This window comes from Passer domesticus, chromosome 8, assembly GCF_036417665.1.
Source record: "Passer domesticus isolate bPasDom1 chromosome 8, bPasDom1.hap1, whole genome shotgun sequence".
Lineage (NCBI taxonomy): Eukaryota > Metazoa > Chordata > Aves > Passeriformes > Passeridae > Passer > Passer domesticus.
In genome coordinates, this window is record NC_087481.1 from 53,665,922 (window position 1) to 53,920,121 (window position 254,200).

General features: G+C 40.4%; 1 protein-coding gene and 3 long non-coding RNA genes across 14 annotated transcripts; 3 read left to right on the top strand and 1 right to left on the bottom strand.

Moving 5' to 3' along the window:
• Positions 1–649: 649 nt before the first annotated feature.
• LOC135306883 (uncharacterized) lies at positions 650–5,979 on the top strand. The gene is made up of 3 exons (XR_010367624.1): positions 650–938; positions 1,392–4,530; positions 4,810–5,979. It is a non-coding gene; the product is annotated as an uncharacterized LOC135306883 (long non-coding RNA).
• Positions 5,980–11,017: 5,038 nt separating this feature from the next.
• LOC135306885 (uncharacterized) lies at positions 11,018–30,020 on the top strand. Of its 2 annotated transcripts, none has more exons than XR_010367626.1 (3): positions 11,018–11,330; positions 14,032–14,145; positions 29,808–30,020. It is a non-coding gene; the product is annotated as an uncharacterized LOC135306885 (long non-coding RNA). The 2 variants fall into 2 exon arrangements; XR_010367625.1 differs by lacking the exon at positions 29,808–30,020 and adding an exon at positions 23,653–23,969.
• A 14,408-nt stretch (positions 30,021–44,428) lies between these two features.
• WDR11 (WD repeat domain 11) lies at positions 44,429–79,287 on the top strand. Of its 4 annotated transcripts, none has more exons than XM_064431481.1 (29): positions 44,429–44,601; positions 45,544–45,655; positions 48,564–48,717; positions 49,575–49,748; positions 50,786–50,972; positions 51,443–51,608; positions 51,798–51,912; positions 52,930–53,125; positions 54,151–54,254; positions 54,738–54,914; positions 56,253–56,337; positions 60,696–60,802; positions 62,871–62,946; positions 64,389–64,497; positions 64,802–64,926; positions 65,349–65,496; positions 65,801–65,907; positions 66,370–66,484; positions 67,687–67,858; positions 70,103–70,211; positions 70,963–71,025; positions 72,008–72,073; positions 72,751–72,919; positions 73,155–73,250; positions 73,603–73,768; positions 74,630–74,727; positions 75,645–75,790; positions 76,554–76,633; positions 77,164–79,287. In XM_064431481.1, the coding sequence occupies exons 1-29, from the start codon at positions 44,516–44,518 to the stop codon at positions 77,319–77,321; spliced, it is 3,666 nt and encodes a 1,221-aa protein (XP_064287551.1). In that variant the 5' UTR covers positions 44,429–44,515; the 3' UTR covers positions 77,322–79,287. The 4 variants fall into 4 exon arrangements, with proteins under 4 accessions (XP_064287551.1, XP_064287552.1, XP_064287553.1 ...); XM_064431482.1 differs by having other exon boundaries at positions 54,741–54,914; XM_064431483.1 differs by having other exon boundaries at positions 54,154–54,254.
• A 44,749-nt stretch (positions 79,288–124,036) lies between these two features.
• Positions 124,037–243,182, bottom strand: LOC135306886 (uncharacterized). Of its 7 annotated transcripts, XR_010367631.1 has the most exons (9): positions 242,779–243,182; positions 241,817–241,928; positions 238,014–238,081; positions 230,050–230,121; positions 156,283–156,375; positions 146,458–146,499; positions 131,203–131,250; positions 130,051–130,330; positions 124,037–128,622 (listed from the first exon to the last, which is right to left on the bottom strand). It is a non-coding gene; the product is annotated as an uncharacterized LOC135306886 (long non-coding RNA). The 7 variants fall into 7 exon arrangements; XR_010367628.1 differs by lacking the exon at positions 130,051–130,330; XR_010367634.1 differs by lacking the exons at positions 124,037–128,622; positions 130,051–130,330; positions 131,203–131,250 and adding an exon at positions 141,930–141,996.
• Positions 243,183–254,200: the final 11,018 nt, after the last annotated feature.

Consider the following 254,200-nt stretch of genomic DNA (forward strand, 5'->3'; position numbering starts at 1 on the left):
AGGGCCTGCTGTGCTGCCATCACACGCCCAGCACGTGGGGACACAGCCCTGTGGCCAGCACAGAGCCTGTGGCCACATCTCCAGCAGCCAAGGAGCAGCACAGCTGCTGCTCAGACAGCAAAAGGATTGCAAGGCTGCCTCAGCCAGGGTCAGCTTGTAAATCCTGTGGTTATTCACCCCTGCTTGGAAAGGCTGTGCTGGGAAATGAAGCAGCCCTGGCAAGGAAAGGTTGGATAGTGGGATGTGACAGTGTTAAATTAAACTATCAGTAGTCGTTTTATTCTTGGTGAACTTCCTGCTCTTCTGTGATCACTGGGAATTACTTTGGGAGATGGGATTTTAAAACTTTTTCTCTCAGAACTTTTAATACAGTAAAAATAAAAACCCACCAAACCACAGGTGTATATAATTTTTTAATCCTTTTTCTTTGTTTTCCTAAGCATTTCTTTGTATTACTGCTATTGAACAGCTCCTCTTCTTTTTTATTTTGTGTCTTTATAAATGCATGTGTTATCTGTAGGCAAAGATCCAATGTTAATTTATCATAAACTGAAACTGATCATAAATTTCTGTCACTGTAAATCCTCCCAGTCCCTCCTGGTACTCAAGGGACTCCCTTGGAGGCCAGATGAGGTTTCCCTGTCCATAATCCCCTGCCCTGATATTTTCTCCACCACCCAGAGCCTCTTTCACTCCCAGCTCAGCTGAGCCACTTCACAGAGTCCCTGTGTGAAAATGGCACACAGCTGGCAAAGGAAGCTGCATGTGAGCTGGGACAGAGCAGGAATAGGAACCTTGATTTATGGGAGAAGTATAAAAAAGCTTCCCTTTAAGCTTAACAAAGTTATTTTTGCAAGGGAAGCCAGGTCCTCTCTCTGAGCAGGATTAAAGCAGGACAAAAGCAGGAGACAGCCCTGAACACCAGGGCACAAGGAGAGGTAGGAAATTCCATGCCTGGAGCTGAAGGGCTGCAAAGCTTCTGATGTTTTAATCCAGGCTGGCCAGGAGGGAGCAGGAGCTGTGCAGGAAAGGGGGAGCCTGGCTCCAGACAGATGTGCTGGATGGAGCCTGGATGGAGCACAGGGAATTGGCAGCTCCCTCCTGACAGAGGGACACTGCTGAGGGGCACTGGCTCAGCCTGCAGCCAGGATTTGGAGGCTTAGCCAGGATTTTTTCATTTATAAGCTGTGGCTCCAGAGAGCTGAAGTTGAGGAGTGCTGGTGATAAACACATTGAACCTTCCAGCTGCAGATTTTTGTTAGACAAGAGGGAAGAGAAAGGGATCAGAGGAATCATAATCCAGAGAACTCTGCAGTGAGAGGAAAGATGCTGTCATATCCCATTTACTGTTACATGCCTGCTCCTGTTAATGGGTTTTATGGCCTTCACAGATCAAAGTTACCCTGACAGGGCTGGAGAGACAAACCCTCAGCCAGACCTCATCTGTATGGTGTTGTTACAGCCACGCCTGTGTGGCAGAGTGGTGTCTGCACAGAAGAGCCTTTTATCAGAGAATTTTGGGAAATTGTAGTTAGCTCTCCCATGTTGCTTCAGTGAGAAAGAAACCTGAGTGTATCAGAGAAATGGAGCAGCAATATCCAGGGGGTCGCAGCCAGCTGTATGGAAGTCTTGTGGGCTGTTCCAGAATCCTGAAAGTGAAAAATCTCAGCCAACTATATCATATTCCCATGACCCCTGCTGGGCTACAGAGAAGCCTGTCCCAGCCTGGTGGAGTCAACTCTGTTTTACTCAGATCCTCTGTACCACGTTGTACCTGAGTTTAAACTCCAAGACCTGGCAAATAAAGTGCCTTCCTTACTGTCTGTGGATATGAACATCTGCCAGTAAACTTCAGCCCTCCTAATTCACAGGTCTGTCCTAATATTTGAGTCTTCTTTGGTGAATAAAAGCTCTTCTTCTGGAGGGAGAGGGCTCTTTTGTCAGGTTAATTAAATCCAGCAGTGCTGCTGAGGTTGCAGCTGTTTGAAATTACAAAAAGAAGCAGACTTGTGTAAGCCTAGGGATCAGTGGAGTATTTTATGGCTTATACAAAGATTTGTAAACAAAGAAAGAAAGAAAAAAAAATTCAAAGCAAGGGGGCCAAAATGTCTAAATCAAAGAACTTTTTCTGGCTGAATCTTTCTGGCATCTTGGATGTCGACCTGATGGATGCTCCTCTCCCCAGCAAAGCTGAACTGAATATAATGGAATAACTTACACTGCTGAAGAGGAAGCTGAGAAAACTTAACAGAAAAACACTTGAAAACTCACAGTCTCTTTGCTGAGATGCTGCTTCATATACTTAATAGTACTAATGTTAAGTAGCAAAATCCTCTGCTGTCCTGAGGCCAAAGTTGCTTTAATAAAGGAGAGAGAAGAGGCACAAGACGGTGAGCCATGTCTCTCCTGCCAGTCTATCTAATTAACATTGAATATTAGCTAAAATGTTAAGTAATCATCTCCAGTAAGTGATATGGAAATGAGAATGCTTCAGCTAGAGAAAATTCATTGGCATTGTTTAATATATTCATACCAAAGCTCAAGTGGCTCCACGTTTTCAAGCTTCTTTCTTTCCTCTCTTTTTCTATTCATATTGACTAATCCCGATTCTCGAACACCAGGTCTGGGTTCACCATTATAATAGCTCTAATCCTAATAAATGTCACCCTATGTTAGCATGCAGTATTTTTTTAACAAATTCTCTTTTATTGAGCTTATTCCTTTGGCAAATATATTAGTTATTTGGTATTTAAAAGGTCATCTTGAGCAATATTTTGGAAATCTATTTTCATTGGTTTCAACCCAAAATCTCAGATTACAGGTGTTCTAAATTTTGAGTTCCATCTAAACATCCCTGTCATAAATAATATTTTTATAGTTTTGTGAGGCATGGAGTCCAAAATGCTTCTTAGGTTTTGGGCATATGTGACAAAGTATCAATATTTGATTTGTAGTTAGTGAGATTTGTGCTTAATTTTCCTGCTCTCTGAGAAACAATTTAATTTAATTCACAAAGCTTCATTGATTGCACAAACACTCAAAATTAACCTACAATGAGTTATTGTTTAGGGCTGTGGAGGTGAAGCTGGACATCCCTCAGAATATCCAGTGCCTGTTTCTACATCTTAACTGCCAAATCTTATTAAACGTTGTCACTTCCACATTATTGGGCCATTTTGGAGGTAGTGTGGTGTGGCTGCCTTTTATCTTTCTTTGGAGACCGTGGGTTTATTAACCTGAGCTGAATTCCTAATGTCCATATTCACCCATGCTTTAATGCCCATGCCCACAGACAAGGAATTTGCAAGTCTGCTCAGTTTTGATGTGAATTGCAAATTCTCAGAAGTGCTTGGAGGAAGAAAGCTCTTCCAGAGAATATTTGTGTTATCTCTTTTCTCCAGGTGTCTGCTTTTTAATGTTTGCAGAAGAAACATGAATACCATTTTGTGGGAAAAGTCTTAATGTCTATATTTGTTATCAATGGCTTTTATGTCCCCTTATTCCTGGAGCCTTTAGGGAGGATGTTGCCAGGGGAAAGCACTGGAAATCCCACAGAATGACAAAATGATGAAAGTGAGATGAGTATGGGGCTGCCTTCATGGTTTTTATCTTGGAATTTCACAGCAAAAAGCAAAGAGAGAGGCGACTGCACTTACAACAGGGCAGAGAGAGAGATGTCAAGCATGAAAAATCCGAGCTCCCTTTGAGCTGAATGTAGGAAAATAATAGAAAAGATAAGTGAAACCTTTAAAAATCATAGGCATAGCAACGTGTTCTTCAAAAAGGAATGATTTCATCAGAGCCCTGCGGAAATTCCTACAAGACTCCCAGGCAGAAACTTTTCACAGCTTTTTCCTACAAGGTGCAGGTGTGGAAATGTTTTATTGCCCTGCCTTACCAACCCTTTATGCCTTCAGAACCACAGGGTAATGGACTGTTAAGTCTCAGCTCCATACAGGGCAGAAAGAGATATGTAAATTCAACCAGATTAAAATTCAGATTGCTGGAAGTCCCTTGCATCCTTGGCTACAGCATCTACAGCCCTGAACTGCATTTTCAGCATAAATAGAGAAGTAGAAGTTAACCCAGGGTAGGTCTTTCAGAAAGATCAACAATAAATGCCCAGCTAATAGATAAAAAAAAGCTCTTGGCACTGCAGAGTTTCAGCTGTGCCTTTGACCAGACCGAGCTCCTTCAGCTGGGTGTGTGCCTTGCCAGCAGACTCCTGAAAAACTTTTGAGTGACTTTAATTTCTTCATCAAGAACTCAGTTCTGAGACCTTTTACAAGATCAGCCCTTGAAAGACCATTAAATTAACTTTCTGTCTGGATGCAAGGATTACACGCTACGGGAAATGTTTGCTGCAATTTCTTTTTGTGGCATAAAAATTGATGAATTTTCAGAAGTCATTATCTTCATCAAACCCAACCTGTTCTCATTAGACGTACTCCAAGAAGAGTTGATGTTCATTTGTTTCTGGTGCCATCTGCTTTTACTGCTACAACAGACATTTGTGGGAAATTGAATATGGTAATGCTCTTTTTTCACCCCTTGTGTAACAAAAACTTACTTTGAAATGCCTCTGTCTGAAAGGCAGACCAAAATAAAGGAGAAAACAAACATGCAAGGTGAAGTTATTTAGCTTTCGCTGCTAGCCAGCTACTCTAAGCACTTTGAATTAGTTTTGCAATATATTTCCCAAATATCTTGTAGCAGTCAAAAATCTATGAAAAAATGTCAAATTATCCATTTTATTACTGATAGAGTTTCTACTGTCAGTGTCCACTATCACCTCACTTTTTTCAACAGATCAAGATCAAATAGCCTTTATGAGAATGCAGTTTAAGGGTGAAACTCTTCTTGGCTCCTTCCACATGAATGCATATTCAACCTGATGGAGCTGAACATCCAAGATTTTATTGTATCCTTTCTTTTGGGTTATTAAATGGGGAAATTTTTTTAAAAATGCATTTTTCTTTTATGTAAAGGCTTCATAATGGAAAGGCACAGTGCATTAAGTATGGCTGAACTGTATAAAATTCCTGTAGTCCAGATAATCACAAGAATCATTTAACCCTTAAATATTCTCATTTTCCTCTTCTGAGTAGGTTTTGTGCTGTTTACTCAAATGGGAGTGAGCTCTTTTGAATTCTCGTGGCTGGGCTCTTTTCCATGGTTTCTATCATCATTTTCATCCTTGTGCCAACAAGAAAACTGAACAAGGGCAAAATGTCATTGCCTTAATATACTGTGGTGTCACAAGTTATGGTCAATAATAAAAGGGAAGGAAGGCAGACTGTTTATTCTGGAAACAGGATCTATATTTTAATGGGAAAGGTGAATAATGCGAAGTAAATACTATCTATGAAAGCCTAAATAGGACTGTCTTGCTGTCTGTGACATGACAAAATGATTATATCTGAAAAATTGCTTTGTTTTAAAATAGGAATCAGCTGGGAGATATCATTTTGATCTGAAACAGAGTTTAGTTGAGCAATTCCACAACCTCCCAAAATATTATCCTTCTGTGAACTTTATCTGATAGCAAACATTTAAATGTACACAGCTCAAACCCTGATGACTACAGAATGAAATTAACATGAAATATAAAATATTTTAAAATTAACATATTGTCCCCTCCTTACAGCAGAATCATAGAATCATTATTTGAAAAGATGAAATTATATAAAATTGTGCCAAACATGAATGTCTTTCATTGCTCAAAGAGCCATAATAGCTTTCCCACATTAATTAATTCCTTTGAGGAATTTACTTTAATCTCTCATAATAAAAGCAGTCATCTAAATCTTTGGCTTTGGAGTTTTTTTTTAATCATCACAGCAATATAAAATCACTGCTTTGTCTATCCCACTGTGTGTCCATTGTTATGTATTTGTTTAACAAGAATCTCTCCTCCTGCCAATTCTTTTACTGAGCCTACAATAATGTATCTGGTTGCCCATTTTCTCTTGATGTTGGGCTTTATAAACATAAACCCCAATGATTGAATATTCTGGAGTCATTCAAAGTTGAATATCTGCCACTGAGAGAAGAAATGTGAAGCCATAAAGCTGGAGTCTTTCAGCTGAATTACAATCCTTTATAAAATGCCAAAATGCATCCTTCTGGTCAGGATATGGAGGTTCCCAATGGCCCTCCTTTCAGCCACTGCATTTTTCATGAAATTCAGAGCTGATTATTACCCATCATAAGGTTGTACCTAGGTTCTAGGCTGAAAGGAGAAACTGAACAGGCAGCTAAACAAGATCTCATATTAGTATGAATAATGATTCTGTTCTGTGCTAAACCTGAGGGATCCCAGTCATGGATCAGGATATATTTGCCTGATCTCAAAAGCCAACAAGTTAGATGAGCTCCACAGCTGAAAAACACATATGGAGCATTCATTGCCTGCTTTATCTAAACTGCTGTCACTCTATTATTACATATTTGGATAAATAGATGCTGCCTTCATGCAGGAAAAAAAAAAAACAAACCCAACAACAACCAAAACCAAAAAACAACTTGTAATGCAACAGGGTAGATCTAAAAGGCAGAGTTTGTTTTCCTCAAGCAGCCCTTGAACGCAGTGCACAAATTGATCCATGACCTGTATGAGAAGAAGAATAGATGAAGTATGTTAAATATGGGATTAAAATCCCTGCATCAAACCACCTCCTCCAGGAAATGCCTCTTTTTGCTTTACTCCCTGTGTTGAAATGTTTTCTATCCCCTATTTTCTCTATTTGAGAAAACCAATTCATTCTGGGCAGTTCTGCAGCAGATGACAATGTCACAACTTTATAATTAATGAAATGTTCTGGACTCTGCTTCAGCTCCAGCACCAGGGAGGAAGAAAGACAATGACAATACCCCAAAGGAAAGCAGCCCAACAAGAACAATCTGCTGCTTGCACCTGCCCCAGGGACATTTTGTGTCCTGTGCTGTGAGCAGGCACCTGAGGAGCTCAGGGATGCTGGAGCTGGCTGAGGAGAGCCCAGCAGGAGCTCCTGGAGCCGTGCTGGAGGCACTGGGCAGCGCTGGGAGGTTCTGGGCACGCAGGGCTGGGAGCTGATGTGGTTTGTGCAGGGTGAAAACAGCACTGGGAATCATGGCTTGGCAAGGCTCTGGGCTGCAACGAGCCAAGGGAGGGCTCTGGCTCACACTGCTGCTCTGAATTTGGCGCTGAAGGATGTGACAATTCACTTGTGGGGAGTTTTGTGTAATTTAGAGATGGGAGCTCTAGCTGGTTTTGATGGTGAGGTTTATTTTCTTATCTCCTACACAGGCAGGAAGGGTGAGCTCAGCTCACATCTTCACTGCATGGCTCAGAAGGTCACAAGACCCTTAATTACAAAACCTTTTAAGGAGTTATTGACCAACAAAACACTGATAACCAGGATATTTATGTTTTTGATCCAATCCTTAAATATTCCATGCTACACTATAAGCTTTCTTAGCCAATCATGTTATGACACACAAACACACAGTACTGCATTTTAATCTTGTTTACCTCTGGAACTACTTTTATTTTTTCTATATCTTAAACTCTAAAACTCTAAACTTCACTTAGGTTAATGTGTCTGCTTTAAATCCACATTCTCACTTCTAGCACCTCATTTTGGAAGCCTTTTCCAAGGTCTCAAATCAAATCCTGTGTTTAATTCTCAGCTTTGGCTTACAGGTCCAAAGCTCTGAGAGTTCCTTGCATTTTGGATTCCAGCAAAGGGTATTAACCAGCTCTCTCTGCTGAAGTTTGTAAGGAGGGTTTGCAGATTTTTTTTTTTTTTCTCTGCCCTCTTTCATGCCTCACATTTTACTTTTGTCCCCATGTTAATTTAAAAGCTGCCAGGTTCCTGCATCAGGAATGTTTTTAATCTTCTCAAAAGTGATGCATAATTTGTGAGATTTTGCAAAAAACCAATATTTTTAATAAATTCTGTTGAATGTGGAGGGCAATGCTTCTATAATTTAGCTTACTGTAAAATAAAACATTACAATGAAAATTCCTTGGCATAAATATGTAAGAACTGAGCGAGGAATCCACCAGTCAGACTGAGTGTCTGTAACATGTGCTGGTAGTTTTGGTTGCAGGCTAGATTTTTTTATTCAGCACTGAGTGGTACCTGAGGAAATCAGGATTCAAATTAAAAATAAATGCAGTCTGATTTCCCAGAAAAAAGAAAAAAAATACCAGGGAGGTTTTGGGCTCAGACCATACAGGCATTCATTTACCAACTGTTTACTGTTCAGCTCCACTGCCATCTCTCTGCATTGATTTTCTTTCAAAATTACATCTCCCTCACCACTGACAAGTCAACTCCAAACAGCAAATTCTCCTTTCCAAGTGTTCAGTCTATGCTGCTCTTGGGCTTCAGAAGTGCCTGGTCTGATTTAATATGAGGAGCTCAGGGTTTCTCCTGACAGAGCTCTCTGATTTGCTGATTACCTGGGATATTTTCTCAGCTACTGAGAGAAAAATTAACTCCCCATTCTGACAAACGTGATGAAATAAATGTGGGCTGGAATTAAATGAGTTAGCTCTCAGCTTTCCCATTTCAAGGTCAATTATGAAAATACTGTCTTTCCTGTGCTGCCAATGCCAGTGTAAATCCCTCCTGTAAATTTTTTTGGGTAGTTTTTCTTCCTTTTCATGCCCAAACAAAATGTTTAAAAAAAAGGAAGAAAATTTTTTATGCCAGATGGGAATTTTTTAAATACTTTTTTTTTTCTTGTGAGCTCTCAACAACCTGGACTATTGAAATAATGATATCCAAATTTTGTATGTGGACCATCTTTTGTCTTTGAACATATTTCTATTTCAATAAGTGTTGTCAAACAAGTGCTCTATTTCTGGAGATCATTTATTAGTTTTTCAAATAGATGTGTCTTCAGATCATGGCTCTGCTGGATCATAGAGCAATGCAGTGTCTGCACTGGATTTTGAGACAAGCATTTAACTGCAGCATGTGCTTAGATGTGGAATGGTTTCATTTTCCTGACCTATAATTCCTGTTTGAAATCTCCAGGCTCAGCTCAAGGTGCAGCCACATCTGAGCCACCAGGAATGAAACCCTGGTGGGTTGCTGGACAATTCCCTCCCACCCCAGCACACCTGGTTTGAGGACACAGATCTCCCAAACCCAACTTCTTTTCCAAGTGGAAATCATTCATTGTCTCTGCCAGTGAAAGAGGTTTCTGGTGGCAATCTGGGGCTCTGTGAAGTATCAAACCTGCAAGCACAAAGCCAAATTTCACCTGGGGGATGCTGGAGCAACGTGGCTTCCACAGGAGCAGCTGCCAAAGGTTTGTCACTGCAGGGAGCCACACAGGACAACCCTGGCTGCATTCCCCTGGCATCTGCATTTTTTTATTTCAGAGGTAATGGAGATTCAAACTCCAAAAAATCAGGAGGGGTTGCACTGGTGCAATCAGTGTTAATTTATTACTGATCTAAGAATAAATGAGTGATGATGAGAAGAGTAAATGAGAAGAAGTTGTTCTGAAAATGCAGTATTCTGGAATATGCTGTTTTAAAATGCTTTCTTGAAAAATGTTGTTTTATTGAATTCGACACAAGAACTTAGGCTAGTCATGTGACTCAAAAGAAACAAAATGGTACAAGTCTGGAGGTACCTGCTGAGGGCAAGACCAGGAATAAGCAGATATGAAAGAATTGCTGGTGTGGTTTAAGATGTGCTGGTGTGGTAGCTGATGGAGGCCAGACTGGACAAGTGGAAACCACAGAACTTCATCAGGAGGAAAACCTGAATATTCTGAAAGTGTTGTGAGAAGCAGCAACAAAACAAGCATTGACAACAGAAGTGTACTGCCAGCAGGGGACTTTCATCTCAGGCTACAAAAGAGATGGGAAACAAATAAATATGATGGGAAAACAATCCCCTCAGAATACAGCTTTCCCCTCCCAGTTATTCTTTTTTGAACTACCACTGATATAAAAACATCTGTCTGTGGTGGAAGGAGAGGAGGCTCTTTCAGCCTAGAACCACAGCTTGGAGCAATATTTGGTCTGATAGAGCAGGGGAACTGCTGGAAAGCTGAGAAAGCTGCTGCAAACTCTTCTGGCAGAAGAGGGGGAAAGTGGATATTTCCAAACATATTCCTTCTGCTGGGTTGTGAGGGAATCACAGGCCCTTAATGAGCTGCAAGGGCTTCATGAATATGTGCTAAGTACTCCGGGTATTTGAGGATCTGGCAGAGCAGATGAGATGCAATGAAATGTCACAGAGAGCCGTGTGCCTTTTCTCGGCAGCCCTGGAGCTTTATTGCACACAGGGGCAAACAAAATTGGAGCTCTCTGCCAGGGGTGGCAAAGGCAAAACCACATCCTGGAAAACTCAACATTCACAGGGGCAGAGAATCAGAGGAAAACTGGATCAGAGAGCAGTGGCTGAGGGGGGATATTTGCTGAACAAAAGAGACTTCTGGAGATGCTGCCTGTGCCCTGGAGGAGCAGCCAGCCATGGGTTGAGCACATGACATGTACATGTGAAAGCCAGACAGTGATTTCTTTTTTTTTTTTTTTTTTTTTTTTAAATGAAGATCAAAATTTTACTATGTTCAGTAGAAGGCCTTCTGGAAAATCCACCTCAAGCTTAATTCCAGTTGATCCCTTCTTTCTAGAGAGGTGCACTGACCAACACATTTCCATCAGTAAACATCTGCCAATCACATTAAGTTGTAAGACAACTACACATTTACACTACATGGGACTACAAGTATTTACTAAATTAAACCTAATCTCGGTGTAAAGAGAACTCCTCATGGTGACCCAGACACATCTAAAGCTCTCTGGCTTTGCCAGAATTTCTAAAACTCTTCTCTTGACCCATCCCCTGTGTTCCTTGCTGCAGGCAGAGCAGGATTCCAGCACAGGAGGGACCCAAACCCCCGAGCAGAGGCACAGTCCTGATGTGGAGTGCAGGGAGCAGCTGCTCCAAAATCTGGGCAGCTGAAACCAATGGGAACCCACCTGTGCCAGAGCCCCTGGAGCAAGGTCAGAACAGCTCTTCAGGGATGGGGCTCACCCAGGAAAAGCTCTTAGCTGTATTTATTTTTCACTTTTAGGGTTTGTTTTGGAGGTTCTTGTGTGTAGTGGGTTGTTTTTCTTTTTTATTTTTTGTACATGTGTTTTATTTCCTTTAATTAGAGCATTTCAGATTCGGGTCACTTTAATTTTATTTTTTATTCTGTTCTTTTGAATGGGCTTAGTGGCGTTGCTTATTTTGAAACCAGAACAATAGCTCACTCTTCTCCTTCCTTGGAGGCTGTGTCTGACAGTGCAACTTGGAAGCAGCAGTAGAGAAAGAGTAAGTTCATTTTAATTCCACATATACATGATCTGAAAGCAGGAGGGATGGGATTTGTCTTTCTACTGAACTCTGCATGTGTTAAAAAATAATTTTCTTTCCTATGTTAAGAAAGAAAAATAAATCTCAGTGGTTTTAACACTGTATATGTTGATGCCAGCTTAAGAGCACTGCCTTTCTGTAACTCATTTTACAGAATCTTGGGAATTTTCTGAGGGCAAGAAAAGTTCTGTTGGGGCAAAGGGAATTAAATTTTATTAGCTGCTTATTAATTTTTAAAGGTTGTACTTTTGAGCTGTGTAAGAACCAAACCGAAAAAAAGAAATATTTTCTTTCTTTCTGTTTTTCATTATATAAATTCTATGGACTTGTGAAGAAATAAACTCACTCTGCTTTCCCCCACCAGTTCTCTCCCTCATGCCTCCTTTCTCTATTTTCTTCAAATCAAGAAATTCTTCTTTATCTTTGAAGTTCTGGGTTTCTTGTTAGATCATTGAGCAAACACTTCAGCAGATGCTGAACATGGTGGACTTTGATAAGATCAGAAGCTGTGGGGCAAACCAGGGCAAAACTAAAATGAAAACATGAGATTCCTCAATGGGGAATGAAGCTCTTCTAAGAATCCTGAGGAATGGAAAATAATGGCAGATTTAATTTTCTGCTTGGAAAACTAGCCCTAGTTATGCATCATTTAAAATTATTTTAGTTTTTCTGCTTTTTTTTTTTCCCTTGGAGCAAATTTAATATGTGGTTACAGATGCTTCACATCTCCAGGGTTTCAAAGGTTTGGGTACATTGAACCTTTGGGTAAATTGGAGCTTCACTTTTTTGCTTGTGCGTGGATGTTTCAAGTTCTGGAGATGCAGCATCTGTGTAATTTTTACTCTTCAATGTGTGCTTAAAATCTTAGTTTTCACTGAGTATGGTGAGGATGTTGGTCACTTGTGAACTCAGGGGGGTGACAGATTTGTCTGAGATTAAATAGAACCAAGAAATACTCTGCTTGGTTTGGGGGTGGGGTTTTGTGGGTTTATTTCCATGGGTTTTTACTCCTGAACCTGTTTTCTGCAACTCCTTTGCCATTGCACCCAGTGTTATGGGCCCAAGAATGTGTCTGTTTCTTTTGGATATATCAGTTTATTTTTGGATTACACAGTTAGTGCAATAAAATATTGCATTTTCCTACCAACTGCTTGTTTTAATATTCAGAGGACATCTGAAGAGGGAAATAATGATAAAAAAGTTGTCTCCTGTCTTTAACACTCACCTTCAGGTGCTACACCAGGAATACCAGCCCCCTCTTGCTTTACTCTTGATAAGGCTGTTTGAAAAGAAATTGATGCAATTAGCTCCAAATTTCAAAATATCAACAAGTGGAAGTGTTTGTGTACCCTCTAAATGAATGTTGTTGGAAGAACACAGACATTAGAGGATGCTGAGATGATTTCCACTCACTAGGCAAAGGAAAATGTTCAGGGACGGAAAAGAAATGAAAGCTAGGTCTGTAAAATTGTCCTAAATAGGGGAAATGTTAAAGTGAAATAAACCCATTATACTGAAATAGAAACAATCCAGCTTGATGGGGGCTGCACAAAAATTATCCTGTCTGGGTAGAGCACACAGCATCTTGGGCACCAGAATCCTGAATCCTGGCTGTGGCAGCCAGGAATAATTAGAGTAGAATGTGTAATAACAGCTATTACATAATTGTTTTGGTTCTAATCAAAATATTAGCAACACAGATAACAGATTAAATGAAAAAAAAAATGGAGAAATAGTGGGCTGAGAGATGAGTTGGCTTCTATCATTGGAGTTAATGGTTAACACAATTTATTAGAAACAAAACTAAGTTAAATCTGTCTAATATTATGAGTGTTACGCATGACTGGGCATAAGAATTCCTCTGGTGTGAGGCCAAGTAGCAGTTAGAGGAGCATTTAGTAATTTCAGCTGTTCAGGGTCTGGCCAGAGGCACTGGCAGGGGAGAGCTGGGCAGATCCATACCTGGAAGGCAACAGATGATGGACTGGCCGTTGCTTGGAAGTTAAAAAATAAACCCACAGTGGAGGTAAAAAAAGATTTCTATTCTGTTTTCATTCTGCATGCCCTTTTGGAAGGGTGAAACTTGCTAAACTGTGTCTTATAAACCAACCTTTTAGAAGGTGATTTACAAATGTAAGACTAACACTGACTGTTGCCCCAAGCTCTTTATTGTGAGTTACAGAAGTATTTTAGCAACAGAAGCATCTGAAATCTTTGTGATGCCAAGTAGGTCAGTTCAAATAAAACACTGGGATGAAAGATGGAAAATGATGGAAAATGGTGCTCTGTGCCCTCATGTACCTGCTCCCCTCTGGCTGCTTTTGAACCTGCCTGCTTATTCAGCAGCCATGCTCAGCAGTTTCCTTCTGGTGCTGATTTCCTGTATTTCCTACCAGACATTTCCATTTCCTTTCTCATTGGGAAGTTACTGCTTTTCTGGCTGTTATCTAATAACCCTACTGGGGTTATTGGATATGGAATGGCTGGAAAGTGCAGGTAAGGTGACTACTTTGTTATGTTATTTCTAACCATAATAAACTGAAAGCCTATGAAAACCTAGAGCTGTGCTTTGACATCTTCATAAATACTGGCCTGTGTTGCTGCTTAATACAAAGTAAAAAATAAGAGCTAACCAAAGTGGTTTATGTTTTGTGTTAAGGGCAAAGATCTGATTTGGGGCAGAGTGTTTCTGTTGTCCTGTGAGAAGGATGAGAGATTTTGCTGGAAAAAATCCTCAGCCAAACTGAAGAGTCACAGAAGAGGGATGTAACAGGTCAGTGTTTGTCTGAAATATGTGTGAGAAAGAAAGAACGATCAAGATGTTTATTTAATTGACAGATCTATGCAGAGAGGAGAATAAGTACATTCACTGCATGATAATTTGATATCTTCAGAAGAAATAAACAGCAAAGCTTTATTGTTACATATTCCTTTTGCTGCACTTGCAATAGATCAGGTTCAAGAGCTGGTTGTGGCTCAGATTCCCACAAATCCTCCAGGAATGCCTTGCACAGAGCAAGTGATGCCAATCTTGTTCCCAAGCTGAGAACCAGCAAAATAAGCAGTGGATGGTGAAAATGTGAGTTATTTGCCTGGTGGAACCTGGGAATGCTGTAGCAGATGTTCCTGGTGGAATAGGAAAATGCAAGAAATTAGAGAGGGGAAGAAAAAGAACAATTCTTCATGACTTATTTAAACCTTTTCCCCAGTGTTTGTCATGGAAAGTTACTCTGAATGCAGAGTGGAAAATACTGTTCTCCTAGCCATGTTAAACAGATTAAGTCTTATGGTATTAAAATGCAGACCAAACACTTCCAGCCTCTTAAATGAAGCTGTGCTAACACGATTTTTTGGAGGCTGGGGGTTTGTACACCATCTGCCCTGCATTATCAACAGGCAGTATTCTACGTGGATCAAGAAAGTGCTGAGTATTGAAGCCTGAGATTTAGCCTGGGTAATCCTATTTAAACTCCTTTTGAAGTTTTATTGTTCAGTTCATAAGCATAAGTCCAGGAAAACTTCAGGGTTTTAACAATTACACAAAGTAAAGAATCCTAATAAATGAAAGATTCAGGTTTGTTCGTTTACACCTCTACATCTAATCTTCTTTATTAATAGAGAACTCAGAAAAGTAGATTTCTTCAGTGGTTTTCCAGGTTTAATGAGTTTTATTTTTCTTGCTACAAGTGTCTCTATTGCTGTAGATGTTGGATGCTCAACAGAGCATCTAATCATGGTCTAGGTAGGAAAACTGCATTTGAAAATGCACAGAAAAACCTCACAGCAGAGCAGGGAAATGAGCACAGATTTTCAAGCACTTTTCCTCCTGCTTTCAGCACAGAGGAATTTTTTATTTGTGAGGTAAAAAACTAGCCAGTGAAAAACATTGACCAACATCTGGCTGTAAACCAAAAGGATATGAATAGTTTGTATTAAAAAACTCATTTTTCCTTGTATTTATCCATTTGAATGTCAAATTTTTATTTTTTTTTCACTTGTGCCACAATTTCTTCACCTTCCAGTCTGCTGTCTCATACCCATCTCTTTGGTTAACACACTGGACCCTTCTTTTACCCAAGTTCCCCAATTCCCTGCTCTGATCTGTTCTTTCACACCAGCTACTCTCTAAACTCAGAATTAATTTTCTAAATCTCTGCTATCTATCACTAGAGTGTTAAACAGACAAGCTTTAATTCCACCTGCTGCTGCTTTCATCAATTAAACTGCATTTTCAGTGACAAATAGGAAGGATGCCAAGTTTTATGGTAATTCCCATCAACCACTAATTTGAACCTGTCAGCATAGCAGCACATTTTGACAAAGATTTACCCCCGGGAAAATCTTTGTCTGCTTTTGTGCTGAGGACAAGAGATGACAAACAATAATGAAGTGTACAATGTTGTCAAGAGCAGTCACGGAAGATCATCTGTTAATTGTTTCCTTCTAGTACCTTCTGGAAAACTCCTTAATTTTTTTGCCAGACAAAAAACTAGATTGAATTGGCTGCTGGGTGGAAACAACATCCTGATATCTGTGCAGAAAAACCCCGATTAGAAAAGTTAATATGCACATATTAATGCATTTTAGCACAGCCAGGTGAATGGAAAGTGTGGTGAAGTATTAAAAACAACAAAAGAAAGATTGTTCTACTCTGGTTTTTGACCTCTTGAAGTAGCCAAGAGGTTTCTTGTATTAATTTTTCTAATAATATTGCCTAAGATAGCCAGGAGTGTGGTGGGAGATTGATGGGCAGGACAGCAGGAGGAATGCCAGGGCAGCTTTCCTTCCCTGCTGCAGTGCTGTCCCCAGGGCAATGGAAATCCTCCCACTCCTCAGCTGTGGGACTTTGTCCAGCAGCCAGGAGAGCTCCCAGCAGCTCTGGAGAAAGGGCTGTAAAACACCTGACTGTCCTCAGAGCTGCAGCAAAGGTTCCCTTTTCAATCAGAACAATTAGCGGGAAGAGAAAAGCCACGAATCACTGCAGCACTAAAGTTTTTCATCCACCCTAATTACTTTCCATAGGGAAGGCATTAAAAGTCCAAACTGTCCTTGTCAGAGGGTTCCAAAATGATGGTGCAACAGCCCCAGGCAGCGATTTGTGGCTGGCTATCCACACACAGACTGATATAATGAGATGGGGCTTTGTCTCCAGCATTTTTCTTTTGCTGTAGGGAGTTGTGTGCTCTTGGATTCCATCCATGCACAGCCCCAGCTCTCGCTTTCTGTGCTTGCAATGAATCACATTTGTACCTGAAAATTCGCTTTGTTTGAAGTGAAAGCTCATTGTCATTAACAAAAGCTGCATCTGGGAGGAAATGAGCATAGAAATGCAGTGACAAATAGAATTCTGGAGATGTCTGGGGTGGTTATGAGCACTGTGTATGAAACATGGAATTTGGCTTCTTCTGTGCTGTTCAGAAAGGGAAAAGCTATTTGTCAGTGAATCCCAGACATCCAGACAAATGTGACTCCTTCTGAAAAGCATATTTTTTATTTATGACAAGGGGCAAGTAAATGCAAGCCATTGGAATGGCTTTGCTGCCATAGCTCACTGGAAGGGAAATCTTCCAAATGCAATTAAAATATCAAAGTTAACTCAGAATGAGTTGATAGCTTTCCAGAGCCAGGGAACTGAGGGACAGCAGTGATGGGAAATGATGACATTTTCCTGTGCTGTGTGTGAACTGGGGCTGTCTGGAGCAGAGCAGGGCAAGGGAGAGTGTTAGAATCTGAAATGCAAAGAACTCAGCACTTTGGGGCTGTGAGCCAAAGCTCAGAATTAAACACAGGATTTGATTTGAGACCTTGGAAAAGGCTTCCAAACTGAGGTGCTAGAAGTGAGAATGTGGATTTAGAGTTTAAAACAGAGACATGTTAAGCTGAGTAAAGGAAAGTTAAGAGTTTACGATATAGAAAAAATAAAGTAGCTACAAAGGTAAACAAGGAGTTCAGAATGCAGCACTGTGTGTCATAACACAATTGGCTAAGAAAGCTTATACTGTAGCATGAGTCCATAAGGATTGGGTCAAAACCATAAATGTCCTTGTTGGCAGTGGTTTATTGGCCAATAAATCTTTAAAATATCTTGTAACTAAAAGGTCTTGTGACCTTCTAAACCATGCAGTAACAATGTGAGCTAAACTCACCCTTCCTGTCTCTGTAGAAGATAAGAAAAATAAACCTCATCATCTAAAAAACTGAGAGGTCCCATCTGAAATTCCTTCCAAAATTCCCCACAGGTGAATTATCACAGGAGAGCACAGGCTGGGGAGAATCAGAGACAGGAGTTTTATGGGAATTCTGGAAAATGTCTGCCATGGCATCCCTCTCATGGGGCTACCAGGAGTGAAGGAAAGGCCAGAGGCAGCCCTTGTGCCCCCACCTCCCAAAATCTCCATGGGGTGCTGCTGCCCCAAATTCAGGGAGGGGATATTTATTAATGCACTCTGCCACTCTGGAATAGTGGGATTATAGCACAGAGGAAACACTGCTTCTTATCCAGTTTAAATTGTGGAAGTGGTTGGGATTACAACCATGCACTGCCAAACCCACTTCACAGCTGAGCTCCTGTCCCACCCCATGTGAACACTGGGCTGGAGATGAGCTGGAATCTCTGAAGAGCAGAGAATTCTCCTAGAGGAAATGAGCCATCACAGGAAAATCTGTGATACCTAGAGAATAAATACACCAAAACACTAATCAGACATCTTAATGGATTGTCTTCTCTATTTTGTTAAACAGATGCCTACAGGAGATTCAGGAGAGAGTGGGGCTTTAACCCTGACATTAAATTCTCCCATGACTGCCCCTCTGTTATTCAGATTTTCCTGATAAATAATCAATTAACTTACATTGCCTATGAACAATACTTCAGACAAATCCACCAAGTTTAGTTGCTTTGAAGGATTTAAACTAAGTAAAATAAAATAAAATAAAATAAACCTAAACCCAGCAACCTTACTCATAATGAGTCTACAACCATCTGTGGGTTATTTTGGGTGTGTTGCTAATCACTGCCATTATTTAGTTGCTGAAAAGCTCCCCTTGCAGAGGGGGGTGTGTGTCTGAGGGCTGTGAAGGTGGCAAACACCTCCTGACAGGCTGCTGTGCCAGCATGAACATGAAATATGGCTCTGCTTGATGTCTCTTTTTAGATGCTTTGGATGTTGCAGCCATAAACCAACTCGTGCATTCTTTTAACAAATAAATGAGTCATCAAATAATTATATTTACAGTTCTGAATCTGTGTGCACCTGTAAAAAACCCTCAGCAGAGCATGTCTGAACCTGCTTGTGTCAATTTTGGCTTCCATCAGACATCAGCAGGTTTAAATTCAAGGTATGCTGAACATCTTCCCTGTGTCAGGAATCAGCTGTTAATGATCAATGACTGTTAATTAAAGCACAGCTTCTCCTTGTCTTGGTACTTCCATAGCTCTTTACTTCAGATTTAATACCTGTGTACACTATTGGTCTGTGAAAAAAACTGAAACTGAAAAAAGACTGAAAAAGACTGTTTGCATTTTAAAATTTATTTTCTTGAAGAATAGAAATGACTAGTAAAAATATATTTTAAATCAGCAAAAATAGTACTTAAATATACTTAAATATTATTAATTAATATATGAAGTTAAGTTAGTTAAATATACTAACTTAATTATTTAATAATTAATAATTAAGAAATATATTGACATTAATTAATACTACAAAACCATTTTGAAACCTGAAAGCCTATTATTTTGTTTTGTCCTTGGCACTGTGTGTTGTAGACACAACCAATTGCATGGGACTTTTGCTCTCAACACTGCCTGATTTTGGAATAACACCACTGTAATGCCTTGTTTCTTATTAGCACCAGTGAAAGCTGAGACTTGTTTTGCTTTTCATTTATTCTTTCATTTATTGCTTAATTACTGCAACTTCACACATTAATTTGAAAAGAAGATCATGCATACACTTTATTGCTGGTAGTAAAGTGACAGCCAGAGCAAGGGGAGCAGGAAAGAAATGCAAGTGTTGCTAACTGGGATTATCAGAGAATTGACTTTAAGGTAATGGAAAGGGGCAGTGTGTGGAAACAGAAATAAAATAGGAAAAATATGTCTTTGTAAAACCAGAGTCCCTCATCAGGCTTCAGGGAAATTCTCCTATTGAGTTTAATTTCAAGCTTTCTCACTTTCTTAGTCTGAAGAGGTTCTGAGTGGTAAACAAGCTCTATCCTTCTATAAAATATAATGCAACATACTCCGTCCTCCCAATACAAATTTTTTATATTCTTTCCTCTGCTTGAGCACTTCTTGTTCGTTTACTTTCCAATTCTCTTTGGTTTCATTTCCCTTCAGAGCATTTTTGGTCTTGTGTACACTTACTTATTTCATAATTTCTTCACAATCTTTCAAGTACATGGATTTCTCTTGTATTTTTGATTTTCTTTGCACAGCTATTTTTCTTTCCAGGTATTTTCTTTTCATCCTTTAATGAGAATTTTTGTTTTCAAGCTTCCAGTATAGATTCCTTCCCTTTTTCTCTCTGCACTCTAGTAAGGTAATTTTTGTCCATGTAGATTTTATTTCTCTCACCTGTTTACTCTAGGATGTCCCTTTTGTTTTGTTGGTTTTTTTTTTCTTTTTCTCGTGTGATTAATTTTGTTTTATCTAACTTACCTAATTTAAATGCACTTGGGTAATTCCAATGCTCTTTCATTATGCATCATGGTCATTTTAGATGGAAACTGCTTCAACAACTAAAAGATTCCTAAAGATTATTTTGAATTCCACCTCCTTTTCCTGCCTTCAATTCTTGCTTCCTAAGAAGGAATGAGTATTTCCTGTCTAAAGGTCACTTTGGTATCCTCAAATCTAAAGCTTCACCTCAGACTGAGACAACCAAAGGGGGACACCTGTGTGACATCTGGTTCAGGCCATTCATGGGATTCAGGCTCTAAATTATCCTGGGGAAGGGGGAAAAACAAAGTGTGGAAATTGTGGGCAAAATGTCAGTTGTGCTGTGTTTTGTAAATCAGTGAGGATGTGTTAGCCAACAGCCTGGAGCATGGCACTGCAGGTGCAGGGTGTAGGGGAAGAAATCATTCAGTGTGTTGGTCTTAATTATAAAAAGAAGAGAGTGTCTTGGAGCTGAATCCAGGCTTTTCCTGGCTGCTGTAAAATCAGACTGATAAATAATGATGGGTTGATGTGTAACAAAGGGAATTTAATGATCCAGATGCTGACCCTGAAATCAAAGAGACAGTTTTGGTCTGATCTTTAAGAAGTGATTACATTATTATTTTGGCTTCCATTCAATGTATTGAAATCTGATAAAAGTGGTTGATTTATTTGTTTGCTTTTTTTTTTTTTTCTTACTTGAAATTTCATTATGAGATTCTTCCTTTGGCGTGCTCTACCTGCTTCATAAATACCAATTTAGGCTGTGCAATAGTTCTGGTTTACAGCTTCCCTCAGTTAACCTGTGTGAATATTTCTATGTGATGAGACAGAGCAAGGTGGGGTGGCTTTCCTCTTTATTTTATGTCACTGGGGCATCAACCAGCCCATCCTTCACTGTTATTTAAACTGTGACATGGTTGTGTCTTTACTGACACGGCCACGTTGTCGTGTTGGACAAACTGCCACAGATATTCCCTGCTTAGCTCAGAGCTGAGCCCAGTTCTAGAAGTGGCAGAGGCTGCTGAGATCCTAAACGTGTGGCTATCTGCCTGACAGTCTCTGTCCCCATCCTCCTGACCCCTCCACATTGCTTGTTCAGATTAACCCACTCTTGTGTCCAGGAGAGCAAATCTGGTAGTTCTCATCACTGCACAGTTGGTGCCCAAGATCCCTGATTCTAGTCAGGATGGAAAAATGCAGAGGTGTACATCCCACTGGGTGGTTCAGTGTTCTATTGAATGTAAGAGGTCTGAAAGTGCACAAAAATTCAATTTACATTGAGGTAAGCATGAAGATCTATAGTGCCTTTTTTTTTTTTTTTTCTCTTTGCCAACTTCAGTGAAAATTACTGAAAACCTCTTCCAACACAACATTTGGGGATTTAACTTGCAGGAATTTTGGCTGGTTCTGTCAGTGAAATGTAGTGGGAGCTGAAAGTCCTGCATGCTAGTCAGTTCTGTGCTGTTCTTCTGTTCTCTTCTGAAGAGCAATTTCTTCTAGGATTATTATTCTATTGCTATCTAGCAAATATTTCAGCATATTTGGTACTTAATCTTCTGTGGCAATGGTGAAAATGGGGCTTCTATATTGCCTTGTGACTATTTTTTAGTATTCCTGTCCTAATGATATTTGCTCATCAGAGCTTTTGTCTGAAAGTTAAGGCAGCATTTAGATAAGTATTGCCACATTCCTAAAAGGAGAGAAAATAAAGGTATAGTCAGTGTTAATTTCTCCAAGGTCAGGAAGCAAGTCAGCATATGGGGGGTGGGGAAGCACTTAAAAAATCAAGAAATAAAAAATCAAAAGAATCCCTCCAGGTGAACTTAGATTGTTCTGTTAAAATTACAAATTGGCAGCATCACTAATGCCATTTAGCCTCTCTGAAAAAGGCCACTAATGGTATCACTCACTGAAAGCTGACAGGAACCCTTTGAGCCTGACCTTTTGTTAAACCAATTCTCCCTGACTTAGACTGCAATGCATCAACATTTCCCATTTCAGAGGGGCTGATGTAGAGTAAATAGTCCAGAAAATTAGTGAGAGTGGAAGAATGTCCCCTAGAAAAAGGAAAACTTTTTGTGGTGACTGCTCAGTTTTTTACAGGCAGGTCAGCATTATCATTTCAGTCAGGTGAGGAGTGAGCTTGTGGAACAACTCCCTTTGTTGGGCTGCATGTAAAGAGCAGTTTCCAGTGAAAGCTGTTTCTTGAACAACACATTTTTCTGTACAAAATAATGTCTGTAAACACTCAGAGGCTGAGCTTGAGCTAAAAGCAGAATTGCAGCAGAGGTATCACTGGCATGAGCTTTGTTAATTAGAGAATGCATTGAGAGCTCACTGGGCTGACAAACAATATTGACTTCTGACATGTCTGGAACCAAGACATTTCATTAAGTGCTAACAATTAATGATTTGAATAATTGGCCTGAGAAAGGAAAGAGATTAGTATGGATACAAAGGATTGTGCTGGTGCTAGCCCTGTAAAACTGCAGATAATAAAGCCAGGCCTTGAGAAAGCCAGACCTAGGGAGGCAAAACTCACAGTTCAGTACCTTCTATGAGAGATACCTGTGTGAGGTTGCATGTTAATGCAAGAGACATTCTGGAGAAGTTGGATCTGTAACAATCTCTGAGTAATTTACTGCCTGAATGCCTTTATGTAATTTATTACAGTCACAGGGATGTTGCTAAGGGCTGGTCAGGATCTTCATGGATTTTACTTCTCCCTATTAAACCCTTGCAAAGGGAGCAGTGAGCATTGATTTTGTTATAGCATCTCATTTTAGGATGATCATCATATCACAAAATGTAATACTGTGCTAATCAGAATCCCATAATCTATAGTTTTCATTGTCTTTGTCTAGTTTATCATTCTTTTCAATGTTTTTATAATCCTGTTTTGCAGTCCATGCATGCCCAGAAATACACACCTGATGAACACTTACATTCTTTGTGCCAAGCAGATTATCAGTATTAAATCCTTCCAAATCTCCCTGCTTTACAATGAAATCAGGAGAGTTCAAGTTATGCTTTTATAACTCTATTAAATTGAAGACTGTAATTCTTGTGAAAAAAGATATTAACTGAGGCAATTTATCATGGAGTCTGAGAAGTAATCAGCTGCTCTGAGAACAGCTATAAATACAAGTTTCCAGACTTTTTGGGAACATTTAAAAACGTGGGGAGTGAAGGGCAAACATCAGGAGGTGCCTCCTACAGCTGCTGCTGCCCCATGGAGTTCTCCAGGCTTTTCTGCAGCTCTCCTCTGTCTTTTCCTTGTGGGACGTCATTTCTTCCACATCTGACTTTTTTTTCTTTTTTTTTTTTCTTCTTTTTTTAATGGCTTCTGATCAATAACAAGGAGTGTATAACTTTCCTTTAGCTGTATTACATTATTACATTTTAAAAGAGCATTGAGGCAGCTCATACTTTGTTGGGCTCAAAACCAAGAAAACTCAGAGTTTAGAGCAATGTCTGGTTTCAGCTACTTGGGCTATTTTCAGTCCTCCTGCTCTTCAGTGCACTTTTGCTTGGCTGAGATGTTTTATTTTATTTCATGCTCAAGCACAGCCCAAGTTAACAATATATATCTTTATGCCATTCTGCTCTTTGCAGTTTCAGCTTTAATTCTGAAAATTTGGCCTGGAAGCTTCAAGGGAGATAAAGAAAAGAGCCCCCAACTTCAAAGAAGTGGTAGAAGATGAAAGGAAACTAGAGAATGCCTTTAGGGATTAACAAGGAGTCTTGAGGAAAAAGGCCCTGAATATCCAGTCAGTCACAACCAAACCATAGAGGAAAATCTCTGTGAAAAAAGCAGAATTATGTGTGGAAGGATGATTGCAATTATTAAGGCAAAAAACTGAATTTCTGATGGTGGTGAGAGAGAGAGAGAGAATACATAGGATGAAAAATTGGGGTTTGCCATCATCCTATAGGTGAAAACTGAAATAGTGACATTCAGTGGCCCTGTGCTATGAATCCCTGAGGATTCATTATTTATAACTCTCTTGAGACAAAATGTAAAATAGTCCATGTTCCTCATCACCCCAGTGTTTTGAAGCAAAGGCAGTGAGATTCCATTTCTAATATGCTCTGGTTGTGCCTGGAAAAGTTTTTGTTTCTGTAAGAGATGTAGCAGAGTGGTGTGAGCAGATGTTTCACTTAAGTGTGGCTAATAACAAATCCCACCACAAATAACAAGGAAATGCTGGCTGCAATAAATCACCTTTGCAAACAGTGTGCTTAGATAATGAGCACATGAAAATACCTATATGGAGCCTATTACTGCATGGAAATTCTTCATCCTGAACTTAGATGTCCTACAAGCTATAAAACAGGAATAAATATCCGCTACCAAATTCTGTGTCATTATTACATCTTTAGCTGGCATGTAATTAGAGAAACTACCCTTAGGAGTGGATAGCTACAACCTGTTGTACTCTGCTGGAAGTGTAGGGTGTAAAACCTTGGCCATGTGGCAGCTGAGAGCATCCTCTGGCTCACTGAGGCAGCAGAGCCTGGGCAAGGGCTAAGCCAGGCTTGGATTGCTTGGATGCCTCTGAGTGTCCTAAACCATTTGTTTGTTGCCTTGTTGAACCACTCCGGGATTTTCACATCTGAATCACTGTTACTTTTGAAAATGGAGGTTAATTCATGCAATCAAGGACTCTTTTCCAACAGTGAGTTGCATGTGCAAAGGACTCAGGCTACCTGAAAATGAAGTACTGCTTTTAAGTGTTTTTAGTTATTTGCTGTGTGCAGTGTGTTGTGAGTCTTGTGAAGGATATATGAAAAAAAATCACTATTCTATGTGCCTTTTATCATGGAAAACATGTTATTTGTTTTTATCTGTCCAGCTCTAATAATTAAACCTTTTCTGTATGTCACAGTCAGGGCATCCAAGGGAAGGAGCTCTACCTAAGTTAGGAAATGAAGGGTCCCTTCAAGCCTGAAAAATGGATGAGGTTTGCAACCAAAAATGTCATCTCAGTCAACTCTTTATCAAATCACTGTTGACTGTATGCTGCAAAGGCCACCTGCCCTGGTGTTTCCTTTTGTTGGACATCCTGGGAGAAGAAAATAGCCTTGTAAAAATCCCTTTTTGCAATTATTTAAAGGATTTATACCAAAGCAATCCAAAACACACTCTTCATGGGTTATTACATTACAATAAAAACATTAGTCCTGCACAGATCATTATTTTATCATTAGCTTAATGTCATCAGTTAATGAAGACACATCCAAGCAGCTCTCAGATGAGTTTCACTGGGCTGCCCACGCCCACAGATAACAGATGCAATTAAAATGCTGCCAGAGTCATCATCCTTGTGACAAAGCTTTGTAAGTATCTTTGTGGTGGTGGAAAATAGTTTTCATTTTACCCACATGGGTGTTTGTTCCCCACTACCCCTAATTTCGCCCATAGCATCAAGATAGAAAACTTCCTATCATAAATGATTTATTGTTCTTGCAATATTACCCCTTTCTCTTTCCATATTGCAGGAAGGTGTGTGCATTGCATCCCTGATAAGGAGGAAATTAAATAGAAAAGGAATAAACATCCAAACTATGAGAGCCCTCTAGTGAAATTATTATGCTAATTTTTAATTATTTTTTCACTTTGAAACCCCTTGGGACTACAATTTGTTTCAACAGCTGCTGTATCAGATTTAAAAAAAAAAAAAAAAAAAAAAAAAAAAAAAAAACCAACAACCCAAAAGCTCCTTACCAATCCTGCAAACTGAAGATTTAGCATCTTTCTAACAATACTGTACATTTTTATCAAAGAACTATGTTCAATCCTATTACATTTTATTATAGGAAGGTTATGATTCATAGTGGGAAATGCACAAATTAGGTACTCACTCCCTGGGACTGTTCCAGTGGATATAAGAGTTCCTTTCATTATTTAGAGAAGGGTACTCCCAATGAACTGGTTAATTGGAATTCCAGGTGTAATTCCATCACAGCATGGCACTGGTGCAGCATCCCTGGAAAACACTGAGCATTAGAGCAGCTCCTGCATGCCTGATGCATTTCAGGCACCACAAAGAGCCCTGAGGCAGATTTTATTTAAAGCAATGACAGCTGTAGCAAATCCCCCCCACTTCCCAGCCTTCCTCAAGAATTTCTGCCTAGCCAGTAGAATAAAATAAAATAAGCATTTAAAAAAGTTTCAACTCAGTTTGACTCTGAATTGTTTCAGAAATCAGAACCTGCTGTTTGATTTTCAAATTAGGCTTCTCTTGAATACTCAAACTGAGATGAAATCACAATGGATACAAACTCAAGGCACTGTGCATCACCCATGGGCTTTAGCCAGCGTTTTGAATTATATTTTCACCTGCTGGTGGGGTTTTTTTATATTGTTCCTTTAAAGGAGTTCATGATTTTGGATTCATGGTTTTGGATGGTGTCCTACATAGATGTCAGTCTACCTTTTGAAAGCATTTACAGAAGTTTTCAGTACCTAAATTCCCTGGATCTTCATTTTGGGACCCACTGGACGTGATGGAATGAAATCAAAGGTTTTAAATCCCTACTCCCTATATGTAAATTACTCCGAGTCACCATTTAAAACTGAATCCTTGATGATTGTTTAGCAAAAGACCAAAACTCTGAGTATGTGCTGTCCTTAGCTTGAGACTGAGCAGAAGCCTTGCCCCATCTCTGCCAGTGCTCCCAGCACAAATCTGTTCCAGCTCTGCTCCCTGGCACTGGACAGAGCAGGGCAGCTCTCAAGGCCCCTGCCAGATTGTCAGTGCAGCATCTTCCAGAAGGAATGGATGCAAAACTTCAGCCAAGAGATTTAATAAACAACTGTGTGCTGCTTGGGGATGTACAACTGCTCTTTTCCTGGAGGTTATGAAGCTTTGCTAGAGAACTTACAAATGTATTTGGACATTGTTGTTCATCCCATATAGAGCAAAATGCTGGGGGTTTGGATTATTCAGCTGAGATAGCTGCTCCCTGAGCTGCTTGCAGGAGAGGAAATGGAGATGAGGGCCTCATATACCCACCTCAGAGTAGAGTGTGCATTATTATTCATGAATAATTCATCAGCATCATCTCTCCTTCTGTTCCCTGTTTGCACAGGCCTTGAGGAAGGGATTGTGTGCAGACACTGTTCCCTGGACCATTGCCCTTCCAGCATCTCCTGCCCTCAGTGCAGGACACAAATCATGTCCTGAGACTTTTAGCAGCTCGTCTCAGAAATAAAAAGAGAGGATTTTTCTTGACAGTTTTCTTATAAATGAATAACTTTTATTCCTAGTGTTCCTCCTGATTTGAGTTGTTGGATTTTATTACTTTGTTGAGATGCTTGCCACATGGCCAGGACTACTGAATCTCCAGACTGGCAGATGTTTCTCCTCATTAACCCAGTTTTCAGCCAAGGAAGGAAGCCAAGGTTTTTTCAGGCTTGTGTATTGAAAACCTATAAATACCCAGTGTGTGTATTATAGGTCCAGATACAGGTACAGACCCAGGACAGTCTGTTTCTCAAAGGCATTAAGCAAATCAGCATCCCCTAATTGGAGGGAAAATCAGGTCATTTGAACTGGGGAATCAGGTGTGCATTCCAGCACCTAGCTGCTCTGAATTGGTAGCAAAGGATGGAGGAAAAGATAAAACAAACTCACCCTGTGCCAGCAGAACCATCAGTGGGATCGTGGTCATCCTCACCTGCCAGGTTTGCTTGGGCTCTAATCCCTGCCTGGGCTGACAGCCCTGAGCTGGACACAGTCCTGGTCCTGCAGGAAACCTGTGTTGGGATGAAAAGCAGCAGTTCTGAACAGTTCCATCCTCCCCTTTTTAAGTTCATAAAATTACACGGACTAGAAATTAATATGCTGTTACAAACTTTATGCCTGAATTTGTTTGAAAATCACAACAGCGTTGTGCACCAGCAGAATTTCTACTAGCATATTAAAACAACCTCAGTGAGCTGTACAGCAATGCACTGAAAAAAAGGTCAACTTAGCTCCTTAACCAAAATTTTGTATTCTACCAACAAAGTGTCTGAGTGGATTTGTATTGAGGGCAACTTGGGAGCAACTACTCCTCAGTAATAAATGTAAATGCAGTGAAAAACTTCTCTAGGAATCTTGAAATTGAGTCAGTTTTCCAAGATGTTTAAAAATCTGCAGGAAGAATCCTGATTTTATTCATTGTTTTGGAGGAGTTTCAGACCTTCATCTGTAAAAGAAGAGTCTTATAAGGTTTAGGTGCTGGCTGTTGGCATTTCTCAGCACCTTCCACAATTTATTCCTCAGTGTAATCCAATTTCAGCAGTCTGAGGGGAGAACTGGGCTCTTGGAAGAAAACTGGGATGTTTCAACTAAATTTGCCAGACAGACATGACTTCCAGCTCTGTGATGAAATTTAAAATATTTTACACGCTGTAAGTGAAGGTGAGGGCAGTGTTGGCACTGGTGAGCACACCTGTATCCCTAAGAAAGCCAGTGAGAAAGGAAAATTCAATCAACTGATCTGTAATTTAGAGAAAACATCGGAGTTTAAGTGAGGCTCATCTAAAAATATAATCCAGCTGATGTCTGTCCTCATTGCAGCTGCTTAAGAAATAACAAGAGTGCTCAGGGGATTCTTGTAGGGAAATAGGATGTTTGGGAACACCTGGAAAACAAAAGGAGAGCTTTTATTCTGGTCCAGTCAAGGGGTGAATGTTCTCTGCTGTGTCTCACAGCACTGGGAAATTCAGGTTTTTATTTAAAGGAGGTCACAGGGTTGGCTGCAATCTTCAGTAGCACCTTGAGCTCTGCCTGCCAAGGGGAGGATGCAAGGGAGAAAATGTCTCATTGAGCAAATGCCCTTGAAAGGGGTTTGCTTTCCAGGTAAAAATACATGTGTTCTTAAAGATAGACAAGTTTAGGAAGCTCATGATTTCTTGCAGTTCTCTAGTAGTGCCTAAGTAGAATAACTGAGAAAGTTCCTCACTGAGAAGGCTAAAAACACCCCTACTTAAAGATTGTCTCCATCCCAAAAGTGCTGTTTGCCTGGCAAATGAGGCATTTGCAGCCCCTTTTCTGAAATGAAAATGTCCTGGGGAAATACATTGTAAAGAGTGTTGGAGTCTGGGGCAGCACCTTTCCCTCTGCTTCCTGCTCCAAGGTTTAATGGTGTTTATCAAGTGTGGGAAGTTTATCAGTCAGTGTGGTTAGGAAGGGCTGGGTTTCACTTTTTTGCTCATACTGGAATCTTCAGCCTGGCATCCCTAAAATCTGAGCAAATTCTGTCTGCTGAAATACCACCATCATTTATTTTCTCCACTTTCCCAACAATCAGCTGATTTACACCTCACAGGACTCAGCAGAGCTGCATTCATTTCAGTACAGGGGCATCATTTTACACTGTGTAAGCTTCATCAAATCCTCTCTTAGGATGGCTGAAAACAGCCATTATGTGCATTATTATTACAAGAATAATATTAATAAAGATCTTGCAGGGTACAGTTAAAGTGGGCTGCTGGTTTTTTTCCTGTGCCTGACCATTTTGGTGAGAGGACATGCCTTTCTTCATCCAGTTTTATTTCTTGTACACTTTATGGGCTGTAGAAGTAGGTGCTTTGGACAATATTAGAATGAGACTGCCTGAAATAATTCATGCCCTGAAGCCCATGCTGGCTATTTATCCATCATTTCAAAGAAAATTCTCTTCTGATTTCCTGAGAGAAATCCTGTTTCAGTTGAGTTTGCATTCAGAATGAAATGTGGAGTCTCCATTTTTCTGATTTGAGCCTATTTGATCTCCAGCCTGAGGGAACTGAGTCCCTGTGACTTGAGAAGGAGACAGCAGATCCCATCATCCCTCTTGGACTTCAAACCTGTGGGAGAAACTTGGTTGAAACTGCTGCTTGACTTTTAGAAAAGCTGCTATTTTATAGGCTAAGTTAAAAGGAACTTTACAAAAAAAAAAGTTACCTACAAGACAGAGACAATGAATTAAAACTATTAATATAAAATCAATATGTGAAGCATGTGTTGTGAAATATAGAAGCAGAACATGCACTGAAATGTAACAAAAGTAAGATATTTCTAGTAATCAAAAGTTTCAGCTCTAAGATATTAAGAAACAGTTACACAATTGTGTAACTACACGTTTTGTGGTACACAAAACAGGATCTTTTTAGCCAAATATTTTCCACGAATTACACAGAAAAATGGTTAACCACTTGCTGATTTGAAGTGTAAAACAGAGCAGGGAAAAACAGGACATATTCACCCTAAGGTTTTAAAAATCTTTGCTTTCTCACTAATAGATGGGGCTGAAATTTCACTCTCTAGTCCTTTCTCTCTTTTTCTTTCCATTTCTGCTTTGCTCCTAGTTTCTGGTATTTCTTTCATTATTCTTTGACTTTTAGAAGACCTACCATATAAAAACCCAAGAGCAACAAAACATGACAAAACCCAAGTCAAGCTAATTTCTAAATCTTTTTTTTCCCCTCAACCATGAAATTGTGGGAATACATTTTTAATATACTCAGAGCTGTTTGTTAATTATGTCATTGCCTTTGAGGACTGCAGGAGGTACCATCCAAAGTCTTTGTGTGCTTTGAGACAGCTTTGAAAACATATCCCTACAGCGACCAAATGGATCAAAAATGTAAAAATAGAAAAGCTACAAGGGGCTCAATTGTTTAATCAAAGAGATGGAGAGGAATAACAAATGTATGAGAAGCTGCCTTTGGGAAAGGCTTCAGTAAATATGGCAGAGCACTGCATGCAAAAATACTGACAAAATCCCCTTCCCTGTAAGAGACAGGTCAGCTCACTGGTGCCATCTGTAATCTTTGTAAGGGCTCTAGAGCTGATTTTTATTTACTTTGTTCTTTTCCAAAATTAAATCTACGTTTTAAATCTTAACTCATGCCATCTTAGTAATTAGTTTCAGCATCTATCAGTGCCAATCATTGCCACCGTAATTTTTGTTAATTAAAACCAGTCATGGCAAGGGGAAATTAAAAATGCAAATGCCTCAAGTTTTACACCAGTGGCTGTTGTGAAAATTTGGAAGCTTTGTTTGAAAAGGCAACAATTTTTCACTAAAATAATTGATCTGCTGCTGTTCTACATTTGTACCAGAGTATAAATCTGATGTTAATTAACATGATAAATATTAACATGTAGGCTGTGTTTTGGTGAGCCAGGAGCAAATAAATGAAATGCTGCTTCCAGGAACCATCCTTTTCACTTGATGCCTTGTGAAGGCTGACCTAGAATAGACACTAGACAGAGCTAAAGAATAAAGCAGGGATTCACTCAAAGGATCTCCTCCATGAACACACCTTGGGCAGCAGCAGAGCCCAGCCAGGGCTGCCCCCAGGATGAACCCAAATGGCCCCAAAATGCACGAGCGCTGCCGGGGTCTCTCCCTGGGCTCAGCTCTGCTCCATGTGCACATTGCAGTTCAGTGTCCAACCCCACTGCAGCCCCTGCAGTCCCACCCTGCTTGTTTTTCTCTCTGCAGCCCACGGGCTTTGTGCTCCTGGGCTGAGATTGGGATCATTTGTCCTTGGTGCCCAGCTGGAGCAGGAATTGTTTTGTCTCCCTGCTCTGTGCAGAGCTCACCATTCCCTCATGTGAAGCTCAGAATTACACACTAAAGCAGCACAAAATCTGAAAACTAGAAAAGCTAAACCTGAGGCATCACACTGAGAGAGGGCTGTCCCAGGGCATCCATGTCCCAGTCTATGCAGAGCATCAGAGCCTCTTCCACCAGATGTGCAAACACCAGCACATCTGGAGCAGCTGCTCTGCTTTCACAGGCCTTTTGCCATTGTTTCTTCTCACTGCACCTGCTTTCTTCACTGCTGTTAAGAGAGAAATGAGGGACCAAATCCTCTTTGCAGTAACTGCACTGATGTGAGCCCACGTTAGAAATCTTCATTCTTCTCAAAGGAAAATCTATCACAAGCAGCAAGAAGGGTTTGGTGCCACATTAAGGCTTTGTAGAAGAGCCAGAATTCTCATCCTTTATTAATGAGGATTTTCCTTTGACAGATGTGCTTTGTATCCCAGTAGCTGTAAGTGGCTTCAGTGTTACAAGCACTTTCATGGGAAACACTGGTTACTCACAGCTAAACACTGATTTTCAGAGGGCTGATGTGAGATCCACAATGTCTCAGTTAATGAGGAGGTTTTGCTATGAAGCCTGCTGCTGTTGGTGAATCCTTTCATTAAGGATCACAGGGCATCAGACTGGGACATAACAAACTCACATTTTTCTTAGCTGTGCCACCAGTTTCTTGGGTGACTTGGATGAGCTTCATCATCTTCCTCCGACACAGTTTTTCCTACAGCAAAATAAACATTTTTTTCTTTGAGAAGTTGCATGGCAAAAAATGTTCAGTGTCTTACAACACCAAAGCATTGTTATTTCAGTTATAACAAGGTAACTTCCTTTTCAAAGCAGCTGTCCATGGTTGATCCCCTGTTGTGAATGCCTTTGCAGCCATTAATGCTGATGGGTATCAGCAGCAAACATTTAACAGGATTAATTACCACTGCAGTCATATCTTGTGAGGAATCTCCATTAATCAGAGGAAAAACTTCTCGGTATTTTGGGTACCACTGAGTTTGGACCAGTCAAGGCTTTCTTTAAGTAAGTGAAAAGCAAAATGTTTTGGTAGCACACTTTATGCATTCCTACTTCAGGGCTGCTTAAGAACAAATCCATAATTTCCCACCCCTATAAATTTACCAGGATTTTGTGATCTGTCTGCAACCCGACAGCGCTGCCCATTGCTGAATCTTTGTGCATGAAATGTCTCACACAGTGACTCACTGAAGAGATATGGAAAAATCACAAATCAGATTGTTTTCAACCTAATCAAAAATGCAAGAACTCATTTTGCCCCAAAACCCTTCTGAGAACTGAGGAGATCAATATGGAAATTGAAATTAAAAAAAAAAAAGGTTGCTGACTGAAAAATAATGCAGTTATAGTTCTCATTGAATTTTGTAATGAAATGAGGAATGCACTTAATTAAATGATCCCAATGGTAATACCTGAAGTAATCAGGTTTCTATTTAATTCTCTTCTTATTCCTCTCTGCCACTCTCCTTGTGTAATTTCTAATCTTGCTACAATAATTTTTAAATTACTGCCCAACAATCAAGGCATAAATAAGAATATGAAGAGGGCTAGAACAGCACAAATATTCACAGTGTCAAATAGTCTTACTTGTTGCAAAAATATTTTCCTGAAAGTCCCATAAGTAGTCCTTCAAAAGTTTTAACATATGGAAAATAAAGAACTGAAGAAAGGTGATACCTTCTAAAGGGGGAAAAGTACTAGATTTTTTTGGTGTGTGTTTTGGTGTTGTTGTTTTGATTTTGGGGTTTTTTTAATCTCTGTAAAGGAGCACTTATCCCTCAGTAAATTGTGGCACTTATCCTCAGTAAATGGATTGTCATATTTGTCAAAATCCTGCAAAAAACAATCCCTTGACATGACTTGTGTTTAAATTACTTTACAAAGGACTAACATGTATTATGAACTACAAGATTACATTCCAAAACTGTCTTTTTTTCCTTAAAAATATACAAGAAATAATGACTGTTAGCCAGGTAACTCACCTGCATCTATCCAATTTGTTGATTGTTCCAGGCCAATCAGCATTTCTAATCCCTGGAAATTTAGGGGACTTTAAATCCTCTGGAAAACAATTTTGCCAAAGAGAAAACCTTATGGATTTGTGTCTAATTTCAACAGCTCACTTTGTGGGCTCACCAATTTTACACTTGTAGGGTGCACAAAAGGTTCTCATATTCAGGCCAAGTAAGAGGAGGATTAATTGATTAATTGCATTCTCTGTTTCTGGAAGGTTTCTCCTCCTTTCTTGCAGAGGGAAGGAAATTGCTGGACACAGGAGGACCAGGGCTCCCACGAGGCTGAAAACAGCCCTGCAAGGGCTGTCACATGTTTCACTCGGTTTGAAAAAGTTTTGTTATTAAAAATGCAAGTCAGAAGTTTTAAGTAGTATGTATTAATATTTTAAAGCTACATTTATAAAAAGTCGGGAAGTTAGGTCTAGGAACTTGTGGTTTTATTTGAGGAATATTTTTGTTAATAGGTTTGTTACAAACATTTGTCTTGTGTCAAAATCAAGAATCCTTTGTAAATGTTCCTCTGACTGAGTCCCCTTTGGTTTTAATATTGTATAACTCATGCTAAATATTTAATTATTTTTTTATGTTTTCTGCTCTGAAGTTTTCATGTCTAATCTGATTCAGATTGATGATTCTGTCTTCAAATCAGGGATATTTTATTTAAAATTCTGTGGAGAATAGCGAGCTTGAGAACTGTTTTATTATGGAAAACTCATCTACAATAATCCACTATACTAAAAATATCTCTATTCCCCACTAAGAACAAATTGCAGCAAAGAGAGACAAAGAGAAGGAACATGAAAATATAAGACTGAAGATGGAACAGAATTGATAAGCAGAGGGAAGGTGCTTTGGGCTCAGCATTTTAGATCTGTTGCTCTTGTCAGTCAAAAAGTGGCTCTTTTATTTGTATTAAAAGTGAATATCAGCTCCTTCTCATACCAAAACTTCCATAATTGCTGGAAGAAACATTTTGCAGGGGAATGGGAAATAAAAAGGAGGAAGCCTTTAAAGAATAGCTGAACACTTAGCCTGTGAAAATTGTGTTTAGCACAGCCTATTTGCCCTGGCTGGCACAGCTGAGCTCTGAGCTGTGCCCATCAGGTTCATGGGGATCCTCATTGCTGTCCTGTGCTCCTTCATCTCCCCAATTCCTCTCCATTGCTGCCATAAGCAGCCACCTGCTTTCACCTGCTGAAGTTTTGAAGATGGGAACTTTGGTGACAGCAGATTCTGTGCTTTTAATACCGATATTTAAACCTTGAAAACTACTTTTCCCAAAGAGAGTTAAAGAAATATTCTTCTCCCAGCATCCATCAAAAGCACTGACAGTCTTAGCAAAGTGTTTCTTCCAGTTCTGAAAGCTTTAAGTATACTGAAACCACATGGTCATCAAGATAGACATTTATTGAATTATATCCATTCAGAATTAAGGAATAAATAGTCCTTAAATCATGAAAATTTCAGAGTAGAATTTTTTTCAATTAGTTTATCCTCAAGAGAAGATGAATTTATGTCATGTCCCCAGTAGGAGAATATTCTTGCTCCCCATTATAGGAGATATTGTTGAAATCCCATTCTCAGGGATCTGGAGGTTTTTAGCATAATAATAGCATGAGAACAGAAATATCATATCTAAACTTGCCAGGTCTGGTAAAGTTTGCAGACAAATGCATCACAAAGGGAAATTTGCATTTTTTAAGCAGAGAAAATGTCCCCTTGCTCCACAAGAGAAAGATAAACAGGTTTGGTTTTTATTCAACCTACTGTCAGAATGATGATAATTTAGGAAAACAACCTGGAAGTTTGGGTGGGCAGGATTCTGTGGTAGGGAGCTCAGCCCAAGTGTGCAGCACAAAGAGCATTTCCTCTGGGATGGAGGTTCAGAAATCATCAGCTCAGAGGCAAAAGTTCAGCTGTAGTGTGATGGAAATAAGTATTTTTGTCAGAATTGAAGATCTGGCTTAGAGTGAAATTTGTTTGATTGCTTTATAGGAAAAGAAATGGGGCGTGGTTAGATATGACAATATTTGGAAGTATTCTCACAATTTTTGTTCCATTAAGAATGCCAGTCATGGGTATATTATATTAAACACATCCTGAGTGAACTGGCTTCCAGCTGAATGATTTCACCCTCCCTGCTCTCCCAGGAGTCCTGCTCTGAGAGCAGAAAAAATGAAATACTGAAACCATCCCCAGTATTTGCAGCACAGGAATACAGCCACTCCTTCAGGGCTGAGCTTCAGGGGAACAGCCTCAAAATGCTCTGAAAGAAAGAGATAGAGATACATTTACTTATGTAAGAAAATCTAACACAGATTTTAAATTCCTCAGACAAATTGCACTCAGGAAAAATCTGATTTCTCAAATTACCTCATACAGTGGTGCTTTTAAAGGTTATTTCCATCTAAGTTTGTCGTGACAAAGCTGTTGTCAGATGCTTTCTAATATTATTTGTGTGAAAAAAAAAACACCACACATCTGTGCATTCCTGCAAACTGCCCTGTTGTAAGCTGAAGCTCACAGATACATTTCTTACAGCTCTGCTTTATTGTGGGAATCAGAAAAACAGAAACCTCCACAGATACTGAAGAGTTTAATTTGCAGCCTTAGAAGCAGCTTAGATTGATGTAAAAATACAATATACAAACATTAAACAGAAAAATAATAAACTTATATTTCTATAGTTAAGAATGTTTCTTACCTTAAGTAAGTAAAAAACTGTATTAGTAAGATAGTAAAGAGTTTATAATGTAGGGGTGTGGTTGTAGGCTGAGAATTTAGAAGTTATAATAATAGAAAGGTGTGTAAGTAACAGAAACCCATTGAACAAAAATATCTGCAATACAACAAAAGTAAGTAAAAGTGGTAAGTTAAAAAACCAAAATAAACCTTGTAGCATCTGTCTATTAAGTTAGAAAGTTATATATTACCTTACAACAAAAAAAAACTTGTAACTCTTAAACTATAGCCAGCTACTTACTCTCATAAATCTCACAACCTGTAAAATTAATGTTTATCTAAGTAATAGATCATTCTTAACCTAAAGATAATCCTCATTATTCGCAACAACAACAATACTTTATGATGCTACAATGAGTGAAGTTATAAAAGGACAAATTCTTGATTGTGTCTGAATTGCTCATTTCAGGCAAGCTTAATGAGTTTTGGAAGAGCATTGCAGAAGTCCTGGATTTCAGGGATGCTTTTGTTTCCTACATTTCATCATAATTCCCACTTGAACTCACACCTCTCAGGCATGAGATGTCTTTCATTGATCAAATTCCTAAAAAGAATTTCATTGCCAAGTCCTGAAGGCCTGTTTGGGTTTTGGTGGGATTTGTACCTGTGTCTGTGAGTGGGTTTTGGTAATTTTTTTGTTTTTAATTTCCTTTGCTTTTCTTGTGCTAAAGAAAAAAAAGTCAGAATTGGAAATGTAAATAAAAATAGATAAAATCAAGTATGGGAACATTGCCACAGTGTGGAGGGCCTTAAAATCAATTTATCACCAATGAAGCCAGGCAAAATCTCTCTTGCACATATGAGAACGAACTAAGCCAGCAGATATTATGATTTTTCTGGCATTCACTGCATGCTGGAAGAACAATTTCACATTTTAAGGATTCATCTTTAAAGAAGAGGATGTGAACATTGCAGAAAATCACCAGTAAAGCAAAGCCATAACCTCTCTCCCCACTACTTTCACTGAAGGGAAAAAACCAGATGGATACTGCTAATGCCACAGAACATAAACCAACATTTACATCTCAGACAGGGCTGTAAAGAAATACATTTTATTCATGGTTGGTGAGGCAAGGTTTTGATCTTTCCTAGAAGATCTTTTTTTTTTTTTTAATGGACTCTTCTGAGGATGATTTTCATATATATGGATAAATTGTATTTGTCTCTTAATAGATTCAGTATTTCAGCCAAGTAATTTCCTACTCTGCAGACACTTCTAAGGACAGGACACTTAATATATCAAAAGTGATGGGCCTTGTGAGGATTTTTACCTCTACATTGCCTTTATCAGTGATCATAAAACCTGCTTTTTCAGCATTATTTCAAAGTCAGATCAAATATTTATTGTACTTATGGGAAATATTTACATAAGCTCTTTAAAATCTGAAATCTGATAGAGTATTAAGACTCATTTGGTTCCTTTCTGTAACTCAATGGCCCCTGAGAAACTGTTTAAAGTGTGGAAAGCAGCACTGGAAGGGAGCAGCCTTGAAGAAGAAGCTCCTGTGTTCTACCTTCAGTGCACTGATTTTTTTCTCTTGCCTGTAGTTCCCAAATTTTAATTGCTGTCCACAACAGCCACAACCTTTGAAACATCATCAGTGAACCAGCTCCAGAAGCTGATTTTTAAACTAGTTTTATTTAATATTTTGACTTCAGCAGCTGTGTGGAATTGCTCTCTGACACAAATCTGTATTTTTTTCTGTTGATTGCACTAGATGATGATTTTGTTCTGCCAGACTGCTGCATGATAGTCTGCTTCTTAAAGACCCTTCGTGAGCACTCCTTTTTTATTTAAGCTGGAAAAGTGGAAAATCCCAAATCAAGTTGTCTGGGAATTGTGTTCCAAAAACTGCATCTTTTCTTCCTGCCTGTGATCAATTTATAATTACTCCAGAGGAAAAAGAAATCATGCACAGCTAGAGGGAAGTCACAGGTCATCACTGTGCTGAGATGGAAAGCAAGTTTTGTGCATCATAATTATGGAATTTTCCTAGAACTTCTACTTTTTGCTGCTGTTTTACCTGCTAGACTTAGGCCCTCCACCTGAGCTATGTAAGTACATCAAAGAAATCAGAACATTTTTCAGGATGCTTTACAAAAAAGAGCAATACATTCCACCAAAGAACTCAAATCCCACAGCAAAAACATTGTGCAATGCTCTTAAAATATATTTTATTAGGGGAAAAGAGTAATGATAAAGCTTTTTTGAACACTGAATATGTGATGCCTGCTCAGAAAGAACTACCTGCTGCCTCTCAGAGGGACTGTGGCAGCCACAGGAACCACCGGCAGCCCAGGAGCTCTGGAGGAACAGCAAATGTGGGGAGCAGAACCTTGCTTTAATGTCACTGTCACCCTGCTAATGCTCCTTGTGTTTACAGGATTTTGTCTTTCACAGGTCATCCTGGCATTTTATTTGATATTTTATGTTGCTTTTTCTAGCCAGGATTTAAGTATCTTCAGTGTCCCTCGAGCTTATCAGAGACTCAAAGTTTCACTGCCTCATAAACCAAAGAGCACAGAATTCCCCCCTTTTTGTGGACAGAGGCACTGGTGAAGGAATTGTTGGGGTTCAAGTGGCTGATGTGCCAGGCTGGTTTTTTACTGCCCACACACAGATTGTTCTGCTGCACACTGAATTCTACACATTTATTTTCCATGTCTGTCTTCCATCCTGAACCTTGAAGCAGGGCCGCGCTTTGACTCCCAAACTCCATTGGACCTTGGATACAAACAAGTCCTAATATGAATTTTCCCAAAGACTGTGAAAACCATTTAATGAAAATATTATACATCATGAAATAATTAAGGTTTATACTCTCATAAGAATTATTTCTGGGCTGCATCCAAACTTAAATATTAATGTGTAGGTTATATAACATGCAGAAATTAATAACACTTTACTGAATATATATACACAGTTACCATGGTTTCTGGACATTTGAATTTTTTAATTTAGTTTATAAAACCCTGCACAACCCATAACATTAATAACATGGACTAAAACTTCTTCCATCCATTTAATATGCAATATACATGAGAACACTTCTATTTCTCAATATGCACTTTATCAAACTCAGTAAATTACTGTGTTCACATTTTCATTAGCTGTAGTCATGGAGTTGCTGATGGCTCTTAAAATCAGCTTTTACTTCATTTTCCATTATTTTTATCAGGAAGCCTGTCTTCTTAGAGACTTCTTCCTCTTTAAAAATTTATGTCATGGAAACTCATGTTGTCAGGAGCACTGATTGATTAATCAGTCTTGAGAATCCTGCATTGTTTCACACAGATTTCAAATCCCAATTTCACACCACTGTTGCTCTCATCCTGTATCTTACAGCATAATGCTGACAAATTACTTAATAGCTACCAAAAAAATTAAAAAAACAACAACAAAAAAACTAAAATAGGAAAAAAAAAACAAAGTCCTTACTCAGTACCTAATAAAATAATAACCAAATGCTCTCTCAGGTTGCTAGGATGCTTCCAAAGCTCTGAAATACTTAAAAAATTCTCCCTTTTAACCCATTTGTTTGATCACAGTTCCTGGCACCCCTCCATGCTTTCCTAAAGCAAGAACCAGAGTCTGAACTCCAGCAATAATCACCACTAAAAACCTCAGGGCTTTGCTAGTGGAAATTCTGATTTCTCCTTAGGAAAATCCCCAATTTTTGAGGTCCAAATCAATCAAATTGGTCCTGGATGCTGATATCTGGATTGGCATTCTTGTTCCCTCTTTGTGTCCATGTGGGATCAGACCTCTTCCAGATCTCTGTCCTTTTTTCTGCACTATTTCTCCAGAGATTTTCACTCAGTTAATGTATTTCAGGGAGGTGGGTAAATGTTCATCTGCAGGAATATTCAAAGAAAGGACCAGAAAAAAAGTGAGGGCCAGGGCTCCTCAGTGATTGTGCTAGAGCAGTCATGGATGAAATTAGAAAGAAATGTTCGTCAATTCATATACTTTAATATATGAATTAAATAATTCTACACTCCATCTTATTTTTTTTTGACCCTTAGAAAAAGAGAAATATATAAGGGGAAGGAAAATATTTTCATAAAAAAACCACAACAGCATTTGAGAAATTTTTCCTTTGGTGAAACTTGGTCAAAACAAAATGAGATTGCAGGCAGTCATTAGAGTCTCTTCATAGTTCACCTGTGAGAATTCACATTTACATCTCCAGCAGGTTCAGGGGAACTGGATTAGACCATTCTCACTTGGAAGGAAGTTTCTGGATAATTTTAAACTTTGAAGTTGAAAGCCTTTGGAAAGGGAGACAAGTGTTTGAGTCTTTGATTAAAGCCATCTGGTTTTGCATCAAGCTGATAGAGTTCTAGAAGCTAAATATTCCACACTCTGAAATTCATATATAGGTTTTATTTTTGTGTTAAATTTAGCAGGACTCTGACACACCAGGAATAGAATCTCCTTCATCAATACATTTTATTTAATCCTCTTCTGAAAATACAACATGAAATAAAAAGATCTCTACTGGGATTATGAAGTTAGACTGTGATTAAACGAATCTTGGCTTTAGATATATTCCCTTTGCAAACAAAAAGAAAAAGGAAAAAAAACCAAAAAAACCCAAAGTGTGAGGCAAAACTCAACTGTGCAAATCTCATGCCCTGTGCAAAACCTCTGATAAGAGAGGATGGCATCAGTTTTTGGTCAGTCTCCTTTTAAACAGGGACACTTAACCAGCAGAAAACTCAAGGAGCTTTAAATGCACAGAGCAGAAATGACAGCACCAAGGCAAGAGCAGTGTGATCTGGAATGCAAACAGAACCCTGCCCCATAGCACGTGGGGGTTCTTACACACCCCCATCTCAAACTGGGGCTTGTATAAAGGAATGCAACGTGGATCCAAAGTTCACCAGTGGATCCCAGGAGCTCCTGCAGCTCTAATTTAAGGCCATGGAAATCAAAGAGGTCCCAGAAGCTTTCACAAGAATATTCCTGCAATAATTATTACGTAAAGGAGAAGCCTAAAAGGGAGACTGCACACATCTCTGCTTCATTCTTACTTTCTCTTGTTCAAACTCACGGAAAAATCATTTACAGCCATGAGCCAAAAGCTATGTAGAATCATACTTCTCATTATTTATTTAATCATTAACTTATTTAAATGGTTTTTGTGATCACCCAGAACTTTATTCTCCACATCTCCTTAGTGAGGATATTGGAGCTGTCTGGAATTAAGTTTCTCCCACTGGGTATCACGTCTTGGATACTTGAGAGGTTTCAGTGGGTTTAATGGCAATACTGACTATGCATTTAAACAGCTGAAAGCTTGGTATTTGCTTTTCCTACAACATCCAAAAGTCTGTTATTATATTTACAGAAGAGTGAGAGAACACAAAGTGCCTTGATGCATTTTGCATTCTTGCTTGGCATTGGTTTGAATTAACAATAAGATGTGAAAGAGGACATCCAGTTAAGCACCCAAAAAAAAGAAGTTAGCATCTCTCAACATCTTTAGTTCACATCCACTTGCTGTGCATCAGTTTGAGTACTCAGTGCTGGTGAGTAGCTGTGGATCAGAAGTGGAATCAGTTCATCCAGCGCACATTTCTATTCCTTTCAGCTCTTCCAATGATCCTTATCATTGTTCACAAACCTTTTCCTCATGTCCTCCCTATCTCTCTGATGAATCTTTATGCATTCACCTGGCTCATGCACCCTGATTTTCACCATATCTGACCCTGAAAACCACTCAGATTCTTTTTTTTTCCAACCAATTGGTGACAGAGCCCTCATTTCCTCTTTTGCTTCCCTTTTTCTGGTATCTGTCCTTATCTTCAACTACCTTGAAGTATCTATTTCCTTTAGGCATTTCATTCATTGCTTGGCTTTCTGATGTCAAGAAAATGGATAGAAAACTGTCAAGAAAAGCTTCTGTTTCTATTGTGCAATAAAAGTGCAAAAGATCCTTCTCACAAATCCAAAAAAGCAAGAAAATAACCAAAAATATGAGCAGAAGAACGTTGCCCAAGGACACAGAGTAAAAACACGCCATTAGCAAAAATAACTAAAATTAATTAGGCTAGTAGCTTCTCAGGCTCTTACAAAATCTCCAGAGGTGCAGATCATGTAGTCCTCAAATCCTGACAAAGAAAAGGGAACAAAAAAGCTCTTTACTTCTCCAAAGAGGTACTTTTCAGTTTTAAAAGTAGAGAGATCTCTTTTGGGATAAGACAGTTTCAAGAAAAAAGTTCCAATGGCGCGGTGACCTGGAAGTGGCAGTGAGTGATGTTCTGTGCTTCAAGAGCAGAATTCTTTAGAAGACAGTTGGAAAAGGCATCAGCTGCAGGTTGTTTCTTGAGTTCCCACTTGCACAAATTCAATTGTGATCAGAATGGAAAGAGGGAAAAAGAGGATCAGCATTATTGCATCCTCTGTGACAAAGTGACACTGCAGCAATGTAAGAGCGGGTAGCTGGCATTACATTCTTGCCATCTCTGGCCATCTAGTGGCATCTTCTTCTCCACAAAATGTAACAAATAAACAATTACAATTATTATTCCAAAGAGAAGCAAACACCCCAACAGCCCATGTATGTTAAATAATGAGCTTGCAAATAGATAATTCTTGTTATCTTATTAATGCACAGAAAATTGGTTTAGAAGCTTCACGGAATCACACAATCAGGTTGGAAAAGACCTTTGGGATTACTGAGTCTGACCTCAATGCTCTGCAGCCTGGTGAGCTCCAGTGCAAATGTCAGTGCTCCTGCACAGGGATGTGTCATCCCAGGTGGCTTTACCTGGCCTGAGTGACAGCTTGGGGACAGCTGGAGGATTGGTAGGTGTCACTATAGGACATGAGACAACATGACGCAGACACGCTGTTACTCTCAAGGCAGGAAAAAAGGGGAAGTTTATTTTCTGACTCTAATATTTATACATTTCCAAAGGTGACAGTGGATTGGAGGGCGAAAGTGCCACCTCTCCAAGGATACTGGACAAACCAACAGTTCATCAAGTTTCTCCTCCTCCATAAAAGAATGCAAAACAATAAGTTGTTTACAGAAAGTGCGTGAGAAAGTTTAGTACAAGAATGTAAACATAAGAAGGCTTGGGAAATCTTAAAAAAATCAGAGCGACACATTGGTGCGTTTTGGTGCAAAGTGTGTTGCTGCTGCTCCTGAGGGTACCAAAGGGGTCTGTCACTGTGTTTTGTCACTGAAGAGGTACTTTGGAGCAGAAATCACTAAGGTGGAAAAAAAAAGTTCTGGCTGTCCTGCAGCATCCAAGCAGCTGGAGACAGGACAGGGAGCCCTTTTCCCAGCGAGGTGTCCCAGGCTGCAGCCTGACACGGAGCACGAGCATCCCTGGAGCTGGAGCCTCTGGCATCCCTCGGCTCTTCCCCCTCCAGCCGTGGATGTACAACGGGCACAGCCGCACCGTGTGGCGGATCCGGGGAGCCCTTCTGGGCCAGCTCCCGGGTTCCTCAGTGCAAGCCACGAAGCTGCTGAGAGGGTCCAGCCACAAAGATGATGAGGGGTCTGGAGCATCCCTCTGATGAGGAGAGACTGAGGGAATCTTTGGGCTACAGAATGAGAGCGGATCTCAGCAAAGCATTTAAATATCTCTGAGGGGTGTCACGGGATGGTGCCAGACTCTTCAGTGGTAGCGACAGCATAAGGAGCGACGGCCAAAAACTCAAACAAGTTCCAGCTCAGCATGGGGAAGAATTCTTCACACTGAAGGCGGCAGAGCCCTGGGACAGCTGCACAGGGAGGGCGGGGAATCCCCTTCCCTGAGGACATTCCAAGCCCACCTGGACGCGTTCCTGCGCCGCCTGCCCCGGGGCGATCTCCAGAGGTCCCTGCCAGCCCGAGCGGCTCTGAGACCCGCGTCTGGCCCCGGACAGCGCCCAGCCCGGCCGGGCCAGGCCGAGCCAGGGCAGGGCAGGGCAGGGCAGGGCGGCGGAACTGCCGTTCCCGGGCCGCGGGGCCCCGGCGGAGCGGGGAGCGGCGGCGGCGCCGAGGCGGCGCTTCCTGCGGGGCGGTGCCGGCAGGGCCGGGCTCGGCACCGGCGGCCGGGGCTGGGGCGGCCCCGCCGGGCTCCGATCCCCGCTCCGCTCCGGCCTCGCCATGCAGCGCTTCACCGTCAACATCAAGCTGCCGGCGCGGACCCTGACGGGCGCCCTGAGCGCGCCCAACCGGGGCGCGGCGGACTGGTGAGGCCGGGCCGGGCCGGGCCGGGCCGGGCGGGCGGGCGGGCGGTCCCGGGTGCCCCCGCGGTCCCTCGGCCGCAGCCCCGGGTCGGGCTCGGCTCTGCCCCGGCGCTGTCTCCGCAGAGCCCCGAGCAGCGCCGGGAATCGCGGCCGGGGAGCGATGGATCGGCAGTGCTGCTGTCCGGCCCGGGGCAGGACACAGCCGTGCCCAGAGCGCGGCCCTGCCCCTGCCGGCAGTGACACACCGGTGTCCATTGGAGCAGAGCAGGCTGAGATCAGATACCAGGAAGGAATTGTTCACTGTGTGGGTGCTGAGCCCTGGCACAGGTGCCCAGAGCAGCTGGGGCTGCCCCTGGATCCCTGGCAGTGCCCAAGGCCAGGCTGGACAGGGCTGGGATCACTTGGGACAGGGGAAGGTGTCCCTGCCGTGGCAGGGGTGGCACTGGGTGGGATTTAAGGTGCCTTCCAACCCAAACATTCTGTGATTCTGTGGTTAACTTTTCCTGAAGTCAGACAAGCCTCAGCAGATTTTCGCTGTGCCTGCAATAACTCTTGACATGCTCCTTTTTTTTGGTCTATAAATAAGTAATAAATAAAAAAGATATGCAGTTAAATATATAATTGCAAATATATTTCTTGTCTGTGTTCTTACATCCAAAATTTTGGAATGCTCTTCATTAATTCCCATGTGATTTTTTCAGCTTAGAGAAAAAGATTCCGAGATGGGCACAAAGAGATGCTTTGTGGTGGCTTAGGGCTCCAGCAAACAGTGCAATATTATTTTATGAAGCTTTTATGTTACTAAATAATATTTACCATCTGATAAACATCAAATAGGGTATCTAGTAGCATGCATTCAACTTACCAAAAAAGCCCCTCGTTCCTGATGTGAAGAGGTTTTGTTGTGTTTTCCTTGCTGATGGATGATGCTCTGTGCTCTCCCAGGGGCTGGCAGGGGTTGATTGCCTATGGATGCCATTCCCTCGTGCTCGTAGTGGATGCCAACTCTGCTCAGACCTTGCAGGTTTTGGAAAGACACAAAGCCAGTGTTGTCAAGGTGAGATGTTCCTGGTTTATGGTGTACTGCTTGGTTCTGGTGTTTATGTTATCCTTCTAAATCACTGTAAATACTTGACATGATGTTCCACGTGATTTTGACATGAAATCTGATGTGAAATACATGTATTTAATGTGATCTCTTCTGCAGCTAAGGCACATCATGCATGCTGAAATTTGAGTTGAAGTTGATGGTATCTCTTTCTAGAAAATATAGAATATAAAAGATAGAATATCTGGAAACGTTTGTTACTGTTACAGAACATGTTTCTAGGAAAGCTGTTAACGTAAGAGGATTTCAAAGGAACATTACAAAATATCAAATGGAGCTCTTTGCTGCTGCCCTTTCTGATCCTCCCTGTTGTGAGAAATGCTCCATTTATCCAAAAAGTTACTTCTAAGCTTTTTCTTTTTTTCTTACCTATAGAAAAGGAGCAATAGCAGGCAAAACCAAGCATTTATTTTAGTGATATAAAATGGCTATAATTTTTTTTTAAGTGCAGGGTACCTGTACTTTCCTTTGAAGGTCCTTGACTCGAAATTGCAGAGTTTGACTTTGGGTGAGTGTGGAGCAGGCTGTATTTCTTTGATTCATCATTTCTTTGATTGTGGACAATGACAGATTCACTTAGGGTTTAGAGGATTGTTTGGCTGGCAGATGTGTTTGATTGTCCTTGGCACAAAGGCTGTATTTATTAGAAGGCTGTCAATAATTTATGAAGAATAATAGGGTCTTAGGTAGGGGACTTTGTAGTAGAGGGAAAAGGTTGAATGTGTCTTCTGCTTTAACATTTTTGCTTATCTTAGGTAACAAATTGTAGCAAAATTAATTTTTGATCCATGCAGTGATAGCATTTTAATAAGTTTTGTTACATTCACTAGCTTTGAGAAGTTACATCATTTCAACAGGAACAGGAGTGCTGAAGTCCAAAAATTTGTGAGTTAATTTTTCAAAGCCGCTACCTGAAGCTTTATGAACAGAAATAGACTGTAAAAAAATGGCTAATATATGAGGTGTTTTGCTGTTCTCCTTTAAAATGCATCCTCTCCTTTGACTGTTGTAACTTTGTCTGGAGTAGGTAAAAGCTTCCCTGAAAATGGGTAAATGTTAGTTGTCCATCTGTCCAAATGCTGTTTGTATGGGACTGAAGACTTTGTATTATATCTGATTTTGCCTTTACAAAGAGTATTGAAAGCATGCTTTTATGGAAGAAAATCTAATTACAAGAGAAGTTTTTTGATCCAACACATTGTGTCCTTTTTCATTAATAAACAGTGATAATAAGTCTTTATAAATGAGGGGGTATGAATTGTGAAAATTTTTTAAAAAATCACCTCTGGTTTCTGTATTTGGAAGCCAAATAGACAGTGACTAATACTGCTAGAAAATAATTTCTTTTAGCAGGTGGTCAGGTCCTGTGTGGGGACTTGTTGGATCAGTGTGACTGCAGAGAGGAAAGAGGTTCATGGTGTGGGAGATCACGTGGGCTCTGTTTAGGGCTGGTCATATAAAGATCTCCTTTTTTGTTGTTTTGAGCTTGGTGACAACTCCTCCCTTGAGAAAGGATGTTTTCCAGACTTGAAATTTGCTTTGAAGTAATATGCATTTAACTGAGAAATAAATAGCTTTGTAGGTTTTTACAATTACAGTTACACAGCCACCTGCAGATATCCTCAGGGATGGATCTTTCTTGAACAGCAGGGAAGCAGGAATTGCAAAAATGAAATTTGTAGGTAGAGGAGAGTCTCTCAAGAATTCTTTGTGATTCTGGTAGAAACATACTTTGAGTTTATAGAGTTAGGGATTGTGTGCTGTGCATGTGTCACATTTGTTTAATTTATTCAGCTGGTTTGTGAGACACATCCTTCTCACACCTCTGAGAGGGGCAGCACAGAGGTGCCAGCAGGGCTCTGAATGCTGCTGCAAATCTGGTTCATGTGCAAAGTTAGTGGTGCCTAATGACAGTCCTGTGTCAGTTTTAAATGTCACGTTTGCAGGATCTGCAGAAAGTCCTGTGTCTGCCTCACCCCTTCTGTGACAGGCAGTGACAGCACACAGGCTGGAATTTTTGTAGCAGGTGAATTCCTATTAGCTTAGCAAGAATGTTTCTTTATTCTGCCACTGTCTGCAGTCTGTCCTGGGGAGAAGTTCACCTTAAAAGCAGATAGCAAAAAACATGTGGGATAGATAAGGAAGAAGTCAGGGTTATCCCTCCCCTTGTAATCTGAGAGGAGTTGTAGACAGAGTGTTTCAGATTTCAAGACACAGATTTCTCCTAAGTATTGCCAATTTACAAACCTGTGCAGCTTGAAATCCCAAACTGGAAAGTGGTACCTAGAAATCAGTGGTGGCAATGTGCTGAAAATAACCAAAGAGGTAGCAAATGTCAGCAATAACTTATTTTGTTTTCTTATGAGACAATACATAAATTAAAGACTAACCTTCCTTCCTCACCAATACCACAATATATTTGTCAGATTAGGAAAATTGCATGTTTTAGGATGTGTATAAAAATGGAATGGTAATTTTTCAGCTTTCATTTGATTGGAAGTCAGTGGGTTTAGGTTTGTGGGTGCCCACAGGACCTTAAACATTGCCATTTGTTTTCCTCTAAATATTCGAGTAAATTCTTTATATACATGATGTATATGTTTGGGTTGTTGTAGTTACCTTCAGGAACAAGTATTGTTGATTTATGTAATTTGAGAATATCAGCCATGCAGTCATACAGCACAGTGCTGACCTACCTTAGATTTACACAAGTGATGGTGGCTTAAATGTATTACAAGTGCTGTTGGCATTAACTAGTATTGTGCTTTTTTATTGAGTTCATTATCTGAAAAATATGAGCTGTGATGTCTGTGCCGTGCATTTGTCTCCTTCAACCAATTCCCATCTGTATTCTCAGGTTAAATGGGCTAAGGAAAATTACCACCACAATATTGGCTCTCCATATTCCTTACGTTTGGCTTCTGCTGATGCCACGGGGAAAATCATTGTGTGGGATGTGGCAACAGGAACAGCTCGCTGTGAAATCCAGGAGCACTCCAAGCCCATCCAAGGTAATGACAGTTCCTGATGGTTATATGGGAGTTGTTTTATGGAGCATTGTGTACAAATCCATCACCTGCCTGTTATAAACTGTGCTCAGTTCTGACAGGGAATTTTCCTGTTGGGATTACTAGCCCTCTGTATGTTTGCTTGTTCATTTTATGAGTAAATGGAAGAGTTACTGTCCCCCAGAGGAATGCTGTGAGATTTAATTCATTATGGTGATGTTTTCCAAGTTCTTGTGATGAAAATGAAATTTGATTCTGTTTTTATGAACATTACTGATTGAAATAATAACATCTACTATGTCAAGTACATCTTCCTTCTCTTCAGCTGAAGTTGGGTTTTTTCTGGGGCATTTCAGCTATTTTAGAAATTTGTGATGGTGTTTATGATATACCTGCTGTGCTTTTAAAATCCATTATATAAAAGTCCTCTTATAAAATTAGGTTGTTTGGTTTTTGTTATTGTTCTGTTTTATAAATCCTGTGAAAGGAAATGTAGCATTTTAAATCAGATACTGAGCTACTGAAAATTTGTTTATTGGCTTACAGTTCATTTTAGTTTTATTACTTTTTGTTGTATGTGCATTCTAAATTGGGTTTTATTTACTCCTGACACTGATTCACTGAAGGTTTAAAGAAGTTCTGAGCAGTTAATTTGAGGATTTGTACAGCTTTTTGGACCAAATGGAGCCTTCTTTTTCTGTCAAACCAGGGAAAGCTCTTGCCAGCTCTGAAAGAGCTGAGTGTTAGTTTCATTTTATTAAGCCTGATTAAAAAGGTTTTAGAGTGAAGAAGATATTTGTGTCTGGGTCCAAAGTGATACCATCCCAAATATTAATTTTGTTCCCCATTTCTTTTGACAGACATGCAGTGGCTGTGGAATCAAGATGCTTCCAGAGATTTACTGCTTGCAGTTCACCCACCAAATTATATTGTACTGTGGAATGCAGATACAGGCACCAAACTTTGGAAGAAAAGTTATGCTGAAAATATCCTGTCTTTTTCATTTGACCCCTTTGATCCCTCACATTTAGCTTGTAAGTTTATATGTATAAAACAGTGGGGCCTGGGTATGTGTGAGCAGGAGAATTGTTCAACTGGAATGTAAATGTTGAAATTAAAATGGATTGGAGAGAATAATATCAGAAATGTCAAAAATAAGTCAGAAAGCAAAGACAGGGAGCCTTTGGAGTGTGGAATCTTAGTTCAGAAGGTGCTGCTCTGTGAGAAGGAGGAAAGCAATCATGAGGAGAGAAGTTAAAGATCTGAAAAGTTTGAGACTTTACAAAAGGAAATATCAAGTGTGTAGAGGGACCTGGAGGAAGCCAGTGATAGAGAGCCCTGTGAAATGTAAAAGGCTAAAAAGGGATGGGTGCTGAGGGAGAAGCCAGTGAAATAAGTAGACCAAGAATAAATGTTATTTTTAACAGAAAGGATTTTACAGGACTTAGAGTGAGATCAGTACCAGAAGTGATCCAGATATCAAGGAGGATGCAGTGCAGATTTATTGATTTTAGCGGGAAGAAAGTGAGAGAAATAGGAGAGTCACCATTTTATTCTTGAATTTAGCTTCATCACTCCTGACCTGTAATGAGACAGTGCAGTTTCCAGCCTTTGTAGTTTGGGGATTTTTTTAATCTGCCATATCATTCAACCTTCTGTAAACACTACAGCTGTACAGCTGAGCTTTATGCTGCAACAAAAATAATGTGAATTAATGATTATTTGAGCAATGCTCTGCATGAGAACAAAAAATGGTGATACAGTCAGTGTGTGTCTTCTATTTGCATTGTGAATATTAAAGAAAAACAGTTGTGAGAGAGAATAACTGAGCTTCTGCCAGAAATACAGTAGTTTTTAATATAAAAATGGAGGGGTTTTGGTATTAATTGATTTTAATGGATCATCTGCTGCTCTTTCAGTTAGAAAGTGTTGGTTGTCTAGAATTATGAGTTTTCTATCTGATACAGTATTGGCAAAGTTGTTAGCATTTCTCCTCACCAAAATATCATTAAAATGGAATGCCACAATCAAATTGCAGGCTGAATTGTGCTATTTTTGCTTCTTGGTCCAGTGCTCACCAGTGAAGGAATAGTGTTCATCTCTGACTTCTCCCCTTCCAAAGCTCCTGCCAGCTCAGGGAAGAAAGTTTACATCTCCAGTCCTCATTCCAGTCCTTCTCACAACAAGCTGGCTGCTGCTACAGGGGCTAAAAAGGCCCTTGATAAAGTCAAAATCCTAATCAGTAATGAAAAGCCAAGGTAGGTTGCAAATACTTCTTGTCAGATAATGCTTTGTGTACTTGATGTTGTCAATGTACTGAGGTTAAGTGCTGTAAGGTAATACACACAACATATAAAATTGAGCTAACTGTGTCTGAGGGTAATTTCCCATGAATGGCAGTAAATGTCAGGGCAGCCACTGCTGTTCCTAAGGGAATTGCTTTGGATTTGAGAAGTGCAGGAATCACACTTGTTCCATTTGAATGAAGTGCAATTGTTAAAATTGCTCTGTAATCTTATTTAGACAAAAGTCAACAGAATGTGTTTTTGGAAGTCAGTGACGCTTTGCACTGCTCTGACAGAGAAATGGAAATCTGCAGTTGCCTTGTGATCAAAATAGAGGTTACTTGGAAAAATGCAGTTGCAAGAAAAATGAAACTTCAAATTTTATTTTGTATCTGATTTGTTTGTTGACACAATCTGATACAAGTTCATGTCTGATTTTACAGTGCTGAATCTGTAACACTCAACGACTGTCTTCAGTTGTCATATTTGCCTTCCAAAAGAAACTACATGCTCTTACTGTATCCCAGGGAAATTCTGATTCTTGACTTGGAAGTGAATCAGACAGTGGGTGTGATTGCCATTGAAAGGACAGGGGTGCCTTTCATACAGGTGAGGTAGATTTCAAGTTTTTCAATTATTTTTTCCAATTAATTGACTTCCTTAGCCACAAATCCGGTAGCTGAAGAAATTCATGGAAATGTTGCCTACCAACATCAGGGATTGTGGGTTCCCTTGCAAGTGTCCTTTGTAAAGGGTAAGATTTTGCATATGCAATCTGACAGCCATCTCTTTTCCCAGGTAATCCCTTGTTTTCAGAGGGATGGGTTATTCTGCCTGCATGAAAATGGTTGTATCACATTGAGGGTTCGCAGGTCCAACTGCAGCATCACTGCAAGTCCAAATGAGGAGCCAGGTGAGCTTTGTGTCAGAAATGTCCAGAAATGAACTTTGATGCATTTTAATTAATAATTTAATACTAGTAATGACCAACATGCCTCATACAGGATGGTGTATCTTGTGCCCTTCTAGTGTTTTGTCTCTTATATGTTGAATTTAAATGTAAATTTATGCTGTATTTTCCCAGAACAAATTGCAAAAATGAATTCAAAAAGCTTTTGAATTCCCTGATATTAAGTGCAAAATAGATTATATTAATTATATTAATTATATTAGTATCCTGGATATCCTTTTATTGATGACTAATACTTAAACTAGTAAGTGACTTAATGGTCACATATACAATAATGTTTTAAGTAAAATATTTGTGTGGTTTTTTTATCTGTAAGAAAAAAACCCAGTCTTTAGGCAAACAGAAGATTTTGCAAGTAATTTGGTCAGTTGGAAAGATTGATTTTGGACCTGAGATGTGGGCTTAAATTTAAATTAAAATCTGAATTATTAAACTTTTGTCTCATGAAATGTTACTAAGAATGGTCTTTTAAATGTAATGGTGGAGACTGGAAAAAAGGGAAAACACAGTGAGTTCTGATTGTTCATTTTGGTTTGGGCAGTTTGCTAATTTCTACTGAACTACATTACTGGCTTCCAAGTTCACCAGTAAACCTGGAGTTTTGGATTGTGGAGAGCAGGTTCTGCCCAGCTATGAAATAGTTATTGTTTTAGGTTTTTCGAGATTCATATGGAATAATATATTACAAAGACAAAGTTACATTTTGGAGAACTTCCCAGAGCTTTGTTGTGTACAGCAAGATCAAGAGTGTGTTGTTTTTCGTTGCTTTTCCTGATTGTTGCACAGGAAGCACATGGATTTCAGTCAAAGTGCTCAGCCATGCACTTTGCATGCAGTCATGCCCATGCTCAGTCAGACATAAGTTTAATTATTAATTAATAATTCACATTTCCCTGTGTTGATTGCTCCCATCCCATGTTTTTCACTCAGTGTGTTCTCTGTGGGCTCTTGGTGTTGCAGATCCAGAGCCAGCTCAGGAGCTGGTGTATGATTTGAGAAGCCAGTGTGATGCCATCAGGGTGACCAAAACAGTTCGACCCTTCAGCATGGTGTGCTGCCCAGTGAATGAGAATGCTGCAGCTCTCATAGTCAGTGATGGCAGGGTGATGATCTGGGAATTAAAATCCAACGTTTCTGGCAGAAATGTGCACAACAGGTAACGGGATTTACTTTCCTTACCAAAGTTCCTTTTTTTTCCAAGTGGTGTTCTGTATTTCATTGTATTTTAAAGGCAGCAGTGATCCTTCTGCGCCTGGAAGTGTTTCATGTGCTCTACATGTGTGTGAGTGAAGAAGAAGGAGCAAATTATGTCTTCCAGATTGAGGAAGTGCAGGAACTATATTTACTTTTTTTTTTAAGGCAGTTTCACCCTGAGTGTCTGGACTAAGAAAACAAAAGATAGAATGACAATTTGTTTTATTTTGTGGGAGCGTTTTCCTCTCATTTGGCTTGCTTCAGACCATGTAATTTCCCTTAGGAATGAAACCTTCACTTTCAGTCACATGTAAGGACCAAAATGAGTCTGTAAAGAACTACACTTATAGTAGAGGAATGGCTTTCTGCTGGATTTCTGAGAATTTGACACTGAGCAATATGAAGCTGCACAGTAGGTGACTGGAATATGGCTGTATAAAAAAATGTTTTTATACACAGAGCCTTTAGAATTTTAGATTTGGAGCAGACTCTCAAAATACTGTGAAGTGATACAGTGCTTGGAACAGTCAATGTATTAAGGTTGTTCTGCTGCAATAATCCTTCAAAGTACTATGGAATAAAATAAATAACTTACTGCTGTAATAAAAATAGAATTCTTTTAAATGTCAGTAGTACCAGGTTTTCAACATAAATCCTCTTGTTGCTCATCAGAGATTTAGTGGTTTTTTTTCTGAGTGTTCCCAAAAATAGTGCTATGTGGATTCCTTGTGCTGGATATCCAGGAAAGGTGTTTAAAATCTAAATTGGTTTTTACTTCTTCTATTCTTAAGGGTTATTTCTAAAATATTTATCTTTGTCAGGAAAAATGTAATATCACAGGCTCCAGGTAGGTCTGTGCTCTGTGCTGATGACACAGAGCTGCCCCAGCCCAGCAGGACACAGCTGCCAGGGCTGCAGGGGCAGTTGGGGTCCCTTGGGGATGGAGGTGGTGCCTGCATGAGGAACTTGTTCCCATTTCTTTTGCAGCAGTTCCAGTGCTTCACCTCTGTACTCCCCAGTCTCCTTCTGTGGAATCCCTGTAGGAGCATTCCAAAATAAACTTCCAGACCTCTCATTAGACAACATGATTGGTAAGAATTTCTTTCATTGATACCACTGCTACTAATTTCTCATGGTTTAGAATCATTGTACATCTTACTTTACTTAAGAACTTAAGGTATTTTTTTAGAATTATTTTCTAATAGTAACTCCAGAAGAATTCCTGTTTCTAAAGAAATTATCAAATTAATTATCTTGAAGATTTTTATGTTGAGGACTAATGTTCCAAGTTCATTTTCTTTGAGGATAAAAAAAATATTTTAAAATGGAATTTGGACAAAACACTTTAATTTTTTGTTACTAATCTTATAGAAACCTATTTATCTGACACATCCCCTCTTTGTGAAATCTAGACAGCAACCAGTCTTCAGAAAAGTTTCATCATGCCAAGCTCAAGAGGAAGAAACGTGTCTTACACATTGTTTGTAATTTTTTATTATACAAATTTCTGTCTGAAAACTTTGTATAACATCTCCAATTAAAATTTCATGCTAACGAGAGCTTTCACTTTTAAGCAGGGCAGGGTGCAAGCACTGGAGAAGAGCTAAGGAATTCATTCCTGCAGGAAGTGCACCTCAAATTCCTGCTGACAGGACTTCTGTCAGGGCTGCCTCTGCCTCCCTTTGCCATCCGCATGTGCCCACCCCTCACCACCAAAAACATCAAACAGTATGAGCCCATCCTTGCTGTTGGTGAGTGCCTTCAGCAGGTTTTTCATTGCTCTGAAAAGAATAGATCCTGTGTTAAATTCAAATATAGTTGTTGGTACAGAAAAATAAATCTATCTATTGCTGCTGTGTAGTTTATTGCAGATAGTGACCCCTGTATTGCTTTGCTTCTGTGAGTCCTTGGGTTCTTTTTTCTTGCCTTGGCTTTAAGCAATGCTACCTGGAAAATGCAATATAGTAGCAGGTTTTTATTTATTCTGGTATTTACTGTGATATTGGTCTGCTGATACACTCAGCATTTTATGTGTTGCTCCCACTTCATTCCGAATGTCAGGAAATAGGCACTTCTGCAGCCCTGCATTCCTACAACAAGTAATTGAACTTCACAGAGACTTTATTTTTGTTCTGATATGAATTTCTAAAATTACACTTGCAGCATGTTATTTTTTCTTGATGAATCTTTTCTGTCTTACCACAAATGTAGTTAACTCCTCCAGCTATTAGAATAGTTCCCAGTGTGTACCTGATGTGTTAACTCAGAATTTTCCCTATTTAAAGCTGATTTTTCTGGCATCATATTTCAGAGTTGTGCTCCAAACCATAGGCTGTCCATCATGACATGATGTGATGCTGCTAAAATGTAACTTGTGGTTTTCCATGAGCTGCAACTGTTAAAAAGGTTAAATATAAAGATTAGAAAACACATAGGTGTAAAATGCATTTACAACAAGGTCTTTTTTCTTAACATACCTGAATGGCTCTTTAGGTATCCATTGTTGGATTTCATGGAGTTGATATGAATATAATGAAGTATCTAATGGAAAATTGTAAGTTTCAGTATTTCAGAAGGTTTTTGATGTAATTGAAGCTCAAAGCTAATAGGTTACTGATTTCTAATTCAAAAAAAGTCATTATTTCAGGATGAGAAAGCAGAATTGCTTTAATGATTCCATAAAATCTACCCAGGATTCTCCCCTGGCATTATTGGGGGATAACAGTTGAAACGTTTCATTGATGCATTTACACATCCCCAGTAATCAAAGCAAAAAGAAACATTCCTTTCTTCTTCAGCTGGGTGAGTGTGTTGTGGACATGCAGGAAGAATAATTGGATTTTCTACAGCCTTTACAAAAAGGTTTGGGAAAATGTCTTAATCCAAGAGGATATCAGTGGCTGCAGACGGTTTAATATTTGGGATTTAAGTGCTAGAAATTTACATAGTTTTTGTAAGATTGTAAGATATTAATAGTTACAGGTAGCTAAAAATAGAGAGAGAGAAATAACTGTAAATCCTGCGTTTTCACTAAAGCATGGAAGAAAATGATAATATGTGTGCCTATATTTTTTTATCAATTTTTCCAGGTACAAGCAATGGCTCTGTCCTGGTGTTTCACCTCACAAGTGGACTCCTCCACAAAGAATTAAGCATCCATACCTGTGAAGTCAAGTGAGTTTCATTTTAATTCCTGCTGTAATCCTTCTAGGAAACAAATGCTGAAACACCTGAGTGATGTCACCCATCAGTGTGTGTGTCTTGTCTTGCTGTTAATGAAATCAGGAAAATTGTTAATGAAATCAGGGTAGAGTGCTCCACTCTGCCTTTGCTGTGTGAGAGCTGTAACACCCTGACAAAACTGTAATGAAAATTATGCTGAAATATTGGAATTGCATCTGTGCCTGCTGCTCTGGGATGCATATCAATTATTTCAGTCTCTTCAGTGCACTGCAGGACAAAGAAGTCTTTTTAGGACAAGAAACTATTTATTCTATAACTATTGGGATTGAGTCTTTTGAAGTAATGCTGGTTGGTATGTCAGGCTTTGTTTACTTTATGCCCTTGGAGCTGAAATTGCTGTTGAGACAGTTCTAGTCCTAAGGGAAGTAAAGATAATTTTTTAAAGACTGAATATAGGAATCAGTATTTATCTTTAAATTTCTTGGTTTCATGCCATTAACTGCACATGATATTATTTTAATTTTACTTTCTATTATGCAGCACAAGAGGAGAGTCCTTTTCGTTACAGTAATTGTAGAACTCAAAATGAAAACTCCTACTTGCATTTCACATGTCAAAAAAAAAAAAGATGGAGAGGGAGGAGGAAATAAAGACACTTTTGAAAAAAAGCTTTGTGCATTACGAGGAGTATTGTTAGTTTGTGTTTTTTCAGTTTTGTAAAGGGTTTGCAGCTTTTGAGAAACTTCAGGAATATATTGCCTTTCTAGCAAATGCCCTCCACAGGTCTTTTTAGAATTCCTATAAAATGTTCATGAATTCTGTTTAGCCTTAAGCTGTTATCAGGGTACATCTTTTAAATATTTGTTAGTTTCCTCAATTGTCTGAATGAGTTTCTACTAATTTTTACAAGTTCAAGGGAATGCTTCAAGCAATTTAGATGAAGGCATGGAGATTCTTTTATTTTTTAATTAATTTTCATGGAGTGCAAAAGTTTTTCACTGGGAATTGTTACTTTACCTCTAAAATGTGGATGGATTGAATAATGTCTCTGTTTCCATTTTATCTGAAGGAACACCTTCAGGGCCCATCATTATTTTGGTATGTAATTGAGAATACCCTGAAACTGTAACGCAGTGCTCTTTATTTAGGAAGAGAATGTAATGAAAATAAGGCAATTTTCCTTTACAAATCAGCTGTTCTAAATTAATGGCCACTGAGACGTTTGGGTGTTAGCAATTATGATTTCCTTTTTTTTTTTTTGAGATTAAAGTGTTCTACTTATGTAGTCACATGCTGTTTTATTTATTTTATAACTATTTTTGTTTTGATGATTTTCTTGTTTAGTTGATTTTTTGTTTGTTTTTATTTAAACTTTGTGTTGTGACTAGAAGGGGGAAGAATTGCCTTTCTGTCCTTCCTTTTAAGATAATTTGTACTTTTGGGTAACCTTGAATATTCATTTTGTTTATGATTATTACTTAGCTTTCACTATTTGTTTAGAATTATAGAAGTAAATATTCTTCTGTTGAGTTTAAGTTTATTTTTATAAGGAGATTGAGGCAAGAAGCAGCAGAAATGCTTAAAGCACACAAAGAGGGGAAATCACCAGGTCACTGCCAGGAGTGTAGGTGAGGGGGAAAATCAAGAAGGGGATTTTGGCCTGGCAGGAACTGGGGGCAGAGGGTCAGGATTCCTTCAGGACAGAGAGAAATACAAATCCTTCTTATCACTAAGAGAAACTGGAAGAATCATGAAATAATCAACTGTAGGCAATACAGGAAATAATAAAACACCTTCAGTGCAGAGAAGAATATATTTGAGACATGCAAATAAAATGCCTGCAGTGCAGCTTTCAGTTCAGTGGCACATTTGCAGCTCTCAGTGCTGCTTTTGCTTATTTTGGTAGTGAAATGGCTGAGACTGGAGCAGTGCTGCTCATTCTTTTTCACTGAAGCTCAGCAAGTTCAAGGCTGCAGCAGCTTTTATTTTTAAAATTAAAATCTCACTGACTGTAACATGAATGTCTATGGCCTGCAGGCACAACTTGAAAATTACTACATTACATCCAAATTTTAGCAGTTGAATTGAAGCTGTTTTAGCATTTGAATTTCAGCTGACTGCTCTTTGGGAAACCGCTTTGCAAACATTCATCACCTCTTTAAAAAAACTTTCCTTGAATAGAGAAATTAGAATGAAAAATATCTACCATCACTTTGGGAGCACATATGGTTTAATTTCCCATTTTGCCTTTCTCTTTTTCTTAGAATCCCTATATTTAAGTAGCAGCTGCCATGTCATAAAGTCACAACAATCTATTGCCAACTAGAAATGTAATTTGTGTTTTTATCCACTTCAGTGCACTTTGTGATTTGTTTGCATTGGAAACATTAATCAAAACAACTGAGTCTCACTCCTGAAGTAACTGAGACAAGTTGAATGTACAGAATCTGTAAATGTTGCATTTTAAGAGTGGATTCAGTCTGAGAAGTGGTTGGCAGCTGAATGTAACCCTTAATTCTGGTAGGCAAAGATGATTTTTATTAGGAAATGTTTGCTATTTCAATAAGGAAGGCATTACTTGTTTCCATCATTAAAATGTGAACCACTGTCTTCAGATTCTCAATTTCTGTATATGACAGTTACAAAAATTATGTTGTTTCAGGTGCAAGCAGTTAGCTGAGCTAATGTTTTCTTTTGATTTTGAGTGTCTTAGGTTTCTGTAGATTTCTATTGGTATTGACAGATGGCCAGAGAAGAGAAAAAGGACTTGCCTGTTAAATCTGAGCTGATGAAAGAAGTGTAGAAAATGCTTCAGATCTTTGCAGGAGAATGGTGAATAACTACCAGCAATAACAATGCATTAGGAGTGGGCTTTTCCCAAAAAGCATAGCTGAGATAAATGGAAAGGTGTCAGAATGCACATTTCTTCCATTTCAGAAAGCTCCCTGGATTTATGACCCTTTGGAGGCTTTCAATGTCACCCATTTCTGCAGCTTTACATTTCTATTCAATCATGCCTGAAATGTCTCAATTAATAACTCAATACTTCTCATTTTGATTGAAATTGATGGTTGAACTTTCATAGGTCCTGCTGGGAAAAAAAAACTGGGCCCTAAATTTTTACCTTTTCTTGAGGACTTAGGAATAAAGCTTCCCGTATTTTTAAAGCTTGAACTAAAATAATATAAATATAGCTGTAAATTGTATGTGCAAAATGTTATAGGAGTGCTTTTTGGTTTCACCCATGTACATTGTATTTAGGAAACTTCTGCTTAATGCAGTGTGAGTTGGTTTTGCTGACAATAAATCATAAATGCTGTTATTTATTTTTCTCATACTGCACATATATTCTTCCAAAGCAGGCAGTTGATGAACAAGAATGCTTGTCCTGGGAACAGTTCTTAAGTAATCTGTGTTTGAAGGCTTTGAGGAAACCTTAAATCCTTTTATCTGTGTTAAAATGAAGTTGAGCAAATATGTGTATTAAAGTTCAATTTTCTTTGGAAGAGCTCCTTGATTTATTTCACAGATAAAGCAATTTTTGCAGGCAGCAAGTGTGTGTGGGAAATGGGGCTGGAGAAGGGACATTTTTAGGGACAGTCCCACTCAGTGTCACTTTTTGTCCCTTTTGCCCTGTGGTGTGTTTCAGGAATTGGCTGAAAGTCCATCTGTACTGCCAGTATGTTCTATTGAGTTCAATTTTATTTTTTATTTATTTATTTATTAAAGCACTGGAACTTTACATCCTTGCAGCACTGCAAGGTGATCTCCTTGGGAGCTGCTTTGGTGTGATCTAAAAGAACAAAACCAACCAAACAAAAAAGACCAGGTTTTTGGTTCTTTTGTGAAATCTCTTCAGGGCCTCTCTTTTTATCTCTTTTTATATCATCTTTATTTCTCCTCTCTCTGGACTGAAAGGAATAAGGCTACCCACACTGCCACCCACATGAATATTTTGCTGTGTGCTGGGAATTTGGAGTTGCTGGATAATAACCCCTTATTTGATCAGAGCAGGGCTTTTAATCCACTGTAGTGCTGAGTATCTGTGAGGGCTTTTTTGCAGAAGTTACCAGTGTTTCTACCTGAATTTTTTATTTAACCAAAGTAGAGCTAACACAGTCTGAAAAGAAAGCTGCTCTTAAATTTAATTCAGTAGCTTATATTCACACCATAGTTGTTAATGTGTAGCTTCCTTTTATGCTTAAATATGATGTTTCCAGAAAGTGTAGAAAATTACATCTGTGCTGGGCTTTTAAGAATATATGTGAAAAAAAACCCCTAAAACTTCATACTTCTAGCAATTCAAATATTTTGGCTGATATGCTCCATGTATTTCCTTCTGATCACAGGGGAATTGAGTGGATCAGCTTGACTGGCTTCATTTCCTTTGCCACATCAACACCCAACAATCTGGGACTGGTCAGGAATGAGCTGCAGCTGGTGGACCTTCCAACAGGTTTGTGTTTCCTGAGAAATCTGCTCCAGGAGCTGACAGATTTGCTGGGGAGTGACAAGTTCTGACTATTATTATTATTTTTAATTCCTTCTTTTGTCATGACAAAATAAAGTAAAGGAGCTTTATCTGTTCTTGCTCTTCTTTGTGGAGCCACAAGGTGTGTTTTGTCTGGTGCTCTGCAGACAGGCTTGAACCAGCACCTTTGCAAAAACACCTTGGACTTATTAAAAGAATAATAAGTGTCAGCAGGGGGTTTAGAAGCAGCACATGGGGTATTAGTGGTGGGTTTTGTTCACAAACTGCACATATTTTCATATTTCCAAATGTGTTTTGTCATAGTCTGCACCCACTGTTTCACGTGTCCCTGAAATAGTGTCAAACCATTTGTTGTGTTGCACCTGGTCAGGATTTGAGTGTGAATGAATGTAAAAGGGATTTTAAACAATAAAACCCGTGTCTTTTATAAAGAATTGGAAAGGTTAAAAGTACATAACTGTTAAAAGATAGTGTTGATAGCAAAATTAACAGGTTACATTTTTTCAACTATTTTGGCCTCATAGTGGATGATAAATACATTTGTAATGAACTCAATATTTGCACAAGAAGAGTTATACGTGGGGAGATTACACAGCCAAGAACAGGAAGCACTTCAATAATTCTACCTTATTTTTGAATGTGAAAACCTGGACCCACTTAAGTTCTGATTGAAGAGCCTGAATCTTATAGCACATGGCTAATTCTGAATTGCTTTAGACAAAATGATTTTTAATTGGGTTTTTTTTAAACTTACGGAAAAACCTCAGTTGTATTTCTAGGGTGCTGCACAGAGAGGTTATTCTTGTAGCATATTATTGTAAAGTTTTTTCATATAATGTGTTTTGTTCATCTGTTTAAAATCAAAACTGGGAAATTAATCTCATGTAAAATGGGAATCTGATTTTTTACTCAATTTGTGAATCAGTATAGAACATTTACAGAGAGAAGTCATCAAAGGTTCAGAATTTCTGCAGGAAACCAAGTTTTGAGTAAATGTGAATGCATGAGACCTTAGCATTTGGTTTGCTTAAAAATTGTACATTTCCTCTTTCAAAGTTTTCAAGAAAGGCACAGCAATTTAACTGTTTGATTTTTGCTTCTTCACTCACTTAGGAGCCAAATTTTCTATTTTAGGCTCAGGAAAAGTGCTGATTTAGATTTACTTTGACAAAATTCACATGTACTTTTCTAACAAAAATATGAAAGAAAATGGCTGAAATGTTGAAAATAGAGAAGGAATTCCAGTAGCCTCTGACAGGAGAGCTGTAACTCATGTTCTTGATAACTAGATTTATTCATGTAGCTGGCTTCAGTAATTTAGCTGTGAGCTACAAGAGCAGCTAAAGTTTATAGCTTGAATTTTCCTTGAAGCTAAGGAGAATGAAACTTGCATAGAAGATGCTGTTGGGAGGTCATTTTTTATTTTGATAAATATCATATCTCTAACACCTATAATTCTGCAACACTTCCTACAAGTGGATGAAAATTTTCTTGGGGATGAGATTATAAACTCTTAAGATTTACTGTTTTAGCTGGAAAGGAAGAGAGAATGGTTCTGGTAAGTGTAGAATGTAGCTCACCATGGAATTCTATCACAGTTCATGGCAGAATTAATTTCTCTTTTCAAACTTTAAATCTATTAATGAATTTCCTCCTTGAGGAATGAAGAGACTCTCTCATTGACTTTGAGTGGAAAATAATAACTCTTGGAACTCTCTATATTTATGTAATCCTGATGCATCCATTTGAGTGGCTGTGCTCTGGAAGTGAGTCAGGAGTTAGATTTGACAGCAGAGTTTACAATATATTTAATGTAAACTTTGATATGTTAATGATGAACACTGAAATGCAGTAAAATGAAAGACAGTAAAACTTTGACAATGACAACGTTAGAGATGACAGGTGATTTGGAGATGTTCTGGTTTGGGTAGTCAGCTGGTTCTGTTTACAAACAGAGCAGTTTATATTTAAATTTCTCTCTTTCTGTTTGGTTTATTGACTGTTTCTGTTCTCCCCCTGCTCTGTGCTCCAGGCAGGAGTGTTGCATTCCGTGGGGAGCGAGGCAACGACGAGCCAGCCATCGAAATGATAAAGGTCTCTCATTTGAAGTAAGTGCCTCAGCCTTGGGAAGTTTATAAATTTCACTGTACTGCATGAAAATCCTCAGAATATCATAGACATTCCAAGACAAAAAGCACTTCAGGGTGTATAGGAAAATATTCAACAGCAGCAAGAGGAAAATGCTTCAGAATATTAATTCCAAGTGAAAAAGCTGTGAATGTTTCTGTGGTTGACTTTGTCACTTCAGGATCCAATCACATTGCAAAATCAGTAATTAATATTTTATTTCTTAGAGGTATTGTGTTTACTGAACAGGCTTTTTGATAATATTAAGGAGAATAGAAGTGCTGAACTGGTTTTTTTCAACTTTGATTCTGTTATGAGTTAATTCACTTTAAACTACAAAGTTTGGCATTAAAGATTGGATGATTGCTCATATTTATTTAGCTTTTTGTAGGTATTTAACACCTTTGTAATAATTGTCTGCTGGAAAACCAGATGTGAGGTATGGTTGTTTGAAAAGTCAGCTGATAAATGACCAAATTGTTTCCTTTCAAGTCCTCATTATTTTGAGCTCAGGCCTGTGAAAGGAGGCCCTGATCTTCATTGTATCAAAAATAATAATTGTAGTACTCTGGAAAATTGCTTCACTTTCTTGTATAAATGAAATTAAAGTAGTATTGATTTTAATAGGGAATTGTCTCTAAATCTTAAATGCTTCTTCTTTACAGTGGAGGACAAAAAAATTCATGTCTCTAGCTCGCACAGGAGTATTTTTGTGTGTAGGAGTTCCAGAGAATCTGGAAGAGTTCAACCATATAATGTTCTAAATAATGCATTAAAAATTAAGAACAGCCTTGGGCTTAGATGAAGAGGCTGGAGAGTGTTGAGTGAGACAAGAAAGGAGGTCCACTTGCAGAGAGATGAATGCAGTGCCTGAGAGGACAAATTGCTGCATGGCCTCTGTATTTTCAAGTTAAGTGGGAAAAGTGGTAGGTTAAAGGTGTTTACACTCACCCAGCTCCACAGATGAGCATTCTGAAGACATGACTGAAAGGTGGTTGAGTGTGAGATGATTTTATGCACATTTATCCCAGGATTAGGAGTGGCATGCATCTGCAGGAGGGAAGAAAATCTCTCCAGCCTGCAGTCTTGTGTGTTTTTCTGGTATTTTGTGCCATCAACTCAGGCTGAACATGGTGAGATCAGAGGTTGCTGCTCTCTCTGAATTATTCCCCTTGTCTCCTCTACAGTAATTGTGCAGAACCACCTGGCAGAAATTTATAATTCTGTTAGCTTTGAGGAGAACTCTTTTTCAGACATTCTTTTGCTCCTCAGTAACTCAAGGGAATCACAAGCTTCAGAGGGGGATTTGATTTGCTCTGCTAACTTGTAGTTTTTGAGGGTCTCCAGAGTGCTGGTGTGAACAACACAAGTGAAGTAAAATGCTCAAATGACTCTTGCTGGAGTAAATTCTCTTTTGTTTCAGGCAGTACCTAGCTGTGGTATTTAAAGACAAACCACTGGAGATCTGGGATGTCAGAACTTGCACTCTGCTCAGAGAAATGTCTAAAAACTTCCCTACAGCCACTGCTCTGGTAAGGAATAAATTCTGTTACCTTTTAATAAATGTAACACATTGAAATAATATAAAATCTTTGAACAATTTTGCAGCAAGTGCTACTGTAGCTGTAGCATATACAGGAAAGTGCTTTAACATTTCATCTTCACCAAATGAAGGCAGGAAAAAAGGAGATTCTGGTGAAGAAATCTGCTCTGCCCCTTGGGCAATGGAGGGACATACTGCAGAAAGCAATCTCCTTGGAAATCATTATAAAGCCCCAGTAAATTCAGGGAATAAACCTTTCTCCTTTCCATTTTTTCCTGGGCCATTTTCCACAGGAGTGGTCACCTTCCCATAACTTAAAGAGCCTGAGGAAGAAGCAGCTGGCAGCCAGGGAGGCCATGGCCCGGCAGACAGTGGCATCAGACACTGAAATCAGCAGTGTGGAATCCTCTGTGATCAGGTATCCCCCCTCCTGCTGGAGTCCTGGGCTACAGCAATTGTTGGTTTCCTACCATGTGCCATTCTTCTAATGAAAAGAATATTTTGGGACTGATTCTTGAGTACATAGCATGCAAAACAACTTTATGGGCCTCCCTTTAGTTCTTACATGGGGGACTTTAATGTACTTTGATGTACCTGTTACTCTCAGGTGTGTCTGTGGCAGTCCATTGGTTACCTGGTTCTTAAGTAAAACTCTTACTTGCCCTTGGACAAGTTGCTTCTCCTTTCCACAAGAGTGGAAGTAATAATGAACTGTTACATGAAGTGTTTAGAAGTATATATGCTCCATTTTTGTGCTGTTTCTGTGCATGAGGTAGAATTTGTCTTGCAATTCTGATTTCAAGAAAGAAAGAATTGTGTCTCATTATGTTCTTTTTAAAGCTTGTTGCAGGAAGCTGAAAGTAAATCAGAGCTGAGCCAGAACATCTCTGCCAGGGAGCACTTTGTGTTTACAGGTGCTGATGGGCAGGTTTATCATCTCACAGTAGAGGGAAACTCAGTAAAGGACAGTGCAAGAATTCCTCCAGATGTAAGTTCTATATCATTGATGCTTGAATTTTTTTCTTAGCTTTGACTGCCAGAAAAAATCAGGGATAAGCTTTGTAGCAGCAAGTCAGGAATGTAATACTTTGAAATCTGAAATTAATTCCAACATAAAAACTGATAGCAGTTCTGTTTTCACAGTCTTATAAATAATTTTTCCTGTTTTAACTGAGTACAGTTTGGTCGATCATGTTGTATATTTTTTTTTTAATGAATACCAGTGTTGAAATATTTATTCATATGTTTGAATCTATTAATCACAATATATTTTTCTGCTTAAATATTTTCAGGGAAGTATGGGTAGCATTACTTGTATTGCCTGGAAAGGGGATATCCTGGTTCTTGGAGATGTTGATGGAAACTTAAACTTCTGGGATTTGAAAGCTAGAGTATCCAGGTATGAATGCAAATTAAGTCTGTTAACCGTGAGATGATGAGTATTAGAATGTGGAATGTTTTCATCCTTCCTCATTTTTCTTCTTCACTGTAGGGAAAAATGCAAGTATTTGGGAATAAAAATTGAGAAAATGTCTACTGTTTGACAGTTCCCTGCATTTAATCTCTTGTGTTTTTAGAAGATTAACATTTAATCAAGGTTTTAAAACCAGCTAGATATCTTTATTTACATTAAATCTGCAATGGCTTCTGGTTAAGCATTATGTATTGTAGTGTTTATTCCAAGCATTTCATCATTTTAGTTTAATAAATTCATAAGCTGGACATCACTTGTGTGTGCATCTATAGAGAGGTTGTTCTCCTCAGTCTGTGCAATACCAGGATTTGCAAAGTTCCTGGTAAGGATTCAGTTTCCTACAGTATTGGGTACAGAATGGTGGATCCTAATTTTGTCTTTCCTTAGGGGGATTCCTACCCACCGCAGCTGGGTGAAAAAAATACGGTTTGCCCCAGGGAAAGGAAATCAAAAACTCCTTGCAATGTACAACGATGGGGTAGAAATTTGGGATTCAAAAGAGGTGAGTGGCTGTTGGTTTGATAGGCACTTCTCTTCAAAGCCCACACCTCACCTCTGAACATCAGGATGAGTGAGGGGTTACGTTTTACTGAGTCAGGACTTCTTGCTGGCTGTTGCATGATAAAGTCATATGGCTTTTCTCATAAGACTTTTACTCCATATAAAGCATCTTTAGCTGCTATCAGTGAGAAGAGTCTTCCACTCTTAAAGCTGACCGTGTCTGAGATCCTCCTTGTCATCCTCTTGTAATGGTTTTGAGGCAGACCTTGAAAATTTAAGGGGGAGTCCCCAGTCTGAGACTTGAATCTGTGGACAGGAGATTGCTTTCTCTGCAGGTTTCTTCTGTGTATGGTCAATAGTTGTAATTTGTTAGGGAATACCAGAAAACCAGACACCTGTTCATGACACTCTCTAGCTTCTCTTCTTACTCACAAACTCTCTAGTTAGTTCACAGACCTTCCGGGGTTTGCTTTTAGGTCTCTCAGGGGATTATGGTACCATGGGGAGGGAAATATAATTGTACTATTTGAACTTAGCCCCCAGAATAAGTTCAGGGTATCAGGGTATGAAAGAGGAATTTTAATTTTTTTCCTGTTCACTTTGTAATGAGCAGCAGCTCCAAACTCAGACACTTAATTAGTGCAATATGAAACTCCACTGATGATAAGAATAAACAGCAGATTTGAACAACTACTGTGAATTATATAGGTTGAGTAGGGTATTACCCTGTGAGTCTCTCCTTGAAGCACATTTGAATAGTTCTGATGCCACAAGATACTGTAGTTGTTCCCTCTTTCTTTCTAGGAGAAAGGAGTTTCCTACATGAAAGCATTTAAAATTAAATTCACATTTTGAGTCAAAAGTCTTTCAGAATATCTGTAGTAATATTTTATAGTCTCAGTTCTATTATACATCTAGTCCTGTCCTGTTAGAAAAGATAACAAAAAGGCAGCTGTACACTATGCTCAAAAGGATTTTTTCTCAGCTCTAAATTGGGAAGTAGTATTGTTGCAGGGCAAGCATGTGATCTACTCCAAGGTTTCTAAATTCCCTACTCACCAGAAAAGACCATTATTGAAATGATTTATGGCTAACTTCACCTTTCATGGTGAATTTTGTGCTGTGCCTCCTGGGTGTGTGACACCGCCTCACACTGGGTGATGGAGAGGCTGCTAAAAATAAGAAATAACTGAACTTTTGCAGGTACAAATGGTGAGCAGTTTAAGGAGTGGCAGAAATGTGAATTTCCGGGTCTTGGACGTGGACTGGTGCACGTCAGACAAAGTGGTGCTGGCAGCAGATGATGGATGCATCCGAGTGCTGGACTTGTCCATGAAGCCCTCGTGTTTCAGGATGGATGAGCAGGATTTAATAGGTATGTCATGTCTTCTGTGCTGGCCACTGCTTGATACTTCTGCACTCCTCTTGGGAAAGTGGAGCTCAGCATAGAACAGGGAGTTGTCACATGTGGAGATGTTGGTGCCTTTCTACTGCTTTTCATGGATACAGGTAATTTTTTTATGCTTAGGTCATGTGTGGAAACCCAGAGCACCAGGAATATTTCTGTCTGCTCTGGGGTGTCCTGATCCCCAGGGGAGCACTGACTTTGACCCTCATTCATGGAGAAAGTTTCCTAGACTTCCAAGATAGACTGGAATCCACAAAAGTGTGAACTAGATTATAGAGAGCAGTGTAGGTGTATCACTTGGTGAGAAATTTAGGGTTTGGGATTTTCAGTGTGCTGTGGATGGAAGCAGGATGGAGGGCACAGGGTGTTGTCCTGGGTTTCTTCTTCTTGCTTCACCTTCCTCCTTCTTCGTGGGTTTGGGTGGCACTCTGTAATTGGGCAGAAAAGTCCTCATTGCTCTTTGGGATCAGTTATTGGGTTAAAAGGGAAAATAATTCAGGTGTCAGTTCTTAACTAGATAGTTTAGTCTTAAAAGACCTTGGAGAAGGAGATTGTTGGCCAAATTGTGCCTTCTAATGAAAAGCTACTGAGCTCACAGTAGTGAGGCTGTTTTAATGATAAGAAATAATAAACACCTGAGTCCTAACATGAACTACTGTCTCAAGTGCCTTCAATCCAAACCTAAAAAGCCAAAAATATGCGTGGATTTTTTAATACAAGTTTAATCTCCCAAATAGCACATACTTTTTATTATCTTAATTTAAATATAAATGAATAAAATAAGAGCTTTTTGTACAGATATATAGCAAATTGATTTTAAAAGCATTGACATATCATTTAAGTATCAGTACCTGCATCACTGATACTCATTACATGATTTACAAACATTTGTTGATGGGTAAAAATGTATTTCCTGATTTTTTCAGGTGTCTGTAGACTGATTCATTGCACTTCAAACTGACCTTTAAAATAGCAATATTAGTTCTGTTTGCCTTTTTAGCCATATGTCTAAGAAGGGAGTTTAAATATTTAACTAGTTAACTAAACTACATTTTTTTGTATTTATTATTACTGGTGTTCCAAATAACTCTTCTTGTTGTTGCCTTTTGAGTCAATCGTACCTTTACTCATATAATTTCCTTAAAACCCAGTAGATTCCAAGACATGTGCAATAAACTGTGATGTGGGGAGCTGTGGCGTGGGTTTGTTTGAGGAAACATGTAATTTATCACAGCCATTTTTGCTGCCAAAGGAGTGTTCTGCAATATTAAGTTACAAAGATGAATGCTGTAAAGCCAAGCACACTGAAATGAGGCTGTGCCAGCTGTAAGGCTGCTGTGATTGAACTTTCCTTCTGTGGTAATGTTTTAATTACCAAATCACATTTACAAGAGTCCTACATCACTCAGTGCACACGAAGTACAGGGAGTTGTGAATGTTTAATGATGGAGCTGGTTTTGGTACTTGTTCTGCTGCTCAGTCACTGGGTAGCATTTATTGCCTGTCACCCACACCTTGTACCTGATACAGACTTACTGACTTCTACTCTTGTGTGACAGCACTAATGTACAATTTGTATCTTATTAAACTTCCCACCATCCTTGCCAGATGATGGGGTTTAATCCTTGTATTGTACTGTAGGAATTAGGGGGACAAAGCAAAACTAAACATGCTTTATGATATATTTGGTATAGCTTTACTTTGCACCATGTAGCAATATTCATTGTACAACTCTGCCAAAGCCAGTAAAATGCATTCCAGGAGCCTATGGCTGAACTCACTATGGAATATCCTGAAATTCTCATTTGAGTATGGTTGATAACCCTGTACCTTCTATGAAATGTTTTTGTTCAGTGTAGTGATAAGCTTTTATGTGTAGCACTCTGTGCTGGGTGTGTGAAAAGACTTTCATGTATGATTTTCCTGGTGCTTGCAGACAAGCTGGGACATTTTCTGATGTACATTTTCTGCTGGTTCATGTTCTGCTGGTGCATTTTCTGATGGTGGGATATTTTCTGTGGTGTATTTTCTGTGGTGCATTTTCTCGTGCCCATTTTCTGGTGCTCATTTTCTGGAGGTACATTTTCTGTGGTACATTTTCTGTGGTTCATTTTCTGGTGGTATATTTTCTGGAGGTGCATTTTCTGATCAATGAGCACAGGATTATTGCACGTGACTCTCTGGACAATGAATCTTTTCCTTTTGTTTCAGAACCTGTCTGGTGTCCCTACCTGCTTGTTCCAAGGGCTTCATTAGCTTTAAAAGCATTCCTGCTGCATCAACCGTGGGATGAGAAATATTCTCTAGATATTATGGACATGTAAGAAGAAATATAGATCTATATATAACATATTATTATTTTTTAAAGCCTATATCTTTTATTAGTCTTTCTGTGCAAATAACTGTTGGATGTATAAGTTTCCTCACTCTTGGGGACAGTCAAAATTATAATTAGTTCACTGTTTATTGCTGAAAGTAATATAGGTAAGGCTCTAAGGTCAGGTATTTCTTCTGGCTTTCAGTAGCACTTGGCTGTTAAAAACTGCAGTCTGCTTTCAGTCCTGGCATTATTTTTATGGCATTATATTACTTCTGAGAGAAACTGTTCTCTTTGTTCTAGAAGTTAATGCAGCCATCAGAGTTGTTCCCAAAGTGTAAATGAAATTGATATTCTGATATCCTGATAGACCTGTCTGTACTCTTGGAGAGCCACATCCACATCACCAGAGGAGCACATTTCTGTGTCCTGGACTGTGCTCATGGTCACTTAATAATGCTCTAGGCATTGCCATTTTTATTACTTTTATGGTTAATGAGAAAAAGAAAAATGGGAAAAGAAAGATTGGCACTGACTGTGAGGTTGAGTGAAAGCAAACCAAATTTTTCACTGCTATTTTGGAACTGCTAACTGGATAAAGAATCCTGTCTGAATGGCTTACCCAAAGAATGTGAAAAATTGTTAACATGTAACAATTGTTAACCTGTGGTTTTCTCTTGCAAGTGGTGCTCTTCCATTTCAGATAATTCTCTATTTTTTGTAACACAGAAAACTTCTATTTTTTTTAATGCAGTGATTATCCAGAGAATGAAAATATTAAAAGCCTTCTTCAAGAGCAGTTGAATTCATTATCCAAGTAAGAATTTTTTTTTTTATTATTACTTGTGTAAGCTATGGAATTCTGAGAAGGCAAAATATCTGAGGTTTGTGGCAATTCACAGTTAATGAAGAAAGAATTCTTTTCTGTAAAGATGTGCTTGAGAATGACAGTTTTTATTTTAAAAAAAGGTTTTTTTACTGTGAATTTTATTTAATTTTAAACTTGGTGCTTTAAAGGTACTGATAGGGTCAGTACATGATTTGCAACTGACCTGTGAGCATTTGGAATGTTTTAAGCAGTACTTCTCAGGGATTTAGGGGTTCTTTATGCTGCTGCATTGGACATTGCTACTTAAATAATCCAAAGTTTGTTAGGATATTTGAGCTCTGAGGAAAAAAGATGATTCCAAAAATCCTTTGTTGAAGATATAATTCCAGAGTAATGTTGATGCCCATTGCTCTATTTACAAAGAAAACAGATTTCGACGTTCAATTTAAACCTTGAAAATTATAGTTAAAACCGGTAAATAGATAATTTTGTCCATTTTCATTTTGTCCTTTCATTTGGTAGGATGGCAAAGGCAACAGCCTATTTTTATCCAGTCTGAAACACCTGTGGAAAGCCTAAATTCATACATGTGCATCCCTTCTGCTGTGAAATTTTATAGCTGCAAGATTATTTATAGCTGAGTTAATATTGTAATTAGTAGAATTACTGCAGACTAATTGGCAGCTTTGCATACACCCTGGTGGTGATTCCCTGTATTGCAAGGATAAAGAGTTCTTGATGGATTCCCTGCATTGCCCCTGGAGATCACCTATATTTCAAATTATATATAATTTCTGTTGTAATTGTTCTCATAGATGCATTTTTTTCATTTCAGAAAATAAATTGTGTATTTTAGGGGCTGATCTTTTCAGTTTGTATATGGTGAATCCTATTTGTGTTCAAAATCAACCAAACAAAAAATCCTGCCCAGCATTTTGCAGATTCTTTAACACTTTTTTCTCTTTTGCAGTGACATAAAGAAACTTCTGCTTGATCCAGATTTTACTCTCCTGCAGAGATGTCTCCTGGTTGCCAGGTAGAAGAGATTTAGATAAATATAGGAAATGTTTCCTAGGAAAATCTTGATGGTATTAATGCACAGGAATGAGCTGAAGTTTAGGAACTCACCCAGTTGTCCTTTAACTTAGCACAGTTCCTAAACTACTTTGTTACTCATTGAGTAGAATGGTTTTAGCACCAAAATGGAAATGTTACCTCACTGAAACAAGGAACTTCCTTCAGTCTTGGTGGCTCTTTTATAACTGCAGCTCTGGCAGCCACATTACACTTAATGTCATTTAGAACTTCACAATAGCTCTGTACAAACAGGGGAGGGTCTGGGGTTTATTTCAAGTGTATTTGTTCTGTGTGGTTCCTCTGCCTAAACTGAGCTAGTTTTAGTCTGTCTGAATTCAGAGGTGGTTTTAAAACTTACTAACTTGTGGTTAGAAAGAGGATATCAGTGACTAAGTATAAAATACTAATAAATATCAATTTCCACATATTTCTGTGCTGAACATTCCTGGAATTTAATTGCTGTTGTAATGAATGTCATTCCATAATCCTCTCTCATAGTTTGTCCCACTGATAATGCAGAGTACTTATGTTGCCCACAGGAATGCACAGTCCTTGAGAAAATGAAATATATCATATTTTTATGTGGTGTATGAAGAAACACAAGCCTGTTTCACATCCTGCTTTGTATCTTCTCAGGCTGTATGGGGACGAATCCGAACTGCACTTCTGGACTATTGCTGCCCACTATTTGCACAGCTTATGCCAGGAAAAGCCTTCAAAACCAGACACAGCTGTCCTTCAGGAGCAGCTGGTTAATCCTCTGGATATATGCTATGATGTGCTGTGTGAAAATTCTTACTTCCAGGTATGTCAGAGAGTTCAAAACCAAATTTAAAAGAATGTCATCAGTACAATAAACACTGACTTCCCTGTACATATTTCAATTTTATTAGTAACATACCAGTCTGGATTAAAACATTCCTGGTACTAAAAATAGAGGTTGGTCCAAAAACTGGCAAGATATGTAAATATCTTTTAAAAGCCTGGTTTTATTTCTTATGGTAGGCTTACACTTAAAATATTTTTCCTTCTTTGTCCAGAAATTCCAACTGGAAAGGGTGAATCTCCAGGAAGTGAAGAGATCAACATATGATCATACCAGGAAATGTGCTGATCAGCTTCTTCTGTTGGGCCAGGTTTGTGGGTAATATTTGAATTTTTTATTCTTCTTCCCTGTTTTGTGTACTTAGCCTGTTCAAGGAAAGCTTTTTTTTTAAATTCATTTGTTGTTTCCTACTTGTATGAACCCAGTGCAGAGTTTTTGCATCCTTATGTTAAATTCATGGTGAGTTTTCACTGCTGTCCTTATTGCAGATGTCCTATTAAAGTAGAATCTTACTCATTACTAGACAGGGAGATATTTTTGCAGCCTGTTTTAGACTAACTTCCATTGTTATTTGTTCCATGTCTTAAAAAGGGTAAATATAGAAAGGCTTTTAAACAAAATTAATATGTTGTGGTCAAAGCTGTATTTTTTTCTCTTGCCAGACTGACAGAGCAGTGCAACTGCTGCTGGAAACCAGTTCAGAGAATGCACATTATTACTGTGATTCACTCAAAGCTTGCCTGGTCACAACTGTCACCTCATCAGGGCCATCCCAAAGCACCATTAAACTGGTGGCAACCAACATGATAGCCAATGGAAAGCTTGCAGGTAAAACATCTCTTTCTCTTTGCCTGTGAACTGATAATTCTCACCATTTTTAGGGATGCCAATGAATTAGGAGTGAATCCTGCAGTGTTGGGTTTTACATGTTGGGTGTGCTGTAGTAGACACTACACAGAGTAGTTAACACAAAAATGATCAGTAACCAAGTTATAAAATTCAGTTGTCTTGAATTATTTTCACTGGAAAATTTACTTCTGGATTAAATCCTTTAGCAGTTTTTTGCACAAAGAGAAGCTGAACACGTAATATGTATTTTCCACTTTTCTAATTAAAGAATTAACTAAAATTTGGTGTCTCTGTTACAAAACATGAAATACTGATTTAGTCTCCTTTTCAGTTCAGAACTTTCTTTCATAATATGTTTTCTTACAAGTACAGGTTAATTTTGCTTAATGCAAGAGCTGAAATATAAACTAAATATTTCAGTTACAACCATATAACTGAAATACTCAAGCATGCTGAGAAAGTTAAAAGTGTGCTTGCCTGGAAAAAACTACTTTCCAATCTGTAGACTGTTAATAATTGCACTGTTAATTTAATGTTGTGGACAACATTAAATTAAATTAATATAAAGAAGTACCCACAAAATCCATTTATTTAATTTACAAAGATCATTATGTCTTTATGATGAGAAGTCCTGTGAACCCTGAATTTGTATTCAGAACAAAGATAAATGAGAGCTTTGTGTGGCCTTGTAGCCCAGAACGAAGATGCAATAACTGGCACCCAGGTTATATGGAGAGCAGTCTCAACATCTTCATGTGCTGAGGATATGGGGATCCTTTTCCACACTTAGCAGCTCTTTTTCCCTGGATTTCCTGAGTGGGGTGCATGTTTCTGTTGCAGAGGGGGTGCAGCTGCTGTGTCTGATTGACAAGGCTGCAGACGCCTGTCGCTACCTGCAGACCTACGGCGAGTGGAACCGAGCAGCGTGGCTGGCCAAGGTGAGCACTTCCCCGCTTCCCAGGCTGAGAACACCAACCACCTGCTTAGCATCTCTGCTTAGGAAGGCTGAGCAGGGTGCTGAAGTTCCCTAAATCACTGAAACGTCAATTAGAAATGCCATTCAGCTATGAGAAGCCAGGCCATTCAGTCAGAGCTGGCAGATTCTTCAGCCTTCTGGCCACACAAGTCTGTCCTCATTGTCCACATTACAGGATTGGGGTCTAAAAATGCTTAGAATACTCAATTCTCTAAATTTTCAGCAGTTTGGGAAGGTCCATATAGCTGCAGCAGTATAAAGCTGGTAATAAACTACAAAACCCCACTCCTGGATATGAATAATTAACTGAGCAGTGACTTTGTGCTGAGCTCTATGTAGTGTGTGGGCTGATTTCAAAATTACCACCACCCACATAAATTGTCATCACCTTCTGTTTTAGTGTGCAGCCATAATTACAGCGAAACTACCCAGACACAGCATTAATTCTCCACGTTATAAATGGGCAGGAATTAGTAAGGATTTTTCAGTCTCTCCAAAGCAGTGTTTCTGTTATATTTCCTGAGGAAAGAATGGAACAAGTTGTACTTAGATTTTCTAAATAAAATTTTGCTTTTCAGAAAAATTAAGATTTTTTTTTAAGTCTTCAGTAAAGTAGCTTCTTGATTTAGAAAAACTTTAGAACAACTTGGGGTAAAAATTATGTTAATCACAGGTAAAAATGGAGTGACCCAAATGGAGTATTTTTATGCGCAGATACCTGATTTTTCTAATACCTTATTAACTCAAGAAATATGCATACTTTTTATTAAAAACTGGTGGTTTCAGATGCTTTTGCTGCTGCCCAGGGTGCTGCCCTGAGGAGGGTGCAGCAGCAGCAGGGTGAGCTGGGGGTCCCTCAGGCTCTGCTGTGTCCCCCAGGTGCGGCTGAGCTCGGAGGAGTGCGCGGACGTGCTGCGCCGTTGGGTCGATCACCTCTGCTCCCCCCAGGTCAACCAGAAATCCAAGGCCATCCTGGTCCTCTTGTCTCTTGGCTGCTTCACAAAAGTTGCAGAGATGTTACACAGGTAAAGGTGAAACAGCACAACTTGTGTTTTCTCTTGTCCACACCCATTTCTGACATCTGTTTCTATTTTCACGTGTGTCAGACTAAGCCCTTTTGTGACCCAGAGATGGGGCAACTGAGAGGCATTTTAAAAACTTTTATTCCATTTTCAGTCTCCTGTGAAGGGTGAGCCAATACAGATAATAGTTACAATTCAGGCTATGACAATCAGAAGCCAACTATTTCCTAATTACAATACACTATAACCATTTTTATATTTCTCTAAAGTATCTAATCTTATTTACAAAACCGTCCTTTAAAACTTGTTTCTAGTTCCATTTGTCTCTCAATCTATCAATATCTATCCCATTCCATAGCATTTCTAAGTCAGTATTTCTTATCTCAAAGTTTACCTGCAAATACATACTATGTGAACCTTCTGTCAAACTTTGAGAATTATGTACAAATCCATTTCCCACAAGCATGTTTTTCTTTAATTACTTTGAACCTGTGGGCTATGACTGGCATTTCATTTTACTACAGGCTTTAAGATTGCCAGCACCCATGGATCAAGCAGTAAAGATTTATAGTAGCTATGATTTTTTCTCAGTAACTTCAACCCTGATCTTTCAGGAAAATTTATAGCAAGTTCATGAGTGCAAGGAAGGATGGGAGATATAACAAAGTTTTAGAAAGTCTCTCTGCAAGTGTTTTGGTGTGATATCCTGGAATACTTTTCTGGTTTGTATCCTAACAAATTATTCTCTTTTTTTTCCATTTAACAGTATGAGGTACTTTGATAGAGCAGCTTTATTTGTAGAAGCTTGTCTGAAGTACGGGGCATTTGAAGTTAATGATGATACAAATATCCTTTTTCTGAAATCCTCTCTGTGCTCACTAAATTGTCACATCTGACCTGATGTTCTGGGAAGCTGTTTGAGCAGTTGCACAAACTGTTGTATTATATACTGTAAATAATAATGTATATGTAAATAATACCTATGGAGTCATCAGCCTGTAAATAAAAAATGCCACTAATAAGTCATGTAGATAAACTCAGGTCTAATTAATGAAAAAATCTTTGTGACATTAAGATTTCTGTTGCAATTTATGCCATTGTATCATGGTAGGTACTTAAGCATATCTGAAATATGTCTGGTTTAGTTTGCAGCAGTCTGCATGTTGCTTTATAAATACTCATATGAGTTCAAAAGCAGGATTTAAAGCAACTTTTTTTTCTCACTTGTGCTGAAAAATAATGGATTAGCACGACTGTTAGCAACGTTCAGCATTTTCATCTTGGGAGAGCCAGTGAGTAAGAAGGGGGTGAAAAAGGATTCTGATTTTTTTTTTTGTTTTGCTATTAATTTGTGTTTTCCTTAATGCCTCATTTACATAAATTGATCCATGCTGTGTATGCAGATTATGCCAGAAGCTTGAAGCTCCTGGGCTTTAAGGAGGGAGCTGTTCTCTTTGCCTCAAAAGCAGGAGAAAGTGGGAAGGAGCTTCTGAGTGAACTCAAGCAGCCGAAGGAGGAGGTGACACAGGAGTGAGAATTCTGTGTTGTGAGGTTGTCTGGCAGACTGGGATTCCACTGGGTGAAAATTCACTTTTCTCTTGAATCACTGTAATAGCTGATCTGTGGGATTTGAGCAAATACTGTTAAATGTGTTGGAAGTCAGGATGAAGAACTGCGGTGTTGCTTTTTATTAAATTTGTCTGCACTTTCACAAGAGGGGAAAGAAGCTTGTGATAAAGTTATACAATAATATTTCCACTTTTTCAGTTGTAGCAGGAATCAAATTTAAAGATGTGCTGAAAGGCTTCCATACCTGTGTCAAAGTCTGGTCCATTTACTTCTAAAAATCAAATCTTAATAGAACTTCAATACTGTTGTATTTATATGTAAAAATTACTTAGTCTGTACTGTAAAAATATAAATATATTTAAAAATAAATAGAGATCAAAAAGCACACAGTTCTTTGCTGGAACATCATGGTTTTTTCAGTCCAATTTCTTGTTTAAAATTACTGTTATTTTAAATCAATTCACTGTATTGTCATTTCCATAACTGCCTGGGATGGAATCTTTAACAGGTTCACTTGCAAATGTTGCTCTTCTAACATTCCAGAAATCCATAAAACATCACTTTTGCCAGTTAAGGGAGTGTTATATTCCATTTTATTTTCAAGTGTGCACTCCCTGCACACCCTGGGGGCTGATTCTGCCTGTCAGAGGGTGGGAGAAGGTTTTACCTGCAGAGCAGCAGGGTCAGGACTCTGCTGGTGCTGTCCCCAGTCACTGCTGGGTTATTGAATGTCTGTTTAACAAAAGGTGAAAAAAGCATTGTGCAAAGCCAAAACAATGGCTTTTTCATTACATACTTCTGCTATCATATCTGATGGTCCACATACACAAGGATGCCACCGAAAACCTCTTTTCTGATTTTTTGCCAGTATTTCAGTACTTGTTTGTGTTATTGTTTCTAATGGCAGATGTCTCTTTTCTGTGTGTTACTGATGAGAAATTTTACAGCTGAGGAGTGGGTGCTGATGGTACACTGCCCTTGCAAACTGAAGACTGTGGCATTTAGGCTAAAAGCCTAAATTCTTCTTTTTCCCAGCTTGTTGGAGCTACTGAAGTTGAGTTTGTTGTCATGAAAAGAATCCTATAAAATGTCTCTCATTTGAATGTAATTTTTGTGTTGTCTACTTGCAGTAACAGTGCATTGGATTCTCCTTTTGTTCAAGGATTTGTGGATATGTGTTCAGAACTCCCATCAGCTTTGGGACATCTCCAGCTCCAGAAAACTTTTGGTTCAAGTCTTAAATAACATTTCTGAGAAAATTGGAAAGGGTACACTGTTCAAGTCTTTTTGAATACAAACTGAAAAAGGGAGTTTCATCATTCTGAGCAGAAAAGTAGGAGTTATAGCTGCAATGTGTTGTATTTGTTCTTGCCACATCTTACATAAATTACCTTAAAATACTTTTTGTTCAGTGTATTGTGAACTGTGCTTATGTTGTTGTTTTAGCTTGGGAAAATGAGTATACAAGCAAATTTGCCTTAAGTATTACGTGAGCAACAGAATTAATCAAAATTAACTGTAATTAGCAGTGGCCTAAATTCTGGCTCTCACTGACTGCTACAGCTCTGCTCAATCTCTTGCTTCTGTAGCAGCCCTTGTGGACAAGACTCCCACAGAGTTGTGAGCACACCCAAGCTTTTTCTTTGACAGCCCTTGAAGCTGTTTGTCAGTGGGTCTCTGAGATAAATCTGCTTCAGTATACACTTGGATTTATAACTCTGATGGTTTAAAAAAAAATAAAAACAACAACATATTGCAAAGGCCTTTAAATACTGAATGTTTCTATAAACTTTTAAGTGTACAGGTTGCAGGATAATTTGTGGCATTCCCAACTGGAACCTTCATGAGGAAAATAGAGTGTAATAGTGATTGAAAAGTTTATTTAGATAATATTGCAGTCTCATTACAATAATAAAAATATTTTTAAAGTCTCTGTGTGTCTTGATTTAATAGAAAACCATCATTGGAAATGAATGCTGCTTGTGCAACTGTTGTCATTTTGCCTTCTGGACAGGAACAATGCTCAGGGCTGGTTTAATAGAGGAAGTGATTATCCTTTGTACATCTGAGTCACATTTTCCATATTAGTTCTAATGAAACATTGTGTTTGAGCAGCATCAATTCCCAGGCTTCAGCAGCAAACATAAAATTTGTGTGGGTTAAATTAGAGCAGGACACGGTCTGCACATCCTGAGTTTTGCAAGGCACAGAAATAAGTGATGAAAGAAATTCCCTCCCTTTCTGTTCTCGCAACCTGAAAATGAACTGAGTGAATTGTATAATAAATACGATTTAAACTCCTTTGAATGTCAAAGGGGTTCACTTTCTCAAAGCCTTCACTTCCTCAAAGCCCTGTGAATACTGCAAGTAGCCCCAGAGGTTTATAATCTGTATTTTCTCATTTTTGCATTTTGAAGCTTCTGTCAGCAGTGAAGCCATAACTCTGGAACCTGTGTCTGACCATCCTTGGCAATGAGGAAATGGTAAAATTGTGTTTGCAGGTCAATATGCAGAGATTCTGTATAATATACAGAGATTCTTGGTGCATTTGTCTTTGAGCACCAGCCTTGTATTAATTAACTGGGATGTTTGATTGCCAGAGCAGAGCATTCAGTAACTGTTTAAATATTCTTTTGCAAAAGGTCAGGAACATTGGAAATAAGGGAATTTTGGGGCATTTAGCTTGTCTAGATGAGGAACTTCTAGTTGGAGAAAATCATGCAGCACAACTAGTGCTGGTTACCCCTCTCATTTTATATGAAGAATTTTGGCTTTCCATGATCAACAACAAAAAAACAAAAGCTTAAAATTGAGTCTGCAGGGATGCATAAATTGTCTTCAGTTCAGTGAAGCATCTGAAATTTGTACATCTCTGGAGCTCAGTCAGTCCCACAGGCGCTTTCTCTCCCCAGCTGTGTGCTCACATTCCACTGGTGGTTGTACAGCCTGAGGGAAGCTCACGGTGAATATTCTCATGGGACTCTCTTGGCACAGCTGAATTTTAAAAATGGGCTCATTTCTTTGCAGTTCCTGATGTGATCCTTAAAAAAAAAGTCTAAATTGTTTCAGTTCTATGATAATGGATTTATTTATTCAGTCAGTGAAAAGTGTAGAAAATGGTCTTTCAGCTTGGCTTCAGTAAAGGCAGGCCCTAATTAGAGTTTTAATTGGCTCACAATGTGCTTCACAATAAAGGGAGCCTGTAAATTAAACATATTGACCAACAGTGTCTAAAATTGCCTAACTTGGGTCAATTTCTGAAGTACTTCTCAAAAAATTCAGTTTAATGGTGTGTGGATGTGTTTATATATGCACATATACATAGAATTGATTCAGGGGGAATAATTAGGGAAAATGACAACACAAAATACTTGATTGCAGTGTAAAAATTATTAGTGCTACATTGCAAATTATTTATCATTTGCTTTCATTAAAATGCAGTCTGCCAGTTTAGAGACACTGCAGCCAGAGAGAGGCATTTATTATACATCAAGAAACCTGGCCCAGAGTGTTGATGTTGAGTGTCTGAGCAAATAATCTGAGATCATTTTTGGTGCAGCTGGCTCCAGAGACAGAAAATGAGGACAATCACAGACTCTTCAGTGGGAAATGGGTTTGGTTTGGATGATCACTTTGCTGCCCCAAATTGTATTGTGAAAGTTCAACTAAAAATTTAATTGCTGGTGAGAAGGAGAATAATAATAGCTTACAAAAGAGTAGGCTTTGGGGTTTTTTATAATTATTTCTTTCTCAGAATAATTAATCACAACTTTGGTGTTTATGTGAACCATTCATTAATGAGTTCAGGGTAAAAAAACTGATACCCACAGATCCAAGCAGTGACAAAATTCTTTAATGAGGCTGATACTGACCCACTGATATTTTTGAGTTGGGAATTCTCATAGTAAATTGTTCAGTTTCTACTTAAATACTGAAGATAAGGAGGGGAAAATATAAGAATGAGGAAGAATAAGGATGAGGAAAAAAGTTTAAAAGGCTTCTGTAGGAATGGGAGAATGGCAAAACAAAACCAGGAGTTGGATGCTGCTGAGGTGTTTGCAGACACTCAAGGCAAAAGCATTTTGCTTAAAAGTGACAGCTTTAATACAGGAGTGTTCACAGAAGGGTTCAGCAGAGCTGTGTTCTCACCTCTCCAAAGGCTGGAGTACTGAAAGATTAAATTGCAAAGTCAATATCTGTTCATTTCCCAAGGTGATTCAAATTCTTTTCCAACTCCACACCCCCTTGCCCAAGTTAGGGCTGTGTTGTCATTGCTTTGTGGGGCTGGGATCTCACAGTTACCTCACAGGCAAAGTGCATCTTCTCCACTCCTGGTGATTCCAGGGGAAAAGAAACACCTTAAAAACCTGAAATTAAATTTTTCAGAAGCAGACTGGTGGATTTGGACTCATTGAATTTCTGTTCTGTGGAAGGACAGTACAAACTCTGCAGATCTGAATCCTGCCTTCCCTAAGGATGGGCAGAGCTTGGAGGAATATGCAGCCAAAATTTACTGTCCATGTGAAAAGTGCTTTCCGTCCTCTCGTATTTTGCTCCTTTAATCAGAAGACAGCGTCCAGCTCTTGAAACATGCCTGGTTTCTGACAAGTGTTTATTACGTGTGGTGAATTTAGCCCTCATACCAAAGTGCATCCTCACAACTTAACTGATAATTTGAGTCATTTCCTGCAAATTTTAACAATAACATAACTGCATAAATGCAGGCTGTTCTAAAGAATTAAATATTAGAAGGCCCCCAACCTCCTGTAACAGGAAAGTCTGCCCTGTTCTCCTACCTCCTCAGCCCAGCTGAACAAATTAAGTTGTAATGAGTTGGGTGTGGAACGACCAATTAAAAGGGGAAATACTGGAAAGGGTAAAATTTAACATCCAGGTGGAAATCATAGGCACATTTTGAGGGATTAGAGCTGGCACCTCATCCATCTGGTTCCATCTGCTCTGGCAGAACAAAAGCAGAAAACATGCAAATGTAGCTGAAACAGAGCATCTAGGTTTTAGTTGTTAAAGTTGGGTTTTTTAAAAAAAAAATTCTAGAATTTCTTTGTGTTTAACTTGCTATTAGTGTGGGGTTTTGTTTGTTTGGGGGTTTTTTGGTCTTTTTGTTGCTGTTGTTTTGGGGGTTTTTGTGTTTTGGGGTTTTTTTTTGTTTGGTTGGTTTTTGGTTTTTGTTTGTTTGGTTTTGTTTGTTTGTTTTGTTTGGTTGGTTTTGGTTTGGTTTGGTTTTCTTGTTTTGAGATTTAAAATGGCTTTCTGGCTGGCTTGGTTGTAATGATTTGGAAGAAAAGGGAAAGTGTGGATCCCCAAAGGAGGGAAGCAGCATGTTTAAAATGCAGCCACAGAAGGTAAGTGATAAGTTTCTTTCAGTCTTGAAAATCCTAGAGCAACATTAAAATTAGGTGATGCTAAGTTTATTTCCATTGAAACAGGTTAAACTTCCCCCTCCACCTTCCTGTTTTCTCCTCCTTCCCTGTAAGTGCAGCACGAAAAGGAGGGATTTGGGTGATGGGGAGGGAGCAGCTCATGGGCAGATGCTGCAGGGAAAGCCAAAGTTCCTGTCAGCCCAAGCTCTGCAGGTGGTGAAGGCCAGGCTGTGAAATACTTCCCCAGTGTGACTTTCTTGGCCCATCTTTAAGGTTTTCTTTCTGCAAATCAGATCCCCAAGCTGAAAATGCTTTTTTTTGTCCTTATCATTGTCACATTGTCTTTGTTTAGCAAAGAGTGGCTGCAGGTCAGGAGGGTGCCCCTGGCAAACCCTGCTTCAGTGCCTGCTTTCCAGAGGTTTATTGAGTGATTGTGTTATCCACTGGGCAAAACAGATGCCAACAGGTGGTTTGTAAAAAATGCTCTGTTATTACTTTTCACCCTGGTGTAGCAGGAGATAATAGAGTTATATTAGACTTGTCTGGCTTTTATTTCACTTGCTGTAACTAATAAAAAGCTACAGGCAGAAAATTTCAGTTGCAAAAAAGGTCATCTTTCTGCCTTTTTTTATTTTTGTGTGTGTGGTCATTTTTTCAAACTGGTTTCATATTTATGGCCCTACTGAGTAATATTTTTTTCCCCTGCTTTTGGAATCCAGCTCCAGGCTCATGAATAATGGTATAATTTGGTGACCCTTTGGAAATTCTTTTTTCCAGCATTGTTTATGTACTTTTATACACACACCTCTTTTTACCTTTTTGGTTTCTGTCTCTAGTAATTCTTTATATAAAAGGCAAGATCATGTGGTGTTTTATGTAGTGTGCAGGACCAGCTATTTCAGAAAGCTTTGAGCTTCTCCAGAGCTCTGTATCTCTTGTCTGGATTTGCTGTGTAATTCTTTTGTGTGGCTTCAGCTCCAGCATTTGCTTGTGCTTGGAAAAACCAGCCAGGTTGCTGCTGCAGGTGTCATTTTTTCATGACCAGCTTTTGGTCTTACCTCCCTGGCTCCTAAATGAACTTTTTCCTCAGTGGTTTGGTCACCAACCACTTTTTTTTTTTTTTTTTTGTGGAGAAAATTGCCTTGGGAACAGAAAGATATTTACTAAAGCAATGGACCTAAAGTTTGAAAGGCAGCTGGGGATCTCTACAACAAAACCCAACCCAAAAGTTAAAAAATGCTGACAAACACAAAAGAAACCTCATTAAAAAACCCCAAAACACAATCACCCCACCAAAAAAACCCAAAACACCAAAAAAACCAATACAAACCCTCCCTCCTCTCAAATATCTGAGTCTTCTCCTTCCTGCCATGTTCTATTTCAATAATTTCTTGTATCTGAAATTTTAACTGTGCCTACAGTAATGGCAATACTGGATCTCAGTCTCTGGTTGTTGGCACACAATCCTTCCCTAGAACAGCTGAATGACTTGGAGTGCTCCTTGACTTGTTTGGAGTACTTGTTTGCTTGATTCCTAATTGCTGACAGCACAAAATTTTCATTTCCACAATCTGAAGATTGATTTTCAAATTGTCAGCATTGATTTTTTGTTTTTTCTATGTTGCACAACTAAATAGGAGTTGGCACATGCAAAATACTGTACAAAGCAGCCCATGCTTCCTACATTTGGGAAAAGAATGCAGACATAGTCATTTATCCAAGCTGGGGGAAAAAAATGGAGCATTTTCTTTCTCGCCACCCTCTAGAAAAATAGTTCTTAAATCCTTATCAAGCCAAGGAGCCTTTTCTTTCTGATTGTTTCTTCCAGTTCTGCTCTGTGGTTTACCTCAGCATCTGCTTTCTTTTTCCACTGGAGAGTTAAGCCTGGCTTTGATTAAAAAGTAGCTGAAAGGCAGATTAATGCATGGAAAAGCAGCCTGGCTAATATGGAAAGAGAGCAGGGAGGGAATTCGTCAGACATCACCTGGATGTGATGTTTTCTGGTAGCAGCTTTTTCTCCCAGTAGGACTGAACGAATGTGGAGGGAGTTTATTCTTATTTTATGCCACAAAAAGCCAAGGCACATTCTTTGAACTGAACTGAAATCATCTGTTTATCCTTTCTGACTGCTTTGCAGGCAAATTCCTTGGCCACAAGATTATTTGCAAAGCACATTTTTCTCTTTCCCATTCCTCCACATTTTCATGTTTGATGAACTTTTTAAAATATTTGTGTTTCTGTGGAACTCCAGCACTTTGAGATAACAGAAATGAATTCAGGGGCATACATCCCAGGGAGGATGAGGGACCTGGGAAGGGGCTCAGCCTGGAGAAAAGGGGGATCAGGGGGGACCTTGTGGCTCCTGCCAGGAGGGGACAGCCGGGGGGTCGGGCTGTGCTCCAGGGAACAGGGACAGGAGCAGAGGGAACGGCCTCCAGTTACACCAGGGGACATTCAGGTCGGATACAAGGAAAGATTTCTTCTCTGAAAGAGTGGTTAAGCACTGGAACAGGCTCCTCAGTGAAGTGGTGGAGTCACCACCCCTGAAAGGGCTCAAAAACCAAGTGGATGTGGCACTTGGGGACAAGCTGGATTAGTGGGCGTGGTGGTATTAAGTCAAAAGCTGGATTTATTAATTGTTAAGGTATTTTCCAACTTTAATGATTAACTTATTTAATTTATTACTATTTTCCTATTATTTTTATTACCATTATTGTCATTATTACCATTATAATTTTAGCATTATTGTAATTTTCATTATTTTGCCCCTTGCTGTGCTCAATACGCTGCCACAAGCACTCTTCAGATTAAAATTTCCCTAGTCCTAAAACTCCTGCCCCATTCCCTCGGAGTTTAAACACCTCACCACAGCAGCTTTAATACAGAATTGTTTCACTCAAATCCTGGGAGTTCGCAGCTGCTGCAGGAGAGGGCAGCAGAGATCAGCGAATGGAGAGGGCTGGGAACAGCCTCACCTCAGCCAAAGGGACCGGGGTTTTCTTTCCCTGTTTCAGTCCTGGAGGAGTGGCAGCTCCCAGGCACCACCAGGCAGGAATGATCTCAGACATGGATTTTAGCATCGGCTATAAATAGCTACAGGAAAGGAAAGAAGGGCACTGAGAGTGTCCAGTTTCCCTATAAAAGTAGGAACTCAGGTCATCATTAAACACAGGGTCACACCTCACTTGAAATCTGTTCTGATTTGGCAAAAAGGAAATGCTTGGCAATGCATTAGTAAGTGTGATTTAAAGCTTCATTTTGCATCTAATGCTGGAAAGGTGGGGTTTGCTTCAGAACTTGGTTGTGACCAAGTCAGGTTCAGTTTATTTGTGTGCTGGTGATGCCTCAGGTTTAGCTTTTCTATTTTTCACATTCTGTGCTGCTTTAGTGTGCGGGTCTGGGTTCACATCAGGGGATGGTGAGCTCTGTGCACAGAGCAGGGAGACAAAACAATTCCTGCTCCAGCTGGGCACCAAGGACAAAAGATCCCAATCTCAGCCCAGGAGCACAAACCCCGTGGGCTGCAGAGAGAAAAACAAGCAGGATGGGACTGCAGGGGCTGCAGCTGGGGTTGGACACTGAACTGCAATGTGCACATGGAGCAGAGCTGAGCCCAGGGAGAGACCCCGGCAGCGCTCGTGCATTTTGGGGCCATTTGGGTTCATCCTGGGGGCAGCCCTGGCTGGGCTCTGGTGCTGCCCAAGGTGGATCCACCCACAAAAAGGCCAAAAGGCCAATGGAAACAAGCAGCCTGATTTTTGGCCTTATTAAAGTGAGAATATGTTTCAAAGTAATGAAGTGTGGCTTTTAGAGCTCTACCCCTCTGTGTATCAAGTATTGATGTGACTTCTCATGTACAAATCACACTTGATGAGGAAAAAAAGGGAAAAATACCCAAATAGTTTTGTTTCAAATTTTCATTTGTTACAGAGATGCTGAACTCTACAACTGTTAAAAACATTTAAAAACACATCAACAAAATGAGTTGATATGTGTAGATCCCTTTGCCATATGGAATATTCAGGAAAAACATGACAAAGCCATTTTTACCTGAACTTATGTAGGAATAATTAATGAGTAGGAAAGAACCATGAGCATGGCCTGGAGCATTTTCCCAGGACAGCTCTTGGCACAGGAGGCAGGACTGATGGCCACCACTTTTGGGGGCACTTGTAACAATATTCCTGTAGAGGAAAAGAGACTTTGGAATCTTTTCAGGAGTGTTTATCTGCCAGCCTGAAGCCTCTCAGCCAGGACACAGAGGGTGAGAAGGTGACTGAAGGTATCAGCCAGCCTTGTCTCTATTAAAAGCAGGTGACATTTCCCAGGAATTAAACCAAACCCAATGGTTATGGAGCAGCGACTGAGCACTGCTGGGCTCCAAGAGTTGCTGTCATCTTTGGGGAAGTGCCAAAATAAGCAGGACTGCAGCAAAGACAGAGAAAACCTTAATTTTGTGCATCTCAGAAACGTTTGTAATTGGGAAGAGCAGAGGAAGACCAGCAGGAGATTTTTAGATTGCAGCACTTCATGCACCATGAGTTAGGAATTGTGTGATTTCAGTTTTAGCCCCCTTGTATTGCTGACATTTGTCCCAAATCCCTTTCAAGGTCCAGTTTGTTGATACTAATTATTTTTTTTTACCCTCTGGTTTCTTACCTATAGGAGGAACTGCCTTTCTGCTGCAAGCCTTCCCCATCCTTTTCCTCTTTCAGTCTCTGATAGATGAAAACATGTTTTCACAGAGAAATGACTTAACACTGAGAGGCTCAGTTCCCTCCAAAATCTTCCCTCCTTTTCACATCTCTGTAGGATTTCATCCTTGCCAGCTCCTCTCTCAAGTTCCAAGCTGCTTACGTATGTAGCTTTTGAAGACAGCTCTCCTGTCAGTGTCAGAGGGTTTTATGGCAGTAATTATCTCAGGATGAATACTTTGTTGGGATTAAAGGTCTCAATTAATGTCCTTTTGGGTTTTATTTTGTTTCGTTGGGTTTTTCTTAAAGTTTCAGTGTGCAAATCGTAGGCTGCTGTTTAATTTCATCTTCCAAACTTTTAATTATTTCAAGTTTTGCCCTTTTTCCTTTGACTAACATGTTACAGGTTCCCTGTGGGAGTCCAGTTCAGGATTCAGTAATAAAACCCAGTGAAGAGTTAATTGCTTGGGCTCTGTCCCATCCTATTGTCTGCCCTCTGACTTAACAGCTAAAATCCTTAAAATGACATTGCTGGTGGGAACAGTGGCATTCACATGAGGTGAATAATCTCCAAGAGAGCTTTTCAAATTCACTGTGAGGCATCTTCAGGATGTAACTGAGCAGTGCTTTTCTGAAGCCAATTGTACACCAGCTGAGGGTCTGCCCAAAGATCCCTTGTGTGCCACGCCTTCCCTAAACTCATTCAAGTTATTCAAAGAGAATCAAATGACAGTGGGTGTAAAAAAATTAAGGAAAAAATCAGCAAAGTGAAGTCATATTTGTTTTGAAAGTTTGTAGAAAAGGGTTGGATTCTTTTCTGCAACGTTGGCAGGCTCTGATTCAGCTCTGGCAGTAATTATTCAGAGGAAAGATGGATTCTGTATGAGAGAGAGAAAATGCACACGATTCCCAGGGAGTCTTGCCAGTCTGTGCAATTATACTGATTTCTGACATCTCTGGACAGTGGGAGAGGATGAAAATGAAGTTCATATTTGACACACATGAATTCCTGAGGTGGAAAAGCCAGGCTGTGTCCCAAGGTGCCACATGATCCCGCGTCTGCCCCTCTGGCTCTGCTCAGGCAGGAGGTCAGATCTCAGACGCCCTCCCCAGATTTAGAGTCTCATTTAAAATCACAATTTCTGCTAAAAACCCGTGTGCTGCCTCTCCAGATGGAACTGGCCTGGCTTCAGCCTGTAGCCATCCATCCTGAGGTGGAGCTGAGGATTTTTCTGTTGGCCAAAACCAGCTGGGAGCAGCTCTGGCCCCTGGGCAGGGTGGCCCCAACAGCACCTTCCACTTCTGGGGCACCCAGCTCCCAGATTTCTGCTCCCATGTGGTGTCACACAGTGGATGTGCCCCTGCCCCTTTTTCTGCCCTTCCCCTGCTTACATATTTAATCTCTGTGCTGGTCCTGATCCTTCCAGTGTTGTCTGGCTCAACTTTGGCTAAGAAATACACAAATTCACCAAATTTTAACTGCCTGGCATATAAGCAGCTGATTTTTTTTTTTATGGTAAAAACTTTCAGATATATGGATCAGTGGGGCCTGGGGAGTTTTTTGGTGCATATAGTTTTGAATCAGGGTCAGATTTGTTTTTCAGGGATTATAAATCCCTCTCAAGCCTTTGAGACTTATGTTTAAAAGCAGACAGTTAAATTCTGTTCATCTTCACTAATTCAGGCATGCACAAATGCACAACAAGTTAGTGACAGTTATTTTAATATTGATTAAATGCATTTAGTAAAACACTTTGTTCTATATTTCCTCTATTTTTCCTCTAACACTTTGTTCTGATTTCCTCTCTTAAGTTCCATTACTCCCTGTTTGTGGAATTGTATTCATACAGAAAATTGAGTCAAACATACTACAACTGGATGATCTTTATAGAACTGAGTCTATTGGGGATTGTTGCTCCTTATAATTTTCCTTTGGTAGCGTTTTGAGCCCAAATTTAAAATCTAGGTTGTTCCAAGCCTGATCCAGCCTGGCCTTAGGCACTTCCAGGGATCCAGGGGCAGCCACAGCTTCTCTGGGCACCCTGTGCCAGGGCCCACCACTCTCACCGGGAAGAAATTTTTTTCCTAATATCTAATCTAAACCTTTCAGTTTGAAGCCATTTGTTCTTGTTCTGTCCCTACACACGCTTGCAAAAAAATCCCTGTCCGTCTTTCCTGTAGGTTTCCTTTAGCATGTGATTCCAAAAAGAGATCTTGCAGCTAAAATTGTTGTGTCTCTGACGAGGGTGTCAGAGCCAAATCAGCAGCCTGGAGCTCCCTGTGAGCCCCTGGCCACAGTGATGCTGCTGTTAAACTCTGAGCAATGTTTGCTTTGCCATTGCTCCACCACCTTTGTTTCTCCAAGCTCTTGCAGGATGAATTCCTGTTGTCTCTTCCCTCCTAGCCCAGACTCAGGGCTCTGTGCTGGGGCCAGTTCTGTTCAATATTTTTATTGATGACATGGATGAGGGGGGTTGAGTCTTTCATCAGTAAATCTGCAGATGACACTGAGCTGGGAGCTGTGTCCATCTGTTGAAGGTAGGAGGGCTCTGCAGGGAGACCTGGAAGGGTTGGATGGATGGGCAGAGTCCAATGGGATGAAGTTTAACAAGTCCAAGTGCCCAGTCCTGCATTTTGGCCACAATAACCCCTGCAGTGCTCTGGGCTGGGGTCAGAGTGGCTGGACAGTGCCCAGGCAGAAAGGGACCTGGGGACACTGGTGACAGCAGCTGGACACGAGCCAGCAGTGAGCCCTGGGGGCCAAGAATCCCAATGGCTCCTGGCCTGTGTCAGGAATGGTACCAGCAGGAGCAGGGAGGTCACTCTGCCCTGTCCCTGCCCTGGTGGGGTCACACCTGGAGTGCTGTGCCCAGCTCTGTCCCTCAGCTTGGGAAGGACCTGGGGACACTGAGCACATCCAGAGGGGACAGCGAGGCTGGAGAGGGGCTGGGAACACAAACCCTGAGAGGAGCCCTGAGGGAGCTGGGGGTGCTCACCTGGAGAAAAGGAGACTCAGGGGTGCCCTCAGCACTGTGCACAGCTCCTGAAAGGTGCCTGTGCTCAGCTGGGGCTGGGCTCTGTCTGCAGCAGCACTGACACAACCAGAGCACACAGCCTCAAGGGAAATACAGGTTGGATATCAGGAGAAAGTTTTTCACAGAAAGGGTGATAAAGTTCTGGAATGGCTGCCCGGGGAGGTGGTGCAGTCACCATCCCTGGGTGTGTTTAACAAAGCCTGGATGTGGCACTGGGGGCCAGGGTTTAGCTGAGCTGTTGGGGCTGGGTTGGACTCGATGATCTTGAAGCTCTCTTCCAACCCAGCCATTCTGTGATTCTGAATATCTCCTGACTCCCAGAGCATCTCTCTAGCTGGGTTGGTGCCTCAGCTTGGAGCTCTGCTGCCTCAGAACCTCACAGGAGACCTTTGCAGGGCCAGGCTGAGCTCCTGAACAGGGCAACCAGACGCCAGCCCCTGGGCCAGCCCTGGGCCAGCAGGTGAGGCTGGCAGCACAAGGCTTTGGCCAATGCCACTCTCACCATCCCAGAAAAGCTCCCTCTGAAGTGGTTTATTCCCACTCCAGATGGGCTGGAGCCAGAAAGGGAGTGCTAGCTCAGAGGAATCCACGGTGTACACTTCATAAAAAGAAGCTTTCAAGAGAGGAATGTGTGAGCTAATGCAGTCCCAGGGCAGCAGTAACTCGTGCTCTGACAGGTTCTGTGTCTGAGGCTGATTACCTGCCCCTGCTTGTCCATGCTGATTGATCCTGCCCAGGGAATGCTCAGCTCTGAGTGGACAAGAGGCTCAGCACTCCCAGGCTGGCAGGGAATAGCTGTCCCCAGGTGCACAGGCAGTGAGGTGCATTGTAATCTCATTTATTTAGCACAAGGTCAATTTGGGTCCAAGCTCCCTTTGCATAGTGCACAGGCAAAAAACAGAAATAGAGCAAAAAAGACATGTTTCAAATAACAACAACAGCCAAAAGCATCAGAGCATGTTATAATGTCCTTGCCTCTTGAATTAAAAACAATTCTAATGGAGATTTTGGAATCTATAGCACAGAAGTTTTATTTTTAGAGAAAGCAGAGTATACATTTACTGGGAGCAGCACAAGCACAGATTGATTGTCCAAGGGCAGAAAGCTGAGTGACTGGCATCTCATGGTCTCTTACACTCTAGTTTTATTTCTGAAAAATATATGTTTATGCCCTGTATAAATGACATTCTCTAGTTTATCTGAAGAGACATTGCCTTTCAATTGGCATCCAGGTATCCCAACGTGCTCAGCCATAAACTCCCCCACACAGATCACACATCTGAGCTATTAGAAACTTTTGCTGAGAGGGAAAACCTGTGCTCCTGAGCTATTGGAAAGTTCAGGGGGTGTAAAATATTTCCTGCTTCAATGAACATTTGGAAATCAAGTGTTTCATTACAATGGTCTGAGCTGGCAGCTCTCACTCTGGGGGGAAAAGGGATTGTGACAGTAATGAAATAACAGTGGAAGTGTGAGATAGCTGACAGTGTAATTCCCTCTCAAACACAACTTTCAGTTCAGTGTCAGCAGACTTCCTGAAGAAAATATTAAGGCACAAATGAAAATATTCCTAGAGAAGGTTGATTTTGGGGGCAGAAGGAGTACAGGGGAGAGAGGGAGAATGATTTCTCAGCACTCCAGGCTGGAAGGGACCCCAGGAGAGCTCTTGTCCCACCTTGGGTGAGCTCTGGGGTCACACTGGGCTGTGCAGAGCTTCCTCTGGTCTGCTCTTGGGAGCCTCCAGGATGGAGGATCACAGCCTGCTCCCCTGGCCTTATCAGGGAGAGATTCTACCAGGCACCGGACTCTAGAGACTGGAAATCAGGAGAAAATGGGACCAGTGGTGGCCTTTGAGACAATTCTGTTTCTGTGAAGAGGCAGGAATGCACAGCTTGGGGTTTTGAGGCAGAACTTTGTCATTGCCTGCTCTGGTTTGGGGTGGGTATTTATCCAGCCTGTCCTGATGGAGCTGTTCCAGCTGACATCTCTAGGAAGAGTCTGTTGGCTGGACACTTTTGGGAAGACAGCAGCCAGGAATTCTGGCTGGTGTGGCCCCACCGTTTGCCCTGCATGGGGAAATACAAGACAGGCTTCCTGTTTGCTTCCTATTCATTGCAAAGATGCAGCAAAGGACAGAAACTGCACTCAGGTTTCAGCTTTAATCACTGACCATTGCTAAAGAGCAGCAAAGTGATGGGGTGGAGGAGCAGGCTGAAGAGTCAAGTGTTTGGCACACAGTCCCAGGATGTTCCAGCTCCACACTTCACATATTCCAATTTCAGTTTAACCATGTCTGACCAAAGCCAAGAACTCTGAATATTGTATAATCACATCTCAAGTTGCTACCTGTTAAAGCAGGTGTGAATTATTAATGCTGGATTTCTGGAAGCAATTTCAGCTCTGTTGATAAGTCCTCAGGGCTATCTTTTTCTTTTTTTTTCTTTATTTATGCTTCTCTTAGAGTATGCTTAACTAATTGTATACAAATATCAATGTTTATTTCTCTGTGGGAATGTAGGAAGTAGGAATTTTGGGTTTATTTACTTGTTGATGCTGACCTCTTTGGGGGATTTAAAAGTAGTATGTAGGTATCCAAAATATGATTAGCTTGTCAGTATCTACTAGTAATTAGGTTAAACTTTATGGCTATTTAATAAATCCCTGAGGAAAAGATATTTTAAAAATAAATTATCATAATGTGACAGTTTATTTTAATGTGTTTTTTTCTATGCACAGTACATTCTGATTTTAATTGTTGTTTACACAAAATTTCATGCACTTTTAAAAAGTCTGTTGAAATATCTAAATATTTACCAGAGTATATAGCTGCATTTATGATTGATTTTTATCTGTAAATTTTGACCAGCTTGGAATGGAGACTGCTGTTTTAAAACCTGTTTCTCATATCCAAAGCCATTGTAAATGGAAATTTTTAATTTTAAAGCATTTAAGGGAATAACAGCAGGCTTTAAGACTGTATACTCAACTGAGTGGTCTTTACCTTCAAAACCCAGTTTCCATCAATGAGACTCTCTTATGACTGGAGTTTGCAAGTCTGGATCCAGAGTAAATACTCGATTTAGTGGGAGAATATTCTGAGTTCTTTGAGATGTTATTCAAGATATCCTAAAGTGCATTTATAATTTACTGGAAATATTTGCTCTTCCCAACTTATTTTTCTTTCTCTATTGATAGTATTTGGTGTATGCTTACTCCAGCTTGCAATAACCTGGTGTACAACAAATATTTTCCATTTCTTTTAAACACTTTCAGGTTAAGTAACCAGAGGCTAGAATATATTTTCTAAAGAAATCCTTGGCCTGTAGCCAAGGAGACTTTGGGGACACTTGTTTGGTCCCCATCACTGTTGATTTATTTAATTTATTGACAGAATTTGGATTTGAAGGACCTTAAATCCCATCCAGTGCCACCCCTGACATGGCTGGGACACCTTCCACTGTCCCAGGCTGCTCCAAGCCCCATCCAGGAGCAGCCACAGCTTCTCTGGGCACCCTGTGCCAGGACTTTACACCCTCACTGGGACAAATTTTTTTCCCTAATATCTAACCTAAACCTACTCCCTTTCAGTTTGAAGCCATCTCACCTTGTCCTGTCTCTCCACCCCTTTTCCAAAGTCCCTCTCCAGCTCTCCTGGAGCCCCCTTGGGCACTGGAAGGGGCTCTAAGGTCTCCCTCAAAATATATTAATTCCTCATGCTTGGTTCCCTAAAAAATGCCTGAGAAGCTCATTCCCACTTTGGGACACACCACTGGACTGTTGACTTCTTTGGAAATATTTGGATTTCTGTCCAAAGTTGAGAGTTCTTGAGAGAACCAAAAACATTGCAGAGCTGGGCCCATCCATGGGTGCAAAGACACGAGCCCAACCAGCATTTTTGTGTCTCTGCCTGTGATTAATGGACTTGGGATATTTCTGCTCCAGACTGGACTAAACCTGAGCTGACATATATTTCAAGCAGACTTTTCAAAGCAAGGAGCAGCCTGGTGTGGGGGAGAAGGCACAGAATCAGTCCCTTTACCTTCATCTACCTCACAGCAGCCTCCAGAGGTTTGTTTTATTTGGACTGTGATGGTGAAAACAAATTCACTGCTCATGCAGGCTGAGATCTTATCAGGCAAACCTTAGTGAAAAGCACATTTTACACTCAAGCTATGAATGCTTGAAAACAGAGGCTTATAAGGACATTGCTGACAAGGTTTGGCATTGCAGCAGGGCTGGTTAAAATGTTCTTGTTTTTAAGGTAAGGATTTGTATTTGGTTTTACACAGTAATGCCTTGAAAAAAAAGAGGGAAAACATTACTTAGGACGAGTCATAAAAATGCTTTAAAAATGCTATTAAGATTTAAGGCATAATGCAGATCCTATAAATCTGCTCTGCATTCTTTCACTAGGAATGACTGACTTTTATGAAAACTAGGGGCTGTAAATCAAGAACCTAAATAAGGGGGGATTTTGACATGTAAATATAGATTATACATTAGCTGAGCCCAGACTTGACTGCCTCCTGGTTCCAGGGGGGCCACACAAAGCAGCCATTTATTCTCCTGAGCAACACTTTCACCTTGTAAAAGCTGCTAGGCAAAAATATAGTTTATCATTCCTCTGGGGAGAAACCTTTTTTTCCCTAGCGATTTGGGAAGGGGATTTTCTTGCTCTTTCACTCAGCCCTGATTTTCTGCCTCCATGTTCACTCATTTCTTGTTTAGGGCTCTGTGTGTGTTTTGAGGAGATGGCAGTGCTTCTGAAAGCAGTCCTGGGGGTCTCTGAACACAGAGGTTGGATGGAAGGATAAACCCAGCTGGAAGGTTAAACTCAGCTGGAAGTATAAACCCAGCTAGAAAGATAAACTCCACATGGGGGTACACACACACCCCCCTTTTCAGCCTACACAGGTGGGCTTTGCTGTTTCTGAAGCTGTTTTAAGCAGCAGCTTCCACTCTAAATCATCTTTCAAAATGCCAAGAGCCTTCCACCACCTTATCACCACAAATGCACCTGACCATTTGCATCCCTGGCCTGAGCTCAGTCATTCTTGTGCCTCTCACTGGTGCCCAGCCATGGCTCAGCAGTGGGGATGGTGCACAGGGAACACTCCCCTGTCCCTGCAGCTCCTTACCAGGGCAGCCCTGGCACAGCAGCCAGGCTGACTTCACCTTATCTGCCTCAGGCTTCTATATTTAAACAAGGAGGGCTCTTTGTGGCTGAACTAGCATCAAGCATAGCTTGACTGGAAGCCTGGCTTTCAGAGAAAGGGCATCTATCACTTTTATGTGGCATTTCAAAGCAGAAAGCATTTAATAACACTGGGAAACAAAGGAGGGATTCTGTCTTAATGCACAACCAGCCAGATAATGATTAACTTCTCTTAATACTTAATAGGTTTATGTAGAAAAAAGTCCCCCCAGCAAGCCCAGTGCCATGGCCTGGTTCAGAATGGTGTGGAGGAGTTTTCTGCACTGTCTGAAGTGAAACCTGTGTGCAGCAGGTGGGCAAGAGTATGTCATACACTTCAAAAAATGCATGTAAGTCATACTCAACAGCCTTTAAAACAGGAGGAGGAGGGTTGGGGTTAGGGCAGCAGGGAATCTCCACCCTGCAGGAGAGAGCAGTGCCTGCAGACCAGGACTGGAAAGAAGGTGTGGGCTGAAAGAGAGTTTAGAGTAGATATTGGGAAGGAATTGTTCCCTGTGAGGGTGGGCAGGCCCTGGCACAGGGTGCCCAGAGCAGCTGTGGCTGCCCCTGGATCCCTGGCAGTGCCCAAGGCCAGGTTGGACAAGGGCTGGGAGCACCTGGGACAGTGGGAGATGTCCCTGCCCATGGCATGGGACTGGATGGGCTGCAAGGTCCCTTCCATCCCAAACCCACTCTGTATTTTTGAGAAAGAATTTGTTCCTCCCTCAGTTAAGAGAGAGACAGAAACAAACTCCTCATTCTCACTCCTTCTCCAGTGGAAAAATGCCTTCATATCTCCAGTTACTTTTTATGAGAGCACAATGCAAATGAGGCAGAAAAAGGCATTTTGACTTGTCAATACCTTTCCAGAGAGCTGGACCTCTAATCTGATTTCTCCTGAGGGTGGTTGTTATATGTATTCTCAAAAATAATTATTTATAAATGAGTTGTGGTAAAAAGTCTTTTTTTTTTTTTTTTTGTGGACTGTGAGCAATTCTACCTATGTATGTGCAGAATGGAAATCTGGGGCTGAGTGCCCCTGGACAGAGATCCCTGGGTTCTGACCTGCAGGGGAGTTTCCCTGGGCACCTTCTGAGATCTTTTGCATCTCAGGATCATTGTCTGGGTCACCAAAGGGCACTTTGGGCTTACTTTCCATGGGCTTCCCTGGGCTGCAGTCCCAGCAAAGTGCAGCCCCTGAAGCTGCAGCTTCTCCTTGCATTTTGGCCTGAAGCTCTTCAGAGGTGTGTGAACTCCTGTGAACCCAGGCTGCACTCAGGACATGGGGCTCTGATTATTAAACACTTTTTCAATGTCTGCAGCAGCTTTCACCCAAGGACACTCCAATGCACTCATGATTTACTGCTCACTCCACACTCTGTCCCTGTAGGAAACACCTGGGAAAGCCATGGCAGCTCTGAACACCCTTTCCCAACAGTGCTGGAGAGGGACCTGCTCTGAAATCTCATTTAAAGTGTCTCAGCAGCTCTGCTTTCCAGCTCTGCACTTTGAATGGCCCTTGTCTATAGCATGATTTAAACCAAATACAGATGCCATGCCACATAAACACAACATCACAAACCTGCTTGATGGCTTTGCAGTGAGATAAGGGCAGTGACAGCTTTAGGGTATTGGTGTATGGTTTGAAAACCTTCTTTCCAGCATTTCCCTTCCTATTACAGGATTTTGGAGGGGAAGATTAAACCAGTTCTGTCTCTCTGTTTCACAGATATTTTTATTGCTTTATTAGACTTATTGTGCTTGAAACAAAGAGGGTTTCTCCTGCAGAAACAAGCATTAAAGAGGCAGCTCTGCCCCAGTGTCAGGGTCACAGTGGCCAGGTAGGTGGTGTGGATAACCCACGTTCAATTGCTTCCACTGAACTGAGAGCCAGCAGTGGGTACAGAATCTGTTGAGTTCCCTTGCCTTGTTTTAGGGACCTCCTGCAACACAGGCAAATCTTTGCCAACCTTTGTGTCAGTCTCTTTTCCATACAGGTGGTGTTTAGAGGGAATCTGGTTTATTTTCCTTTATTGATTTTTGATGGTTTTTTTCTTCAGTTGCATCTGTCCTACAGCCTCCAAACTCCAGGTGAGTTTGTTGTCTGTGTAAGTGGATTTTGTCTTTGCATGTATTTGAAAGCAGCTGTCAACACCAATCTTGGAGTCTTCTACCTCCTTTCAGTCTTTCAGACACAGCTAAACCTAAAACCACAGAGCTGCCCTGCCAGCTTTGCTGCATGGCTGGGGTTTTACAGCCATATCACCCCTAGGTGTGACTGGCAATCCATAAAACCCCAGAAGCTGGGGGTGGAAGGGGCTGTGAGGTCAGCAGCTCCATTTCCCTGCCAGGGTGGGACGTGCCACAGGTGTGTCAGAAGTTCTGTGCCAGGGCTGGGGGTCATTAATCACTGCTTTGCTGAGCCTAAGACTGAACCCTGCTGGTTGTGAGCACCACCACCTCCTCACAGCAGTGGGTTCCAGGCTGCCCTGCTCTCCCCAGAGCTGGGAGGTGATGGTGTGAGAGGTGATCTCCTGTGATCACCCGAGTGATCAGCCCTGGGATGGGCTGGGCTGCTCACACAGGGCCGGGCTTCCAGTGTTGGTGAGACTGAGGCACTGCTGAACCTGTGATAACTTAATCTGCCCTTGCCTGCGTTTCAGTCAGGGAGGATTTTCACTCTGTTCATTCACACTTAAGTGTGTTCTTCCCCTCCTCAACAGCTGAGGGTCTTTTCTTATGATACCTTTTGCAGAGGACATTTCAAGCTATTCATTAGTAGGTAGATATCATAACATTTTTCTTCAGCTTGTAGAATTAGGATTATTAGGCTATTTTTTGCCTTTTTTTTTAAGGAAAAATGAAATTCTTTTACTATTTACTCTTAATATATCTGACACAAAGAAAACAGAATTAAAGCAAATAGTAACTCAGCTTTTACCACAACATGAAATCCTGTTTGCTCTCTGCACATCAACTGTTGACATTAACTGGCAGATATGCCACTTCCATGCCAGGGTTTCATTCTTGGAACATGAGATCAGTCTGACTCTGTGAAAATAAACACTAAAGAAAACATGCTCATTAAAGTGCTCAGCTCATAAAGGCCCAGAGCTCAGAAATCTGGGCAGCTGCTGCCACCCCACTGAGGCTGTCTCAGCTCTCCAAGCTGTGTTTTTGCAGGTAACCAGCCTGGTCCCATTCCTGTTTAGAGTTACAGTGCTCCCTGACTGTTTGGAATGACCTCTTTTCTCCATTCTGCAAGTGTCAGTTCTTTTACTATTTCTCAGCTGTTTCCATGTCGTGATAACCTGGCACTTCCTTGGCTTGTTTTGTTACAAAGCTGGAGACTTGTTTTTCTAGAGTTGTTTCCTTCTCTTTTTGAGCTTCCCAAGCCCAGAAATTACCCCACAACAAAGTCCAGCCTCTGTGCCTACTCTTCCTCCATAGAATCTTCTACAGAAGTTAAATGTGGCACAGGCTGCTCTTGCCTGGTGCTCAAAAGATGTTGGGAAATAAGAAGCAGGGCACAGGAAATACAAAGAAAAAAGAGAGGGAAATCCTCTTCCCTGGAGTTACAATCAAAGCTAAATAGAGAGTCTTGAGTTGAAAGGTAGAGAAATTAATTTTGTTTCAGGTGGAACTCCTTTTGGAGGGAAGTGTTGAAATGAGAGAGCTTTGGCCTTAAGAAAGTTTTTATGCTCAACTAAGTGGTAGGTGAAAAATTGCTTTAAATAATTTCAGTTAAACTAGTGAGCAGGGAAATCAATTTCCTTTCAAAATGATGTGGTGGAAAGGCAAAGCCTTGGGTTACAGCTCAGACAAAAAGAAAAAGTAAATGCTTTCCATTTAATTCCTTGTGCCTGTCATACTTCTGCAGCCATCTTTGAGATTTACAGAGCAGAGGCACTGGTTTGAAGTGCCAGCTCACCTTGCCTGACCTCCCCCCTAAGGCAGGTCTGGGAGTCTGACCCTGTAATTCCTGCATCAGGCACCTCTCTGTGTCTGAGCTCTAACATGTCCCTGAGATATCCATCAGCTCCTGACTGGGAGGCTGCGAGCAAAGGAAATCCATCCCATCCTTAGGTAGCCGGGTTTAAATCACTGAGATAAGCCTGCACATCTGAGGCTTTCCCTGAAGACAAGACAGCAGCAAGAATTTGCAGGGGAGGTCAGAGCTTGTGGGAGGGTGAGATCTGCAGATCCTGGCAGTATTTTCCTGAAGCTGGGAAATGGGGGAATTGCAAAGTGTTGCTCTAATTCCAATGAAACAGAAGTGCAGCATCATTCTGCAGAGGACTTAGTGGGAAATGTATTCAGGAAGTTAAAGGGCTTTAGAAGACCAGTGGGCTTGGGTTTATTGATTATTTGGTTTTCAATGATGACATTATTTGAGTGGTCAGGCAGTAATGCTATACAGAGAACATATTAAAACCACTCTGGGAAAAGAGAAAGTATAAAACTAAATAGAATTGTTTTCAGAGGTAGAATCCTATCTGAGTACAGGTCATCTTCTTCTGTCCCAACTGTTTCAAAAACTTATTTTGAAAGCATTTCACTTATGGGTTTAGCATTTGAGAGCCAAATCTGGTGTCTATACCAAAGGCTTCAGTAAAATTCAAGCCAAATTCAAAAAGAACAAAGTTGTTTGAGATGACATTACATGGAATAAATTTATTTCAAGATAACTTCTAAATGATGTTACTCTTTAGTAGTGATAAACACAAACCCACATTTCAGTTTTGTTGTTCTTTATATCTATATAACCATAGTCAGAGTTTCTCAGGCCTGAACATGCAGTTCCATCTGGGATGCTTACATTAGTATCAGAGAATTTAGCTTCTCTATTGTTTAAGTAATATAGTTTTTACCAAAATTTGAACATAGGTGCCAACTTATGAGCTATCCAATGACTCTGTATGCTTTTACATAAATATTTTTATATATTTTAACATATGGAAAAAGTTTCTTGTATTTCCTCCCCTCTTAAATACTATATTTTTACTGCAAACCTCTAATGATCTTACATTTTTGCTTCATTCCTTTTCCATCTCCCACGTTTTTCAGTATGAATCTCCTGTTCCTAGCTCAACACTTCTCCCTTCCCATCCAGAATTTTATTAACAGGGATGCAAAACAAAAGAGAATGTGATGGCTTGAGGGGCAATTATTTCAAATGCAGTTGACTTGTGCTTTGTGGGTGAAAATACATTTTTCAGACTTCTAAACAAGGTCAGTGTATCTTATCATTAAAACACCTACTATGCCTGAGGTAAAAATAAATGAAAATGTAAAAAAGATGAAAGCTGTCTGAGTACCTGTGGTATGAAGACCAAGGTATCCGGGGGAAAAAATGAACAAGAGAGAATGGAAAATAGTTATTCATTAACAGTTACTCATTAATCTATCAACATGCATTTATATATATATTTTTTAGAGGGGTGAAGTGGAATTTATTAAGAAAAATTAAGCAGGATACCATCTGATGAGACACAAAATACTAAAATGCATAAGAACTTTGCCTTTCAGATGAATAATGTAATTAAGGAAATACATTTAATGTCAGGACTATGGACTAATCTCATTAATCTGTGGTAGCTGCCTTGACCAATCCATTCTGACTGGAAGGATTTTGTCTGCTTAGAGCTGCTCTTCTGAAACTTCTATTGTCACCAGTACAATTACTGGGAATCATAAAAAAGCAGGGAACTTAGGGCTCCTGTGCATAACACATCAGTGCATTAAAAGAATCTCATTCTGAGATCCCAGTGCTGCTTAGAATTAACCCAACTGGAAGGAATTACACAGAATTTCTGCACAGAATAGCAGAAACGTGTTCTACAGAGCATTTGGCTACAAAGATGTTCACTTCAAGGCATCTGTTATACCAAAAATATAAAGACTTCTTTTTCTAGCAGGCAAGCAGGAAAGAAAATGTGTAGATTGCTGTCCTATGGAAACTGTAGGGAGCTGCTGGAGGTCAGGAGCACCCTGGTACCTCTGCAATTACTGGTACACTGCAAAACTTTTCCCTGAAAAAGAACTTTTTAAGCTTCACAGCAGAGGTTGGGCTTAATGCATGAGCCACTAAGTGTTTAAAAGTTGGGTTCCTCTGCCAAACTGATTGCCTGCTTTAGGAAAAGTGGTAGCATCAGGTAGCAGCTCTCCCCTCCCATTTGTGGCTGGTGTCTGATGGGTCTGGTGGGCTCTCAAGTCCTCCTCAATTTCTCTCCATGAAGGAGAAGCACAGGACCTACCATGTTGTCAGGCAGAGCATTGGAAATATGAAGTAAAATGTTTATTTTCCAAAAGCAATTAGGTGTGAGTGAGGCCCTGTCTGGTTTGGGCTCTGCTTCTAAAGGAATGGGCTCGAATTTGGCAAGTGCTGGCCTAGCCAGTGAATGACGATATTTAAAAGTGAAAGCCCAGAGTTTGGAAAGCAGCATCCAAATAACTCCCAGTGGTGTCTCAACCATATATTGAAGGGGAAAAAAAAATCAAACTTATGCTGCTCCTATAATAAAACTAACAGAGATTAAATTAAAATTAGCTTTAATTAATGTAGATTAGCACCATCTAATATAATCCTCTGACTTCCAGAATACTTTGAAAGTCCAACTTAGCTGTTAGATCACAATAAGAATTCAGAAGAAAATTGTGTACAGCCTCCATCTACATTAAGCTGGAAGTTTTTGGGTCTGTTTTCCTATGCCCTGCTTCCGTTGCTTCTTTTATTTTGACTGCTTCATGGGGTATTGGTAATTATTACGGAAGCAAAATGAAAATAAATCAACACTTTTCCAAAAGGTTATAGGAAGTATAGACTCATAGCCTAGGAAACCTCACCACACTCATGTCAACTACACAGCCTGTGACCACAGAAGTGTTTTAGGAAATTTGCTTTCATTTCTCTTAATTTTAGGTATCGTGAGGTGCTTAATAAGATGTGTAATGCTGGGGTGACCTGCCTCTGCTTTCCAAGTGCAGTGAGCTGAGACAGGCTGGGGTTTGTGCAGCTCTCTGCTGGGAGGCTGAGGGGATGCAGGTGGGAGAGCAGCCAGTGCCAACCATCACAGCAGAGCTCCTGGAGAGGGAGGTCCAGGTGAAAAACATGACCACATCCCTGGGTCACCTTTCCTCACCGTGCCTCCTGCTCTGGAGGGGAGCCTCGCTGTTCAAAGCCTCACATTGTACCCACAGCCTTCCTAAACACCATAAAACACCCTCTGCCTCAGTGTGGGTGGGCAGTTACAGAGAAGGCAAACACCCAGCAGTGCCAGGTTGTGTTTTTTGAAGCAGTGGGCAAGTTGTGCTTCCAAAGGAGTGACCACAAAGATGTGGGAAACACCTGCAAGGCTTTGTTGCTTGGGACCCAACAGGAGTCCAAAGCCCACCTGCAAGTCCTCTGCAAAGCTGTTGCAACAACATGTGTAAGGTAGGAAGTAAATGCCCCTATTTATTTATTGGTGATGTTTTGTTTGTGCAAATGAGATGGGCACACACCAGTCACTGTCGAGTGAGGGAGAATCACCTGCTCATCATCACTGGGCAGCACAAGGACTAGGAAAAGGGCCAAAGGTGGTGGTGGTCCCCTCCAGAACAGCCCAGGATGGCACACCTGCACCCATGGGTGTGACACAGCCCTGGCTGTGAACCTGGGGTGCTCTAAGACCTCTGTCTCAAAACTGACCTGCTAAGAACCCTGCAGGTCCAGCTGTGATTGACAGATGTCAAGCTGACAGCATATTTTTGTCAACCACATCTTGTCTAGTTTCATTTGATGTCTTGAAAATATCACCTTGAGTGGGGAGGAAACAAACTTGTTCCATAGGAACAAGTAACTTTATAGAACAGGAATATAACCATTCCTAGATTAAGGCCAGAAGGGAATATTTGACTTCCTATGTAATTCAGGGCAGACTGCATTATTCCACAAAAGGCTATGTTTTAGAAAGACATCCGCTTTTGTTTAAAAATTTTTAGTGATGGGGAAAGCATGCATGAGAAGTTCTTGCAGTGACTGACTGCTACCGAGGAAAAGTCATCACCCATTTTCCACTTTGAATTTATGTGGCTTCAGCTTCCAGCCTTTCAGCCTGTCTTTGTTTAATAGGCCTTATTTTTAAAATCCTCTATTATAATTTTTTTTTTTTTTTTACATTTCACTCTGTATTAGGGTCAAAATAGTGGCAGGTCACCTTTGGAAGTTTAAATAGATCTAGCTTCTACAGTTATTCAGAATTTTCTGGAGGTCATATTATTCTTTCATCTGTGTTTTGGCCTGTCTCCAGTGTTTCAGTAACAGGAGTAATACACACATTTCTTCCAGATTAGGTCTTTTAATTTCTTATTCCCTCTACATTTCTTTATAAACTTGCTGCTGGGTTGTAGCATGGTTGACACCTTCCCAGCTGATGAGCTGCCATGAGGAGCAGCACACTTGGCGAGGCAGGGGAGCTTCTGCTGCAGCCCAAGGCTTTGGGAGAAATTAAAGGAAAACAGCCCCCTCTCCCTGGGTGTCCTGAGCCTCACGAACACAGCCAAGAGCACAGTAAATTAGAATAAATAGCCTCACACTGAGGGAGCCCTGCGCCCACAAAGGGGGTTCAGTGCTGGGAGAAGGTTTGATTTTATTCCTCTACATCTGTAACAGCTTAGAAAAATGCCACGGTTACGTACAGTGCTGGTTGTTAATGTCACTGCATCCCTATAAAACCCATCCCAGCAGTGCTCTGCAGTCCAGCTAGGAGCTGTGGAGGTCTCAGACCACAGAGGGTGTTGGTTTTGTCAGAAGGTTTTCCCTGGACTCTGCCTGCAGGATCCAGCACGTATTTGAGCCGTATTTTACCCGGCCTCTCTTTCCCCTTGATCTGAACAAACTGGAGGCTGTGTAGCCTTATTGGTGTGGGAGGAATTCTGAGGGAAAAAACAACTGCAGAGAGTCTGGGGTAGGTGTGGTGTTGGGTTATATCTGCCACAAGCACGCTGTGCAGTCGTGGCCCCAACAACAAATTTCCTGGGATATACAAAGATATGTCTCTGTCCTGAGCTGGCTGAAGCTGACCTGAATCTTTATAGACTTAAACAGCTGGTGGAAAGAGTAGGAAATCTGTAGGATCTTTGAGTGCAATCTGCCAAGTCCACCACAAAACCATGTCCCCAAGGGCCACACCTACCTGGCTTTTAAATCCCTCCACGGGTGGTGATTCCAGCGGTGCCAGGGCTGGACAACCCTTCCCATGAAGAGATTTTTCCTAATGCCCAATCTAAATCTCACCTGGCACAATCAAGAGACATTTTAACCTTTTTCCTGTATCTACTTAGATCTATTTCCCTTGGTCTTTAAATAACCCACTGGTGCTCTTTAGGGGGTTTTTCAGCCCTGTAGAAGTGGAAGGTAAATGGGGTTCTGGCTCTTGTGCTGAGACTTTTCAACATTCTCTTTAGATCTTTTCAGAAAGCATGACCTAGAAAATATCAGACTATACCTTTATTGAGCCCTCAGTGACAATCAGGAGCAAATCCATCCTTTCAGTGCTGAACTGGATAAACTGGATTGAATAATCATTGCAGGGTAATTAATAAGTTACCCCAGGATGTAATTTTACAAGTTTGCTTTTCACAGAAGAACACTGAATGCATGTCATTGAGCTTCTACTGTTTTTCCTCTCTTTTCTTAGAAAAAAAAAAAAAAACAAAACAAAACCTTCTTTTTTTTGAATAATGTCAAAAATCCAAAATTTAAAAGCCTAAAGAGATGATCTGAGGCTGAGGAGACATTCACAAACCCTGGGATTTTGATAAGCTCAAAAAATAGATCAAATGCTTAATCATTTGCAGTTTTCTTTTGACTTGAAAACATGGCTTTTGTAGGTCTATATTGATATTTCATTGTAAGAAAGAAAAGGCAGAGTTAATGTCTGTCTCCCATTCTGGGACAGGGGTTCAGGCCACCTTCTGTGATCTGCTCAAATATTTTCAGTGTCCTACAGGAGTCAGAGGATTTCTCTTCTCAAGGTTGGCTCTCTCAGGTGGTCTTCCCCCTTCTGTTGTGTTGCAGGAAGGTGTGCAAAGCTGTGTGTCTAAGTCCTGCAAAACATGGTGTTCTTGAAATTCTCAGTCCAAGGGCTAATCTTCCAGCTGGCAAAGGCAAATTAAATGTCCCAGCAGTAATGGGACATTATTCTTGTCCTGCTGCTTCTCCTGGGATAATGTTCCAGCTGGCGCTGTACACCACAGCAAAGGAAAATCAGAAAAGAATAATAATTCTAAAAACCTAATAAAAAATAAGTAAGGCTGGCTGGAGCTAAGTTACTGAACTTTAAACTAGGCTTAGGGCATTTACTAGCTAACACATTTTCTTAAGGCATTTAAAATGTATTTCTACTTAAAACTTAAACCTACACTTCTACTTCACATCTATATGGCTTAATATATCTTAATTTCTCTAAAGGCTCTAATTCAGCCCCTGCATTCATCTCTTTCTCTCTGAGGAACTCAATGAGGCTTGCATTCCAACATGTCCCCCTCCTCTCAGAACCACGTAGATTAAACAATTCCTTTGTCTCTTTAGACTCTGCAAATTGTTCTCTGCAAATGGAGAGATGATAAAGATCTGACCTGTCAGGGAGGAGAAAATGTTTCAGGGGACATACTCTGGGTAAATCTGCTTTGACTAAGGAGCAATACAGAAGCTGTGCAAAAAGGAGAAAAACTAAAGTTGTATTATCACAATCCTCAAGGTGTAGGGGCTGCTCTCATGCTCTCTTGGTTTAGGAGACTGGAAAATGGCAGATTTGTGCTCATTATGTGACAGAGAAGCAGAGAAACTATTTAAAATATTGTCTAAATTATTTCAGTCTGACAGGTAAGGGATTGCTCTGTTTGGATTAATGGGCCATTACTACAGGATGTCCCTGCAGGCTCAGGTTTTGCTCCTTTCCTCCTGGCAAGCTGTAGCATGATCCAGGTATGCAAGTGCCAAAAGCATCGTTTCCATCTTCCCCGTGTCACAGAGTCAACTGCTGGAATGTCAAACAAACAAAACACTGCAGTCAAAATCCTGTCCTGCTGGCACTAGAAAGTGAATTTAGGAAAGAAAAGGTCACTTCTACCTTTTTGTACAGAAACTTGGGGGTTTGCTATGTTAAACTGACAATGTTTGTTATCAAATGCATGAAAGGATCCTGATTAGTAACGAGAGATGGAACAATTTTAAAAAATGCAGAAGATGACAGCAGCAGTGATGCAAAATAGCCAGCTAACTTCAGAGTGGCTTCTGAATCCTGCTGGTGAAGGCTGGTGCTATGTCTGGGCTCACTGTGTGGGGACCACTTGCCTCTTCCCCAGCAGCAATTCTTGTCTTTCCCAGGCCAAGAGCATCCCAGGGTGTGCTGAGCTAATGCCAGCAGTGTTTCTCCTTTGTGGATCAAATAGCAGGAATTGAAATGAGCCTTCCTCAAATTCTCTCCCAGGATCTCCTCCAGGCAAAACTTTGAGGTTTGCATAACTCTGAAAAGTTATCTGACTTGACTTTGGCAATGAAAATGAAGCCTCTTATTTGTGCCAAAAGAAGATATATTTCTTTTTAGTAGCATTTTTCATTTCTAATGTGTCACTTCTGTCTTCCCCCCTTTTTTTTCCCCTCTTGCTGTGACTTTCCCCTCTTTTGAGGATAGTTTTACATATACTGTTCCAGGCATGCTGAGACAAGAGTAAGATACGTGGAGAAGTTTATCAGAATGCATGAATTTGGTGTGGTCAAACAAAGCATTTCAGTTAGTGGTCTGAATGTGTTGTTAAAAACTGGAGGATTATACAAAATAAATGGAAAAATCAATTTTCCTTTGTTTCTTGAAGCACTCCCAGAAGCCTCAATAAGGACAGTCCAAAAGTAAGAAAAACAAAATAAAATAATGTCCTTCGCAATTAATAGGTAAAAATGTGGTTTTAATACAATATAACCCATTGCCAGAAGAGAAGTAAAGCAGCTATCATCATTTTTTGATCAAGGCAAAGGATTTGCAAGGATCAAGGCAAAAGTGTGACGCTTTTCATTTTCTCATATGAGAAAGCTTTTTTTGGAGCCAACTACAGCCACAGAGATGCCAAAATATTGCACCTTCTGCCTTTAGAACTTTGCTAGCAGAAGGTTTAGTTCAGGACTTACTAGATCTGAAAGTTTCAAGAAACAAATTTTGCTTCAAGGTAGATATTTATTTATTTTAAAAAATATATATTTAATAAAAGATGTGGACATGTCTTCTCAGTGATAGAGCTGTGGCTTCATGGTGGGTTCTTTTGAAACCTTTGGCTCTAGAAAGCTCTGCATGATGATCTCAAATTCCTGGTGCTCTGCTGTGTCTCAAACCACCAGAGACATTTGTGCCTTTAAACAATCATTCTCCCCTCATTCATGCTGTCATCTTTTTTGGGAGAGGAAGGAGAAAACCATCTAGCAGCACATGATGGATTTAAACCCAGAAATGTCAGAGTGGCCAGAGCAAGAGGGGAGCTGCTAGCACAGGCTGGGAGGTCAGGCAGGATCCCATCCATCCACGGTCACAGCTCCAGGAGCCCAGAGGAAAATCAGCCAGGCCCAGATCAGCCAGGCCCAGACTAGCAAGGCCCAACATCACCTGGGCTCGGCATCAGCCAGGCCTGGCATCAGCCAGGCTCAGCTTTAGGGCTCCTTTGTGGGCTCTGGGGTGGTGGAGCACAGCCTCTGGCCCTTGATGCTCCATGGGGTAATGCCCTGTGGAGATGGAGTTAATATTAAAGAGAGCAACAAGGGAACAGAGCCTTGAACAAAAGGGGCAGCTTGATGTGATTTATTGGGAGGGCTGAATTTCTCATCAATGTGTCATGGAGAAAAGGGGTTTTAGGACACCAGGAGTTTTTAGACTTCCTATGGCCAGGGCTGAGTGTTTGCAGTGGGATGGGCAGGCAGAGGATGCCCTTGTCTTACATTGCATAACCAGCCTGCAGAGAAAAGCACCTTTGCTGTTCTGTGTGCCTGCTCCAGCCTTTAATCCTCCTCATAAATTAAGAGGCAGTAATCACCTACTGCTTTTCCAAGTTTCCTGCTCCTGTTTGATGTCATTGTTCTTAATTCATCCTTTTCACTGGGGTTAAGCCCGGCTTGCTTTTTTTTAGTGCTGCCCCTATTTAATCTTCTTAATTTATGTGGCGTGCTGATATTTGTTTAGAACTCTAAAATAGATATAAATAGCAGAATGGAGCCATCCCTGAAACAAAGAGAGCCTCTGTTTAGAAAGAACTGGAAAGAATCCTCTTTGTCTGCTCTGAGGAGATGACATTTATGAGGAATTGTGTAAAGAAAAAGGGATTCACTTTGTCTTAGGTTGTTTTTCAAAGAGAAAATAGAACCTGGGAACAGTTTTTTAGTATCTTTTTTATTAGTATTGCATAAAAATACAAAGACTAAAACTCCCTACAAATAGATGGCATCATCTAGAACACCTCTGTGTTATTACATTATTTTTTATTAAAAAGAATATGCCTTCAGAAACAAAAGCTGCATCATTTATTGACAAAACAAGACAGAATCAGCCATCAATTCTAGCTCTCCAACCCATATCATTGACTGAATGAAAGATACAACATAGAAAAAGAATTCTCTAGATTTTCCTTCAATCTTAGGATAGGCAGATGAAGGCACAGTGTTGATGGGAGAGATGGAACTGCAAATGGCAGAATAACATCCCTCTACACAGGATCCCAAAGGGATGTATGTTAAACTGTCAAAAGTGTGGCTTTTATACAATAATTACACTGATTTTAGATTGTTGTTCAACTGAGCTTTGCTAGTGAGGTGTAGATTTCTTTTCTGTCTTCCTGACTCATAAAGGTCCTACATTTTAGACAGGATCTAAAGGATGTTTTTCACTTGAATAATCTCAACCTTCTTTTTTTGTTTTTATGTTGTCTCAATCTCACAAGTGTCCTTTTCAACACCAATTTACCAAAGCTGGTTATGTAAGCTCATTAGGCCTTCAACTGGTTTTATATATAATTTTGTACAACAATATCTGCATAACACATAAATGGAACCTTATTACTCTGCATAAATTTGTGTCTTTCAAATACACAGCGTTTCTCGTAGAGCTGCTAACACTGTTTTTTTGGTTTTTGGTGGGTTTTTTTTAGTGTTTGTTTGTTTTATTTGTTTGTTTGGGTTATGGTTGTTTTTATTTTTGTTGGTTTTCTTGTTGGGATTAAATTTTTTTTTTTGTTGGTTGGTTTTTTGTGATAATTATTTATGGAAAACACCAAGAATTACAGACTTCTATGTTCAAGTCCTGTGCAGGAGTAATGGAATTCTTAGAGATTGGCCAAAAGGAGAATCATGAAGTCTCCTTAGAATATTTAAGTGATTGATAGTGATTTAGTCAGTTGATTAAATTTTGCCAAATGGAGGATAAATAACCTTCAAAGAGTTGGCTTTGCCATGATCTGCACTGTGAGTGGCCCAGTCCAGTGAGGGCTCTGACAGGTTCCTCTGGGCATGGTGAGCCCAACACTTCCTTACAGTGACTCCTCAGCTGAAATTAGCATGTCTAGAGGCAGACTGAGAGCATTTGCATGTCTGGTACTGGGCTGAGTGTGTTTATCTCAGGCTGACACGATCACTGTTAATAATCCTGCTGTAATTGAAACTCGCCTTTGACATCACCTCCCGCCTGGCTAATTGGATTGTGTCTCCTTATTCTCCCTCAGTATTTATTCCTGTCTCCCTGATCAGCCTGAAAGGCAAACCCCCAGCAGCATGACACTAAAACCAAGCTGACCTGTCACACAAACCAAGGCACAGGTTCAGTTTTTACCCAGGAGCCCTTCCTGAAGGAGTTGGCTGAGCCAGGTGGGACCTCAAGCTCTAGTGTGTGGTGGAGTTCTGGGGCTTCTGCCATCACCCACCACTTTGGGAGTCAGGTTTTTTTTTTGCTCTTGCTTTGCTTATACCACAACTGTTCCATCGAGACAATATGGGATTTTACAGGCTTCCAAATTTGAACATTAGCATTATATTCTCTCAGGATGTATAAATTAACATGTGAATGGTTCAATATTTAAATTGTGTTCTCAGGGTAGTTTAGAACATGGAACACACCCTTCATAATGCTTTTTATAAACTTGGGGAGAGCAGTGAGTGTCTCAGTTAAAACAGCCAGCTGACTCTGTGGCTCACAACACATAAAGCACTTTCCTCATAATGTTTGCATTTGTGGGAATATTTCTTTTTCCTACACTTTGTCATGCACTGAATTTGAATGACTGATCTCTTGCACGATAACTGATGTGGCTGTGATACAGCTGGCAGGCAACCTAAGACATTCTTTAATTTTTAAATAAATATGTTAAAATAACAGTGATTGGAACCGTGGCTATATTAAACTAAGTATAAATAACCTGAATTACATAAAGACGGCTATAACTTCATAACTTAAATTCACCTATGGATTCTGTATCAATTAATTATTTTAAAACATTTCTAGGGAGAACATACTAGCTGACTCCCATGGCTTTTCCTGGAGGGACTGAGGAACTTTTTGCCCCTTTAGTCACCTATAGTTTCTTAAAAGTGTAAAGAGCAACAGGACATCATGTTTTTCTATATACAGACAGGCTACTGAATAATAAAACATCTTCAGCACTGAGATTATTTTTTCCACTACAAGAAACATGTAATATTTCCACTAAATGCCAACATAGAGTCACAGCTGGTGTAAATCAGCAAATTCCCATCGACTCCTTACTGGATGCAGTGCAGTTTTAGGAAGTGCCTGGCATTGTTATCAAAAGGGTAAACAAGAGATCAGCCAGAGACCTCAGACACAACTAACACTGTAAATTCAGGACACAGTGCAGAAATTTTCTGTGAATTTATCTGAAACAGCTAAGATGTGGTTTGCTTTTTTTCTTACTCCAGAAATGGTATAGCCATGCCATATGCACTAGAGTAGAAAAAACATATAATTTAAGAAGTATATATTGCTTAACACGAGTGCTATTCCAAACATGCAGCATAAATCCTGCTCCTCGTTTTAGCAGCTGTAGCAATCCCAGTTCCCTCAGGAGCAGTGGAAGTCTTGGCTCACCCTCCCCTGTCCTGCACCTCCCACTCCCACCCCTGGAGTGGGGTGAAAAGATTTAGGAGAGATTTACTGTGGCAAGGAGCCTGAGCCTATCTATTTAATTCCAGAGCTGCTTTCCCTCTGCAGAAGGAAAGCTCACAGCCTTTCTTTGCACACCCTTTGTGGTGTAAAGCTTTCCTTGATTAAAGCACTGTATTAATTAACTTTTGTGCTCATGTTGTTGACTGGCTATGGTGATGGTCCTTCTGCTTCATCTGCTGCTGTCCATGCTGGGATCTCCAGGGCTTTCCATTATGGGAAACATTTGGGTGCTGTTAGATTTATATCTGAGTGGGGCTCAGGTTGAGATTTTTCATGTTGTTCAGGGGAGTAGGATGCCAAATTCCCATCAGGCTGATGAGACTGTAACGTTTCTTCTTCAAAAAGGGCTCTTGTGTCTCAGCAGAAGGATTTCACTCACACTAGGTAAAAACTTTACAGGTCAGAGAATGTTTTCATGCCTGCAGTCACAGGTGAACAGAATAAAAATAGGTGATAACATTCCTTTCTTTATGATCAGACTGATTGGCTTGACTTTGCAACTTTTGAGAAGGTCTGATGGATTCCTTTGGCTGCTGCAATGCCCTTCTCAGTACCAGCTGCCCTTCTACACATCAAAATCTACCAAAAAAAGGTTCACAGGCTGTATCCTGTACGTAATGTTGATTTCTGTCTCCCAAACAAGATTATTACTTGGCTACAAAATCCCTTCCACCTATAATATTCTGTGTAAAAAAACCAGCTGGGCTTACATGTGTGCTCTCTTGTTTGAGTGGAAAAGGATAAAGATGGCTTGTCCAACTTTATTTCCTTTAAAATTATTTATTTCCTCTCCCTTTCATATTTTTGTGCAGTTTTTGCAATCCCTGGAGACTCTGTATCTAACTGCATCCGGCAGAAAGTTTCTCCCCTTCATCCCTGAAGCTCAGCAACAATGTTGTTCCAAGCACCTGGAAGGTAAGAACAGGTGTTGTCATCTTTCTTCAGCACAATTTAATTGTTTTTTCAGAGTTATTAATAACTGGAACTGTAGATTTCTATCCTTGTGTTCTGGTTTGCTTCAGAGCTTCCAAAAGGTCACAAATTTTCTAAAGTTTTAGGAGAGGCTCCTGCCTCTTCTATGAAGGCTGTACAACTGCTGAGGCTGTGAAATTGGACTTGGACCCAGATGGGATGACAGAAGGATATTTTATTGAGGTTTTCGTGGGTAAAAAGGAGAAAAAGAAGGGAATAAAACACTGCTTCAGCATCCTCACACTGCTGCATGTGAGGCTATGATTTACTGGTCTCTCTGATTTACTGATCTCATTGTGAGCACCCACAGTAACCTTTGCTCCTGTTGAGTAGAACTGAGATGTGCATAAAAAACACAGCTGCTTTCAGCACATAATGAGAATAATTTATAGATCAGGACCTGTAGATGGCTTTATTGTGCAGTCACCAGCTCCATGAGGCAGAAGCTGTTTGGAATAGCCATGATCATGGCATGGAACCAACTCACAGCTCCACCACTGCAGCTCCTGGTCACTTGCCCATTGCCATAGAAGCCCTTTGTCCCCAGTAGGACCCTGGTTCTGGGCAACTAAGCAGATGAGGCTTTTTTTTTCTATATTTTCCCTGGTTTGTTGCCTTTGGCAAGCCCTTTGCTGCTGCCTACACACCTATGATCTTCTGTAGAACCTGATATGCTAAATCTCTTCCACCTTCATCCAATCTGTGCCGTGGCAGCAAGAGCAGAGCATGCCAGGAGTGAGTTAATGTTTGCATAAAAGAGAGAAGTTCATCAGAGCTAGGCAAGCTCTAAGCTACCAAGCCAACCTGGCTTACTGACAGCCTGTTAATGCAAAATGCAGGCCGTGTTAATTGTTACATATACTGGTCACTTTTTCCAAATTCTCATCAAACTAAATCCAACTTCAGAGTAAAGGAAGTAATTCAACTTCACCTCAAACAGAGGTACTCCTGTTTTAATGTGTGGGTATTCCTAGCACTCCTCTCTCCCTTTTACCATTTGTGTGTCCACCTCCATTCTCCACGAGGCAGAAATGCTGGATGAAGAAGCCCAAAAAAACATCCTGGCTGCTGCTCCAGGCTGGATGTGGGACCTCAGCCAGTTCCCCCAAAAGTGCACAGAAACCTCCCTTTTCTGCAGAGCTTCTGACTACTCATTCTTTAATTCTTGTTGCTCTTTGGCAATTAATCCTTAAAGCAATCAAAATTTGTTGCACTGAACATGGCAGCCTAAAAAGTTATAAATTCTGTGACTTTCTCAGTAGCATCAGACCCAGCTGAATTTTTGGATGCCTTGCTACAGCCAAATTGGGACACATTCTATGGTGCAAAATCATTAATATAATGGTAAGGATGTATTTAGTTATAGGTGCCTAGAGCTACTTCCTTTTTGGAGCTCAGATGTTAATAGTGATGGAAAAAAAAAAAGCTAAGTAATGTCTTCAATTTTTTTTAAAAGTAAAACACTCCTCCCTAAATTTTAATAACATGATACCCTGTGCTCTTTCCAAACTTCTATAAATGGTCTCAAAAAGAAGTCCCTGAATCTGTGAAATGTGGAGGGTTCATTTAACATCTGGAAGTGCTCTCCTCACTTGCTTTCAGGGCAGTGAAAAATGAGGCTGGCTGATTCCTGGATACTCACACAAGGAGTCCTGAGCAGCATCAGTGCTAGTCAATAAAAGATTAAATTTTCTGCACTGGAGATTGATGCTTGAAATTTTGGGTTTGGGCATTTCCTGAGGGCCTGTTACTCATGCAGAATGTTGGGAGCTGTTTGTTTTCAGTCTGTAACTAGAGCAGCCAAGCTGATGCTCATGAGGTAATCTCTGCTGGACCATCTCTGCTGCATTTATACAGAATAGTGCCCTTATTACATGCCTAGTTCCATTTATTTCATCTGTTAAAATTAGATATTTCCACTGAAATAAAAAACCTCCATGTTCTTGGCTAGCAGACCCAGGAGTTGAAGTTAATCATTAAAAAGAGTTTCTAAACTTTTAATGAAGTTTATTATATTCACTTTTTACAAAGTTATTATTTTCATTTCTTTTGTTCAGGAACAAGAGCTCACAATGCTTGTGGTACTCCCCCCTGGAATCTGAAGGGAAGGATCATACTGACAATTGTGATTAATAAAAAAATTTATAAAAATAAGTGGACAAAGCCCAAAAAAGGTAAGAAAGTAAACACTCAGGTATTTCATTTTATATAATAAAATATGAAGATTTTAAAAGTTCCAGGTTCAGAAAGGCCTTTGTATCATCCTGTTAATAGGGTTGGGGTTTGGATCTTCCCTAAATGACTTTAAAAAAAAGAAAAAAGTGAGAGAGAGAAATTAAAAGAAGCAATTCTGGGCATTTTTAGCAGGTTAATTCCCTCTTTTGACATTTGCTGTATGCTCCCTGATTTTCAGTCTTCCGTTTCAGAGGGTCACAGTGAAACACCAGCCTTGATGAAGAAATAAGACATTGGTGTGGTCACAGCTCTGTGACTCAAAAAATGGCTGGAAAAAACAAAGCACTTCCAACTGTACATTCAAAGGAATCAAATAATTGTTCCGACACCTTTGTTTTGAATATTGTCACAAGCTTACACAGAAGGCACTGAGAGAGGTCCTTTTTGTTAAATTTGGGGTTCAACGTCTATTTTGCATTTTTCAGCCGAACCAGTAAATACTGAATACCTTTCTCTGCAGGTATTGCAGAGGAAAAATCTCTGCATTTTAAGGTCTGTGCTCATTCAGACAGCACAAGGCCTGCACTGTGGGCACAGACACTTTCTCATAGAAAAATCACTGATAAAAGGCTAAGAGAAAACTCTTTTTTTTTTTGCTAGATCCCGCTTCAAGCATTTCAAGAACAGAAAGTTTAATAATTATGTAATCTTGGCCAGAGCTCCACGATTAAATCAGTGAACTGGAGGATATTAAACACAGGGGAAAATACCGTGGGCATAAAGCAATAGCTCCCAGATGGAGTGAACCTCTGCAGCTGTGCTGAGCCTCCTGCTGGGGCTGCTGGACACAGGGCACTGACCCTCACTGACTGCACAGAGCATCATCAGAGCTGCTGATGCTCTGCTGTCAGGCTGGGAGTGGTGACCTGCACAGGGCAGGGTCCTTGTTGCCTGAAAAAACAGCAGATATTTCTTATTTATCTCTGAAGAGTTGCAGCTTCCACGCTGAGCTGGTTTTCTCCTGAAGGAGCTGCAGCCAGCAGGCTCAGGGGTGGTGTGTGTTAGTCCCACAGTCAGCTGGAGAGCTGGACACACAACACACACAGCCTCCACCAGGGCTGGGAGGAATTCCTTCCAGTAATTCCCCCCGAAATGGAAGTAACAGCCCAGGATCTCATGACCTGTGCTGTGAACTTCACTCATATCTTTACTGAAAGGAGTTTGTTTGTAGAGATTTTCTTTGTATTTGCTGATCCAAACAGAGGAAGTTCTCTGTCGTTTTCATTGCAACATTTTTCTTGGAATATTCTTTTGTATGTTTTTACTTTCTTTTTGTTTGTATGTTCTCTAGGAGGCACGGAAGACATTTCCAAACAATGTAAAAACCAAGCTTTTCCTTTTGAATGAGACAATTTAGTCCTCAAAGGACTCTCATCTGTGCACTTGGGACTATGTTCCTGAGACAGAACTCCTTGGAAGCAGCCACAGAATCAGGGGTTTTGAGTTTGGGGTGTCCTGTTTGATGCAAATGTCTTGGGTTGTCAGATGACACATTGACTTCTTTGCTAAAACCTCCCCAAAACAGCTATTTCAAATTGAGAACTCTTAATAAACACCTTGCTTGAGAATACTGACTTACTGATAGAATTGTCCCTTGCAGGACAAATATTCCTTATTCCAACATGCCCTATTCCACTCAGTTTTCCTCACACTGGAAATAGGACCAATGTTTCCCAGCAGATAATCCTGACAAGCTCAGAGGGTGACCTTCCACAGGGCCTGGCCATGGCCCACTTTGCTGAGGCACCATCACAAAATCCCTTGCCATTGCCCACCTGCTGTAAATGACACCAAAGGTAGAGCTGAGACAACAGTTTACTACAAAATGTGATTGCAGGCCCATTTTTCTTCATTAATCTAATGTTAAACATAACCTATTAGAGGGTATTTAAGGAACAGATGGTAAATACAAGTTAATGCAGGTACAGATTTAAAAATATTGGCAATAGCTAATGCCTTTACACAAAGCACAAAGCTAATAAGTGTGAATCTATGCTTAATCATGGAAAATTAAATCCTTTGATAGATTTGTTTTTAAATTTCTTCAGTTACAAAATATTTCAGTGAAGTTACAGGGTAAAGGGCACCCAAGACCTCTGCCTATAAAATTTCAAGATCCACTCTATTAAGTATTTTGACGATTTCATTGCATTTATATTTTTCCTGAGCTACAGTATCAGACAAATGCATTGCTTGAGCAGGGGAGCTAAGAGCTGGATCACAAGAATGGAAGCTGAGGTGCCTGGGCTTTTCCAGAGGGAGGAAGTGCTGGTTCAAGAATAGCACAGCAATTGTTTGCCTAAGAAACACCCCAAAGGATTCAGCTTCCACACGATAAAAGTGCAAACTGTGCTGTGTGAAGCAAGGTATTCCCCACACTGCAGCAGCACATCTGGACACAGCCTGCATCAAAATCCTTTCTCCTTCACCCTGCTGATCCTGCTGAATGGCCATTTCCATGGCACTCACAGCCTCCTCCCAGGGAAGAACAACCAAAGCTCCTTTGCCCTCCTGGTTGCTGCTTCCCGTGCAGGTGGATGGGACTGTTGAGGATCCAGTCCCTGGGCAGACAGCTTAGGATCACCCTGTGAGTGAATTTCTAGGAAAGGGGCAAAACAAAAGTGGCCAAACCCTGCCCTTGTGTTGGCTGGGATAGAGGTAAATTTCTTCACCCCGTTCCCCACATTGTTGTTTGGTAAGAAAGTGGCAGAAATGCTCCTTTTAAAAATTTAATTTTTTTTTTTTTTTAATGTTAAAACAATATCTAAGGGAATCTCCACATTTAATTAAAAAATAAGACAGACTCAGCTGACTCTGCAGGACCCTGCTTGCTTCTGGCTGTAGCCAAGTGAGGGAAACAGAGGGATGCAGGATGTGTGTCTACAAAATCATCTGCTGCACAACTGGATCTTCCCAAGCTCTTCTGGAGAGCCAGAATCTCAAGCTCCTTGAAAACACCACAAATGCAAGTCAAAGAGCTGCAGTGACTTAAACAGAAAGATTCTATTTTCACTCTTTTTCTCCTTTAATCTGCTCTCCTCATTTTCTCTTTGTTGTCTCATCTCCCTGTCTTTGTGTGTGTTTTGAGGTATGCAGATTTATATAACTATTTATACTTAATCAAACAAAACCTCTTGCTTTGAAAACAATAATTATTCAAACATCTCAGGAAGAAAAGACAATGAGTGGATGTTGTTCACTGAAGCAAAATAAAGCAAGACAAAGAAAGTTTAGATTTATTACAAAGCAGAAACCCAGTGCTTGCAAAACAATTTGCTTTAAGTGCAGTAATAATTCCTTGAGGCAGATTATACGAGGCTCTTGCACATGAGTTACATTTCAATACTGAGATCCAGCTCAATCTAGCAAAGAGATACAGCTCCAAAGTTTAGAGCAAGGAGGCTTTGGCTTGAAAATGTGCTTTTCAGAATCACTGCAGGATCTACAAGGATTGCTCTGCAATGTTTCAAGCATCCAAGGTCATGGATTTTTTGGTTATTTATTTTCTCAACTTAGTGATGAGATGCCACAGTCTCCAGTGTAATGGCATTATATAGATATTATTCCATTAGAGGAATGGAATCATGTAGATATTATTTTCCATAATACCTACAAACTTGCTGGTTTGTTGATTCAGGGAATTAATTCATCCCAAGAAAAAGTACTTGGAGTTCAGCTAGGCTGGCTTGCTGGCCCCTGTTGCCCGAGAGGCATTTAAGGATGGAGGTACTGGTGGTGATGGGAAGGGAGGGAGGGTGGCACAGTGGTGCCACCTCTGTGGAGGACAACACACTCTGGTGCCCAATTCCTGCTCACACTGACTCACTGTGGAGCTCTTGTGAGGTAAGAATCCAACTCAAAGCATTTCCCTGTCCCCCACCCTGTTTTTCCTCTCCCCTGTTCCTTCTCCAGTTTGTGAAATCCTGGATTGAAATGACTTAGAATCCATTTTACTTAGGTGGGTTCTCTTATACATATATAATATTGCACTGTTACAAATAATAAATTCTTTCCCTTCCTTAGCAGCCTCCAGCACATATAATTTTGGCAAGCAGCTTGAATAAACATGTCTCTTCCCATCAGGGCTGCATAAACATATTGGGTGCTGCCTGATCCAAGACACCTTTACTCTTTCCTAGGCATTTGTGCAGTCTGCTGCAGGATGCTTTGGAAAAAGTGGAGTTTCCAGCATGACTGAAAGCTCTCCCTCCAGATACTTAATGTACCAATGATTTTTCTTGCACAATCTCCCTCGCTCACTCTCTCCCATGCTCCACTTGGAAAGCAAACCCATCAGCATTTATTTTATGTGAGCTACACTTCAGAATGAGGTAGGACTGCCATTCTTCTTTATTTTTTTCAGTCTCATCTCAGTTTTTTGTGCTCTTGGAAGGCTCTTTGTCTCATTTTCCCACTTGGCATTGACTCAGTAATTGATTTTGTTTTAGTTGTCTCCAAGGCTACAGCACTAAAAAGCCCCAGAGGAGTTGGGCACTTGACTGGAAAGACACCAGCGATGTGGAGACCCTGCTTCTCCTTGTCAGTCAGCAGAAATCAGAAATTCTGGGATTTCCAAAGGAAAAAATGCAGGCACCAGCTGCCCATGAGGTATCTGTCATTCCTTCATCCCTTTGCAAACCTCAGCATGTGCATCCATCTCCTGCAGATCCTGCCAGAAGTCCTTCAGGACCTGTTGTAAAGGTCTAAAGACAGCCCACGGTAGAGCTCTGGCTCCAAGCCATGGGTGCTGCTGTGCTCCTGGGCTGGGGGAACAGGGAGCCTTGGACCTTGGCAAACTCTGCTCACAACCATCAGCAGGAATGTGCAGTGCTGCTCTGGAAAACACTCTCAAATGGAAGAGCTGTAAATATATAAATTGTATTAGAATTAATCAAATAATTGGGCCAGATCTTCTATCCAGTTTAGACTTTTTGTGCCCTAGGTGGAGTTTAAAGTGTTATAATAACTTAGCTGATGATTTTTTTTTTCTTAACTTTAAATTTTTTCAAATTTTCAGGGTGAAAACCAAGTTTTTGAGAATTTTTGTCTGAGAAAAAGCAGTGTTTAGATCAGAGTGGAGATTTTGTTAGTGGTGAAAGGCACCAGACTTACCAATACTACTCCTGGCTTGGTCATGAGGACAAGGGACAAGAAAGTAAATCAGACCCTAAAGAAAGCATCAATCTAAGCAGCCTCATGGCTGAGTATCGAAATAGTAGCCAAACAATTTAAACCCATATTATTTACCAGAGTAAATCTAACAGTGGGGCAATTTTCAGCTCTATTTCCTAATGTCAACCATTTCACCCTCTCAGTTTAATCCCAGAGGTTCCTCTCTTCCCTGTGCTTTACCCCAATGTCTGTGATTTTGTGGAAAGGAGATGGGATCCTCCTCCAACACTTCACCTGCTGAAAGGTCAGATGGCATAAGCTAAATGGAACCATTTAAAATGTCTTATCAATGTATTGCCTTTGACATGTGCAGAGATCAGAGCTATGATTTAGGGCAGAATTACTTAAGAATTGAGCTGACAGCTTATTTACATTATTATTAATGGTAGCATTAACAGGACAGTCACACCCCAGGGGAGCTTTGCTCAGTAGACACATGTCAAAGGCAAATTCCCTGCCCAAATAACAAACAACTGAAAAGAATTCGCTTCCTTGTCTCTTCGTTTTTGACAACAGTGAAAATTTCAAATGGAGACACTGAAGATTGAATTCCAGTCTCCAATATCAAGAAGTACTTTTGAATATAACGTAACCTTCATGAAACACAAGGAAGTTTTTAGATTTATAGTCACCTGAAAAACTGCTGGTGACACACTGACACAAATAATTCATTTTACTCTCTGTCCCAACCTTCTCAAGTTTATCCATCAATACTTTCCTTTCTGGCTGCATCATTGTTTGACCTTATGTTGCAGTGATAATTAATATGTGTTTCATGTAGTTTGAGCCATGAAAGTTTCTGGTTACTTGTTAACTCTTCCCATTGTCCTGATTTTAACAAAACTGTTCTACTTTGCACCATACAGTAGATTTTATTAAAATAAAATCTGATATTGGAGAGAATCTGGATAGTTCTTACCAAAATGAGAAAATTAATGGGGTTTAGGCATTCCAAGAATAGAAGGCTTTAAATTCTAGATCTCTCAGAGGGATCATATCACCTTGGTCAGATCCACTCCAGGATTTTGACTCCCAAATGAGATTTTGGCATAATTTAGGGCCTTATTTCCGAGAATGGGATGCTCCACCTTTCGCATGGGTCTCCAGCTGTGGAGAATTATTTACAATTCATCAACTGGCCCATTATTTTGGTCCTGAGGTTTAGTGAAAATGCAGAGTAGAGCTCTGCCTTGTTTAGAGTGCTGTTCCATGATCAGCTGAGGTAGAGCTCCAAGGACATGCCAGAAGATCCTGTTCTAGAGGAAAACAGTGTCGTGCTGACCTGGATGGGACTGGTGGATACTGTGGACTTTTCCAGCCATATTTCAGCTATGGCTCTGACCAAGTTCTTGGGATCAAAATGTTCTAGTGTTCACTAATTTTGGATATATATCAGGTTTCTGAATATTTTCCAAGGATAGATCATTTTAAATTGTAAAAGTAAATATTCATCTGAAGGTGGCAAGAACTGTGGCACCCTACTTCATAGTCCCAGCTACAGATTAATGCTTATGTTATTATTTATATGTTATAGAATGATGTTTATGTTATTATTTGTAATAGAAAAACATGGATTACATCATGTGCTAGAAAAAATAAGGATATAAATATATAAATCCCTTCCAGAAGGGAAGTGAACGTAGAGCCAGTGACCACATTTCTCCAAGAAACTTCTTTTTACTTTGAGCTACACTTTTTGAAATATGACTTCTACAGAAGGTGTTTGTTCCATGGTGTTGGTTTATTTATTTTTTTTTCATCCACCACTGAATGGGTTTTATGCACTCAGACTTTCCTGGGCAGGGAGTGCCAGCCCAAAGCAGGAGCAGCCACACTGGAAGCAGCAGGAGGAGTGAGGGGCTCTGGGCAGAGGCTGCACTCTGGGATGTGCCCTCCGTCCCTGGAGCTCCAGTTTTTGGGGTTTTTTTTGACTTTTTGACTCAGAGGCACGTGCACAGCAGTCCTGTGGCAGGTCCACATGTCAGTGCAGAGAGAAATCCCCGTGCCCAGTCAGCTCCCCGAATTAAAACCCGAGACTGGCAGTACATCAAGAACCAGAATTTGTTCCAGGTTTAAGCAAATGCAGCATGGCAGGTGTACAGCGGAATTTAGGTCAGGCAGGGGAGAGAGATCAACAGCACAGAGCCATGGGCTCTAAATTTGACTAATCAAAGACTGGCCAGGGGTTTGGTCCTGGCAGAGGAAGTGGCAAACAGAGGATAATTACATGTTTGGAAAAAACATCCCCTTGGGCACTTTTAGGCAGCCCAGATTACCAGAAAGGATTGTGACAAAAAACAGAATAACCAGGTTGGCTGGTAGCAGCCAGAAATCTACTGCAATAATCGTAATCTAGATTTTTGGAGGAGGACTGAAGGACAAGGCATGAACAAGTCTGTAGGGAAGTGCAGCTCTGCTGTAGTTTTGGAAAACCAGAATTTTAAAGACTCCTGTATAAGAATAAGAACAACCTGACACATTAGATTTAGCAGAGAACTCAGAGATAAACTTCCTAATTTTCATGACAGATGTAAAATTAAAAATATTGCTTGGAAAATTGCTCTTTATTTCAGGCAGGTGTTCAACGAAGCCTTTGCTGCAGCATGAAGATGTCTGCAGAAATCTAAAGCACATAAATCCAAGGAAATACCCCTGAGGTTAAGAAGGAGGATGTAATGTAAATTATTCATAACTGGAAATTAGTAATTAGTTATTTGGTGACAGAGGAGACAGGAAGCCCAAACCAAGTTCATTAAGGGGTTCTAGGCCTTTTTCCAGCCAGGCTGCAAAGTGACAACTGGAGGAAAAGCCACAACACAGCCAGGTAAGAGCACCTGGAGTGCTGTGCCCCGCTCTGTCCCTCAGCTTGGGAAGGACCTTGGGACACTGAGCACATCCAGAGGGGACAGCGAGGCTGGAGAGGGGCTGGGAACACAAACCCTGAGAGGAGCCCTGAGGGAGCTGGGGGTGCTCACCTGGAGAAAAGGAGACTCAGGGGTGCCCCCATCACTCTGCACAGCTCCTGAAAGGTGCCTGTGCTCAGCTGGGGCTGGGCTCTGTCTGCAGCAGCACTGACACAACCAGAGCACACAGCCTCAAGGGAAATATAGGTTGGATATCAGGAAAAAGTTTTCTACAGAAAGGGTGATAAAGTTCTGGAATGGCTGCCCGGGGAGGTGGTGCAGTCCCCATCCCTGGGTGTGTTTAACAAAGCCTGGATGTGGCACTGGGGGCCAGGGTTGAGTTGAGGTGTTGGGGCTGGGTTGGACTCCATGATCTTGAAGGTCTCTTCCAAACCAGTGATTCTGGGAATTCATTCTGTGAAGAAGAGGTTGTGCTGCAGGAGCAGATTGTGACTCAGAGAGTCCAGGGGGTGTGAATAAAGTTCTGCCCTCCAGGGCCCCTGATGGATGTGGAATGAGCAGATAAGGACCCTGCCCACAGAGCAGCTGCCAAACCACTGCTCAGTGACACCTCAGTGCCCTGGAAGATGTCCCTCAGCCAGGGGAGGTCACCTCACCCCACAGGGCTGCATATTTAGGATTGTGAATGCACCAAAATATGGCACTGGCATTAAATATTGCACTATTATTTATTCTGAGCACTTTGGGGCAGGGGCCAGAGTCACCTAAGGACTTTTAGCATTCACTGCTTATGGGGCCCTCATGCTCCCTGGGAATGTAGGATCCTGCTCCTGGGAAAGAACTGGAATGAAAGGATTCAAATAAAGATGGGAAACAAGTGTTTAAAGATAAAATAAATGTATTATATTATAATAAATGTAATAAACAGAGCTGTAAAAAAAACCCAATTATTTTAAAAATTGATGGTTTATATTTGAAGGAATTATGTTATATAACTAACACCTATTGGATTTTAGGAGCAGCTTCGGTAAGAATTTTTTGTTTTGAAATAAGAAAACTGGAAAAATGTAATGAAACTTGGACCCTTTATAAAACAAATGAATATATTTTGTAATGCCACCCTTCCCTCGACAGTGGTGGTGAAACAAGAAGATTTTTAAGGTCCCTTCCAATCCAAACCATTTTATGATTCTATGATTATAATTCAAATAAGGAATTTGTAACTTGTGGGGCCAAACTTTGGAAAAAAATAACTTGGAAAGAAAGGGTTTAAAAAAATCTGCAGACTTAACATTTTAACATGAAAATGCACCTTCATTTAGAAACATTTTTAGGAACAAGGGCATACATAAATTTGTTTAAGTTGTTAATTTATGGCAACAAGTTGGTTTCATAGACTCAAACTGTGCAACAGATTTAAGTCAGTGATTTCCTAGGGGATGGAGGCCTCCATTTGAATTTTCCCACAAAAAAAAATGAATGAGGGTTGACAGTCTGGAATAATTTTAACAGGCCTGCGTATTTGTTACCTGCAGTTTGTTATAAAGAAGAAAAGAAAATGTATACAAGGTTGAGAGCAGCCACAGTATAGCAACAAACTATTAAAACAGGGCACATATATAGGTCAAGAAAGAGTTTCCATGGAGTGGGAAAAGCAGGGAAAGAAGATTTAAGAGGCAAAAATAATTATTGAGGGAATTTTTGGCATGTGGACACTGTCAGGATAGAGTCAAAGAGGCATCTGAAGCAAAGCTGGCCAGGTTTTGCTGTATGAGCAGCACAGCAGTGAGGATCATTTTTACAGGGCTGAGGGAGGAAATGAGAAGATTACACATAAATCAACAGAATTGGAAAAATGTAATAATATAGAATTCTGACAAATGCTGGTTTAAAATACATTCACTTATATAAAAGCTCTTACCAAAGCTGCACATAAACCCATAAGCTACCAGGAGTTCGAATAAGAGACTCTGGGGTTTTACTCATAAAAATGTGCTGACATGGTCGGGTCAATTTTTTTTTTCCATGAAGTTTAACAGTAGGATCAGAATGTACATCCATGCATGGCTTGAGAAAAAAATGTCCAATTTGAGGAGTCTGGTACCAGCCAGTGAATGAGATTAAGAAAATGAGATCTTAACTCAGGGAAAAGCTCCTGTTTTTCTCCCATAAAAAAAAAAGTAATCACACTGTCAGCAGCAAAAATGATGCTGTTCTAGTGGATTCTGGAAATATCACATTGCATTTACTGTGGCAATGCAAAGCTGACAAAGATTTACACATTTCCTTCCTCCTGACTTTATTTTCTTTATTGTGTTTTCTTTTCAAATAGAAAATGTTGCTTGCAGAGAGCAAAAAACAAATGGAATGAGAGCAAAAGAATTAATTGTGATCGGGCACCTCAATTCATCCATTTTTTATTTTATTTTAATGTAAAAGGACCAGATCACAAATGGAAATTCGAATTCCCTCTTTAAACCAGGGAGTAGAATGATGATGTTCAAAGTGCTCAATAAGACTATAAAAATACCATTTAGATGTGTAAATACTGGTCCTGTGAAGTGTAAATGAGCACTTGGGCAGTCAGATGCTCCATATCTCTCCAGAATGGTGTGTGGTCAAGGAGAGAGAACCATTATCTCCTCCAACAACTCACACTGTAATTAATTTATTTGTTCTTGCATGCACTTGTACTGGTGAGGCTCCTTACAAGCTTTTTTAGAACTACAGTAAAAAATACTCTCTGGAAATTACTCCTGATTAGGTTCAGTAACCAGAAATCCCTGAAAACATTTGCATTGTAAAAACCAATTTTCCAGAACTTTCTCAATCCTGTAAACACTGTACACACTAAAATGTGCCATTCATGTGATTGCAATTTCAAATCCAAAACTTACAGTCTAATCATTATATAATGAAGGAGCTAGAAAATGTAATAAAACATTGCTTTGGGATTTTCGTGGGTTGATAATTTCCATGTAAATGAAGATATAAATCCCATTCCCAGCACAGAGTAATTCCCATGGGAAAATTGCTGACTGATCTACTGCTGTGGTCACCTGTGGCATCTGTGCTTTAGGAGATGGGCAGTGGTTTGAAGAGTGACAGTGGTGGTTCCCACGTGGGAAGCCACCAAGCCCACGAGGACTGTCCCAGGAGAGGGACAGCTGACAAGGGCAGGGACAAGGTCTGTGAAGTCACCACAGATGGGACTGGGGATGCTGAAGGTTTCAGAGGAAACTGGACAAGTCCATGGAATGGAAATCAGCTGAGGGTTGTTAAACCATGGAAAGCACATCTGAGGGTGAGAGAGGTCAGAAGCTGGGAGAGTCAGAGCAGGGGAATTGTCTGTGCCTGTTCTGTTCCTGCTCTTTGGCTTGGGATGCCACCAGGGAGAGTGGGCTGAGGTAGCCAGACCTTCAGTGGGATCACTTCCCTCTCATTTTTATTAAACTAAACCTGTGGAAAATCCCACTGTTGAAGTCTGCATGATTGGTATGACTCCTCTGGACAGAAAGGGATGTCAAAAGCCCCTCTTCTGTACTTGACACCTGAATAGATGTTTGAACAAATAAGTAAACAGGCACAGATTTTATTTGTAATGCCTGAAGTTGCAATTTTATGGGAACTGTTTTTCAAGGGCCAAGAGAGATAAAAAAATATTTGAAAATATTTGATAAAAAATACAAGTTAGCCTGTTCAAAGAAAACAGGACTGAGCTTTGCATATTTTACTCAGTTTCATATTTCTCCTTCTTCAACCCCTGAAGAGATTCAACCATTTGCCTGTTCAGAACTAGGACAATAAAAAAATGAGTTTGTAGTAATCCAGTCACTGGAGATGCACAAATGTTCAGAGGATAAACCAGCTGAAACCCCACACAGTGAACCCCAAACCCAAGGTGTGAAATTCAGGTTTGCTCCTGCTCCCACCTTCAGGGGTGCACAGCTCAGGTGAGGTGGTCCTGCACCCCTGGGGTACCACAGGCTGAGGAGACGGGCTGATTTTAACTTCTGAGCTCTCCCATAAAGCCAGAAAATAAGGAATTACATTGGAGAAGATACTTTCACCACAAACACAAGAGCCGATAAGAGAAGATCAAAGTTAATTCTTCACTAAGGAGGGGAGCTAATAAATTAAAACTCTAGATAACACCAAGAAAATGTTGGCTCTAGGAAAATCTGATACGTAGGCCAACTGCTCAACAATGCCAAAATTAAACGCTAATATTTAAAGACAATATCATCTGGAAATTACAGGGACAGAGATTAACCAGTAACTAAAGAGAGACAATTTTTACCAGAACAGCATCAGAGGTGGGAATGCCTTCATTTTATTGATCAGAGCTATAAAATGTGGATGTTGGGCACACGTGTCTGCCATCTGCAGAGCCTGGCAGCCCCATTTCCACGTTATGGATGATAAGAAAGTAACACAGTGGCAGCAGTGGCTTGTGGTGTGCTCCACCATGCAGGTGGTGTTTACACACAGATGCTTTTTTGGAGTGAGCACTTGAGGTCAAAATCATCCAGGGAGCTGTTTGAGCAGAGCAACAAACAATATTAAAATAAACATGAGCTCACTGTAGCCCTTCCTGCCTCAGCTGTTGTGTTTATGGCAGGCTCCCAAAAGAAGCAGGTCCCCTCTGTAGTTCTGCAATGCACCTGCCACCTCTGTTTTCACTCTGGTAATCTGTGTGCCCTCCCTGTGCTCACAGCCTGGAAGTCCAAAAAAGCACCCAGGTTTACTCCTTAGTATTATTTTCATGGATTGCATCATGGAGATGCCACCTACATGGAGATGTAGGTGGAAAAACACACCTTGTATGAGCAAAAATTCTATTAAAAGGACAAAATAAAGTGGCAGAGCGGCATACATTGAACAATTCATAGATGTTACCACCAGAATGTTAAAAAATAAGTTTCAGTCCAACCTTGACTTTCAGCCACAGTTGCACTAAAATGTGCCTTTCACTGTGATCTAAAGGAGACAATCACCACAAGGATGAATTAGGACACACAGAGTTTGGTGAGATCAGCTCTGCAGTGTTACAGCTGCATTTAAATACATGGATAATCTGTGGAGTGGAAACAAATCATAGCAGCCCAGAGCTGCCTGAATGAGAGGTCTTTGTCTCTGAATGTGTGATTTAATGCTGGTTTTGAGGAATAATTTGCAGTAGGATGAAAGGCTGGTCTCACATCCATTAATAACAATCAGAATCTCATCATTCTCATATACCAAATTATTTTGTGAGAGTATTTTCTTCTGTTCAGTTCTGTGTTGGGCTACATAGAAAAACATGTGTTACCAGTTTCAGTGAAGGAAGAAGGCATTCTTGGCTCTTACATCTTCTGAAATGCATCCATCTTCCCAATTAACTATTTAATTTTATTGTGGATTTGGAAGTCTTGACCTCAGCCCTGTGCTGCTTCACTCCATGAGTTGTGTTTACAAAGCTCTCCGACCAAAGATGCCTTGTAGAAAAGATTTATTTGGGGAAACTACTTCTTGTTTGTGAGTCTGGAAGAAAAGTGAAAACCAAAAATGTCAAACTTTCATCATTACTTTTGAATTGAGTGCAAATATTTGACTCAGCAGAATATAGACATCAGTAAGGAAATAGCTTATCTGCTCAAAATACTCTTAAAAATACAATGGCAAGAACATGCTGGGTATTTTAAGATACTTATAAAAAATAAGTGCATGGGAAAGATGTACTGTAAATGATAAGGCAGATGTTTATACAATCTTTTTACAGAGTCCAGAGCAGAATTCTGTGTCACTGATGGTTCCTTTTGGTAAACACATTCAATTGCTCAGTATCAGGGAGTCTTAACTAATTTTCTTTTTGCAGGCAGCAGAGATAAGAAAAGTGCACTGCCAGCTTTTTTAGTGCTGCTGGAGCCTTGAAGCTGCTTTTTAACACAGATGGTACAGAGGTGGAACAGAGTCTCATATTTCTGTCTAATAATAGCTATCATTTGTAGGGAATTCTATTCCCAAGGCACTTTTCTGCTTCTCATATACACATATTTACATATAGATACACATAAAAATAGATTTAAAAAAAGAATTTATGTGTGTAAAAATGGACCACTAAAGGCAGAGTGCTCAGAATCTCCTTTAGCAGACTTCCTGGGGGCTGCCTGCCCTGCCTCAGGACAGAGCGTGCCGTGCTCTGCCTCGGGGATTTATTTCAACTTGCATGGCAATCTACTGTGAAATTATGATTTTTCAGTGCTGAGTGGCTGTTGCTGGCAGGAAACGAGGTTTATGAATGCTAATGATATATGATTGGAGCCCACCACACGGATCTTTTGCCTCCACTGCAGAGGAGGGCTCAGAGCTGTGCCAGCAGCGCTCGTCTCCTTCCCCGCTCTGCACCACAGGGGCTGGAGAAAGTCCCAGGGTCTGCTCAGGATTAACTCTGGAGACTTTTGGGACAGAACTTGCCCCCTTCACCCTAAATACATCAAACAAATACAGGCAAACCTTAGGAGAGGGGCTCAGTATTGGTTTTTTGAGGTTTGGCTTGAAGGCACTTGAGATTGTAGTTTATGTTTGGACTTAGGTGTTTATTATTTCTTAGCAGTAAAAACAGTCTTGCAACTATGAGCTCAGTAGCTTTTCATTAGTAGGGTACAAAATGGCTCACTATCTCTTGTTACAAGGTCTTTTAAGACTAAAAAAATCTAATTAAGAAACGATACTTAGATTATTTTCCTTTTTAACTTAATAATTGATCTCTCAAAGCCTGCAATGTGGACTTTTCTGCCTAATTACAAAACATCACCCAAACCCATGAAGAAGAAGGAAGAAGAAGGTAAAGAACAGCTTGTCTCTGCCTTAAAACTTCTATTTTACTTCATATTTGTTTCTATATTTTAAAACCTTAAACTTTATTTTTTTCTACTTTGTGATATCACACACTTTTAACAAACTACACACCCGTAATCCCAGAGCTGTCAGTCAATTTTGGAAGTCTTCTCCACAGCTTCAGGTCAGTTGCAGTGTTCTCTTGTGGGTCTGTGCCTTTAAGCACAGAGAGTTTAAAATTCTCAGCATCCAGGGTTCCAACAGCTCAGCACTAAATGAAGTTAAGGGGATCTAATAATTCTTGCTCCACTCCAGCCACAATGTCCAGAGATCCCAGACCATTAAGGTCTGGCCTGAAAAGGGATGGTGACTGGATCCAAGACACCAAATCCTTCTAGTTTTCTTCTCTTATCTGCAGGCAAAGTGATGCCAACAGATTACAAAATACGCCAGGAGAACTGATGAGAAAATTGACATTATTATAGAAAAACCTTGACCTTAGATGCCAAGGACAACAAATAAAATCTAATAACTGGATTTTTTCTTCTTGAAAACAACAGGGCTCAATGATTTTCTTTCTACTTTTTGGTATTTCACTGGGGTTTTGACAAATTTAATATCTACATGACAGCAGAATGTGAAGGGCACATTTCTCTGCCCATCAGGGCTAGAAGGCAGCTATCTCTGAGTTAAGTGACATAAAATTTATGACCACAATGCTCATAATTTTTAAAAATATCTCTGGTTCTGACTCAAAGTATTCTGGATCACTCTGTGAAAACTCCATGTTTCCTTGTCTGATACTGATTTTAATTGCAGATAACTGGCATAAGGCTGTTTACAGACCCTGTTTGTCTGAGGATGGGAGATTGATGATATCTGTTAGATGATTTATTTCCCACCTGTTTAAAGTGTGCGGTATTTGAAAGTTAATTTGAAAAGAAGTGGAATGGAAGTAACAAGAAACTCAGTTTAAAATGCTGTTCAGTGGTTAAATACATAGTGAACTAATCTCAACCATAGTTTTACAAGGTTCCTTTTCACCATTTGCACGCAAACCTTAGAACACAAATCTTATCCTTTTATTGGTAAATGACACTTTTTGAAGCACAGTCATTTACCTTCAAATTACCATGCTTATTTGTGAAGTTAAGAGTACTAAGGGAAGTTTAAGCCCCATATAATTGAAAACATCAAATTATATACCCATGAAAATGGGATTTAGAATGGAAATAGCAGCTGATGCTTGACTGAAACAGATATGTTGGAGTAACAGTTGTGTACCTGATTTTTAATTCTTCAGATGACTCATTTATGCAGCAGTTACCAGTCCTGTAATTTTGAAAAAAGGTAAAGGTCAAACATCTTATTTGCAAATCCATGTTCCTTGGTTATTGCATATATCTCTTAATTCAGATTTACATGTAAGTAATAAACCTGGAAATATTTTAAGCTGATTAAATGAAGGCGGATTTCATCTTACAACATGCTAAAACACACCTACAGAATAAATAACAAGCCCCTGAAGGAAATTTAAATAGAAAGTGATTAATACCTTAAACTGATGAATAATACAGTTTTATAAGAGCTGTGCTAACGAATCAGACGCCTCTGCTTGCAGTCAGTGCATGTGGGTGGGCCCTGCAGCTGGAACACCCTGAGCTGGGGTCTCTGTGTGGGTGGAAAGGTCCAAACACACCCACATGTGGCTGCAGAACTGGGACTGACCCCTCAGCACCCTGCAGTCGTTCACATCCTACTTGGAAAACGCCAAAGAAGGCCAAATATCATTGACCTCAGTGTTTGTGAAGACTTTCTGCCAAGTTCCAGGCAAATCTATGAAGAATAAACATGGTTTTACTCAGATTCTTAGTCACTTCATTAGCAGAACCAAGCAGTAATTATAAGTCACAAGTATTTTCTTAATTTGAACACATTTTTATCTACCAACTGTTTGGTTTGTTACTTCTTTTAATTGCGCATCTCAGTAAGGGGAACGTTGGGAAAGATGAAAGGGTCAAAACAAGGATCTTGGAGGATAAACTGTTGTCTTTAAAAGCAATCCCTACTGGAAGAAAATATGATGATTGAGAGGCCAGCGGTGCTAGGGTAAGCACAAGATAAGTCACAAGCTATTTGAAGTAATGTTTCCTTTGATCTGCCAGGCCTTTCCATACATAAGGAAATTCAGTGGGGTGCTAAAGGCTCTGCTAATCTTCCTAATGATATGCTGAGGATGCTTAAGGCTGGGGTTAAAGAGGCCTTTCAGTGCAGCTTGATTTGTGAACTTTTGAAATACAGGACTAGCCTTCCTCCCAAAGATATTTGCAAAGCAGCTGCTCACATTAGCAAATGTGTGGGCAACTGTGTGGATGAGCTCAGGCCAGAAAAGTTGAAAAGAGAAGCCTTAGATGAGTTTTGCCTTTAGCAGTGCTGCCCTGGACAGTGATATTGTGGGGTTCCCACAGGGCTTTAGGAACAAAGTGTGTCAAGAACAAGGGTGGTTTAAAACCCTTGAGGAAAGCAGGCAGTCAGAGGGCTGGGCTGGTCAAAATCTTTGACAATTTTTATGTGTCAGGCTGCGGCACAAATGTGCTTGGGGAGACTCAAGGTCCTCATTTAAACATCTAATTTTTAGGTCAATCTTTAACCATGGCAGTCAACATCAGGTGTGAGAGCAAAATCAACATTTGACTAAAGAGCCTGAAAGCAAACTGCGGAGCCTGAATTTGTCAAGAAACATCAATAATCATTCACAGGGAGGGGAAAAAAGAATGTGATAGAGAGAAATGTGCAATGCACGTTGAGACCACTGAGTTCAGAGTGGTTTGATTTTGCCTGGTTCACACTTCTTTTCTGCCCTGAGGCTGGAACACAGCAAACAGAGCACATCTGTAGCCTCCAATCCATCTGAGTTCAGAAAGTGAGACCTCTCCCAGTCTGACAGTGTGACAGGTTTGCTTCAGAGTGTGCCCAAGCTCCAGACTGTCTGGCAGTCACAGCAGCTTTCTTCCCAAAAAGAAGAGATCGCCACTTGCATGGCAGCCCAAAGGATAACTCAGGGGTCTATAAAGTGTCACAGACCCTCACACGAGCAAGGTGAGGCTGTTGTCACATGAGTGCAGATGACACCTGATGACACCTGTCTGGACAGCTGCCTGGCTGTGCAATTCTGGGATGCTTTCATGCCAGGATGGCACCAGAGGTGGCCAGAGCACTGATGGAAGGGCCACACAAGGGGGTGGGAGTGGGGCAGTGGGAATGGGACACGGCTGGTGGCCTCCAAGCAGAGCCAAAACAAGCCAGGTGTTTGGCAGGGAGCACTGGAACCTCGGGGCTGAGGAGCAGCAGTGTCCAGCAGGAGGGCTGGGGTCAGGTCCCACAGCCAGAGCCAGCTCTCCTCCTCAGACACCCTGGCTGGGGCAGCTCACTCACTTCCAGCTTTCTCCTGGCAGGTTTTCCTAATCAGTCAATTAAAAAGCTCAGTAAGGAGCTTGTGGCAATAAATAGAAAAGCACCTTCCTCTGTTGGCAGCACCTGCAGTCAATTGTCACTCTGGGCTGTTTGGGACAGCCAAACTCCCTCTGAGGAGCATTAATATCCCTAAATACAGGCTAAAGCCTAATTTTCAGATACTCTCAGTTGTCCAAGGTTATTTGGTTGTTCCATGCAATGAGAAATCTCCCACCACACCTTCCAGTGGGTTTAGAGCACACCTGTGAGAGGTAAGGGTTGGCTCACTTCAACCTAAGGAAAAAGAATTATTCCTCACGCTGCAGGTAAGAACTTTAATTGGTGGTCTACAGGCAATGATTTAAATACAAGCAGTGCTTTTTGAAGCACTGCTCTGGAATTTAGCCATCCTGGGCTTGCTATTGTCTTTATTTATTTGGTCTTGTGTTATTTGGGGACTGCATTCCTGAGGAAAGTGCCAGCGTTTTCATTGGAATGGCAGAGTGACATTCAACTGCTTTCAATTAGTCTGTTTTTATATCTGATTGCACATGAAAGGAAGCCTTTTGAATGCTGTAAAAGTTGATAAATTTAGAGCAAATCTACCTGGAACTGACAGGCAGGGAATCCTATGAAGCCAAATAGGCTTAGGGCTGAGATAGGAACCAGTCCTAATGTTCTTAAGGCTCAGTTTCTGTGCAGAAGCAGGGATGGAGATGCTTTGGAAACTTCACTGGCAGGGACCAAATACCTAGAAAAATTAGACCACTGGAAACATTTCTTTGATTTTGAGGGGCCAGACTTTAGATGTGGAAATCAGTACTTGTCTGCTGATAAATGCACCTGTGTGAGACTTGAAAAATTCAGATTCATGGTTTTGAATATAGAATATTCCAAATATATACTCAGGAGTTTTAGCAAAAATGGAAAAAAATATTAATGCTTGTTATTCATTGGTTAGAAGAGTTTTTCTAATGAATAATCCTCTGTCTATAATCAGTAAAAAGACCTCTCTAAAAACCATAGAGTGGTTGCTGCTGAAGGTTAAATATCCTTCCCTTTTTAACCACCATAACTGGTGGCTTTACTTTTTCCAGATGTAGGTCTACTGGATGAAACAGAGGAGAGCAATTCCAGTTAGAACCTCAAAAACATTTAAAAATACACAAACCCCAGTTTTTATTCAGGGCACACACTTCTGGCCTCACACTGAGCAGGTTTCTAAGGGCCAGCTCCATGCAAACACTCACAGAGGCTGAGCAGGGCAGCCAAGTCAAAAGGTGAGATCATGGAAACCACCAACCATTTATGGCCTCACCTCAGAGACCTCTCAGCTGCATGTGGCTGCCACTTCCAGGCTTTAAAGCTTCCCTTGGTTTTGAGGCTTCCTGCAAAGCCAGAATTGCCTCAGCCCTGACCCTGCCAAGCAGCCTGGCACATCACCCACTCCACTGAGTCCCCAAAGGGCCCCTCTCCCCACCTCCCCCAGGAAGGAAACATTCCCAGATGATGTCTAGGACACTGTTATACATTATAAAAAAGCATGGGGGCTGCCACTGCTTTTTAAAAATTAATTAGGGAGAGGAAAAAAGTCAGATATTTTTAAAAATAGATCATTAAATCTTTTCTGTTCATGCTAGATGGGACTAATACCAAATCTCCTCATTCTAAGTCATGATCAACACCCTAAAAATCCTCTCTGGATTGCTGTTCTCCTCTCACCAGCTCCTGGTACCCAGTGTCTGATAGTCAATGCCATTGCTTTTGCTGGCCCCTAATCCCTCTGATGAGCATGTGGAGCTCCACATGCCTCTTAGAGACAGGAGTTCATCACCACTCAGAAATATTTGGAAATGTTTATTTGTGTGGATGTGCAGGAGTACAGAGATAAGTGTGTGGGCTCATGTTTGTGTATTTAACTGCACAGAAATAAACTCTCTGGATGGAAGCTGATAATGGTCAAATAAAAGCAAGCACTGAAATGATTGTTAAAATAATCAAAAGTCCTTTTTTGTTGTCCTCACAAAACAGCTCCTAGCTGATGCTGTTAAATGCTAATGCTAAAGCCTGTAACTAGTGCATGGAAATATGGAAAATTATCCTAACTTCTGGATAAGACAAAGAATGTTAATTGGGCCAAATCTTGTTGTTATTTATATGAAGAAAAAATTAATTTAATGAGGGACAGAAAGAAAACGACAAAGAAAGGAGCAGAGCTGGAGCAGCACCCAGGTTCTGTTCACTATCACAATGTAACATGTAGGAGCTAACAACCATGGTCTGCACATGCTGAAAAATGAAAAAAATCAGAAAAATTCAGAATTTTGTGCTTAAGAAGATATGTGGTTGGATGGGAGGATGGAGTGCCAGGACACTGCTGGCATCTGGCTCCAGATGAGGATCTGAATCACCCTGGCCAGTCTCGAGCTCTTTGTGCCAAAATGAGCCAGGCAGAGCCTCACTGGAAACCAGCCTTGCTTGGACTCCTTTCCAAGTCAGCTCATGAACAGAAATATTTCTCTGGAAAGTACCTAACAGTGCATTTAGTATGAAGATATGCTTTCAAACACCTCCAAAGAACAGAGCTCCTGCAGGAGTAGTCCAGTGGTGCTGTGAGCAGTTTGAGGGCAGTGCCCTGAAACCTCTCTATCCCCAGTAATCTTAAACCTCCAAATTCCCACAAGACTGACTCCTTATTGATAGCAAAGATTAAAAGGGTGTTTTCTGAGCCTCTCAGCATTTCCTTAAGGCCTGAACTGCAGAGGAGGCCAGAACAGGAAAGAAAATCCTGTTGGTGAATGTTTAATTCTATGGAAGGCAATGGCCAACCCTGGGTCAGGTTCTGTGGGAGAAGGACTTTTTCCTGTGATTTTAGATATGTAAAACAACATTGATTGCATGAATGAAATTAGAAATTACTTCACTGAGTTCTGGTAACAGCAAGAGTAATCTGATCTAAGTTTGAGAAGAACCACATTTGAATGATTTCTATCTTCAAGTAATATTGATTTTCCACAGTGGCTGTTGCTCTCTGATTATTTGCTGTTACTTAATTCCTTGTGTGTCTGTGGTGGTTGCTTTGGCTGTTTTTAAGTGCTGTGCATTTTTATACTCGCAAGCAGTGCAGTCTTGCTGTTTATTTGCACTGGGAAGTTTTGGGGAGTGTGCAAATCTAAGCTGTGTAATTTGGGACAACAGCTGAACAACAATTGTGTTGAGTTTGGACCTCATTTTTGCTTGAGCTTCTTCCATCTGACATTTCTTTTTTCTTGCTGCAGAGTACCCAGTATCTGCCAAACCTGCTTGAATTCTGGGATTTTGGTGTCAAATGATAAAAGCCCCCATCTCTCCACTCCATCCATCTGCTTTTTCCCAAGCTAGAGCTGCTTTCCATCACTGGGTCAGTAGGTGGAGGACAGGCTGAGCCCTGTGAGCCCAACAGCTGTTTTACAAAAGGCAGAGATGCCAAAGGCATCCTTCTCACAGGAAGGGAACACAGATGGGGAGACCTCTTCCTGAGGCCAGAGGATGCACTTCCCAAGGACAAACTGCAGCCAGAGTCATGCACTGGCTTGGTGCCATAAACACTGCCAAAACAAGGGGGCTGCAGTTATAAAGGAAAATGGCACTTCCCAAGGGAGCAGATAGATGGAATGTAACTGTGAAAAAGCCCTGGAAATGATGGCAGGCTCTAATGGCAGGCGATGGAAAAGGGGAGGTGGTAAGCTCATGGCATCTGACAGGTGGAAGCTGAGTTCACTTTGGGTTTCTGTTTAGTTACAGATGTGGCAGGAATTTCCAGTGGAATTTAAAAGAAATCCCAGAAAGCACCCCAGGAGTGCTGGGAGGTGTGGGCAGGACTGTGTCTGTCCCAGGAACAAAGGCAGTGTCTGTGCACTTTGGAGGGGCAGCCTTTGACAGGAATGACAGGAGATGTGAAAAGGATCTTTGATTTGAGACACAGGTTGACTGCTCTCAAAGTCTGTGAGGCTGAATCAGTTCCTCTTTTGATATAAGGGGTCTCCTAAGTGACACCAAATCTTGTTGGTGTCTTCTTAGCCAAGGCAGGAGCTCCTTCCACCATAGAGCAGCTCAGGGCTTCTCCAGCCCCAGCCCAGTCCAGTGGCTGCAGGCTCTGTGGGTCACCAGCCAAAAAATGGGAACAAACCAGCTGACCCACTGGGGAGCAGGGGGAGATGAAGGGAGATGCACAGCATGGTTGGCTCTCTGTGCCTCCCTCCTTGCCCAAAACCCCTTTACCTGAAAGCAGGATGGCCAAAGCACAGAACTGGTCTGGAATTCCCTGTGTGGCCTCAGTCTGGGGCTGTCCATGGCCAGTCCTGGACAGATCAGTGCTGCCCTAAAGACCTCTGGCACAAACAGCAGGAGGTTTAGCAGTGGGGGCACAGCAAACTTTGGGTTTAGTTGCCTTGGGTGACATTTGGTTGTGTTTAAACATTTTAAGGGATGCTGGCTGGGTGATTCTCACCTTCAGGGTTGCAGTCCTGTAGTTTGTATTTCTGCTTGTCAGACATGAGCCTAAGTGAGTGTCCCAGCATTTTATGTCAGAGAGGGACAGGCATAAATACAGAGATGGAAATTTCCCAAATACGTTTGTCACCAGGTCAGATTAAGTGAAGCTTGATCCAGTTAATAACTAATAGCAGACTTTTAAAGTAGGAAAAATCATCTTGTTTGTTATAATTCATTGTTATAACATGGGACTATTTTCTGCTGAATTTATGAGGGAAATCCTCAAACCTCTGTTTATTTTTTAGTGCCAGATGAGTCAGTTTTTGTTATCTTTAGCAATAACTTGTGATATAATGAAAAATTTGGTATGATTTATACAAAAGAGTTTGTCTTCGTTGTAAATAAACATTGTTCGTTTTGTGCCATTAAGCTGAATCAAGAAATATGTGGCTTAAGATGCAGTTTACAAGCTAGTGAATATCAGAGATTATAAATAGCATGACAATCTTTTTGGACAGGATGCAAGTCTTCATGCTCCCAGGACATAAGATAACCTCTAATTAATGGGGGCTAGTAAGAATTCTTTCCTGTCAGCAAGTTATTCCATAATTGCCTTCTGTAAGGCTTCCTGTCCTTTCCTCTGAAGCAGCTGCTGTGCTTCTGCAGCAACAGGATGATAAAATCAATAAATCCCTGACCCACTCCTATACCTCTGTGAACATCTTTTTTGATGGGAACTTTTCATCCACCCAAGACCCAGGTTCAGTTTGCTTTGTTTGCAAGGCAAAAACTGCTGAACACTGAGGCAGAAGAAATTACTTGCTTCCTATAGTGATGTCTTCATTTGTGACAGGAAAAACAAAGCCTAAATCCTTCAACTCATGTGTTGGCATGTAGGGAGGAAGGTAAAGTAACTTTTTTCAATAACTTCACCTGGAGAAGCAGTTGGTTATGTTGTTAATATGGACCAACAGTACAAATATCCATCTAATAGAGGGGAGAAATGCTTAGGTCTTGAGAGGTTGTATGGCTAAAAGAAATCTCACCCCAACCATCCTCTGTGCTTTGGAGCTGTGTTCAGGAGGCCTTCCACTTTGCCCTGGCCCTCAGTTCTGTTGTTTATAATTTCCTCCTAATATTTCCACTTGTCTTCACCAAAACTACTCTTGGATTAAGCCTTATTTTTGCTGTGTAATAGGTGAACCTCCAAAATGACCTCATGGTGGCAGTCACTGGGTTAGAACCCAGATAAATGCAGGAAATGGCTCTCTGGAAGTGCCTTTGCCCTTTTTTCTCTCATATAAAGCAGCTGGGAGGTTGGCATAGGCTGAGACAGGCTTAGTTTAACATTAAACTAATTGAAACTTGGTGCAATGAATCACATCTAATGTGTCGTTGGAAAGGAGGTTTCTTGATCTTCAGATAATGATGCAGTCTAAGATAATATATATCCACTTTTTAAAAGGTAGGCTGGGAAAGGGAATGTCTCTAGTGAGTGATAAAACTGCAGAGGCACACACCTGGTTTGGGAAGATGGTCTTCCTGCAGGCCAGGGTCTGAGCCAAGTAAAGGAAGCCCTAACTGGACATTAATCAGCTTTTTTTTTGTCCCCTAGGCAATCCAACAGGACACTTTCCTAAGGTGATTTTGCAATTCCCTCCCTCCCCTCCTTCCTTTCCCCATCAATGTCAAAGCTTGAATGATATTGTCTTTTTTTTTTTCTTCTCTTGTTTGGACATGGACCAGGAAAAATGAATCTATCCATGCTTCAGATCCCTGTGACTTCTAGAGGTTGTACTGATCATCAGCTACTAGCTGTGAGCAAAGCCTTCAAACCCTATTTAAACATCACAGCACTAATTATGGTTTCCTTAAGTAAAATGCTTTTAAACTATAATTACCCATAAGATTATAGATTGGCAGTTACACAAGAAATTGTGTTGCAGGGTTGTACCAGGGGGCTGAGCTCACCCCACTGTCTCAGTCAATCAGATCTGGTGAGAAGGACAAATGCAGCAGTCAGAGTCAGCAGTGGAAAAACCACCCCTGTGTTCTGCCCAGCCCCAGTAAGAGCAGAAACTCATTTAATATTCAGCGGGCACTATTCAGTTTACAGCACTGCTCCCAATTCTCAGCTGGTGCAAACAGATGTTGATCTGCTGAATATTGATTTCCATCAGTTCAGGTTTCAGTTCCCAATGCAGAGTGCTCTTCCCTTTGTGTTTAATGTGAAGTGCACTGTTAACCACCACCAAAAGGGAAACAACTCTAATGCCTGTTTTGGGGTATTTTTAAAAGGAAACAGGGAATTTTTGAGGGCAGTTCTGATAAAACAGACACTCTTGTCCTTATGAGTGTTCACTGCTCACTCTATCCCTTTGTAGCATGAAAGACATAAATTAAACAAGGCTAGAAATTTGGAAAAGTTCAGACTTTAGACCAGATGGAGGGCTGGGGCTAGAACAGATATTTTCCTGTCATCCTCTGTAAACCCACACTCCCTTCCCAGACACCATCAGGTGGTTTCTTTTAATCAAAAATATATGAGCAGCATAAAAACTCTTATTCCTGCTTGTTTGAGTTGAATTTTGTCATTTGCCCCTACAGTCTGTTGGTTTGGCTGCATGGCATTGATGTCCAGCTAAAACAATTCCTCACCAATTGCTTCCACAGACAACAATTCCAAGCAATTAAGAGAATTAATAAAGTGTTTTCATACTGTTAAGGAATACATCTGTGAAGAGCTTTTAAAAGATGCAGTGTGAGATACTAAAATTCACTTTGCTTTTCCTCAGTTATTAGCAGGGGAAATGATCAGAAAAATCCAGTAAATGTTTTATGCTCCTGCACCTACATATGTAAGACAGCTACCAGAATTGCAAATGCTTTTAATTTGGAAATTACCAGCTTTCTTCCACCAAACTGCTTTGTGGTGTTGTTTTTTTTTTTTTTTCTTTTAAATAGCCCACTTTTTCTCCTCTGTGTGGATGAAAACCATGATCTGTCTATTCCATGCAGGTTCCTGCTGGGTTCCAGGTGCCTGGTGATGCTGCAGTGGCTCTGCAGGGTTTGTTGCAGCCCTGCCTGCACACAGCTCTGCAGAGCACATCCCCTCGTTCCTTTGGGCAGAATTCAGGACTCCAATGGCACTTGCTGAGGGGGTGGTTGGAATTAAATCAGATTTTCATATGCATGGAACAGTGAGGGGAAAGCACATGGCATTTATTTGTGTGGGAATGAGGCACGGGAAGGCACCAGAGCTGCAAGGATCTGTAATTTGCAGACACCCCCCAATTCTGGTGCAAGGGTGCCTCAATTTAAGTGCAAATTAGTAAGTTTGAGGACAGTGCCTCAAAAAATTACTAAAGCATTTAATGATTATGAGGAAGATTTTAATTTAGGAGACAACTCCCACACTCCCACCTGAAGGCATCACCATTTTCTGTCCACCTGTGCCCCTCCTGTCCTTTTTAATGAGACTAAGTTGTGGATTCCAAATATCAATTTTGGCTATTGTTTCACAAAGTCTTTTTCCCTCTTTGTGGCTAAAATAGTTCTTGTGACAGCCTGATTTTCATGGATTGTTTCAGAGGGGTTAAAAAGAGCAGTGAAAAACTCAGGGTCTCACAGACATTGCCATGACCTCTCATGCATCCATTTAAAGCAAATATTTCTCTTCCTTGGGGTTCTGAAAATGTGTACATTTGACTTCTAAACACAATAGGTGCAATGTTGGAACCAGTTTTACACAGGTGTGACTCCTTGGGTTTTGATGGAGTTTCTACATATTCATTGGCAGAGGAAGTGAATAAATACTCTGGAGCTTTGAAGACAGAGCTACAACAGGAACTGACAGCAAGTCTTCTTTGTGAAAATGAAGCACAGGAATGAATTTAAAATGTGTTTTTATATGTATACATACAGACATGGGGGGAAAACCACAGAAAGGAAGAGAGAATCTTTCGTTGTGAAGTCAAAATTCCCTTTACAACTGTGACAGATAACCCTGGACTGACAATAGCCATCACTTTTGTAAATATTGTAAATATTTTAGAAAATCTTGTCACCTGAGTACATAAAATCTCTCAAACATCACTGAGGTGCCTTCATTCTCCTCCCTGGGTTTCACATGAATCCTTCTTCCCCAGAGATCTTCACAAACATTGAGAAGATTAATGTCCAAATATGAACAAAATGAGAATAAACTCATCATTGAACAGGACTAAAAGACAAGGAAATAGCTGATTTAATTAGGTTTTTGGTGATGATTCAGACCAACATAAATCTCAATGAAAGGACAAAAATAATTACAGGTAATTAATGCCAGAGTATCTAAAGCTAAGGAATTTAGTTAGCCTTGAGCACAGTACATTACACACCCAGTTCTTCTTTCTGAAGATAACACAGTGCATCCACTAATTTAGGTTATGGAGTTTCTTTTACACTTGTAATTATTTTTAATACTGACACTTCTTTGGCCAGAAGGGAAACAGTGCTTGTAGCATAACGAAGCCAACCTAAAACATAGAAGTTTTTTGTTTTGTTATTCCTGGAGCTAAAATGGCATGAGTCAAAAACAAATCAAATTCATCATTTTGCCACTGGAGAGATCAGTATAAAATCAGTGAGATGCAAGCAGAGCTAGATTCCATATTTTTTCTGTCTCTGGTTGAGGCTCAGTAGTGTTTCTCAGCTATGGTTTTGTTTTTAATATATTTTAAAAAGCAGCTCTTCAGTGACAATTTTTTTAATATCAGTGTTATGGTCAAATTGAAGCTCTGATTTCAAAGATGCAATTTTTGTGAAGATATGTTTAATGCACAAACCTTACAGAGTAGTTTGAAAGACAAATATTGGAAAGATAAATAGAATATTTTGCCATTGATAAGAGCTACAGGACCATCTAGATGGACTAGATTGAGAGTGTGGGTTTAAATGTTGCATTTTGGTAGTTCAGAAAGAAAAGTATTTTTTTCTTGGGTCAGATCCCACTCTATGTATTTTCCTTTCTTTGGATTGTAGGAGATGGAAGTTAATGACCATACGTAGGTTTCCTCCTCACCATTAGGGGGTTTCATAAACCTTATTTTACAGCAAAAAAATGATGGGAGTATGGGAGTATGAATTAGCTGTTAAGTTTCCATATCAGATAACCTACATTTATGCAGGTGGGAAGCAACAAATTTTCAAACTGGAAAAAATGAGCACAAAATCTGGGGCATGTTCATTACAGAAATAAATTAATGATCAGAGCTGGTGCTTTCTCATGATATTTTTCCCCTTCTGTGGTATTGCTTTTCTTGCCCATGAAAGAAGAATCCTTGATGTAACTCCTCCTAATTCAGCTGCCATTTAGACATGTGTCCTCAGTTATCCACCTAGTGAAGTTATGTATTTTAGTGAAATCAAATCTGATTTAGATAAATTATGTTAGGGAAACATCTCTGTTTTACCATGAAATTAACACAGCAGCAATGAGCCTGTCAGTCTGTGGGGAAATTCAACCTCAGAGGAGCAAAATGAGCCCTGTTAGTGATGAAGGGTAGAGCCCACTTTGTTGTGAGTTAACTCAAAAGGGAAGTTTGGGAAAGGAGCAAAAAAGCCAGTCTATGTTTCTGAGGAGTGCTGGCTGTGGAATTGTTTGCTTTTGTATTCCACAAAATGCATGGACAAGCTTCTGCTCCCTGAAGCAGTGGGGCTGGGTGTCCCAAGAATGTGCCCTTGTCTGAGGGGCAGGTGGCACAGGCAGCAAATTGCCTAAAACCAGGACACGGGGACATGGTTTTACACTCTGCAAACAAGGTTTGGCTCGCGTGGCTGGCAGGTCAGGCAGGTCCCAGCCTGCCTCCCAGGCAGGTGTGCTCCTCTGCTCCATCCCCACACAGCCCCAGGGGACGTGGGGCCAGGGCTCCACTGCAGGGTGAGGGACTTTTCACAGCACTTGGCATGGCCTGGGAGCTCTGCAGGAGCCTCTGCCCTCCAGAACTGCTTCTTGCCGTGGGCTGCAGCCGTGCATGGGACACTGCAGCCCCAGGGCTCCTCCAGCACCTGCTGCAGCTCTTCTGCTCCTTGCATCCAGGCTATGGCTCTGCAAAACTCCTCCTTTTCCCACTTCTGCCCCAAAAGTCCTGGCAGAGCTCTCTCCTGGTCCTCATGGACAGCAAGAGCAGCGGGTGCAGAGCTTTCAGCCCCCAGTCCCTCCTGATGGCACCAGCTCCCAGACTGCTGTAACTCAACTGTGACAACACCAGGGTTCCTGAGAGGGAAAAAGCCCCCCAGGAGTGGGTGATTTTGATATTTATTTCACAGGACAAGTAGAAGATAAAAGGCAAGTGATGCCTGTGCTTGGGCAGCTCTGAGGAAATATTTTCCATGCTGAAAATGTCCAAAGGGAGTCAGGAGCACAAGTGCCATTGGCAACCCAGAGAATGAGCACAACTAAAGGCCACAAAAATCAGAATATGCATTGCACTGGGGCACAACAGGAAAAGCCTCCTGTGGCCAGGCATTCATCAAATTCCCAGCCCTGCAATATGGCCAAAGTTATCTGTGTTTCTGGGAGAGGTGGTGCAGGTTTGTTCCCAAATCCCAGCAAAGGGAAACCATACATGAACATCCTCATACACCATTCTTTCACACCAGAAGCTGTGTAATTAAGCATATCCATTAAGGGGGCCACAAAATATGAAGTAATGAACTCTACCTCTCTGGAGACCAGTACTTCACGCAGTAAAATTAATGGGATTGTGAAAGCAGCCATTGCCTGGGAGCAGCAGCCATTTTATGGATCTTTTATTATTTAGGAAAGCAGCTCCAAATCTTTCCCTTCCACTTGTGGAAGTCAAGAGAGGGACTTCTGCTTTGACCATCTAAAAGTCAATAGCTACTTTTAAAATTTAGTCTTCACATTAGAAAATGGCAGTTAGATAAAGATGTTGCTCTCCCTTTGTTATGAATATGATTTTTAAAGTTTTCCTGCATCAGAATTTAGGCACAAACTGGGCAAAATACAAAACCGCAGAACATGCAAATAAATCAATCATTCCTGTGTTATATATCTTCAGAATATGATCCAAAAGTAATTCTGGGTGTAGTTTTCAAACTTCAGCATTGCATAAACGAAATACCCTGCAGCACAATTGGACTGACATGAATTACAAAGTAAAATAAATACACACTGGGATGTGTCTTTTGTTCCTGTTATTTTACTTTTCCTTTTGCCTTTCAAAAGTTGTATTAGAGCCCATAATACTTGAGAAGTAAAAATCAGAAATGTCATTTAGAAGAGGGAAGTAATCTAATTTTGTATTGTAGATTTATAACATGCATCTATGGAAATGTTCTTGCCTATCCCAGTGATTTCCCTCCCCTCAAATATTTAAGCAAGGATAGGGCATGCCTGAAAGATGCATGTAAGAGCTTTTTAATAAAAGAATTTAACCTCTGACTTTTACAAGCAGAGATTTGATTTCTAGATATGAGTTCTTTGCCTGCTTTTCAGTAAATTTTTCTTTACAGTCGTTTGGAAAACTGTACCCAAGTCTTTATTGTGCACGACACTTGGAGTTCTCTTTTATTGACTTAGGCTGCTTCTTGCCAAAGTCAAAAGGTTGGAAGCAAGGCCACTGGCATGGGAAGAAATGTGTAAAGAATAAAACTACTTTGGTTGGAAATACGAGAATTGAAATGAAATAAAAGAAATTGAGCAGAATAAAATGAACTTTTCCCTTTTTATGGTTGTGTTTACTTCAGAGGCAGTAATGATAGACCCAAACTAAGCCCTGCCATGGAAAGGGGCAGGGATTTCAGTGCATCCAGCACTTTTCTTGGCTACCAGAGTCTTGGGATGCAGCCACATATCCTGGATGTGAACAGTAGGGAGATCTTTATCTCAGCACCCCTTATTTCTCAAACTTTTTCTCTACTTTTAATTCCTCACAGTTGTTTCCTTTCCCTTCAAGACCTTCCACCTCTGTTTCCCCCTTTTTGTTCTCCCTTTTCTGAATTCATGTTGGCTGTCTGAAGGTATGAATTATTTGAGGACTTATTGTAGGATTATTTTTGTGTAAGCGAACTTTTAAATGACTGCTTTAACTTATATACAGGAAAGTACAAGTTCATATCCCCTCAGTTCTATCCAAGCAGGAAAACACAAAACTTTACAGAGATTTTGTTTTACCAGCTCTCATTCTTTCCTGATATAGGAGATGAGAAGAGGGATCTGATCACTTCCCAGCAATGCCAAAAATCTCAGCTTGTGTTTGCTCACTTTTTCTTAGCATGGCCTCAGGTTTGCAAATGCACCAAACCACAAACCCACAGTTCAGTTTGCAAAGGCCAGGGCACAAGATTTAATATTAACAGACAAACAAATCTTTTATGTATTTCTACTATATCATTACTTGGCTTAGGAAAAAAAAAAAAAAAAAAGAAAAGCCACCATCAGTTTTCAAGGCAAAATTGAGACAAAATTAACAAGTCTCACCTGTGTTCATAGTGAAATCAAACCAGTCTATGAGTTTCACATTGTTCTAGCAGAAAACCAAAAGATTCTGTAGCTGACTCATTGAAAGACATGGAACTGACACAAAGTCCTGCTGTTACAGAACTCACCCATGGCATTCATCACCTTGGAATATACTCAGGCTGGCAAACCTGGAAAGAGACAACATAAGCAGAATTACACAGTTTTTATTTTCCTGTTATTACTCTGTGTCTTGGGGATTTTTCTGATTTATAAAATGCCTGTACAGTCTTACAAATAAGTGTACCTGGACCAATTACTCAAAGCAAAGCTGCATGGATAAGGTTATTATTTATATTTATTAAGATTATTTTTGATGTACAGGTTGGTGAGAAATTAGCTTCCTCAAGTACCTCTGCACTAAACTATCCAATCTAGCCACATCCTAACAGAAGAAATATGAAGAGTATAAAATAAATATAATTTTTGACACCGACCAAATCTGCAGAATGGCATTTCTTTGGGCCAGCAATTCAGGAGCAGTTTCTGTTCCTCCTCCCCTCACATACACACAGTTCTTGGGGGAGCAGGAAAAGCAGAAACAGCTGCTGTGAAGCTTGAGAGAATATGGATGGCACTCATAAATTTAAAATCATGCTATTCCCTTCACAGGCTGTGCAAGGTGCTGTTCAGCCTGGTGAATTCTTGAAGGCAAGGCTCAGCCCTTTTTCCATGCTGCATAAGGTAAGAAAAAAAATAAGACAATGAGGATAAAAAACCCCCAAAAAACAGTGAGAAAAGACAAAATCCAGTGGGACAAAACCTAAGAGGTTTTCTGTCCAACAGAAGCCTCTTCCATGCTGTTTTATGGGATTTTATGCTTCAAGAAATGTGGATTTGTCTGCTTTGGCCTCTGCTGTGCTGTACCATGGGGTGACTGTGAGTGCTCATCCAGGAGTAAATCCTTGACTGCAGAGGTTTAAAAAGTAATACAAAAGTTTATGCAACAATAAATAAGAGTGCAAGGTCGAAACTTGAAACTTAAAACTTTTATAGACAACAGAAATCAGAACCTATCAGTTGTTTTGGAGTGGTAAAACTAAAAATAACACGTTACAAAGGGCTGCTTTGTTTTCTTTTTTCTTTTTTTTTCCCTTAGAATGAAAACATTCCATTTAAAATTAACTTGTTTTGACTGAGCAATACAAAGGTAAAACATGAAAACAAAATAGTCAGCATTTGGCACTGGTGTTTCCAGCTGAAACTGCTGTAAATATTGCTCGGGCTGGATTTGGGAAGCAGGCTTAGGGAGGTTTGTGCCTCCAGCTCAGCTCAGCTCCCACAGCAGTGGTGGCTGCTGGAAAAACAAACTGCATGTACTGCACACAGGCACCCAGCCAACTGCACCTGGAAAAGGAAAATAACCTTTTAAAAGGGAAATCCATGCAACCCATGAGCACAGGAGCCTGCAAGCACCACCAGCAATCAGGTGGTAAAATGTGTGTAGGGGAAAAGAAGAGTGAGTAGTAATAGCATTATTTAAGTACAGTGAGAAGCTTCATCCCCAAGGTCCAGAGAGCCATAAAATATGATTAACATTAATAGAATTAAAGACCATTTGTGTCTTTCAAGGCAAAAATTCATGCTCTTACAACTGTAGCCTTAGGATTTTGCTAGGAAAATGAAAAGACTGGAAATGGAATGACTTATGTGAAGATTCCTTTGTTCAAGTCAGTGACATCTAATGGCCCAAGGAAGAATGAAAACTGCATTTTAATGAGAAATAACTTATCATATTAGACAGAAAGAAAGAGAAAATAATACTTTTATTTTTTAAAGAACCATGGAAATTAAAATACATAAATGGGAAGTATGTGATTTCCTGGGAGAAAAAACAACTGTGTTTGGATTTTTTGTTTGCTTGGATGTTATGATTTTTAAAAAGAGGAGTAATTGTATCATTTTACATTTTAACTGTTTACTTCTCCATGTCCCAAGCAAATGGCTGGAATTCTGCACAGATAACACAAATGGAAGGGTTCATTCTTACAGAGATGTAGTTTTGTGTAGGGTATTTTTTGCTCAAAGATTGATAAAAAGCAAACTGAATATGCAATGAATAAATGAAAGTGAAGAAAGGTCTTTTGTACTCTTGATTTATCTTTACATTAAATCTTTTTTTTCCAAGAAGCGGATGTAGAATCAGTTACAGCTCTATCTGAATATTCTCACATTTTTGTAGAGCAGCCAAAGAATACACAGTTTATAGAAATCTCCAGAACTGCTTCAGGTGAGATGACAGATACAGCTACAACTTCCTACGAGCTCCCCCTCTGCCTGACAGCCAAACCAAGCAGCACAAAATGGGAAACAAATCAAAACAAAACAAAGCAACAGATGGATTCACAGCTGCACTTTGTATTCAGGAAGGTAGGATGTCAAGAAAGCCTGGCCAGCCTGTGCTGAAACTCCCACAGCATTAAAGGGAAACTCAATTTCACTGTGTCAAGTGCAATCAAAGCGTTCATACTGTAACAGCAGAAACACCTATTATAATTGCAAAAAAAAAAAAAATCTAAAAAAATTTATTTCTTTAAAATGGCTTCACACTAACAGGTTTAAATTAGATATTGGGAAGAAATTCCTCCCTGTGAGGGTGGGCAGCCTTGGCTGCCCCTGGATCCCTGGCAGTGCCCAAGGCCAGGCTGAACATTGAGGCTGGGAGCAGTGAAAGGTTCTTTAATCCCTTCCACCTCAGGCCATTCTGTGATCCTGTGACACTGTACTACAAAACACAATTTTTAGGGAGCTGGGTTAAATTTTCTTACACAAATATTTATCCTGAGATGGAATCCAAATCTCCTCTCTCGCTGCTGCGTGGTTCTTTGCCTGTAGCAATTTTTGGGGTTTTTTTCAGGCCTGAATGTGGAATCTACAAACATCAGAGTTTATGTTGTAGTCTTGACAAGGTTACTCAATTCAGGACATTTTGGTGCATAAAAAGAAATACTGCTTCCTAATTTTAGCATGGAATTCTGGTGTAGGTGGGAATATCTTGGTTGACTTCATCAGGTTTTGGAACAAACTGTTGAGAAAAGTATGGGATGGCAGTGAGGAATAAGCCTACAAAATCCTTGACCTGCAGCACATATAGGTTGAAGGGTTTTGCTAAACCAAATAACCATTTTAATTTAATCTCCACTAGAAAAATAGGAAAAATTAAATGCTTGCCATATGGTGAAAATATGTTAAGCTTCAAAGAAGTAGGAATCATTAAATACAACTATGAAAAGGGGTTTTTAGGTTTGAATGGTATGCCAGTTTCAATATAATAAAACATACATATATAATCCTATTAAAGCCTCATTTGAAAAGAAATAAAAGGATTCCTTTGAATAATGCAAAATCTTAGGTCACTTTTTTTTGCCTGTATATTTATTTTTATTTTAATCAAGGCTTCTATAGTGAGAGAACTTGGTAAGATTTTCAGTGCACATCCACTGTTTCAATTTTACACAGGTAACATCAACATGAACCAGGCTTTGAAGATAAAGAGATGAAAACTGAAAACCATATACTCATAAATAGTGAGCCACTCCATATCCAAAAGGAATATTAAAACCAAAGCTACACCAAGGACTCACCCATCTTTTCCCCAACTGCACTGTGTAGAAATTGAGGCAGTAAAAAGGAAAACCTGAGCCTCTCACTGCCTTTCCAGTTCCACTGTTCTCACAAAGAAAACTGAGAATCCAGATCAAGGAGCTCCATGAATAATTCTGGTATAAATACTGCAAAGGGCTTGCCAAAATACAGTCACACACACTAAACACCCACATTCCAACACTTACAGGCCCCCCATAAAATCTCCCTCTAATAAAGGGCAGACAGGCACATGAATGCTCATGGAAACCCAAAGGACAAGGAGAATGGCTGTGAGAAGGGTCACAGCGGATGGCAGAGAGGAGCTGCAGCCCTCTGCAGCTCTTGGGGTGGTTTCTTACAAGGTCCCTTGAGTGTGAGGCCTTTTTAGAATTGTTTGGTTCTTTTTGGGTTTTTTTGTTTTTTGTTTTTTTTTTTTCCCAACACCAAATATCACAAGCAAAGCGCTCACTGTTCTTGATTATTCTTGTTATTTATTCTCATGAGGTAATGCAGAGACACCCCAAACAGAACAAATTGCTGTGATACAGCTGAGCAGCATGCAGAAACATCAGTTCTGTCCCAGCATTTCACGGGCCAATTTCTCATTTTCATTGGAAGATCCACCTCTACATTAACCTTCAGGACTGAAAAGTGTGGCCATTTCCCAAGCTGCTGGAAATCCTACTGAACAGAAACCTCCTCCTCCTTCTGGAGCTTCATCCCATAATAAACATGAGAAATAGACTTCAAGATAAAGCAGGGCTTCCTTTTTATTTTTATCAGCTCTGTCAGGAACTCCATCACTAAGGCCACATTTCTGACACTGCTTTTCCTCAGCTTTGGGTCTGGGATGATTTAAGAGATTTGCAATCTCACCCAGTTTCTGGAAGATTCTCTTTGAGCACATTTGGTGCTCTTTAGATTCAACTGCAGAAGTGCAAAATGTTATCATTTCTTTATTACTGCTGTTAAATAACAAGGTTGACTGATAGAAAATCCTCCAGGAAAGAACATCTGTGCATCTTTCCCTCAGCATGCACCAAACAAAGAGCTGCACTGTTTGTCCCAGCAGCACAAAAAAGTCAAGTTCCTAAAAGTTCAGTCAAAATTTTGGCTTTCCAAAAGGAATTTTTCAAAAGCATCTCTTGAATATTGATTTGGGTGGTTTGTTTCCCACAGGATGTGCAGTATATTTATATAAGTGTGCTCAGAGAGCTTGTGTGCATGCTGCTGTTTTGGGGGTGGCTTTTGCTTGGATTTTTTTTTTTTCTGTTTGCTGACACCTGCTTTCATGCACAACAATTTTCTTTGATCCAATTGGAGCTGAGCATTTTGCACAGGGAAAAAATGGTTTTGGCTGTATTTGGTATTCTGCATGCCATTTTAAACAGAGAGGGGAAAGACTCAATATCCACAGGTGATGGAGGTATCTAAAAGATAAACTTAATCAGAAACTATCAGAAAAAATGAAATATTAGCTGGGTGTTGCAACCAAACTCCCCTGTGATTCATAGCATTCAGTTTCCTTGTTCAAAAAAATCTTGCCAATTCCCCATAGACAATGTGCAGGATCATGTTTTACACAGTGCTGAAAAAAGCTACCTTTTTTTTATACTGTCCTTTGTGATTAATAACATTAAACTGTATTCATCCAGGAATACTTAACCTCCAACAGCCATAATTGGAAAATCCCTGGAAAAAATGTCACCATTGTCCTGCATAAAGAAATGTCAGCCAGCAGCCAAAATTGCCTTGAACAACAGCTTCCCACAAGGGTTAAAGGAGCTATAAAATGCACTGCTCACACCTTATGACACCCTATTAATTAGCTCCCTCTGTGGATGTGTTGTATGAACTTTGTAGGGTCATACAATAAATAAGAATAAAAACTCAAGACTTGTAGTTTGCCAGCTCGTTGTGATTTAACCACTAGCAAAGCAGAATATCAGTGGAGCCTGTTTTTTGGGGAAGTGCCTGCTCCAGTTCCCATTTTGCTTCTCTAGCTGTTTAGGATCAGAAAAGAGCACCGTGAGTTTCTAGAAAAAGTATGTAAACTACTGATCCAACTATACAAAACAATCTCTTAGGGAATTAGTAGATTAGAGGGGAAAAAAATAGCAAAAATTAACATTAGCAGCCAAAATTGAATGGCAATTAGTGGCAAAGACTAAATAAAGCTAAGGAGAAGGAAATGTGTTGACATTCTGGACTACTGCTGATATTTTCCACACACTCCACTGCTGGTGGGAAACTCCTGCATTTGCTTATAAATTCTCTATAGATAGCCTAAATAATACAGAGAGCAAACTCTGAAATTGTTTCTAGGAGGATCACAAGAGCTCAGAAAAGGCCCCAAATATGACTCAATTTTTAATTCCTTTTGCAAAGGATGTGAATTATTTAAATTTTTTATTTTATTTTTTTCTTCTTCTTTTTTTTTTCTTCTTATTTTTTTTTCTTTTTCTTTTTTTTTTTTTTTTCTGAAGAGAATGGTTAATTTCAGAGCTGGTCTCTAAACAAGGAGTCCTGATAACATCCTAAATTTCACATGCTGTTAGGAAAGATAATCTCCACAGCTGGAAGGATGAGCTGCAGCTCCAACAAGTAACAAAACCTGTAACCTTCCTGCAGCTGTGCTGCACAGAGGCAACCAGAAATTGTAGGCAGAAACAGATTGTATCTTATTTTTTTTAATGGAAAACATGAACAGAAATAAACTGCAAGCCAAGGTGGGCAACCCCAGCTAGGGAATTAGAGGCTGAGTTAGGATTGATTCTCTCTCTTAATGGAGGAAAGAAAAGCACTTTCATGCTCAAGAGCAGCTCCAATTAATGGTAAGGCACACTGGAAACTGGGCTTGAAGCTGTTCAAGAATGAGATTTGATGATCAGAATATAAGTTTCATTAAAATTTCTCAGTACTCAGCAGCTAATGAAAAAAAGAAAACTGAATGTTGGGATGTTGGGATAGAAACAGAGAATAAAACCAAGCAGAACATCTTTATGTCGACTTATTTATCTGTGGTATGCATAAATCTTGAATGCTATCTGTAGTTTTAGTGTCTCTCTGTGAAAGAGGAAAAAAGAAGAAAAAAGAAAAGAAAAGAAAATATAAGAAAAGAGAAAAGAAAAGAAAGAAGAAAAGAAAAGAAAAGAAAAGAAAAGAAAAGAAAAGAAAAGAAAAGAAAAGAAAAGAAAAGAAAAGAAAAGAAAAGAAAAGAAAAGAAAAGAAAAGAATAAAATATCAGTATACATGTAGGAAGGATAATCAAGTTAATGCTGGATTCTGCACAGGCAGATCAGGATGGCTCAGTATAGAAAGAAAGGGGTGGATGAAAGGGGCAGTATGAGAGAGTTTCCTGGATACTCACTCTTGGTGTCTTCATTAAATTAGGCATCAGAAGGAAAAACTTCTCCATGCAGTGCAGATCCTTTGCACCAGTGTCAGAAGTCTTTGGGTGTTAGAAAAATGCAGCTTTAATTCAGAGAAGAAAAATCAGAGAGGAGATCTTAGGAAGCCCAGAGGAACTAGATTTGATTTCTGTGAGGTCCCTGGGCATTAAATTGTTGGAGGTTAGGAAAGGACTTCTAAGAAGCACTACCACAGTCTTTTTCTGCTCATTAGGTCTTTTTTCTCAGCCACACTTGGAGACAAAGTTCTGGATTAACTGGGCCTCTGAGCTGCCACAGCTGTACCTGTGTTTTGTTAGATTCCCTTCAGTCCTGTAACAACCACCTCCACTGCGTGCATGAAGGGAACACTAAAGTAATTTGACGTAGCAGACATTTTTAAAGTGAAGTTTAGCAGCTGTATTCATGGGGCACTGGTGCCCTGGGATTGACTGTCTGGTGTTCTTCATGCAGCAGTGATCACAGAATCATCTGCAAAAATCTGTCGTGAGAGAAACATCCAGATCTAGGAATAGAGCTTGGAAAATGAAACACAGAGATCTTCAGTTTCAGTCCCCTAATATTCTAAGCACTATGTCACATAATCCCTTTTATAAACTGTTCAGGGTTCATTATGATTAAATTTATTAGCCTCCATTTTTCCTGGAAAGCTGTTCCAGAGCTTCATCGTTCTGCTGATTAGAAACCTTTTAATTTCCAAGTGAAGTTTAATATGACAAGTTTATACTGTTCTGGAGAAGTGTTACAGTTGCTCTCCACACACACATCGCAGAGCAAATACCAGCAAGGGAAAAGAGCAATTCAAGTTAAAATCAGTAATAGCACAAAAGCATTGCTGGCTGAGAAGTTTCTTCCAATTTTACATGCAGATCCCACTGCAACCTTTAATTCTTTGGTAATAAGCTACTACTAAGGGAACTCAGTCTGTTCAGATCAGCTCTGGTTTATATCTACAAATGCATAATAATCTCCTTCCCACTAATGAATCACTGGGGCTGTCATAACTCTGATGAACACATTTCTTTCTGAAGGTGTTGATCATCTAAAAGCGCTCGCTTGTTTTTCCTGTCTTGAGTGACATCGTGAGTGCAAGCACATCTCCAGAGGGTTTATCTGCAGGGGCTGCACCAGAGAGAGACCCCTGGACCTGGGAAGGAGGAGAGTTTCTGTTCACAGCCCGTGGAGCAGCTGTGTCAGCTCACAGGGAAAGCTCTCTCACACTCTCCAGGGTGGGACCCTCGCACAGGTTTGGTGCTGAGGCTGCCCCAAGTCGGGCTGGAACAGCTTCCCAGAAAAGTGGGGGAGTGACCATCCCTCCTAGGGATCTAAGGCACGAAGTTGTGGCTCTTAAAAGCCTGGTTTAGTGCTGGGTTTAAGGTTGGACGTGATGATCTTAAAGATCTTTTCTGACCAAACTGATTCTGTGGCTCTGAGGTTTGGCTGCTCAGCCACAGACCTGCATCTTCTATTTTGTCTCTGAGCCAGGTCAGCCACATTTCATGGGACAATAATTGCTCCTTCCACACCAGTAGAGTGTTGGACTTGGCCAAAACCTTTGATCACTACAAAAACATAAATGTAAGTGATGCTTGCAGCTCGTTTGCTTGGATTTGAAACCCATGGCTTTGTTGTAGGCACTTCTGTGTAACTGCAAACACAGTCAGGAGAGGGGGGTGACTCAGTGTTCCCCCCAAACAGGCTATGGTCAGCCCCTTTCCAGAAATAACCAGGAGTAAATGACTTCTAGTTATAGTTCCTGAAATCTAAACCATTTATGAGGCTTTTTACCATGTGCTGTTTCAAAATAACCCCCACATTATACAATATTTTCAGAACAATGGAGCAAAAGAAAAAAGGCATCTTTTTCTCACCATGAGGTTCAACACTTTGTTGTTTTCCATGCCATTTCTAGCAATAACTGGAGGCAGATAATTTTGGAGGTAATTAACATTTCATTATCACTTTCTCACAGATTTACTGGCCAGGAGAAGAGTGGCTTAGAGAAACCAAGAAAACACAGTTGTTGTTTGAGTCCTATCTCACAGAAATTGCATTTGTTCCCTCAACTGATTCAAATCTCACTTTCTACCGTTTGTATTTAATTTTGTCCCACAGCTCTATCACCCTTCAGACCCATTCCCCTTTGGTTTATCTCATGCCAGTGCTGTCCAGACTTAGTCCTACAGGACATTTGGTCAGGCAATGAGATATTCCCCTAAGGACAGGGGTTTTGGAGGGTGATTAATTGGATTTTGTTGCCTAAGTCATCCCTTGTCTGGTTGGGTGTATGAGAAAAGGGTAACCAGGCTGATGATAAATCTCTTCCTCCTCAGCTCTTTTGAAAACTGTTCAGCCAACACTGAAGATCTGCTGTGGTGTCACAGGGAAGGTGGTCGGGTGTCCTGCCCATTTTATCAGTCACAATTCCCTTTTCCATAGGAGATCATTCCTTTTATTGGTGTGCAAAAGCAGCACATCACATCCTCACCCCCAAGAGAAGGCAGCAAACACACCCTTGTTTCCTATTTTGGCCCAAAACGAAATGGCACCCAAAGCAATGGCAGTGGCAGGTGCCTCTCCAGCTCCTTCCAGCAGAGATTTTCCAGGCTCAAACCCTGATCCTAGGAGAAGGAGATTATGGCAGTGTCTTTCATTAGCTGAGCTGAGGGAATAGGAATGGGCAAGTGCTACCAATTATATTTCAACACAAAGCAGTACCCACTTAAGTGAAAGCTAAAGGCCACAACTCCATTGTTAACAGGGGTGTTCTCACAAAAAAAAAGCTTTGAACACACTGGGAGCATTAAAGGGAAGATGTCTCGCATGTGCAATTACTCAACACATCTTTAAAACTGCGAACACTTGTTCACATGTGGTGAAAATTAGATCTGTGAGCACTTGGGGAAAAAAAAATCCCACCTGGCAGGCACACTCTTTTTCGCTTTGGAGTTTTATAGGAGTTCTCAGAGCTTGTTGGTCCGGTGAGAGCTGAACCAAAGTCAGTGGAGGAAACTGTGAGGGAAGGAAAAGAAAATGAGTAAAAAGCAGAGTAATGTGCTGGTTTTGTCCTAAGCTCAACAGGTTTTTGATTCTTCCAGTCTGGCCCACCCTCAAAGAGAAATAAAATAAAATTTAAATATGTATCTCTAGGTCTAAATATAAATATTGACAGTGCTTTGGCTTCTTTCTCTGCTGGCTTGGAATGCTGAGGCCTTTGCAAGATTTTCCACCCTCTCGCACAGGTGGGTTTGCTCAGCAGAGTTCAGCAGGTCTGAGCTGCTCTAGGAAAAATGGTGCAGGATCCAATAATTCCCTGAGAATTCATTTCTTCTGTGTCACATAACATCAGTGGTGAACTCCAATAATCACAAAGACCTGACACCCTCCTTGGACAGGCACCACAGCTGATGGGTAACATTCAGAATATAATTTCCAGGGGACAAAAAATGTAACTAATTAGCCAAAGATATTCATCAGGACCACATCTTTATAATGGATCCTCCAGACTATCACCAAGAATTGGGTTTATGTCACATTTTTTCTGAATTTTATCACAGTGTCCTCTACTATACATCTCCTGCCATTATCTCAGGAATACCTTTAACTGGTTTGGATTTTCTTTTTAATATCCAATATTCTAATGTACCTAATACTATTTTGTCTGTATCTTGATTTAAGTGCTGAGAGTTACTCAAGGACACCAAACAACATGGGAGAACAACCAGACATTTATGTGGCTGTCTCAATTTCCCATTTTCCAAGGCAGGTCTAGAAACTTGGGCTTAGCTATCCTAGCAGGTACCTAGGAGAAGAACACACCCAGGACAGGAAACCACCTTTATTCCATTTAAGGGGGAGATTTTTATTTCACTGACTCTTTGAACTGGAAAAAAAATTTGTGACTGGAGGCAGAGTTATTTATACAGCCAAAATTAAGAACTTCAATTTTCCTGAAGAAAAATAAGAAGTAAAATAGTCCATGATGAAATCATGGATTTAATCCCTTTTTCCAGTTCAATATCCATTGCCTCAAACAAAGGGCCCATTTCTGGTGTGAGCAGTCAGGTAGAGGCACCAAGCTCTGGGTTTTGGCAGATCCTCCCAGGTTAGAGATGCTCACACTACAGGGAGAACTTCCCCCACATCTGCTCCGTGTAAATACCCTGACAAAGCCATCAGTGCGTCCAGTTCAACTGGATTTCCTACCACATACAAAATGACAATTTTAGCAGCCTCTTAAGCTTTTTGAAAACTTTGCAAGGAAGTAAAAAGCTGTGTGGGGCTTAGCTGAGATGAAGACAGGCATTTTGAGCCAAAAGGCATGGAAAGTGCTGACAGTTTAAAGAAAGAAGGAAGTTGGAGAACAGATGAGATCTGACTAATATTTTTTTGGTCCATCCAGAGGCTTGTTACAATTACCCCTTAATTTTCCCTCAGGGACTCATTACAGTCCAGATAGCAATATCTGTCTACTGTTGGTCTTCCTTTCTCTCTTCTAATGACAAAATGCTGATAGCCAGACATCATTCCAAACACATTTAGATGTAATATAATAACTTGGAATAGCATCTGTGGCAGAGAGAGGCAATTTGATGGGCTGTGCTAGCCAGAGAAACTCAAACTGTCCCTGTTTAACATTTCCAGCCTGCAGTGGCCTGGGCAATAACCACAGTGATAGCAGAGCTCTAACAGCTACCATCAAAATACAGAACTTTTATGTTGGGACTAATTAGGTGATAAAAAAGTTGAGTTCTGTACTGTTACTTCTCTGCAATCTGCCACTATTTAATTCATGGTAGAGCACACTCAGCTGCAGGAGGGGCAGATAGGGAGGTGTTTTTGCAAGGCAACATGACACAAATGCTTGTCCCACATGAAAAGGGCCCTTGTAGTGGTACAACAAGGCTCTAGCAAGTCCTTGGGAAACAGCAAGCCCCAGCCACAAGCTCCCTTATCTGAGTTGTCAGCACAGAAAGAAGAGCTTTGAGCGCTGGTTCTTTACTGTGGAAATTTCAAAAGTGATGACATACGGAGGGAGTCGTGTTTCTTCCCCTGGGACTTGTTTGTAATGCCAATTTAGCAGATGATGTGGCAATTACACCGAGTTTGGTCACATATAAACGTGTTCTTGGATGTGGGTATATTGCTAACAGCTGTTGTTAGTATTAAGAAAAATTTGCATTGCTGAAAACTAAATCCGAGTTAAAATTGAACACTTGCAGCCATAAAAAATTAAATAAGAAAATCAGGGCAGCTCAGAAACCCTGCAAACAGACAAGGGCCCTCTGTGTTGGTTCATTCATTAATTTTACTGGTTTTAAAAGTAAATAGATCACAAGACTTGGTATTATGCTATGCCAGAGGAAATCCCATGCCTAACCAGCAGTAAATTCTTTTTCCATGTGACATTTGAAGATTGTGGCTCAGAACCTAATATCAGACATGCTGAAAGATTTTGGAAATATATCACTCCAAAACAAATTGCACCAAATAAAAATTTGTTCCTCTCTCTTTTTTAGAAACTTGGAAATGGATCTTTTGAAGTGAAAAACATGGAAATTTCTGCATCAGCAGTGGTCATATTTCATTGCCATTATTTATCTTCTGTTTTTTTTCTGATGTCCCACTCTTTGATTTGTTTTTCTGCATCACTCAAAGCAAACAGCATCTATTTAATGGAGGCTTTTGTAATGGATCTAGATAATTTCTGTCCTTCTCCCCACATCTGCTCCCCATCTTTTCACTTCCCAGACAGGATTGACACCAGGGTTTGCCCTGACCCAGGTGCAACATCAGCTCTTGGTCCTGCTAAACCTCATGAGATTCCAAGGTCCCACTTCTGCAGCTTGTCCAGGTCCCTCTGGATGGCATCCCGAATCCTCAGGGGTGTCCCCAGCACCTCTCTGACCTCTTGGAGTCATTCCAATTCACTGAGGGTGCCCTCAGCCCATTGCCTGTGCCATTCATGGGGATATTAAATATCACCGTGCCTCTGGGCACACTACAAGTCTTCTGCTACTGAACACTACGTGCTCCCTGGCACTCCTAATCCAAAAGTAAAGGATTATCCATCATTTACTGCCAAAGAACAGGGTGTTTAGATATTTCATGTTGGTTCAGGACAATTATACTGGGAAGTGATAGGTGTTTTCCTAACACTGGTGGCAGCCTCCCCAGTGGGCCTGGGAGCTCACATCACTGCTGCCAGTGCACAATTATCATTGTGCAAACCTATGGAACCCCTTTGACAGAATATTTCATTATTTAAAAAGAAATACCTCGTAGAGAGATATTTAAATTTTATTTTCACTTTTTTTTTTTCTTTTTAAACTTCTTCTGTCCAATATTTTTTCAAACCCCTCTGGAATAGCTCAGTACTTGAGCTCAGAATTGCAGCCAGCACCCTGAGTGCTGGTGCTTTGCATCCAGGATGTGGATGCAAAATGACTCCCTCAACCACATCCCTGCAAAGCTGCAGCTCCCCACTCTGCTCCACAACTGTGAGGCAACCCCATGGGTTATTGGGGTAGGACACTGGGAATTCTGGAGCAGGGAGAGACACACCAAGGGCAGGAAAAGGTCCCACTGTGCAAATTTTGCTCATGAAGTCAAATAGAAATGAATCATTCTCAAACAGTAGACATCTAATGGTTGGATGGAACAATTTCTAAATATTAGTCAGACCAAAAACAACACACTGCCGAAATAATGAGGGTATATAAGAAACCAACAAAAGCCAAGAAATTCAAAGTGGAAGCTAAAATTCCACTCTTAATTTAGGACTGTTTTCTTTTTAAAAGAATTGTATTCAGCTTGGTTGGGGCCATGTAAGGTTGTTTTCATAAGGTTTTACACACAAGCAAAACTTTTTGCTCTGTTTTTTCCTTTTTTTTTTTTTTAATTTTTCTGCAAATGCAAAAGGAATTATCTATTAGGGGGTTGAATTTTAGGTGTGTTACTTGCCTAGCTCTAATCTTCAGTCACAGACCTCATCAGCATTACACCAGGCTACAAAGCACTAATTAAAGCCTCCTTTAAAGTTTATCATCAGAGGCAGAAAAGGCAGCAGATGGGAGCAGAGCAGGGAGAGCCAGGGCTGACAGTGTCATGGAGAACCAGGAGCACCATTCCTGCACAATTCCTGGATTGAAATGCCAGCAGAGTTCCCCCAGAGCAGCAGGAAGAATTGCAGGTGATAGCAGCAGGCATGTGATCTTTCTTTGAAGGAAGAGAAAGTCTTGTTAGCACAGACTCAGGGTTTAGTGGAAATAGGTACTAATGACACACTGCAAACTCCAGAGGGTACTTCAACCAGAGTGGGGAAAAAAACCTCTTTAACCCTTCTCCATTTCTCTTCTTCCTCCTGAGTGAGAGGAAAGGAATTTTGTTTGTATTTACCTTACAGTCTGCAGGCTGATTTTTATTTACACAAGGCCAGACACGGGGTGTGTTTAGGGTCACTGAGTTGTGCATTAATTTGTAAATAGTCCCATTGCATTTAGCAGGACAGCTCCTGAACATCAGGAATTACACCAGCAGACTCCAGCAGGACATCTCAGAAAGATAAGGAAAGGGCTTTCTGTTCCCTTTTTATCGATCTTTTGTCTTTTCCTTTTTCTACCTCTTTTTCCTTTTCCTTTTTCATTTTCCTTTTTCTACCTATTTTTCCTTTTCCCACCTCTTTTCCTTTTCCTCTTTTTCCTTTTTTTTTTTTTTTTTCTGTTGGGGAGTTGGACACCCTGCTCCTCATACATCCCTTCCAATTCCAGATACTCAATGATTTGACAATTCTACCACTTCCAGAAGCTGCATTTTTTTTTTTTTTTAAAGTAAGGATGCTTCTCACGCCAGCACCAGGATCAAATCCCAGAATGGCAGAGATGGGTGGGGAACCACTGACCCCAGCAGCAGGCTCTGAGCATCCCCTCACCAACCCCCTGCCCCCATGGAGAGCATCTCATCCCTGCGCTTGGAAAGGCTCAGATCCTGCAGGAAGGGATCCTCCCTCCTGGCACAGCCTCTGCTCTGAGCCTGCTCTCTCCCTGCCCCTCAGAGCTGTGCTCTGCTGCTCCTGGAGGCTGTTGGCTTTCCCAGCACAGAGGGTGGTGCTGCAGAGCTGTCCTGGGAAAAGGTTTGGGAAAAGGTGAGCACTTCATCAGGCGGAGCTGTGGTTTTGCAGTGGGACAACTGGAAACCAAGCCATAATGAAAGCCACTGGCACAGTAAGGCTCATACATCAGACATGGACAGCTCTAATATTGCTTTTTTTTTTTTCTTTTTCTTTTTTTTTTTTTCCCTTTTCCAAGCAGGAGGTTGTCAAAGCATAAATTTGGTTAAGAAAACATATCTTGCATCGCCACTCCAGGACTGACTTTGTTACTGTATTGACATTGAAAAACATCAATTCTCTGACATTTTAGAGCATGAATGGGGAGTTTGTAATTAGGTTTCATTTTTAATCAGAGAAGGCTTTCAAAATTAAAGAATATACAATGTTTCCTGGGGCTAGCTGCATATATTACTATTGAATTACCTCTAATTTAGCCATTGAAATGCATGGAGAGAGCACTTGCATGTAACAACACAAAATGTCTGTCCTAGTCTGTCGTTCATTTGGCTCTGCTCCACAGAACAAGTACTTTTCATTCAGGTGTGTTTATGATGAGTAAACTTGACCAGATGTTGAGTCTCCTTTGTATTTTGAAGTGTTTTATGGCCCACATTAGTCAGCTGGAAAGGGCAGATCATTTATATTCCCCTGGACTTCCTTTTCAGGTTCAAGCTTCCCCAGAGGAGCATGGGACTATATGAAAATATATAGAAGGCAGAAATGAACTGTTGCAAATGTAACAATGTACAGCACAGGACTGAATAAATTGCTTTGATTTACAGGATGGTTTCTGTAAATATTGGATGTTATGAGACTACAGATCCACTCCCTTACCCACAAGGGAGATCAGAGCAATAATTGAAAGCTTATTCTTTTCCTTGTAGTAACAGTCCTGATGATGCACACAGGTGAGAAAAGAGCTGCTGGCTTTTCACACACACCAAAGTTCCCATACTTGAAGGTTCACCCCTCTAGATGTCTTTATTAAAGGATATTAAAACACATCTCTCAAAGGGGTTCAGTGCTTTTCTCTTACAGAGTATATTGCTGATATCCCAAAAGAAGTTCTGGGATTTCTGAGCAACACAAAAAAATTAAGCTACAATTCTTTAAAGGAATTTTGACATCCAGGTGCTCTAAAAATGACTGGCAGCCCTGAAATCTCATTTTTGCTGCTGAGCTTGAAGCCCTCCCTCCAATGGCCAGCACAAGTGAGATCAGAACGTGCCCAAGCACATAGAGGGGAAATGCAAAGGCTTCATCCCAAACCAGTTTAACTGGGGGACGGTGGGTGCCCCAGTGCTGCACCTCAGATCATGAGCTCCATGCAGCTCCAGAGATTTCTGTGGTGCACAGCACATTTCCATCATGCTGGGATCAGCAACAAGGTGTTTTTTACTATCTTGCTATGAAAACTAAGCTAAAAATACAACATTTCAATTATTTTCCTCATTGAAGCTGCTGGGACCCATGATCCTTTCAGATCCCTTTGTACCTCAGTGCCTGAGACATCACACATTTTATGGGATTAATATTTAATTATTGCTGCTGGAATTTCTGCAGTACTGTGGCTGGAGAGGAACTTTCTACCTCCAAATAATTTGCATTTTAGACAATTCATTTTACAAACAGAAGCAGAGCTTAAAAAGGCTCCCTTTGAAGTTAAAAGAAACAACAAATCTTAATTTTGCTTGATGCATGCAAACCACTGACAAAGTAGCCTTTAAAAGAACCCCACTGGTAAGAGGCAAATCCTCCCTCCACATCATTTGAGAGAGCTTTGTTTTCCCAGAGTCTTTTCTAGAAACATAAATCAGTGTTCCTCTCACCTCAGCTGGGACCAGGAAAAGCAGAGATTGACAATAATCTGTTGAGGAGAACTTTACCTCCATTCCAACCACTTGGATCGACCAATAAAGAAAAATGTAACACAAATAAGGCATAATGGTTTATAAATTAATTTACAGAGATTAAATAGCTGTTGAAGGAGAAATCAAATGAATGGAATACTAATCTCTAAGGCAATAATAGCAGATGTTCAAGTTATTAGGGGAAAATCTTATTTAACTCAAGTAAATTGCAGAAACTCATTTATTTGTAAGCATCTCTGGGTATCTACATGGGCAGCATGTTGAGGTAAGACATGGATGCTCTGGTATGTTTGATATTTTAAACCCTGCATCTATTATTATTATTATTATTATTATTATTATTATTATTATTATTATTATTTAGCACCTAAAACACTAAACACCACAGGACAGATTTACCTCCAAGGCTACAGTTTTCAGACTCATTCTAGTATTTTAGCTTTTTATATTCCCAACATTAATTTATCACTGATAATGCAATAATAATAGATAAATTTGCAGTGAAGAAGTAATCAGACTGCTAAAAATTGCATTCATGATGACAGATGACCTTTGAGAGTATTTTATCCAGTAAGTAATTAAAAGCAAGTCCGTTTCCACAGTCCAAACACTCCAAGAAAAATTTCCACCCAGGCAGCAGTGCAGGTGATGAGATGAGAAAGATGAAAAAAGATTGTTTTAATTTGAACTATTGCAATAGTTACCACTTCTACAGAAACATTTTGACAATTTGACTCTCAAAATAGGGTTTATTGGTTTTTGGAGTTTTTTGTTTGCTGTTCAATAAAAGATTTGCAAATTAAAGGGTTTTTAAAGCTTGGTAGAATCAAGGTAATTACTAGACAAAAAGCAAAAATTAGCATCTTGAGGTGTTTACATAGACATCAAGAACTTTTGAACCTGAGGAGAGTGAGAACAAAGAATTTAGAAATGAGGAGCTAAACCCATCAAAGAGAGAACAAAATGCAGTTGTCCAAGAATCTCATCATTCTCTGGGGGTTTTGAGATGCTTTAAAGAATTTTAGCTGTTTTCTTATGCAGAAGAATCCTTTCAGGGAGAGTCTTACAAGTGTCCTTCACCCTTTCAGGTGCTCTAAGGCTGGCTCTGTAGGTGGGAGTCTCAAATCCACCAGAAAAGCAGTGGCAAAGACCTGAAGAAAAGCAATTTCTCACCTAATTCAGGCATCTTGAGAGGGTTTTACCAGTGACCAGAGGTTTATCTCCATAAAATCACCTCCAGACATTTGTGAGCTGCTGTCACTGCTGTTACCCACCACATCCATGGTGCCCCTACCCTGTCCACAAATATATTAGCACAAAATAACCCTTTTTTTTCCCAGACTACCACCTTTGAATCTCAACCTGGGGCCTCCTAACTTTGGTAAACATGTCACAACATTCTTCTCCTTTGGGTTTTTTTTTTTCCTCTTTGTCCAAAGAGGGAGTAAATCTCCCTTAATTTTCTACAGTTTGCATGAGGTTTTGAGATTTATGGTTGCTATTAAATGTAACAAAGGCAACCTGGCAAAAGGTCCACCAATCTGTATGATGGAGCTGTAACACTGAGAACACATTATTATTATTATTTGGCTTTTAATATTATAATTTTATTAACTTAGAGAGCATGCTTTGAAATCATGCCAGGAATTCACATTAAATCCCTAAAATGAATAAAATGAGTGAGACAGAGACACAGCTCTTAAGCAGTTCTGTTGTAACCTCAAGATGAAAGCACTGAAACCTTGGACTCTTTTGAGACTTCTTGCCTCCAGCCTGTGTGTGAGGGATTATGAGGAAAAAAGCTTTTCTTATTCCCACTGGTCTAGAAGTTGTTGGGAAGGGAGGATGACTTGTGATGTGGTTCAGCACAAACGAGATGACTGCAGGTCATTTTTAGGTCGTGGACTGGCTGAGGTAGTTTCATGTTCATTTGAGGGATAACTCAGAGATGTAGATAATATGAGAACAGAGGGAAGCTTATCCCTGGGATTTATTAGGGACATTTGCAAAAAGAAATGCCAAGGGAAGCTACCAGACCCAGCAGCTTCAGATGTTAGTAAGATTGAGATGCCCTGTTAGAAGTATAAAGCCCAAGTGTGATTGACTGAATTTCCACACCTACCACAGGGTAGGTGTGGAGGATTCAGAAGGTGCATTAGAATATCCTGTATCAACAATGTCTGGACATTTTTTATTTGTCAGGAAGGCAGGGAATATCTGCTGGATTAAAGCCATTCTGCTCCAAGGGAGCTAAACTGTGCAAGTTTCACAGATCTTCCTCCTGCTGTGGCTGCTCTAACAGAGCCTCGGGCTCAGTCCTGCCAAATAATGTGTTACAGATATTGCTGTCAGTGCTGGATGGCACAGACCTGGTTTCTGCTGAGTCCTGAGGGGACACTGCCACCTTCTCTGCAGGGAAACTTGCTCTCCAGTGGGTCAGACTGGGAACTTGGCCAGATCACACTGAAGGTCACTGTAAATTCCTTCCCATGGAACCCAACCTGTTCTGAAAACCAGGCTGGTTTTCCTCTGGGTGCTGATGAAGTCAGGACACATCAGGATAGTGTGAGCCTACTGATCTCAGCAGCCAGAAGAATCCTGCTCAAGAAGAGCTCCAATTGGCAGCAAACTAAATTAGGTGGTAAATTCCAAATCAATCAAATTAGCAAATGAGAGGCCAAATGTATTTCTTAGCCTGGAATGTCCACACCAACATGTAGGTGCTGGCATTCCCACAGTGTTCAGTACTCCAGCTCCACAAAGCCTGAAACCAGCCAGGCTTGCACTGTTCCTTTCAATTATTTCACTTAATATTCATTTGCAGTGTACCACGGACACTGTGACATCTGTCACCAAAGCAGAACAGCCAAACACAGCATTTACTCCTGTTAGATATTTCCAACATGTACAGGGCTGTGTGAACAAGAGTGCTAATTTGTGATGTAAACTGAAGTGAATGTTAACATATGTGGAAACCCCCAAATCCTTAACTGCATCTATGAATGGATCAAAACAGAAAAGAAAAAAATAATATTCTGCCTGCTTCTCCTGAGAAGTGGCTGACACAGAATTAGTGACCCTCACATGGGACATCACTTGTCTCACAGGAGACACAAGAAAGAGCCCAGCCATGAATAATGAGTGTGTTCTTCCAGCAGTGTCTTCTGGGAAACACTTACAGAAAGCAAAAATATCTATTAAATATTTACAGATTTAAAATAGATGAATTGACAAAACCACCAATGATTTCCCTCCCAGACTGGTGCAGGGATTTTCCCCTATTTTGCACACACACTGTGGGTTGTGTCTGAGCAGACAGTACCAGTGTGATTACTGTTACATATATTTTCCAAACATTCAGCAGTAATAAGTCCTAAACTTTTGGTCATACTTTCCAGGAAAATTAGGTCCTAAATATTGGATCATACTTTCTAAGAAAACCAGGGACAAAATGGGAGCTTGTCAGTAGCTACACTGGCTTCAGTGTTTTATTCCAGCAGTTTGAAACTCTTCCTTTGAACCCTACAAAAATGTAAAAGCGCAGCTGACATTTTTATGGGAGTTACTTTTGGGGTCGGCCTACAATATTATTTCTAAAGTAACATTATGGAAAGACAAACTTTTAATAATTGTTGATAAAAGTGAATTCTGAAAATATAAAAGTCAGGAGAAAATCTGTGAATACCCAGATCTGGCACTGTGGGTTTAATGCTTGGTCTTGACAATCTTACAGGTCTTTTCCAACCTTAATGATCCCATAATTTTGACACCAATTTTAACCACTGTCAGTGTGCCATTCATTTGGAGTGTAAATAAAACCCACATCCTAGAGACCCCATTTGTACCCTATCTTTTTACAACAGACTTTTAATTTGTGTGTGATCATTAATTTTTAAGTGTTCGCTAATGAAATACATCCTTGTCCAAAGTTAATAAATGGATTAATAGCTGGGATAATGAGAATTCTGGCAAGACAAGAAAATACCAGGAGGGGGAAAGAAGAAAGGGGGAACCTGACAAGTTAATGATCCATTAAAGTAAATCCTGGGTCAGTTTGGATCCTGCATGGTTCATTACTGTATAATAAATTAAATTAATAGCCATGAAAACCTAGGCTGAGGCAAGAGTGTTTTTGGTTAAACTCTGCGTAGATATTTGAGCTGTTTCTTACAGGTTTTCAGTTGTCTCTTATTAAAAGGAAATTTTCTAATATTAAAAGAATTTAAGTACACAAATGAAAGCCAACCAGCAGCTGCTAAAGCAGTGGCTGGCTGGGAGTGTCACACCAGCAGCCACCTTTACGTGTTCAAGAACCACCCAAAATAAAGTTAAAAAATGGGAATTAGAAGTCCCATTATGCCACTGATTATGTTTAAAATGATAGCATAGTATGGCTTGATACACAAAACATAATTATTTATTGGGAAAATGAGTACTGGTGTTTGGGATAGAGAGAAAAGGTGGATCCTCACTGATGAAAGGCACAACTGAGGTGCACCCTAAATCCTGAATCAGATTCATGCACATCTGACCTGACAGGAACAGAGATACAGTTGCATTGAGATCTCTTGTCCTCGCAAATATCTTCAAATTCTCCTATTTTCTCCAAAGCTCCAAGTTCTGGAAATGGTTTCTGGGTTCAGGACTCAGAATCACAGAATGAACTAGGATGGAAAAGACCTTTGAGGTCATCAGGACTCTGACACGTCCTGAGTTGTCATCAGCAAACATTCACTATAGGTGTACTGCTGACACAGAAAAGTTTAATCAAAATTAGTTAATTAACCCAAAAATATATTTTTTTACATCTCTAGATTGTTCTCATGGACATTTAGTTAACATTATTAAAGGCTTACTTGGTTAAATTCCTTGTCTTCCCACAACCACATTAAATTATTGATATATTTCCAAATCAGGGTGCTTTCCCTCTGCACCAGATTAAAGCCTTACCCAGAAACAGTCTGTAAAAAGTCTCTAAAAAGAGATAACCAATGTGACCTTGAAAATATGGAGCATATAGAAATTTAACCTAATGGATCTGTTACCCAGACGTGGAGCAGGAATGGAAGCCAGCAAAGGGTACAGTAATGAGGACCTATTTTTAAACATCCAACTTTTCATTTGAGAGATGCTGCTTGGCATGAACCTAGAAAGGATCAGTTTGAAGAGGGACCAGATGTGTTCCAGATCTCTTATCCCAAAATGGACTCAGAATAGCAGGAATGGATGGGATAAGGTTTTAAGGACTTTGTCCTCAGGGAGTCTGAGGTTGCTACAGCAAGGAACCCTGAGCTGGAGATTGATACCAAAAAAGAGACTGCAGGAGGGGAGGGCTGCAAGTGAAGCTCAGTAAGACAACAGAAAAAACAGCCTTGGTCAGAGAAAAGGAGAAAAAAATCATGGTCAGGTCTTACACCTACATAACTGCCCAGAAATGATCAAGGAGCTGGTGAAGCTGGGGGACAGAACTGGCCTGCAGGCCATCCAGTGTCCTCAGGGTGATTTTCCCCTCCTGGCCCACGTGTGTGTGGCTGTGGGGCCACCACGAGTGGCTGAAAGGCTCGTCCAGCCCTCAGCAAGGAAGGTTTGGCTCAGGGCCACGCGGCTGGGTTTGTAGGAAAGCAAAACACAAACTCCTCTGGAAGGAAGACCTGACACAGCTCAAGCTGAAATTCAGATCCAAGCCCCAAAATGCATGGTCTGAATGCAGAAGGTGAACCCTGCTTCCAGCTAATTTTTAAAGCACCTAATTAGGGCCGATACAAATTAAATTCTATTTTTTAGCAGCTTTTGGGGAAAAAAAATATTTCTTACTTATAGGGTCAATTATGAGTCACGTGTTCTGGTTGACTGAGAATCAGAATGAAAATTCCCTCTCTACTCCACAAATTTTGTCAGCCCTGCATTGGACTGGAGGTGGCAGAGATCTGAGTTTAGAACAAGTCTAATTCTGCCTCACAGTGTACCAGGAGACACCTCTGCAGTTACAGGAGCCAAACCGAGATGAAATGGGATAGAGCTTTCTACACTAGGATGATCTTGGGATTTTGTTGAGCCCTTGATGCTGAGACCACAATTTCAAGTGATTCAGCCAAAATACAGTTCCAAGGAAAACAACGTGTTTAATTTTTAGCCTTCAAATAAAATTTGTCAGATTGATAGAATACATTCTGATCCAAAAAAATCATCCCTAATTCAAGGTCAAATTGATGTGAAATTCCAGTATTTAATAATTAGCATATATAATCAGCATGCTTAACAGCAGTAGGAATGATAATGTTTTACATTTTGATGAATGAACAAAATTATTACCAGTGACACATAACACTCAAAATTTTGTATGTTGCCTTATGCTGTTTCTCCTCCAAAAGAAATTACAAAAGCTGGTTTTAGCCTAATTATGAAAATAAAATATTGGTATTATAGAGATACATGTATATAATAACTCTGTATTCAAAGACTGGCTAATGTAAATAAATAAATAAAAAGGCACATTTTAGGATATATGTAAATATTGAAATATAATGATGGGTTTAATATAACTTTCATTATTTCCCATTAACCTCACCTCAACAGTGTATAATTATTCTAACTTTTTCATTGTCCTGCTCTTAAGAAAATCCAAGCACCTTCAAAACCAGAGAATTTCTAAAAAAGATGCTACAGCAATAGGAACAATGACAAAATTTATATTAACATTTCTACATGTGCAAGGATTCACATGGGGGTTTCATACACATGAAGGAAGTTGATAAAGGAGAATTTATGAAAAAAATACTATTTTTTTTAACGAAGTGTGTGCTGAAATTGCACAATAGTTGCATTGATATGACCCTGTTTGTGCATACAGGCTTTGCACTGCTGAAGTGTTGGAAATGTCTCCAGAGGTTAAGAGCATTATGTAGTCAATCTGGGCTGCCAAAACTCTGTTTCACAATGACTTACCAAATTCTGGGGGCCTAAGAGACAAAACCCAAAGCAAATTCAGATTTTCCCTGGACTGGAACTTGCTATAAACAAGTTTATAAAGTAAAAAGTGGGGTTACAAGTATTGGCAGGAACCACCAAGCTATGCAAAGCTTAAACTAATGAGGAGATTGTAGCATGATAAAATGCCGGATCATATCTCCTGAATCTTACCCCAGAGGCTGTTTCCAGGACAAAATCTGCAACATCTCCTCAGGTTTTTGGTGCAATTGTCCTTAATGTGCAGCGTGGTCTATTCCCACTGTGCTACAAAAATTTGGTTGACTCTTTGGTTCTTTTTCAAAAGGAAATCTCATTCATTTCCTCCTGCAGCAGAATGTGTTTGAGCACAGGGGGAATGAGCAGGGCTGCAGAAATTTTCCATTGGTTCTGTACTGGAAGCTTTGTGCCCTGCTGAGCACACCAGTGCTCTCACTGGCACCTGGGCAGCCTTGCCCATCTCACAGCACCCAAATCCTGCAGGAAGGTGTGGAAGGACACAGAAAAGCCTTTCCCCATAAAACACTCAGCTGCTCTACCCCAGGAGCAGGCAACTCACCTTGGCCCCCAAGATCCACTCTTTATATCCCCTGAGTTCAATGAAATAAGGAGGCTCATTGTATAAAACAGTGTTAAACACCATTTCTTTCCAACTACAGCTACATGAAAGATGAAAAGAAGGACTGCCAGCTCTTAGATAATTACCCAGTTATGGGCCTTCTGCCCCTTTTTAAACAGGAATTTAGCCATTATCAAAGGTCAGCTTTCAGGCTTTCCACAGAGAAGTTTGTAAAATGCCTATAAAGCCAAATTCTAGCTTGTGCTAAGTCTGTGTTAGGCAAATTTTATAAGAAACATTTTGAACAGTCCTGTACTGCTGGGTCCCAGATGATTTTCTTCTGGGACTAATGCAAAAAAAAAAAAAAATTATTGGCTCTTAAAAATCCTTTTAGGACAGGTCATTCTTGCTGGTATTTAGGCCTTTTATTGAAAGAAGATTAATATAAATAATTTATTAAATGTGGGTTATGACTTTTTTGATCATATCACTGTTCTTTTATTAGAAAAGCCCCACAGTAACCTGTAGGGAGGTGTGTAAGTGCATTCCTGTATGACATGGTGAGGAATACCTCCAAACAAAAGATCATTACACCACCATCATCAGAATGGAACTGAGAGGCCAAAAGACACTGAAAGAGTATTTATTTTAATGATATTTGGGTGTCTAAGCTCCCAAGCTAGCTTTAAAAACCTGAGGCCAGAAAGCTGCAGAGAGATCAGACAAGCAAAAGGCTTGCAAAAAGGAGAGGTTGGGCAGCCTGCTCTGATCTGAGCTTCTCTGCAGTCTGCTGTTCAAATTCAGTTCCAATGTTTTGTTTTGGTCCATTTATAGGGGATTTTTTACATTGAGCTATCCTTGCAGTAAATATATTGCAAATTGCACATGTTTTGCAGCTCTCTGGTACATACAAGTCCTGTGTGTGTTGTTGTGTTGCTGTGGGTGTTGCTATGATGCAAGAACAATTTTTAAATTACTTTTTCTTGAGATGTCCACTCAGTGAAATACAACCCAAACTGAAATCACTCTGAAATATGGCAATGCAGGCAGTATCCAGAGGGATAAATAATAACTGTTCCCTTGGAGCTGGATAACCCTGTGTCTGCTGGAACAGCAGTGTAAACATCCTAAACTGGGAGCTAATGAGAGGGTAGGGATCCAGAGCAGTACATGTGACAGCAATCAGGAGTAACAGGGCTCACAGGAGCACTGCAAATGAAATAAGAAAAGGGCAGTGAGCAGAACAAAGTGCTGGAAGAACACCCAGCTGCAGTGCCAAAGCCTTGGGAGCACAGCAGACATGAGCAGGGATGTGTGGGGAGGAGGAACAGGAAAATCCATGGCGTGGCCCGTGGATACACAGTGTGCTGAGAAAGCATTTTCAGCATATTTTCCATGCAATGAGTACTTATTGAAAATATTCTACATACTTGCAGATGTGGAGTGAACAAGTCTGGAAAATCCCCAGCACCTCTGACCATGGAGTGCCCATGAACACAGAGAGGCTTTGGAGACCCTGGGCATGGCTGTTGTTCTGCTGACTTTGCCCCTCCTGAGCACCCCCTTTTAAAAACCCAGTCTGTATTGATCCCCCCATCCTCTTTCCTTCAAGCGGTGTAAATTCTGGCTGTATGGTTGAGAAGTAATATTATTTCACATTTTTATATAGCATTTTACATGTTCCAGCCATTGAGAAGACATTGGTTCAGCTGGAGAGGGCTGCACTGAAGTGGTTGGGTAATTACAATTCTTTGCAAAATGCTGCAAAACTGAAGAGAATTGCCCCCAGAGACTATCCAAGCCAGGATGAGGACTCAGGCCTGCAGCTACCATGTTTTGTCCATCCAGGAAAACCAGCTTTCGGACTGGGCAGGAGACAGAGATGGAGAGGAAGCCAGAAGGGCTGAAATATTTTTCTAGATACAGCAATTCAAGGAAAATTCTTGAGATGTCACTCCTATCCCTCCCCTCAAAGTTGTCTATTCCTCCTTGATTGTTTCTCCTGCTTTTGCAACATCTCTGAGGTTAGTTTTGGCATCTTTTGGCCCTTTGCACTGCACCTCATGTAATCCTGGTCCATTTTCCTGTAGTCACTTAATTTCTCCTCTTTTTTTTTCCAATATTTTTTCTGATTTCTTTTTTCCTCTCATAATGACTCACGCAAAGTAAATTACATGGTGAGTTCTGCTACTATGCAGTTGTGGGACTGTTTAGTGTGTCTGCTTAAAGAAAAGAAATCATAAATGTGTTTTGAACCTGGAAAACCCTGTAAGCTATCAAGTTCACAAAGCTACGCCTTTATGTAAGTGGGGTCTGCCCACAAGCTGATGAATGTATTGGCAGATTGAACAGGAAAAAAATCTTTAGTGTGGCAAAAGCTCTGAAGTTTCATATGATTTAAATTAAATTCAGATAATAACAATTCTTGGCTTGGTGGCATTTGGAAAGAGAGTTTGAAACTCCCCTCAGTGACATTTCTTAATTTAAATACGAGCTATGACTGAGTCCTTTCAGAGGAAGAAAAGGAGTTTAAATCCTTTGCTAGACCCTCTTGCCCCTTTCAAAGTCTATTTCCATTTAAAATTATATTTAGAGTTAATAGGAGAGGTGAGAGCCAGCAAGATACACATCTGCACAGAAATGCTCATCTCTCTGTGTTTCACACTCTATAAATACACACATTATAAATAAAGATCTGGTTCTCAGTGTGTCTGTGGACAAGGCACTCCATGTTCACAGGATCACAGAGTATTCTGAGCAGGAAGGGACCCTCCAGGATCCTCTCTGGAGTGAGTGATCCATAAATTGTCTTATTTACAGAGCCGCTGGATGAGGCAAGTTCCTGAGCACAGGTAAAGGCACTGCACTACTGAAATTGGGCATTTGCCCTTGCCCAGGTATTAAAAATCCTTAGAAATCCATAGCAAGCACTAAAATCAGATTTGGAACAGTATAACTTCTCAGTCAGTTCACGTGAACACATTTCCTTGCAGTGGTAGCAACACAAATATTTGTCCATAATTAAGGCCTGGCAGCTGAGAAAAGCACAGTGGGAAGGAAGAGCCAAACCAATGTGATGCTATAATCACACTCCCACCACTCCAGCATCACTCAGAACAGCCCCCAGGAATTATAATTTATGTTGGCAACGCCAACTTCAGCAAGACCAGAGATCAGAGATGTTCCATGAGCTTGGTGTGCTCCCATCACTGATATTGCCTCTTTTCTCCTCGTTCAAAGCTGGCCTATCCAGGGATTTCCAGGTAAGGAAAACCTTTCTCCCTCCAGTTTGACAGCCTCAAAGCTGTTTTGTGGTAAAGGCAAGCAATTAAAATGCACCAATGTGCTCTCAGATCACAATGCCCATTGTAGTTACAAAGGGTTTAGTAACAGTGAGGAAAACAAATAACTCACAATGGAGGACATTGTCCACAATCACATGGTTTTCCTGCTTTATATGCATGGAAATGCAGTTTCCCTTGCTAGGCTGCACCAGGCATTGCCAAAAATAATTTACAAGGAAGTAAATTCAAGCAAGTCATGAATAAGAGAATAATTCCTTTCAAAACAAAGGCAATTGTGTTACAATTTATAAATGTGTATGGGGGGGATATTTCTTATGCCAGTGTTAAACAAACAACTTCCACTGCTGGTGTTTTAAATTTCTCAATTAAAAACCCAGAACCATCCCCTCTAATTTGTACATCTTTCTCCTCCATAACCCTTCCTCAAGGCCCAGGATGTGCAGATGTGTTTCAGCAGCTGTCCTTGCCTCCTCTGCACGGCAAGTGTGATGGATGAGGATGTGTATGAGTGCTCTATCATCAACTCATTAAAGATTGCCTTCCACGTCACTGAAATGTGCCTAAAAACCCTGTTCTGCCCTGAATACCTGGGTGCAGCACTGGGTTTCCTTTCCAGGAGATGTTTTCTGGCATGTTAACAAACATTTTGTGACATTACTGATCAGACTACCTGCTAGAAAGAAACAGTTCCATATTGGCCTTGTCAGGAGGCAGAATCTGCTCCCTTTATCCGGTGAGTTTGCTTCTCATATTCTTTCCTAAAATACCATTTTATTGGTGATTCATCTTGCACTGTTCAGCCAAAGCTTGGGGGAAGGAAAGGAGAAATAAGGGACATGTGCAAGCAAAATGCATTTGAGTGATGCTGAAACCAAACTCAGTGTGGAGATGGGACTAATTCTTCCTCCAGAGGCATGCAGGCTTTAGCCAGAATGACCAGAAACCAACACAAGGGAAGTGGCAACAGGGCTACTGATGGTTTCCCAAAATACCTGAAGGTGCCTTGTTTCTCCTAAAAATAAAACCTTTGTCCCAGGTATTACACACTGTGGTCTGATTCCACCACAAGTTCCTTTACAAGGCAGACCCTTTGTGCTTTATCTGTGGCTCTGCAGAGCCTGTGACAAAAGTGGTGTGTAAGCAACCCTGCTGCCATTCTGATAGGCTCACTCACATCCCTAATATTGCCTTTTTTCTTCTGATTTTCTTCTGACTGCAATTAAATGCCCTCTTTGTGTAAATAAGCTTATATTTGTAAGCCTTACTAGAAGAAGGAGATTAACTCTATTCCCACTAAGGTTTAAATACATGTGATGCTCAACAGGAATAGATTTAATATTTTCACCTGCTTCAGGCTGTTCTGCTGAAGTGCAGATTCCAAAGGACACAAGGGAGAAAAAGCACTTTTTTGCCTCAGTGGGCATTCTTTTGTTATTGTCCAGAAAATATTTTTCTTGGGAAATATCTGAGACACGCATTACCAGACCCTGACTGAGTCTATTCCATTGTTCCAGAAGAAATGAAAATACAATGCATTCTTAGATAATGGCATTCAAGATGAAGAGAAGGTAGCCTAAGGAATACTTACACAAAACAAAACAAAACCACCAAAAAAAAAAACACCAAAAAAACCCCACCCAAAACCAAACAAAAACAAACAGACAAAAAATAACAAACTCGTAACCACAAACCCTAAAACCAATTTATGAAATTTTTAAAAAAAGGAACACACTAGCCTGAAATTTATCCTACTCTGTGAATGAGATTCTGTGTTTTCCATCCTCATTGTTAAGAAAGCTGTGCAAGGTGTCTGGAGTTTGCACTGAGAAACTCTTACAGCATTCCCAAAGGGAAGAAAACTACTGGTTTTTTTTAACCCAGGACAGCATGACAAGAGATCAGATCAAGCAAAAGATAAAAAAGGGATAAAAAGTGTATTTGTTCATAACAGAATCACAGAATATTCTGAGTTGGACAGATGATGCTTTCAGTCAAAAGAATTTTTCCTGCTTGTATTATCCTACCATGACCCTTGATTCCAACAATAATATCCATAATTTTGCACTGAAAAGTTAATTTTACAGAGTTAAAATGGCAGATATATCACTTATTATTATATTCTTACTTTTGTGTATTTTTGCATTTCCTATAAATGAACAGAACATTTCTCTGTGTATGAAATAGATCACTAAGCTCTGTTTAAAGATTTTTCCAACTATTTGTGAAATTCATCACTTCAAATATTGCAATTGGCTGATACTGATAAACAGTATTACTTGTTTAGTTTTGTCTCCAATGAGGATTTGCCATTTTGGAACATTCTATTTTTAGTCAAACAGCTATTGAAAACTTATATAACTCATCCAATAAGATCCTGCTTGTCCAAGAAATGTGACTTGCTACAGAACATTTCTGTAACTTTATATTACTACCTAGGAGCTGAAATGACAAAGAAAAGAGTTCATTTGGATATCTGAAAAGAAATAAAACATACTGAGAAAGAGGTATGTTCTCTATGGTCAGATTCTCCTCTATCACACCTTTAAGAAAACCTTACAAAAGTCAATTCAAAATATTTTAATTTATGCAAACCCAAAATTACCATTTTGATAAGTGTGTTATTAATACTACAGATTATATCAGAAGAGATTTGGTAGTTATTTCCTATTCAAATATATTATTTCCTATTCAAAATCTTTATATTTTGCCTGGAATAAGATTTCTTTTTCCCCCTTCCTATTTATAATTACACATACAGAAGGTTCCCTTGTTTCAATAACAGGAGCAATTTCCAGTAGTCCTGATGGTGCATATGTGTGCATAATGATGGGAAAAAGGCAAATTAGGGCAGAGTTTAAAGGTTTTATTGTCTTTGATATGCACATGCTGCTCCTATTGAGGTGGGTACCAGGGGCTTTTTTTAGGAATATCTGCACCAGAACAGACCCTGAAGCTGTGAACCTGCAGATTGGTCTCATTTATCATCCAGAGAAAGGAAAATAAGACATAATTGAATATCTCATGGCAAAAATTCTCCTGACGTTTTCACAGTGTATATGTAAGCAATCATTAGCTACTCCCACCTGCCACTGCTCTCTCAGAACATTTGAATTTCTTCAGGAGCTCTTTCCAGCTCGGGGGTGAGCACTAGAGGATTGGTCTGATCTGGTTTGGAGAGCAGACCACCAGCACCACCCTGGGGCTCCAAAGACAGAACTCTCTCCCCAGGAGATTGCTGCTGCCCCTGAGCCCCTTTCAGGGAATTTTAGTGACTGCATCTATCACAAGCAGAGAAAAATTGAAACCAGTGATTCCCCTTGTAATTTCAAACGCAATACATGGGTTTTTTTCAATCTGAGCCCTGGCTCCTGGTGACACAGAGGGGTGAAGGGCATGGAATGTACCAAGGCTGCCATTGTGATGAAGCAAAAAGTGCAGCAAATCTCGCTGCCATCTCTATCAAGATGAGCTCTTTAAGAGCTTTAGTGAGGTAGCTACTACCAATGCAGCCTTAGGACACAAAAACAATTTAACTAACCAGAGAAGAAATGTCCTAGATGACTGATTTGATGGTCCTAAGATACACTTCAATAAATCAAGCTTTATAAAGCAAACAGCTCTGTGTGCTGGGGAAGCTTGCAGGGCTGGGCAGCAGGATGGCAGGCAGAGCCCAGCTGGGGAATGACCAACCCACTCAGCAGGAAGAGCCCACCAAACTCATCATCTTCCTCACCTCCATCAAATGGATGGGCAGGGTGAGAGGGGCCAGAGGAAAGCCAGCCCACGTAGCCCAGCCACCACCCCAGAGTCTGCAAGAGCCCCCCAAATCTGATTTCTGTGCCCTGCTGTGACACTGTCCCCACTGATGAACCCTTTCCCTGTTTGTTGGCAAAATGGGCAGGGAAGGCTCCAAACAATGTGAAAACATGGGTTCTGCCTCTAACGCAGAATTTTAGAGTACAATCTTTGCTACAACAGAATTTGTTTTACAAAGCTCTCCACCCACACCCAGAGCAAATGCAGAACCTGTGTGAGAGCTCACATCTTGTGTTTGCAGTCAGAAACTGTTTTCTTCTGCACAAACCTCAAGCAAGTGTTAACTGGAGAGCCTGAATGGAGCCCAATTATTTGATTGAGGGGCAGGGAGCAGCCCCAGCAGAGCTCTAACAGTTCCAGAGCTTGTTTGGGGTTTTTCCATTTGCTTTTATCCTCTCTTGCCTTTCTCCCAGCAGCAAAAAGATGCTCTGCTGCCTCCTGAGAGGGCGTGTGTGAAATCCCTGCTCTGGGCTGAGTCCCTGGTGTTGACAGCTCCTCCCCTTTGCATAATTCCTGCTGGCAGCAGCCTCTGGCTGGGGCTTGTGCATGGATGTAGAACTGGGCAAGCAGAGAGAAAACTGCTTTTCTTCTCTGCTTGTAAGTGTGGTACCACGCTTCAGCCTCTAACTGAAATCACAAAAAAGCTTTTTTGTTGATGTATCTGAGTACCAAACTCATTAAAAAACCCCATCATTTTAAGTGACTTAAAAATTGTTTTAAAGACAGACATAAAACCTTGTTTTAAAACTAGAGACTTCATTTTTTTTTTTAATAAAAAAGCACATATTTATAGATGATATGGTGAAAATTAAGGAATAACATTATTTTTGCAGCACTAAGAATAGGCAGTTTTGGGAAAATTATGTTTTGCATTGCATTTAGCTTAACTCTAACTAATAATCAAGGCAAGATAATGAATATCTGCCTTATTTTCTCTAACCCAGATATATCTCACTTCAAGCTATGAAGAACGTTAAAAACACATGAAGTAAAAAATTACTGAAATGGCTAATTAAGTTTTATCGAAGAACACATCTGCAAGCATACATGCACTGGCAGCTCTTCCATCAGGAGTGCTCTTATTACAAAAAGTAGAAACCAGCCCTTGTGGGGAAAATCAGGCAGTTACTTCAAGAAGGAAATATTTGTACATTATTAAAGGACTGATTTTTCAAGAAGCTGACATTCATTTAATGAAGATGGAAATCATGCCCATATTCACCCATCTGTTTGATGAAGGCTTTGCTGAATATTTCAGGATGGAGAAATTGGCTTCTTTCAACACCATTAGAGAGACTTAGTCAAAAGCAGGTGCTACAGAAAATTATTTTAGTGGATTATTATCCCCCATTTTCCACTTAGATTAAAATAATTTAGCGTGGAAGAAATGCATCTTGCAGTTCACTCTGTGAAATTGCTGTGCCACAGAAAGGGTTCATTGGTGCATCAGGGTGGAGGTTGAAATCCAGGTTCCTCTTTTCCCCCTCACTTCTGAGTGAGCTTTGACAGATCAGTTCTGTCTGTACCAACAAACCCCTGGGCCCAGTGGGTCCTGCAGGCAGATTTTGGTCTGGGATGGGCTGTGCCACGAGGCAATGACAGATTATGAGTTCTCTGTTCCCATCATTATTACTGCTGCCATTATGTGCACCTCTTCCATGGGATTCCATGGGATGGGATCAGCCATGTGCAGTGCACCAGTGCTGCTCACACTCTGCATCCCCACCACCTGTGTGTGTGTGTTCCCTCAGCCAGCCCAAGGTCCCCTCCTCACCCTTCCCATGGGATCCTCACCCTTCTCACCAGGGTGCAGCCTGGGAGGATCAGCTCCAGCTCTTTCCTACATCCCTCCAAACCATCCAGGCAGGGTTTGCAAAGCCTCTCAAGGCGTGTTTGAAAGGGGAATTATCTGCATTTAGCTAGCTGGAAAATACCAGGCACTGGAATGCCTCCAAGAATCCTTTTTTTACGAAGTAAAATATTTGGAAAGTACATTTGCAATCAATTTAAAGAAAGGCACATTTTATATTAAAACCCTCATACTCTGGTTAAAACACCACTTTGACTACTATTTTCTAAAATGGAGTGTTACAAGATCCAAGCACAATACACTGTGGCTCGCAGAGCAGAGTTAATAAACAGGATAAAGTTTCACCAATGCAAGTTGAGATTCTGCTTTTCTTTGATTATTTCCCTTTTTATCCTGCTATGAAGTAAAAAGGGTATGAATCACAGTAAATTTTGAAGATGAAAGCTGGGGTCACAGTTATGAAAAACAGAAGACTGGTTTTTCCCAAAGCAGGGTTAGAATCCTAAAGAAAAAGGGAGATGGTTTCCAAAGCTGCTTATCAGAGTAGTATTGGGGAACCACTGGGCTTGGAGCCTTTCAAAATTTCTGACATTTTAGGGGCTTAGTGCCCATCAAAACCTCACCCATCATTTCAAAAGACACATCCCACAGAAAAAGACACTGGAAAACTCCTCCCCTAAATCACAGAATAATTTTTGAAATGCGCCACTCTTTAGACTTCTTGGCCTGGATTAATTCAGAGGCAGGTTTCAGTGAATATGCACTGACTAATGGCAATGCCTGACCCATCTATCTCTTGCAATGGTGTTTCTTGTGCAGTTTCAAACAAAGCCATAACTTTCCCCTCATGACATAAGGCAGAAACTGTTACTGCTGCAGTTATAAATCCACGAAAGTCTTTAAATATTTTTAAAAGCGAGTAAAATAAATCTGATTGTTTATTTTAACCTTTCTTGTTTTACATGTGCTGTGTTGGTTCTATCTGAAATCTAAGAGAAGAAAATAAACCATGCCAGGCTATGGCTGTGCTGAGCCTGGTGTTTTATGGCTTTCTAAAGTAAAGTGTGCTCCATTAAAGGTGCTAAGTGAAGGGAAGATGTAGCATTGTTATTGCAGTGGGCATTCTGATTCTTTGAAATGGCAAAGAGTGGATGAAAACAATAAGAGCTCCTGACATTACATCTCGCTGACATCTTGCACTTCAGAGGATGAGCTCAGCCAGCATGGGTACATGTTGATCCAGAGGGTGCTTACACAGCCCTCCTTAACTGCAGCACTGTGTTTGCAGAGAGCGGAGTAAAAAATAACATATCCAGCTGAAAATGCAGCAGTAATTTAGGCCAAGGAACTTGGAATTCTGAAGAGAATGCAGGGACAGACACCCAAACTCTTGCAAAGTGTGTTTGTGGGGTCATTTTATGACCACAAACAGCAGTACTTTTATATATGGAGTTTTATATCTGAGCACAGCCAGGAACACAGCACCATCCTGCTATTAGTTGAGTCATGACTCAAGAAACTTGCCTACTGATGGCAAGAGAACCCTGGGTTTGGAGTCAGGGCTGCACAGCCAGCCCCTGAGCGTGTGTGAGAACATTCCAGTCTTTGCTGCCCACACTTCTGCAGCTCCTCAGGCGCTTGCAAGACTGCCAGCAAGACTCGAGATTAGTTCCAGTGTCTGCGGCCACAGACCAGACATATTTCACATATCTTGGGCTCAAGTCTTCCAGATTTGGTGGTGATTGAGGCACGTCTAGGTGAGGGGCACACCCAGCATTCCAGGGGAACCTCCTTTCTGGGTTGTTCCAAACCCGTGGCTGAATCAGACACTACCATTAGAGCCCACTATTCCTCAAGTCAAGACCATTTACAAAACTCTCTGTTGTTTGCTACCACCTGCACCAAAGCTTTGCAGTCAATGCATTTTTAAAGAGCCTTCCAAAATGGAATATCAAAAGGCATGAAAAGCACAATTTGTCTTGGCAGCACCTGGTACCACCCTGCAGTGCCACAAAGCCTGCAGGGGCCTGGTCCAGCATGTTTGATCCTTCATGTTAATCCCTGCTTTGGTCTTTTGTTGGCTCTACCAGAGCATTCATACTGAAATCCACACAGAGAGGTGTGAAACCATGGGTGACATGAGAGAGGAAAGACAAACACTTCAGGTCTGCTTGCTCCTCTCTCAATGCCTCCAATAACTTTCTTCCTTGGAAAGCTATGCCTGTTCTTGGCCAAGTCAGCAGGAGAATCAGGATAGTCCCTTTTCCAGTGTATCTTGCTGAATTCCTTCTGAAAATATCCAGTGTGAGTCCCTTTATCATGAGGATTACTGCTAAGGGGTGTGGTGCTGTTTAGAGAATAGGAGTAACTTGGGCAGAGATGTGGAAGAAAAGTGAGGTTACCTGTTCCACAGAGCTAAAGAATCAGACCTGACCATGGATTTGCTACAGAGACAAATGGGGATTTGGGGAATAAGAAAGCTTGGCAGAAAGACTTCACATGTGGAGGACACCCAGAGAGGACAGAAGTCCATTATTTTGAGGTATGTGGAGCTGTGAGCACAGGGACGTCTCCAAAGAACAGATTGCATTTTGTCCAGAGACTGAACCTCTTCTTTCCCTGTCACAATTCTCTGAAACAGAGCTTTCCCTTGGGAGACTGGGGGTAAGCTGAATTAATTTATCTGGAAGTTTCAGAGAAACCACAAAAAAATTAATTTGTACAGTAGGGCTGGGAGCTAAATCCACTGAGGCAAAGACCCAGATAGAAATGGCTCTAGAATTCCCACAGGCACTGCTTCCAGCAGCATCCTGGTGGTGCTGGGCCATGGGTGGGCAGCTCTTATTCCAACAGGCACTGAAACCCCTCCCAGAGCAGTCAGACCCCAGCCAGCCACAGAAATCCCAAATACCTGCAGCTCACAGCTCCACAAGCCCAAGGCAAGCAGAAGGCAGCCTTTGGTGTGTGTAATGTGATCCAGACCCCACCTTGTCTGAAGAACAAGCAGAGGCAGAGCCCCAAAGAACCAAGATAACTTCAAGCCTGGAGAGATGAAAATGCCTGCCAGGAACCCAGCAAATCATCCCAAAACATCCACCATGCTCCCCAGCCTTAGATTCCCATAATGAGAATAAATGCAGCAATGCATATTCAAACAGCCTGCAGATGAGACTGAGATAAAATTTACATGAACTCTGCACTGTTGGTGTTACCAGGTAAAGGTTTGAGAAGACATGTGATAAAACCTTAAGTTGTGGAGAACCTGAGAGTAAACTGAAATAACTTCAGCACTGGCAGATGCAGTAGATAGTATCAGGAATTTTATAGAAGTGTTTAAGATCACCTTGATTATTAAAACCTATGGGGTTTCACTAAGGGTCTGCCAGGACAGTTTTGGTACTAAAACAAGCTGTCTTCCAAGCAAGGGGAATTGAAGAAATGAAAATCTGAGCTCATCTGGTCTTAAACACTTTGTCTTTTTTGGCTTCTCACTCACCACATTTCTTGCACTTGATGTGAAACACCAGAAGCCACTGTAGATAGATGAGAAATGCTATTGAAAATAACATATATGCCTATTGAAGGTGTGTGTATATTCCCATATATCTGCCTCTGGAGCTCTTCATCAATGAGAAAATTGTTAAGGATACCTTCTTTCTCCCTGCCTGGCTTTCACAATGTTTTCCTTGGATAACCTGCAGGAAAGTACATTTTGCCTTGAAAATGGCAGAGCTTCCAATCCTGCAGAATATTACTGAGCACTGAGGAGACAGGGAACTTGTTAGGGACTAAGTCAGGAGCAAAAGCCTCTGCATAAAGCTGGACACAAGCCCCAGGCTGTGTGCAGGGACTCTGCCAGCCCAGGCTGACACTCAGCAGGGAGCACTGAGCCCAGGCTAAGTCTGAGCTCGCTCAGGGTTCACTGAAAATGTCCCACACAGCCACGCTAACAGCCCAGTACAGGCAGAACCTTGGATTCCACTTTAAAAGTCTGCAGATCTCCAAGAAAAGCAATTTTTTCTCTTTGCCAGCTCTGTGCCAAAGATGGAGCTAACAATTATTGAGGTTTGAAATAATTTTGTTTCCCTTAAACATTGAATTATTGCATAGATGGAGATTCAAACACGCAAACAGCACAGCAGTTAAAAACAACAGCTATGAAGCAACCATGGAATTTACACCATTAATGCCAGGTTTGTGAGATGTTGCCTCTTTATAAAACCAGAACATTCAGCAGTGTCTTGAAGTTTTAAGCTTTGGATACATTTCATCCTCCTTTTACAAATGCCCCCAGCAAGCAGAAATGTATGACTGTTTACTTTCTAATGTTTTTCTGGCTTCTTTTTTTTTTTTTTTTTTCCCCAAACTGTCAAAACAATTACCTCATTGGAAGCCAAGTCTTGGCATAGAGACAGCGGAATGAAGAGTGATTCTCTTTTGTGGACAACAACGTGAGCTGTTCAAGCTGGCTACCCTTGGAGAGCAGCTTGCTGCAGGATAATGTGGGAGATAACTGATAGCACTGACTCCTTTTCATGTTACAAAACAGGTCGATGCTTGTGAAGGGATCAACCTGTTATTTTCAATTAGACACAACAGAAGGGAGACAGCGACTTCTGGGAATAACAGCAAAGAGGGAAAACACATTTCTGCAAGGTTTTGATTTCCTCCCACTGGTGTCCTTGAAACGGAGAAGAGAGAATTATAACACCCATGACAAAACAGATGATTTTGTAAGAGGCACATGCCAGCTTGGAGTGCATGAGTGAAGCTCATTTCATGACTGGTTTGATGAAGAGTGTCCTCGAGACTGTTCCCTCCTTTTATGCCACTTTTGTGGGGTTTTTTCCCCCCGAACTTGTAAAAGTGTTGTCAATTACCCCGTTGCTTAATTTCAAATTGCTGCAACCTTTCTCTTGCTCTCCTCCCAGGAGGAAGCAGAGCCTTGCCATACCTGGCAGCTCCCAAACTCTCAGGCTGGTGAAATGTCAAGGTTGCACAAGGATAGCACAGAGGGCCTGGTGCTGCAGGCTGGAGCACAGCACCTGTCCCAGGTCCGTGTGTGTGAGTGTGGGATCCAAGCACGAGCACTGGCACCAGCCCAGAGCAGCCTCCCAGCTCTCTGCAGCCCTGCCCAAACTAGGATGCAGGCAGATGTGTGGCTCAGCTGGGAGACAGCAAACTCTGCTGCCACGTCTTGCTTTAATTGATTCATCTCTGACAGGCCAGGGCCCTGACAGCTGCTCAAGGCTTCTCCTGGGTTCTGCTCTGCTCTGTAGTGGAGCAGGCAGGTGTAAAATCACACCCAGTTTAAATTAACCTGTTTCCTACTGGGATGGAATGGAGAGGTGTCCATAAAACCAGCACAAGTCTCTGCCTGACCATCAGTGTTGGAGTTCTGGATGCTGAGAATTTTAGACTTTCTGTGTTTTCAGGCACTGACACTGTCAGGCTTCCAAAATTGATGGATAGCACTGGGATTATGAGTGTGGAGTTTGAGTAGAAGTGTGTAATTACACTGTGATAACAGGGTGGAAAATTTAGAGTTTGGGGTTTTAGAATATAGCTATAAATAGAGAGCAAGATGGAGGTTTTAGGATGGGGGCTGGTCCTTCTTCCTCTTTTTCTTCTTGGGTTTGGGTGGTATTTTGTAATTGGACAAAAAAAGTCCACATTACTGGACATGAGTGATTAGTTATTGGGTTAAAAGTGAAAATAATTTAGGTGTCATTTCTTTATTGGACAATTTATCCTTAAAAGGCCTTGTAACAAAAGATAATTAGTCATTTTGTACCTGGTTAGTAGAACTCTCACTGCCTGTGAGACTATAACATAGATAAGAAAAAATAAACATTTGAGTCTGAGCACAAACTATCTGAAGTGCCTTCAATCCCAGCCTTGACAGAAAAGAAAAAAGAAGCTGAGAACCAGCACATCTCCAGTAGCACAGCTCAAACAGGCCAAGCACTTGCCTCCCCTCTTTTCCCTGTCAGGATTAAGCTGCTCCATCCTCCCTGCTGCTGGGCAGGTGGAGCAGGAGCAGAGGCAGGTGCTGGTCCCAGCAATTTACCAGTCCTTTAAATGCACCAGGACAGTAAAGGAATGAGCTTACAGCACAGGACCCTGAGCTCTACCCAAACTCTTTGTCCAGGCTCAGGTTACTCTTAGCTGTCACTAAATACCTGCGTGGAGCTACATCAAATGGAAAACATCTCTTCAAAGTATTTTTTTTTTTTTTTAAGTGGGCTTCAGTATTTGGCTTGAGGGAAGTGTCTCTTGAGGGTGTTTACACAAGGCCAGATCCTGTCACAGAGCCATTCACCTCTTGGTGCAAAAGTCACCAAGGTTATGCCTTAAGGAAGTGCAGTGGCAAAGAGGGAAGCTTGAGAACTGTGACTCATCAACATCAAAGTGGCTCTTTTCAAGAAGAGCCTGCAGACCATAATTAATGGACTGGAAATTATTTTGAAACAACACTAGATGAAGCAGAGTGGTTTTAGCTGTGTTTTACGTGATGGCATGGTGGGTAACTCGAGTGTGCCCACAAAGGTCAGCAAAAACATTTCCACTGACCTGCAAGAGGCAGAGTCAGATGGCAAAGAGACCAAAGGTGCATAAAAGAAGTGCAAAGTGGAAAAAAAATTTCATGCATATGTTTTTCAACTTCCCAGCCACCGTGGTTCATAATCCATGTTCAGCACAAGGGTTTAACTTTTCAGAAATGCCAGGAGCTGAGCTGAGCCTTCACAGGACCTGCTGAGGTGTTCCTAAGTTGGAAATGTTGGTCTTAACAATTTAAATACATGCAGAAACAGCCTTCATCAGAGTGAATGTCTGCTCCTCTGTACACAGGGGATTTGGGCAAACTATGGAAAGAGACCATGTAACAGGAAGGTGAGCTGTTGTTTTCTCCAGTGCTTAGATGGCCTCAATTCTGCCCATCCTTAGTAAATTTAAAAAAAAAAAATTTTCTTTTCTTCTTAGCAAGTTTCCAGAGAAGTGATACTAATGTTTCTGGTTTAATATCTTATTTACACAATGAAATTATGTGGATTTTGCCCTAGAAAACTTCATTCCTAGTACCATTTACCAATGAACTTTATTGAAGTGCCTTCAGTAATGAGAAGATGCCAGGTGAGTTTACCCATCACTGCTAAGATTTGTCTTGGACTTCTCATATCCTAAACCCAAGAATTCTGGGATGCTGAAGGTTAATACCTATCATAGTGAGCACCACCAAAAGCACCTATAAATCCAAGAGCCGAGTTCAGCTCATGGAAAGTAAATCCTTGCTAGACTTTCTGAGGTACTCAGAAAAAAAAAAGAAAACAGCTTCAGAAGCTGAGTGTCCCCATTAGTGCTGCATCCCCTCGTGACCAGGGGCTGCTCTGGGAAGGCTTTCAAAGTCATTTCCAAGTCTGAAAAACTCAGGCAGACCCAGGTTTGAGGCTCCTTATTAACTGCTGGGTCCCATTTTCCCTCCCACTATCAGCCCCCAGGATTTTTATCACCTCCTTGTCCACAGGACACAAAAAAAATCCCAGCACAGGTCACTGTGTTCAAACACCAGAGCTCAGCAACAGGCAGAAAGAATTTTGCCAGCCTTGGCTGAGTTCTAAAATTCTGAGGTTTTAAAAGTCTCACTGCATTTGGATGTGTGCAGCAGCTCGTGAACAAAGACCTGTTCTTATGGTAGATGTTAAGACACTCTTAAAATATAAATACAGACAGAGAAGAGAGACATCTGAATAAGCCTCTTCCAGATATTAAATATTACATTTCTAATTTTTCCCTTCCAAGTCATCCAAAAAGCAACAGTAAAACCATTCAGAATTATGGAAGATAAAATAGAAAACTTCTCTGCTAGCCAAAAATACTATAAATGTATAAAAAAATTAACCTTTACCTGCAAAAAAAAAAAAAGCTATATTTTCACAGTGCTCACAGTGCTTTCTTCTAGTTCAAAAGCATGTGTTTGCAAATAGGATATTTCAGTTTTGTGTGCTGCTATAAGGTAAATCAGCCTGAAGAAGAGCTGACACTGAAACAGCTGCCAGGAAACACAGTGACCATAATGTCCTGTGACTGGAACAAATGCAAGACACAATAGATAATTCTTTTAAAAACTACAGAACTTGTCCAATTAGGAACATCCCTTAAGTCAGACACTGGTAATTACTGTGAATGTTATAGAGCCTCAGTCTCTCTGGCCAGAAATGTAAATACTGGCCTCTAATTGGAAAGAGAAAATAAAATAGAATTGTTAAAGTTATCTTAATTAACTGCAGCATCTGGCAATGTTATTTACATAGACTGAATTTCACAGCATAATCTTTCTGTCAATAATTCCTTGTGCCTTCTTCAGCTACAGAACTCTCCTTCCCTACCAGGCCACATATCATCAGTGTTCTCCTTCCTGTCTCTGTAAATTGTACACTGATATCTTTGGCTCTGTAATTAGGGGATTGTATCATCTTGCTTTGATATTTTTTCTTTATGTACAGACACTAATTGCACTCAGAACCCAGCAAAGACTGTCAAGAACCCAGAGTAATTTGGATTAAAAATCCCTCTATAATTTCAACTCTTCCTTATATCTTCTTTATTATCCAAATTTCCTTTGCATTTTAAAGAGAAAATTACTATAAACTAGGGCAATTTCTTTTTTATACTAAATTTATCCTGTCAGGAAAGTTAAACCTTCCTAAGGGATTTCCTGAAGATGGGTTAAAGCCCTCTCAATAAAAACCCAGCCTCTCAGACCCTGTGATGACCCTCAGGTCAGGAGAGCTGGTCAGTTTTCAAATGGGAAATCAGGATGTGAAGGAAATTTGGTTGGTGATTCAGTAGGAGGCACTCTGAAGCAGCACTGATGTGGTGCCCTGGAAATGTGTTGCTGTTGGAAAGCCTGACTGTTGGCTGGGGTGGAAAACCTCATGACCACTTCTGGTGATTAATGGAAATGGAATGGAAAAATTAAAGATCTTATTCCGCTTTTGACAAGAGCAGGGCTGTTAAGCTGAGTCCTGTGGCCAAATTCCAGGTAGCTGCATTCAGCCTACCTAAATACTCCTAAAAGTTATATTTGAATATACTGTATTATTCTTAACTTCCTACCCTCCCCTGGCATTTCTTCGTGCAGCTGAACAACAGCTCCATTGTGGCCCTGAGCAGCACTGTGACTGCATGGGGTGAAGAGTTTTTGGTGTGTTTCAAGTGCTCTGAGATTCTTGAGGGTTGAGGGCTGAATACACACAGGGTATTTTATTCTAAGTTTTAACTGACATGGCAAAGCTTGCCCACACTTAGCTCAAATTAAACACACAGTATTATTTGCACATAGTTCTTCTACCCTTTCCTGAATGTAGCAGGGGAAAAAACATCTTCCAGCTGGCCTACTTTTATGAATTTCATCCTTAACGAAATAATAAAGGTGTTTTAAAAAAAACCCCAAAACTAGTCCTGTGAATTAATCTGTTGAAAATATAGCAGTAATATCCTACCTAAGAACTCTACATACCTGATTTAGGTTTTGTATCTCTAAGATGAAGAATGGCATTCTTGGACTTATGTTTTCAGCCTCTCATTCACTAAAGGCAGTGCTTCCTCTGTGGAAATTACACCAGACACAAGCAGAGCACCCTGAACAACCACCCCAAGAGATGAGCTGACAGTTAAAGGTACCCATTATAAGCCGATGCTCTTTAAATTAAATTTGAGCCAGACAAATCTGTGTTTTGACATATGAATTCTAAATTTTGCCATACCTCACCTATTCCACGTTATAATCCAAAGTGAGGGAAACATGATGTACAGAGTTCCTGTTTCTCAGGCTGTTTCCAGAGCTCAGAGCAGTTTTGGAACCAGAGTTATGTTTCTGAGATAACTTCATTTCAAAACATGCAGAAACATAGCAGTGTTTGGAAAGGTTTAAAAATAGGACTAAATGTATTTATTAATAGCTGGGAACTCACATTTGGTCAATCTGACCTTGTACAGATTTTATCCTCCTTTTGTCTCACAAATTTTTGTCCTACCTCACCTTTTGGGAATCCACCTGTGCCTGCACATCCCAAATAATCATGTTCTCACACATATTCATGTTCTCCACCCTGTCTGAGCTTCCCACACCTTTTGGATCTCTCTGTGCCCATCTCCATCTGGGTCTCCTATTGTATTTGCAGGGTGCCCAGATGAAGGAAGGAATGATTAATCTGACTCCATGTTCTCAGAAGGCTAATTTATGATTTTATGATACTATATTATATTAAAGAATATCAAACTAAACTATACTAAAGAATACAGAAAGGATGCTTACAGAAGGCTAAAAAGATAAGAAAGAAAAATCTTGACTTTTTCCAGAGTCCTGACACAGCTTGACTCTGACTGGCCAATAAACCAAAATAATTCACATGAAACCAATGAAACAATCACCTGTTGGATAAACAATCTCCAACCACACTTCAAAGCAGCAAAACACAGGAGAAGTAAATGAGATAATATTGTTTTCCTTTTTCTCTGAGGCTTCTCAACTTCCCAGAAGAAAAATCCTAGGCAAAGGGATTTTTCAGAAAATGTAAATGCCACAGTCTCCCACATCTTTTTGTCCCCACCCTGTCCCAGCCTCCCACACCTCTCAGGTTCCCCACCTCTCCAGGGGCTCCCTGCTAAATCCTTCATCAGAGACTGGAATGCCTCTGTAACTCTGCAGCTCAGATGGTTCCTATCAGCTCCTCAAATGTGTAATGACACTACACTGCAGAAAATTAGCAGATCTGGCCCAAGGCTAGGCCGAGCTAATTCTCCTTCTGTATTTTTAAAAACAATGGGATTTTAGCACAGCTATTGCCTCTTCTTTCTATTGGCTCTGGTAAAATCTTCAATGGAGCCCGAGTTGTTCCTCATTTGCACAGGACCACACGGGCACTGTGCCTTTGGAGGAGGTGGGGGAACAGAAGAGAATCAAATAAGGGTGATTGGAGGATAAAGAGAATGTTTGGAACGAGTCCACTGCTGGCTGGTGTGGTGCTTGTCTCTACCTCTGCCCTGTGAGGGGCAGTTTGGGAAGTCCCTTATCTCTCCCTGGGTTTTTTGCTGTGTGACATCACGGCAGTGCTGGGACCAGGCATGGCTGTCACTGCTCATTTATCCCCAGAGCTGCTGAGCATGGCCCAGCTGCTCCCAAAAAACAGCAGGTGAGCCACTGTCAGCAAGCCAGGGATGCCAGAACAAGTTTTATCTGACATCTGTCCTCTTTTTCAATGAGCACGCCCCAACAGAACAGAGACATGCACTAAGGAAACTGGTGTCAAACCTCTCGGGATTTTTGCACCCTGCCCTTCTGTGCTCTGCACACCAAACACCACCTTGTTCCTGGAAATAACATGGCTTTGTTGTGAAATTTAACTTTGTTACTATTTCATTACATTTCTAATTGGTATGTGACACCAAAATTGTATTTACTCTTCTGTCTCTTTTCATAGCTAAAATATGAAGACGTGCCAAGCATTTTAAAATACTCCATTTTAATGGAGTCTAATTGCTTTGGTAAAAGGTATTTGTTCATGCCAAGTACTTTACATGTCATAATAACCCAGTGCAATTTAAACAGGGAATGTCCAAACCTGTAACTGCTCTTTTTTCTAGTCAAATACTGGAATTTTTACTTGGATGATGCATTTGATCTCGTAGCTCCTTATGCTAAACTCAATATTGCCAATCAAAGTAGGGACAATGAGAGTTTCCTCCAACTCTCAGTCCAGTGCACAGTGTATCAATCGTGGGTTCCAGCTGCACAGAAATGCTTTCATTTGTTTTAATTGTTTCATTGTGTTCACATTTAACATGTATTTTCTTTCTTTTTAATTTTTTTTATACCCCCCACAGCAGCTCATGATCCCTAATTTTCATGAAACTTTTATCAGCACCCCTGGAAAATGGAAGGATAAAATCACTCTAAAATTTGGTAATATAATTAATGCATTTTTTCTTGTTCTTTCATGCTTTCTGCATCAATGAGGTTTAGAACTGTCCTTAAAATAAACCACAAAATCATGCAGGTTCAAAAGGAAAGTAGCCCCAAGATTTCTGTGCTATGACATTTTTAGTCAAATTCTTCACATTTTAATTAAACTTGTTCTATCTGATAGAAAGAAATGAAAAGGGCTCTTTTTGTCACAGGAAATTTTAAAAAGCTAACAAAGGGATTTTCAATGGCAGGCAGCCAGCAGGGAAACCTGATCTCAGCCAGTTTTATTAAAGTAGCTTTACACTTTTGACATTTGCCTTTTCCCAATAAAATTCCTTGAGCACTTGCAAGGATAAGGAAGTCAATATCCACAGGCACAAGGGCAGATGGGCAGAGGCCTGGCTGGTTACTCAAACATCCACCACCCAAAAAGAGAAAACCTGCATTAGCTGCACCAGGCAAGTCATAAATCAGAGCAGAGCTGAATTTCCCAGGAAAAAAACTGGGTACGAGGTCCAAAAGTTTGGACAGCACAGCCTGACAAATCTGGGCTCCCTTTACAGCACGGAAAGCTGACCTGCTGCAGAATATTATGGGTGATCTAATGGCTCAGCCTGCTCAGAGATTGCACTCGCTGCATCCACAGCTCGCCCCGTGTCTGCTGCATGGAAAATCTTCTGTGGAATCATTTTTGTGTACAGCCTGTCACTTTCAGTACATCCAAATAATTTATGCATTATTATAATTTATTTTAAATTGCATTTTATATTATGCATTATTATAAATTATTATAAACTAATATAATACTAATAATATTATAAATATAATATTTATATTTATAATATAATATAATTATATATAATATAAATTAATATAAATTAATATAAATTAATATAATATAATATAATATAATATAATATAATATAATATAATATAAATCCTTTATATATTGATATAATAATGTAATTATTACATTAATTTCATATTATCTCACAAGTAATATTACAATACGATAAATATAATTATTATATTATATTAATTTATTATTATTTATAATATAGTTAAATTATATTATATATAATATAGAATTATAAATAATATAATATAATATAATATAATATAATATAATATAATATAATATAATATAATTCTTATTATAGTTAATGTTAATATACTTGTAGTAATTATATTAATGTAATCAATACATTGTATAATTAATAATATTGTATATTTAAAATAGCTATTATATTATGTAATTACTATATATGTAATTATTAATTACATGTATATTTATATATTTTATATTGTATATTATGTATTATATAATATAATTATATATAATATGTAATAATATAGTGTATTTGTATAATATAGAATGTACAATCATTATATTATGCAGTTATTATATTTTATATAATTTCTATTATAAGTTGTATAAATTTATAATAATTCATAATAATTTAAAAATTATTCAGATGTACTGAAAGCAACAGTCTGTACACCAAAACGGTTCCACAAAACCTTTTCCATGCAGCAGAACCAGGAGAAGCTTGGAGTGCAATCCCAAACCTTCGCCAGCCTTCCCTGATTTCCTGGAAATCCCTGTGCATGCTGCTGCACGCTGTGCTGCTGCTCTGAAAACACGTGTCATGCAGTGGAACTAATTCTGGAATCCTGCACGGCTTGTGCCTCGTTCTGCCCAGCTTAGCATCACAGCGCTTGGTTTGCAGCGAACAGAGGAGCCAACCGGCGGGACCTAACTCCACAAAGTGTTTCAGATGCTCAGCACAGGGTCCCATGCAACACTCGTGGGTAAAAACCTGCACAGTTTAGCAGGCAATTAAAAAGCCTTAAGCAACCTTCGATTTAAGGCTGACTCCTGCTGTTTCAGACAGCAAACAAGTGTTAAGATGTAAAATAATGTCATTTACTGTTCAGAACTTTTTACAAATCTCACTGGCCTTTTTTTTACCTTTGGCCTCTGTGTTGCCCTTCAAAGCAACTGCTGCTTACAGTATTATTCTTCAATAATAAAAGCTGGGTTTACTCATAAGGTTTTTATAATGAAGGGATTATAACTGAGACTCTTTGATACTATTACGTATATGATGATTAAACACTGCTATCATAATAAATAGAGTAATAACTTTGCCAGTAGCACTTGGGAGCATAGCAGTAAATTCCATTGCACTTTCTGGAAATGAAACGTGAAGCCATGAAAACAAAGTATAAATAGAGTTAATTGTTTTTCTTATGAATTTTTCTAATAGTTGCCTGAAGCCCTAACATTACAAAGAGCTGAGATTGAAAAGATTTTTGTGCCACAGTAAGAAGTAAGAAGAAAAGTTAGGTACAGGGACTACTCAGGGAGAGAAAGGCCATGGCACTTTGCTTGTGGCTGTCAATTGAAAGGATAGTTTCTTGAATAAATTATGCCCCTCGTTATTTGTGGATATCCCCTGAAATGTTCTGCTTTTACATATGGACCTTCAAACAGCCAAATGCTCTCTTTCCCCCGTTAACTGCAGCCCTGCTTTCCCTCCATCAGTTTTCACTTAACTCTCCCTGCTAGGATCATCATAATTCAAAAGAAGGTCAGTCCTGGTAGCCCTCATCCATTTTACATCCAGCCCAAGTTCAAAGTGTTCCTCTATCTCCTGTTTAATGGGACTTATCTCACAAAAAGCTCTGTCACTGCCCTCCCTCTGAGCAATTCAGTTTCACTGCAAATTGTTACTTCTTGAGCCTCGTGATTGGCTCTTTTTCTACCTTTCTAACATTATTTTCCCAGCTTCATTCATCCCTTGGCAGCAGGATCCAGTCTTCTTGGAAAACAGGGCTGCACAACACATCAACTGGCTTGAAATAAATTCTGTGTTTTGCATCCAGAAGGGAACAAACACACCACCAACAGCTTGCATGAGAAACAAAGAGAGAATGGATCTTTTAGCTGGCCATCATAGCAGACTGAAGACTAGTAAAATTTCATCAAAACTTGGAAAAAAATATTGTGTTCAGCTATTTGGAAGAGGTTTTCCCTGTGCAGAAGTCTAGAAAAATTCATCTTGTGGTTGGAAGGCAGAGAAGAAGGAAAAGAGAAATAATGTCAATCTATCTAGCATTTTCACTGATGTTTTCTTTGTTTCCATTTTACCTCTATCTATAAAGAATTAAAGTCTCAGTTTAAAAACAACTAAATATTAGTGAATCTGGGGAATATCTGATGTACATTCTTGTTTTGAAAAGAAGGCACTTGCCATGACAAAGGATCTTCCTTGCAAATGCTGAGAAAATCTGAAAGTTGATTTTAATATGTTTGCAGGATTAACCAAATGATGCACATGGATTTCTCCCCATAAATATTAGAATACAGGGTGGGCTTTTAAAGTTAGAGGGGTGTAAAACTGAGGGTAAGGACAAAATATTATTAATTTATCCTATATTGTCCTCATATTGCCACATTGAGAATTGTAATTGTAATTAAGGGAGGAACTGAGCTTAGTGTTAATAGAATTAATCAAATAATATATAATTTAATTGGATTTTTAGCATCTATTACTTCTTTTCGTGTGTAGCATGTGAGTTCTATAATCCCTACTATAATGAATGCTCAGCCAATAAATGTGTAACACATTACTCAATACTGTTCTTTTTTTATCATGCCTGAATTTGCAACTTTCCACAATAAAAGAGCGAAAAGTTGAAGTGTTTGTATTCACACAAAGCTCAAAAATGCAGAGTTGGGGGGGAAAAAACTATGGTTTGTTCTTTCCTAAATAATGCTGATAGCTACACAAAGTAAAAAAAAAAACAAACAAAAAAAAAAACTTTTGCAGCACAATGTGGGAGTCAGGAAAGAAATTATGCAAAATTACATCATCACCAATTCCCCTCCAATCCCCAAGAACATTCCTAGCTCAGCTTTTTGTAAGGGTTGTTGGGTTTATTTGCACCAATGAGGGCTCAGACCCTGCTGGGCTGGCTGGGTCAGAGCAGAGGAGGTTTCCAGCTCGCTGGAGCTCTTCGGGTGGTTCTTGAATGAAGGCACAGAGCTCTGTCACTGTTAAAATTAGAACTCTGACAGCCTCAGAGACAGCCATACATCACCAGGGCACTGCAGCTCTGCAGCAGACAGCCTTTGAACTCCGAGGGGGAAAAAAAACTACATGGAATGAGAGCAGATGGAAATTTGTCAAAAGCTCATAAATCACCACTCCTAATTTCTGAAGCTTTGGTATAGAAGAAACTTGTATGAACCCGGATTTGACTCTGTCCCAACTCCAGAATGGATCTCACTCACCTCTGCTGTCCCTGCCCATGTGCCAGGTAATAGAATTGATCTCACATGGAATAGTGAGAAGAATTTTTCTGCACAGGGATTGGTATCTGACAGAAGGAGAAAGAAAAGGGTCCCAGATACAAAATAACCATCTGTACCCCTATCCAAGAGCATTCAAGGTCCTACTTTAGTCATCATAGAAACCTATTTTTAAAATGTATTAAACCATTCAGTTTGCAGTCTCACAAATATTGAGCAGGAAGAGGTCAGGTCACTACATAAAGAACACCAAAAATCTGAAGAGAAATGTCCTTGAAACTTCACAGGCACACAGAGACACCCCAAAAGTATCCTTTGATAGTGCCCTTGCATCCCTTGGCTGCTTCATGAAATAAAAAAGAAATAAATGGGGCTGAACGCAGAGCATGAATAGCTCTGAATGAAAAGTTCTGTAAAGGCAAGATCTGTCTAGAGCACAGCCTTGGGATCTGTACTAGGCACAAGAATTCCTGCACACCTCTCTCTTTTGGGGACGCAACCTCTAGAGGTTCCCATTAGTTGGGAAGTAGAGGAAAGTGAGCCATTGGATACTCTCAGAGGAATAAATGCTCCTGATCCGATTTCCCTGGGAAATTCTGAGCTTTCTGAGGCACCAGGGTTTTGTAAGATCCTTTGGTCTGACAGCCAGAAGAACAAGCAAAGGGTAAGGCCATAAAGAGACTGCCAGCACTCATTTGCATTCCCTTTTCCTCCTTCCTCCTCTCCCTGCAGGAAGGAAATGTCCTGTCCCCAGTCCCAAACACTCTCCAGGTCACACCGGTGCTATTCTGCTCATACTCTGGATTTGTACACCTCCACTTCCATTCCTGCATCCCACCTGGATCCTTCTCACCTCTCTGCCTTAATATTTCGATTATTCACTGTCACTCCGAGGCAGGGGCTGTGTTTGCCCTTCGCCAGGCAGGATAACCAGCCCAAGATATGGCTCGTTTCCATTGTCAGCTCCCGAGTGTTTACTGCCCCGGCTTCCTCTCCTGATGGTTCTCAGACTAGCAGGTCATTAACTGCTGCAAGTGACCGGATTTGGGGGGATTAGCCTCTAATGTTTTCAACTCACACAGTCCACACAGGACTCATTCTGATGAGCATTTTGCTTTCATCCCTCCTATCACTCTTGGGCTTCTATCACAAGTGCTATTTTTGTGTAATATCATTGTGGGGGGTTTTAATTTTGTTCAGTTTTGAAGTTTTGGGATGGATGGATGGGTAGCACAGACCAAAGGGAAGAACCTCTATGTGAATGTTCAGCTAACTCTTTTCATCCTTGTGTTGCCCTGTGGACACTTCTAAGTTGGATGCCAAAATTCTGGAGGTGGATTTGTCCACAACTTTAAGGGGAAATAAGCTTTATTTGCCCGGTTTTAGAGACAGAGATATAATCAGGACTTTGGTGGAAAACAATCAGGACCTTGTTTCAGCCCTGTTAAAAGTGGAAGTCACCTGTCTGACCCCAGTTTGGAGCAGAAGCTCTGGTGACAAATTGGTTTCTGTCCAGGGAGGAGCAGCCACAAGCCTGCAAGATTTTCCCCAGCTGAGAGGGAGCTGGGGAAAAAGGTCCCTTCTCCTTATCAGCTGGAGAGAAGGAGAATAAAAGGAAGACTGAGAATTCCTGAACCTTCTCCTCCCCTTTTCTTGAATATCTGCAAGGAACAGCCTCAGCTCTGCTGCCCTCTCCAACACCCTTTGTCCTCTGTAAATTGGGAAAGAAAGGACACAAAAATGCTGAGTGCAGAGAGGTATTCTCTGCTGGTGATGTCATTATGATGGTCCATTATCAACCAGAACCCTTGTGATACTCTCACCTTTCTGTGATCAAGAGATTGCCTCAAGAATAACTCAGGCAATTTCCATTTATAACCTTCATTATAAAATTAAGCTTTGACACTGCTCACTGGCAAGAAACCCAGCAATGAGGCAAAGTAAGAGAGCCCAAGACAGAATTTTCTAAAAACCTCAAAAGTTTTAAATCACCCATTATTTTTTTGCCACCTAATTCAAGGTTTTTGAATACTCAAGACTGAGGTATAATTGGGATTTTATGGCACTCCTGGATTGTCACATCATACATAATGTATTATAATTGCATTTGATGACCTTTCCATGAAATTTGCTTTCTGCTTATCACTTAGAGCAAGAGTGTTTAGTGGCCTGGAACAGAGAGGTATCAGTGATACAGTCCCTCAGTGGTACAGGATGTGTTGTGACATTAGCATTTATTATTAATGAGATAATATAAGCTTAACACATTTACAGAGGTTTTAGTTAAATGTGAACTAAAATGAATAATGTTAAGCAGAAAGAAGATGAAATTCTCTAAGAGAAATTGGGCAGTCTGAACCTTTCAGAACAGTACCAAAAATCTGTGACTGAATTTTACTTTTAAGCTTCAACTGCATCTAGCTGGGAGCACTGGAGAGCTGGGCTTTGGACAACTCCAAAATGGGACCCACGAAATCTAAATTTACACAAAATCTACACAGAAGACAGGCTTTAAAATACAAATCTATAACCCACTAATAAATTGATTTGGGCAGAATATGGCCTCCAGAAATGCCTTCCTTTTACAATGCAGCATTTGCTAAGTACAAGAGGGTGTTTTGGGCAATGCCTGCACTGTGTTTTGCATTAAATTGAGACTGAACAGAATGCAGAAACATTTCTTGGTCTATACAAGCTCAAAACTGGGCACAGTTTCCCTTAGAACTCCAGAGAAATTCAGGAGCTTTCCAATGTATTCATGATGATATTAATGTTCATGAGGCCCCACGGGACACTCACATGCCTTTCTGCTCAGTGGCATTTGGGACAACTTGCAGAGTGATCCCAGAGGATGCTGCATAAAACTGGGACACCAACAGCGGCACAGAAAACCAGATGCAAATCTCAACCCAGACAGAGAGCTGAAAACACACATGGCCATGTTTCTCCTAGAGCCAGGTCACTTTGGACAACTTCCAGAAGTGTCTGTAAAGTCTGTTGCTCTCCCAGTGTGGCTGGAGTAACCTGCAGCCACTGATGCCTTGTAAAGGCAGCCCAAGAAGAGAGACTGGACAGAGCTAAAGAATAAAGCAGGGATTTATTCAAAGGCCTCAGTGGATCCACCTTGGGCAGCACCAGAGCCCAGCCAGGGCTGCCCCCAGGATGAACCCAAATGGCCCCAAAATGCACGAGCGCTGCCGGGGTCTCTCCCTGGGCTCAGCTCTGCTCCCTGTGCACATTGCAGTTCAGTGTCCAATCCCACTGCAGCCCCTGCAGTCCCATCCTGCTTGTTTTTCTCTCTGCAGCCCACGGGGTTTGTGCTCCTGGGCTGAGATTGGGATCATTTGTCCTTGGTGCCCAGCTGGAGCAGGAATTGTTTTGTCTCCCTGCTCTGTGCAGAGAGCTCAGCATCCCCTGATGTGAAGCCCAGAAACAAACTAGAGCAGTACAGAATGTGAAAAATAGAAAAGCTAAAACCTGAGGCATCACCAGGACCTGCCCAAAATTCTCAGTGGATGGATCACAGTCCTGCCTTACAATGAGCACCCTGCTTCCATCCTTGCAAAGGATCCCTTGCCACAGCCTGACACAGCACCTGCACTACAGAAACCCTGCCCAGGCCAGGGGAAAGGCAGTCCTAGGTCATGGAAACTCCCAACCAAGCCTCTCACCTGACCTAAAACAGCCTTTTTAATAAGGGACAGGGAAAGAGGGTTGTGTGGTATAATTATCCCCATGCAAAAGTAATAACAGAGGGAATAGAGGAGACAGAAAGATATGAGCTGGTTGTCTGTGGCCACACAATAAATCAATAGAAAGTGCTCAACCAGGAATCCAGAGGCTGACTCAATCACTCACTGAGCCACAATTCATTGCTTCAGCTACCAGATAGGCTTCCACCCAGAACAGCATTTGTTTGTGTACAATATGCCAAAAATGCATTCTTGATCCATGAAAAAAATAGGAAAATGATACAAAGCAGGTTGCCTAGTAAAATGAGATTTAACCCAATGCCCTTCATCTGTGCTGTAAGGACTCTCCTGAGAACCACAAATCGGAGCAGTGAGATTTTGTGGAGAACAGCATCACAAGTATAACTGTGATGCATCATAAAAATAATAGAAAAGCCCCTTGGGACTGAAAACTTCTGCCTGAATCCAATCGACCCTTTCAAATCAGGAGCTGGTGAAGCTGTGTGGCCAAGCTACTGCACACTGCCCTGTCAGCATCCTCCTGGGGACTTGAGGACAGGAAAACATGCACTTCTCAAATATTTGAACAGGGGAGAAAGAAAACTTGGAGGTGAAATTCACATTTATACCCTCTTAAATGCTTTCCTGAAACTTAGCTCTGCTGGGGTGGTTGTGTATTGCTGCTGTTGAACTCAGATTTGGAGAATAGCTGGCTCCAGCATCTGCTTTTCTGTTCAATTCCCTGTGCTGCAGCATGAATTCATCTGCCAGCTTTCCCTGCACTGTTTGCCTCCCTCATCCACCTGTTTGACTTTACCTGACACCTCGATTATGAGCTTTCAGAGAGCTGCAGAACATTTCTATTTTAAGCACCTCTACCACGCCTCAGGATTTCACTACGATTTCTCAGTGCTTCTGTAAAATTATATTATCATGGCTATCAAGCTCTGTGCTTTCTCAGTCTCTAGCTGCACACACATCCTGACCCCATAGACGTGAAAAGCCCTGTTGGCAGATTCTGCTTTATTTTATACAACTATACAACACTGACACATTTAAACTCCACTTTATGGTTTTTATTTTGTTATTGATGTTCCTGTATAACAAAATAAATAATCACACTACTGCCACTCCAATAAAATACCCGACTCTTTTTGAAATGGAAGAAAAGAAAGACAAGCCAGTATATTGCTGCCTTTAGCTGAATTCAGCAAAAATGTTCTTCTCCATCTAGAGACTTGGATAATAAAATAGGTTATTTATTGGCAGTGGGTGATGTGTGGATGATTACAGTCTGGTAGGTATTTAGGGATAAAGTCCAAAATTGCAGAACAAAAGCTGTTTTCTATTCACATTTGGCTCAAAATGCCTCAGATGAAATGGACCACCCAGAATCTGACACTTCAGGCTGCAGAGCACTGAATCTGCTGAGAGCCAGGAATGAAAAGTGATACAGTAAGATCATGCTAAACACAAAAGGAAAAAATGACCCAAGGAGTCTATTAAAGGAGTAAGTGCATTGAACTAACAAGCATGTGTGCACATTAGAACTGGACCTTTTGGCCGACCTGATCCATGATGAAAGGACAGAAAAAAAGGCTTTTTCTCTTTCAGGGATAAAATCTACTCCAGGCAGGAGAAGCACTGTGAAGAAGCTTGTTTTATGGGAGATCAAGGCTGGTGATAAAGCAAACACCCCTCCCACTGCCTTAATTATTAACCTAAGTGTTAAATTTGGATTCTACTGTATTGAGCTTACAAGAGAACTGTAATTCCCTCCAGGTCCAGATCACTACTGAGCATGCATTGCTCTTACCCTTCTCCAAGAAAAGACTGCTAAACAAAAACTGCACCTGGAGAATATGGAGGTAAAGGAATTTACCTTTCACCATAACACAAAATTTGTGGTTTTGGAGATTACTAATGCAGTTGGGAAGTGTTGTGGAAAAACTGGAGTACATTTACCAGAGAGCAATTAATGGCATATTTTCTGCTCCCAAATTTTCAATTTTTCCATGTTACTGTTTATGTGGATGTGATTACTCTTATTAGCTTGATCCTGCCTGCTGCTGAATGCCCTGATGAGTGTTTACTTTCATCTTGAAGCTGGGCCTGTGGTGAGTTGTACCATCAAATTAGGACTCACAGTCAGAATTTCTACACATTTGCCTTTCCAATCTCCTCCAACCATAATCGCCCAGATATAGAAATAATCTGATTAAACAACTCTCCTGCAAATTGCACTCGTCTCATGCACAAGCAAAATGAGTTTCTTGCACTCCAGCTGAAGTGAAATAGCTGCAGTTTTCTCCTGTTTCTCCAAGAGACTTCCAGGAAGTTGCCAGGAAGCCACTGATGTGGAAACAGCTGCTGGGACATGCACAGCTCAGCACGTGGGACCTGGAGAAGCTTCCTGGATGTTCCAGATTTACTGTGCAGGAACTGTGGGGCACAGAGATGCTAAAGAACTTGGCACACACAGATTTCCAGATGTCCAGCAGCCCTGTCAGAGCAGCAGGGCTTCTGCATGTCTCAATACTCTTGATGGATGCAGAAAACCCACACTGAAAAAAAAAAGGTCTAAGCAAAAAGGAGGACTGGCTTAGGTAATCGTGGAGCTGTAGCTGCTCTATTTAACATACAAATCCTCTATAGTATAGAGTATATTCCATCATACTAGAGTGGAGTCACTAATTGGCTTTTCATGGCCTTTAAAATCATTAATTCATCTTAACAAGATAAAAAAAAAAGAGTAGGAAAAAGTTGGGACCTCCTTGGCAGGATATACCAAAATCATTCACTATTTACTCTCAATAGTGTTCACATTTGCCTGTTTTCCTGCTACAGACCCTTTCCCAATACTTTCAAGGCACTTTTGCTGTTCCTTATTAAAAGCATCACTGTGTCATGTGTGGACTTTCCCCTAATATTCATCTTTGTAAACAGAAACACAGGATGAAACCATCATCTGCAAGTAGCCGTCACCCTCAGCCTCATGAAACCTGTCCTAACATTTAGCCATGTGGACAATTCCCACTGGTTTTATCATTTTGAAACATTTGGATTCCTCAAAAAGACCTGTCTAGGCCCTGTTCTTGCTCATTGTAGCAATTCCTGCTGCACAGCAGTTAAAGGTTTCTCGGTGTCCCTGCTCTGCTGGACACCCCACAAACCTTCAGCAAGCCCAAGCTTTGCACATTTTCAGCAGCTACTTCCAGATATGCAGCAGAACAAATAAATTACAGCAGACAGATCCCCTAAACATCAGCCCCACTCCCCGTGCATTATTCTTCCTCTGTCAGGGCTCAAGGCACTCCCTTGCTCACACACTGCTGATATGCAGAGAAAACCTGCTGAATTCGGGATGTATGTGAAAACCATTTCCTCAGGCAAGTGATTACGGTCTCTGTTGCTCCTCTTGAGTGGTAATGGAGTCCCTAATTGCTCTCCTGACTGATTATGCTGTTCCTGGTGTTTCATTTTCAAAGTACTTAAAGTTCAGGTAAATCACACTTGCCACATGACCTCTCCTGTTTTATGGCTCTCTTTGCCACGGAAAGGCAAAGTCATATATGTTTCCTTTGTGTTATTTATTTTAACATTAGCTATTAGCAGATTTCCAAGTGGAAGTGCACCAGAAATTGCTGTTGTGAAGCTATTATATTATTCTGAAGTTAATCTTTTGTGCAAGGGCTTTGCTGGTCAGTGACATTCATAAGCATGTGTTTATAATTAGGCCCTGTGCTTAAAAGCTTTGTGAAAATGAAGTCCTAATGCTTGTCAGGCTCTGGACATCCATTCAACTTGTAAAAATTACAGTATTCTGGTGAAATCTTGATTTCCATCTGGGTTTCTTTTTCCTGCTCTGGAAAATGTTTATCTGTTTACAGCATCTGTTGCTGTAATCTCCTGGTAGAGAACCTGGCAAAGGACACACAGAGCCCTGGTGCTCTCTCTCAAAAGTCTAGCTATGCTTTCTCAGACAGCAGATACAAACCCTAGCAAGTCTTTGTTCCTTCAGAAAAGATTTTTACAGGTGTACAGATAGGCACTTGTTCTTCCATTCAGAAAAATTCTCAGGCATTTCATAATAAATACCAAAATTTTAATACTTTTGTGCAGCTCTGCAAAAGGAAAGTTTATTCTAGTGCATGAAAAGTCTTAAAAGACCATCAGGTCAAAGCAGTGACCATCCAGCTCCAACTCCCTACCACAATCAGGGGATTTTCAACTATCCCAGATTTCTCCTAGCCTCATCCAGCCTAGCCTTGGACACTTCCAGGGATCCAGGGGCAGCCACAGCTGCTCTGGGCAAGCTGCAGGTGATGCATCATGAGCCCTGGGAACCCAGAGACAGTGATTTTCAAATAAAGTAGATAATTTCCCTGTTCAATCTATACAACTGGTCTTAAAATTTCTTTTAGTTATTCATTCGTTGAAAAATACAATTTTTTTTAGGTCTGAGGACCATCTGAAATCTCTTGTGTGGCCTGATCTGAAGCAATGATCAATGCACATCCACATTGCATTGTTTAATTAATCCTGCTCATCTACTTTTTTCAGAGTCTCTGATTTGAAAGAGCAAAGTGGCAACAATACACACTTTAAATAATATGTTAATCAAAATTTTAAATTTACATTAAGTTTTTGGTTCATTTTATTAGCTGTAGTTGATTATACCTATCTTCTGTGCTGGCAACATTTGAAAAAAAAATAGAACTCTATCTTACATTCCAATGTAAACTCAAAAAGACCTCTGTGTCACATCAACATGGAATTATGAGGAAATAAAGGGTTTGCTTCAGAATTACTTTATTTCTTACAGAAATTTAATGTTACTTAGGAAAAAAAATCCCCTGAATAATGTACAGGATGTGGAACGGCTAATGCTCTGTTATATTGTTTAAATCACCTCCAAGCTGAGAGAGGCCAAACAGAGATATCACACCTTGGACACTTACTGATTCATTCCCTAGTTTTTATCTAAGAAAACCAGATCAGGGCACACCCAGTGTACCTTCTGTCACTGAAGCCTCAGCAAGTTTTGATTCACCAGAAAAGATTTTACTGCCATTTACACAGAAGCCAGGGATCAGCTGCTGGCTAATAAGAAGAAATACTGAGAAATTATTTGAACTTTTAAAACGTATCTGTAGAGGGGTGCATTGATGCACAACACAATAATTGACATTTTCATGTACATTTGGTACACATGGCATTCCTTCACTCTGAGACAATCCATTTCCTTATCATTACAACAAACAATAAAAAAAGCAGCCAAAGTCAAAATGACAGGGAACTTGGTGCTCTGAAAGGAACAGACATCACCTGTGCACCAAATACACCAAACCAAACTTGGGGCTGAAACAAACTCAACCCTTTCTTTTTCATAAACTCTCATTCCAGCCGTATTTACATTTTTGCTGCTACACAACATTTCAATTCTTGACAACCTGGCATGGCTACACTGCAGAAATTAAAGGGTAAAAGCACAATGGCAGTCTGTTTTTCAATTTTTAAAATCAAATTTCCCCTGTGTGCAGCACTATCCCACCTACCCTTACTGGGGCTGTGCAGGACATGACCAAAGGTCTGACCCTGCTCCTCTCCATTCATGTGCAGCTCTGTGTTTGCCAGTGGCCCTGCAACAACAATTCACCTCTGCATCAACATTTTATCTAGCAAGTCCAATGTTTTTAGAAGGACAGGTTCTTGATGTACAGGCAGTCTGCAGATGCACTGAAGCACGAAGGCTTTGCTTGGACCAACTCCAAAAATGAACTCCAGCCCAGAAGGGTTCAAACCCAGCACAGGACATTTTTTTAACCAAACATTTTTATTTTTTTAACTGGCGCTGTTGTGAACATGTTACAGGAGAAAACACTTTCAGGAAAAAGGAGATTTTCCAGCACAGAATGGCACTGCCAACATGTCGTGTCACGTTAGCTACAGCACAAATCCCTCTTGGGACAGGCACCAGCTCTGTTTGTTTCCCTCTGGCTCCGTCCTGATGACACTCTCTGTAACCTGTGGATATCACCCCCATCTCTCCTGTTTTAACCTGACTACAATGTCTATCTCTTAGTCAGAATAAAATGTAAACAAGCAAAAGTTTCCTGCTTATCATTTGGAAAGAAAGGAACAATATTTCTGCAGAGAGTAATAAAAACATCAATAAAAGCCAGGGTGATGCTTCTGCAGCAACAAGTTTTCCATCCTGGTGAGTAGTCACTCACTTGCCCTTCTTTAAATGTAAAGATGCTTTACTTCCAGCAGCTCAGTGTGTAAATATTTCCCCAGCCAATGGGCAGCACCCCCACAGACAAATGTTTTCCTTGCCAAAACGACAAAGCTGAACAAAAGTAGGACTCGGAGGGCACGAAAAGCTGGGAATTAAAAAAGCCTTGGGTGTCCAGGGGTAAACCACAGCATGGTTTAACAGCACACAATGTGTCTGGAAATCACCACACGTGTCCAAGCACTTCTTCCTCCCACAGTGATCTTCCTCTAACCTGCACACTTAATCCTGATATTTTCCACCCAAAGGACTATGACAGTTTAGCACCAATATAAGTGAATTAAGTTCAAATGACAGCTGGGTTACCTGGGCAAATAAATCATATTACTGTGGTTTGAGGTTTTTAGGACAATCTGCAACATTTCTCTATTGACAGCATGGTAGGACCAGGCCAAAAAAAAATTGAAGAAAAAGAAGTTTCAATTAAATTTGTTTTAATGAGGTGCTGTGGTGGTTCAGCTGTATGGAAAGACCACACAGTTTAGCAACAACCTATGGCACAGGGGGATAGCAAAGTCACAGGGAAATGCAGGGGCTCAATTATAAAACCCAGCAGACACTTGTTGTGAGACAGTATTTTGATCACAAAAGTATGTTTTCATATATATATATATGATGTAAGATCTTTGCTTTCGCAATAAAGCATTTTCATTTGAGGATATTTTCTGTATTTTCTGCCAAAATGAAATTTCAAAAAGAAGTTGAAATATGAGCATGTAAAGGTTCTATTTTGTGTTTGTCTCCAAGGGTGCTCAGTACTATTGAAAATCATTCCACTTCCTTAAGTGTTGGTCTAATACCTAGTATCAGATCATCATTAAAAAATAACAATAATACAGTCCTATCTCCAGCTAAGGCAAACCCAGATTTTAATTACCAATTAACTGCCTGCTGAATTATATCACAATCAGAGTCATGGTTTTCCCCTTTAATTTCTGCCTTATTTAATGGCCTCTCTTTAGGATGCAAGAAACAAAAGTGTCACGCAGACAAAGGCAGAACTTCTATTTAAATGTTTATACAAACCATGCCCACTCAAACAAACGTGTAGCACATCTATAATATGCCCATTGTCCCTAAACACAGGATTTGCCATTGCACTTTGACAGATCAGATTGTTCTCTTTTTTAATGCTCCACTTCATCTGTTCACACTTCCTCTCCCTAAATAATTCCAGTGTCAGGTTTTGTGATGCTGTAATTTACAGGCCGTGGTGTAATTGTTCCAATGAGGCTGGAAAAGAGAAAGAAGTGGGTGCAGGGGAAATCCCTCTCTGCTGCCAGGGCAGAGGCAGCCAGGGTATGACAGTCCCCATCCCTCAGAGGCTGGGGGCAGCATCCCAGAGCTCTGGGGCTGAGATCCTGAGGGGCTCCTGCTGGAAGGACTGGGACTCTGGCCAAGCCAGACTTTGCCATCCAACAGAGCTTGCTCCCATCTGAAGGGATTTTCTGTTCTAGGCACTCGCTGAAATCTGATTTATTTTTCTATTCCAGTAAGGGACCTATGAGTGGAGCATCTTCTGTTCTTCAAATAACTTTGTTGATGAACAGTAGCAGACCAAAAAACTCTCATGTATCTTTACCCTAAAAGAAACATGAGATTTTAATGAACTGTACTTGCTTTTCTCACATTTTCCTGATTTCTGGTTGGCAGATTCCATTATGAATTAAGCACATTTTTAGGCTTTGATTGTTTGCTTTTTTAGCTCACAACTCAACTTAAAGCCAAACAGCTTTTGCTTTATTTTTCCCAAATTGCATTATTTCACTGAAGGTTTGACTTATTATTGCTTCTCTTTTGCCCACATTTCCTTCAGGGGTATGGAAAACACCTTTTTCCCCAACTCTCTTTGAAACTTTTATATGCAAACATGAGAAATCCAATGTGACAGCAGGATTGTACCAATGCAACCCAACTAAGGTGGCTGAAAACATTCTAGAGGGCAACCCCCATTCACTTGCTGTTTATTTTCTGTAATAGTAAATGTTTAAACTAGATTGGAAGGGAAAAAAAAAAGAAAGATAATAGAGAAGAAAAAAGAAAGATAACTTATACTCAAAAAAATAACATAGATGCAGAACATCTAAAGCACCACGGAGAATCTCTAAAAGCCACATTTGTTCATCTTTAGGGGACAAGAAGAGCTTCAGCACCAGCAGTTTCTCAGGTGTTTTGGCTCTTTCTGTGCAGAACAAGTAGCCCTGCAAGAATTTCCTGCGGGGCTGTAAAACTACTTTCCTGCAGCCACATTTGTCCTTTTGTTCCTGGGACTGTCTTGGCACAGAGCTCTGGTTGCCCTGCCCATCTGATTAGATCGAATTACATGCTTTTACTACTCCTACAAGCTAAAGCAGCAAACCTACAATTAAGCATGGGGTGGTTTAGGGGCTAAATGGAACTGTCTGGCCCTAGCAAATGCCCCAAGTTCTGGGTTTGGTGGGTTTTTTTTCTTTAAATTGATTTTTTTTAGGCTGTTTTCCAAAATGTAAGCCCCTGAAACGAGTCAGAACAGCGAACCCACTCACCCTATTCACAATTATTGTTGTTCCCAAGCAATTTTCAGTATCTCTGACCAATTACTTGCCCTACGGTCTTGCCCTTGTAAGTGAGGAATGAACTGGAAGCAGTGACATGATGTAATTCAACTTTGTATAATATCAGCATTTTGGGGAAATACATTTGTTAGCATGGCCACGGGTATGGGCAAAACACTGCAGCTTTATGTTGCTCCACCTTGAGAATGGAATACAAGAAAATATGCCACGGGATGAAAAGAAAATAATAAAAAAATAAATAAATAAAGAACCAAGCAATCCTAGAAGCCCCTCCTTCCCTGGCAGAAAGGGAGAAATACCAGAGGTGTAAGAAACCCTCTGGCAATGCAATTCCTGAAATTATGACAGAGCCTTTGAATTTGTTCTGGCTAGTTAGTCTGAAAACTTCCTAGAGGGAAACAGATAACTGGATAACAACATGATTATTGCCCACAGGCCCCATATGGAAAAGGAGTGTAATTTCAGTGCAGTGATATGATTACATTTAATTTGCTTGCTGTAGGCTGCAGCACGCCGTGTGCTGAGGAGGACAATCAGATAACCCTTGGTGCTCATGGAATTCAGAGCTTCTGGCAGCAGCCCTGGAATAAGATTAATGGCAACGTGCTTCACTCTGCCCTGAAGTAGGTTTGCATCTAGTTTCACTAAATATTGCTGTTCCTAGCATCGTTATTAAAAAAAAAATAAATTATATGACTTTAAGATCCAGAAACCTGGCACTGTGAGGAGCTGAGGTCTCATTTGCAGGCATCTTCCTCACTGATACAGGGATTTTATCAACAGAGCACTCTGTGTGCTGTCTTCAGCTTTTAATGGAATAAGAGAAAATCTTCTATAACCTACACTGGTACTCTCAAGTTTAACAATAATTTAGCCCATAGGAAACAAACAGCTGAATTTTCTCTTTTGGAATAAGTTCACAAATAATGATTCCACTGCACTCATTTTGCTTTTCCTTGTTCCCTCTGCTCCATTCTTTATACACCACACTTGATAATTAGCTTTAAAGATCTACCCAAATCCAGGTAGCTTTTAAATATTGTAGCACTGTGAAGCTGGCATTTTTTTCCAAAACCTCATCTTTTAATTCCCTATGTTATCCATTGAACACCTCTATCTCCTGTATAACAATCAATTCAATAGGATCACAGAGTGGTGTGGGTTGGAAGGAAGGCACCTTCAAGATCATCTTGTTCTGCTCCCTTCCACTATCCCAGGCTGCTCCAAGCCCCACCATCCTGGCCTTGAACAATTCCAGGAATGGGGAATCTGCAGCTTCTCTGTGCACCCTGTGCCAGGGCCTCACCACTCTCACAGGGAAGAAATTTTCCCTAATATCAAATCTAAACCTGCCCAGTTTGAAGCCATCCCACAGGAGAGCATTCTGGTTTGGTATCACAGAATTACAGAATGGACAGGACCCATCAGGGTCATCCAATCCAGCTCCTGTCCCAGTGCAGGACACCCCAAAAAATCTCACCCCGTGGAGTGTTGTCCAAACCTATATTGGAACAAGTGTCACTCTTGTACAAAGTGTTCAATTAAATAACTACTGATTGATTATTGAAGCCATGAAGAGTTAATAAAGATTTTGTTTCCCTCTCTCTCTCTTTGCCCTGGAGACCTGTCAGTGTGTAATTATTTTCCACACTGATGAGTTGGAATCGTTGGATCTTTTCCAAGCATGTTCACCCTTCAGATTGCATTCTCCTGCTTGTTTTGTGACACACAGAGCCCCTTGGGTAACCAGCCAGCCCAGTCTTTTCCAGTCTTGCTCTTTGGGAACCCCACCCTGGGCCAGATCTGTACCCCTGAGCCATTCCACTCAGCAGGAAAACATTTTTCATTGTGCAATGCACCTCTGTGCACGTTGCAAAGGATTCGGAGCTTTCTTAAGGTGTGATCTTGTCCCACATTTCTCAGACACAGCACACACAAACCTCCTCTCAACTTCCATTGCATCATGTTGAGACATGAAGGCCTGGGTTGTTTGGGTGTTTTTTCTTTTTTTTTTTTCCTTTGCATTTTCTTGCAAACTTCTATAGTGAAATAAACTCAAGTACTCTCAAGGAACTGAGTTTATTTTTATTAAATGTGTCATTTCTCTGGGCATGTAGGATACTCTTAGAGTAAAGGAAAGCTAATGCAGTCTGGTACAAATTTTTTTTAAAATCTAAAATGGGATGTTAGTCTTTATTTACTTTTCATTCATTCATTCATGGCATATATATCTCATTTCCATTTCCAGACCATACAGAACCAATTAGGTTGGAAAATGTCTCTGAGATTGAGTCCAACAACAACATACAACTTTAGGTACAAAACTGTGGTGGTCTGATGGATGGCACTGGAAATGAAATGTGGTTGGATTTTTCAGAAAAAAAACAATTTCCATGTCATCCCCCACTAATTGTGTGCAAGGCAGGCTGGGATCTCTGAGAGACTTTTACTCTGTGAGTGCAGAATTGTTTTTTCTATTTTCTTTGAGTATTATTATTTTTAACCATGTCCTATTGAGGACATGCAAGATATAAATCATTCACTATCAGTTCAGGCAGTTTCCTTTGGTATTGCCTTTTGCTAATAAAATTTGGATGCCTACAACCTTATCCTGCATATTTTTCCTAGTCCTAAATTCTTTAGCCAACTCCTACAAGCCATTGTCAGCAAAGGGGGAATGAAATGTGGAAAAACCTCTGGTCTGACTCTATTTGACCATTTTGATGGTTTTGTAGAGATTTTCTGAATGATCTTTTCATGGAATTCATTGTGCAGAACAAGTTTACCTTTAAATTTTCTACAAACTTTCCACAGCTTTCCACAAAATTCAGAGAATGTGCAGTTCTGTGCATGTCAAAATTAACATTATATGGCCAAAATTATTCCGTTTTCTCATTCACCCACAGAGCATATCACTCATTCTTTGGGGACAGCAATGCTGTTATCCCTGTCCAAATAAATGATCACTAGGAAAATAAACCCAAACTGTAAACAGATTGTTGGACAGAGGTGCACATGTGGGACCCAGAAGCCATCTGTTGAAGTCTGGTTTTCTTTCATTGCAATAGCAGAATAATTCCAAAAATCTTGAGAGATTGGCTCCTTATCTAAAGAAATAATTTTGCCTAGAGGCTACTGAAGCAGCTAATTTGAGTTCTTTTAATTTTTTTAACACAATAATTATGATGTATGGATCTTTTAATACATTTTAATATATTTCTAGGCCACCATGTAATAGAGTGTTAGTTTACCATCAATATAACAACTGTAAAGCACAATTTAGAAAAAAATAATAGAGAAAACAGTAATCAGGTAAATATTAAGGTTTGCAGAAAACAAACCAGGAGGATTAAGAATAGTTAGGAATAAGTTCCACCATTTATCTGATCAACAGTATTCTGGCTGGCGAGAAGCTTCCTAGGAAATCTGTGTGCATATATGTTTTTTTGTCAAACTAACATTTTATCTCTTGAAAAACAGATTATTTCAAAAATACTTTTCTCTGATTTCTTATTCACAAAGCCAGATTTTTTCTTTCTGAGTAAACTCAACCAAATTCAAATATTTCACTCTGTGAACTGCATGATGATTTTTTTTTTTCTTTTTTGAGACAGCTCTTTAGCAAACTGCATCTGCCAAGCTGCTCACTGGGATGAGCAGTTCAGGTGATTTATGGTCTCTGAGATCCTGTCTGGGACAGACTGTGACACTCTGGTGGAGTCATTGCATGGAGCAGATGACTCATGTTATGACCTCACTGAAGCCATGGTCCATCTCACAGGGACTTCTTGTGCCCACACATCCCCATCTGGGGCTGCTGATTCCTTGGAGATACTCCCAAGAGAGTATTTGGGGGCTGGAGAGAATCTGTTCCCATATTCCCTGCTAGTGAACTTTGCTCTTCCTTCCATGCCAGTTCTACCCAGCAGAGTTGCACTAACCCTTAATTAGAGGGAAATCTGGTAGCCCTGATTTTTCTAGGATTTTTCTATAGGATTTTCCATAAAGCTTTTCGTAAGGATTTTTCTGTCCTATATAGAAGCTGCAGCAGCATTCATCAAACAGTTTCTGATCCATTGTCCAAAATTAACACCAAAATTAATAAATAAATACATTTCTCTGAGCAGGGAAAAGTCAAAAAGTCCCTGAATTTTGGAAAGGTAATGGTGGTAAAGGTGTCACGAGGTAACGATTATGGATGGGACATTCACAAACATGGGAAATAACATGAAAAGACAGGTTCACCTTATGTGAGGCTGACTTCCTCAGAGAGCACCTTTGGGGTTTTCCTTTCTGCTTTGCTCTTTCCCTGATTGCTATGTGGGGATCATTATCAGAATCGTGTGAGAGAGCTGTGCCCTGACAGAGATAATGCCTCCATCCCTGAAATATTTTTGCACAAATATCTTTGTACAGAATTCTGTATAACCCAGACCCATTTCAGTTATCCATGAAGCCTTGGGTATGTTGGGAAGGGGCTGGTGAAGGTTTTTAGCCCAAATGAAGCAGAGCTGTCCCCAGCACTAGCTCAGGCTCCAGTCTGCAGGAATAACCAGGGCCCAGAGGATTGGGCTGTACTCACACAAGACCTGCCTGCTCACTTTCCTTCCCCTTTCAAACAGCTGGTGCTTTCCTCGTGCTGCCTCTTTAAAAGCATTTTGGTGCCAAATATCAGTGAAAGGATGCTGGCAACACCTTTTAATAAAAGGCAAATCCCACTTACCACTTCTGATTTCGTTTTAGTAACATTAATCACGGTGAATTCATTCAGCATGTCGCATGACTGCTGTGTGTAATTTCTTAGGAATTCCATTTTCATTTAACATTAATTAAAGAACACTTATTATAGTGTTACCAAAATTAATTCCCGGTCTGCAGCCCTGCCTGCCAAGTTTCAACCTTCAGCAAATTATTATGGGTGAGTTATAGACCCTGGGAAAATGAGGTCTGTCATGGAATATTAACCATGGTGATGCTTTCCTCAGCACAGGGCAGTGCCCAGGGAGGTGCTGATCCTCCAAAATAATTCACCCCATGATCCTGCTCCTGCCTGGCCCTTTAAGAGAGTGATTGGAGCCCGCAGAAATTATAGATACTTAGCAAGCTTGTTTAATCCAATATGGCTTGTGAGACACTCCATCCTTCTTGCTTAGAGTCTGTGTGATTATGATACACTGATCAGACTCAGGATATTACCTCCTTGGCAATTCAGCTTCCTGCTGCTGAAGCTGCACAGACACCGTGGCAATATTTTTGATACAGCCCAGCAGAGCTAAGTGTCGTTCATTAAAAGAAGATTTATTGTCATGCATCTGTCTTGAGTCTGTCATATTCTCCCTAAAGAGGCTCAGGCATTTAATATATCTCTCTTTTTTTTCCCCTCTATGACATTCACCATGGAGTATATAATCTTAGTTTTCCCATTTTTTCAGCACCAAAATAGCAGTTTTGTATATCTTAAAGGATTTTGCTGTATCCTGTTTTTGCAAGGAACCCTAGAGAGACCATGAATTATATAACAGACCTTCCAGGAGGAAAGAAGTTTGGGTATTGCTTTTCTTGTTGTTTTATGCAAGTTCACACACCATTATTTGGTCCCTTGTTCTGGCATCTTTCCTATAAAATTCCAAACATCTCCAAAGCCTTCCTGCTGAGAAAATTAAAAAAAAAATCATCAAGGCAAAACAGAGATTTTTGCCAAGAATGAGATTTTTTTTTCTTTTTTTCTTTTCTTTTTTTTTTTTTTTTTTAACTGAAGAGAGGGAAATAAATGCATGGGAAAGCCATACAAGTGACCAGCATGAGAAAAATGCCTGTGCTTTTCTTTCCAGTTCATTATTTAACATTTGTCTTTGGGAAGGTTGTTCCTCAGAAGTGTCATCTACAGAACTTCAATCCCCTAAACAATGCTAAATTTCACAGGTATTTCAAACCTAAGGTATGTCTACAGCAACAAGTGGCAGAGAAGAGTCCTGTGCTGCCCACACAACTGGGCAGGCCAGTTCCATGGTGGCTACCTAAATATCTGCTCCCAGATATGGGAGAAAACAAAAAACAAAACAAAAAACCAAACCAAAAAACAAACAAAAAAAATAGAAGAAGAAAAATAAAAACCACCCCAAACTAAACAAAATAAAAGGTACCCAACAAAACTTCAACCAACCTCCACTTCTCTCTCATGTATCAGATTCCTGGGATTTAAAATGGGATGAGGTGGTCCCACCTTTCATCAGTGAGGGATCCTCACAGCTCACAACCCCATTTCCTAATAAATCAGAGGAACTCTGATCATTCAGCCACTGACCAACAGAATCAAAGGGCAGCTGCTAAAAGATGTTTCCTGTGCCTGAGAATATTTGGTCCTGCACCTTCTCCAACCCAGAGCCTGGTGCCCTGTCCAGAGGGGAAGACAAAGATGTAGGGAGCTCAGCCCCCAAACTTGATGTGTATTTCAGGAAATTACCATTGTAGCACCTCAATGTCTAACCTAAGCAATTCTTTTCATCCTAACTGTCAGGGACTCAACATCCCTTTTTCATTCTGGATTTATCTCTCACACAATTAGACTCAATTACACAACCACAGTCTGTGTTTGCTTGGTGGAAAGGGTGGTCTCAAGGCTATGTGGCAGACTCAGGTAACCTTGGGCTTATAATAACTGCATGAAAAAAAAAAAAAAAAAGAGCTTTTCCAAGCACCAGGGTTTGTTTCCAAACTTCAAAAATAATTCACCACAGAGGGCTCTGCAAAACCTCTGATGGAAGTTTCCCAGGGGTCGTGGGCACTCCATTGCTGCCTGAGGCCTTGAAGCCACCCAGCCAGGAAACAGCAAATTTACATCAATAACTACTCAGAGGTTTGAATTTTAAATCTGTCCCTGTCTATAGTGCTGGAGTGAGGGATGTCTGTGCCAGGGGGAGTCTCCAGGAGCCTTTTCCTCCTCATTCAAGACCATCCTGAGCAGTGACCCAGCCAGGGCTGATCACTGGTTTGGGGCTGATATAGGGTTTGTTCTGAGGGAGTGACAGCAACACACCTGATGTGAAACAGCAGTCTCCAGTAATGAGATTTTGGCACATCTTGTTCCCTCAAGCACTTCTCCCAAGCATCCCTCAGAGTATCTGATTTTCCCTCTGCTTGGTGCCTGTAGATCACACACCAGCACGTTTTATACTCAGCCAGGGACTTGGCAAAAGCATGACCTTCTCAAAGTAACATCATCCTGACAACAGCCCATTGTCTAAAAATCATTTTAAAAAATCATTATTCCTTGAAAACTTTAAGCAACAGCTTACAAAGAAACAAAAGGTCTTAAACCTCTGCAAGAGAAGGAACTATTGTGACACAAACTGCTCAGGAATACAAGCATGCAGTGACAAATGTATGAAAATATGAGGGTTGTGATAACCAGATTGAAAATACCAAAATCTGGCATGACCCTAGTCAGGAATGAATTATTAACTACTAAACTATTTGGTCCTTTATACACATTTTCTTTTTCTACTTGAAAAAAAAAAATTGGAGAGAAAGTTTACCAAGACAGAAGGAAATAGCTTCAAGGTACAAATCCAGCTTCTCTCAAAACTTAATGCTGCTAAGAGTTGAGTCACATGGGTGCTACCATTCAATCTTCTGCCAGAATACATGAGAACAACATACATTAAGGGATTTTTGGGTTTTTTTTCAGGGTGACATCTGTCACATTCAAGCAGCAACTTGCAACAGCTTGGTCGAAACCGCGTTTTGTGAGTAAGCGCTGCAGGTGAAGATCAAAGCACGCCTCAAGTGGGTTCTGGGTCATGCACAGGCACAAATCTGAGAGGGGAGAGGTCTTCCCAACATTTACAGGTAAGAGTGGCTTATGTACTTTGCACAGACTTCCTCTAAACTCTGCCAAACTCTGCCAACACATGTCTCTGATATGAATAAAAGACTCAATCAAGAAAGTGTTTCTGTCTCTAGCAGGAAATGTGCCACCACTTGATGACTCACCCCAACAAGGACATGAGTTTCACCTAATTGGTGACAATAATTCTGTGATTGTGTTTCACTCCACTATTCAATTTTATCCCACTTTAAGCTTCTGAGCAGTTGGACAATCACCTAATAAATGTCCTTTTTAAAGGAGCCCTATAAACAGGTGCTTTGTTGTCCATGGTATCTCCAAAAAGAAGAATGTTCACAGAAAGCATTTTATTTTTCATATGTTGATAACCTATCACAGAGTCATTGGGATTGGAAAAGACCTCTAAAATCATCAAGTTCAACAATTAACCCAACACTGCCACGCCCACCACTAAACCACATCCCCAAATGCCACATCTACAGGGTTTGTAAATCCCTCCAGGGATGGGCATTCCACCACTGTCCAGGGCAGCTGTGTCAATGTTTGATAACCCCTTTCACAGGAAAGAAAATTTATTAGTACCTGATATAAGGCTCCAAGACTGTTTCTCTCTGCTCTATTGTATATTCAACAGAGACCTGGTAAATTGAAATCCCCTGTGAGACCATGATGTCTCATGATACCAAAACAAACATATACAAAGAGCTAAAGGGCCACAAAAAAACCCAATATCTTTTGGGAAATAGATCACAGAGAAACCAAGGTGTCTATTTAATCTCTGCTGCATGCAATATTTCATTGTGTCACTGTGAACTTCTTTAATTCTATTATTTGCATGGTAAAAAAAAAAAACCTCGAAGACCAGAGTGGGGTATGCAAAACATCAAACCTGATCCCAACAGCTGAGGTCAAACAGGCAAAGGGCCTGGATTTCACTTGGGATTGTGCCTGGATTTTCCTACCACCTCTGTAGCTTATAGCCAGTGAAAAAGCAGCACTAAATTCAAGAGGAATTACTCTTACTAAACTGAAGCTGAATCCTGCAGGCTGCTTGCACAAAGTGAAAAATACTTGATGAGACAGCTTTTCCTTTGACTGAACTTTTTGTGTTTGGTTTTGGTTTTTTTTCTTTTACTTTTTTGGGACGGAGGCAAGTTATCATCAGCCACTGCAGCAAAGGGCAAACAAGTAGATGTGCCTGCAATGATACATTTTCCACACTTTAATTTTTGTCTGGTCATAAAATTGTGTTTTTAAGGATTGTTTTGTGTTAGTTTCCCAAGCTTTGGAAAGAGAAAGGATACTTGGCTTAGCAGGTCACTCCATCCACATCCAGCTAATTCTGCAGATGCTACTGATCTCCTTCAAGAATATTACAAAAGAAATACCACTACAGCTCCTGTTTTTAACTCCATTTTCCCAGCTGCCTGGGGAAATGAGGCTTAATCTCAGTTATGACTGTGCCTTTTAATCTGTGTTTCAGTGAGCTCTGCTCAAATCTCATTTCCTTCACACCCAGGCTCTGCAGAGTCTCTCCAAAGTTTTTTGTGGCCATCCAGGCTCCTTCCACTCTCAAAGCTGCTGCTGCAGGGAGTGTGAGCAAAGGATGTGAGCAAATTGGATTTCTAATTAATTAATCTCAGAGTCTGCATTCATTTCAAGACAAGGATCAGGTTTTTGTTTCCAGAAATACCCTTCATTAGAAGTAAGGATGTAGGAACATGCTGCTATTGTGCCTCTTAAAGTTCTCCATAAAATCCCACTGTTGAAACACAATTCTGTTTCTAAGACAAATGCCAGAAGAGTTGAAGCTGATTAGCTACTGAGATGTCATTTTTCCTTGTGGTTGCAACACAGCAAAATCAATTGCTTCATTGCTCAAATTTATAGGAAATATTGAGAAATATTTATCTATGTTTACTTGGAAACACTGTCACTTTATATTCACTGTCACTTGAATATTTCTATGAACTCAGGAGGTTTATAAGACAACAGCTGTTTAACAGGCTAAACTCCCATTTTACTCACCAAAAAAAAAAACCACCAAAAATTAATAAACAAACAATTGTGTAAATCACAGCAAACCAGATGCTACTTTGTAGTGAAGAATAGTAAACTTGGCCCTTTCTATTCTTTAAATCTGAGAACTTTTACACAAAAGCTGGAGGAAATGTAGTGTCTAATGAACACTGAATTTCCATTCCTCTGACATTTCACCATAAGCATTAAATTGTTGTGGAGACATTCCTTAATTTCCTTGGAAAATCCTGGTTTCTGAGCCTACAGATTCACAAGTGCCCCCTTTGGCTGAAGATCAGAGCTGCCTATGTCCCCTGGGTTACCTAAAACTTCTTTTTTTTTTTAGTTCAAATTTGGTGCCAAACCCAGAATTCCTGAGCTGGGTTCTCTGGTCAGTGGAAATCTGAACTGGGGCTGAACTGGGAAAAGAATAGCTGGGCATAGTTAGCCAAAATTGCCCATGAGGTGACAAAACAGGAGTACTGAAGGTTGCAAAATAATTATCTTTTTTTTCCCTTCCCATGCTTCACAACTGCTTTGGAATCTCTGCATGTCTAAGCTTCAGGTTGCAGGTGGAATATTTCAGTATTGCAAGCTCTGACTGGTGGCTGCTGCCCTGCCTGCCCTGAAAATACACAGAAACTGCCATGAATTCCAGAGACGTAGAAGCACATTCTTTCTCCTCATTCCCTCAGATATAATAATTGCTGAATCCACGAAGGAAGGACCTTGTAGGCAATGGATTTTCCAAAACAGAGCTGAAAAAACCCTATGAGATGCAGATTTGGTCAGAGAGAACATTTTTATGAGGAGGATTGGTTTTCACAAAACTTCCATTATGAAGCTTTCTTTGGCCTCACATGGGTTTTCCAGTCCAAACCCAGGGGAAAGGATGCACTCTAAAAAAGTCTTGTTAGAATCACATTCCCCACTGAATAGACCTATAGACCAAAATTCCATTTCAATCCATTTTGGAAAAAAATGTCACAATCGCAGAGGAGTTATCTACCTCTCATTTAGGATTTTGGCTTCTACTGCTGTCCACATGATGAATGTGGCTCTGCCACGAGATCGCTTTACCCATCAAACATTCTCAGATATCAATATTCCCGCCAATACCAAGAGAAAAGCTGGGAATTCTCTGTGCCAGTGCTTTGAATTGGCTTGATTCACTATCAGGAATACTGGGAGGCTCTGACTTACAACCTCTCCCTTCATCTGTGAGCAATGGGAATTATTTTCTTGCATGGAGTCAAGCCTAAGTGAATAAAAAGATGTAATACTTGGAATGTGCATGCACTCCTTGGTGTAGTTGGCAGCACAGTGGTTGTTTTCCAAAGGCAAACATCAGTATCTCGTCACCAGCCACTAAGGGATTCTTTGAGGTAAAAATGTTTATCTTCAACAAAAGTTCTACAGCTGTTTCAGTTTCCCAGGATTCCCCAAAATAACATTTCCCACCCCCCACCCCCAGTTTTTCAACTGCATATATGCAAACACTTTTGTCTGCCTTGGCATTCATTTAAGGTTTAATAGTTCTCACCTTTTCCCATGTGGCTCCCTCAATAAAACACATTTTGGGTTTTACCAAAAAGAGGAGATGACTTGGGAATTATGGCTGTTTGAGAATTGCCACTTCCCACTACACCACACTATTTGCTGACACTGCACTGGGCAGTGACACATCTCTGGGTTTACCTCTCCATCATTTGTTAGCTTGGCTTTCATTTCCATTTAAAACAGAGGTATTTTGATAGCAAAAAAAGAAAGTGAGAAGCTTGCTTCCATAAGTTTTTTTTTTTGTGAAGCATCACCCAATTTCAATTCTGCTAAGACATCCAAAGTGACAACTTTTCCTTGCAATAATCTTTCAATGGGGTGTTCAGCATCTATCAAAATTCCTTCTGTAAACCAGATTAACATTTTTGGGTTTTTAACTTTTTTTTACCATTTCAGGTAATGATACTTGACTTGCTCTGCAGGGAAGTCTGGTGAATGTTAGGGCTGTTTGGCAGAGAGGAAGTGACTGCACCATTGACACTGTCCAGGAGTGAGTGGTGATAAACCCTGGCACAGCAACAGAAGGAAGGGCCAGGCAGGGTGACACGAGGACTTGTGGAGTGCAATCTGCAGTGGGAGCTCAAAACATCAGCAGCTCAAATAAACCCTGTCCTCTGCAAGCTGCAAACAAAGCTCAAGAGTGAATGTATTGGGGAGTGAAGTGAGATAAGAGGTTTTCTTCTACTACATTTTAAAATAAAATTCAAGTATGTCAGCTTTACTATAAGTATGCTTCACAGTACAATTAGAACTGTAATCAGTTCAGAGAAGTCCAGTTGCAGCTACCATCTTGAATTTATCTTTCAAGAATTTCCTGCTGTTATTATCTCATGACTCTGGCAGTTTAATTGAGGCTGAATGGCAGCTCACTGGTAACCAAGAGAAACAAGAATGCACCAGATATTCCCTCAGATTCTGATGGGCTGCTCGTGTGTTAACTTTAGGCTCTGTGGGTTATGTGAAGTCCTACATGGTGTTCATGCTCCCATGTGCTGCTCATGGTGAATTATGGCTGTCATTCCCTTTTTAGCATGAAATATGAGCCAGTTAATATATTTACCTGATTTCCGTTCAAGATCAAAACTCAGCAAGGGTGGAAAGAAAAAAAATTCTACCTATGAGTGATGAAATATCAAACAAAATATTGGTGTCTAAGAATGTATTCATAAATTAAGGTATTTTTGAGCTTTCATTAAGGAAATATTAAGTTCCAATAGATATTGACCTGCCACATGCATGAATTCCATCCGTCCTAATCTATCCATCTATTCCAAGTAATAGCTTGCATCCCATCACACCTAAAATAAACTTTTGCTAATGAGTTCAAGGGAATAGAAATATTTGCTTTGGCATCCTGGATATTTATATTGCACAGACCTAGCCCATTCTGACATAATCAGCAGCAGGACAGCACATTAACCTTTCCTCAGTGTTCCTAACTCAGTAAGTTTGATGGCCAAGCACGAAGTCAGGTAGTCCAGATAATTATTTAGGAAAACAAGAATAAAAGTCTTGAGACAATAATATGAGATTCTAACCCATACAGAGAAAAGTTAAATACAGATTTTATTTGAACAAGAAATGAACTGGCCTAGGTTGAATTTTCTTCTCCTATCTCAATAGTTACTGTAGTTGTTTGTTCAAGCAATGGCTGATTAAGTTTTCATGCCACTGCATTAAAACAGACAATTAGGATTAATTTAATCAATGGCAAATAAATTACTTGGGCACTGGTGGTACCAATAATGCAGCAGAGTTTTTCTGCCAGATTGTGGCATGTAGATAATGTTTATAAATATCAGGACAGCATTTCTCTACTTGAAATTGGTACTTCCTCATGAAGTATTTCTTTTTTGTGGCACCTCCTCTCTCTTTTTGACTTGTTACAACTTTTTCAAGACTTTATCAAAGAAATACCTGTCACACATGGAAATACTGTAATTGTGTCTCTTTGAAATCTCTTCTTTGTACAGTCCTCATCCAGGGTCTGTCACAAATTGAAAAAGTATTTCACACTCAAATCTCTGTGATAGCTTTAAAGAGATATAAAATAACAAGTATATAAAACATCAAGACAGCTCCCTTAGAACATCAAAAGAAATTATTCCACAGAGAGGCCAGCATTAACCTAAGCTGAGATAGGGTCTTCAGCTACTCCTTCTTTATTTTGTGAATTAGTCTTGGGGATTTTTTTTTTTTTACTGCTGGTTTTCATTGGTCGTTTTCTGAAGCTATTTTCAGCAGTTGGTTGTCAAAACTTTTTCTGGAAAGCATTGCTGATATAAACAGACTACTGATCTAATCGTGCAGTAGCTCTGCATTTAATTAAATTTACAGTGTGTCTTCACAGTAAGGAAATTTTTAGCCCTTGAAATGTACATATAAAGCCAAATTCTTGGTTTGTTGGAAATTTCTCATTGGGATGAAGGTGATGATTCAAAATGCCATATTTCAAAGAGTTGCCACATGAGTAAATACAAAGCTTACCTCCCCTGAGAAATACCATATAATGGATTTAAAAGATGAACACAATCCCAGTGTTTATTCATTCTAGTGGATAAAAAGAGCAAACTCTCTGGCTTATCACAATGGTCAATTGTACAAGAAGCTGAAACAAGCCATTTCTGACAGCCAGTGAAAAGTAACATTTGTGCCCATTTAAAAAACCAAAAAAAACAACCAAATCACTCATGTTGTATTTCATGATGAAAAGCCAATAGAAGTCTCCAGCCAAGCTTTTTTATCACTGAACTATCTTGATTTATACTTTGTTTGAAGTTCTCAAAATGAAACTTTCAGCCTCTAGCTCACTAAAAATAGCCTTGCTGTAGCTGGTTTGGGAGGCAGCTGAGGCAGGTAAGGCTGGAGCATTCAGCCCCTAGGAGAACAATTGTGCATTACTCTTTTGTTCTTTAGAAAGAAATCATGTCTTCTACACATACAAGTCTGCAAATTCTTAGTAATAAATAGTCCATCTGAAGCTGATTTGTGAGATGCATTTGCAGAACCTGAAGTTTTTCTGAGAAAAGTCAACATTACTAATGGAAAAATGTGCCCTCTCTGCACATATTTCAGCTCAAATACTTCTAGTTACCTATTAGCAGTTGAACCACTGAGAGATGCTGTGGCCCCCTTATAATAAAACAGTCCCTTTTCTCTACCAATTTTATTTTTTTCTTAATAAGAAATTAGGCAAAACTCTGTCAGGACTGGTTTGCAGTAGCTGACTGCTCTGGGACCAGTTGACCTCTCCAGGTTTCCACTTACCTATTCAGATTCTGAGAGTTTTCACTTCAGAAAATCTGTTACTTATATAGGTAGGTACAGCACTGCTAGTTCAAATATGATTTATGGAGCTGGTTCTGAACTCAGACAAGGCCAACAAACCCTCTCAGACCTGGATGTCAGATTGTGAGCTACGCTTAAAGACATTCCTGACCTGACCTGAATGCAGAAAAGTATTAGAGATAATATTATAATGACCTGCAGGACAAAAGACATAAAAATATGGAAGATAAATTCTTAATCTTGCAGACACTATACACATTTCCTTGGATTTACTGTAGCTTCATGTTAGTGTTTGCTCTGGGGTCAGTTTTGTGGAGATTCATGATAGTTGCATATACATAACTTTGGAGTCACATTTATTTTTTGTAGCCACTAATGTATTAAAGGAAAATTTCCTTTCTATCTTACTAATAAACAGCTTAGTTTACCATTTTCTATGCTTTACCCAATTGTCCTAGAACAATATTTCTTCCCCCAAGAGCAATGCAGAGTTGGAAGGTAAAAGTGGAAAAGCTGTGATCTGTTGGATCCCTCCATGTGCACAGCTCCTGAAATTCCTCATTGTCCTCACCCTTTCTTACACACAGCTTCATAAGCTTTGGAGGAGCCCCCATGGGACTATTTCACTGAGAATTTCACACAGCAGACAACGAGAAGGAAAGAAGATAGAGACATCAGAATTAAAGATTGAATGTTTAAGGGATTCTGTTCAGCAACTGGGCTTATTTTAAGCCTTGGTGCTGACATTGTTAGACCTAAAAAAAAAAAAGTATTAAAAGAATCAGCTACTGAAAGTTCTTTAAGGCTCAGAACTGGGATAAATTGCATTTCTGCTATGTTGCAAACTGCATCAGAAAAGGAGGACGTTGCCATGCTTTGAGTATATTCTAAATTAAAAGGCCATAAGGAAACTATTGTGCTTGTGTTCTGCAGAACAAAGTACATGTTGTAGAGTATATTCCACCAATATTTCAAACTTTAAAAAGTATGGTGTTTCAAGCCTTAAAATAACAAAAGCTGCACTCTTGCAGAGGTTATACCACATGGGGGTGTTCATTTCCCTTTGTCTTAGCTGCATAAACTCCAAATCAACCCTATACAGTAAATGATGTCTGCCCTATTGTCTTGTATAAACACTCTTTTGTTTTTCTTCAGTGCAAAGCTGTGTTTAAAGAGAGCCCTGTACGAATTCCAATAAAGAAACCAGTGTAAGAAAACTGGATTCCTAAAACGACCTAGAACAGCTCTGCCGTTACCTCGCCTGGTGCTGCAAAGCCAGCAAAGGCAGATAATATTTTATTTGGAGCTGAAATGAACTGTTGTGAACTCTGACAAACCAGCACTTCAAAGCATTCTGAGCATGCTGCCACCAGCATAAGGAAATTTATCGTGACTGAGAGCCTGACTCTGATCCTCCTTGCACCATCTTTACTCTGCTGACTTCAGCTGGAAGGAAGAGCAGGAGAAAGTCATTCAACCTTCTGTTGTCTCTGATTTAGAGGAACTTGCCAAAAATAAAGATGGGAATCCTACTCAACACACCTATTTTAATCCAAAGAAAAAGCAGCTCAGAAAAACCTCAGACAAAAATCTTGGCAACTTCATGGGTGGCTCATGCAGGACTCAGGAGAACTGATGAAAAGTAAGATGTCAGATTTGGTGATATTGCTGAATCTTTAGAAATTCAGACTTTCTGAGACTGGGACATGGCCCACATCATTATATTATTTTTTCCCAGCCATAGAAATGCATCAATGTGGCTAAATTATAACACAAACCACAGGAAAATTATTTGAAGGCTTTAAGAAAAGATACATATTTTTACAACCTTAAACCCACTCTGGATTTCATGGAGACTGGTGTGCAGCAACTTGACATTATTATGATGATAATTTATTAATGATCTGTATATTTCAGTGCCCCTCTGGCTCTCCTGAGACAACATCAAGACTTCTCTCTGCTATGCATTTCACAGACATAAAGAATGGACGTTTTTGTCCTCATAAATCAGCAGAATAATGCAATTGCTGAATGCACATAAAGCCAGAACACAAGAGGATTGTTATAAAGCAGGGTATAAATCGTACTGCCAGTTATCCCTAAATGTTCCCTTTTTGGAGCTTTACAGGGGTTTTTTAATCTATACTGTGCATAGATATCCTCAGACATGAAAAACAGTTGAAAACTTGTTAAATTCCTTGATCACACACGAGTGAGTGAATGGTAAATATAGTGTAGCCACCAAGAAGAATTCAAAGGACTTCAAATCTTTAGATCTGATGTGTAATTCAGCTGACACATGGCACGTGAAATTTAACATAAAGTAATGCAAATTGGTTACAGAAAGAAGTAAAAAGCGAAAGGGGAAAAAACACAGAGGGGCTTAATAACAGTGGACACCCAATAAAACAATCATAGGGCCTGGCCTGCTGCCAGCACAGCACAAATATTCACATCCCTAGAGCTGATGGAGCAAAAACCCCACCAGCACCCCACAGGGGAGCAGGGTTAATCTCAGCCATAGCTATGATGTCATCAAAAGCCATTATTTTTTCCCTGTTTTTTAAAAAAATTAAAACTTGAGCACAGCCAAGAGAAGTTGCACAATGAAACTGCTCTCTCTGTACTAACACCAATGCCAATGGCCTGGTGGCTGGAATGCTGATTTAGGTGAAAACAGGGTGGAATTTTTAGAGATTTATCAACACTGTGGACTTTTCAACATTACAGTTTTGGGGTGGCCTAAGAAAACCCTCTCTGCAGTGAAGGATCACACACCAGCCCTGCCCACAGACCTGTGTTCTGTGTGTACATTTTGAGATACCTGCCCTGGCCACTGCTACCTCCCTAGTCCAAAACCTGGCAGGATTAGAGAAATATGTGACATTTTGGGGCTGTAAGTAGTGAACTGCTGGAGTCATTCTTTAAAGTTCCTTGGAAAATTTTTAAAACTTTTTTAATCACTTCCAACTCCCTGCAAATTCAGATTATCTGTCTCTAATGAGATTGCATTAAACACTCTGATATCTTTGCCATTTTTTAAAGTTTCTTAGACAAAACACTTTTTCATTTCTCATTGTCCCACTATCACTGAACACTCAGAAACACAAACTGGGATGACAAAACCAGCAAAAAATCTCACATTTGTAAATGCAAGACAAGAGAAGTGCTTCACCTTGCCTCTCTGCAGTTGGAGCTTTGCAAAACCATGCTGCCTTGATAGTTTAAAACTTCCTTTCATTGACCACTATAATGTGCTTTTGCAAATCTCTTGATGAATCCCAGGTTAGTTGAACTGTTCAATTACAGCTTTATCCTAATCCTACTTGCTAAGCATTAATGCCAGCAACCTCCCACATCCTAATCCTGTCCCACTTGACACTGACCCACGCTCAGTCCCACATGATGTGTGTGTTAGCACAATGCAAACAACATATTAATCAGGAATGCAACAGGAAAAGGAAAGAAATAGAGCAAGGAAGAGTTTTTCAGCAAAAAGACACCACTGGCTCCACACACAGGCAGATTTAAATGCATCTTAAAAATAACACAAATGCAAATTGGTTGCAAATCTTGTAGCTAAGCTAAGCTCTTGATCATGATTTAAAACAAGAGAAAAATCCAGTCTGAGGGCAGATTGAAACTATTAGAATTAGATACAGTCTTAGAAAATGGAAAGACTTTTATGTGTGATAGACTCCCATCCTCCATAATTCACTGCAGACTGGGAAAGTGATTCCTTCAGATCTGCTGCTGACAGCTTAATATTCCCAACGATAATGTTGTCAGGTGATAACACAGAGCCAGCCTATACACTTTGATCTGAATGGAAAGTTTGCTTTTACTGCAACATTCTGAGAGATTCTACCAGGAAAAAAAGAGCTCAGCTAAGCTGAAAGATTACCTGAAAAGCATCTAATTGTGGTCAAGTTAGAAGTGCATCAACCTTGACTAGGTCTAAGTTGCTTTCCCTGAACAAACCCTGAGGAGTGACCAGAATTCTCTCTCCAAAAACATTACTGAGGCAAAGGCACACAAGAACAATCCTAAAGAACCTCATACCCAGTTTTTAAAGTGAGTGTGCTGTCAAATGTACTCTCTCAAATTTCAGGAACATGAATATATGGCTTGTAGAAACTCTTGGTTTAAATGTCTCTCCACAACTTTCCTTTGCTAACCACAAGACCAACGAAATTCCTGTAGGTTTCTACATCCATACAGCTAAATATGCTTCCAATTATTTTCCTGGCATGGTTAAAGAAGAATTTCAATAGTGTAAGGCCTTTATGTCAGGATAGTAGAGCTGTGCCTTTTAGAATGCTATTGATACTGTTCTGCTCATGTCCAACACTGTGATTGCAGCAGTGCAAGGCTGGACTGTCCCTGTGGGTACCTGGCAGGAGGGAAGAGCTGAGCAGCACTCCCCTCCATCCTTAGGGATTAAAGACAATTATTCCCTGCCTGCGGGCAAAAAGGGCACAGAGAATAGAGAAAAGTGGTGCAGGGACATGATTTTTCTCCTCAGCCTTTGGAAAAGGTAGAAGAACAATTGTAGCATGATTTCATGTAGGATTTTCAAGATGTAGCAACTTCTCCATCTTCCAAGGAGCTCTAAATTTTAGGAGGAAAGGCCAAACAGGAATGGCCAAGTTTTGCAGCAGGAGCAGCCCATTTGTATGTTCAGAAGTTTTCTTGTTATTCAGAAAATCCTTAAAGGCTTTCAGTGCAGAGAAGCTGATTTTTTGCTACATTTGAACCCATGCCATAATTGACCTGACCCTGTTTTCAATGTCATTTTTCTGTTTCCAGCATAAGGAGCATTCTGCTTGAGGGTTTGCTCAGAAAACAAGAATCTTGTCACTGCACCCTCTAAGGTACCACATGCTGAAACTGAGGGATTTGAGGTGATAAGCAATGAGGCACTAATGGTTAAAATCCACCAACACAAACTGGAAATGGGATCTGAAAAATAACCCAACTGTTTTGGAGATTATTATGCATTAGAAATCAGGGAATAATTTGAAAATTGCTTTCAGGTATTATGTTTACTAAAATTGCTTTCCTACCCTGGCTGAATTGCAGAGTTATTATCACCTACCACACGTACCAGATAAGCTGTAGCATTTGTAACCTGAGCATTATTCTTATCATAAGGGTTTCATTAAGAGCTTCCATGTGATACTCCAGTGTTTATGTGCACACACACGTGCCCCACTGCTCTGTGTGTGCATCATCAAATTACTTTCCTTTTAATTGCAAAATCCAGGTTGCCCTTGTGCTTAATACAGGCATTATGCAGGGGGAGAAAAGAACAGCATAAGAATAAGAGAAACTCGATTTCCTGAAATTCAAAGTGCTACTGTCAGTGTGTATTAAATGCACATAGCAGAGTGGTCAGTTAATTGAAAAAAAAAAAAAAAAGAAAAATGCAACAACACCTCTAAAACAAATAAATTCAGTACATCACCTGAGCACAATAAATTACTCAGTAGCATAGAAACTTGAAAACTTGAACTTCATCAAGGAGAAAGACAACAACAGCCCTTTCAGTTATCAGACCTTGGTTTTTACAGAGTGACAGATCTTGGATCAATTCCTCATTAAGTTGTGAATTATTAATTTCAATCCTAATACACAAAGTGAATGTTTCATCTTGGAAATCTGGACTCGAAAAAGAAATATTGTCAAAGGACTGCACCTTCATTCCCCCAGGTAGAAGGAACAAAACCTTGGTGAGCTGAAGTCATGGTGCAATTTTCACACAAAGCAGGGTGAAAATTATGTCAGGCTAGTATAAATTTATGAACTTTATGAATTCACCAGGACCTTCTCCTCACTGACCCCATGGGATTAATTTCCTGGGGAGTTTCAGGAATAAACCAGCTGAGTTTTGTCTTATCTTCCTCTCTGCAATGGTTTAAAGTTTCTGACTTGAACATACCTCTACAGGCAGCAGGATTCTCCCTGAAAGAGCAGACTCCCAACAAGAAAAGCAGAAATGGTGCAGGCTGTCAGCAGGTCTGTGTGGAGACCCTCTTTGAAAGAGGCTTTCAATCCCTTTCAGATTGCCACTAAACCTGCTGGCCACCTCTAGGATTTTCCCTGGACTTACACTTCCTATTTTCTCTTGTCACCTATGCAGGGGTTTTAAGTTTTGGAAACTACTATATTTTTTCCAATTTGACCCAACAGTGGCCTAAAGGTGGTTGAGTACATATTATTATCAGCCATTGGGGAGTACTGCAGAAAAGGCTACAAAGATAGAGCTATCAAGTCCACGTGAGCTCAGTTAAAACATGTTTCTTTCATGTAGAGATGATAAAAGACCTGTGGAGTAAGGGGAGGTCATGCATCACCAAAAAAGTACACATGAAAGTTGTCCCTTGCACAGTTCTCCCCTTTGTCAGTCCATTATTTACCATAAATACACATTTTGTCACTACCTATGTCACCACCACAAGCCTGTTTATGTTAATAAAAAGCAGACAGACAAAAACTACTCTCGTATACATGGAGAAAATATCCACTGATTTCAGAGTGGTCCAAGGCTACTAAAACACTGTGTTTGGTTTAAATATTTACATATGGACATGTGCCGCTCCAGGTTTTCTAGATCTTTTTAAAGGGATTTTTCCACATGGTTGTCTCTTAAATTTTCTGGTGTACAATGAACATTTAAAAGGTAAAAATCCCACTTTAACTCACCAGACAAGATGGAATCTGTGCCTTCTGACCACTAGCAGCTCTCACCTTCCATTGGTGGGTGTTAAAAGTGCACTAAAAAAAAAAAAAAAAAAAATCAAACAATAAACCACTCTAGACAGTAAGGAATAAAAGTTTTCCTGCCTTCTCTCACACCTTTTCCTATTATTACTGTATATTATAGATGCTATAAGACATGGTGAAGATGCTTCCATTTGTGCAGACATAATGACATATAAAATACTTTAAATGAATGATAAAAGTGGTTGAAAATTTGCCACTTGACACTGTTTTCAGCAATATATTTACTTGCCTGCATTTATTTAGCATTGCTTGTTAATTTGTTTATTCTCCTTACTTCTAGTCTTTGCAGCCTCCTCTACAACATCAATCTCACAGCTCCTCCTGCCACCCTTCCAATTTTTTCTGTAAGCTTCCAAGATTATGCTCTGCCCTCTTTCCCTGAGAACTTAACCACGGTTTTTGGGAGTGTTTCTGTTCCTGGCAGGGCTGGAGGCAGGCTCTGCATGGGCAGAGGCTCCCTGCAGAGAAGTGGCAATGTTTTCCTTTTCCCAGAATGTTGTGTCCCCTCACTGTTCCGCTCAGCGAGCGGTTCCTGGCCAGGGGAGCACTTTGTCCCATGTGTCATATGCTTGAGCCCTCCCTCCTTCCTGCTTGGGATCATGAGATTACTGCTAACAAGGATAATGCCAACATTCTGAATTTACAAAACAAAAGGCACAGAGATTAAGTCCTTTAATTAATCCTTGAGGGGAATAATCCAGACACTGCTACCAGAGATACTGAGTTTTTTTGGGATGGGGAAAAAAACACTCAACCATTTAAAATAATTTTCAGAACATGGCAAATTACTGAAAACTAAGAGACAACAAACCTTCTCTGTGCTCCTCAGCAGGCACTCAGAAGCAGCAGCAGCTCAGGGCAATCCCAAATCCACTTTATGGGCTCAGGTGGGGCTGCTTTGTCCTGATGCAGGATGGTGGGGAGTAATCAGCACAGAACACAAACAGGGATTGTCACAGCTGCCACAGACACTCTCCAAACCCAGGTGGAGAAGGCATGTCACCTGAGCTGGTCCAAGCACTGGGGATTTTTCAGTCCAGTCCCACTTAGGAGCAGCCTTGGAGGAGCTGGGGACTACAAGAGCACGGTGTGGTACCAGCTCATGCTCCTGCCCAGGGGATGCTGCTCCCTGGGAAGGAACAAACCAGATTTCACTGCAGTGGACAGAAATCTTTATCTTGACCTTTAATGGAGGCTAAATTTGGTCTTTTTTCACACAGCTCCATGACTTGGTATGAGTAAGAACATTACATCTTCTTTTAAGGGTATTTAGTCACTGTTGACTTTTCCAGTATTGGTGCCAGCTTTTCTCATCTTGTTGGAAAAAAAAATCAAAAAACCACAGTGAAGACCCTGGCAGTGCTATAATGGAGGTTTCATGGTTGTATAAATCCTAAAACTATCATGTATTCTTCTAACACATGTGTCTGGGAGTGCTAAAACACTGACTTCACCCACAAGCAGTTCAGCATTTTACAAAGTTCCACTTCCCTGCCCTCGAGAGCTTTCTATCTTAAACAGCAAAAACAAAAGAAGGAGAGAGAACAGAGCAGAACAGAAAAATATTTCTTTTTTTAAAAAAGACTCTGGTCCTTTGTTTCATCATTTTTGTCAGTAGTTGTAAACAACTTTTATTGCAACAGTAAATGAACTAGTATGTCTATGAGAGAGCACTGAAAACTAAATATAAAACAATGTATAATTACTTTTCAGTAATTAAATCTTTCTTCTGTCCTTTAAGAAAGGTTGAAGGTTCAAAATACCTAGGAATTGTTCCCTGGGCTCTTACAGGAGTCAGTCCAAATTCCATTAGCTCTGGTGGGATGTGGTTCAGACCCATAGTTTTATTCTGTGAAATGAATGGAATAATTTCCCAAGAAGATGGCACTGATTCAGGAAGACTAATTGTAGAATTAAATATGAATAAAGGCATCTTTAAAATTATACCCCAGGAAGGCTGGAGAACATTTCTTACCCTGCAGCCATAATATATTTATATACCAAAAAAGTTCTATAGTATCAATAAATGTTTACACCATTCCTGATCCTAAAAATATTAAGAAAAAGATTTTGCTACATGAAATGCAAGGAAACACTTGGAACATGGATTTATTTGATTTATTAATTAAATTAAGTACATTTAGGAGTTTCAGTACTAAGGAATGTGGTATTACTATTGCTGTAGTAGGAATAGCAGCTCTGCTCAGAGAGGGATGCTGATAAGTCTGAAAAGAAATGATCCAAAATCTGTGCAGATGTGCCTGGAACAGCAAGAGGAAGCAGAGCATCTACAAATTCAGTTCCTGAGAGGAGGAGGAAATTCAGACAGGTATGAGAGTGAGCAAGGATAAAGGCTGCAGTGGACCAGGCAGGGGTCTCTGGGAGTATTTTGCTCCATTACTCAGAACAGTAGGATTTGAAAGCATTTTTCCATTAAAAAAAAATACACAAACTGACAACAGTGAGGCCCAGCTTTCAAGTCTGCACATAACCATCAGCGCTCGTTTTTGAGACTTGTGGTCCTTAAGACCTCCTATTTTATTTTCAAACAGCACACCCCCTGCCAAGAAGTTACATTTTTTCCCTCTTTAAATAAGCAGCTAGGGTAATGGCGTGATGAACAAGTTTCATTTCTTTCTGTTCAGTTTTTTCCATCTTTAATACAGCCTCCAGCAGGCCAGATGGCACCAATGCAATTGCTAGTAAGTCAATACATCTGGCTGCATTCCTGAAATGACAAATCTGATGGATAGAGCCCCAGCTCCTATACAAAGCCTCTTTTCAGAACGCTCTCCCTGGTACTTGTCTGCTTTAAGCAAAACCTAATGTGTGAAAACAAAATAAAATTGAGCTCTTTCAGCACCCCGCGCGAACGTTTCATTTGCAGTGTTTTTATTAACGCTGCCCTGCTCCTGTGCCTCGGCCCTGCTCTGCCCAGAACTCACTTTTTGGCACAAGACAGGCTCTGTTCGAAGCCCTCCCTCCTCTGGAGCTGCCAGCAGTTCAAAGCAGGTTACAATAAACACTCTGGGCTTTGCTCATTAGGAGCAGCAAGATTGTTTAGGAAATTGTCCTGGAAGAGAAAACAATCTGAGAAAAGCAGAAGTTTGAGCAAATGTTTTTTTCAGCCTCAATAATGTCTCTTTGGCACACTGGGAGCTGGAAATAGGTGTGACCTGGTGGCAGCAGCAGAGCAGGAGCTGCTGCAATCCCAGCCTTGCAAGGGGCAAGGATTCACCCAGATCCCTGGGTATTCACAAATCTGCAGAAAATCCCCTGGGGGAGTTGTTCAGACCGACAGGAGGGTGGGTAGCAGAAAATCTACATCAAGTCAGGTGTTACCCATCTCCAGAAAACTGCAATTACTGCACATCAGGAGTTCACCACCTCTTAGACAGCATTAGACCTCATCTTGTTTTATAGGAGTGACTTGGGAAAGCAACCAGCACCAGATAAAACATAAAAAGCCAAAAATGTACAACTCCACCAAAAAGTTGCTCTGTGCCCATGGCTTTATTTCACAACAATATTATATTAAAAATAAAATATAATAAAATAATAAAGAACTACATATGTAATAAAATATTATAATATAAAATTAAATCTCTTTATTATTAATTAAAATTAAAACAAAAACATTTCTATATTATATAAAATATATATTTAATATATTAAAATATTTAAAATATATTTCACCTCTCTCTGTGAGGTGTGATGCTCATAATTTCTGTTTATTCATCACTGACAGACTTGTGGAAAGGGAGAATTTATTTCTGTGGTAACTGCAGTCCCTGCCATGATAAATATCAAACAACTGACCATTTTAAGTCATGTTACTTACACAAGAAGTGGCTCAGTCCTTGAAACACCCTTTAAAAAAAATATTACTTTGTCTCCTGACTATACCTGCTGAAGGCACTGAGATGGTTCAGGGAGTAACAGAGCTATAAAGAAATCTGAATACAGAAATCAAGAAACTCATAAACACTCAGTGCAGCAGTTAACAACCAGAGAGTAAAGTGCTGTGTCCAGTGGGTTCAAGATCCATCATCCCATCACAAATACCAGCCATGATTTTGGGTCTGAGCACCCCCGTGGTGAACATTTCTGCAACCTGAGCTGAAGAGTCTCAGCCCAGAACATTAGGAGTGCAACAGGCAAAAAATGTCTGATTTATTGGGTACAGTCTTTGGGCAGAGAAACAAAAATGACGACAGTGAAGTTTTCCCAACGTTTGTACTCTGCACCAGGGCTTGGATTCCCTCAGGGTTTTCTTCTTAAAGGGGCAAAGCAGCTCAGGTGGAGCATTTCAAAGGCACCTCCTGCAGCTCAGAGCTCATCTCCAGGCAGAGAGCAGCCTGTGCTCAGGGGCAGACCCCCTTCAAAAACACCTGCCCCATTCTTCTGAAGGCTTTCAGGATTCATTCTGTCTCAGCTACATCCCATATGGAGAATTAAGTCACTTGCAGAGGGGCCTATTGCATAGCTCTGTAATAGCAAACTTTTAAAAAAGCTGATTTCATTGTCTTAACTTTATTTTTTATGAATCATGGAAATAAAAGTTATTTAAGCTGCAGCAGGACTCAGGGTCTGGGATGTACAGCACAGATAAGGACCCATCTGTCCATTTCTCTGTACCACAGCATCCTTGGCCTGTTTCTCATATGTGTTTGGGGAAGAAAGGAGAGGAATTGTGGTTTTTTTAGTCTCTTGCTAGATGATGTGGGGAGCCCTAAAAATCAGATTCACATTTTTTACATTTTTTGGTGAGCAGTGAAAATAAAATCCTGGGCCTTATCAGTAATTTATGTGTAAATAATTTCAGCATTATTTTAAAAACAGCATTGCAAAAAAAAAAAAAAAAAAAAAAAAGAAAATACTTCACATACCTCAAATATCAGCAATCAGCAACAAAAAAAAAAAAGATAACTTTTTCCTCACCATATAAATTAGAATGTAAGTATTTATACACAAACTTAAACACGGAAACACCCAGCCAATGGATTATTAAAAGTTATCACTAAATTTATGATGCAAAGCTGAGTCTTTGCAGCATTGTTTCTAGTGGTGAAGACACTGAGATTTCAAACCTGAGGTTTCAGATACTGGGCTACTATTATTCAGATACTGGTGATATTATTTAAAATATCACCAAACATCAGAGAGATCTATAGAATTATTCTTAAAATATTTTTCCCAAGAGTTAAAAAAACCTAAACCTGACAGCTCTCTTTATGAGGAGTGTTTAAAAGAGGAAAACTGAGAATAAGAGAGCATCCATCAAGAGTAAGGGGCTCTAGGACTGGAAGTGAGTGAAGGAGCCTATTCTCCATAGCTTTCCATCATGTTTCTCTCTCTGTCTCACTGTCTGTAGTTCTTACTTCTTAACTGTTATTTCACCTTTTAATCTACTGCAGCCATTAATTATTTGACTTTTAGATTCTTTTAATCTCTCCAGGTTGCTTGTCTAGCTGTCCCTTGATAAGATGCTATATGTGGGTGAATATTTTGTATTTTCTCCATTCATTTTTATCAAATGACACATTTTTAATTGCCTCATTTTTCCATGCAATTTTTGCCTACGAGTGTAATTGCTGCAAGGACTTAAATCATGTAATATTAGAACATTCTGAAATAGCAGTAATGATCTAAAAATAGAAAACACTTTTGAAACAGCTTTCAGTTATGGAGAACCCAAATTATTCTAATTTGGAAATACATTTAAGCAAATTTGGATATGCTGTGGAGCCAGTGATTTTTCACCACTTTCATTTTGCACAGCCACATTCCATGCTGATCATCTGAAATCAAAACTTCACTGGCCTTGTCACCCTCCTTAACTTGCTTAGTGAAACAGCACTGAGAAATTGCCCTGTTTTTGAATATTTATCCACTGAGTCATGCACTGAAGCCTAAAACACAGTGATTGAGGGGGAGTCTCCATGCATGAAGTCACCTTCCAGGATTTGGCCAGGGAGAAAAGGAGAGCACACTGGCTATGTTTGGAAAGACCCTGGGGAGAGAAAGGGAATCAAAGAAACCACTTTGAAAGTGCTGATAGTGAGATGAGCATGAAAATCCGTGTTTTACAGGCACTCATGTCCCATTGGAGCTCTTTTTATATTTTAAATCTGCCCTTAGATATTCAGGTGATAGGAAAACAGATGGTACCTAGCCCTGGGGATGCTAATTACTACAAAATTAGCATAGCTGAAAACGACATAATCCAAGTGAGCAGGGATTGGATGTTAAAGCTTGTGCATTATACAAAATAATAAACAATGCACTTGTCCTCTGGTTGAGTGACTGGGCAGTGGCCCTGGAGGTGGTTACTGCTCTCTCCAGATTTGATACAGGCATCTTTTATCACTGGGCTTGATGAACTTTTCCAGTCTTTTCCCACTGCTGAGAGTGGTGCAGCTCCAGCCTCCACCAGAACTTCCAGCCATTACTGCAACATTATTGTTAAATAGAAGAGAAATAAGTCCCAGGCACATTAGCAATGCAAATATATCTGAACTTTGGCTGGTTGTATTAGATCTGATGCCATCACGGAGAAAACCAGTAATCCCACTGTAACCTATTCCTAGGAAATTTAATTAGGCAGTTGGATGTGGGCACTGTTGCTCCGTGATTAGCACATCACAGGGATTCACCATCATTAGCAAAGGTAATGACTGCTTATCTCACCCCTCAGGACCATCTACCAGCTCTGAGAGCTTCACCTCTCTCATTTTCTAGTCTGAGTGGAGTCAGGAAGGTCTGGGAGAGGCTGTGGGATTTGGAGATTGCTCCTTGGAAATATGTGCTCAATAAGGAGAGGCTCAGGCATAACTGACATAGTTAAGTCTGACCCACAAGGTTTTATTCAACACAAGACATGATGCTGGAATCACAGTTTGGGTCTTTGCCTGCTTGGGTTGATTTTCTTAAAGCACTGGGTGCTTTTATCCCTGTTTTTCAACAAATAACACAGGACTGATAATCAGTTTTGTGGAATTCTGAGGTTTTTTGTGCAGCAAAATGTAGTGGGTAGGAGAGTCCTATCTCTGGCTCTCACTGCACCTCCTCAGATGCAGAATAAATGTCCTGGATTCAGATGTCCTCCTCCATGGAAAGAGCCCCTTGGCACCTGATACCCTGGTGTATCTGTGTAAGAGAGATCATGTTATCAGTGCTGCTCAGAACAAAGCAGCCCATTGTTTTGGGCTCACAAGAAGTTATATGGATTAAATCATTCACCAAAGACTGTGGTTCTGCGAAAAAAAAAAAAAAAAAAGTAGCATATATGAACATAATAACCAAGTATATGTCCCACCATTTTGGTTTTCATTTCAAGAGAAAACAGAAAATTGGAGATCATATCTGAGCAAGAGCAACCTGTGGCCATTATAAATAGAGGTGCTTTTCAAGGTCCATTAAGCACTAATCATACCTGAGATTAAGGGGAGAAGGGGGAACCACAGGTCTAAGATTGTTTGAAGGGTACATTTCATGCTAGAAAGAAATTTAAGACAGAGACAGGTCAGGCTGAGTTCTGTTTAATTTAAAAGATACTCATCTCAGGCGTTAGTCAGAGGTCTCGGGATACTGGCTGTCTTTCTTGTTACAGTGCACAAGGAAAAAGTGAGGAGAAAGAGTAAATCAGTACTGATTCAGGCCTAGTTTCCTGCATTTCCCCCAGAAAAACACAATTTAGGAGCCAGCTCTAAAATTAGTCTCACAAATTTTCAAGTTGCTTGTCTAAAACACTGATTTTAATCACCTTTATCCTCCCCTAACTTGCCAGTTGACTTGCTGCTCTGTGAAACATCCTTCTGGGCAAGTTCTGCTGCTCTGCAGGAATGGTTTTCTCTCAGTGCTTCAGCATTTGCTCCACTCACCCAGGCAGTGACTGTCTGAAAACTGCTCACACACTGCTGGGACACAGGCAGGCACCAGGCACGGGCTCCTGTCAGATAAATCAGATAAATCAAATAAATCAGGTAAATCCCTGTGCTGTCAAACAGAAGCACTGCTTCATACTGAAAATGCTCTTGCCAACCACTGTGCACAGTTTGCAGGGACTAAAATCTGAAATACAAGCACAGTGATGAAGTTCTTTAAGATGGAGAGGGTGTGACAAGGGTGTGTAGCGGCAGGACAAGGTGGGATGGCTTTAAGCTGCCAGAGGGCAGGGCTGGGTGGGATATTGGGAAGGAATTGTTCCCTGGGAGGGTGCCCAGAGCAGCTCTGGCTGCCTTGGATCCCTGGCAGTGCCCAAGGCCAGGTTGGATACTGGGGATGGGAGCACCTGGGACAGGGGAATGTGTCTCTGCCATGGCAGGGGATGGCAACAAGATGATTTTGAAGATCCCTTGCAACCCAAAACACTCCATGATTTTATGATTCTCAATGCTGTTGATCGAGATGTGATGGTCTAAGCCCTTTTCTGAACCAGAGATGGGGCAACTGAGAGGTGTTTTAAAAGCTTCTATTCCATTTTCAGTCTCATGAGTAGGGTGAGACAATATAGATGTTATAATTCACACCATCAGAATCAGAATCCAAATATTTCCTAATTACAAAACACTATAAGTGCTTCTTGGCCTATCAGCTTTTGCCACACCATGCTGTAAATGCCTTAAATCCAATCACTTACAATTACCCCTCATGGGTCTCACTATAATGCATCTTCCAAAATTCTACTCCAAAATATCTAGGCTTTTATGCAAGGCTACCGTTTGAAACTTGTTTCCAGCTCCATTTCTGTCTCAACAATGTCTGTCCTATTCCACGGCATTTCTAAATCAGCATTTCTTATCTCAAGGTTTGCATACAGATGCACACTGTGTGACCCTTTTGTCAGGCTTTGAGAATTTTCTATAAATTCTTTTCCCAGCGAGATGGGAAATGAACATTTTAAGCTGAGCCTAGTGGTGAGGATCTGGTGATTTAACACCCAGCTCTGGCAGCCTGCTCCGAGCAGCAGCTGGATTATCCAAGAGCCACAGCCACCCAAGCCACTGGGCACTCATCTCCCTTTCAACCTCAACACATTCCAACCTCTGAATCCATCACCAATTTGGATAAGGGACCAGGCACCCAAGGGCCTGATCCAAAGATCCAAACCCAGCCAGACCCATCAGCTCCAGCCCAGCCTGGCTCTGCACCCCCTCACCAAACCCCACTCCCTGCAATGCCAGAGCCCTGCTCCTCTGCCTGGGGAGACAACCCCAACACAAGGTCAGGCAGCAAAACCTCACCTCTGAAATGGAAGGAGGTTTCTGTAGCACATTATCACATAATGTAAACAACAGTGACACCAGAGACAGCAGAAGTTTGCAGCTGGATTATAAACTTTCCTCCATCCCCCATGCCTAGGAATAAGTCATCCAAACAAGCCCTGGCAGTTTTGACTGCTCAAGAAACTTTATGGCTGAGAGCTGCACAGGTGATTTACTGCCACATCCCCTTTCCCCTCAAGCTTGCACTAAACTAGACCTTCACAATTGTTTAATGGGGGACAGCACACTCACCTTCTTTGTTTTTTCAAATTTTTCCTTCTCATGAGGAAACATGTTTTACAGTTCTTGTGAAAGAATCTGTGACGTCTGATTACAACATGGAGCTGTAAATCCAAGTCTTAAAAACAGTGTCTGTCTGGTCTGTCTGTTTGGTTTTTTGGGGTTTTTTTTAGGGGCTTTTTTGTTGTTCTTTTGGTTTTGGTGGGTTTTGGGTGCTTTTGGGTTTGTTTTTTTTTGTTTGGTTGGTTGTTGTTTTTTGTTTGTTTTTTTTTTTCTTTTTTTTTTTCTTTTCTTTTTTGTGCTCAGCAATAGCACACTTGTTTTAATGAGCCAACTGTCTAGGTATGAGAGCATCCAGCTAAGGAGGGAGAGGAGATAAGACAAGCATCCCTGTGATGGATGCTGCTCTAGCAAAGCACAGAGCTGCTACTTAAAGCTGTTTATAAACTTCAGACCAGCTCATCTGTGCTTGTGAAACAGCCTGAAAAATGAAGCCCCAGGCCAAGCCCTGATGCACAGAGGAACTGCAGAGCAGATACCATTTTATCCACATTGCCCTCACTGATATTTAATTATGGAAATACTGCAAGAGTCTTCACTTAGTCCACGGAAATTAATGTATGAAATTGAGTAATGACAACAATTACAATGAGTAATTGTTTTTGTACTAACTTGAGTAGAAGACAACATCAAAGGAAATGCAATCACCACTTTCATAGGAACAGGTGTTTCACTGAATAAAATCCTTCAAATTCAGCACAAAATATTTCGCCTCAGGTTCTGAAACTGAAAAATCTCAAATCTCTTTTTTCCAGTTTCAGGTTTTTTCCTCTCCCTTCTGCTCTTCCTTTCTCTCTCCAGAAAGGATGAAGCAGTATGAGATACTACAAATACAAGGAAGTCCAACTTTTTTCTTTCACTAAGATTTTTTAGTTAGAAAAAATTACAGAGTAAGATGCTAGAAAAGTGGGATTGAAACATGATTTAATGCTTAACCTCTAATTTGGAGCAATTTTAAAAGTTAAGTATTTTATGTGTAGATCTTTCAATAAGATATAATCTCTCAAATAATCACAGAACAATCAAAAAATATCCAAGCTGATTATTTTATTCAATGAAGTTTTCATTCATCTCTAAATAGCACCAAGGTCTTGGGGGAATAACTTGTTTATTTTTTCATTCATTGTGACAAATGCTTGACTACACCATGAGTTTTGCTGTTGATACTAATAATTTATGTTTCAGATTCATATACTGCTGTTTCAGAAACAATGGGGCTGACCTCTTCTGTTAAGAGCCATCAATGAAACAGCAATGTTTATTTATTTAAAAGGAAAACAGCCTGGTCTCTAACTTGCTTTGCTCAAGACAGAGCAAGATATCAGCAACAGTCCGCTAACTGCATTTGATATTAAAAACCCAGAGCTACAATTTAAATCTAAATCAAAGTTTGAATATTGTTCAGAGAAAGAGAAAAACTCCTTAATATTTTTCTGTTAAATCAGAGCTTTTCCAAGATTTGCTTTTAAACAGAGTTTTCAGCCTCTTGCAAATAGGACTCAATGGTATTTACCTGTCACTCTGAACTAAATCCCAAATGACTTTCCAGATTCACCATTTAAAATTGAATCCTTGTGAAATTTAAAGGAACTTTAAAATGAAGCTGATACCTGGTGTCTGTATATGGTTTTGTCTTAGTTTGTTTAGAAAAAAATAGAAGCAGCAGGGGGACACAAGATTTTATTTGAATTCAATCATTTTTAATAATATTTTCTTTGATGCCTTGGAACTATATTCAGAATGCAGTGGAAAATGAAAAGTCATTTGGCAAAACCCAGTAGAGGCTGAGAGTGCAGGGGCAGAAAATCCCACAGAGCTTTGGAGAGCAGGGAGATGTTCAGATGAAAATTCACTGTCACAAATAAAGAACATCTCTACAAATAATAGAGCAGTGGGCCATCCTACATGAGCCATTAGAGGGGACATGGACACACATGTGAGATTAGGTCCACACCCGCATCAGGATTTTAGCTGCAATACCATTGTCCATAAACAAGAGTGGGTAGCAAATATAGATTATGATGCTTTCTGCAAATTCAGAATCCTTAAACACTGTATTGTGCTCTTATGTCCTCCCTATTCCCCATAAAATTATAAATATAAATAATATACATACACACCAGATCTGGACTATCCAGGTAGCCTCCCAAGCCAGCCACGTGTAAAGTTAAACTTTCCACATTAATGGATTAATCACGAGCTAAAATAAAATCTAGGATTTTTCACATAGACCTATTAAAAAAAAATTGGAAAGAGATCAGAATTAGTTATGTAAGGACCCAGGGACACTCTCAGTGCTGGAAATGCTAAGGAGAGGAGAAACATTTCAGGCTGGGAAAACACTGCCTTGCTCTTAGGAAGGGAAACCGTTAAAGTAAACAAGATTCTCTCATTTCAGAAGTATTTGAACAATGGTTAGTTTCAGTTTAGCTGCTGAACTTTCCACGGGCTGGGTGTGCTCACAGCACAAGGTGTACCAGCCCTGGAAAACCATCCATCAAGCTGGAACAGCTCTGCATCTGCTGCTTGAGCTTTTTTTGACTCGGGCTGCACAATTTGGGAGCTAAAAGTGCCAGAACTCTGGTTTTAGCCTGGATCTGCAGCCTTTAAAGCCCAGCACAATTTCCTGCATCCCACCACCACCGTCCCCCGCACCTTTCACAACACACACTCCACTTTTGCTCACCACTGCCCCAAAAAACGCTGCACACACATTTCTGGCTCCCAAGGAAAACATCAGGGAGTGGGCGTACTTCCTTCAGATTGCATTGTGCTCAAAGATAAGCCAAGCACAAAACAAAGAGCACATTATGAGCAACTGGAATAGCTGCTTCTGAGGTTTCCAGTGCTTCGGTAAGTTTAGAGTGAAGTGGATATTAATGACAAACAGCCACTTTCTTGATTGTCAGCCCTGGCATAGCTTTTTTTACTGGGTGAACCAGGAGAGGACAGAGCTCACTGACAATGCTGAGTTGGTGGTGTTGGTCAGTGAGGGAAAGGTCAGAAATGCTGTGGTGCACAGCTGCTGGAGCAAATACCACTAGGAGAGGGACAGAGAGGTAAATTTACCCAGGTTTGTTACCTTTCAGTACATATCAGAGCTCCATAAAGCCTCCCAAGGACCTGGCATGCCGGGGTGGAACATCCTGGGTGAGATGTGCTAGGCAGGACGTGCTCCAAATGGAACTTACCTGTGTTGCATAAAACCTTTCATCACAGAGGGATCTAGCAAGCTTTCCTCCAAGAAATCCTCTCCCACTTTTAATGTTTGCAAAAAAGCTTCTGGCACTTGGCAAGCTGAGCATCTTTGAGTTAGGAAAGAGACCTTTTATTTGTCTCATCAAATTCTTTTCGGTTTGTGTTGATATGAAATTGTTAAAAATCTCCATTTCCCTTCTCCAGCCTGCCAAAATAGCAATTAACTGCAAAAGGTGGCTGATTAAAGTCTCAAAGCAACACAGAGCTTGGAATGATTTTAGCTCTAAGTGATAGTCTCTGCAAGTGAAACCATTTGTTTTACATTCTGTTATCTGGAATGTACTACCTAAGAGCAGCTTGTAACACACAGAGATTAAGAGCAGTGGCTTAGAAAAGAACTATGAGGGCTGCATTCAAACCTTGGGGGTTTTTTTTAAAGGAAGAAGAAAGTACCATAGAGAAGTTCTAGAACTGAACTTTACTATGAAGTTTTGTAGAATAACTTGCCAAATAATTGCTGAATAATTGCTTGCTAAGACAGCACAGAAAATCAGGGTAGTTGGGCTTTAGGGGTACTTGCAAATATTATAGAGACTATACCAGCCCTAACAGAAAGGGTAAGGGTTCACCACATTGTTTCTCCCCCAGTATAAAATTTGGACAGTGCTAGGATTGCCACTTTAGGATCTGGCTGGTTTAGGCAAGAATACACCAGAATTAACTTCTGGAGAGATTGTATCAAAGCTGTCCCCAAGTCAGTGTTGGCACTGCACATGATGCAGCGTTTTCCTGGTGACAACAGCAAATCCAGTGAGGGCAGATGGAGAGATTTCTAAAATTACTACAGAAATACTTCCCCTGGAGCATCATCAAGGCAGGAATACCTCCAGAGTTTTAGGGTCTCTGGATCCATGAGTTACACTAGGTACAAGAAATGACATAGAAGTCCTAAAAGTCATTCATTTTAAATATCACATATATTAGCAGGCTCAAGGTATGAAAAATTAACAGTCATGTGGTCCAGAGCAACTGTGCTGCCCTGAGTTTAAATATAATGTGGAAAAGGGTGGAAGCCTTCAAATGAACTCACATATTTATATCATATGCTACCATAATCCAAACCAATGTAGAAACATCAATCACATGTTTTGGGCCTTTTTTCTATTTTTTAAACTGGTAGTTCACAAATGCAAACCACTAAAAGGAACAAAGTAGGGAAGAATACAAAAGTGGTCAAATAATTTGGTTACATGGCTTATGATTCACATATTACATTTGACATCTATGTAATTCAGCTAATTAAGCATCAGATAATCCACACAGCCTCTGCTTTGGCCATTTTACAGGGATAATATTGGAATTTACAGGAATGATTAAGAACAACTGGCATGGTGTAATATGTGGCTCTTTAGAGCCTGCCAATACCCAAAAGTGGGGAAAATACCCAAAAATGCATATTTAAAATTAATGGCATAGGAAATCTCAAATGACATGCATTTAACTGCATAAGAAGGAACAACATTTCTAATAACCTGTGTCTCAAAGGTCTGCTAGGCTGAGACAAAACCTGACTTTGAGAAGCAAGGTACCACAGAGAACACAGGAAGGAAAGTACCGGGAGTGGAAGGAAACCACTTTTTCCCAACTACAAAACCTGGTTTGTGTCCAAACATTCATCATGGGCAATATAGGAAGACTTTCTTGCCACCATACTCCAGTTCTCCTAGAAAGCCAAAAATCACTGACATGATAAAAGATGTTGGATCTATCACTCTTAGCAGGAAATTCTAAAGAAAATACACCCCTGTATTTTCATCATTTAAACATGGCTGGGTTTTGAGCTTTCTTTGACATAAATAACTTAGTTCTTTCTAATTTCATCCTTTTGGATGGCCTGCCATATTCCAAAAATTATTTGGTACTTTTTCTTAAAGTATCAATGTTTAGAGTGATCATATGAGGCTTCATTAGAAAAAAGGTCTTGTAAAGATGAACTCTAAAGGTCCAAACCCCAGAATTTTATTAAAAAAATATCTCAGACTAGCTGTTCTAGCACCTAGCTAAATATTAGAGATGGGAAGGACAGACAAGAGGTTTTATACATTCAAGTTTAGCAATAGTCAGCTGCAGACTTAATTTTTATTGTCAGAGCAGATAATGATAATTTTAAGTTCAACACTTCACAATTTAGATCCTCATCATGCCATAATGTAGTGATTTTGCAAATTAAATGGTATCCTTCCAACAAGTACTCCTACTGAAAATATATATCTGAATGAGAATTGAAGTTATTATAAAGCAGTTAAATATTTAAATCTAGTGTTCTGGGATTGTTAAGGAGTTGGATTTGCATTATTAATAATTTCTTTGAGTTGCTAAAAAATCTGGATTAGAGAGAGGATGTGGAAGAAAATTCTGCTTGACAAACATAATCCACACTTGAAAACAGCTCAATAAAACGTCCAAAATTTAACTTGAAAGCCAACAAACAGCTGACTGTCATAGAACAAGGCTGAAAAGTGTTGGCTAGCTTGCTAAATGCAGCTCATTCCAGATCTTTGTATATTCATGCAGCACAAACATCAGCCTTGACTCCTGAAGGCTCTGAGCCCTCCCAGTTCCCCCTGGAGGGACAGTCAGAACCCACGGACTGCAGGACACACATACCAGTTCCAGTCTGTTCCCTTCATGCCTTAAGGAGCTGGAACAGAGGCTAGAGGGAGTTCAGAGGAATAAAGTGAATATTTACTGAATTGCCTTCAAAGGCCACACCCTGGCAGTTCCCAGATGGCTCCAAGATGGAAGCAGATGATCTTGGTCATGAGATCTCACATTTTTATAAGTTTTAGTCCATTTGCATATAGGAGTTAACTTCCCAATTAACAGCTGAAAATTATGAAGTTTCATCCTCTTTGCTTGCTTTCCCTCCTCTTTTCACCTTGTTTATGCTTTGGGCCTGAAGTTTGAAGAGATTGTCCTTGAGTCTCCAGCTAGAATGGGTTTGTTTTGTCTTTACCACCCTGTGAAAAGATCCCAGTAACACTTTATATAAAGCTAAAGCTGCACACCAAAACAGAGCTGGCAGAGGTTTTTGAAGGCACAGTCCATGTGCACATCTCCTGTGCAGAAAAGATTCTTTGTTCAAAGCTTGCTGCCTCTTCCTCTCTCCAACTCCCTGCACCCAGCTCTAACTTACGGTGTGTGTGCTCTTTGCACAGTTCCTCTGCTTAGAGAGAAAAGAAACGAAACCCCTCGCCCTAAACAACTCCCACACCCAACAAAACCACCACTTTTATGGCCGTAAGCCAGGTCTAACATTAATAATGAGATTTGTATTAAAACCAGCAGTTGGGTACCTCAATTCCTATTTTCTAGTGTCCTGTGATGTACAGAGCAGCCATAAGCTGTGCTGCATTTGGGGTGCAATATTGTCTTATTTCACAGGACAAAGACTGAATGTACCCTCTGTGCCTTGCTACAGGGGGGTCATTTTGCTATATATTTATTTCAAGTCCCAGTGTAGCACAGAAATGGGGAAAGGCAGAAGCAAGGATTAAACTCTCAGTATGGAAGGGGAGGTTTGAAGCAGGATCAGCCCAGGAAAAACTTCCAGGAAGCATAAAGGAATGATCAGAGCTTGGAACTTCCTCAGGACTTGGTTTGTTAATGTTACCACGGGTTGGTGAACATGAGGTATGAAAAACAAACAGATCCTTTAGCCATGTAAACAGATTCCAGGAAAAATCACCCAGACTGAGCCTCTGCACATGGCAGAGACTTCACAGCTCCACATTGCTGCTTCTCCCTTGTGAACAACTCCAGTTTGCATAAGAAATATTCATCTCTATAACCCCCTCCAACACAATTCCAAAAGTTTTATGGCTTTATGTGAGTATGGTGGCATCCCTCATTTTAACTTCCTCCACAGCAAGAATCAGACCTTTGGATATGGAAAACAGCAAGTTTTTTAAGCTTTAGAAGCTTAAAGGAAAGTGACTTTGGGGAAAAGCCTCTGGGAATGGAGTGTAGGTGGACAGTGGTGGTGGTGGTTGCTGCACCTAAACCTCAGCAGGTTCTTCTGTCTCTCTTCTCAGGTGCCCTTCCTTATAAGCCTGCAAAAGTCCTCATCCCCAGGCTCAGCTTTCCAAGGACTGATGAGGACAGGACAAGAGAGACAATTAAAACTCATTTGTGGAAGAATTTTAAGAATTTTAGGCAAATATTCATCAGAAACAAGCCAGAGATCTTATTTCACCTCAACCATTTAGAATATGGAACGAGAAAGGTCCCAAACACTTCTGAGGTCTCAACAGTTCCTGAAATATCCAGGAAAAGGAAAAAGAAAGAAAAAAAAAGGACCTGAAAATGCAGATTTCAAAAATAGCTGACATACTTTTCTCTTTGCCTATAGTAAGAACAAACCACAGGAGCAAGTTGAAACCTTGCCTTTTCTTTGCCCAGTTATTCAAGTGAGGCAAGAAATTTTCTCTCTCCAAGGTGAATAAACTTCAGCCATAAGTAAAGTCCTGCTTAAATATTGACACAGACCAGTATACTCTCCACTACCCAGTGTTTTGTTAGCAATTAAAGTATTAGATAACAAGGCACATGTACACAGCTGGATGGAGAAACCTCAAATTTCTGAACAGCGTCCCAGTTTCAAGAGTCGGCATGGAGTCCAAATGACCTTTATCTTGCCAGTGTTAACAAATTTAGATTAAGTACACAGATACCAAATTCCTTGCATGATTTATCGACTGTGTAATGCTAATTTTTGCACCCATACCATTTATACAGGCTCATTTTACTCAGTACTGTATGAAGTACCACGTCAAGCACGTGGCAGTGCTGAAGATGAATAGGGATGTTGGGTTTTTTTCTTGGACTGTTTCCCCCTCTAAAATAACCTGTGAACACCCTGATAATTAGAAAATCACAGAGCACACCTTGCAGGTCAGGTGGGCAGAGGAGTCACCAAGAGGCTGGAGTGGGATGGGGCAAGGACCTGCTTGGATGCTGCCTGGAGGTTGAGGCCAAGGTCTTTCTCTCAGGAGAAAGAGAGATGACAGATGGAAACAGCAGCTTTCATTCTGTAAAACTGAAAGGAATGAGAAGGCTGACAGTGGAAACAGATCTGTCCTATTTTATTTAAAACAATACTAAGCACTAAAGGACTGGCTTTGACATGTAGGTAAAAGTGAAACTCAGAATATTTCTCTACTTTCCAAGGTTTAAAGCTCTTGTTAGAAGTCTTGTTATGACATCGAATTCCAAAACAAATGTATCTATTTCCAGATGTTCCCCAGTAGTACTTCAATTAAATCTGTGTTTGTCTATCTACATCTACATCTTTCTAGTCAATGTTCTGAAATAATTATATTTTCATTTGTAGGTTGAGTCTGGCAATCAGGATGTAGCAACATCAGCCTTCCTCCAAAAATAAAACTCATTTTAAAGGTTTCTGCTTTCACACCCTCCACACACGATCATCCCAATGCCACTGTTCACTGCCCACCACTTGCACCAGAACAGCATTTTGCAGTGGTCTGCTAGAAATTGTATTGGTGAAGTCATAAAAGTTATAAAACTGAAAGCAAAAATGTGGGTGCAACCATTGTCCAGACCTATGACTGTGGAGCAGGATTCTCAAAGAGCCCTTGCTGTGGTTGGGTGATCTCACACCACTCATTGCAGGGGGAACTCTCTGCCAGCTGATCTGAGTCCTCACTAAGGCATGAAACAGCTCCTTGTATTTCAAAATAATTCATTATTGACCCTCTCAGCCCTACAGCATTTCAGACTCCATATCACTGCACAAAAACCCACTCCAGCTCTGCTTCATGGGGTATTACTGTTAAAGAACAGCAGAGCAGCACTGTAGTTAAAAGTGGAATATTTATCCATACTCACCTTGATAAGGAGAGGCAGTTGTGGATAACACTTCTATCCTGGTAAAAATAAAGGTTTTAAGCATGGTGCTTTAGTAGCTGTGTCTTGTAGGCTGGAACATGCTGCATCTCTGACTCTCCTTTCTATGAAAAGTCAGAATAATTATTTTTAAAATTAACCAAACACAGGTTTGCATAAAAAGAAATCATTGAGGTATACAATTCCCTGAATACAGCTGTGAGGTCAGGAGGTCAGACACATGCTGTGTGCCAATAGCAAAAGGTTAGAGTGGATTTTTAAATCCATTATGCTCAAGAGTATGTTCAAAATCATGAAGAAAGGGTTTGATTCTTACTAGATATCCTCACAGCACATGAAAATCCTGAACACTAAACATGGATGTATATTAGAAGAGAGCTTCTTTCTTTAGGACAGAATTATTTTGTAATCAAATGCTACAACCAGATACCACAAGAATAACTTAATGATGTAGGAACACAGAGCTGGCACAAAATAAAGTACAGCTCACAACCTCAGGCTGTGTAAACTGATGCAACTTCCTTGGTTATCCATTTATACCCTTTTATTCATTTACTTTGGTAATTCAGAAACCCAATTTAAGATTTAATATGATCTCAGGAAAGAATCCATAACCCTCAAACATCTGCAGTGATAGTCAACTGATCAATACAATGATGGCATTCACATGAATTTCAGCAGAGCACAATTGAGGGCTTGTGCTGAGCTCTGGGATATGTGTGATAAAATATTTTGGTTTAAATCACTCTTGTCTGAAAACTAAACCTAATCTAGCAACTCAGGATTCTGGCTTCTCCAGAAGGATAAAGGAAAACAGATTTACCAGGCTGCAGTTGGGAATCTCAGCTTTCTGCCTCATGACAGCCAGTTATTCTAGAAACTCAAGTTTATCTGTTGGGTTTTGTGCTTATTTAGGAGTTGAATGAACAACCTGATTTCTTAATTGAATGTTAAAGACAATGAAGTGTTTGACAGCTTTCACTTCCTTGACTGCAGAGACTCCATGAACAGATTACAACCTGGATTTGGATGCTCTCCTTAGGAAAACCACAGCAGGAATATTTTCTTGTATTTCTTGATTGCCCTTCTTGCATCAGTTGTTCATAGAGCTGCCGAACTCTCTGTGCTGAAGCAATTTTCTGTGACACTGATCCACCCCTGTCTCCCCAGACTTATTTTTCAGCCACTGCTACCAGTTTGTTGTGCCCCATTCCCTTACACCCACCCCTGTGTGAGACAGCCTGGGGACAAACCCTGAGCACAGCAGCACACAGACATCACAGAAAATAACAGCAATAAATAATAATAAATAATAAATAAAATAACAGGAACTTTCACCAGTGGCAGCAAAAATCCTGCTCTAGAGCCTCAAGTGCCCTTTTCCACTCCCACACCATCACCTGAGATCTGCCCCTCTTTTGGCATCATGTGCTGATTTCAGGATTGGTGTGACCACTCTGTAAATGAAATGCAACCTCCAGCAAAAGGCAGGAACAAATACATTTGCTATGCTTTTTCTTTGTCCTCCCAGAATTATTCTCCTGCTATGCTTACAAGGCAAAACTGGCAGCATTATTCCCTTCCTCATTGTCACTGTTGAGATCTGACAGAAGTGCTGCACTCACTTTTTTCTCCTTTCTTTTTGAAGCGTTGGGCAAATATCTGCAATAGAAAAGTGGCAAATACAAAATTCAATTTCTGTTGATGCAAATGATTTTAAAGGTTGCTTTCATACGTGGTCAGGGATGGCAAGACTGCAATGCTCTTGGTGTGTGAGGTCCAAAGAAGGAAGAAAAAGTGAATTCCCTTCAAAACCCAAGCAAATACTCATGGAATATTTTGGCAACTATTCACCAGGTCTAGTCTGCATCACATTTTTAATCCATGTCCATTTCTCATTGCCAAGCCAGTGAGAAAATCCTGCTGTCTACAGTGTTGTCCAGAAAGGACAACATCTTTGTAATGCAGAATTTGGAAGGGGATTAAACAAACAAAACCCCCTCCAGATTTAGTTGCTAATGGTTAGAAGTGATTTGTTTATATTTGTTTTCTCCTCCTTGGGACATTTTTGGCTTGAGCACTGTCTGCGTCAGCATGGAGGTGGCCCCAGACAGGTAACCCAGACCCATCCTGCTGATCTAAAATTAGTTTTGTCTTAAATTCATGAAGCCTATGGCCACTGAAATAATGTTGCTGAGAAAAAAATAGGCAAAATATGTAAATGGAGCACATCTTAGCTCTAGCAAATAATTTACAGTATGATCAGGAGTGACTGAGAGTTAACACGAGATAATAATTGCTCTTCTGCACTAAAGCATGCTTGCTCCCTGTCCTCATCCTCATGGTTTTGATTACCTTAGGATAAACAGATTGTTCAGTAGGAGATAAACTAAGGACAACACCTTCGAGTTGGGAGTCTGGTTTATATCCTTAACCAGTGAGTTTGGCAACTACACTTTGTTATTTATGTCCTCTGATCTCAGCTTGCATGCCAGGATATAAAAAATCCCAACCAAAAAAACCACATATCACAAAGCTTGTCAATACTGTGGTGGTTGCAGACATGGCTAAATGACTTTGGATGCCTCTTTAAACCCCCAAAAGTCCTCACTGGAGTTCCTTTGTTGCTGCTGGCAGAGGAGGGTTCTTCATCCACTGGATCCTTTTAGACTTCTGAGGCTGCTGACATTTTCACTGCATTCTGTGCCAAGTTTGTATTACTATATCTGTAACTTTAAAAAAATGGTTTTAGGCATCCAGATATCCTGCTGGTCATATGTGCAATTTGGAAGTAAACATCCAATGAGAATAATTTCTCTAAAGGCAGCTCCAGTAAGTTTGCATTAATTCAGGGGTATTTTGCATATACCTCTTAGATCCTCAGTGTCAAAACTACATTTTTTTATACAGCCATTTTCCTCTTTATCTAAAACAAAATACAAATTGAAGAGCCAGTCTTTTCTGATACAAACAAGAAGCTGCTAGGCTGTGTATGAAGATTACTTACTTCTACTCCAAGAAGGCAATTAGTCCAGGCACTTAGTTCCACCCTTATCAATTAACTCCTTTGATGGAAGGAATTTTATCTAGTAGAAATTGGACAGAGAGCTGGTCTGAAAACTTCCAGCATTTTGCCAGTGAACTCATTGCAGGGACACTACTGTGCCTATCCAAGGTCTCCAACTCTTTAAAACTTAACAACTCCTCCAACCAAGTATAAATAAACAAAAACTGTCCAGAAAGTTCACAAATCACATTGGAGTTCACCCTCATCCATTGAACAACTCACCCAAAATCTTTACCACATATTCTTTTAAGTCTAATTAGGGGATCTGAGAAGAAATTTCTCTTCTAGAGAAGTCATTGCACAACATGCCAGTAATGACAAGGATGTTGTGGTAGTACGTGGAGCTCATCAGAACCCTTCATAAAACTGGAAAAAAAGAAAACCAGGAGGCTTTTGTGCTCTATCTGCACAGCTCAGGGACAGATGTGCCAGCAGCAGATGATATTGGTCAGAGAAGGCTGAGCACGAGTGGGTTCTTTTCATTGCCTGCCAAAGCAGAGCAGCCTTGGAATGTTCCTGTAGGAAGGGGAAGAATTAGAAGTGTCTCTCTGAATCCTGCTGTTCCAGCTGCTTCTCAGACTTCTGACTTCAAACTACAATCCAGCTGCTGGTATTTTCATTCCAATTAAGTTCTGAGTGTTTTTTAAACAAAATATTTTCATAGACCGACTATTAAACGATTTCATCATGATCTGATTTCAAACAACAAATGCTTACTGAACTGCAGAGACCAAGTCTGAGAGATGAAGAAATGTGTTTTTGGAGATTATAAAAATGCTAAAAGGATTTAACTTGGCAAGGAGAGGCCTGAGAGCTCCATTTGACTCAAGGGATGCCAAAGTATTGAGGGCTGTGGTAAACAGTAACCCAGACCTCCTCCATAAGCTGTCCATTAATAAGGGACCCGAGGGACACATTATAAAATTAACAATTGGAAAATTTAAAACAAATCCAAGATCCAGCTGAGTGTGTGCAATGTCCAGGTTATTTGGTCAATGCAGTAGCTGTCTTTAGATCATGCAGAGAACCTGGAAGTGAGGCTTTTTGTTCTTAAATAAAAGTGAGATGCATTTTTAGGAGGTAAAGTAGGAACCAGTGACACCAGGATGAGAGCTGCTTGCTGCTGAAACCAGTAGTGCTGATGTGGGTCTGGCTCATATGTCCTGGGGAGCTTTAACCCAGATGGGGTTCCCTTTTGGGGAAAAAAACAAATGAGGGAGAGCACATTTGCCCCCATCAGCTGCTTCTTCCCCTGGTGCTGCTGCTGCAGGCAGAGCAGCTCTGCTGGGTGGTTCTGCAACAAGAAACAGAGAAAGTGTTCAGAGAGAGAAGATAAATCCTACAAGCAACAATCCTGTCAAGGAGCTGGGTTTGGAGCTGCAGGGCCTTTCTCCAAAGCAGCAGCCCTTCTGGAGACAGCAAACTGCTCTGGGCATGGAGCTCCAGGAGCAGCAGCTGTTGGACTCAGTGGTCCAAGACTCTGGTCCAGAATTGGATCTCAACCAGCAAACCACAAGGTGGAAGCTCACCATCTTACAGGGTCACTGCAGGATTCCAGAGAATCCAACACTTCTCTATCAATTATGGGGAAAAAACATCACAGTCTAGATTCTGCAGCCATTCCCTCACCAGGAGAATGCTGCTGGTTTTTTTCACTGTGCTTGAAGTCAAGCATTGCATCCCCCTCATCTCTCTAAGAACAGCATAAAGTGGGGATTTAGAGATGGAGACAACTTCTTCACCACTTTACCCTGAAACTATAAGAAGATCATTCATATGGCTCCTAGCAAAAGGCCTACTTTTAACGGCACCAAATGTCCTTGGGCTCTGCTGAGAGAGATCCCGGTTCCTTTTTTAGTGGTGAGCCTGGAGTACTGGCTCCACAGCAGAATCAGAAGAATCAGAAGAGAAGTAGTTGAGATAAAGACAAGTTTGTAAGGAAAATACACAAAAATGGGAACTGGCCTTTGTTGACTATCAAACACAGAAGGAGGTGCCAGAAACACCAAAAGATTTATGAAGTGACCTAACATACAGGTCAAGTAGAAGGACAAAAACTTTTTTTTTTTTAATTGTTTGCTTATTGCTGTGGAAGTCAATTCCCTTCTTTTCCCCATTGTTGGAAAGCTGTCAGGATTTTCTCCACTGGGTAAAGCAGGTCTTGGGACATTGCAGCTTCCCAAATGTGTATAAGAATATATTATTTTCTTTTTTGTAAGAATCAACCCAATATGTGAACTGCATAGGAGCACAGGCACCATTACTTGAGTGTCTTTTTCTTTTCATATTACATGACCACCACATAGTAATT

Bases quoted from the DNA above. Each gene is read 5' to 3' on its own strand.
- WDR11 (XM_064431481.1), top strand. From the start codon at position 44,516: ATGCAGCGCTTCACCGTCAACATCAAGCTGCCGGCGCGGACCCTGACG. The intron at 62,947-64,388 runs GTAAGTGCCTCA...CTTTTGTTTCAG, and splicing joins ATAAAGGTCTCTCATTTGAA to GCAGTACCTAGCTGTGGTAT. The intron at 65,497-65,800 runs GTAAGTTCTATA...AAATATTTTCAG, and splicing joins GTGCAAGAATTCCTCCAGAT to GGAAGTATGGGTAGCATTAC.